The following is a 288,358-nucleotide window of genomic DNA, read 5'->3' on the forward strand; positions in this document are numbered from 1 at the left end:
GAAAATTTACAAACAAGAAGGTCTAGCGATGGGAGACCCGTTATTTGGAATACTAGCCGATATATACTTAGATAATCTCGAACATAGTAAGATTATTAATAACATCAACGGACTCTGTCTTTGGCATCGCTATGTTGATGATACCATAGCTATCATTGATAAACAAATCAACAACAGCAATAACAAAATATAATTTCTCAACAACTTAGATAATAATATTAAATTCACTAAAGAAGATGAGTTCAATAACTCTTTGAACTTCTTAGACATCAAAATCACAAGAGCATTGAACAAATTCGATTTCCAAATATACAGAAAACCCACCTTTTCTCCAACAACCATAAAAAATGATTCTTTACATCCCAACTCACATAAAAAAGCCACTTATCACAGTTTAATATATAGAGCATTAAAGATCCCTATGTCCTCTATTAATTTAAAGAAAGAATTACTATTCATTAAGGAAATAAATAGCTAAATTCAATGGATTTAACACGAGTATGATTGATAAAATCATTAATAAAACCAAACTGAAACTAGCTACAAATTTAACTCCATTGAAACCCGTCAAACCAAAATATGCTAAATTCACGTTCACTAACCATAGCATTTATCCGATAACCAATTCATTAATGAAGCACGAAATAAAAATAGCCTACACAACAAGAAACACTAATCGTAATTTATTCTTCAATCACAACTCTATTAACATCACAGACAATAGTTACTCTGGATCAGGAATATACAGATTGAAATGCTCTACATGTAATTTTTCTTCTGTTGGCCAAACTGGCCGCAGCTTCTCCACCAGATACGCCGAGCATTACATTGCTTAAAGACACAACAAATTCTCCGCAATGGCCAACCACATCAGGGACACAGGGCATAAATTCACCACAATAGAACAAGACCTCCATATCCTAAAAAGAGTCGATAAAAGTAAACTCATGACAGAATATGAAAACTTATTTATGTTCCTCGACCAACATTTTAATAAAGATAAGAACCTAAATGACACTATTGATAAAAAAGCCCCTTGTATGAACAGATTCTTATTTTATTACGAGAATCAACTCCCCTCACCAACATATTCTTAAAAATCTTCAACCTTACATCAATTAGCGTTCCCACCTCCCCTACAGCTAATATACCCCCTCCCTTCCCCCCGCCGCTAGTACCTCTAATTCAAATACAACCAAAAAACCCATAGCCACACCCACCGTAACATCGCTCCCTCCAATAGCCTTACACCGATACAACACGCGCAGTAATACACTCTCTTCCTTCCCTCCCACCAATAGCAGCCCCCTCCAATAGTTACGTCAACGCAAACAGATCCCCCTCCAGGACAAACCTTCAGCTATAACACACGTAGCAAGAAGTCTACTGTTGCAAATACGTCTAACTCATAACGTTACAAGCTATCTTTGTCACCGTCAAATGGTAAGTACACACGATTCTACTTCAATATTTTCAAATATCTTTTCACACATTCAACTCTACGTTTCTTGCTTCCTTTTACAGATTCCACTATTATATGCTTTTTCAACTAGAATATCTACAAACTCACAATTTACAACATTTGAGCATTACTTCAAATTTTGAGATGGTCCATAGAGATCCTATTTGAAACTGTTCTTCAACTTCTATTCTACAACTTCATATCCTCAACGTGTTCTACAACTTCACGATATGCCTCTGACTTTCATCTTTTATCTTCAAGATCATGATTAACTTCGGATCTCTCGACTAACTTTGACTTTTATTCTCTCTTCTTTACTTCGATTATATACGATTTTTCGCCATCGTCTAATTATAACCGCCAGACTATCAACTTTATTTTTATGCAATCTTACTACTTGTTGTATAACAATCTGTTGTTTTATCCATTGCACTTATTTTAGCAGCCTTCTAATGTTAATTTTGTTAATACCTCCACTATTATATCTCATCACATTGCATTTTTAAGCCATCATTGTTATTTTTAATGTTATTTTACTTCAAATCTCTTCAAGATTTTGAAAATTCATTTCATTATTACATGTTATTTAGACGCTTATTTTTAATTTAAGGTTAGGACTATGGCTGATGATGCCTTCAGGGGAGGCGAAACATGTACCACTATTAGTTAACAAATTTATGTAAATCATCCAAGACGATTTTGTATTGATTAGGTGGTCTAATAAATAACTTAATGTTATTATTTCAATCAGTATCCAGTATTCGAGAGATAGTAGTTTCGAACCCCACTGTCGGCAGTCCTGAAAATGGTTTTCCGTGGTTTCCCATTTTCACACAAGGCAAATGCTGGGGCTGTACCTTAATTAAGGCCACGGCCGCTTCCTTCCCACTACTAGCCCTTCCCTGTCCTATCGTCGCTATAAGACCTATCTGTGCCGGTGCGACGTAAAGCAACTAGCAAAAAAGAAAAAAATAGAAAAAGCAGAAATATTGGAAGGTGTTGGAAGATCTACTAGGGCATTATTAGCAATTTTAAATAAAGGGTGTGATACTCGTATAGGTTTGGCCATTAAACTTTTTGTCGTAAAGGGCCTTGGAAGATATTTGTGATTTACTTCTGAACTTCAAACAGACTAATGCTGCATATACATTGGGACATACATTACATCTTGAGAATGAAATGACAACATTGTTTACTACGGACATCCACGTTTATATGAGGCATTTTCTGATTACACGAAATTGTTATTTGACCTACCTTCTTTTATTTGGATAATTTAAGCACCGTTTTCGACAAATTCTTTGATTTTTTTAGCGCTTCTCATCATACTACGATTTTTTCCAACATTCCAAAATGTCTTAATCTATACCGCCTCCAATTCGACCACGAATTTTCATCCTAATTTTAAATATTAGACTTCAACCTCATCAAATACTATATCTTTTAACTGTATTGTTCTTATCCTGTGAAGCCTTGGTTTTGATAATCTGCTCTCCAGGCGTGATATATATTGTTCAAGCTTTTTATCGAAAAGATCCATTTCAGTGTCAGACATGGATTAGTTTTAAAAAACAATGTGTGACAATTACTTTTGGACAAAAGTTTTAATTTTTCAAAGTGATTTTAGTATATGTATTGAACCCGAGTGACTTAGGCCCAAAGTCAATCATGATTTGATTTATGAAGGGAAATAGTACATTTATTGAAATACAGAAGTGTAGTTGAAAATATTTCATCTGTGTAGTGTTGAAATATGAGCTAAGGAACACGACAGACTGGAGCCTGACGGATTAGCTCGACACAACAACATTTAGCTGCTTTACAGCAGGGGAGCCCATTACTTGGCGACCAGAAAAATACAAGTCCACAAATAAGTCTTGGTCAGAAAGAGAAGGGGGTAGTTTGACACAAAGGAAGCTTGCAACATGAGTAGTGCGCTGCGATATTTTTGGCGGACGGAAACTTCCGCGACGTCATGAATTCCAGGAAAGGTTGAATGGAAAAGTACAGTGGTTGCGAGGACATTCGCTAGCCTAGGTTATCGCAGGTGGAAATTTAAATCACGTGACCACTTGCAGGCCAATCACGAAACTTTAGATGGAGACTCAGGGATACCATCTTAAGGAATGATGGATGAGATATTCTCGTAACTTCAAAGGTAATCAGTAATAAATTATTGTGAGTACACGGATCGATGTAATGAACTTATTAGATGTCACGTATAGAAAAATAATCGCTAATTATTGGCGAATTAAATAAATTGAAGGCTGGATTTCTTGGAAACCAGACAGCTTGAATGTCATTGGCTGGACGAAAACCACGTTGTAAGGGACGCTTCCCAAAGGCGCGAAATGTGAGGAGCTAAATCCACCCGTATCTCCTAAATCTATGATCGTCAGGAGTTCATATTTAATCCAGCAAATAAGCTAGAGGAGTGGATTAATTTGATATAAATTTTAACGTCCAATTCGGAGTGCAAGTGCCGATATTAAAAATCCACCCCCTCCCTCATGGGTATGAGGTCAATAAATCCGCGAGGGAAAGCTTTATCCATATATACGGGGGCAAGGGATACTCGCAAACACACTTGAAATGAATCTCTGGAGCTGAACCGTCGTTCGCAGCTTACTTCAAATCCGTCGGGCGTACAGTAATTCAACATTTAATGGCGCGAGCATCCGCCAGTACTTATAAAATGTGATCGCGCTCAAGCAACATGAACTGAAAGTAGTTAACTTAGGACAGTGTTTGCCAGTTATAAATATCATAGTCAAGTCAATTAATTGCATTGTAAGAGTGAGTAATATAAATTGCACCGCAATACGTACATAAATAACATACTGTGTGACGAACAGTACTTTGAGGGAATAATAGCCTGTACTTTGGAATATCGCACCGCTATCGTGAACACTTCAAGAGGGCCGTATGAAACAGGCGTATCGCGTCGGACGACATAAATCGCGACGGGCGTAAAATTTGACACCTCGTCGTGCGTGTCCATGTCCATTGTGCGGTAATTGGACGAAGCTTAAAACAGTGTAAAATATTACATTTTTGGGTCTAGAGTATTAATTTCTTTTATAAAAGTAAAGTTTTCAGTGTTAACATTGTCAATGGTGAAGTATTGTGATAGGTAAGGTATTAGTGTAAAAATGGTAATGTGCCAGGAAATCATTTGTGGAACTAAGCCATCAAGAATGGAGGAGTAATACGGCGGATAGGGGCCGAAAGGTGCCTCTCATCTGCCAAGCTGCAATAGTTACTAATAACTAAGATGAGTACTAAAATGTAGATAATACTTGGGAAATATTAGCGTGATTGGAAAAATGGGAATAATTTGATTAGACTTGGTTACCTTCTGGAACAAGATGAGTCGCTTAACGACCCCATCCTAAATTTGTAGCACGGACAGTATTAAATAATAACAATGTAAATAATCGGGTCTTTTTATGTATTCAGTTTGTTGTAGGTGTAAATTTTGTAGATATAGGGTAGTACGTTAAGTCATGCATGCATTCATATTTCTTTGTAGTCAAGAATAATTTTCTTTACATTTGATTTTGTTATCATAGTCTAATAGACCCGATATGTGCTTTTCTGTTTGTCATTTTAACGAGTTGTGTAATGACATTGAAGGAAAGTCCAGCCTTGTCATACCAGTTGTGTTTTGTTGTTGATTAGTGTGTTCATATTTTCATAGTGAAATTGTTAAATTTGTGAGAAGCGATATTAATAATAATAATAATTCATGAGATATTGGAAATTTTAGTGAGCAGTGCGTAATAATAAAATTTAAGTGATCAGGTGTTGAGTTTATCGGGAATCATTTAATGACGGGATGTCGTTTTTAATTCGGAATTAAAGTGTGTGGTAATTTAACTTGATAAATTAATAATATTGAAATGTAGATTGGTGCTAATAGTCCGTACATGTTAATGAACGTGTGGTTTAAATTACGGTCCAATATTTTTTTAACGAATAAATGTCGTGTCTTAAAGATGCAATTCATTAGCCGGAACACGTAGGACTAATATTACGAAACCATGATTGTCAAATTTTGGTAAATATAATTTCAAGATGTTACGATTATTTGTGGAGAACGAACTAAGGCGTAGATCAAAATGAGATAGAAAAATGTTAAAGAATCTGCAGTCAGATAATAAAAGGTCGTACGATGTCAGAAGTGGAATAAATAAGTCAGTTGATAATTCTGTGAGAAATAAATGAATCAAGGAATATTGAGATAGAAAGGGATATAAATTCTGTACGAGAGACACTTCGGATATTGAAATGAGTGTAAAATGTACGGGCAGTGTCACAGAGAAATACCGAGTTACGTAGCGGGTAGAATTCGAACCCGTGACAGCATGTACGAAATAAATAGACTGCGTAGCTATTCGTTGAGATACAACGGATCTAAGGATAATGAGAATTCAGAGTCCACATAAATGATCGTTTATTGTAATCATTGTAATGACGAGTGATGACAATCATGATGCCGTGATAATAATATTAATAAATATTGCAGATAAAGGATTGGACCGCCTTAATTAAATGAGCGTTGATAAAGATGTTAATCGGGAATCTAAATGAGAATATGCAACCGATAATAATAGTAACAATGTTAGGACGATGTCAAATCGTCGCGGTCAGTTTAATAATAATTGTCATAATAATAACAGTAATGATGTCGTTGGTTGATCAGCGAAATAATTGTAATTGCGACCGATATCTTAATGCATTTGTGGCGGAAGTGACCCGTTCAGTAATAATAATAAAATCTTGAGTGACCGGTTCAATAATAATAATAATATCTTGAGTCACCTATTCATTAATAATAATAACCACAAGAGGGATATAATAATAATAATAATAATAATAATAATAATAATAATAATAATAATAACGGTAATAACCATTTGTGTTTGGGTCCCGCATAATAATGACGATATTAATCAAACGTGACAGTGCCAGGAACCGTTGAGTAATAATAATAATAATAATAATAATAATAATAATAATAATAATAATAATAATTTCAAGGATGATAATTTCGTGGATAAATAAATATTCTGACGATAGTGGATTAAATAATTGGTGACAACATCCCTCTACTCGTATGTTTGAATAATAAGAATAATAAATATTATAGTCATTTGTTACCTCGTTATCATACGGTTTCCGCACGGGACGAGTTACAGTAATACTTAGTGTGTTTGTTTACTTCGCTTGCGATGCGAGGGGAGGTCTTCGGCACGGTATTTCCCACCGCTTCTCGTTATCTCATCTGTGGCAGTAGTCTACTGAGGCTACTTTGTAACATTTCAGATCATGTGTAAATAAAATATAAATGCTAATTCAGTGGTATGGGATCAGCTGGACATCGTAAGATAGGAACTGTCCGTGTAATCCATTTTTCGTAATTCACGAGAAACTTTACCCAGTCCGAGTACCGGTCTCGGAAAAATGTATATAGCCGGGGTACGTCATCTTATTTAAATCGAGAAGCCGACCGTAACATGAGTTATGCTCGGGCTCCCGATAGAAGGAAGCTATATCCTTGAACAACGGTTCGATTCAAATGGAATCGACCCATAAGTTATACTCCAATTGTAATTTCTTCCAGAAGCAACCCAGCAACATATTGATACCACTTGCGGTATAGCAAGTGATTTATTTATGTAACATGTGTGGAAATTTAAATATCATTGCCAAATGTATCAAAGTTTCGTACGTCGGATGGCGTAATAAACTGCTCCTTCTGGCAATTATTTCAAAGGAAACCATTCTCATAATCTTTTTATTGTAGTTAGATGATACCCTTTTTAAAGTTAACTGCAACTTCCTAGTCCTATCATGGAGTCCTTAAATTCAAGTTTACAATCGAGCTTTCCCCATTTTAATTTTTAATTGCTCCGTTCATTCCCGTGTTCTATTATGCCTCTATATTTATATATTCGTGGACTTAAAATAATGAACCGACACCCCTGAGATAAATGCTAGTCTGGGACTCGGGAGGTGAACGGGTGCAGTATCTATTTTATTCAATAATTTTGTGCTGTAATCATTATGCAACCACAGTATCAACACCTGTAAGTGTTCATCAATGCATTTTATGTAAACTGTTAAGATTCCTCAGACCAGTGTGTGTTTTAAGATTGAACGAGGCTGATGATGCCCAATAAATAGTAGGCGAAACATGTACCTATAAAATTCTGGTAATTTCGATGTGTATTTGACCACACAATAGTGGAATAAATTGTATTGAATAGGTGGTGTGTAAACTTTGTGATTAGCTATTTTTCAATACGAAATAATGACGAGAATAATGGTTTGTAATTATCCTTGTAACCAACAATCTTTACATACTGCTGACTGAATACTTCTGCCTTTTGAAAATCCTTACATACACACTCCCCTTGTTCATTAATTATTCCTGGAATGTCCTTCTTGGAACCTGTTTCTGCCTTAAAATACCTATACATACCCTTCCATTTATCACTGAAATTTGTATTACTGCCAATTATGCTTTATATCATGTTATCCTTAGCTGCCTTCTTTGCTAGATTCAATTTCCTAGTAAGTTCCTTCAATTTCTCCTTACGTCCACAGCCATTTCTAACTCTATTTCTTTTCAGTCTGCACCTCCTTCTTAGTCTCTTTATTTCTCTATTATAATAAGGTGGGTCTTTACCATTCCTTACCACCTTTAAAAGGTACAAACCTGTTTTCACATTCCTAAACAATTGCTTTAAACCCATCCCGGAGTCTGTTTACATTTTTATTTACTGTTTTCCACCGATCATATTTACTTTTTAAAAACTGCCTCATGCCTGCTTTATCAGCCATATGGTACTGTCTAATAGTCCTACTTTTAAGACCTTCCTTTCTAACACATTTATTTTTAACTACGACAAAAACAGCTTCATGATCACTAATGCCATCTATTACTTCGGTTTCTCTATAGAGCTCATCTGGTTTTACTAGCACCACATCCAGGATATTTTTCCCTCTAGTTGGCTCCATCACTTTCTGAATCAGCTGTCCTTCCCATATTAGCTTACTTGCCATTTGTTGGTCATGCTTCCTGTCGTTCGCATTTCCTTCCCAATTGACATTCGGTAAATTCAGATCTCCCACTACAATCACATTCTTTTCCATGTCGTTTCCCATATAGCTGATTATCTTATCAAATAATTCTGAATCCTTACTTGAGGCCAGGGCCGCTTCCTTCCCACTCCTAGGCCTTTCCTATCCCATCATCAGCATAAGACCTATCTGTGTCAGGGCGACATAAAACCACTAGCAAAAAAAAGGGAAAGGCAGAATGTAGGGTAGGACTGTTCATCAGGAATACTATTGCATGCAACATAGTTTCTGTTAGGCATGTAAATGAGTGAACGATGTGGGTAGATTTAGCAGTTGGATGAATTCTCTATGTGAGGGTGCATATAAGGATTAAGTTGATAAGTTTTATGAGGTGCTGAATGACATTGTAGTCAGGGTCAACTGCAAGGATAGGATACTGCTAATGGTAAATTTCAATGTTAGAGCTGGAATTGAACTGTAAGGGATGAGAAGGTGATGGGTAAATGTGGGGAAGATATGGAAGCTAAAAGGAATGGGAAGTGTTTACTCGATTTCTGTGCTAGTATGGGATTAGAAGTTATGAATACTTTCTTCAAGCATAGGTTAGTCACTGCTACATGTGGTAGGGTAGGGACACCAGCATAATAGATTATATCATAACTGACTTTAAATTCAGGAAATATGCTAGGAATATGCAAGTATTCTGGGCATGTTTTGATGATAATGAACACTATCTGATCTGTAGGATAGAGAAAGTGAAATCTATCTGCAGACAAATAAGGTTAGAAAATCTCCAGGATGGGGAAATTAGACAGAAGTACATTGACATGATTAGGGAAAAGTTCCAAGTAATAGACTGTAAACAGGTTCAGGATATAGAAAAAGAATGGGTGGTACGCAGGGATTCTACAGTAGGAACAGGAAGGGAATGCCTTGGAATAACTGGAAGAAAGTGAACAACTTTGTGGAAAGATGAAGTGGGAGCATCTTGTAAATATAAAAAAGAAGCTGCATTGGAATGGCTCCAAACAAGGACTAATGCAGAAAGGGAAACGGAGCGAAACAAATAATGGTTAAATCCAAGAAGAAGTTGTGGGAAGATTTTCGTAATAACCTGAAAGGGCTGGATCAAGCAGCAGGGAATCCTTTCTGGACAGTAATAAAGCATCTTAGAAAGGGAGGGAGAAAGGAAATGAATACTGTTTTGGGTGAATCAGTTGAAATTATAATAGATCCCAGGGAATCACTTGACAGGTGGAAGGAATAGTTTGAAAATTTTCTCACTGTGAAAGGAAATTTTTCTGGTGACGTCACAAACAACCAAACCCATGGGGAGGACAATTATGTTGGAGAAATTACGCCTGAAGAAGTGGAAAGGTGGGTAAATAAATTCCACTGTCACAAAGCAGCAAGAATAGGTGAAATTACAGTATACCCAAAATGGGGAAATAAAGTGGGAAGACAGAGATGAAATGGCTTCACAAACTAACAAGATTAGCATGGAATGTTGGTAAGGTATCTCCTTTTTATACAATTTGTTTTAACATCGCAGTGACACAGATAGGTCTTATGGCAATGATGGAATATGAAAGGTCAAGGAGTGGGAAGGAAGCAGCCATGGCCTTAATTAAGGTACAGCCCCAGCATTTGCCTACTGTGAAAATGGCAAACCACAGAAAACCATCTTTAATGCCGCCGACAGTGGGGTTCGAATCCACTATCTCTCGGATTCAAGCTCACAGCTGCGTGCCCCTAACTACATGGCCAACTCGTCCGGTAAAGGTACCTTCTGATTGAATGAAAGCGGTAAACAACTATCATTTATCAGTATACTAGGAAAAGTGTACACTGGCATTTTGGAAGGGGATGATCATGGGTTGAAAATCAGCTGGATGGAAACTAGTGTGGTTTCAGAACACAGAAGGGGTGTCAGGATCAGATTTTCAGTATGCACCAGGTAACTGAAAAATGCTAAAAGAAGAATAGTGAGATCAAGGAGGAGCCAGTCTGGCTTGAGGGAACATCAAGTACATCATTCAACAATTATGAACTTGTATCAGAGACGACACATTTGAAAGAAGAAACCAAATCAGAATCGGCGGAGCTGCCGCAGATGTAAAGGATGAAATATTCATAAATGAATGTACAGCCAGTCAATTGGTCACATGTTTCAAAGAAGAAAATAATACTACGAAAATCATCGCTGAGCTATCACACAAAGCCAGCACCCAAGCAAACCTCATGTGTAGGTGTGGAGAATATTGGAGTATTGACAGAGGTCCAGTGCATTCAGGTGATAGCTGCTTGAAGAAGAAATCTGAAGCACCATTTTCTAACTCATAGCAGAGAAGGGCAATACTGTTGTAATAAATGCAACAGCACGTATTTTCAGAAATTTCATCTTAAGAGGCACATATATTCTCCTTCCGGTGGAAGGCGTTTACATTGTGATTAATGTCATAGCATGTTTTCTCACAATGGTAATATTAGGAATCACATGGTCACAGGTCAGGTCAGGAGCACCCTGCTACCATATGTGACAGTAGACTGTACTAGCTGCAACTGTCTGGCTGAGGGTCGGGCGACCAGCACTAAACCTGACAAACTAAGGGAGGACCAATGGTTCAGGGAGGAGAAGTTCTCCCTTACGAGGCTCGGTGAAGCCTTTGTGTAGGAAATGACGGACTGCCAAAGGCCAAGGGAGTTTACCCCAACAGAAATTTCTCCTCAGTGTTAGGACCAGCAAGCCGGCTGAACAGAGCTGATGAGCTTGTTCTTTTCAAAACCAAAACAAGCATCCCATCACATCTGGAAATCTGGAGCTGGAAATGATGATAATGACGATGATGATGATGATGATGGTGATGTGAGGAAACCCACTTATATACATGTTCCTCTTTCATTTTACATTGCACGCCCTACTTTTCCTGTCCATAATTTGCTTTGCAGTACACAACAATAGTCCTCTCCAATTTTTCTAGTATAAATCTATGGTGTTTGTCTGTTAAAACTAGCTTCAATGCAGAGAATGATCTATCTACATCTACGGGTGTGACAGGACAGTATGGAATTCAGTAAAGTGGCCAAGTGTATGGAGTTATTCTAGAGAAGCAGCATTATTCGAGTGTATGGAGTTATTCTAAAGAGATAGCATTATTCAACACCTGGTAATAGGTATAAAATCCACCTACTGCCTTGTAAATAAAGTAGGGACTGTTAAAGAATAAAGGATTTCACCTTGATAGAAAAACTCTCGAGTATGATATGACTGATATAGATGTTGATTCCCATAGTGAACTTAAAATATTTGTCCTGAATGAGTAAATTTATAATACCAATAATGGTCCGTTATTGGATTTTATAAATTTCCCAGCTATCTCATTCTTGGTTGCCTGCGTTTCGCCCTCGTGTGCTAAGTTGGGCTCGTCAGTTGGGACTTAGCACACCTCCCAAGACGCAAGGCTAATGCATACCGTGGAAGCCACTGCATAGGCTATTTGAAGCCACCAGCAGTGCCAATGCACTATGAGAGCTATGTCTCATTTTCAAAAATTGATGCCTGCCTGGCCATCAGATGATATAGATATTGATTCCCATAGGGAACTTAAAATATCTATATCATCTGATGGCCAGGTAGGCATCAGTTTTTGGAATTGATTCATAGCTCTCATAGTGCATTGGCACTGCTGGTGGCTTCAAATAGCCTATGCAGTGGCTTCCATGGTATAGACTAGCCTTGCATCTTGGGAGGTGTGCTAAGTCCCAACTGACGAGCCCAACTTAGCACACGAGGGTGAAACGCAGGCAACCAAGAATGAGTTAGCTGGAAAATTTATAAAATCCAATAACGGACCATTATATTGGTATTATACATTTACTCATTCAGGACAAATATTTTAAGTTCCCTATGGGAATCAACATCTATATCATCTAATGGCCAGGCATGCATCAATTTTTGGAAATGAGACATAGCTCTCATAGTGCATTGGCACTGCTGGTGGCTTCAAATAGCCTATGCAGTCGCTTCCACGGTCCAACATACATGGTTCATCTATTCCTCCCAACTGCCACCGACGTCCAGCAACTCATTGCCACCGGAGCCATCCTTCATCAGCATCGCTACAGAGTAGAAACTTCTCGTTCACCACCTCCACCGGCACGCTCACCATCCCGCACCACCTCTCGTCGCCCCCGGCCGACCCCTCCTCCTGTTCCACACCCACAACCCGTGTGTCCGCTTCCACCTCCAAATAGCTTCTTCCTTCAACCCTTCCCTACACTTGAACTTTTCCGACTTCTCACCACCTCCCTCTGGAATATTCCCACTACCCTTCATCTCCTCACCCTTCATCTACAACCTGGAACTCTTCACCCTTTATTCACGTCCCAAAAATAATACCCTCGCGTAGCTCTCCCTTTCTACTTCTACACTTCGCTTTCCCATCTTCCTCCTCCTTCGCTTCTCCCGCTTTTCCCACTTCACCCGGCTTGAGTGAGGGCATAACACTCAAGAAGGCCTGACCCGCCTTTCAGGCGGGGAATGAAAACATCGGGGAAAAAAAAAGCTTCCACGGTATGCACTAGCCTTTCGTCTTGGGAGGTGTGCTAAGTCCCAACTTAGCACACGAGGGTGAAACGCAGGCAAACAAGAATAAGTTAGCTGGAAAATTTATAAAATCCAATAACGGACCATTATATTGGTATTATGATATGCATAGCGAGTCAGCAGAAAAGGTAAAACAAGAAGGGTTGCTTTCAAAAGCAAACAGAGCCTCACTTGGTATATTTTTGAATTTATACGTATTTAGAAGTTTATCTTCTTGGCATCCAAAGTTTATTTTGCATTTTGTATGGTCACACTGCAGCGCACCGGGATTCACACAACAATCAGATGACTTGGATCCCAACTCTATACACAGTGTGATAGGTCTTTTCCTATCATCTTTCTTTCCGCTAGCACATACATCTATGCTACTTGCCTTGAATGTAACAACAAAGCACCCCCTGATTCGTCCGGATGACCGTGACATCACAGCGTGTTATTGCTCTCAGGGTACTTTTATCAAGAAACTCACGAGATGTGTCTCACCAAAAAAGATCTCGAGAAGTGCACTTTCCTTTTCCTTCCCTACTGTTACCCTAATATAAAAAGTCTTCTACAAATAATTGCAATTTTAACATTAACTATATGTTCAGCAGAACCTCTTTTTCTTCTCTTAGAGGAATGAAGACTTACCGCCATATGATTGTGATTGGAGAGAGATTAAATGTTGTGGCACTTTTGTACATATACCAGGACAATGACGTTACTCCAGAAGAAATAACGGATGTCTTTACAAAGACACACCTGCAATGGTTGCCAGTCCTAATATGTAAATACTAGCAAGGTACACACACTTTGCTATGGTTTTAAACTGAAAGTTATTATTCAAAGTTTTACATTTTTGGGAGTCCACTGTCAGCTGAGCCTCTAAACTACGCCCTCAGTTCGTACGTCAAATGGTTTTGGGTGAATGATTATTTATTTTCTGATCTAACACTCATTTGTACCCCATACGGAAGGATTTGAATGTTTAAAACCCTATCTTATATAACAAAAAAAGGTAACAGCGACCAACCTGTGAAATTTTGATTTTGTCCGTCGAACAGTATTGGAGGAATGAATACATTTTTGAGGGGTGAATGGTTTTAAATATTTATTAACATCTAGGATATGGTAGACCACCCTTCATAAAAAAAAAGTAAGTTCATGCTGAAGCGGCCTCGGAAGAATGGATATTGTGTTTTTGAGAGTACACCACCATGCAAACCCCTTAGGGGAGAAATATTTTGAAGTATGTGATATTTTACACCTAGGACATAAAAGAAGACCCTTCTCGTAACATTACAACTTTGTATGTCAAACGGTTTTTGAGGGATGAATAATTTGGTTTATAGAGCAAACCTCACTTAACACTTTAGGAGGGGAACATTAAAAAATATTTCCTATTTCACAATACGATTTAAAATATATACCACTATTCTGAATTGTATTTTCTTACGTTAAACCATTACGGAGGAAGAAATTAATATAGTTGTTTTAGGATCTTAACCCCCATTTAACACTCTGAGCGGTTAAATTTGATTCAAACCTTCCGTTATTTAACACCTATGATATCACTTGAAATTTTATCATCATAATTCAAACGGTTTCATATAAATGCATATTTTTGAGATCATTCCTCACCCCCCCCCCACACACACACCTGTCAAAACCGTCTTAGGGGTGTATTGTTTAAAGTTCACTTCTTATTTGTACACTCATAAAAAGAATTCACCGGGCGAGTTGGCCATGCGCGTAGAGGCGCGCGGCTGTGAGCTTGCATCCGGGAGATAGTAGGTTCGAATCCTACTATCGGCAGCCCTGAAAATGGTTTTCCGTCGTTTCCCATTTTCACACCAGGCAAATGCTGGAGACGTACCTTAATTAAGGCCACGGCCGCTTCCTTCCAACTCCTAGGCCTTTCCTATCCCATCGTCGCCATAAGACCTATCTGGGTCAGTGCGACGTAAAGCCCCCAGCAAAAAAAAAAAAAAAAAAAATTCAACTCCTTCTACACCTCCCTTAAAAGGAGATTCCCAATACCAATTTTTCTCGACTGTAAAATCCCTTGTTTTCGAGATGTAAGTATCCTCAAACAAAGAATTCAACTCCTTTATAAATTCATTTAATTGCCACCCCCTTAGTTAGACTCTCCAAAAACAAAAAATACGTGTTTCCTTATTTTTAAAGGACATTCCAAATACAAATTTTCATATCTGTAACATCTTCAGTTTTTGAGATACAAGTATCCTTATAAAAAGAATTCAACCCCATTCGTAGTCTTTTTTACAACTCCCACTAATTAGGCCTAAGTATTTTTTCTGAAACAAAAAAATATGTTACTTTATTTTTAAAATAGGTTAAAAATAAAAATTTCACGCCTGTAATGTGTTAAATTTTTGAGATATACTGTAGATATACTCATTTTAAAAATTCACACCCTTTAACATTTTCCCTTAAGTGGATTTTCAGAAAAAAACAAACAATGCGTATTCCTTAACTTTTACAGATTCCAAATACCAATTTTCACACCTGTAACATCTTCAGTATTTGATATATAAATACATACATACATTATCATTATAGACTGTTATGCCTTTCAGCGTTCAGTCTGCAAGCCTCTGAGAATTTACTAAACATCGCCTCAATCCTTGATTTGCAACTAGTGTTGTGGCCTCATTTAGTTCTATACCTCTTATCTTTAAATCGTTAGAAAATGAGTCTAACAATCATCGTCTTGGACTACCTCTACTTCTCTTACCCTCCATAACAGAGTCCATTATTCCCCCTAGGTAACCTATCCTCATCCATTCGCCGCACATGACCCCACCACCGAAGCTGGTTTATGCGTACAGCTTCATCCATTGAGTTCAAAAATTAGCCTTTATCTCCTCATTCCGAGTACCCTCCTGCCATTGTTCCCATCTGTTTGTACCAGCAATCATTCTTGCTATTTTCACGTCTGTTACTTCTAACTTATGAATAAGATATCCTGAGTCCACCCAGCTTTCGCTCCCATAAAGCAAAGTTGGTGTAAAAACAGACCGATGTATAGTTTCGTCTGGGAGCTGACTTCCTTCTTACAGAATACTGTTGATCGCAACTGCGAGCTCACTGCAATAGCTTTATGACACCTTGATTCAATCCCACTTACTATATTACCATCCTGGGAGAACACACAACCTAAATACTTGAAATTATCGAACTGTTCTAGCTTTGTATCACCAATCTGACATTCAATTCTGTTGAATTTCTTACCTACTGACATCAATTTAGTCAATTTAATAAATAACTTACTGTTATTATTCCAATCAATTTAGTCTTCGAGAGGCTAATTTTCATACCATACTCATTGCACCTATTTTCAAGTTCCAAGATATTAGACTGCAGGCTTTTGGCACAGTCTGCCATTAAGACCAAGTCGTCAGCATAGGCCAAACTGCTTACTACATTTCCACCTAACTTGAATCGCTCCCTGCCATTTTATACCATTCAGCAGATGATCCATGTAAACTACGAACAGCAAAGGTGAAAGATTACAGCCTTGTCTAACCCCTGTAAGTACCCTGAACGAAGAACTCATTTTACCATCAATTCTCACTGAAGCCCAATTGTCAACATAAATCCCTTTGATTGATTTTAATAATCTACCTTTAATTCCATAGTCCCCCAGTATAGTGAACATCTCTTCCCTCGGTACCCTGTCATATGCTTTCTCTAGATCTATGAAACATAAACACAACTGTCTATTCCTCTCGTAACATTTTTCAATTACCTGGCGCATACTGAAAATCCTATCCTGACAGCCTCTCTGTGGTCTGAAACCACACTGGTTTTCATCCAACTTCCTCTCAACCACTGATCGCACCCTCCTTTCCATGATGCCAGTCAATACTTTGCCTGGTATGCTAATCAATGAGATACTTCAATAGTTGTTGCAATCCTTCCTGTTCCCTTGCTTATAGATGGGTGCATTTACTACTTTTGTCCAGTCTGAAGGTACCTTACCAACACTCCACGCTAATTTTACTACTCAATGAAGCCATTTCATCCCTGCCTTCCCACTATACTTCACCATTTCAGGTCTAATTTCATCTATTCCTGCTGCCTTATGACAATGGAGTTTTTTTTACCATCCTTTCCACTTCCTCAAGCATAATTTCACCAACATCATTTTCCTCCTCCCCATGAGCTTGGCTGTTCACAACACCACCAGGATGATTTCCTTTTACATTGAGAAGATGTTCAAAATATTCCCTCCACCTTTCCAGTGATTTCCTGGGATCTATTATGAGTTCACCTGAGTTACTCAAAACACTGTTCATTTCCTTTTTCCCCTCCCTTCCTAAGATTATTTATTACTGTCCAGAAAGGTTTCCCTGCTGCTTGACCTAGTCTTTCCAGGATGTTACCAAAATCTTCCCATGACTTCTTTTTGGATTCAACAATTATTTGTTTCGCTCTGTTTCTTTTATCTACGTCCAAATCCCTGTGTGCCTCGGCCCTTGTTTGGAGCCATTTCTGATAAGCCTTCTTTTTACGTTTACAGGCTGCTCTCACTTCATCATTCCACCAAGATGTTCGCCTTTTCCCATCTTTACACACAGTTGTTCCTAGGCATTCCCTTGCTGTTCCTACTGCAGCAGCATCCCTGTATGCCACCCGTTCACTTTCTATATCCTGAACCTACTTACTGTCTACTGTTCGAAACTTCCCACTAATCATATCCATCTACTTCTGTCTAATTTCTTTGTCCTGGAGATTTTCTACCCTTATTCCCTTGCAGACAGATTTCACTTTCTCTACCCTAGGCCTAGAGATACTTAGTTCACTACAGATCAGATAGTGGTCTGTTTCATTGAAAAATCCCCGGAAAACTCGTACATTCCTAACAGATTTCCTGAATTCAAAGTCTGTTAAGATATAGTCTATTATGGATCTGGTACCCCTAGCCTCCCATGTGTAGCGGTGAATAGCCTTATGCTTGAAGAATGTATTCGTAACAGCTAAACCCATACTAGCACAGAAGTCCAGCAAATGCTTCCCATTCCCATTACCTTCCATATCTTCCCCACATTTACCAATCACCTTTTCGTATCTTTCAGTTCTGTTCCCAACTCTCGCATTGAAATCGCCCATTAGCACTATTCTATCCTTGCTGTTGACCCTGACCACGATCTCACTCAATGCTTCATAAAACTTGTCAACTTCATCCTCATCTGCACCCTCACATGGTGAATACACGGAGACAATTCTAGTCCTAATTCCTCCAACTGACAAATCTACCCACATCATTCGCTCATTTACGTGCCTAACAGAAACTATGTTGCGTGCAATGGTATTCCTGATAAAGAGCCCTACCCCAGATTCTGCCCTTCCCTTTCTAACACCCGTCAAGTACACTTTATAATCTCCTATCTCTTGCTCATTGTCTCCCCCTACCCGAATATCACTTACTCCTAGCACATCCATATGCATCCTCTTTGCTGATTCAGCCAGTTCTACCTTCTTTCTCCCATAAGCCCCATTAATATTGATAGCTCCCCATCGAATTCCATTTCGTTTGCCAAGTTGTTTCCAATCAGTACCTCACCTGTCAAATGGGAGCAGGACGCCATTACTCCCGTACGTCCGAGGCTTGCTTAAAATGTTCCGAGCTCGGTAAATTCATGAAGCAGGATGGTACCCTACTTGCACATAGTCCAAGTGAGGATCTCTCCTCTAACGGGTTATGGACCACCGGTGAATTGTATAGTCCTAGCCGCCTGAGCAGAAGGAGGGCCACGACTCAGAATACGGCCAAGATGCCCACTCCCATTCCCTAGCAACTGGTATCCCGACTCTCAGGACCACTTATTAGACCACTCAGCCGTTGCCCATGGTTCACGAACTAGGATACGACTACAGTTACCCACAAACATGAACCATATACGAATATTTGCCCCAATTTTCCCTCTGAATTCCAACTTCTATCTTCATATTGTGATCATTCCTAGTTTTAAAAACACCACTCAAACTTATTCATTTACTAATGTCATTCCAACCCACCTCTCCACTGACAGCTCGGAACATATCACTTATGATATAGATGTTTATACCCATAGGGAACCTGAAATATTTGGCCCGATTGAATAAATTTATAAAACCAATATAAATGGTCCGTTATTGGACATCATAAATTTTCCAGCTATCTCGTTCCTGGTTGCCAGCGTTTCACCCCCGTGTGCTAAGTTGGGCTCATCAGTTGGTACATAGCACACCCACCAAGACGCATGGCTAGTGCATACCATGGAGGCCACTGCGTAGGCTACGGGTGTTAGAAAGGGAAGGGCAGAGTCTGGGGTAGGGCTCTTTATCAGGAATATCATTGCACGCAACATAGTTTCTGTTAGGCATGTAAATGAGCAAATGATGTGGGTAGATTTGTCAGTTGGAGGAATTAGGACTAGAATTGTCTCCGTGTATTCACCATGTGAGGTTGCAGATGAGGATGAAGTTGACAAGTTTTATGAAGCATTGAGTGACATCGTGGTCAGGGTCAACAGCAAGGATAGAATAGTGCTAATGGGCGATTTCAATGCGAGAGTTGGGAACAGAACTGAAGGATACGAAAGGGTGATTGGTAAACGTGGGGAAGATATGGAAGCTAATGGGAATGGGAAGAGTTTGCTGGACTTCTGTGCTAGTATGGGTTTAGCTGTTACGAATACATTCTTCAAGCATAAGGCTATTCACTGCTACACATGGGAGGCTAGGGTTACGAGATCCATAATAGACTATATCTTAACAGACTTTGAATTCAGGAAATCAGTTAGGAATGTACGAGTTTTCCGGGTATTTTTCGATGATACAGACCACTATCTGATCTGTAGTGAACTAAGTATCTCTAGGCCTAGGCTAGAGAAAGTGAAATCTGTCTGCAAACGAATAAGGGTAGAAAATCTCCAGGATGAGGAAATTAGACAGAAGTACATGGATATGATTACTGAGAAGTTTCGAACAGTAGACAGTAAGCAGGTTCAGGATATAGAAAGTGAACGGGTGGCATACAGGGATGCTGCTGCAGTAGGAACAGCAAGGGAATGCCTAGGAACAACTGTGTGTAAAGATGGGAAAAGGCGAACATCTTGGTGGAATGATGAAGTGAGAGCAGCCTGTAAACGTAAAAAGAAGGCTTATCAGAAATGGCTCCAAACAAGGGCCGAGGCACACAGGGATTTGGACGTAGATAAAAGAAACAGAGCGAAACAAATAATTGTTGAATCCAAAAAGAAGTCATGGGAAGATTTTGGTAACATCCTGGAAAGACTAGATCAAGCAGCAGGGAAACCTTTCTGGACAGTAATAAATAATCTTAGGAAGGGAGGGGAAAAAGAAAATGAACAGTGTTTTGAGTAACTCAGGTGAACTCATAATAGATCCCAGGGAATCACTGGAAAGGTGGAGGGAATATTTTGAACATCTTCTCAATGTAAAAGGAAATCATCCTGGTGGTGTTGTGAACAGCCAAGCTCATGGGGAGGAGGAAAATGATGTTGGTGAAATTATGCTTGAGGAAGTGGAAAGGATGGTAAATAAACTCCATTGTCATAAGGTAGCAGGTATAGATGAAATTAGACCTGAAATGGTGAAGTATAGTGGGAAGGCAGGGATGAAGTGGCTTCACAGAGTGGTAAAATAAGCATGGAGTGTTGGTAAGGTACCTTCAGATTGGGCAAAAGCAGTAATTGCACCTCTCTATAAGCAAGGGAACAGGAAGGATTGCAACAACTATTGAGGTAGGCCCCTATCTCATTGATTAGCATACCAGGCAAAGTATTGACTGGCATCTTGGAAGGGAGGGTGCGATCAGTGGTTGAGAGGAAGTTGGATGAAAATCAGTGTGGTTTCAGACCACAGAGTGGCTGTCAGGATCAGATTTTCAGTATGCGCCAGGTATTTGAAAAATGCTACAAGAGGAATAGGCAGTTTGTGTTTATGTTTTGTAGATCTAGAGAAAGCATATGGCAGGGTACCATGGGAAAAGTTGTTCGGCATACTGAGGGACTATGGAATTAAAGGTAGATTATTAAAATCAATCAAAAGCTTTTATGTTGACAATTGGGCTTCAGTGAGAATTGATGGTAGAATGAGTTCTTGGTTCAGGGTACTTACAGGTGTTAGACAAGGCTGTAATATTTCACCTTTGCTGTTTGTAGTTTACATGAATCATCTGCTGAAAGGTATGAAATAGCAGGGAGGGATTCAGCTAGGTAGAAATGCAGTAAGCAGTCTGGCCTCTGCTGACGACTTGATCTTAATGGCAGATTGTGCCGAAAGCCTGCAGTCTAATATCTTGGAACTTGAAAATAGGTACAATGAGTATGGTATGAAAATTAGCCTCTCAAAGACTAAATTGATGTCAGTAGCTAAGAAATTCAACTGAATTGAATGTCAGATTGGTGATACACAGCTAGAACAGGTCGATAATTTCAAGTATTTAGGTTGTGTGTTCTCCCAGGATGGTAATATAGTAAGTGAGATTGAATCAACGTGCAGTAAAGCTAATGCAGTGAGCTCGCAGTTGCGATCAACAGTATTCTGTAAGAAGGAAGTCAGCTCCCAGACGAAACTATACATCGGTCTGTTTTCACACCAACTTTGCTTTATGGGAGCGAAAGCTGGGTGGACTCAGGATATCTTATTCATAAGTTAGAAGTAACAGACGTGAAAATAGCAAGAATGATTGCTGGTACAAACAGATGGGAACAATGGCAGGAGGGTACTCGGAATGAGGAGATAAAGGCTAATTTAGGAATGAACTCAATGGATGAAGCTGTACGCATAAACCGGCTTCGGTGTTGGGGTCATGTGAGGCGAATGGAGGAGGATAGGTTACCTAGGAGAATAATGGACTCTGCTATGGAGGTTAAGAGAAGAGGTATAGGACTAAATGAGGCCACAACACTAGTTGCAAATCGAGGATTTTGGCGATGTTTAGTAAATTCACAGAGGCTTACAGACTGAACGCTGAAAGGCATAATAGTCTATAATGATAATGTATGTATGTATATTCGTGTATAGAAAGAGGAGCTAGAGAATGGAATAATTTACTACGGGAGATGTTCAATGAATTTCCAAATTGTTTGCAATTTATTACTGAAAACGGCTAGGTAAACAAACAGATAGGGAATCTGCCACCTGGGTGACTGCCGCAAATGCACATAAGTGGTGACTGACGATCGACTAAATCGACTCACTATTGTACATATTACAGATCTTTGTAATTCAGTACTATGCTGTTGCTGATAAGAAAGAAAAAAAGAAGCCTTCTAGAGAGAATATATGCAGAATGAGGACTATTTTGCCAATTAATGCTTCTAATTTTACCATCAGAAATAAGAATACATTTTACCATCTCTCGTTTGATTTTGCTAGGTACTTGTTTTTTTTTTTTTTTGTTTTTTTTTTTAAATCTCTGACATTTTATAATTTGTTTAAATTTCAACTGTTAAAATTCTACCCCTAATAGTTACCAAAAATATATGCTTAAACATTAGTGAGAGGAACTTTTCAAACTCACTTAAAGGAGGACTATTACGCTGCCACCAGATAAATACCGGTACCGGTACCTTGACATTATAAACTGGGTATTTTCATTTTGTGGTAAAAAAGAGTATAGATCATTGTTTTGATTGGGAAACTCATTATTGCAACAACTACAACCTTGCTTCCGATAATGTTAAACTCGTACTCCTTTAGTACCGGTACCTCATTCCAAGCATCCAGTTTATCCTACACCCTCCTCTAAGTTGTACCGCAAGGTTTTACGGGAATAACTTGGGTGAAAAACATCAATTTTTAGATTTCTGTGTCATCTGTTAGCCCAAATCTTGAACTACACAATGGTAGCATAAACAGTGCTGTCACTCTGCTAGAAAGTCTCGAAAATGCCCCTCAAAGCATGTTGTGCACACTAATGAAACCATATCTTAAGACACATGGGACATTTTAGTTAACCCACGAGGGGTCGCGTCACTGTCTTTTAGACCGGGTGCATATAAATTTTATTCTTTCGGAATAGTTTCACGGCATAAAGCTTCCCTCTTTCCTATCCCTTTCAATGGACTTGTCCACTACACGTGTTTACGTCCGCTGTTTCCCCTTCCATCACCAGTCAGTCAGTTGAAATCTTTGTCTATAAGCCTGGTTGTTTCCACTGTGTTTACACTGAGCGGTATCCTGACGTTCACCGTCTGCGGTCTTTGTTGTCAGTATAGAACTGTTTTGTGAGTTTCATGGATATATTTCTCTTCAATAATACAATATGTTTTTCTACAAAAACTTATTTTGTTTCATGGATATGCTTTTCCTTGATAATACAATGTGTTTTGCTACAAAACTATTATTTTGTTTCACGGATATATTTTTCTTTATTAATACAATGAGTTTTTCTAGAAAAACTCTTGTTCCATGGATGTTTTTCTTTAACAATAAAATGCATTTTGCAATAAAAACAGGTATTTTGTTTCATGATATGCTTTTCTTTGATAATACCGGTACGTGTTTTGCTGTGTATTTTGCTTCATGGATATATTCTCATTAATAATAAATTATGTTTAGCTATAAAAAATGGTGTTTTGTTTCATGGATATACTTTTCTTAGACAATACAATGTGGGTGGCGTGCACCAACCAAGAGTAAGTTCTAGGTACTTCCGTAGTAAAGTACTCTTGAAGTCAGCATTCGGCGACTTCCATACGAGAGTAAATTACTTCCGAAGTATTTTAGTCCTTTCAGATACTCCTGGACTAAATTACTACAAGAGTAAAATGTTGAAGAGCACCATCTTGTAGTATATTACTAAAGAAGTAAATAACGTACGAATATAGGTTAGAATTTACTCTCACGTCGTGCATGGAGTAAGCTAAGTTTAGACTTGTTGACTAATGGCAATATCGTGCCGTATATGAGAGGAAAGACGTTTCAAACGTGTTTATGGATTACTTGGATTATATTGACGATATCGACGCAGTAAACGATGGGAAATATAATAGTGTGTAGGCCCACAGTGTGTGAAAGGCGAGAGCCGTGTAATGTGAACACGGCGAGTTACAGGAACGTTTTTGGTCCTAGGAAGGAATACTTTACTTTCCTTCTAAATCTACTTGGAGATCACTTACAGCTGAATTCTTGTCTTAATTTTGTTGTATCTCTCAAATTACAGTTGCTGTGTGCCCTACGAGTGTTTCGTACCGGAACATTTCAGTACAGTTGCTGGTGATCTAATTAACGTTTACCGCACAACTGCTAGCCGTATCTTTCATCGCGTGGTTAAAGCACTAGTTGAGGCTAAGAGGGAGGTACGCCTGCAAATGATGATCGTTCGGAAAATGAAAGGATATTTCTCACGTTGGCAGGTTTCCACACATCGTGGGAGACTGCGCACATATTCCCATTTATTGCCCTCTCGGTGACAACGGTGAACTTTTCAGAAATAGGAAGAGGTATTTATTTTTATTTTCAATTTGTTTAACGTCGCACCGGCACAGATAGGTCTTATGACAACGATAGGGCAGGAAAGGCCTAGGGATTAGGAAGCGGCCGTGGCCCTAAGGCAGGGCCTACAGACCCAGCATTTGCCTGATGTGAAAATGGGAAAATTTCGCTGTGGATGTAGGCCATCTGTATGAAGAAACCGCCATCAGTTTTAATTTTTCCCGCGTGTCCATGACTTTCTGCTTTGCTTCCGTCTTCGCTTTTATGTCCTACAGAATCTTAATTTGCTTTTCACTGCGTTTTCCGTCACTCGAAGCATTGAATTCTTTCGTCACGACTTTCCATGAATTTCTTTTCTTATCCAGCATCTTTATGTTGTGTTTCTTACACCTTATATCCTTTGCATAGATCGTCATTATTTCTATTAACAAGCATTTATCTTTTTCGCTTACGTTTTTTCCCTGTTTCGTATCGCACATTACTTTATTAACGGTAATACCATTTTACATAACAGTAGAGAAGAATAAACAAAACAAAACACACTAAAAAGAAAGTTCAATGGTGTATAAGTAGAAAAATATGTACAGATATATACACAGGTTATATTACAAGTAATCACAGGAAAGTAATAGTCAAATTTGGAGATTACGTAAGTGATTTCTCAATTTTGACAATGAGCAGTTAAATATATCAATATCCAGTTTGTTTAGAGATCTTGACATTCGTTCAATTGGCCCATTGAATGCGTAGGTAGTTAGTTCTATGCCAATTTGTAGACAATGTATTCTTGAACCTTGTGCGTCTGTCTGGTACATGTACGTTAATTTTTGCAAGAAGTTACGGACAGTTCACCAAGGAATGAAGCAATTTAAAAATGAAGCGTGTATCCAATAATTCACGGCGTTGTGACAGGCTATGCATATTTAAGGACTGTTGTAAGGATGTATAATCAACATTATCATATGAGAATCCTGCTCTAAATGAATATAAACGAATGAATTTATGTTGTACTGAATCTAATCTATGGATAGAGATCTGATGAGAAGGGTTCCAAACAGGTGTACAGTATTCTAGTATAGGGCGTACCATAGACACATACAGCAATCGATAGGTAGCTAAGTTTGAAAATTCTCTAGAACATCTAGTCATGCAACCCAATCTTTGAAATGCTTTCTTACAAATATTTTAAATATGTTCATTAAACGATAGGTTATAACTGAATAAAACACCAAGGTCATTAACTTGTGAAACAGAAGTTAGAATGTTATTACTAAATTTGTACTGAAATGATATTCTCTTCTTGTTTTTAAAAAACGATATTTTACATTTCTCATGATTAAGTTTCAACCCATTTTGAAGGCAATACTTTTCCAGATGATGTAAATCTTCTTGAAGTTTTAAACAATCAAGTGAACAATTAATTTGCATAAAAATGTTTGCATCGTCAGCAAACAAAAGCAATTCAGAATTCTTAAGTATACTTTTAATGTCTTTTATGTAGAGCGTAAAAAGTAAGGGCGCAAGGTGAGACCCTTGAGGAACTCCACTGGTAACAATAATAGGTGCAGAAAAATGATTCGTTATTTTAACAATCTGCAGGCGATTTTTAAGGTACGATTCAAACCATGAGAGGAGAGGCCCATTAATTCCGTAGCCTGTTAGTTTTTGCAGCAAGATATCATGGTCGACAGTGTCAAAAGCTTTTGAGAAGTCTGTATAAATGCAGTCCACTTGGGAATGGTTCTCTATTGCATCCAAGAGGAACTTATAGAATAAAAGAAGATTGCTACAGGTTGACCGTCCTGAAAAGAATCCATGTTGCTCATCAATGATGATGTTTCTAAAGAGAGGTGTGATTTTGTCAAGAATTATTGAGTCAAAAATTTTGGAAATATGAGAAGAAATTATAACTGGTCTATATTGTTTTATGTCAGTTTTATCACCATTTTTGAAAATCGGACTAACAAATCCTTTCTTCCATTTCTTCTATTTAGATTCTTTAAAGAAGATACACGAACACAGCACTACTCCGCGATTAACAAACGCTACTTCTGTAGTAGTAACTAAAAGAGTAAATAACTCCCGTAGTAATTTACTTCTGTAGTATGGACTTCTTTAGTAAACCCTACTTCAATAGTAATTTACTCCAAGATGGTGCACGCCACCCTGTGTTTTGCAAGACGACCTGGTATTTCGTTTCACAGACATGTTTTTCCTTAAAAATACAATGAGTTTTGCTACAAAACTGGTATTTTATAATCCCCAGTCAAATAGACCATGCGTGACCCATCATGAAACTCTTTTGACTCGATCCCTCATGGGTTAATATATGATTCCTTTTATGAAGTTTCTGCAAAGCCTTCTTGAACCACAACATTGAACATTCATTATAAGCAGAGCATTATTTAAATGAAAGACTTTTTTTTATCTAAGGTGCATATTTTATTGTTTAACTGAAGCTCGCTTGCTGTCTGTGTGGGTGGCCTATCACATCAGCACGAAACATCCCGTCTGGTTCATGCCTAACTAAAGATAAAACCTATAGTTGGCAGAAATACAGAGCAACTGAAAGATGTATTTAGATATTTGTAACTCTCTCCCCTGTGGTGACAATATTCAGGAAATGCAACCATAATATTGGATATGCTAACAAAGACTATGACAATGTATTCAGTTCTATTTTCAACTCTCACATTGACATCGTTCATTAGCACTATCCATTCGTCTTGCTGACACCAACTTCATCTGCACTCTCACATGAATAGATAGAAACAATTCTTTCACCAATTCCTCCAACTGCTAAATCTACCTACCTCGTTCCTCATTTACGTGCCTAAAAGAAATCATGTTATGTGCAGTAGTGCTCCTGATGAACAGTTCTACCCCATACTCTGTTGTTCCCTTTTAAAAATCTGTTAAGAAAACTTTATTCCTAAGCATCATTAACTCCTAACAAATCCAGACAAAATTTATTTCCTGACTCAGCCAATTATATTGTCTTTCATCCATAGGCCACATTAATATTCATAGCTCCACTTTGAATCCCATTTTATTTGCCAAGTTTTTTTCAAGGAGTGGCCTTGTCAGCTTACTCAGTTCCAACAAGAATCTCTCCTCAAATTGGACAAAGGTGGATTAGATAGTCCTAGCCACCTCACCACAAGGAGGGCCACGACTTGGAATATGTCCAAGAAGCCCACTCCTATTCCATAGCACCTGGTACCTGACTCTCAGGACCACTTACTAGGTCGCTCAGCTGTTGCCTATGGTTCATAAATTAGGACACTACTAGAGTAACCCACAACATGAACCATTTTTCTTTCTATTCTTGCTTCATTTTTATATGCATTTTTAGTTTTCTGCACATATAACTGAATATTTGTGAAAATTAATTTAAAACCTTTCACAGTTTTATTGGATAAGGGAATATCTGTTTAAGTCCCTTAAATATTAAAATTTTGTTGCATCAGAATAGCAAAGTTAGAATTCAATTTTCTCAAAATTCAATAAATTCCATTTAAAAACTTTCAATGACAAATGCTCAATTTAAGCTAAAGACTTCCAGTTTAAAGGAAGTGATAAGCATATTATGTACTGCTGAAATAAAAATTAAAATATGACATTGACGACTGTACCTTACAGAGAGATAGGAACATGGAAAAGAAGAAAGCTGGATAACTTGTCCTCCACTTCCTGCATCAAGATGGCCCCCCTCAGCGAGCATTAATGACTGCCATCCTGATGAAGCTGGGAAGCAGAAACTAGCTCATACGGGTCTTAGAACTAAAATTAATGAAGGGAGTGCCCATTTATTTGAAATTGTCAAGTATGAAGACGTGGAGATTGACCTTTTGTGTTATATTTATCCTTGTCTCCTCTTTCCTATGCTCCCTCTCTTCTCACACTGGCATCCTGTGTTTATTCTACTGTGAGTTCCTTTTCATGTCCCCATTCCATTCTGTTTTGATCTACCTGCTCTTTCTGTTACTAATTTGTTTGACATATACAACAATAAGTTACAACTGAATAAGGTGCATTGCAGAAGATGTTAACAATTCAAATAGTCAATACTACACATAAGCAATGACTTATCACAATGACATTTCTTTTATTGTGTCCATACTGAACATACTGAAATTAAGCAGTACATGTGCAACCAGGTGCATTATACTTAATAAACTCGAATAGTACTTTTAAAACAGGGGTAACACTTAACGGATACTTCCTAGTCAGGACCATTAAGTACTGTACCAGGAAAGCCTATGTCCTGGCCCATATCAATCGAAAGAAACGTTATTCCAGCATAAAATATCCGTCCGACGTACGAACATTTAAATAAAGGAATGTTCCAGCAGGTGTCAGACTTTACGAGTGCACTAGGCGAAGTCAAGTGACGTCACCTGTCGCTCGAAGCTCACCTCCCCTAGAGATATTTCTCGAAAATAATTTTCTTTTCGCAAGCTTGTCAACGCCTTAACCAATTTCAACGGGACAAACGCTGAATTGTAGCGGATGTCATAAAAGTTAATCCCTGTGAATTTCGAATTAATCTATCCCATGGTTGTTGAGTTATAATAATCTAAAGTCTAAGAAAAATTATACACTCACGGTCACATGGCCAAGAGAAACCACCCCTCCCAGCGCCGGCATATATATGTCAAGGCTAACAAGCAGAGCAGGGCAGTACAAGGACGAGTACACAGATGTAAGTGAGACAGAGGAGAGACCGACCCTCTTACAGTATATCCGCGCAGTCACGGTGAAAGTACTTGCCATCGCGTTTCCGGAACACGAAGTTATATCGCCGACAAAATTATAAAAGACGTCGCACTGTATTTAGTACATCGCGTCGCGACTACAGTCTAATTCTAAAGACTTTTGAGAATATAATACGAGTGAACTTATTGAAGTGCAAATACCAAATATTTAACGTTCACAGAATATATCATCACGTGTAGACTTAGTTTACTTCACATGATATTGAACTTCTACAGAAACTAATGTGTAGAATTACCAGAACTCATTTCTTTTCGAGTATTGAACTGTATTTCTTTATTCACGCCATATTAGTATACGACTTACAGTGGTAATCTGGGTGAATACTAAGAACTTTTTCTGAGGTAATATGACGTTATAATAACAAGATAATCAGAAAATAATCCTTAATGACCGTGTTCAAAGACTGTGATTATAGACTATGATTTGCCTTTTTCAAGTGTGAACTGTGTAATTATGGACGTTTCAGTAACGACTTTAAATAGTATTTCATACAGGAAGGACTGTGATTATTCATTTAACGTCTTAGAGTTCAATTACGCCATAAACTGTGTTCAACAGTAAATGACAGTGTCAGTGATAACTACTCGCACTAAGTGAATTTTTCGTGTGCGAAAAATCACCTTAACGAGCTGCAATTCTACACGATCCAGTTCCAGCCGTCATCGCCTCATCGGGGGACGTCAACATGGTGTGTTAAGGGAACATCGCTGATCCTGATTCTCCACGGAACATTCCAGATGTCCATCCTTCAACATTTGTAGCAACATTTCTCTCATTAAGTGAGTAGTAACAAACTGACTAAAATTTTCTCATTAATTTTGAACAGTGGAAACTTCAGTGCCGCGCGTGAACAAATATTTCAGAGTTCTCATAGTTTTTCGGAAGTGATTAATTTAATTTTCAAATTTAATTTTCATATCTCATAGAAAGACTTTCGGCTTTTCAAGTGTGCTATGCATCAAGGTTTACAAACTGAAAAACTGAAAACTTTTAATAGAAGTTTAATTTCTCATGTCAATTTGCAATTACAAATGTGTGCTCATATTTAGAAAGACTTTAGGTGGAAATCTAATACCTCGTCTTTTCACATATGAAAGACTTTGGAATCAGTGATATTCATTTAATTTTCATGAACAGAATTCAGGAAGATTACGTTCAAACTTTTAATTTCAATGCCAGATTTGAGTCCAATAATCATATTGCAGGGTGAAGAATTAATAAATTGTTAAAAAAAATTTAACCATCTATTATTCGCTCTGCGAGTCTATCCTACTCTGTATCGGCTCCAAAACCAAGTTCCACTCCCTGAGGTCCTACTCATGCCCTTTCCCCAAAAACTTTTCCTGGTACAGAGAGGATAGAATATATAATAGAATAATCTCCGTTTCTTCTGATAAGGGGACAAGTCATTTACAACAAGATGATTTTCGTAGCCAGCTATCCCTCCAGGCTTGTCATCGAACACACATGCAAATTTTTGTAGAACATCATTTTTAGCCTCCTCCAATTTTAATTTAATTTCCGGGTCTTCAAGCACACTGGCTATTGACATTATATAATCCGGACCTATGATGGAGTTCTCACTGAATAGGGACTCTGCATCTTCCTCACTTTGGTCACCCTTTCTACATTCTGCTACGGCTGGCGCAACCTCGCTTACAGCGGGCTTAATAATGTCACCACCGGCTTCTTCGAAACGGGCTCCATTCTCTTGAACTTCCAGGTCGCTTCGCCCTACCAGCTGTAGTCCTACGGAATTATTCTTTAATCTTACGAGGTTGGCGTCATAGTCAATGGTTCCTTTGTATTTGATCATAAAATCTGATCCAAGTATTAAGTTGAAGTTAAGACGTGATACTACCAAAAATATGTGTTCGAATGTCTGACTGTTAATTTCAAACTCTAAAAATGCCTGGGATTTACACTTAACAACTTTATCAGGAACTATCCCTCTTACTTTAATCTGAGCTGCAGGCAATAACATTGTTCTGATTTTTAAGCAAGTCTACAAGCCTATCAGAAATTAAAGAAGCTTGCGCTCCAGAATCGATGAGCGTAATCACCTGTAGGTTGCCTGTGCGTACTGTTATGACAGGTAATGAACGGGTAATGATTGGCCTTGGTGTTTGTGCGTCTTCGAATAGTAATTCGGAATCGTCAATGTGCCAGTAATCGATAACAGCAGTACAATAGTTTGAAATCTCGTCCTCGTCGTGTTCTGTAGTCAATCTCCCTATTGTGAGATCGGCGTTTTTTTAATAGCGCCTGTTGATTCAGGATCAGGTGATCTTTGTTCTCTTGGTCCGAATTGACGTTGGTATTCCAGGGACGTGGCTCCAAGCTCATCAGGATTACGATTTCTCTCCCTGACGTATTCCCGTGTATCCTTCCATCTACTTTCGAGTTCTCGTCGTCTGGACTCACGATTTCCTTCAGGAGTGCTTTCACGCTGTCTCCATAAATTCCTAGGTTGGTAAAGGTGTCTATCCTGATTCCTCTGACATCTAAAATTCCGGAATCTGGTTGGGTTGGTAGGGCTTAATCTGCCTTCTTCACGTGTCCTGGGTTCCTCTCTCTCCGGCGGTTTTATTTCCGCAGAGTTCGCATTTGTTTCTCGACTCCTGTTAGTTTTCGGACTAGATTGGATATTAGCCGTATCTAACCTGCGCAAAGTAGCGTCGAAATGTTCCAATGTTTTAATGTTGGCAGCGACTAGTATCTCTCGAACATGAGGCGGATATTGAAGTGTCAGGATCTGAATGAGTTCGCTATCTGGCAAAGGTGGATCTAAAAACTGTAATTTTTTAAATTGTATTAAACAATAATCTGAATATCGGGAAGTGTTGACTGAAGTATTGTATTTACTAGAGTAGAGTTGCATCTTGACGAGGTGTTGTCTTTTAGAATCCCAAAAGCGTTTGAGAAGTGCCTTTTTAAAGTCGTCATAGTTTTTAAAGTTGCTCTTAAAGCTATGAACCATGACAAGGTTCGTCCTTCTAGAAGCTTGGATACTACTCTAAGTTTTCTATCGTCATCTACCCTATTCTCTTCCAGGTAATCGTCGACACTTAACAAAAATAATCGAGCAGTATACTCGTCACGTCCTGAAAATTTGACTGGTTTTTCATCTGGTACTTTAATGAGGGTTGTTGTGCTGTGTACTTCCCTTGATGAGCCAGGAATTGTGACGTCAGTTGTATGTTCTTTGAGTTTAATTTGATTCACTTCTTCAGACAAATACTCAATTTTGGAATTAATTGAGGCGTCTAAATCTTTTATTTCATTTCTCAAGTCAGTTTTAATGACTTGTACGTCTTTACAGAAAGCAGCTATCTGGGTATGAGTGCTGTCTGGCTGTCTTGTAATACGCTTGTCGAGTTCTCCTTGCGTGCTCTTAATCTCGCATCATAATTTACCCACGTCGTTCTTTAATGCATTTCGCAGGTTTTCCTGCACCTGAGCTAGCTTTACTTGAGCTTGTGAGATGTTACCATGGGATTCTTGAAATTCAGTCCGTAAATCTTTGAGTTCGGTGGAAAATGCTTGAACGGAAGGAAGAACATTTCTAAGATCTTTGTCTAAAGACTTGACGACCTCTGTCTTTATTTCTTCCTTGATAGACTAAGTTTTCAACAAACTGATCCCGCATGTTTTTCAATGTCGCTTCGACTTGTGCACTAGAATCAGTAAGTTTCTTTTCAAGGCAAGTTCCAGCTTCACGGAATCGTTGTTCGATAAGGGCACTGGATTCATTGAGCCTTTTATTAATGACTTTATCGGCCTCTGTAAACTTAGTGTCCAAGGTCCTGTCAATTTTAGAAGTTAAGTCTTCGACCTTGCTGCTAGACTCATTTAACTGCGCTTGCAGTTGAGTATTTTGTGCCTGTAATTGGGAATTAGACTCTACTATCTGCGCCTGTAGTTGTGACTGCAGTTGAGAATTAGAGTCAACTATCTGTGACTGTAGTGCGGTTATTTGTGTGTTTATTTGAGCCTGCAATTGGGAATTAGACCTATCAATCTTAGCATTCTGATCGTTAATGCTAAGCCTGAGAGCCTCGATTGCTGCAAGTAAGTTATCCATGTTTCCGGAATATTCGAATAAGTCAAATACAACAAGTTCTTCGTGTTCGTAATAGTTGCAGTCGAATCCTGTACTCAAGTTGAAATTTATTATAACGCAAATCGAACCCTGAGTGTTGCGGTTATATCTATTATTACTGGCGCATCATCTATGATTATGGCACGGCTCCAAATCGAGCCCCCGAAGTTGCGGCGCCATCTATTATATATTCTATCCTCTCTGTACCAGGAAAAGTTTTTGGGGAAAGGGCATGAGTAGGACCTCAGGGAGTGGAACTTGGTTTTGGAGCCGATACAGAGTAGGATAGACTCGCAGAGCGAATAATAGATGGTAAATTTTTTTTAACAATTTATTAATTCTTCACCCTGCAATATGATTATTGGACTCAAATCTGGCATTGAAATTAAAAGTTTGAACGTAATCTTCCTGAATTCTGTTCATGAAAATTAAATGAATATCACTGATTCCAAAGTCTTTCATATGTGAAAAGACGAGGTATTAGATTTCCACCTAAAGTCTTTCTAAATATGAGCACACACTTGTAATTGCAAATTGACATGAGAAATTAAACTTCTATTACAAGTTTTCAGTTTTTCAGTTTGTAAACCTTGATGCATAGCACACTTGAAAAGCCTAAAATCTTTCTATGAGATATGAAAATTAAATTTGAAAATTAAATTAATCACTTCCGAAAAACTATGAGAACTCTGAAATATTTGTTCACGCGCGGCACTGAAGTTTCCACTGTTCAAAATTAATGAGAAAATTTTAGTCAGTTTGTTACTACTCACTTAATGAGAGAAATGTTGCTACAAATGTTGAAGGATGGACATCCGGAATATTCCGTGGAGAATCAGGATCGGCGATGTTCCCTTAACACACCATGTTGACGTCCCCCGATGAGGCGATGACGGCTGGAACTGGATCGTGTAGAATTGCAGCTCGTTAAGGTGATTTTTCGCACACGAAAAATTCACTTAGTGCGAGTAGTTATCACTGACACTGTCATTTATTGTTGAACACAGTTTATGGCGTAATTGAACTTTAAGACGTTAAATGAATAATCACAGTCTTTCCTGTATGAAATACTATTTAAAGTCGTTACTGAAACGTCCATAATTACACAGTTCACACTTGAAAAAGGCAAATCATAGTCTATAATCACAGTCTTTGAACACGGTCATTAAGGATTATTTTCTGATTATCTTGTTATTATAACGTCATATTACCTCAGAAAAAGTTCTTAGTATTCACCCAGATTACCACTGTAAGTCGTATACTAATATGGCGTGAATAAAGAAATACAGTTCAATACTCGAAAAGAAATGAGTTCTGGTAATTCTACACATTAGTTTCTGTAGAAGTTCAATATCATGTGAAGTAAACTAAGTCTACACGTGATGATATATTCTGTGAACGTTAAATATTTGGTATTTGCACTTCAATAAGTTCACTCGTATTATATTCTCAAAAGTCTTTAGAATTAGACTGTAGTCGCGACGCGATGTACTAAATACAGTGCGACGTCTTTTATAATTTTGTCGGCGATATAACTTCGTGTTCCGGAAACGCGATGGCAAGTACTTTCACCGTGACTGCGCGGATATACTGTAAGAGGGTCGGTCTCTCCTCTGTCTCACTCACATCTGTGTACTCGTCCTTGTACTGCCCTGCTCTGCTTGTTAGCCTTGACATATATATGCCGGCGCTGGGAGGGGTGGTTTCTCTTGGCCATGTGACCGTGAGTGTATAATTTTTCTTAGACTTTAGATTATTATAACTCAACAACCATGGGATAGATTAATTCGAAATTCACAGGGATTAACTTTTATGACGTCCGCTTCAATTCAGCGTTTGTCCCGTTGAAATTGGTTAAGGCGTTGACAAGCTTGCGAAAAGAAAATTATTTTCGAGAAATATCTCTAGGGGAGGTGAGCTTCGAGCGACAGGTGACGTCACTTGACTTCGCCTAGTGCACTCGTGAAGTCTGACACCTGCTGGAACATTCCTTTATTTAAATGTTCGTACGTCGGACGGATATTTTATGCTGGAATAACGTTTCTTTCGATTGATATGGGCCAGGACGTAGGCTTTCCTGGTACAGTACCATCGTAAGAAAGATCGGTCATTGAATTTCCTACTCTTTACTTAATTTTTTATCATTTATGCATAGTTTAAATTTGGTACCGGTATCATTATTTCCTGGACTGATTACTGTACGTCTTAACTAGCATAATACTCATTGAAAAAGCAATGATTTATTTATGCCTATCACAAACCAAATTAATTGTCTCTGTGGATCAGTGGTAAGAGTGTCGGCCTCCGGATCCCAAGATAGCAGGGTCAAATCTGGCAGAGGTAGCAGGATTTTAGAAGGGAGGAAGAAAGTCCATGCGACTCACCACGTCAAAGGATGTCTGCATGTAAAATATCTTTGGCGATACATTTGGTGTTTAGCCAACAAATTCATTAAAACTCAGCCATAGACGCCCAAGAGAGATTCGGTTTACTCTACCATCTAGTAGGCTAGAGTAAAACGGAATGTCAAAATCGATGAGCAGACAGGCAGATGGCATTGGGTAGTTTTGACCCGCAGTCAGTATATATTTTTGCTATGGTGAAGGCTGTCCATAAGGCACATGCACATGCCTCTGTTACAACTGAGACGTGGTGAGGAATAACACGAATAAACAATTTTCATGATGAAGAGGGATTTGAAGTTAAGGTGTATGAAATTTTTTTAAAAGAATATTTTGCAAATATAAGATGGCAGTATTACACGAGTTCTTTCGCAAAATGTTATGCAACAGACCCCACCCGTGGATGAAAGATGCACACGTCCTGCTAAAAACATGAAAACAGTTGAAACAGAGAACTTCATAACATGTTTTCCAGCATATCAGAGCTATTATGCACAAATTAATAAAAGTGCGGGTCGCAAGTATTTGGCACCGGACGTTAGTCTGGGAAGTTATAATTTATATAGAGCCGAGCATAGTGTTCAGTGCTCGTATGTTTGTGTGTTTTATGCATTATTTAGAACTGTACATTCTAGTTTGACAATGTGACAGTTTGTTGTAATTCTCTTAGTTTGCCACTATGTGGCAGGAAGTGCACGGGAATGAGTGCACAGCCGATACTAGCTGATTTGTCTTGGAAACTCCTGTGTCAATTGTGGTCATGAATATTCACTGTGATCAAGTGATGCTCATTCATTATTCACAGTTCGGCATGCCGTCAGCGTGGCACATTACAGGAAGAAGTGTATATTTAGTATATTTTAGTGTTTATAAATATTTAATCGCAATATGTTTCATTGAACATGTTTGACTGCTTCATGCTACATCCGTGTGATTTGAATTCAGGCCTACGAAGTCCATTAACCAGAGACATTCAAGCAATGAAATTTAGAACACCTAGTTTCAAATGCTATTCAATCACAAAACACAATGCCCCGGTCTTTTACTACATTTTAGGCCATATTTTTAATACGGGATTTAATCTGTTATTTCTTACCACTGTAAGCGATTCCCGTCGAAAATGTGACTTCTATAAAATCAAACTTGATGCAGCCAACACTGTGGAGGAGAAGGCTAAATGGAGATGTGAAGGACAGTTACATCAACGAAAGGCCAAGAGTGCAGGATTCAGAAGAAGGGATGCATCTAGACAGCGATATGACTTACTGTGCTTGATTTGATGAAGACTTAACAGACACAGTACTTACATTACAGGTATCTGTTACCAGAAGAGGCCACTGAATTGGAAAACACAACTTATGCACCATGTATGTGTGGAGTGAATGCGAAGCATCCAGAAGATTGAAGGGGACTGGGATTATGCCTCCTACATTACATTAAACATGTCAAAACAAAGAGACATGTACTCAGATCAATGTGGCAGCAAAAATCGTGACCATAATTATCGTAACTTGAAGGCACCTGCACTGCAGTTTGCAGACACCATTCACGTAAATGATGCTGCTGATTATGAAGATTAACACCATATGTATGTGTTGTCCAATGTTTGCATAAAATTTGTATTGAAATAACGGCCTTTTTCAAGTTTTTTGCATTACGGCCAAACGTGCCAAAACGGTACTAGTCCTACCTACACAAAAGCAGCCGCTATTAATATTAACTACATGTACAGTGGGACACTAAAATCTACATTTACTCCCATTTTGTAGCATGTGTACAACCCTGGATGCACAGAGGTGGACGTGCTACCCTATGTCTGCGTCCACGTCCACAACAACGTAAACCAAGGTCGTCAGACCAGTATCGTGCACAGCAGGCATGATAGATGCAACAGTGTGTGTTTACTGCGGTACAGAAGTCAACATACACTTCGAGTCTGTCGTCAGTTGTAGGAGAGATGTTGCAGAGAACACAGTGAAAGTGGTGCGGTTTGTTGATGCAATAGATGTGTATTGCAATACATAATTCGATCGTGTAACATGGATCCAAAAAGAACTGAAATACCAGGTGAGGAAAAATATAATTGAGCTCAGTAAAAAGGGCTTTTCACTGCGTAAAATTGGGGAAATTTTTTAGGAGCCATGCAAGTGTCCAAATCGTAATAAGAAACTGCAATGATCGAGAAAGTGTGGAAAAACAAAGCTAGAAGTGGACGACCACCAAAATGATCTAACAGGGAGTGCTGAGACATCATTAGAAAAGTGAATGCCGATCCCAGAATTACAGCTATGGAGTTGGCGGTAGATGTCTCAAATACTAGTGGCAATATTGTTCATCCCATCACAGTATGCAGACTTCTGAACAATCATGAGTTTGACAGTGGAACAGCAAGGAAGAAACAGTTCATAAGCAAAGTAAATGAACAGAAGCACAGAATTTGCAGTTCTGCATCGAAGTAAAGATTCCAGATTTTGGAATACAGTGCTTTTCACGGATGAGAGTAAGTTCGACATCTTCCAGTGTGCTGGAAAGCAAAAGGTGCGGCAAAAAAGGAATGAAAGTTTGAAGAAGAAAGATCTTTTGCCATCTGTGAAGCATGATGGAGGAAATATTCTTGTGTGGAGTTGCATGTCTGGAGATGGGGTTGGGAATTTAGTATTTAATGAGGACATTATGGATAAATGGAAGTATCTCACCATCTTAAAGGAGTATTTGAAGCAATCTGCAGAGAAACTGGGACTAGGAACAGGCTGAGTGTTTCAGCAAGACAAAGACCCCAAGCATACGGCCATTGTTGTAAAAGAATGGCTACTTTACAATGTACCAAACCAGTTGCATTTGCCTCCCCAGTCACCAGACCTCAACCCAACTGAACATTTTGGGGAGAACTAAAGCATAGGATAAAAAGATAAAACAGCAAAAGCAAAGATGATTTGAAAGTGGCCTTAGTGAAAGAGTGGAGTAACTTTACATCTGTGGACACAAAAAGTTGGCGAAATCTATGCCTCGACGTTTGGAAGCTGTGATCGAAGCAAAAGGCGGCAATACAACATATTAAATCGTGCATGAAAGTGTATGTTGACTTTTGTACCTGACCGGTATTTCATTTGTATGCTCAAGATGCCAGTATAATGAACTATTATTAATTATGCAGTATAAATGTTGTTTTTCCCATTTATAACATATCTGTTTATGACACAGAAAGTGAATATATAATATTTGCTTGATTGATTTTTGACTTGGAGTGTTATTTTTAGGGTATATGTAGACTCAGTGTCTGAATAAATGTCAACCACCGTACACCATACCACGTTGTTTATACAACAAACATGTCTATGTGCTGCAAAGACTACCTTACATGCCAGATTTACAATTGTCCATATCTTCCAGTTGTCATTCCCACAAACCAGAGTACTGAGAGTTAGGCCACTATTGTGCTGACAGCCTCATATATATTATGACTTCTTCGAAGTGGTGAAGTTAGGGTGCCTGGCCCTCTAACACATACACTTAAGCACATGCTTGTTTGGGTCTGGAACCATGATAAGAAGGGAAATATTTCTACACTCTTTCAAAAGATTTTTTATGCATTTTTACAGAATCCATAACATGGTGTCATGGAAACACCGTTGAGAATCGCTGCTCTCAATCTGTGGAATGTAAGATATTATGTTCAAACTAGCATTTTCTAAAAATCAAGTATAATGGTAAATATTTTCCATGAAGGATTGATATGATTGGGTTTCTTGTCTGGAAAACCTGTTCAGCTATGTTTACTTTGTCTAACGATTTAAAAATTTAAATCAACACAATACATTAGGAGCAAGAAGTATAAAGATGCACTGAATATCATTAACTAAGATGATTTTCATACAAATACACTACCACTCAACATTTTTCGAACACCTCTCAATCTACGGAATTACATTAACAAAGTTTAGTATTATTTAATACAAGTAAATACTACTTTCCAGATTTTGCCTTCTTCAATGTAACCTCTCCTCATTTTGACCACTGCTTTTGCATACTCCACGCATCCTTCTATCAAGTACATCAAAGTTTCTTTGGAAATGTCTCTCTATTCCTGCTGCAAATTGCTAATGTTAGTCGAAGGTCTTTCTGTTCCTCTATCCAAATAATTCCAAAAGAGCTCAACAGGGTCGCAGTTGGGGTCTTGACAGGTCCATATGATGTTTTTCAGATTTTTCCTCACTTCTGATCATTTAAAATACTTCCTACATAGTGAAGATGAATATTTAGGTTATCTTGAATGAGTATGAAACTCTCCACAACTGAATGCATCCCAGACAGTTTTGCATGCTGTTGGAGAATGCTATGATACCATTCCTTATTCATAACTCCAATTTTGACAGAATCACCTGTCTTATTGCCATTAAAGCAATCTCATAGAATCACTTCTTTACTTCACTTTAGTGAATATATACAGCGATATAACGCTCTCTAATTTCACAAGTGAAACGAACTTCCTCCATATTGTGCCAAACAGCTCAAATTTGGATTCATCTGTAAATAACACATTTTCCCACTGATTTGCAACCCAGTTTTTGCATTGGTTAGCCCAATATAATCTCTTCTTCATACTGACCACCCTCAGTAGGGGAATATATGTTTTAACATTGGCATCCTGAAGTCATTACTTTACTGTCACTTGCAGAGTCCACCCTCAATTTTTATTTACTACTAGCTAATAATGTTATTTGCTTTACGTCCCACTAACTACTTTTTAAGGTCTTCGGAGACGCCGAGGCGCCGGAATTTAGTCCCGCAGGAGTTCTTTTACTTGCCAGTAAATCTACCGACACAGGGCTGTCGTATTTGAGCACCTTCAAATACCACCGGACTGAGCCAGGATCGAACCTGCCAAGTTGGGGTTAGAAGGCCAGCGCCTTAACCGTCTGAGCCACTCAGCCTGGCCATTTACTACTAGCTGATGTACCCATGCTTTGCTACGGGATTCTCAGAAAGACCGACTTGGTGATTTTCCTAACTGAATTCAACATAGGTCATTACAAAAACATCAGTAGGAATGTAGCGATTGAAAGCAATGTTATCATATAAAATACTCGATGATATGAAAAACCGCACACTTTCAGCGAACAGTACTACGGTGCCGATCTAACAGTCCAAAGTTCCAGAGCTGGAATAACCAGGTCTCAGACTGCTGTGAACACTCCTCTGTCATTATTCCGTTAAATATGCACACTACTCATTCCAATCAGTGCCCCAGAGTAGGGATTGAACAGCTCGAATGCTATGATGAACCAGTGTGTTATGTACCAGTAATATCAGAAAATGTATGAACCAGAGGAATGGCATGCTCAAGAAGAAAGTTATCTAACTCCCCAGCTACTTCCCGCCAAAATAAAGGCAGGCTGTTACACTTGGTACGACCGGGCGAGTTGGCCGTGTGGTTAGAGGCGCGCAGCTGTGAGCTTGCATCCAGGAGATAGTGGATTTGAACCCCACTGCCGGCATCCCTGAATATGGTATTCCGTGGTTTCCCATTTTCACACCAGTCACACCAGACTGTACCTTAATTAAAGCCTAGGCTGCTTCCTTCACACCCGTTCCTTTCCTATCCTATCCCATCGTCGCCAGAAGACCTACCTGTGTCGGTGCGACGTAAAGCAAATTTAAAAAACCTCGGTACACTGCAGTAATCCTATCTATTGGAGATGAGTGGAAACAGAAGACAAAAAACACAAAGTTTATGAGCTTTCTATATTGCAGGCCTTCACATTAATTTTCTTTTGACTCTGTGACATTAGGGCGTCTTACAAAATTGTTTATATCATAGACTGTAGTTCCTTATTCTCAGACTTTACATACCTATTTTCACTAAATTCTGTTTACCCACTTTCTCGTGACTCGGCGCTGATATGAACGTAGTAACAAAAATCCAAATTCATGAATATATCTGTGATTACATGCGGTACGGTAACAATGTATAAGACATAAGTGATCGGAAATTTAATAACTTCTTACATAACTACTACTAACTTACGACATAACTAAAGATATGTTATTTATGTAGTATTTATCAATACGACCACAAATAACATAACTTATTTCAGAATTACATTTCAGGCTTTCCTCTAAACTACCATTTCACTCAGCGTGAATAAAATAATTTATAGCCTGGATTGTAGTGGTTCATCACCCGACTTTACATACCAATTTTCATTAAATTCTCTTCAGCCGTTTTCTCGCGATGCATGTACAGACAGACAGACAGACATTACGGAAAAGTAAAAAATGCATTTCCTTGTTACTGTGGATATGACCGATACAGAAATACCATTCTTTTCAAATTCTGAGCAATGTACAGACAAAACTCTCTATATAGATTTGCTCTACGTCACACTGACACAGGTAGGTCTTATGGCGACGATGGGATAGAAAGACCTAGGAGTGGGAAGGAAGCGGCCGTGGACTTAATGTACAGCCTCAGCATTTACCTGGTGGGAAACCACAAAAAACCATCTTCAGGGCTGCTGACAGTGGGGTTCGAACCCACTATCTCCCGGATGAAAGCTCACAGCTGCGCGGCCCTAACCACATGGCCAACTCGCCCGGTCCACCCTCAACTGATGGGCACTGTGTTGAGTACATTTACTAGTCGCTATCAAGTATTTTTCTTCAATTTTTGAAGTCACATTAGGCCTTCTCTTGGAAAAATTATCCTAATTATGCATACATCTTGTCAGTATAATCAGCACTTCCTAAGCATATGTTCCTGCTTTGCTATTTCACGCATGATATGACCTGCTGTGTGTAAAGCTAACTACTGTAGCACATTTTTCTGTTGAAAGTTCCCATTTTAATATTTACACTTTGTTTGTCCAACCCTTGTCCTGTTCTTTTCTCTCCTCTTTTTTTAAAATTTCTTTTTTTACAACTTTCTTTATATCACAGCAACACAGATGGCTGAAGACGGCTACATTTATACTATAGCAATTCAGATAAATGACTTAAAAATTGTCAATCTTTACAAGCCTCTATGTGCGAATTGGGCTCCTACAATACTGCCAGCTTTTGATCACCCTTGTGTATACACTAGAGACTTCAACAGCCATCACACAAACTGGCAGTATGACACCGTGGATGTGAATGGGGGAGTCTCTAGTTCTATGGGCAGAAACTAACAATATGCATTTGGTTTTTGATGTAAAAGACAAGGGAACCTTCCACTCCGCACGCTGGAACAAGGATTACAACCCAGACTTGGCATTCGTGTCTAAAGATCAACTAGACCAACCACTCAACACCACTCGCACGGTTCTGTCCGACTTCCCAAACAGTCAACACCGACCTGTTATGGTGGAAATTGGTTTGAAAATTTCCCTTGTAAACTCAATGCCCTCACCCAGATGGAACTTTCGAGCCAACTGGGATGGATTCACAAAAGACCTTGACTCCAGCCTAGCTGCGGAGAATCTTCAGCCGACAGCAAATAACTATGACGAATTTGTTAAACTAGTTATCAAAGCTGCCAAGTCCAACATTCCTAGGGGTTACAGAAAGGAATATGTACCTGGATGGAATGAAGATAGTGAGGCTTTATACCAAGAATACCAAACATCTGGAAATCGAACAGTGGGCTCACAGCTACTCCACTCTTTAAATAAGAGCACAAGAGAGAAATGGGAAGCTACACTCAAAGAAATGAACTTCGCAAAGTCAAGCAGGAAAGCTTGGAGAATCTTGAATGGGCTAACTGGCAACCAACACCCCAAAAAGCCGCATCCTAAACCGAGTCCTGACATTATTGCCAACAAGATCGTAGACCTCACAAGGAAAAAGAGGGACAAGAATCATACCAGAATAGTAAAATGTAACCTTTCTAAACTCAAGCACAGTGCCCCCAGAAACAAGCCGCTTTCCAGACCCTTTTCCACAGTGGAAGTAGAAAATGCAATTAAACAACTGGAAAACAACTTGAAGCACTGCTGGTGGCTTCAAGTACCCTATGCAGTGGCCTCCACGGTATGCACTAGCCTTGCGTCTTGGTAGGTGTGCTGAGGACCAACTGATGAGCCCAACTTAGCACATGAGGGCGAAACGCAGGCAACCAAGAATGAGTTAGCTGGAAAATTTATAATGTCCAATAACGGACCATTATATTGGTATTATAAGGTTGCTGGTCCCGACAACCTCTATAATGAATTTATTAAGAACATGGGCCCCGCATTGTTATATATACTGGCTCACTTCTCTCTTCACTTACATACTCCAAAAGAACAGATTGCCCAGACAATTTAAACTGTCAAAAGTCATAGCCATTCTCAAACCTGGCAAACCTGAGGACAGCCCCGAAAGTCACCGACCATTTATTATTATTATTATTATTATTATTATTATTATTATTATTATTATTATTACAACTTCCCCCATGTGGAGGCTGGCACAAGGACAAAGTATGTCGACTACACAGTATTTTGTCTTCTAACTTACTGTTGACTTTGTTAGTGGGCCAGGTAGAAAAATCACCACAAGGCTCAGGAATAAATTTGCAATATGGTTCTTCAGATGTTATATAGATGATTACGGAGTATGGTCAATGAACCTCGTACTGCGGCGATAGCGACGTCGTGAAGTCGTGTCCGGCTGAGACCGAGAGAATCCCATAATTGTACAATAAATTTAGGGATTATGCCTCGAGCTCTGATCATGAGTCCATGGACGGAAATATTGTCTATTTATAGAACTGCTCAGTTGCATATTCAAGCTTCTTGAACGAATCCTCCTAACCAGAATAGCTCCGTTCATTGAAGTTGTTACTCCTCCTGAACAAGCTGGATTCAGACTTGGATGCAGCTGCACCGATCAAGTTCTTGCCCTAACTACACATATTGAAGATGGTTTTCAAGGACAACTAAAATCAACAGCTGTTTTCATCGACTTGATAGGTGCATATGACACTGTTTGGCGACAGGGACTGATCCACAAACTATTGCAAGTTGTACCAAGTCGAGAAAGACAATTCGAAGTGTTTCTAGGCAACACTAAAAGCCACAAACGAAAACTAAATAACGGTCTACCACAGGGATCTGTTTTAGCACCATTGCTATTCAATTTATACATTCATGACATACCAAACACTTCAACCAAGTTCATATATGCTGATGACATCGCATTGGTAGCACAGAGTAATAACTTTGAAGACTGAACAAATTCTGATGGAGGACCTTAAGAAGATGTCAACTTTAAGACCTGGAGATTGATCCCCAGCACAACAAAAACTGAAGTCTCTTGTTTCCATCTAGCGAATCGTGCTGCAAATTCCAAACCAAGAGTTCTGCTCAACGGACGAAAGCTGAGGTACAACCCTTTCCTAAAATATCTTGGGAGTCACTTTAGATAGAACCCTGAGCTACAAAGAGCACATCACTAAGCTTTCTCATAAAGTAGCCGCAAGAAACAACATACTGCATAAGCTCCGTGGTACCTCCTGGGGAGCCTCTGATGATTGTCTATGTTTAACTAGCATTAGCCTTGTCTACTCTGCTATTGAGTACTGTGCTCCTGTCTGGTTGGAAGGTATACATGTGAAGAAGGTAGACACAAACTTGAATGATACAATGCGTTGGATTGCTGGTACCATCAAATAAACTCCATGTTACTGGTTACCTGTGCTGAGTCACATCCCTCCACCTCACTTAAGACAGAAGCAAGCTTAACTAAGGGAAGCTCAGAAAATCTTTGCATCACCCTCTTCGCCACTGCACCAGGAATTCTGCCATCCGTCACAGCAGTGACTTCAATCAAGAAGACCAGCAAGTGTCACTGCAGGGCAACTCATTGCTGATGGGTTTGACCTAACTGAAAGCATGAGTGGTCAACAAAAACACTGGGAACAAGTGCCCACCATCTTGATCCCACAAAGAAGCCAAACGGTTTTTACCTACCGAGGAACCTCTGGTACTGTATTATCAGGTTAAGGACTGGACATGGTTGTTGCAATTATTTCAGGTACAAGTGGGGTTGGATCAGTTCACCAATGTGTGATTGTAACCTGGAAGAACAGATGATTGAGCACCTGGTCCAACGATGTCCTCTTCATTCGTACCCTGGCACTCCTGATAATTTGTTCACTCTCACACCTGGTTTATCTGAATGGCTGAGAAGGATGGACTTTAAAGTTTGACTCTGCCTTGTGTATATATATTTTATAAAATCACCATATGATTAAATAAACAAAGCGACACAGATAGGTCTTATGGTGATGTTGGGATTAGAAAGGGCTATGAATGGGAAGGAAGTAGCCATGGCCTTAATTGAGGTACAGCCCTAGCATTTGACTGGTGTGAAAGTGGGAAATCACAGAAAACCATCTTCAGGGCTGCTGACAGTGCGGTTCGAACCCACTATATCCCAGATGCAAGCTTAGAGCAGCGTGCCCCTAACCATACGGCCAACTCGTCTGGTGTCCCGTTTCTCTACGAGGTCAGATATGAGGAGATGAATCTGTTGTAGCGGGTTTTTAAGACCGGAAGCCCTTTCCGATGTCAACCTCATCAGAGGAGTTAATGAGATATGTGATATGATAGTAGGAAGGGAGAGGGCACATAGTCTACTCCTGTCGAATAGCACAAAGGGGTCTGCTCAAGGCTTTAACGTCCCCATCTGATGGGCGAATCTCCAATAGTCATTCCCTCACTCCATATGAGCATGGCAGAGAAGTTTGGAATTTAATCCAGGCTTCTGGCACGCAATCTAGTGATTGTATACCACCACCTCCCCCTACTCTGCTGATGAACATTTTGATGGTGACATTTTTTCGACCAACGGGACTCAAGTAATGAAAATCATTCTTGATCCGTATTGAAAGTATCATATAATGTATATAAGAAAATGTTTATTATTTTACCACCTATTCAATACAATGCAGAATGTTAACATGTTGAGTTAAAACATTGTTGAAATATAACGAGACATGTTTCGCCTCTTCAGTAAATATGAAAACCTTATTTTTCTACCAGGTACTTGGTTAAAGATTTTTCTAAAATGTCTTGTAAAATGATGTATGTAGGATAAAATTTACAGTTCATCATCAAAATGTTTCTGAAATAATTAAAACTCTAATACAATGATAAATTCGTGCGTAGTTTCACTTAAAGAAGGAGGCGTCACTTGATCAGAAGTAACATGATTGATGGCTTGAAGCCGTAGTCAATGTTTGATGTAGAAGGAAATCGACAAGTTAATACATAGTGGAAAAGATATAAAATAGGTTCCATATTGAGTATAAAATGAGAAGGAAAAGCATTCCAATTACTGAGCCAATGTCGTTATTTGACGTTGGCGTGTATTACTCGAAACATTTATAAGAGATTAGTCAACAGTTCATAAAGTTTGTTTATAATTTAGCCCGGAGAGATTGTGCTGACTTACAGTTCAGCAGATACTTGTAGTTGGACTACATCCAGGATTACATCCAAAAAGCAGAGTTCTTTTCTAATAAAACTTACAAAATAGTCTCCAAGGATCCCACTACAAAAACTCAACGCAACTTAAAAACACTTCAAAAACTCTTCATTTTTATTCAATGAATACGAATACCAAACACTCACCCCATCTCTGGAATACTTACCGAAATTTATATGGACAACCTTGAAAACAGCAAAATAAAATTAAAAAATCAATGGATTAAGTCTATGGCTATGCTATGTTGATGACACGCTAGTAATAATTGACAAAAGGCTGAACAATAGTGAAAACATACTAACTTATTTTAAACAACCTAGACAATAGTATTCAATTCACTAAAGAGGATGAGGACCACAACTCAATTTACTTTCTCAGCATCATAATAACAAGAACTACTAGCAAGTTTGATTTCCAAATTTATAGAAAACTATCATTCACCCCCTCAACCATGCAACAAAATTCCCTACATCAACAATCACACAAACAAGCTTCTTTTTACAGTTTGGTATACAGAGCTCTAAATATTTCCCTTTCAACTGCCAATTTAAAAAAAGAAATACAATAAAAGAAATAGCCATCTTCAATGGATATAATCCCTCAATCATAAACTAGTTAATAAAGTAAAATTAAAATTAACCACAAATCTCTCCCCAATAAAAAGTAACAAATCAAGGCACGCAATCTTTACCTACACCAATCCGATCATACACATAATAACAAAGACCTTAAAAAAAACAAGAAATTAAAATAGCTTTTAAAACTCAAAATTCAAACCAAAAAATGTTCTTCAACCACAATACAATAAATCCAGACAAAAATAAATACTTAGGTTCTGGTATTTATAGACTAAGATGCGCTGAGTGCCTCAGCTCATATATAGTTAAACAGGAAGAGGCTTCATAACCAGCTATGCAGAACATTTCAATGCCCAGAAACACAACAAACACTCAGCAATGAGCAATCATATGAAAGATACAGGGCACAGCTTTACCACAATCGAACAGGATCTCCAAATTTTAAAAAGAGTAAAAAAAAGGTAGACTCATGACTGAATTGGAGAATTTAAACATTTTTGGACCAAAAATACAATGCAAATAAAAATTTAAATGATCCAATAGAAAACAGAAGCCCTTTATATGACCAAATAGTAATATTATTCAATAAGATAAAGCTTCAAGACAAAAAATTCAATATTTTTGAAACAATTTCAAAAAGTACTCCTTCCAAGTCAACGAATACATTACATCCCCCTCCCCATCCCAACACACGTGACTCCTCTCCATGCGCCAACCATAAGCCGATAAATGCATCACACCCCTCCACCTTCTCCATCATACACAACTCCCTCCCTTGCGTCAATCACAAACCCACAACCTCGCCCTCTCCAGCCTATCCCCCTCCACCTAGACAACATACGTACAACACGAGGAGTAAAAACGTTAGCGACCACTAGTCCCAATAACTTTTCACACAATAAGTCAACAGTCCAACAACACCAAAAATAAGCACCAACATCTTTTAACTACCACCACTTAGGCAAAACCTTCTTTAATTTTTCACTCTCATTAAAATAAATTACAGTTTTTTCCTCTGTTTCAGAATCAACCACTAACAAGAATCCCAGCATAATTCAACAGCCCCAACTCAACCATCAAATTAACTACAACATTCTTGAACATAAGTTTCACAATTAACGTTAACATTTGTCATTTGGATGAAGAAAATAACTATTCAACAATCTTTTTAAGATACCAACTCAATTACAAAACGTCCAATTTGAAGCAACGAATATCATAGCCCTCTTTGCGTCAAAATCACACCAACGTAGCGAGTGATGGCCCATTATTATTTCAGCAAACTCACATGGTTGACTCACAACAAATTAGTCCAGCTACAAGTATCTGTTGAACTCTAAGTCAACACCATCTCCCCTGACTAAATTATAAACAAACTTTATGAACTGTTGACTAATCTCTTATAAATGTTTCGAGCAATACACGCCAACGTCAAATAACGACATTGGCTCAGTAATTGGAATGCTTTTCTTCCCATTTTATACTCAACATTGAACCTATTTTATACGTTTTCCACGATGTATTAACTAGTCAATTTCCTTCCACATCAAACATTGACTACGGCTTCAAGCCATCATGTTCCTTCTAATCAAATGAGGCCTCCTCCTTTAAGTGAAACTATGCATGAATTTATCATTGTATTAGAGATTTAATTATTTCAGAAACATTTTGATGATGAACTGTAAATTTTATCCCACATACATCATTTTACAAGACATTTTGAAATGATCTTTAACCAAGTACCCAGTTGAAAAATAAGGTTTTGATATTTACTGAAGATGCCTCTCAAGAAGAGGTGAAACATGTCTCATATTTCAACAATGTTTTAACTCACATGTTAACATTCTGCATTGTATTGAAAAGGTGGTAAAATAATAAATAGTTTCTTATATACATTATACAACGGGACTCAAACCTGCTAACCACGGTGTAAGATCGTTTAGACTTCAACGCTTCAACGATCATGACCACCAGGCGGGCTTTTAATATTTACACTTTACACAAAATAATGTCTACCTTGTCCGGCCCCGCGGTGTAGGGGGCAAAGTGTCCACCTGTCACCCAGCGGCACCGGGTTCAATTCCCAGCTGAGTCAGGGGTTTTTAATCGTAAATGATTAATATCCCTCGCCTGGGGACTGCGTGTTTGTGTCGTCCTTCATGTCTCTTTCCTCACATTCCAACACTTTACACTTCCGCAATTTCCAAATACACGCAGGTTCCTAACATATGGTGCAAGTAGGAGCAAAAGATCTTTCTAGGTCGATGCCCCGAACAAACAGCATTAAAATAAAAAAAATCTACCTTCAGCTTGCTTGCAAAGCATTGAACTGCTTATAACTGGCAGTGACAATACCAATAAATGACACAGATATTGATTCCCATAGGGAATCAAATATTTGTACCGAATGAGCAAATTTATAATACCAATATAAATGGTCCGTTATTGGACATAAATTTTCCAGCTAACTCATTCCTGGTTGCCTGCGTTTCGCCCCCGTGTGCTAGGTTGGGCTCATCAGTTGGTACCTAGCACACCTACCAAGACACATGGCTAGTGCATACCGTGGAGGCTACTGCATAGGCTACTTGAAGCCACTGGCAGTGCCAATGCACTATGAGAGACTATGTCTCACTACCAAAAATTGATGCCTGCTTGGCCATCAGATGACACAGATGTTGATTCCCATAGAGAATCTGAAATATTTGTCCCGAATGAGCAAATTTATAATACCAATATAAATGGTCCGTTATTGGACATTATATAAATTTTCCAGCTAACTCATAGTGCACCGGCACTGCTGGTGGCTTGAAGTAGCCTACGCAGTGGCCTCCATGGTATGCACTAGCCATGTGTCTTGGTAGGTGTGCTAGGTACAACTGACGAGCCCAACCTAGCACACGGGGGTGAAATGCTGGCAACGAGGAATGAGTTAGCTGGAAAATTTATAATGTCCAATAACGGACCATTTATATTGGTATTATAAATTTGCTCATTCAGTACAAATATTTCAGATTCCCTATGGGAATCAACATCTGTGTCATCTGATAGTCAAGCAGGCATCAATTTTTTGTAGTGAGACAAAGTCTCTCATAGTGCATTGGCCTGCCGGTGGCTTCAAGCAGCCCACGCAGTGGGCTCCATGGTATGCACTAGCCATGCGTCTTGGTAGGTGTGCTAGGTACCAACTGACGAGCCCAACCAAGCACACGGGGGCGAAACGCACGCAACCAGGAATGAGTTAGCTGGAAAATTTATAATGTCCAAGAACGGACCATTTATATTGGTATTAATACCAATAAAGTCAGGTTATGCGAGTGACATGCCTTTGATGGCGGGACCTAGTGTTTACAGTGCACTATGTCTTCTGGTATGGGCTAGAGCAATCTTTTTACTTTCATTGATCTGTCTCAGCTTTATCCTTGGCTTTGACAATAAGAAAGTGACTGAGGTATGAGTGATGCTAGTAATGCCATTCCTTCTGCAGCCAGTCCCTGCTATGAATGGTGTGAAAATATTGCTCATAGGGTCAGTTGGTGCATGCATTTCAGTGGGCTTGGCAGACTGATATGTAATAGCAACTTCTGGCTCGGTGAGGAAAGCAATGGGAAAATACTTCACTCCACATTTCCCTAGTATGCCTCTTCAGTGATGCCTATGCCATCTATGACAGCTGATGGCGAAGCTGTTGAGGATTCAAAGAGCCTTCGGGCTGAGGACTAAACAACATGCGAGTGACATGTGAATTAGACATATTCTGTGTTCCAAGGCAACTTTGCCTTAAGTGTTTTTGCAAGGGCTAGCAGTACCTACTTCATTTTAAAAGTACAAATCCTGAATCAAACAGAGCAGAATAATAAAATGTATCATTGTTTATAAGGATTTCCACCTTGTTTGATTAATATTACCTGTAATCTAAGAAACCCGAAGATGCTCAAAAACCTGTGAGCAGTAACTTAATTCTGGTCTTGGCAAGCTTTTCCAGCAGACTTGGAAAATGTACGGATTTATTTATCTGTACCTACAACCATATTCTTCCTTTCAAAGACATGTAGCCACTACTTCATTCACTAGGCAGATATATGATTAAAACAGGAATATTAGTGCTTAATGATTTATTGATACACTATATTAAGTTCTTTATTAGCAGAAATTTGAAGAAAAGACAACTTTTCAAACTTCCTTTATGATAATTTAAAGCAAAATTTAAAATAAAGACAATACTATTTTCTTTGTTTTAACAAGTCACACAATAAGTGGAACAGTAATAAAATGAGCAAATACATACGAAATTAAAGCATTTTTAACCGTTCACGACATATTAATGTGCAACATTATTAACCAAGCTGTCACACAAAGATTTGCACCGACCATGGATCACACTATTGTTCATTGCACATTACAGTAGCATAAACCTCTTTTATCCGACATATGGGAACGTAACAAAAATTTCACCATATATTTTTCTGATGAGAATATACCAAATTCCTGAGTCACATCTTTCATATAAACTATTCCTATGTACAAAGTGAAGTAGGCAAATCAACAGATATTCTCCTGCAATAGAGCCACAGAAGAAATTTTCTAATGTAATAGCTTGAAAATATTTAAGCACATGAATGGAGTAATTTCACATGAAGCAGAATATGAGTTACTGTAATTTACACCACTTCTTCTTTGAAGACATATACTTTTGTTTCAGCTGCCCTTATCACAAACTGAATCAATTATGAAAGATCACTATGCCATTAGGAAACTGATTATACAAAAAAGGACTAGACTACTGAGTACTGCAACACACTGATATCTGAACAAAATTACTCTTTTCCCTTTGTACTGCCATGTCTTCATTAAAGTCTATTTTACTTGCCTACAATGTCACGATATTACTACAGTCTATCAAAAATATACAATGAAAGGGGAAGCAGTAAGTCAGGGCATGATACAAATTACGTAAATCACAACCTCATGGTATTCTTCAGGGAAAGATATACAAATGACATTTGATGAATTAACAAGGTGAAATGATGGAATGGATGCACTGATTGTTAGAAGGCAGAAATTTGAAGAAAAACAAGTTTCAAATTTCCTTTAATAATTTAAAGTATAATTGAAATAAATATTCAATAGTATTTTTCTCTCAACAATTCAAACATTGCAAAAAAGAATAAAGATATAAGTAAAAACATGACATTACCGTAAGTCACAGTTGAAGTAGCAAGTACAAGATGTAAGATTTAAAAGTGGTTAAACTGGATCAATGTGTTGCATGCTGTTGCAGTCTTTTACATGTACAATGTAAAAAAGCTGAAGCAGAAGACAGAGTAGTAACAGAAATAGAATTAGCATTATGTTCCCAGTAAAATGCTCATTCTTGCCACCATTTCCTTAGACACAGAAGCATTATACAATTGGATAGTAACAGTTTCTAATACTTTTTCCACAGAAAAAGAGCTAATGTGTAAAGAGAGGCTTAATACTTCAAGTTGTGTAAAAACTGGTTTACAAGCCCAGCATCCTATTGGGCAACTCTCCTCCTTAATTACAAAAAAATATTCGCCCCAGGTGAACAAAAGAGACATGTCACATTCAACCACATGTTAGCCAATGTCAAGTAATTTAACAAGATTCACATGATTGTAATTACTATCATCAGAGACAGATACAGGCATAATAAATGTCAGTGAATTGAGTCCCGTTATACTACTTTTAAAATTATGATGGAAGGCCACGAACAACTAATCTACGATAAATTATGCCTAAAAATATCACACATTCGTTGGAGAATCATACAGTAAAATCAAAGTTGAAGAGGATGTTAAAAAATTTACTTGAACTTCTCATTGATGAACTATGAAAAGGAGAAATAATTAATTTAACATTTGTCTAAACTATGAGCAAAAGGAAATTGATACAAAAATAATGACAATTCATTCACTAGCACATTTCATTAACTTTTTCTCTAAAATTTTGAAGGAAACCTGCATTACCAATAGGGTGTGTTTCAAATTGAAATAAACAAGAAAGATCTATACAGCAGAGGAAGGGAAACAGTGTCTTGGATACCACGGAAAGGAAGGGATTTGACAAGGTGCAACACAGGAGTGGCAGAAGAACGTTCTCCATCAATCTGTGGCAGCTAAGCCAATACAAAATATATATTTGTAGCTTTTCTCCAAACACACAAGAATAATATACACATTATAACAGCAGATTAACACACTCATGCTAGGCTTAGACATTGGAAGGTTAATTCTACAGAGGAGATAATGGAAAAGTTCACATAGAGATCCCTGATGGGTATAATTTTCCATATATAGATCTATGGCTATTTGAAGAGGCTGCTGTCATCTCTTCACACCCGCGCATACCTTGTCAGCTTATCTTTCCCTTTCCTTGTGATGCATGGTACAAAAGAATCTCTCTTTTCCCGAATTATTAACAGGAAGTATCTCAAAATTAGTTTGAACGACTCCCTTTATATTTATGTATATAGTATTGCAACTCTATTTTGGCCATAATATTACTACAATCTTCCTAAAAATGACTGCAGTTATATTTACTAACCCTTAAGTTCAACTGCCTTACTCACTTACCTATGGATAGATATTACTATATTTAAGTCAAAGACTGGAGGAAGGTACAGCTGATCTTAACAGTCACATTTCTGAAATTCTGAACATAATTCAGAAAATGATTCTCTCAGTTACTACACACAGAGATTGAAAAGCTGTACTAGTGCAGGTGGTGAGTGACTTTCACCCAAATTAATGGAAAACTAGCATTTTAACTCACCTGTCATCGATATCTGTAATGGAAAACTAGCATTTTAACTCATAGATTTCTGTTGAGGTACTATTCAAATATAATCTCTTGTAACTACAACGTAGCATTTGTCTCAGGGAAATTAATTCCCCTGTAAATGGTGGTGTAATTAATATTCTTTGGAGATATATTACATCTTCATTACAAGATTAGCTAAAATTAACCCAGTCATCACAAACATTTTCCAAGGTCGTTCCTTTCTAAATAAATAATGTTACTACACACGACGGTTAAAAGAGGTACTACTGAAGTACAGGAGAAATGTTCAGTGTAACTGATACCATCATGAAACGACAAACACGGTTAATTTAGGAACACTCGAAAATAGCCAACTTTTATGGCATGATTGTTCAAGGTATTTCTACAATAGCATATGAAATAGTAAAATAGTTAATATTTGTAACAAACAATATTATATGTGCTATTGTGTTCACTGAACAAATAATATTTTCTAGCATGCAGCCCCCAGGTAAGTGGTACTTAAAGCTCAACGTGGGAACAAATATGTCTCTTTCATGATTGTTTCTTCCAAGTGTTCACTTCCACCACATAATTTAACAAAAGTTAGATCTGGTTAATCTTCAATCTTGTTAATTTAATATTCTTCTTCCAATGGAGGCTGCTGGTCAGCATGTTCACCATCTAATTCATCAGGAGGAGCAAAACCATCCTAGGGAATAAAAAAAAAATATTGGCATATTTACAGAAAATTATCAAACAAGGAAAGTATTTCCTATAGTAAAAATGGCTTTCACAAAACAAGACACACATACAACTTGTATTTGTCCAACAGAATAACTAGATTCCTTGGCAAACGCCTGAAACCATTCACCTGAAGACACATTTTAATTTACCTGAATCCAGTTTTCTGAACTACCGTTCATTGGAAACCTTTCCTCCTGGGTAACAAATTCCATAAAACTACTAATCCTGAATGGAATATGAAGCAAATTAAGTAATTAAAGTTTTATTATACACCAATAGAGTCATACAAATGTGTGGTAAACAATCATGCAGGATTCTGGCTCCACATTTTCACTGTAGTTATCATATAACAATTTTCCCCCTGGCGCCTCCGAAAACCGTAGTTAGTGGGATGTAAAGCCAAAAACATTATTACACCCCCCCCCCCAAGAGAAGTCATTGTGTAATGTTCTGAGACATTCCAGATCGATTAATGATTGTGGATTGAAATCGCCTCTCCCTCCCCCCACCATGTCTCTAGATTTTATTTGAAATATCATGTTCAGTAAAAGTGCGAGTGCATGTGATGGACCCCTAGGAAGTTCATTCTTTCGAAAATTTGCCGGTGTGGGTTTGGGGTGATCACCTGTGATAAGCTTCAGCCTGGTTTTCACTAATTCAGCGTCTGTGGATTCAATCTAGGATGTGGGTATAAGTGACTGCTCAATCCTGGAAGGTCTTCTCCATGTCCAATTGTAATAGCACTACACAACATTCTTTGTCCCATAACGTTTGGCAATCCCAATACTTTAAAAATATATACTATAGGCCTACATACCCACAAAGTTTTACTCCTCTGTCATCTGAACAAATAATCTGAGCATCCATGTTCCCAATGTGAGGTATGTAGCATTGGAATTAACTGATAGTTTGGGTCTTTATATTATTTGGGATTTTTAATTCTTCAGGACTTTCTACATTTAGGGATTTCTGATTCTTCAGGGAAAATTCTTTGGGCACTTTGATTCGGAGGATTCTCTGTTCTGGCATGCCTACATTTGGGTTATTTTTATTCGTATTCAAGAGAATGGGTGGGAATGGGATTGCCTCAAGAAACCAGACTATATTCTTTGACAAACTAACAGCCAAAACATCGGTCACTATTTGTGGAGAAAATCCAGAAATGATAATTCTGAATGATACTAGTTTCTTCTGAATGTGGTATGTAATCATCAGAACCTCTAGAAATGTATTAATCCTACTTGAAAACTTAATGAATTTATGAAACTTTTCAGTAATATCTTCCCTCTTCTCTGTATCCAGCATCTTAGTGATGTTAATACGTACAAGAGGGTCTTCAAAATTCTTCCACATTGCATGCTTGAGCTATAAAATACAATTTAGAGTGGAAATGATATACTTATTGCTTCTGCATTTGCTAACTTAAAGTGATATATCACATTTTATGGCTGGTAGTTCAATTGTGTTATAAGGGATTGCAGCACTAATCATACACTTAAAGGAAAAGAAAGTACGTACTTCCTAATCATGTCACCAGGTTCCTTCTATGTTTGGTTTGTTTGTTTTCATACTATGGGCTGCAAATTCTGTGCTGTTTTTGTCCTTGCAGCCATGTATTTCTCACATGTTTGTAAGAATAATGGTGCCTAACTCTGATGCGGTGTTTGTTATCAATGACTAAGTAAGTTTTAACCATGCTGTTCATGATATTGTGGAACGTGGACCAGACAGGGATGAAAGTAAACAAAATATGCAAACTTCCCTTCCAGCTGTAAGTGCAATAATGTTTAAATCATAGGTATGACATAAGACAAAATTTCTGTGGTGATCAACAACAAACTGTGATGTCAAGAAATATAGATCTAAGACAAGTGCTTTCAATATTACCTACAAATTTTGAGCAACAAAGTCCATCTTTTGTCTATATCTTTTCAGTGCATGGCAGAATTACTTCATTAAAATGTACAACGGGTGGTGATGGTCTTTCTTTACTTGGGTGAGGCGATACTTCCCGGAAAATGTTTATAAATCGACAAAGATGAGTGTGTTTTTCTCCATATCTGCATGTAGGCTGTGTTTTCAACCAGCATTCTAAGCGCAAGTAGAGGGTCACAGGCTGGCATTAAGAAGGTTAAGGGCTGTATTCATAGGCATCCCCAAATGCTCACCTTACAGTCACAAGATAAGGTTGAACCCTAATGCTCCCCTAGCTGCAACTACAACATCGCTATTGATGGTCCTCACCTTACATTCTTCATGTCAAAGTAGTGCTAAGGTACAGCTCTTGGAAGTAAAAGAATGTTGGTAGCGCTCCAATTCCACACACCTGCGCAGTATAAATCTGAGTAAAACAAATGAAAGTCAGAAGAAGCTGTTAACTATTCATTGCTGGGATGTCTATGTTGGATGGTGTTTATCTTCTTAGGGTGTTTTGGGAATTTGATGTACAGTAGTTTAAAAGTCAGTATTTGTCTGATCCAGTGAGAAAGTTTTCTCCTAGAGCAAAATATACATTTTGAAGACCAATTCTTATTTTCCAAACAGCCTCATCCACGAACAGTATTGAAGAGTCATATCCCATTTAATTTTGATTATCTGCCATTCACTTTTCAAGAATAAGTATGACCTTGCTGCAATGTGAAGTTTCCATAATTTGAAATTTCTAAATATTGATATTCTAAATAATTCTTGTTTCTTAAAATGTTTTGGGTGTTGGATTCTCAGTAACTACTCTGTGTACCTTCTGGTTTTTCGAATATCAGGGGAAGTTCCCAGTCAAAACCAAAAATATGGGCCAAGTACCCATTTAAAAATGCACTCTTACCAGATAAGTAGTCTTGATAACCTTATCTCTCTTTTTCAATATGACAGTATAGGTAAATAAGGAGGGCAAAAGTCGAAGTTCATAAAGTACACTAATTCATCTTTATCAGTTTGCTCCTAATTACCTGGCATTCGAACAATGGTGCCTTATGCTGTCATACGTATTCCTTCTAAGCTCCTTCAAACTGGTATACTTAACTCAGTTCTGCGTAATTCTGTTTTATATGTACATTTCTGTAGGTCCCAGCAAAACATAAATTTAAAAACCATTTTCGTCAAATGCTGGACGTTACAAAGTTAAAATAATGTCGCAGACATATGAATTTCCTTTGATCAAAGTACCGGAGAGTTAGAAATGTGATACATTACAGTCAGTTTTGTTGGCAGTGGGACTTCAGCAGCAGATACTAGAGGAGTGCGGTGTGGTGATATAGCGAAGATCATGGGAAGTGACTACACGGTATAAACGCAAGCTAGAAAGATTACAGGACACGTGTTTGGGAAATAGAGCATGCTTCAGCTTTAACTGTAAGCAGGTTATTTACAAAAGACACATTAAAATGATGCAGACAATTGACATCTGCCGCATTGAGTTATACGTTGCTGTCTGTCGGTCCTGGGGAATAGAAAGAGGAAAAGTTACATGCTGGATGAGAAAGTAAAATTTATATAAAAAGTGGACAATAATCCACATAAAATAAAAATAGCTGGAGATTTAGGAATTGCTTATACCACACTTCGCACAGTCATTAGTAAAAGAAACACTACTTTAAACAGAGTTTAGTTTCACCAGGTGAGTTGTCCGTGTGGTTAGGGCCGCACAACTGTGAGCATGCATCTGGGAGATGGTGGGTTCGAACCCCACTGTCGGCAGCCCTGAAGATGGTTTCCCGTTTTCACACTAGGTAAATGCTGGGGCAGTACCCTAATCAAGGCCATGGCCACTTACTTCCCACTCCTATCCCGTCTATCTGTTGTTACAATTATAAAAACCATTACCAGATATTAAAATTAGGACATGTCTCGCTCATGCTTTGTGAGCATCATCAGCCAGAATAACCTAATTCAAGGTAGGTCAGGGCCCTGATCCCAGTAAATATAGTGTAAAAACGTCTAATAATACACCTATGAGATCTTTTAGTCCCCTGTTCGAAGATCATCGACAGTATATACTGAATAACACTACAATGAAATATAACACGAGGGAATCTGTTAAAGCCGTCTCACGCTAACCTGGCGACGTTTTATCCGTCTATACAATTCGTTTTTCAACCAACACATGTTGATCTTAAGATATCTATAACAAGATAGCAGTCCACAATAGTTCATTTTATTGTGTAACGGTGTTCCCAACTATAAACAGTTTAATGCCATCGTACGAGGATTATGCTCATCGTTCCGTACGAATATCATCCACAGAAACATATCATTAACATTTCATACCATTCACCTACACTTCATGCTATTTTAATAGTCACTAAATGTTTTAATAGACACATTATATTCTTACTGATCATTTTTAAATAGTTGTAATTAGTTTTATCGTATTATTTTGGTAAAGAGACAAAGTCTCTCAGTGCATTGGCACTGCCGGTGGCTCCAAGCAGCCTACACAGTGGCCTCCACAGTATGCACTAGCCAGCGTCTTGGTAGGTTTGCTAGGTACCAACTGATGAGCCCAACCTAGCACACGAGGGCGAAATGCTGGCAACCAGGAATGAGTTAGCTGGAAAATTTATAATGTCCAATAAAGGACCATTTATATTGGTATTATAAATTTACTCATTCAGGACAAATATTTTATATCCCCTATGGGAATCAACATCTACATCAACTTTTAAATGTCCGGTCAAGAGGATTTCAAATTTAATGCCTACAGTTTCCTTCAGTTGTAATGCGAGTTTTATATTATCTTTTGAATTATTGCAGTAAATCTCACTCGTTAAAATCAGCATTTAAAGAATATATTTTGTTTAGTATCAAATAAATTGATTGTTTTATTTCAATAAGTAGATCAGATAACCTCACATTTTAATGGGAAAACCGAAAGCCACTCTCCTTTTCCAAGAACCTATATGTTATGCTGTCAATGTAAACATATTACTTCACACCCTAGAGATATTCAAGACTCTCATTCTGTTATCGCTACATCTATTTGTAGCTGGCGCCCATCAACTATTGTATGTGTAAGTAATCAGGTAAGTACTAAGTGTGAGTAATAGTCCGACGATTGAGCATTTTATTTCATGAATATTTTAATATTGTTTTACTTTAATTCAATTATATTTAAAATCAGTGAGTTACAGTCGCAAATGAGACTTGTCTATGATGAGCACTATGTAACTGATTCTTAGTATCTTTGAACATAAATTTAACTCTGTCATATCCACAAGGAGAAACGTGAATGTGCGAGTCTTAGTAATGATTTACAGAACCACGACATGCAACCATATGTCCTCTTTTGTAGAATGGATGTTTATGAATCTTCTACCTTATGATATTCGATAAGCGTAATTGTAGCAGAATTACATAGTACATTCATGTACATTCTGCCTAATACCGTATTTCACCGTATTACTGCCACAGCGTAACCATCACATCCCTTATTTTCAATTTTAAAATTCCATTGCATAATTGTCGCACGTCCAAATTCTGTTCATCAATCTGTTTAAAAGGTAAATGGAACTGCAATACAAGTTGCATATGAATGCGCAATTTAAAGACGTATATGGCTTATCGGCAATTTGGCAACAAGTTACGTTTGCAAGATGACGTACAACCGATAAATAAATAAAATCGGTATACGTACGACGCATAGATTACACTAGCCAACATGATTTTGCGGTGAAACAGAAAATATGTAATTCTTATGGAAATCGCTGACCTGATTCCGAAAATGATGCTATTTTTTTCCCAATCACGTCTAGTTTTGACGCAATTCGGTGTTTTAGTATGTCCATGAATTCGTAAGATGTAATGTTGAGAGATGTTTTCGCGCAACATTTTTTTAGAATACAATAATGTGATTTGCTTTGTTACTGTTTGCATTTTATTATAGGTTTATTGCTGTCTAAATTTTTATTTTGTAGTTGGGGGTTTCCTGGTAAATTCATAAACTCCCCCAGATACGCAATAGACCGTGAGGTATGTAGGATTGAAGATAAGACAGTTGAGCGGTTGTCTTTCATCTTAATACCACTTGAACAAACAGACGTATTAAAATCCCCAGCCCTTATGCAATGTTTATGATGGACTGATAAACCAGTTTCCTTTCAAAGATAACAGTCCAAAAGTATTATACTCACGAAGATGAACTTGTATTTTGTACGGATGTTTCAAATCTTTTACGTCAATTGGGAGAGAAAGAGTATGATCCTAGTAACTCGTGTGTTTTTATTGACCCTTTGCTTCATAATACAAATGTTCTGGCATCCGTACCACTTGCACACTCCACACAAAATGTCTGAAACATACGAGACCATAAAGTTGGTGCTTGAAAAAATTAAATATCACGAGCATGGGCGGCAATTTTGCGGTGATTCGAAGACCATTGGATTGTTGCTGGGACAACAAAACGGCTATACAAAATTTCCCTGTTTCCTATGCGAATGGGATAGCAGGGCACGGGATAAAGACTGGGATACAGTGAATTGGCCAGAAAGGAAACTACTACAACCAGGATCCAAAAATGTCTTGAATGCAAGTCTTATTGACCACGAAAAAATTCTACTTCCACCCTTGCACATCAAATTAGGATTGATTAAACAGTATGTCAAGGCATTAGATAAAAGTAGCCTATGCTTTCAATATTTATCCACTAAATTTCCCTCATTATCAGATGCAAAAATCAAAGAAGGCGTATTTGATGGACCACAGATTCGTAAACTGATGGATAAAAATTTCACAGGCACGATGACCAAAATTGGGAAAGAGGCATGAAACACATTAAAAGATGTAGTGACTAAATTACTTGGCAACATTAAGGACCCTCAATACAAAGAAATTTTAAGGAAAATGTTGGTAACGTTTAAGGAACTCTGTTGTAATATGAGCCTTAAGCTTAACTTCTTAGCTTCGCATCTGAATTATTTCCCTCCAAATTTAGGAGCTGTCAGTGAAGAACAAGGTAAAAGGTTTCACCAGGATCCCAAAGATGCAGAACGACACTATCAGGGACGTTGGGAAGTGAATATGATGGCCGATTACTGTTGGTCGATTGCACGAGACGACCCCTCTAGAGATCATTCAAGAACTTCAAAACCCCGGAAATTCCACGGAAAACGGGAAAAGACAGAGGAGTGAATCTAATCTGCATATAATGTAAGTAACAAAACCATGTATGTTTAACCATGTAATTTTTATTCAAGGTATGGTTATATTAATTTAAAAGAAACTGTACAGCTGAAACTAAATAGGCACTTTATGCTTCAGTTTCACGAATTTCACTATACATTAAAAATATAATACAAACCATCTACTTGCTTACAAAGCAGCATTTATGTGCATTTAATGCATGCAAAATATGATTACGTTTTGCAAGCTGAAATTTACATTAACACTAGAACCGCCGGAGCGGTCAAAATGACCGCTACACGTTTTCAAAGCCTTATTTTGAACACATTTTCTGTCGTATTGCAAAGAGCTTCAGTGGCTTTTCCTGATTACCGTTCAGAATCATCCGTATTAAATTTAATTAATTTTGCATCATTGGTTAGGACGTAGGTAATGAGTATACCTAGAACCGCCGGAGCGGTCATTTTGACCGCTGTATTATCATAATAAAATGTGTTAGAACATGTGCTTATTTCTCTGGTTGAGGTAACATTTGTTTATAATTATTCTCCCTGCAATAATGTAAGCACAAAAATGAAACTCTGATAGTCTATGTACGGCCATTCTTTATTCTCTTCTTTATTCATGTATCGAAAGGCGGCTACGAGAGCTAAAGAGCCACTCTCCTCTGAGAGTAGCGAACATTCTTCCGCTGCCATGTTTCCCTAATGATATACGTTATCTTGATATCAACATTTCAACTTTGGTTCTGAAATTTAGCATTTAGACTGCAATTATGCCTGGTATAGGCCGAGAACTTAAAGTTTTTAACTATTCTATTATAGTAGTAAAATGAATGTAATATGAAAAGCTGGAAATAAGAGGGGACGCATCAACACAAGCCTCTCGGGACAAAGTATTACGTTACTAGGTACAGATGGCATCGCGGAGTGGACTGTAAGAGAGTTTGGGAATACTACACCTGGCAGGATGGTGTGTCAACATTTTGAAAACAAATCCAGAACCCACTCCATATTCAAAGCGGTATGTTCCTGACGATAGTGTAGCGAGTGCATGGTGTCTTTTTATTGATGAATCTGTATTGAACACATCAAACACTGTACGGAAATGGAAAGAAAACGTGTTCTAGGAGATAAATTTTGGAGTGTAAGTTTGGAAAAACCGGAGGCATTCATTGTCTTAGTGTATGCTCGTGGTGTTCTTGGAACCAGTAGCACTAAACCTGATGAACTCTGGTCTAAAAAGTGGGGTCACCTTTCTTCAGTGAAAAAATGGGGCGGAACTGTTTTCGAGAAATCCAAAGATTTTTGTGTTTCGACATCAGAACTACAAGATTAGAACGTTTGAAGACTGATAAATTTGCGTTAGTACGAGTATCAAAAGTATGGAACAAATTCACTGGAAATTGTCAATGGACTTTTATTCCAGGTGAAAACTGCCTGCTGATGAGCAGCTTTTTCCAAGCAAAACAACGTGTCCATTCTTACAGTACATGCCCAACAAACCAGATAAGTTTGGAATTAAGTTTCGACTTCTTGTGGACGTTTACTCAAATTTTCCGTGCAATGGGTATCCTTACCTAGGAAAAGACAACCTCAGACCACGTGACGAGACTTCCCGAAAGTGTAGTAATGAAGTTGATGGAGCCGTTTCAAAAGAAGGGACGAAAAGTGACTACAGACAACATTTTACAACAGAGAAACTTGGTAAGAAGTTGAAAAGTAATTGTACAAATATTGTTGGAACCATTAGACGATCAAGGAGAGAAATTCCTAAAACTGTGAACGCTATGAAAGCTAGTCTTTACGACTAAACTCTCCTGAAACATTCCAATGACACACAGTTTATCAAGGTAAACGAAACAAGAACGTCCTTCTATACTGTACAGTACTTTGCAATCAGAAGTCGAACTTCAAGCTAATCCCAAAAGGATTCCCGAAAGAGAAGACTTCTTCAACAATATGAAATATGGTGTGGACGTGGTGGACCAAATGGGAAGAAAATATACTGTTCGATCCACTACACAAAGATGTATTTCATAACATTCTTGACTCGGCAGTTATCAACTACTGGATCATTTTCAAAAAGTGACAGGGAAGAAGATCAGTTGCCAAAATGACATCCTGAAGCTTGCAGAGGAATTTCGTATGGGGTACATGGGATCTAAACTTAAGTCTGTGGATACAGAACCCGAATTTCGAGAGCATGTGCAAGGAAAGGTACAGAAGAGGCAATCCCAAATGAAAAATGCAGGAATGAGATAAGTTCCATCTGAAGAAAGTGCAAAAAGCGAGTGTGTGTTTCTTGCTCAAAGAACACAGCTAAAGTCGTGGTATGCAGTTCTTGCTTCTAAAAACGCAGAATTGCATCAGCGTGTACAAATACACTGAAGGAAAAGAAAGACACAAATATGTTGTGGTACGTGGATTTGGCAAACATGTTTTTGGTCATAAATTACATCAAATGAAATGTTAAATTTTCTTTTCTGATAATGAGTAAAAACTATTTTACCGTTTAGACTAAAAGAATTTGAAGTAAAACAATGTTTGTTTATTAGATACGTATGTTTCATAGTGAAGTTTTTGTGTTTGTAATAAATGAGGAAATACAATACAATTGCAATACAATTAAATAATTTGTTTCTTTCCCGTGTTAGATGCCATAATTAATGTTCTATAAACTTATTAATACATATTTAAAACGATAATAATGCGTTACTATATGTATTGAGAATAAAAATAATAATTCCAATACAGCGGTCAAAATGACCGCATCGGCGGTTCTAGCTATACAGTATGTTCTGGCGGTCCTAGTGTTAATATACCAAATTTAATCAACACTAAGTATCAACAATTTTACGTAAGAACACAATAACATTTTGTAAAATTGCCATTAAACCAGACGTGATACCCCAAAACTAATTTTTTTCTCGAATTGTACGTTAAGAAATTCACAAAACCCACCTATTTTTGTTTTTACCGCACAAAAAAGTTTTTTTTTTAAGGCTAGTGTTATCGGTAGTTTGACAACGTGGTCGCGAGACAGTGTACAATTTATACGCCAGTGACATACGTTCTCATTTGAAATATGTAAGGGTGTAAGTTACCACTTGTCGCCAGGAATACGGGCACCGTACACACTTTTCCTAGTACGGCTTTCAAAGCCTTGCAACCGGTGCACTGGTACTGGAACACGCAGGCAAATGGTGACAAAATGAGTCCTTGAGAATCTAATTTACGAAAAAGAAAGTTTATATTTACTCTTATTAATGGTAAACATCGGAAACATCTTTTTTCCTAACACTGTCATGTTCTAGTGGTCTACTATCTATATATATAAAATAAGAGTTTTGTCTGTACATTGCTCAGAATTTGAAAAGAATGGTATTTCTGTATCGGTTATGTCCATAGTAACAAGAAAATGTACTTTTTACTTTTCCGTAATTTCTGTCTATCTGTCTGTATGTATGTACACGCATCACGAGAAAACGACTGAAGAGAATTTAATAAAAATCGGTATGTAAAGTTGGGGGATGAGCCGCTACAATCTAGGCTATAAATTATTTTATTCACGCTGTGTGAAATGGTAGTTTAGGGGAAGGCTCCTAAAATTTAATTTTAAATACCGGTACCTATGTTGTTGGTGTTATCGAAAAGTACAACATTACAAAAGTTATGGACAGTACAATTCCCGATCATTTAAGTTTCATTCAGTTTTACTGTACCGACTATGATAAGAGTGGTATTTCAGAAGGCCTACAATATCCAAAGCGCTTAACACTGATCAACAATTACTTTACATTGACCATGGTTTGTTGTGATGTTGTTCGTTTCTTATGGTGCCGCTCAACTCCGATAGATGGGATTACTACTGCGTACGGAGTATAACAGCCTGACTGAACATTGGTGGGAAATAGCTGGGGAGTTGGGAAACTTTCTTCTTTAGCACGCCATTCCTCTGGTTCATACATTTTCTGATACTGCAGGTACGTAACACACTGGTTCATCATAGCATTCACCAGTATCCAGTAATCGGGAGATAGTGGGTTCGAGCCCCACTGTCGGCAGCCCTGAAAATGGTTTTCCGTGGTTTCCCATTTTCACACCAGGGAAATGCCGGGACTGTACCTTAATTAAGGCCACGGCCACTTCCTTCCACTTCCTAGGCCTTTCCTAACCCATCGTTGCCATACGGCATATCTGTGTCGGTGCGACGTAAAGCAAGTAGCAAAAAAAGCATCATAAAATTAGAGCTATTCAATCCCTACTCTGAGGCACTGATTGGAATGAGTAATGTGCATATTTAACGGAATAAAGACAGAGGAGTGTTCATGGCAGTCTGCGACCTGGTTGTTCCAGCTCTGGAACTTTGGACTGTTAGATCGGCACCGTAGTACTGTTCGTTGAAAGTGAGAAAGTGTGCGGTTTTTCATTTGATCGAGTATTTTATATGATAACATTGTTTTCAATCGGTACATTCCTACTGACGTTTTTGTAATGACCTATGTTGAATTCAGTTACGAAAACCACCAAGTCAGTCTTTCTGAGAATCCCGTAGCGAAGCACGGGTACATCAGCTAGTAATACATAATCGAAAGTTCCGGTACTGGGAAATTTACGAGTAGAAACACCCCTGCTTTCAACCCTTGTACTTCACCTCTAGTGGACCTCTCCATGTTGTGGGGTTATGTAGGATTTTCTAGTTTCGTATTTATTAGGTACTCTCGTGGAAGTATCGACTGCTCTGCAATGTACAGATGCAGGTATGTGTTTTGAGTGGGAACTTGCGTGCGTGGCTTGCAGACTTAAAAAGACATGCTAAAAACAAAAAATATGCTAGACACACGTTTGGATATCCAGAAACAGCTACGTGACTGAAAAGTGACGAAGAAGTGCTAGTGTACGTCAATGAAACGCGGAACAATGGCTGCAGTGTACTATATGAAATGTTACAAATGGAGGCACAGGAGGTAGGAGCGAACACAAAGTTATCATAACTCAGTTTAAGGTGTGTCGAGGGTGGCTTATGAAGTTCATGCGACAACACAATCTGTCGATGTTAAGGAGAACAACACTGTGTCAAAGATGGCCTGCTGATTACACAGACAAGATTGCAAATTCTCACTGATGTCTTATGTTTGCACCAGAAGAATTCAAACTTATTTTCTCAAATTGGTGATGCTGATCATGTTCCAGATTTTTTGGATAGCGTATGCCTCACAACGGCACTATTGCACTATAAGGAGCATGGAGTGTATTTATGAAAACCAGGAGAAGTAAGGAATGCTTGCCATTACAGCTGACAGAAGAAAGTTACTGCCTTACATCATTTTCAACAAGAAGACGATCACTAAGCATATACAGTTTCCTCGTGAATGTGTACAAGTGCAACAAAAGGGTTGAATGGTCATAGAACTCTTGCTGGACTGGGTTAAAACTGTGCGAGATAGAAGACCTGGTACACTACTGCTTATAAATGTTACACTGCCGGGCTCGTGGTGAATTTCGTTCACCATTCATTTTCCTTAGTCTTAGCAACTGGTTAACAAGTACTAACACTTACACAACTGATATTTTTATTCCTTATGTGCTTTATAATCCTTAGACATAATAATTACAACACAAATTACAAGTGACAGTACATACATGTAATAATAATAAAAGGTAAAAATATTCATGGGAAGAAGACTGAAAATAAAATTGAAACAGATGAATACTTAACTCATGAGAACTTAAAATGAAACACTTCTAAAAATCTTCATTAATCATTATCATTATTCTCACAGTTTACAAATCTAATGCATCTTTTAGAGTATGCTTCACACACAATTTTATGACACTGATTACACTTCGTTGTGGTGACTTGATTTTGTTTCCACTTACAGTGCATCGTCCTCTCTTCGATGGCAATTTGTTCCTTCTAATGTTTCTTCCTGACGGTATGGGGTTAACACTGCTCAGAGATCCAGAGGCAGTGTTCCTACCTTAGCTCGTTCAACCAACCATTTATTCATGATTTGAAATGAAAGATTTTTCAATTCTAGAGGTAGCCCTTGAAAAGCTAGTGGTGCACCACATTGTTTCGTCTTTCCCAAAGAAAACCTTCCTAGTTCGTCATGTTCATCGCTACCAACTATGCCTACATCAGTGTCTTGTTCACTCTCACTGTCATGATCAATGTCTGAATAATTTACCACTTTATCTTTACCATCAGAAAAATCACAAACTTTAGCTCCCTCAGATCCTTCCTCATCAGATAATTCCTGTAACAGCGTTTGTACGTCTTCAACCTTCACAAACCTCGCCCTACAATAAAAATAGGTACGGTAGTTACTTTTGTTTCCTCTATAGTCTACATCTTAAAATAATGAAACTCCAAGAACATTTAAGGTACAATTTTACTTACATTTCCAGGTGCGTGGTGAAGAAAGTTCACCAAATGACGGCACGTGAGAGTCAACGTCGAATAGCGCGACACGTACAATTTCCTGGACAGATACCGCTACACTGAGAGTATCGATAAGACTTCACCGGAAGGTACTAGCATCACGACGGCTGTAGCTCTTAGGAACTAAAAATTACAGATGAAATATACAGGTTGGTGAACGAAATTCACCAGCGCACCCGGTTTAGGGTTAATTGGATCGAGTTCGATACGAATGAGTGTTTTATTAGTCACATTTTTCTTAGACCACATAATTTAAGATTCGCCGTATTTGCCCGAGCTTATGGATTACTTATCACTAGAAGACTAGACACGTGTGTACATTTTGTATATCTTTAAATATCTCAAGTGGTAATTAGTAGTAGTTTATTTTCCCATTTTGTAGTTTGCAATAAGTGTAGATTTGAGATGATTGCAGATTGTGATTTATTTCAGCAGATTTTGCAACTCGTGTTTATTTTATGTTTGATTAATTACTGCGTGTCACCTTTGTTGTTTTTAAAGTTTTAGGCGGCGTCATTTTCATCTTACATGATAAAGAATTAAGATAATTTTCAGTTTATTTTATAATTCATGCGAGTTTATCCTTAACCCTTTTGATGCCAGGCTGGAACGTAGTGGTTATGCTAAGTATGCCAAGACAATTTTAATGAAAATGTACACACTATGGAAAAAATTGTCCTACTTATAATTTTGGAGGTAAATCCATGTTCTTTTTTCTCATAGCACACAGATGAACAGAGAAAATGTGAATGTGAATATAACCGCATTAGAGTTTCATTTTCTTAATTTATAAGAGTACAAAGCCTCCGTGGCTCAGGCGCAGCCTCTCACTGCTGGGTTCCATGGTTCAAATTCTGGCGACTCCATGTGAGATTTTTGCTGGACAAAGCGGAGGTGGGACAGGTTTTTCTCTGGGTACTCTGGTTTTTCCTGTCATCTTTCATTCCAGCAACACTCTCCAATATAATTTTACTTCATCTGTTAGTCAATCATTGCCCCAGGAGTGTGACAGGTTTTGGCAGCCGGCACAATTCCTATCCTTGCCGCAAAATTCATTCGTTCCATCCCTGACCTGGTCATCGATTGGAAAACAGGTTGTATGCTTTAGAAGTAGACGAATTTTTACTACTTTTTGAAAAACTGAAATTTCAAATTTTGACCTAATTTTTACACTTATATTTTTATCATGTGTGTGATACCTTTGTGAGGTTATTCAGCTAATTTTGAATAAAAATCTAAAGTTTTATACAATTCCTGATTAGTAACTTTTGAGAATATTTACAAAATTTTGCACATGCAGGTTAAATACATAATAACCTCTTTACTTCGAACACTTGTCGGCTGATCAATTATTCTCTACTGAATGACTTAATCTTAAAACATAGCATATTTTAATAATTTATGATGTACTTATCCATTTTTACACTACTGGAAGTAAAGAAACAAATATATAAATACGCGAGGTAACAAGCGACATGAAGCGGCGGAGTGCAGGGCTACCACACACAAAACTTACAATGCGTCGAACGAAAGCTTTCATAAAACTTCACTGATATCGATATTGCATATTATCAATATTTCTGGAGAGTAAAAGCTTCAATCTTTCCAGCGGTATTACAGTAGAACCTCAATAATTCAAAATCGGTTAATTAAAAATTCTGTCTAATTCGAAGAAGCTCTCGTTAACGGAAACATGAGATACGGTTTTGCATGTTATTTAAATAGTTTAATTCAAAATACGGATAATTCGTAATTTGAAATACAATGTCAGTTCAATACCGAAATTCAGACTTTTAATTCGAAACTGGCTTTGCATGTTACAGAGTCATTTAAATTCAAAATTTATCTGCGTCACGATAAAAATGTGTTTTCTGGAACGTGCAGGGGTAGCTTTCTACACATTCGCACACTTCGATGTGTATGCAGTGCGCTTCATAATTGCCAAGTTCGAGTGAAATCTGAATTCTTTTGTATTCAACATTTTTAAGGAACGCCGTAATATCATGCAGCAGGCAGTGTGTGGAGAAACAGAATCTGCGAACACTGGCGATGCCGACAGTTGACGAAAAAATGTGGCTCATATAATCAATTCGTAGGCACTGAACAATACTGTCATTGCCGATGAAACTGCATTGCTTTCTTTTAATGCTGAGCCCAAACGGTCTTATGGGTTTAAAGGATAAAGTGCCAGCCGGGAAATCGAACAAGGGTGAGGGGTCATTGCACTGTGTTGCAATGCACACGGAAGCGAGAGAATTCCTCCCCTCATCATAGTAAAGTTCAATAAGCCACAATGTTTTAAGGGCGTCGGGCACTTTCTGAGCAAGTACAAGGCATCTAAAAATGCAAACGGTAGAGTAATACAAAAAATAATGCATTTGCACAGGGGAACCAACATAAAAAAATGCAAACGGTAGAGTAATACAAAAAATAATGCATTTGCACAGGGGAACCAGCATAATTTATCCTCGTCTTAGAATCGTGCGACTTTTTCTTTCGCTGCATGAGGTTATGTTTGTCAGTGATTTATCCAAGTGCATTATTTTAACATTGTAAATGAACCTTGTTGTATACATTTCAGAAATAGTTTTCTCCATGGCATTTGAAAGGTTAAACTGTGAATCAAGATGATTGCATTAATTATTGGGTCTTAGAATACTTTGTGACGCGGCAAGTGTTCACATTTCTGAAATGCGAGAGAAGTGCCATAGCGGGAAATTGTACAAGGATAGAGTAACCTGAGTGACAGTATCATGTTGTCATGCAGAAGGAAGTGAGAAACTTTCTCTCCTCGTCATACGAATTTTCGATTAGCCATGATGTTTTAAGGGCATCGGGTACTTTCTGTGCAAGTTCAGGGCATCTAAAATGCATACAATACAATAATCCAATGAATAAAGCACTTCACATGGGAGTCAGCATAGAGATCTCCATATCTTAGAATTGTGCTTTCCCCCCCCTTTCTTTCGTTGCGCGAGGTAATGTTTTAGTCAGTGAGTTATCCAGGGTGCATTATTTGAATACTCTAAATGCACCTTCTTGGATGCATTTTGGAAATAGACTTTTTCGTGACATTTGAAAGGTTTAAACTGTGAATCAAGGTTAGCTGCATGCAGTAACGGGTAATAGTATATTCGTAACGCGGCAAGTGTTGGCACTTCTGAATTACGTATTCGAAGTCCAATTTTTGAGTCCCAACGACTTCAAATTAATGAGGTTTTACTGTACCTTTGCTGCCATTGTGCAGCAGGAATAGAAGACATAGACGAAAGAAAAACATGCCCAACAGATTGGCCCCCAGCATTTTTAGAAGCAACTCGGATGGCCGATAGATCAGCCGCCTGGCACTCATGAGTTAAAATAAAAATTCACATTAAGCAGATATTTACTTTATCATTGAATTAACTAGGATTTTCTATGTACATACAAAATCATTATAGACTGTTATGCCTTTCAGTGTTCAGCCTGCAAGCCCCTGTAAATAGAGTAAATGTCACCACAATCCTTTATTTGCAACTAGTGCAGCGGCCTCATTTTGTTTTACACCTCCTATCTTCAAATCTTTAGAAACTGAGTCCAACCATCGTCGTCTTTGTCACCTCTACTTCTCTTAAACTCCAACAGAGTCCATTATTCTCCTAGGTAACCTATTCTCCTCCATTTGCCTCACATGACCCCACTACCAAAGCTGATTTATGAGTACAGCTTCGTTCAACAAGTTCATTCCTAACTTAGCCTTCATCTCCACAGTCTGAGTACCCTCCTGCCATTGTTCCCACCCGTTTGTACCAGCAATCATTTTCGCTACTTTCATGTCTGTTACTTCTAACTTATGAATAAGATATCCTGAGTCCACCCAGCTTTCGCTCCCGTAAAGCAAAGCTGGTCTGAAAACAGACCAATGTAAAGATAGTTTCGTCTGGGAGCCGACTTCCTTCTTACAGAATACTGTTGATCGCAACTGCAAGCTCACTGCAGCTTGATACAATCTCTCTTACTATACCACCATCCTAGGAGAACACACATCCCAAATACTTGAAATTATCTACCTGTTCCAGCTTTGTATTACCAATCTGACATTTAATAATCTTGGATTTCTTATCTACTGACATCAACTTAGTCTTTGAAGGCTAATTTTCATACCATATTCATTGCCCCTATTTTCAAGTTCTAAGATATTAGATTGCAGGCTTTTGGCACAATCTGCCATTAAGACGAATTCGTCAGAATAGGCCAGGCTGCTTACAACATTTCCACTTAAATGAATCCCTCCCTGCCACTTTATATCTTTCAGCAGATGATTCATGTAAACTATGAACAACAAAGGTGAAAAATTACAGCCTAGTCTTATCCCTGTAAGTACCCTGAACCAAGAACTCATTCTACCATCAATTCTCACTGCAGCTCAAATGTCAACATAAATGCCTTTGATTGATTTTAATAACCTACCCTTAATCCCATAGGCCCTCAGGATGGCGAACATCTTTTCCCTCTGTACCCTGTCATATGCTTTCTCTAGATCTACGAAACAAACATATCTATATCTCTCGTAGCATTTTTCAATTACCCGGCGTATACTGAAAATCTGATCCTGACAGCCCCATCCTGGTCTGAAACCACAAGGGTTTTCATTCAACTTACTCTCAACCAATAATCGCACACTCCCTTCCATGATGCCAGCAAATACTTTGCCTGGTTTACTAATCAATGATATACCTCGATAGTTGTTGCAAACCTTCCTGTTCCTTTACATATAGACAGGTGCAATGACTGCTTTTGTCCAACCCGAAGGTACCTTACCAACACTCCATGCTAATCTTAATACTCTATGAAGCCTTTTCGTACCTGCCTTCCCACTATACTTCACAATTTCAGGTCTAATTTCATCTATTCCTGCTGCTTTATGAGAATGGAGTTTATTTACTATCCTTTCCACTTCTTCAAGCATAATTTCCACCAATATCATATTCCTCCTCCCCATGAGCTCGGTTGTTGGCGACGTCACCAAGATGATTTCCTTTTACAGTGAGAAGATTTTCAAAATATTCCTCCAACCTGTCCACTGATTCCCTGGGATCTATGAGTTCACTGCAATTACACAACATACTATTCATTTCCTTCTTCCCTCCCTTCCTAAGTATCCTTATTACTACCCAGAAAGGTTTCCGTGCTGCTTGACCTAGACTTTCCAGGTTACTACAAAAATCTTTGATTTAACAACTATTTGTTTTGCTCTGTTCCTTTCATCTGCATACAAATCCCTGTTTGCCTCGGTCCTTGTTTGGAGCCATTTCTGATAAGCCTATTTTTACATTTGCAAGCTGCTCTCACTTCATCATTCCACCACGATGTTCGTTTTTTCCCATCTTTACACACAGTTTTTCCTAGGCATTCCCTTGCTATTTCTGCTACACCATCCCTGCATGCCACTCCATTCTCTTTCTATATCCTGAACCTGCTTAATGTACACTGTTCGGAAGCTCACAGCAATCATATCCATGTACTTCTGATTTCCTCGTCCAGGAGATGTTCTACCCTTATTCGTTTGCAGACAGATTGCACTTTCTCTATCCTAGGCCTAGAGATACCTTTAACTGCTAAACCCATACTAGCACAGAAGTCCAGCAAATGTTTCCCATTCTGATTAGCTTCCATAGCTTCTCCATATTTACCAATTACCCTTTCATATCCTCCAGTTCTATTTCCAATTCTCGCGTTGAACCGCCCATTAGCCTTATCCTATCCTTGCTGTTGACTGATTATGATGTCACTAAATGCTTCATAAAACTAAGTCAACTTAATCCTCATCTGCACCCTCTCTTGGTGAATACACTGAGACAATTCTCATCCTAATTTCTCCAACTGCCAAATCTACCCACATCATTCGCTCATTTACAAGCCTAACAGAAACTATGTTGCATGTAATAGCATTCCTGAAGAACAGCCCAAACCCACACTTTGCCCTTCCCTTTTGAACACCCATCAAATACACTTTATAATCTCCTACCTCTTCCTCGTTATCCCCCCTTACCCGAATACCATTTACTCCTAGCACATTCAGATGCATTCTCTTTGCTGACTCAGCGAGTTCTACTTTCTTTCGTAAACTCCATTAATATTGATAGGTCCCAACTGAATTCAATTTTGTTCGCCAAGTTGTTTCTGAGGAGTCCCTCGCCTGTCAAATGGGAGTGGGACTCCGTTACTTCCATAGGTCTGAGGCTTGCTTAAAATGTCCCGAGGACGAGAAAATCATAATTAAGCTAAATTCATTTTAAGCTTATTTTGAGAGCGCAAAATTTTGTTTCAAGTTTCAATTACCTTCCAGATTTATACCGGAATATATCAGTTTACAAAGATAGCATTTCTGATGATTAACCTAAATTAAAATATTTCAGATAACCTATATAGTAATTGACAAATTTTGTCAGAATGATTAGGGAATAATTTATGCTGTACCATTTCATTTGCTTATTTTCTTTTTGGATGTACCCCAAGAGCACAAAATTTATTTTAAAGTTAACTACGATGGCTTTATTTCTTTCAAAGAATACATACATTATCATTATAGACTGTTATGCCTTCCAGCGTTCAGTCTGCAAGCCTCTGAATTTACTAAACGTCGCCACAATCCTCTATTTGCAACTAGCGCTCTGGCCTCATTTAGTTCTATACCTCTTAATTTTTAAATCGTTAGAAACTGAGTCTAACCATCGTTGTCTTGGTCTCCCTCTACTTCTCTTACCCTCCATAACAGAGTCCATTATTTTCCTATGTAACCTAGCCTCCTCCATTCGCCTCACATGAGCCCACCACCGAAGCCGATTTATGCGTACAGCTTCATCCATCGAGTTCATTCGTAAATTAGCCTTCATATCCTCATTCCGAGTTCCCTCCTGCCAATGTTCCCACCTGTTTGTACCAGCAATCATTCTCGCTATTTTCATGTCTGTTACTTCTAACTTATGAATAAGATATCCTGCCAGCTATCGCTTATGTAAAGCAAAGTTGGTATGAAAACAGCCCGATGTACAGATAGTTTCGTCTGGGAGCCGACTTCCTTCTTACAGAATACTGTTGATTGCAACTGCGAGCTCACTGCATTAGCTTTACTACACCTTGATTCAATCTCACTATATTACCATCCTGGGAGAACACACAACCTAAATACTCGAAATTATCGACCTGTTCTAGCTTTGTATCACCAATCTGACATTCAATTCTGTTGAATTTCTTACCTACTGACATCAATTTAGTCTTCAAAAGGCTAATTTTCATACCATACTCATTGCACCTATTTTCAAGTTCCAAGATATTAGACTGCAGGCTCAGCACAATCTGCCATTAAGACCAAGTCATCAGCATAGGCAAGACTGCTTACTAAATTTCCACCTAACTGAATCCCTCCCTGCCATTTTATACCTTTCAGCAGATGATTCATGTAAACTAAGAACAGCAAAGGTGAAAGAGCCTTGTCTAACCCCTGTAAGTACCCTGAACCAAGAACTCATTCTACCATCAATTCTCACTGAAGCCCAAATGTCAACATTAATGCCTTTGACAGATTTTAATAATCTACCTTTGATTCCATAGTCCCCCAGTATGGCGAACATCTTTTCCCTCGGTACCCAGTCATATGCTTTCTCTAGATCTACGAAACAAACGTAACTGCCTATTCCTCTCGTAGCATTTTTCAATTACCTGGCACATACTGAAAATCTGATCCTGACAGCCCCTCTGTGGTCTGAAACCACAATGGGTTTCTTCCAACTTCCCCTCAATGAATGATCGCACCCTCCCTTTTAAGATGCCAGTAAATACTTTGCCGGGTATACTAATCAATGAGATACCCCAATAGTTGTTGCAATCCTTCCTGTTCCCTTGCTTATGGATAGGTGCAATTACTGCTTTTGTCCAATCTGAAGGTACCTTACCAACACTCCATGCTAATCTTACTACTCTATGAAGACATTTCATTCCAGCTTTCCCACTATACTTCACCATTTCAGGTCTAATTTCATCTAATCCTGCTGCTTTATGACAACGGAGTTTATTTACCATCCTTTCCACTTCCTCAAGTGTAATTTCACCAACATCATTTTCCTCCTCCCCATGAGCTTGGCTGTTAGCAACACACCAGGAAGATTTCCTTTTACGTTGAGAAGATGTTCAAAATATTCCCTCCAGTGATTCCCTGGGATCTATTATGAGTTCACCTGAATTACTCAAAACACTGTTCATTTCCTTTTTCCCTCCCTTCCTAAGATTCTTTATTACTGTCCAGAAAAAAAAAATCGTGCAATATTTCTTCTATCTACAAGGGTTATTTACTGAATTCTGCCCACATCCTTGGATCCACATATTTAATTTTAACATGCCAGTTTCTTACTGAGCAGCCCTGGAGGTGTTTCATGATACTCCAATGACTAGCTGTGGTTTATCAAGATTATTCACTCTTGTAAATGGGCAGAGTACCGACTCCATCGGTGTAAATGATCATATAAAGGTAGGAAGGGGTCTTCAGCTTGAGAATTGAGTGGTTACCAACAGCTACGGAGATTTCACGACATTCATGGAGTTTCAAACATTGTAGCTATATGTAATAGGGTGTTACATGTTCATCGCGCCTGGCATTTGTCACGTAACAAATGCATGCATTTTGTACCCTCTGTAGTTTTATGTTCAAAGTTTCAGACAAGGAGTTGTATAAGACTGAACCATAGTCAATGATTGGGAATATGACTTTGAATAAGTAGTTTTTGCATGAAAGGTGGTGTACACGAGATGTTCCGTTTCAAAATATGCATTTGTTACCTCGGCCAACTGGAAAAATGTGCAGTGCTAGAGGCTGGCAATATGAGGCAAATTTTTTTTTTGCTTTACGTTGCATCGACACAGATAGATCTTATGGCAACGACGGGACAGGAAAGACCTGGGAATGGGGAGAAAGCGGCCATGGCCTTTATTAAGGTACAGTCCAGTATTTGCTTGGTGTGAAAATGGAAAACCATCTTCAGAGCTGCCGACAGTGGGGTTCGAACCAACTATCTGCCGGATGTAGCTCACAGATGCGCGCTCCTAACCGCACGGCCAACTCGCTATGAGGCAAATAATGGTAATTGATCAATTAATATATAACCGTATAACCTTATTTTATAAAGGGTATCAGTAACTAAATATTTCCATGCTGCTCATTACAACAAACAGATGCCTTTTTTATAATCCATAAGAATGTTTCCACACAAAATCTGTTATGCAATTGCTTACCTCTGTTGCATACAGTATCTCCAAAATTTTCTGAACAATGGGATTCTGCTCATTATCATCTTCCTGGCACATCACTTCTATGTCACGGAGCTTTCCAAAATAGAAGTCTCGTTCCTTTTCCAAGCCATCAACAGTAAGTTTCAAATCCAAGACCTGAAACAAAACTGAAGTTTTAGAATTGATTTTCGGTAAGAAATATGTCAAATACAAAAGAACGCAAAAGCAAAATTTAGGTTGGTTAATTTTACTTCAATTCAAAATAATTTCTGCAAGGCCAGTCCCAAGCTGAGTTAAGAGAATAAAAAGCCAGCTGAAAACCTTGGTTGTAGAGCCAATGCAAGTGTATTCACAGTTCCCGTCCACGGAGTCTGCGATGTAGTTTCACGCATGTAAAACATACGGAGGAAGTAAGAGTGTGTATGCGAAGGGTGGAGCCATGCAGCTGAGCAAGTGAGGGAGACCTACTCTCGCTAAAGTTACCAGGACACGCAGTTAATTTGTGTTACATGAAAATAAAGAGAAAGTGTTCAATGTTGCTAAAATTATGCAATATACCATACTTTCTCGCATTACAACACAATTTGACGAAAAATACACGTGAAAACTTCGGATGCGTAAATTATTCAAGGAATTCAAATATTTAACAATTATTCACAATTCATTTACATTTAAAAGGTATATCAAATATAAACACAACTGGTTCAACTCATTTGCGGTTATAGTCATTTGGCGTAAAATTCCGGTGTGAATTTTCCCCTGAAAATTCAAAGAGGGTACTTCAGGTAAGTTGGACATGTTGGTTTGAAGTGCCAACACTGGAAAATATTCTTTCCATTACGAGCTGCCAATATGACCTGAAGTGAAATAAACAACTAGTAAAAGTACAATTCATGCAATGTCATAATAATGACATACCAGCAAAAAAAACTGTCCAACACGAGAAGGGTTGGGCATCGAAGGAGGGACCCTGCTAGATTTTTCAAACCGTTCATATCTAATCTTGTACGAGTGACGTGACCATCCACCCTCTTTCTTGGATACGAATGTGGATCCCTCATGGAAATTTTACTTCAGGCATTGTTTCTAGTTTTATAACAACGTAAGTTGCAAGCTTTCTGCCATCAGCTTTTATAGCAAGCATTGCAGTACATAGTTGTTTTTTTTGCTTCCGGTAGCACGTATGAGAACACTATGTCCCTTTCTTATGGACTGTTCGACTTTGGGGCATAGGGAAACTGATTGGAGTCTGACCTGCGGTTCCTATTTGGGAGATCAAATATTCCATCACTTTACGCTTCTCAATCACAAAGCGATGAAAATCAATTGTTTTTTGGTTGAAATCATTAGGCATTTTTTTGGTATAATGCTGTTTGTCGAACAGCAAGTCCATTTCTCTTCATAAAATTATTCATCCAGCTGTGGCTAAACTTAAAATCCAAGACACTGATTCCATGTGCAGCAGCTATTTCTCGTTTTTTAAATACAGCATTTTGTGAGAAACAGCATATCCAACGTTGTGTAATGAAATCATATATTTACGCAGATCCTCCTATTCTTGCGGAACTTGCCGCTTTTTGATCCTCGAAATGCTTTGCTAGACTTGTTGGTAGTATCAAGTGTACTGCTCTGTTACTGCGGTAACTCACATTTCAACCGGACACTGAATACTCGCGGCCCACTGCCGTATTCCCGCATGTTTCGGCGTAACTGATCACCGCAAGTTTATATGCTGCAGTATTACTCGAATACCTGCTCACTGTAGAGTAACAAACAATTTTGAGATCACAGAAAATGCACGTCACATACTCGAAACACTCGTAAAATATGTTTGTACCAGGCTGGAATAAGCATCACCAGTCACTTCTGGACTGATTCTCACTGAACAAGTGCAGTGGTATTTCCTACCAGCTGATAACAGCATTGGCCGGTATTAAGAATGTCTGGTTTTGCAATAGGAAAGCCGCTACTTCAGTAACTGACATCTTTATTTCAAAATGCATCTGAAGCAGTGTGATGGATGTTTGAAGAAGTGGGTGCGTGAAATACGCGAACACTTCCTTCTCTCCACTTTGGATCCGAAAATATTGGGATGAGTAAATTATGCAAGGGCGTTAATTATGCGAAAAAGTATGGTAGATGTTTCTTTTTCTTGCTCTTAACAGCGAAACCTCATTCAGTTACTCAGTAAGAAAAAATATTTTCAAATGACTAAATAGGAAATGGGCTTGTTTCACACAAATCTGCCTATTCTACTTCAAACTCTGATTTATATTCATTTCTGCACCAGTGCACCACACTTATTTTTCCTGTCTTAACTGTCAATAATGCTAACCTTTGTTGGTCATCAACCTAACTACAGAAACAAAACATTCAAATTCAAAATAACAGACACATTAAGAAATCACTTAACATTACGTACCAAGAGAGAACATGTAAGATTTCACTCATGCGCATGTGTGTTATCGGGCTTGTATTGGCTCAGTAGTTAGTTAAAAATGATATAAAACACTAAGTTCGGTACCTCTATTGGGCGTCCAACTCTTGTACTGTTTCTCTACAGAGTCAGGTATGAAGCATGATGAATCTTCACAGCAAGTTTTTACGGCCGGTTGCACTTCCTGATGTCAACCTTACCAGAGGAGTGATGATGGTGGTGGTGTTTTAAGAGAAAGTATAATTGGGCAACCCATCATCTATTAACATTAATCAGGGGGAAAACTGAGGGAGTCCAACACTTCGATGGATACGACTAGTGTATATGTGAGGATTTGCAGAAGGTAGAAGTATTCAGTCAGCAGTATGTTATGATATTTGGGGTAAGGATAATGTCCAAGTTGAGGTGGTGAATAATACTGGCAAAGTACAAAATTTACCTAAGCCGAGCCAGTTGGCCATGTGGTTAGGGTCACATAGCTGTGAGCTTGCATTTGGGAGATGGTGGGTTCGAATCCCACCGTCAGCAGCCCTGAAGAAGGGTTTCACACCGGGCAAATGCTGGGACTATACCATAATTAAGGCCACAGCCACTACCTTTCCAATCCTAGACCTTTCTCATCCTTGTGTCGCCGCAAATCCTTGATACGTTAGCGTGACAAACCACTAGCAAAAAATAAGTAACAATAAGTGAAAATAAAAGGTATTTATAAAAAGATACAAAACCTCAAAGGCAGTTTGGATTTATAAAATTTCTGGGGATATACAAAAGCCAAAGGGTTGCGATATAGTGCTATATCTATTATATTTGATTACTGTGTGCATGAAGAAACTATACCAAATGAATGGAGAGTTGCAATTGTAGACCAGTGTACAAAGGAAAGGGTGATAAACAGGGCCTGAATATTTGACCTAAAAATGCTAAGAAATGACCTATCCAAGGCTTTTGATCTAGCATAAATTCATCAAAATCTGCAAATGGCAGGGCCCAGTTTGAATGTTTCATATTACCCAGTATATCCAAATGAGGTTGTCCGTCCCTCTCTTGCGTCATATTCATTTCCTTCCGTATCTCATATATAGATGTTTTCCAAACTCCTGTAAAAGCAGACGTCTGCACTATGATACAGTTTTGTCACCACCAATGAAAAGGTTCTCGAATACTATCGGAACAATACACCGCTCTCAGGATCCAGCCTTCTGGTTTGCTATGTTCACTGCAGTTCAATATTGCTCCGCTCAGTATGAACACTGCTCATCAAATGTGGGAAGCTAAGCCAAGGCAAGGTTCGGCTCCCCTCCCATGCTACTTCTTCCCAAGTCTCGTGCATCGTTGGACCAGGTAACCACACCCTTCTATATGCGAACAACGCATTTTCAGACTGGAACTTCACAGACTGTGGACGGGCAATAAAATAAAATCTTTTGCTGGTAGACCATTTGCCAACAGCACCCATAAATTATACCCCTCAATGGTACGATAAGGCAGACAATTTAGCGCTTAAATATGAGGTTTCCTCACGTAACGAATGATAACTTTGCAAGCATTCCTCCCAGAAAGAGGGCTCTCTGACCTTCCAGGCTGAGGGTTACACAATATTGTCGGCATTCAGGCAGAAGTGACCAAGTCCATTTTTTATTAATTTGAGTTAAATGCACTACTGGGGTAAGAAAAAATGTTCTACATGATGGCATGGTCGTTATTTTAAGAGAATGAACCATTTTGGGGGTACGGGTACCCTACCCTCTACTGTCAAGTCCATTTCTGACGATTGGCGTCCAGGCAAAAGTGACTAAAGTGGACTTAATCACTTAATATGTAACATAGAAGGCATTGAAAAAAAAAGAACTAGCCCAAAAGGTGCGATAGCCTTGCTGTAATATAGAATTATGTATCACTGATTTCTTAAAACCCATTTATCTCAAAACTATGTTTTTGGCCTTAGTAACTTCTGCCAGAACGTCGACGATTTATGTTGATGCTCTATTCCTGTAAAAGTAACAACTAGCAAAATCCGAAAACAACAATGCTACATAGGGATATAGAATTTTTTTTTTTAATACATCGAGTTGAGCCTCTATGGACTGCGAGGTAACAACCAAACATCGAGTTGAGCCTCTATGGACTGCGAGGTAACAACCAAATTCATTTCAGTGTTTAGGTCTTGTTCTTGTTCCGGCTTCGACTTCCTGCCAGTATCTTCTGAGCCCTGCGACGAGTGCCTGTTTATGCTCATCAGACAAAGGTCCTTTCCGTCTTCTGGAAGTTGATACCATTTGGAAACCTTGATAGTTGTTCACCAATCTTCTGAATGTGTTCCTGTCATGAATTTCTTGGTCTGAAATACCAATCTGCCTCAGATCTTTTTCGCATTCCTGGAACCATCTCGGCCTTGTTGCCTTAGATTGAATAAAATTCCATATTCTTTTTGTTAGCCGATCATCAGTCATCCTCAAGAGATGACCGTAAAATAATAGCCGTCTCTTCTTAATTGACGCTATGAGAGGTTCTGTCTTGCTGTACAAATCCTCATTTGGTCTCATTCGCCACTGTCCATCAACCCACCTATTACCTAGGATTTTTCTTAGTATCCTGCGCTCTTTTTTCCAGCCGGTCAGCTTGACCTTTACAACTTAAGGTCAACGTTTCAGACGCATATAATCCCTCAGGTTTTACAACTGTGTTATAGTGTCGGAACTTGGCCCCTACACTCAGACTTTTTATTATAGATATTCTTTGTCATTTGGTATGCCTGGTCTAACTTCCTCATCCTGACATTGATTGCTTACTCTTCTAATCCATTCTGCTGGATGACTTCACCAAGATATCTGAAATTCTTAATTTGACCGATTTTTCCAAGATTAGAGATCATCCATTCAGGTCCAACACAGAAGTTGTCATATATTTTGTCTTTGGAATAGAAATCTGGAGTCCTACCTTTTCAGCAACTTCTGACAGCCTATTGATCTTGTTGACTGCTGAATCTATGTTGTTAGCAAAAATGGCCAGATCATCCGCAAAGGCCAGGCAGTCAACGTACACCCCTTTGTGCTTAGGACCAAGCCTGAACTGATCTTCCTTTGTTTCTTCTTGGTCTAACAACTTCCTCCACTCTCGAATGACTTTTTCCAAAACACAGTTGAAGAGGAGTGGGGATAGTCCATCTCCCTGTCTGATACCCGTTCTGATTGTAAACGGTTCTGAGATGTCGCCCATAAATTTTACTTTCAGCACTGCGTTGGTTAGAGTTTGTTTGATCAAATTTCTTGACGTATCGTCCACTCCAAACTCTTCCAAAATATTCATTAATGACTCGCGGTCAATGGAGTCGTATGCTTGCTGAAAGTCAACAAATAAAACCACGTAACTGTGTCCTGTCTTCTTGTACCTGATGATGCTCTTCAGGTTAAATATTATTGGCAGGCTGTGAAATAACTCACAATCCATTGATAGGGCCCATGAGCAGCCAATACTACAGAAAAACCAGGGTTATCCTGAAAGATATCAACCAAATAAAGGACTATCATGCAAATCGAACTTAATTTCAGTGATGATCTGAAGAAGCCTTTGGTGGAGATCATACAGTGGTGATAGGAAAATTGAAAGTGGGAAAGACTGAAAAACTCCCATTAAGAAGAGAGAACAGAAAGTATGGAAGCTGAAGGACAAAAGCATACAAGAAGAATTTCAAACGGAAATAATACCCTTGGTACCCAGGATGGAGATCGGGAATGTTGAAGATGAATGGAAAAGATTCAGGGAAGCACTGGTTGGATGTGCAGAAAAGGTATGTGGTAGAACATCAGGAAATGTGAAAGATAAGGAGACACACTGGTGGAATGATAGGGTAAAGATTAAAGTGAAGGCAAAGAAAATGGCATGGAAAGCATGGAAAACAACTAAGACTGAAAAAAGTAGAAGAAAATACGTGGAGGCAAAGAATTTGGCCAAGAAAGTAGTGGAGGAAGAAAAGAGGAAAAGCTGGGCCTTATTCACACAGAAATAAGATGATATGCAGGGCAGCAAGAAATTATTGTATGGTATCTTAAGAAACAAAAAGAGAGATCAAGTAAACACCAGATTTGTTAAGGATGAAGGTGGCATAATATTAACCCATTCCAGTCTGGGCCTTAATATCCCTAGCAAACGTTCTGGACTGGGCATTTTTAAAGATATTTAAAACATATCTCTGTACCTGCAGGAGATATTTGCATGATTCTTTTTCTTTGTGCTTGCTTGAGCATCTAGTTTTGAAAAGAGCTGTTTGTATTATGTCAACTATCACCTGAGATTTTAAAATTGTTTATATACTATACCATGTTTTGCGAATGGATAAAAGGTCTGACGGATAACTAAGCAAGTACAGTTTTCTGAAATACTGTTATATTTACCCTATTTTGCTAATATAAAAGGTATATTGCAATTACAAAACAACAACAACAATGAGTACGATATAAAAATAATATTTTTTCAATAATAGTAATTACAACAATGAAAATTGGAGCTCTCATGAAATTTTATTTTAATTGATAAATTTTGTCAAAAGTTTCCCAAATGTAAAAACATTGTTGCATTTACCACAAAATACTTCTGAGAAAGAGAAAATACAGTCTTCAAAACAGACAACCATACTAATATGTAGACAATCTTACGTATTCACGCAAATTTGAAATACGTGGGAACATGCGCTAGGCCGTAAAACGAACTCCAATCATAACGAAATGTAAGAAGTTGTTTCAAATTCATATGTCAATAATATGCTAATTAGCGCATAAACTTATAACATATCATAAAGTATCGAAAATATAACTTTCGTCAAGCACATGTTTGCGGCGAGAAGCCATGTCTTAGAGCTCCCTGGATGACATCATCTACTGATGCATGTTGATCGAAAATATCGTAAATTCTCTGACTTAGACCTATAATACTGCCATCTGGTTAAATACTCTCGTAACTAATACATGAAGAAACATGATGTAACCACCAGAATGTGTGCATAGGTGGTTCTCGATTTTTAGTGAATTGTCAAAGCTTACTACAAGCTATGCCCGCAGCGCGGCCCGAGCGTAATTTTGGCCGCTGCGAGCTATGCTTGCAGTTAGACCGGAAAGAGTTAACAAAGTCAGAATAAATAAGAAATAGATGGAGAGAGTATTTTTAGAAGTTGCTGAACAGGAGAACTAATGACAATCATTCAATGGACCTAAGGGAAAGGCAATCAGTTGAAGAAGAAACAGGTAAAGAAATTACAAGGAATTAAATTGAAATGGCAGTGAGAAAGATGAAGAATGGAAAAAACTGCTGGAATAGATGAAATTTCAGTGGAGATGGATGTGGTGCTGGTGAAACCAGATGAGCTCTATAGAGAAACTGAAGTAAAAGATGGTATTAGTGATCATGAATCTGTTTTTGTCATAGTTACAAATAAATGTGATAGAAAGGAAGGTCTTAAAAGTAGGACTATTAGGCAGTACCATACGGCTCATAAAGCAGGCATGAGGCAGTTTCTCAAAAGTAAATACGAACAGTGGAAAACTGTAATAAAAATGTGAACAGACTCTGGGACGGGTTTAAAGCAATTGTTGAGGAACGTGAAAACAGGTTTGTACCTTTAAAGGTGGTAAGGAATAGAGGTGCAGATTGGAAAGAAATACAGTTAGAAATGGCTGTGGAAGTATGGAGAAATTAAAGGAACTTTCCAGGAAATTGAATATAGCAAAGAAGGCAGCTAGGGATAACATGATGGCAAGTATAATTGGCAGCCATACAAATTTTAGTGAAAACTGGAAGGGTATGTATAGATATTTTAAGGCAGAAACAGGTTCCAAGAAGGACATTCCAGGAATAATTAATGAACAAGGGGAGTGTGTATGTGAGGATCTTCACAAGGCAGAAGTATTCAGTCAGCAGTATGTAAAGATTGTTGGTTACAAGGATAATGTCCAGATAGAGCAGGAGACTAATGCTAAAGAAATATGAAAAATTTACATACGATAATGATATTTACAATAAGATACAAAAGTTGAAAACTAGAAAAGCGGCTGGAATTGATAAGATTTCTAGGGACATACTGAAGACAATGGGTTGGGATTTAGTACCATATATGAAGTACTTATTTGATTATTGTTTGGTTGAAGGAGCTATACCTAATGAATGGAGAGTTGCTATAGTAGGCCCTGTGTATACATGAAAGGGTGATAGACAAAGCTGAAAATTACAGGCCAGTCCGTTTGACATGCATTGCATGTAAGCTTTGGGTAGGCATTCTTTCTGATTATATTAGACATGTTTGCAAAATTAATAACTGGTTCGATAGAAGGTAGTTCGGTTTTAGGAAAGGTTATTCCACCGAAGCTCAACCTGTAGGATTCCAGCAAGATATAGCAGATGTCTTGGATTCAGGAGGTCAAATGGACTGTATTGTGATTGACCTGTCGATAAAGTATTTGATAGGGTAAATCATGGGAGACTACTGGCAAAAATGAGTGCAACTGGACTAGACAGAAGAGTGATTGAATGGGTTGCTATATTTCTAGAAAATAGATCTCAGAGAATTAGAGCAGGCAAAGCTTTATCTGACCCTGTAATAATTAAGAGGGGAATTCCTCAAGGCAGTATTATTGGACCTTTATGTTTTCATATATATAAATGATATGAGTAAGGGAGTGGAATGAGAGGTAAGGCTTATTGCGGATGATGTTATTCTGTATAGAGTGAGAAGTAAGTTACAACTGCAACGTGACCTCGATAATGTGGTGAGATGGACAGCAGGCAATGGTATGTTGATAAATGGGGTTAAAAGTCAGGTTGTGAGTTTCACAAATGGATAAATCCTCTCAGTTTTAATTACTGGGTTGATGGGGTGAAAAGTTCCTTTTGGGGATCATTGTAAGTATCTAGGTGTTAATATAAGAAAAGATCTTCATTGGGGTAATTACATAAATGAGATTGTAAATAAAGAGTACAGATCTTTGCACATGGTTATGGGGGTTTTTAGGGGTTGTAGTAAGGATGTAAAGGAGAGGACATATAAATCTCTGGTAAGACCCCAACTAGAGTATGGTTGCAGTGTATGGGACCCTCACCAGGATTACCTGATTCAAGAACAGGAAAAATCCAAAGAAAAGCAGCTCGATTTGTTCTGGGTGGTTTCCGAAAAAAGAGTAGTGTTACAAAAATGTTGGAAAGTTTGGGATGGGAAGAACTGGGAGAAAGAAGACGGGCTGCTCGACTACTGTCGGATTTTTTATTATGGACACTCGAGTTTAGGCTTTAATTGCAAACGAACTAATATGCCTATTGCAATGCGAGTTATACCAATATTTTTCTTGTTTAATTCTACACTAGCGTGTATAAGACACATTGTTTTCAACGTTCATTAAACATTTTTTTATTTGTGGTTGTCATAAATATTGCGCAGGTTTTTGGCTTCTTCTCTAGGAAGCGCTCATTTAGGAGTGTATACAAGGAAAACTACCTGTCTGATGGTAATGAAATTTGAATGTGTTATAACCACATGTATTTATAGTGTAACACTCAAGATACAATGTTTTTCAACCATTCCGAAAAGTGTTCCTATCATTTTTCTAAAGCAACTCTTTCTCAGCCCAGGATAAACGTACAGCAGCAAACTTGGGCTTGTTTTAAAGCACTCAGTCATAGTTATCAGAAACTACAACAACTGTAACCGTACAGTGTGGTACCGAATTTATGAATAATATTGAAAGGAGGTTTTGTGTGCGCCAGACCGTGCGATTAAAGCAGGCCGGGTGGTGAAAACGGGCGCAGTGTTGCCGTGTTCAGTAGTAATCACGCGCGCAACGAACACAGCTTTTCGTTTACTTTCAACTTTTAATTTTATTTCCTCTTATAAATTCCACAGTTGCTGCATCCCGACATACCTACCTTAGACGAATTAGAGACTTAAGAGCACAGGGCTACAAGATGATCTTTACAGACGAAATGAAATGAAATGGCGTATGGCTTTTAGTGATGTAGATGTTGATTCCCATAGGGAACCTTGATGCACTAGCCTTGCGTCTTGGGTGGTGTGCTAAGTCCCAACTGACGAGCCTAACTTAGCACACGAGGGCGAAACGCAGGCAACCAAGAATGAGTTAGCTGGAAAATTTATAATGTCCAATAACGGACCATTATATTGGCTTTTAGTGCCGGGAGTGTTCGAAGACATGTTCGGCTCGCCAGGTGCAGGTCTTTCGATTTGACTTCCTTAGGCGACCTGCGCGTCACGATGAGGGTGAAATGATGACGACACATACACCCAGCCACCGTGCCAGAGAAATTAACCAATGATAGTTAACATTCCCGACCCTGCCTGGAATCGAACCCGGGACCCCTGTGACCAAAGGCCAGCACGCTAACCATTTAGCCATGGAGTCGGACTTTATAGACATTCTAAATACCCGAACATGTCATGGCTGAAACCTGAAATTATATCTTGGATAAAATAAAAGAATATTTCACTACCACCTGGAGTTGACGATTATAACAAATTAACTAATCCAGAGCTGTTTGTCCTTGCCAGGCCTTATTTTCACACACCGGTAAAGAAGCTGGAACAACTGACTAAACGACTTCGACCAGATGCACAGATTGTTTGGTTACCTGTGGCCCAATGCGAGCTTAATCCAACTGAGCTCATTTGGGCTTATGCAAAAGGGAAAATAGCAAAAACAAATATGGGTAACACATTAGAAAATGGTAGAGGTATGGAAGCAATTAACGCTTTATGTCGAGAAGCCTTACGTACCGTGACCCCTGAACTCTGGAAACAATTTGTTAAACGCGCTAAGAAAATTGAAGACCACTAACTGGGGAAAAGATGGACTGCTTGAAAATGTCCCTTATTTCGAGCCAGTCATAATCAACATGAATGACAGCAGGACCGATTCATCGGAAAACAGTGATTTGTCAGACGAAGAAAATTGATATAATTAAATATTGTAAATATATGTAAATAATAATGCAAATAACTTGTGTAAAAATTGTAGAGTGTGATATTTATAAATTAGGAAGTCAACCATTTTTAAACCTGCCACTGAAGGTCCAAAGCCCTTATGAGAAAAGGTGATGGGAAGTGGAATTTATAAGAGGAAATAAAATTAAAGGTTGAAAGTAAACGAAAAGCTGTATTCGTTACGCGCGTGATTACTACTGAACGCGGCAACACTGCGCCTGTTTTTGCCACCCGGCCTGCTGTTAATCGCACGGTCTGGCGTACACAAAACCTCCTTTCAATATTACTCTTCGTAAATTCGATACCACACTGTACGGTTACAGTTGTTGTAGTTTCTGATAACCATGACCGAGTGCTTCAAAACAAGCCCAAGTTTGCTGCTGTACGTTTATCACCGAGCTCGATAGCTGCAGTCGCTTAATTGCGGCCAGTATCCAGTATTCGGGAGATAGTAGGTTCGAACCCCACTGTCGGCAGCCCTGAAAATGGTTTTCCGTGGTTTCCCATTTTCACACCAGGCAAATGCTGGGGCTGTACCTTAATTAAGGCCACGGCCGCTTCCTTCCCACTCCTAGGCTTTTCCTGTCCCATCGTCGCCATAAGACCTATCTGTGTCGGTGCGACGTAAAACAACTAGCAAAAAAAAAAAAAAAAAAAAAAAAAGTACGTTTATCCTGAGCTGAGAAAGAGTTGCTTTAGAAAAATGTTTTTCGGGGTGGTTGAAAAAAATTTAAACTTGAGTATTACACTACAAATACATGTGGTTATAACACATAAAAATTTAATTACCATTAGACAAGTAGTTTTCCTTGTATATACTCCTAAGTGAGCGCTTCCTAGAGAAGAAGCCAAAAACACATGCAATATTTATGACAACCACAAATAAAAAATATTTAATGCACGTCGAAAACAATGTGTCTTATATACGCTAACGTAGAATTAAAAAAGGAAAATATTGGTATAACTCGCATTGCAATAGGCCTATTAGTTCGTTTGTAATTAAAGCCTAAACTCGAGTGTCCATAATAAAAAATCCGACAGTAAGTGGTGTGTTCCGAGCTGTCAATGGAGAGATGGCGTGGACTGACATTAGTAGACGAATAAGTTCGGGTGGAGTCTTTAAAAGTAGGAAAGATCACAATATGAAGATAAAGTTGGAATTCAAGAGGACAAATTGGGGCAAATATTCATTTATGGAAAGGGGAGGTAGGGATTGGAATAACTTACCAAGGGATATGTTCAATAAATTTCTAATTTCTTTGAAATCATTTAAGAAAAGGCTAGGAAAACAACAGATAAGGAATCTGCCACCTGGGCGACTGCCCTAAATGCAGATCGGCATTGATTGATTGATTGACTGAAGGCAGCTGGAGCTGTAGGCCTGCAGTGGACATGTCGAGTTCTCAGGATTGTCTGGCAGAATATGGAGGTCCCTGAGGATTGGCAAAAAGAAATAATCATCCCAGTTTTCAAGAAAGGCGATAAGAAAGTACTGAAGAACTACAGGGGAATTACTCTGATATCCTATGTGGCTAAGATAATGGGAACAATACTGCAAAGTAGGGTAAGGTTGAGGTTTGAAAATCAGATACAGGAAAATCAGTTTGGTTTCAGAAGTGGAAGGTCAACAATAGAGCCCATTTTCATTATGAGACAACTAATGGAAAAGCAATGGGAGTATGGGAATGATAAGGTGATATTCATTGACACTGAAAAGACATATGACAGTGTCCCCAGGACTGAAGTTTGGGACAATTTGGTGCAAAAAGGAGTTGGACACAGATTAATAAAAATGATCATGGCAATGTACAAGGAATGTTGTAGTTGCATGCAAACACAAGTTGGCAGGACAAGTTTGTTCAAAATCATTAGTGGGCTGAGACAGGGAAGTGTTCTATTGCCAATCCTGTTTACAATAGTAATGGATGACATCATGAGAACAGCAAAAGCAGCATATTGAGGAAGAGAAATGAACATCATGTTATTTGTAGATGATATTGTGATTTGGAGAAAAGAGGACATGAACGTTCAAGAACAGTTGGATGTGGTGAATGGGAATATCGAAGAATGTGGATTGAAAATAAGTGTAGAAAAGAGTAAAACTCTTGTTAAGACTAGAGGGGAGAAAGGAGGGAAAATGTCAGATTAGACTTGCAGACAAGCCCCTGGAAGTACTGGAGAAGTTCAAATACTTGGGGAGTGAATTAATGGAGAATGCTTGACTGGATGCTGAAATTAGGAAGAGGATTCAAGCTGGAAGCGGTTTCTATCATAGTGTAAGAAACATGTTATGGGACAAAGATATAATAATAATATAATAATAATAATAATAATAATAATAATAATATAATAATAATAGTAATAATAATAATAATAATAATAATATTCATTTTATGCCAATTCAAGATACATTTGTGTTTAAAGAGGTTGGTATAAATGACGTAAAACGAGTTATGTATTCTCTCAGATCAGATGCTGCTGGACACGATGGCATACCTCTGTCTTTCTACAAATGTATCATTGGTGCCATCCTGCCGATCGTAACACACATTATTAACTACTGTTTAACCCAAGGAGTTTTCCCTACGGCGTGGAAGGATGCCCTCGTCATCCCAATCCCAAAAAAGGATGGACCCAGTATTCCTTCAGATTACCGACCAGTTTCTATCCTACCACCCCTGTCCAAAGTGCTGGAACGCCTGGTACATGAGCAAATCCTTACGTACTTACATAAATATGCTTTACTCGACTCTTACCAATCAGGCTTTAAGAAAAAACATAGTACCATGACAGCTCTGCTGAAAGTGACAGATGACATTAGATATGCAATGGACAACAAACAAGTGACAATACTTACTCTTTTAGATTTCAGTAGGGGATTTGATACTGTCGAACCTAGGTTGCTTCTTTCCAAATTACAGTCCTTAAACTTTAGCCAGAAAGTGCTGGAATTTTTCTATTCTTACCTCACAAACCGCCGGCAGTGTGTGGTTGCAAATAATAATAAATCAACGTGGCGAACAAAAAATATTGGTGTTCCACAAGGGTCAGTCCTAGGCCCTCTCCTATTCACTTTATATATAAATGATATCACCAGATCAATTAAGCACTGCAAGTACCATCTTTATGCTGATGATCTGCAAATTTATTACCACACTAGAACTAATAATATACAACAAGCAATATGTAATGTAAACGCTGACCTTGAGCAAATAGATAGCTATGCAATTAAAAACAACCTTAAATTAAATCCCCATAAAACGCAAGCCATTATCATCGGTACATCAAAGAATCTTCACATTTTAAAACAAAATTGCATTCCTCCCGTAACTTTAAATAGTACTGTTATACCTTATTGTGAATCAGTTTCTAACCTTGGTGTTATTATAATGGAAACTCTAAACTGGTCAGCGCAAGTTAAGAATATCTGCAAAAAGGTTTATTGTGGCTTGCACCCCTTAAAACGTTTCAGAAATGTATTCCCTCGATCACTAAAAATTCAACTTGTTCGGTCATTATTATTTCCCATTTTTGACTACTGTGATGTAATTCTTACGGATATAACAAAAGAATTAAGCTTGAAACTACAACGCACTCAAAATGCTTGTCTTAGATATGCTATGGATTTACGGTACGACGCTCGAGTTTCTCCCTACTATAAACAATTATCTTGGTTACGACTATACGACAGGCGTAAACTACATGCAAATACTCTTATGTACCAGGTACTTTCGGAAGACATCCCTGCTTATCTCTCCAGCAATTTTACATCTCCATGATACTCGCTCAGTGTCCCTCCTAGAAATACCTGTCCACCGAACAACCACATACCATCGATCATTTACTATCACCGCTTCGGGATGGTGGAATGCTGTTCCCAAAGACATCAAGGATGCTGCATCAAAAAGTATATTTAAAACCTCCTACCAGCAGTTCCTCGTAAAGTGCTTCCAGCAAGGTACAGTACCTGTATGAGTGGAACGAGTGATTGTGTGTGAAAATGATATGAGATTATTGCACAATAAAATAAATATTGGTTTAATATAATAGTTTAAATTAAATTAAAAACATCCACATTGTATTTACGAAGTAGAAGTAGTCTAAAAATAGCTAGTAGTAAGTACAGTATTTAACTTAGATCTAGTCTTGCAAGGATACAATTAGTTAAATTTTCATTTAGTATTTTTATTAAGCTTATTAGTATTTTTACATTCTTATTTCTTTTGTTGTGTATTGATTTTTTTTTCTTTTTCCTCAAACCTGTATTATTGTAGGCAGTTACTTTTTCTACCATTCTTCTTTGCATGTATATATTCATATTTTTGTCTTAAAAATTAGTGTTATTTGTAGTTCTTAGTGTTTTAAGTTAATGTCATTGTATGGAATAATAATAATAATATGTGTGTGGTTAAGTGTAAGAAAGGGCCAAGAGCCCTAACTTTGCCACAGAAAATAAAGGCTTTATCTATCTATCTATGCCAATGGAAGCAAAGAAACTATGTATAAGATGTATTACGTACCCATAACAACTTACGGAGCAGAAACTTGGACAATGACAAAGAAGAGTGAGAGTCGAATACAGGCAGCCGAAAATAAGTTCTTGAGGACTATGATACAGAAGAGTAGAAGAGACAAAATAAGGAATGAGAAAATCCGGGAAATAATTGGAGTGGAAAAAATGAATGATGGAATAGAGACGAGCCGATTAAGATGGTTTAGGCACATAAAGCGAACGAGTGATGAAACAATGCCAAAAAAAGGTGATGTAAACACAAATACAAGGAAGGAGAGGCTGCGGACGACCACGATCGAGATGGAAGGACACAATCCAATGCAGTATTAGAGAAAGAAACCTGGACTGGGACACAGTATTGAAGGAGGAGTGGTGGAAAGACCAAAGAAAGTGGAGAGGAACCATACTTGCCCCTATCTGGCTACAGCTGGATAATGGGAAATGATGATGATGATGATGATGATGATGATGATGATGATGATTGGTGATCTGGAGTAAGGAACAATAGAAGATTGATACTGATTGGAATCCAACTTTTTGTAGGACAATCAGAACTGCTGAATAAATGTGAGGCATGTCAATTAACAAGGAATGGAATAAAAGCAATACTATATTTACTCGCATATTAGACCCCTTATTTTCCCACTTTACAGCCAAAAATAATAAAGGGAGGTCCAATATGCGATAACCTCAAAATTTTGTGCAGTGAACACATGACTTCTAGGTTATAAAAATTGTACGTGTAAACATTCTATACTATTATTTAACAAACTTAGAATGTATTTAAGTTATACTGGCTATTTTCGTTGGAAGGCAGCATTTCTAAACGTAAAAAGACAAATGGTGAACACGACTTTTAGGCCTACGGTACATATAAAAGTCTGCTTTAGTTCCTCATATCACGTAATTCGTTACATCTCAATTCCTCTGGTGAGGTTGACGTCAGGAAGGGCATACGACCATAAAAATTCGCTACGAAGATTCGTCTCACTTCATACTCGATCCCGTAGAAGAAAGGGATAAGGGTATCGTGTTATCAGATAATTAAATATTGATACAAAAGAACTTAATGGCCAGTCATTTGTCTCTGTCGGTTCAGCAGTAGGCCTACCACAAAATAAACCTGATCACCGCTTTCATTTGAATTATTATTGCCTTGCGCGCCAACTTCCCTGCCTTGCTACAATACCGGCGTGTCAGTATTCTAAGTGACGTCATCTTCACTGCTATCTCTCGTCAGTCGCGTCAGCCATGCTTCATTCTCTGAGCCATGCACTGCAATCAAGAGCATACGAGGTACCATCTTTTTGAACCTTTTAAAAATAATTTCATTCCCGACTATAGAGTCTAAACAGTGTAAATCTATTCCCAGATGGTCTCTGATATTCCCAGTTGGTGTATATGTAGCAGAAGCCACTCCTTCCGAATAAATCTGTGCTGTAGAAGGCATGCCAAACCATCAGCTGATAACTATATATATATAAAAAATAGTGTATGTTACGAGTTGTACTTCCGAATGTAATACATAATAACTGAAAACATTATTTTGATAACTGCGGCTGTTGAAACACAGACCCTTATTTTTAAGCATATTTCATGCTTGTTCTCTGCATTTATCACATCAGGATTTGCGTAAACAGCTGTCCATGAGATAAGACAGATCACATTGTTTAGGTTAGGTATATTAACGCCCTGATAGCGACAAAAGTTCGACGGAAAAAAAGAACGAAAAAAAAAAAAAAACCGAAAAATACACCGCATTTATGGATATCTACAGGTGTGGCGTTAATGCGTTTTATTATCATAATGTTTAATTTTGTAAGTTCGTTGTCCCCTTTTTAAAAATTAACGCATACCCCAGAACGTTTTGTTTGGGATCTCCGAATATCATTTACAGTTCGTGGGGACATAAAATTATTATTATTATTATTATTATTATTATTATTATTATTATTATTTGTTAGGTACGTTGGCGACTAAAACAATCGTTTTAATTGGATAGCTGTTATCACGTTTTAAACTTACTTCTCTCCAAATATATACCTATACTGGCCCGAGTTACGAGATATTAAACGACCACTTTGTTAATTATCTCGCCTGCTGTATAAATAGCAACAATCGCGAATATCTCTCAACTAAAGTAAACTCGTTTTCTCATCCCGAGGTGGTACAGCTCTTTTTAGACACACCCCCAGTGGAGGGGAGTTTCATGTACCACCTTTACCGCATATCAACAACCTTCCTGCCATTCGTAAATCTCAGGCAGAACGGTACCGGTAATCGAAGTCAGACCCCCGAAAACAGCAACTAATTGTGCTAACCATTATGCTGGCGGACATTATTAACTACAAAACACAGACATATAGCATGACTGATGCATGCTTGCAATGCGCGGGTTGGACACGAAGCTGGGCCTATTCATCTATTTGTGCGATGTCATCAGAGCTGCAGTCGACTTACGCTAGTGAGGGGGACATTTCTTAACTAAGAAACACAGATGTACCGCATGGATTCGACTAATTTTAACTGCGTAGGTCGTACGGACGACACTATTCACAAATTTGTACGATGTCATCAGAGCTGCAATAAGACTTGTACCCGCTTCGAAATGGAATTGTCGTCGTTCTCTGATGAATTACGTTGGGGGGGGGGGTCTTATAGGTGAGATTTATTTTTTCATTTTCTTCATCTCAAAAAGCCGGGGGGGGGGGGGGGGGTTTCCAATACGCGAGGGGGTCTAATACACGAGTAAATACGGTGTGTATTCAAGTAAGGATAGAAGCCAATACTGGCAGAGCGAATGTGATAGTATTCTGCTCGAAAGTACCGAATAAATCTGGTTAATCAATAGGATACATACCCAAAACATTTCTGAGAAAAAAAAAACATCCCTTCATGAAAGGAACCATTAGAATGAAGTGATCTTTTTGGCAGAATAGTACACTGTGCTACAGTTCATGGATTTAAATGTTTGAGAAAATAACGAGAGGTCCAGATACTATCCCAGACATACAAAGCACCTTGGGAGGTCTTGGCAGGTGAAAGATGCTTTGGAGCCATACAAAAGAACGAGATTATCAGACAGATGGTTGTAATGCTTTTGCTCATCAATTTGCCAGTGAGAGCACTTTTATTAGCATCTTTGCCACTGCAAAAAGAAGTTGGTAGGAGACAGGGGCAGGAGAGGGAAATAGTCAGGAGAAGATAATTGAACAAAAAGAAAATGTGTTAACAGCCAATTTAAACATAAATAAATAAAAAAATTAAGTCTAGAAAATATTATTTACTCACCACTATTACACACCAATACAATTTTTATCAACTCCTGTTGCAATTACATGTATTTAATTTATCTTTAACTAAACATCAGATATAAGTTTTCTATTAATTTGTCAAGATGTGTGTGTGTGTTGGCTCATTCGACCAATGTTTTCAGCCATTCGAACATTAACTATTCATTCAGGTAGGCATGATTTAGTGTTAAGATGTGAAGTCTGCTAGAATTTTAACAATATGACAATATTACCACCTATTTAACATAAACAGTGACATCTGTTACCTGCGCACTTAAGTCGTCTAATTTATTTTGGTTTATGGGAGTGCTTGTCGCAATTCTACCGGCAGTTGGAGAGGGAGCATTTGTCAAAGCACTAGCCCCTACAGCTGGCACACCTTGTGAAGTCCTTGGAACTGGCTGCGATCTGGGAACTGTCAAAAAGGCAAAGAAACACACATTGGTGATAATTTGCAATCACTAATCAGTAATTGAAATCAACACAATAAAAGGTATATAAAGGCCATTTTGATCTAGTGACAAACTTTTGTCCCTGAGATTAAGCAGATATTTGATGCAAAAGTAGCACTAAGTTTAAAAAATCTATTGAACTCTATGACAAGCAGAAGATATGAATACAGTGCAACCTTGGATTGAGAGTATAATTCGTTCCAGCAACATGCTTGTAATCCAAAGCATTCGTATATCAAAGCAGGTTTTCCCATAAGAAACAATTGAAATGCAGATGATTCGTCCACAACACAAAAATATTTATTCGCATACCATTTCTAAAACAAAATATAACCTAAAACATATTAAAGTGCACTTTTTCTTACAATAGAATCATTGTTGGTGCGAGGGAGACGAGAGATGATATGAGACTGTGTAGCACAAATTTCACTGACGGAATCACTGCTATCTGTTGGCTCACTGAAATTGTTTTCTTTTCGTGCAACGTTAACGAGGAACCTGTCCAATGACTGTTGCTTTTGCCCCTATTTGAGGATTTCACGAAAATATGACATTGCATTGTCGTTGAACTGATTCATCACTCGCACTGCTACAGACTTATTTGGGTGGTGTTTTTCTATAAAATTTTGCACCGTTTCCCACATTTTGCACTTCTCCCGAATCTCAGTTGAAGTGAGAGATTCCATTGACTTTTCCTCCTCCTCTTCCCCGGACGAGATCTCCATAACCTCCTGTTGTTCGCGATGCAGGTCCATCAGTTTGTTGGTGGTCAGTTACTGGCTATGTTCTTCCACCAGCACTTGAATGTCCATGTCATTCACCTCCAGCCCCATAGTCTTCCCTAAGGACACAATTTCATCGACAATCGGCGGCTCATTGTCACCAACAATCTCCTCAAAATCGTGTCCAAGAACACAGTCAGGCCATAGCTTTCCCTAAGTGGAAGTGAGAGTTCTCTTGGTGACTCCATCCCAGGCTTTATCGATGATCTTCAGGCAGTTCACGACTGGTAAATGATTTCTCCCAAACTCTAGGAGGGTTAGGTTGGTTTCTTCGGTTACTTCGAAGCATTGCTGAAATAGTGCTTTGGTGTATAGCTTCTTGGAGTTCGAAATGACTTGCTGATCCATAGGCTGGAGTAGTGTTGGGAGGAAGCAACTTAACCTTAACGAACTTGAATTCGTCCAGCAAGTCGTCCTCAAGACCTCAAGGCCTGGAGCACGAGAAGGAGCATTGTCCATAACCAGCAAGTCTTTGAGCGGCAGATTATTTTTTGAAAGGTATTTCTTCACTACAGAACCAAAGACCTCGTTCATCCATTCAACGAAAGAACAGGGGAGGGGAAAACATAGGCAAATGTGACACTCGTATTGCGGAACCTCACTCGCTTATCAAGTTATACTTTATTTAAAATGTTTGCTCATCTTGCAAAACACTCGTAGACCAAGTTACTCGCATTCCGAGATTTCAACCACAAAAAAATCTTGACTATGCAGCCCCCACTTCCCTTTAATTCACATGTTCTCATTGTCAATAGCTAACAAGCTAGATCCACCAATCACATAAACATTGGCTTGTCCTTAATTTGATTCCCTAAGATAGCATGGTTAAAGTGTGCTAAATGGGTTGGCCATATATTCTTATAATAAATAATATAAGCTATTAATACTAAGGTTTTCTTTCATGCAACTGTACAATACTGCGCACAACCATACTAGACAAAGTATATTGTCAAGAGTAGATAACGAGATCTTGCTCTTCCATAACCTGATTCTGGTGCAGCCAACAGAGAAGATAAGAGAGATCAGGAGGGGAGGGTTTGAGGCTCTAGTCAAGGAGACTCCATTGTTAGGCACATAGGTGAATAGTGTAGAGTAAAGGGAACCATGGTAGGGTGTTATCCAGGAATTAGGTTCACCAGTCATATAAACTAAGGGCACGTTATTTCATAGCTGCTGACGGGGCTCTGCGAATCTACGGGAACGTTTTCACTGTAGCTAAAAATAGCAGCTGCCGTTTCAGCAAGCTGTGACTTCACCAAAATACTGTTGTATGCTTCCGCAAGCATAAAATATACTAGTTATGAGCGTAAGTTGAGAGCTCTTCTTTCAAGGCATTGATAACATAGCCACATTCCTATGTAATCTGAGGCATGTAATGAGGTTCAATGTAAAACATCCATATTGACATTTACTCAAATGAAACTGAGAAGTTTGGCAGGTTCGATCCTGGCTCAGTCCGGTGGTATTTGAAGGTGCTCAAATACGTCAGCCTCGTGTCGGTAGATTTACTGGCACGTAAAAGAACTCCTGCGGGACTAAATTCCGGCACCTCGGCGTCTCCGAAAACCTTAAAAGAGTAGTTAGTGAGACGTAAAACAAATAACATTAATTAATTATTGAAACTGAGAAGAGTCCACATTTCAATACTAATACATTGTGCTATCTCTCGGAGGAAATAGACTTCTATTCTAATATAAGAACATGTCTACCTCCGTACCGTAACGGTTAGCACAATTAGCCGCCATCTTTGGAGGCCCGAGTTCGATTCCTGATACTGCCAGAGATTTAAGAATGGCAGGAAGGCTGATATGTGGATAAAATGGAATGTTCAGCTCACCTCCATTGGGGGTGTGCCTGAAAAGAGCTGCACCACTTCTGGGCGAGGACACGAGTTTACTGTTATAAGAATATGTTTTGTCCTCTTATATGGGACATTTTCAGCTTAGGAAAGGTATAAAAATATACAAAAAAATACAAAATTGAAAACAGAAAATCTAAAAGTACATATTTAATTTTTTTTAACATTGTATATGGGTAACACTTTGGCCTTCTTTCTTGATTGTCTGTCTGTTAGGTCATCAGCCCAGAGGCTGGTTGGATCCTCAAATAACACCACCAAAGGCTATGCAGTTATAGGGAAACCGCAAAAACCAACGGCAGAGCCCAAATGAGGCGTACTAGGCAAGATGAGGAGTGAGGTAGTTTGCCATTGCTTTCCTCACTGGGCCAGAATGTGCCACTGCAGCACGACTGACCCTATGAGCAACACCTTTCATAACACTCAGATACTATATGTGCTCCGAGTGTCATTACTCAGCACCACCCATACCCCAGCAGCTACCATATTGTCACAGGCATGGATGAGACTAGGACTTCAGTGGAAGCTACACTTTGCTCTGGCCTGTGCCAAGAGATGGATACAAAAGTACTGCATCCATCAAGGAATGGCAATAGGCAGTCTTTCTTGATTATACAGTTATTTTCTTGCTGTGTCCTTAAAACGGTAATGTTCAGTCATGTAGAATATGTTTACATTGATAACTGGGTAATTAAACTTGAGTTAAAATCTTTCCTAAAAGCTGTCAACTTGTGCTCGATGATGTGATGTTAAAAGGTCTGACCTACCCAGGGAAACTCCTCTCAATATTAATGTGCTGTAATACGGATGCGAGATAATCGCCGGTGTAGCCTGAAAAATTTGTAAATTTTTTTTTAGCACAAGACCATTGTATTTAGTTTTAAGTTTTAATGTTTAATAGGTTTAAACTCTTGACCTTAAGAATATTAGTAGGCTGAAGATGCCCAAAACTAGGGCAAAACATGTTCCTAATTAGTGTTTGTAATTCGTGTAGGATTTAATCACTACAGAATATAATTTTATTGAATAGGTGGACACAGTAAATTTTATTCTTGAAAGAATTTTACTTATTGTAGCCTCAAGGTTCCAAGAAATTTGTTGTTGAGGAATCTAGAAAAGAAAATAAGAAAAAATTTTAGCATTTTTAAGAAAGATATGATTATTACTGCTGCCTTACAGGATTTAAAGAAGACTGAATACTCACTTCCCTGCTGGTTCTTTTAGAACGTTTGTCGTCCTCACCTTGCATTGCTGGTGACAGTGTGTTGGGCAGTTGCTCAGAAGGTGGTATGGTGGGAGCAATGCTGTGGTAGGGGAAACACATAGGGAGTTTGTGTAGTCATAAGTGAATTTGTTATATTTATTATTCTGGGAAGCTATTTTTGCAATTTTTTCTAATAAAATGTTTATATTTTTGGTGATTATATTTAAATTATGATTAAAGTTTGATTTCTGGTCTATTTCTATATCAATAGTTTTGAAAATGTTCACTAAGATTACCTTTATTTAACGTGCATAAAATAATCCAATCTTCATCTATTTTTCTTGTTTTCTTCTCCAGACCTCTCAACAATGAATTTCCTGGAACCATCAAGCTACACCAGCGAATATCTAATATCTGCATTACAGCACATTAATACTGAGAGGCTTTCTTCTGGCTAGGTCAAACCTTTTCACATTACAACATCAAGCACGCAGTTCTTGATGATGCTTGCTGTTTAAAAGGGCCTAACATCCAAGGTCATCAGCCCTCAAGCACAAGTTGAGAGCTTATAGGGGAGATTTTAACTCAAGTTTAATTAACCAATTATCAATGTAAACCTATCATTCCACATGACTGAACATTACCATTGTAAGGACACAGCATAAAAACTGTATAATCAAGACGGGAGACCAAAGTTTCACCTATACAAAATGTTTTAAAAGGCCTTTTTTTTTTTAGTGTGCCTATTGTCAGTTTTGTATGTGTATTTTGATATCGCCTTTGAGCTGAAGATTTCTCATGTAAAGGGATGAAATATGTTCTTATAATTAGAATAGTGTATTTCCTCCAAAAGATAGCACAATATAATAGTATTGGAAGGGCGATACTTCTCGAATTGATAACCTGAGGCTGTGTCATTGTTCACTCTCAGCAGTGAAATGAGCAGGGAAGTATGTGCGTGTGAACAGGAAGAGTATGTGTACGAAAGGCTTGCTTGAATAATTCTTGTGAATATTTAGCAAGTCTAATTCAAGTGTATGAAATTTTGACGATGAATCCATACTGGATGTTCTTATGGAAGACTGGTTCTGAAACTGAGGATGAGGATAACAATTACACATCAAGTGAACATGATTATTCTGACGCTTCAGGGTAACTTAGACAATTAACTGAATTCAAACTGGTGTAACTTGGGTTCAGTAATATAGTTTTATACTGCTCCCTCAAAATTAGAGTTTTTCCCCCATGTACAAATGAGAAACTGCAGCTACTTGATGCCAGCCCGTCGTCAAGCAATGAACGGCGGGAAAGCACATTACTGTTTGTAAACAAAGATACCTGTGTCAATTGACCAATTAGATTAGATACTGTATTAGTAAGTTTTATAAGACTTGTCCTCAATATTTGTCAAATTTCAAAACATTAACCTAACTGGCATCCATAACCGCATTAGAATCTTGTTTGTTTGTAGAACTTATCTTCATAAATTTATAGTTAAAAATTGCAACAGTATTATGACAATTAAAACTCATTTTGTGTAGAGGGAAGTGTTATCTTCCTAAATATTCCAAAAGTTCTTACAATCATTGCTTACCCTCACACTGAAAAAATTTTTAAAAACCCTTTTAAAATCCTGCAATTTCCGGATGATAGCACATTTAAACATGGCCAACACAAGTGTGTTAAGGCAGATGTTGGGAAAGCTATGAAGGGAAGGAGGGAAAGGAGATGGTGGTTTTTCACGCTAGTACCAACAACTTAAGGCAAACAGGAATAGTACCAACATAGTTAGGGATGTGCAGGATCTAGTAAAAACAGCACAGAGGGAGTTTAAGGGAGCAGTGATAATTATTAGTTGGAAATTGTTTGGAGGGTGATCAGGATTTAAATGAGACTATTAGGTGGGTATGCAGGAACCTGGGAATGAGGTTTGTATACCATAATGGGTGGACAGAAGATAGGGATCTGTGCTCAGATGACCTTCACTTGATTCACAGGTTTCTTAAGACGTGTTGTAGGGAGGTACATTCACGGAAACTAGGAGAGCTAGGAAGTGGTGATGAGAGTACAGGGAGTTGAAAGTCTAGTAAGGATGTCAAGATTGTTAAAACTGTAGACGTACTGTAAGGAAAAAAAAGAAATAACTAATTTAATAGATTTACCTGATATTGTAATAAAAGTTAAGTCATTGCTAAGAAGTGATATGGTTCTGGAATTACATTCCAGAAACAGAATGTTTACTGTAGAGAGGATAGATCCAACAGAAGGGAGAGTACTCAGACTGGTGAAAGAAGAATTTGTAAGCTATGAAAAGGTTATGGATGAGAAACATGAAATTCTAAATGCTAGGCTCATCTCTGAAGATAATAGGCAACATGATGTTTTTGAAGTAAGCCTATAGAGACTGGAATAGGCCGACTGACACAGAATTATTAGATAAGATAATCAGCTATATGGGAAATCAACTTTGAAAACAGCTCGTATGTAGTATTATCACTGTTAAATCTATATATATATTTATTTATTTATATATATGAGTTTTGTCTGTACATTGCTCAGAATTTAATAAGAATGGTATTTCTGTATCGGCCATGTCCACAGTAGCAAAGAAATGCACTTTTTACCTTTCCGTAATTTCTGTCTGTATGCACATGCATTATGAGAAATCGGCTTAAGAGAATTGAATGAAAATCGATATGTAAAGTCAGGGAATGAGCCACTATAGTCTAGGCTATAAATCATTTTATTCACGCTGAACAAAATGGTCGTTTAGGGGAAGGCCTAAAATTTAGTTCTCAAATATTTACATTATTAGTGGCCCTATCGATAAATACTGCATAGCTAAAGTTATATAGAATTAAATTTCTGATCATTTATGCCTTATCCATTTTTACTGTATCGGCCATGACAGAGATATTTATGAATTTGTATTTTTGTTCCTAAGTCCATATCAACGACGAGCCACGATAAAATGGGTAAACAAAATTTAATGAAAATCGGTATATAGAGTCTGGGAATAAGAAACTACAGTCTAAGCTATAAACAATTTTATTCACCCTGGAAGAAATGGTAGTTTAGGGGAAGGCGCTTAAAATTTAATTCGTAAATACCTATGTTACTGGTCATATCGAAAAGTACTACATGAGAGAATTTATAGAGAATACAATTTTCGATCATTTATGTTTTATGCAGTTTTACCGTACTGGCTATGATAAGAGTGGTATTTGAGAGTCTGAAGAAAACAGTGTGAAGGCCTACAATATCAAAAGCTCACAAAATTGATCAACAATAACATTACGTTGACCATTGTTTGTTGTGATGTTCTCTGTACCTTATGCTGCCACTCATCTCCGATAGATGGGATTACTGCTGCATACCGAGTATAACAGCCTGCCTGAATGTGTTGTTGTATGTTAGGTATTCAGCCCGAAGGGTGGTTTGATCCTCCACAGCTGCACCAACAGCTGCCATAGATAGCCTAGGTGTGACTGAAGAGACATACTAGGGAAATGAGGAGTAAGGTCATTTCCTGTTGCTTTCCTCAGAGCCAGAAGTTGCCATTACATATTAATCTGCCAAGCCCACTGAAATGTATGCACCAACTGACACTATGCATGATATTTTCACACCATTCATAACAGGGAATGGCCGCATAAGGATTGGTATTACTAGCATCGCTCGTATCTCAGTCACTTTCATATTGTCAAAGCCAAGGGGGAGACTGGGACAGGTCAATGAAAGTAACAAATTTATTCTAGCCCATGCCAGAAGAGACAGTGCACTGTAAACACTACATCTATTGGCAGGAAATATTAGGAGAGATAACTCTTCTCTAGCATATCATTCCTCTGGTTCATACATTTTCTGATAATGCTGGTATACAACACGCTGGTTCATCATAGTATTCCAGCTATTTGATCCCTACTCTGATGCGCTGATTGGATTGACCATTGTGCACAATTAACAGAATTACAATTTTGGCTTATTCCAAATTATACCACCACAATTCACTAAATAACTCAAAATTCATCCCTGAAACGAGCCGTTTCTTAAGAACAGCTTCTTTCTCTTCACTTTTATGAAATTAAATTAATTTGCCTCCAAGTCAGATAGGATTTCCCCCGCCAGTGTAGTGAATTGGGATTTCCCAACTCATTGGGTACACCTAGGAAACAAAGTAAAAGGGCATCGTTTTTGCCCTGGGACTCTCCAGTCTTCGCTCCCCTTTCCCCCCAAAATAAAGAGTGTTCACGGCTTACGGCTGTCTGTGGCCTGGTCATTCAAGCTCTGGAACTTTGGATTGTTAAATCGGCAGCGTACTACTGTTCGTTAAAAATGAGAAAATGTGTGGTTTCTCATTTGATAGAGTATTTCATATGGTACATTGCTTTTAATCGCGACATTCCTACTGGCGTTGTCGTAATGACCTATGTTCATTTCAGCTGGGAAAACCATTAATGCAGTCTTTCTGAGGATGTAAAAAGGCAGGTTGAGAGCGAGAGTCTGCCATTATAATGAAAATTCCCAACTTGATTGTGACTGTAGGCAAGAGGGCATACCATTACAATGAGAATTCTCTAACCCAGTCTTCACATGAGAAAAGACGTTTGGCGACTTCCCTGTCATGTTTCTAGGGTAACGTTAAGACCTATGCAATTTATTACAAACTTACTCTCAACGTGTACACTAGCTAACCTAGAATTCTGTATACAATGTAGAATTCTGTAGCGAAGCACGAGTACATCAGATAGTTATGTAATAAATAGAAGTGCTCACAATTTGAGTAATACAGTGTATATTTTATATGTTCTAGGGCCCATAAAATGTGCGAAAAGGAAGAAGGCTGAAGATCTCATTCCCAAGAAAAGGGCAAGAACTGACAAGTGTGCTGTTATTACCATCAAAGAAGTAGGAAAATCTGATCCAGATAATTTGCCTTAGACTCAAATGATTAGAGAGGAGCCAAAAACTTGTCTGAATCAGCAGCCAAAATTTTATGTGAAGACTTGTGCAGCACTAGTCAGCATGGGTGTAAGAACAATTTTTAATAAACTCATGAACGAGCTGCTACAACTTCAAAAAACATCCATAGTGTTCAGTTCTGGAGAGTGTCTAATATTATGATAACTGAACAAATACTTGATATTGCCTTTAGAACTCAGTTTCGCAGTGAATGTGATGGATGGCTCAAGGTGTGGTCACTTTGCATTTCAGACTCCATTGGGCCTGTAGAACGCTTAACCCTCATAAATAGCAAAAACATTCCTTGAGGAATCCGTAGATCATACAAATCTCACTTATGATAACCCTGAAACTAATCCTCTTTAACAAGATAGGAATGTCTAACCTCGGGGGTAGTAATACACCATAAACAACCCTAGCTTTGTGTTACACCCGACAGGTTGATCCTAGGAACAGATGGACATATTTCCAAATTCTACAAATCATGTGTCTGATTTCGTGCAATGACAGACCAATAATTAAACCTCATGACACCATAAATGTTACATATTTGCTGAGAGACTCGGGTGGTAATTTGACTCTAAAATATAGCCATATCTATTACAGTCAGTCTTACTGTTGTACTGTACAGGATTTCAGGAGCTATATTTTTGTGTATATTCTAAATCTGGTTTCTGTTACTGTTCCAGTGAAGTATGATTATTCCTTTCTTGAAACATTCATTCTACTGTTGGAAAGGTTCTATTCTGGCCACATCACTTCTTTTTCTTCTTCATGACCGCATAGGATCACTTTAGTCAGTCCATCGTTCAGGTCTCTTTGAAGGGATTGTTCGGGCTTTGCGGTCCTCCCAGTACTTCTTCAGACGCTCCCATCTTCGTGCGCTTTACTCGGTTGAAAATATGCGTGTTGTTGGTTTGTTTCATGTAAGGGTAAAGCAGATGTTTGTATTCTCGAGTTTTGTACTCAATTTTATCTTATTTGTGGTGTCTTCTGTTGTAAGGCCTATTTCCTTCAGATCCTCTCATACTTCTCTGATCCATTTACATCCTGTTGTGGTATTTTTTTGAGAGAAAGATTGTGTTGTACTAGTTTCACAAGTCTCGAATCCTGCATCCTCATGATATGTCCAAAGAATCCCAGTCTCCTATTACACATAGTATCTGTAATGGGTTCTAGCTCTTTGTACAAGACTTTGTTAGGTATTATCCACCACTGTCCATATTTCTGGTATTTTTTGTTGATGCAGGTTCTTTCAATCCTTCTTTCAATTTTCTGAAGTCTGTCAGTCTTTCACGTGAAAAAGTGTTTCTGCTGCATATGTAGCTTCCGGTTTTATAACTGTGTTGTAGTGTTTTCCCCGTCCAGCCCACGACTGCACCAGTGAACCTCCCCTGGCTCCTTTTACAGCCGAGCCCAGATTGCGTGTAGAGAGAAGTAGCACTGGCGCAGCCGCGAGCTGGCAAGGATGCAGTGGTGACATCCGGAAACTGTGATGCCACTGTACTTTAATATTTTTAAAAAATATATATAATACAAAGTTAATGATGAAACCACTTAGCAAAACAATACAAGCATATAGAAAATAAACAAAGATAGAAAACAGAAAATGTTACAATCTTATTAGAATATGTACAGGTCGGAGCCAAGGACGGCACTTCCGCTGCTGTGCCTTCTTGGTGTTGCAGCCGGAGGATAGTGGTGAAGGTGGAGACAGTCCCGTCAGCCATTTTGTCACCGGTGCAGGTGTTGGAGCCAGAGTGGACGGGTTGGTCCTGGCCTGGTGCGCGGCTTTCATCTTCCGGTGCTGGTGCTTCATTTTCCCGCGCCCCCTTGTGCTCTGCGGCCCCGTCCACAGGCCCTTCCGAGGGTGACCGGAGTTGGGCGCGGCTGTGGCTGAAAAGAAAATCCCTCCGGGGTCTGTGCGAGGGTCTCCAAACTGGCAGCATCGAGCTATCGCTGCCTGCCATCCCTTGTTGATCGCGACATACAGGAGGTTGGCTCGTGTCGCGAAGTAGCTCTGCTGCGCAGCGTCGAGATGTTCCCAGGCGCTGAGACCCCAGAGGACGGTCTTGATGTCGTGCCGATCCCTGCTGGCTGACGTCACTACCAGTTGTTTAAATCTAAGAATTTCATTTTTGTCCGTATTGAACTGAGAATGGAAGATAGGAAACTTAAAAGGGTCCACCTTTTCAATACAAATAAATGTTATAGTTTATTTACAACATATATTTACACTTGGAACTAGTTTCGACGCTGTTTGGCGTCATCTTCAGCCAAAATGTGGGAAATAGGCTAGCATGTAGACATTTATATTACAAGGTGTTACATTAGTGTGATTAAATGAGAGAACATGAAGACGCGAAGTACAATGTCAATTTCAAAGTGGTCATGAAGGGTGAGTCAAAATTGTATAAACATGAGATAACATAATCACTTGAACAATAAAACATATAAACATATAAACTGTAACAAAACCATGCGGAAGTACGAGATGATTGGCATTGGAGATTCAAATTATTTCAGACACTCTTCCATTGAATGTTGCCTGTCGCGAGTGTAGTACAAAACATAGGTTATATTTCAATAAACACAATCTTCTCAAAAATGCACATAACATTATAAAATATTTAGGTTGAGGTTAAATTTGGCAGTTAGGGATTGAAATCACTTATTCAATAAGCGTCAATTCAAAACAACAGCTGTAAAGGGTGAGACAAGAATTGCACAAGCGTGAGTTTGGACTCGATAAATGCAAAAAACACATGAAACACACTCGAAAATGTAGGTTCGTGATGGATTTGGCACAAAGGGTCTGCATTCAATCATTCATTGAATGGCACCGGTGCGAGTGTAGTTCAAATGTGAGTTAGGATTTAACAGCCTCATAGAATTGCACGTGACATCTGAACTTATGTTGCGAGATGAACTTGGCAGTGAAGGCTCGAATTGCAGAAATTCAGTAATGTCAATTCAAAACAGTCCATGAAAGGTGAATGCAAAAGCTATAATTCATACGAGTTAGGACTCATAAATAATATTTTCAAATACAAATAACATATTCAACTTTCCGTGGTACACGGTGAAATTGGCAGTTAAATAATTAAAATTTGTAGGATTTCTTCGTCAGGTGTCATAAGTCAAGCGCAGCGTAAGTATGAGACAGGCCTCAACATATCCAAACTGGTACAACTGGTTCAAATATGCATTTTTACCAGTTTGGATATGTTGAGCCCTGTCTCATACTTACGCTGCGCTTGACTTATATGACACCTGACGAAGAAATCCTACAAATTTTAATTATTTAACTGCCAATTTCACCGTGTACCACGGAAAGTTGAATATGTTATTTGTATTTGAAAATATTATTTATGAGTCCTAACTCGTATGAATTATAGCTTTTGCATTCACCTTTCATGGACTGTTTTGAATTGACATTACTGAATTTCTGCAATTCGAACCTTCACTGCCAAGTTCATCTCGCAACATAAGTTCAGATGTCACGTGCAATTCTATGAGGCTGTTAAATCCTAACTCACATTCGAACTACACTCGCACCGGTGCCATTCAATGAATGATTGAATGCAGACCCTTTGTGCCAAATCCATCACGAACCTACATTTTCGAGTGTTTCATGTGTTTTTTGCATTTATCGAGTCCAAACTCACGCTTGTGCAATTCTTGTCTCACCCTTTACAGCTGTTGTTTTGAATTGACGCTTATTGAATAAGTGATTTCAATCCCTAACTGCCAAATTTCACCTCAACCCAAATATTTTATAATGTTATGTGCATTTTTGAGAAGATTGTGTTTATTGAAATATAACCTATGTTTTGTACTACACTCGCGGCAGGCAACATTCAATGGAAGAGTGTCTGAAATAATTTGAATCTCCAATGCCAATCATCTCGTACTTCCGCATGGTTTTGTTACAGTTTATATGTTTATATGTTTTATTGTTCAAGTGATTATGTTATCTCATGTTTATACAATTTTGACTCGCCCTTCATGACCACTTTGAAATTGACATTGTACTTCGCGTCTTCATGTTCTCTCATTTAATCACACTAATGTAACACCTTGTAATATAAATGTCTACATGTTAGCCTATTTCCCACATTTTGGTTGAAGATGACGCCAAACAGCGTCGAAACTAGTTCCAAGTGTAAATATATGTTGTAAATAAACTACAACATTTATTTGTATTGAAAAGGTGGACACTTTTAAGTTTCCTATCTTCAACTACCAGTTGTTGTTGAAGTGTTAGGGCCAATTGGAGGACCCGTTGAGGATCTGGGTTGACCCATCCCGATTTGTATTCCAGTGGTCGTAGAGGACGCCATTGTAACTCTTGGACGTGTGGGGTTAGAGGCCGTTGAATTGGAGGTTGGTTCTCCTGGACAGTGTCGTTCATCTGCGAGTAGTCGTCAGTTTCCAATGTAGTTACTCGCTGTGCCAAGGTGCTGTGGTTCAGGGCGAGAGCGTCGAGTTTTTGCTGGATGGTCTGCAAATACTGGAGAATGGCTAAGTCTGGTGGCCCTGCGCCATATGAAGCGGATTCTGCGGTGATGTATCCGTTTCGCGGTAGGTCGAATTGTTGCGAGGAGGATTGCGATGTGCTCTTATCGCGTCTGGAGGAGCGCGATATTGTCTCGGGATATGCTTCTGCTACTGACTTCTGGTGCTGCGGCATACCCTCCGACGCGAGACAGTCCCCCCGGGAGACGTGGTCCGGGTAGGTGGAGAGAGAGAGAGAGAGAGAGAGAGAGAGAGAGTTGTTCACTCATCCCCGCCCAGCACACACGCGATCTGGGCTCGGCTATAAAAGGAGCCAGGGGAGGTTAACTGGTGCAGTCGAGTGCTGGACGGGGATCAGAGAACAACTCTCTCTCTCTCTATCCTCGCCACCTACTCCGACCACGTCTCCCGGGGGGACTGTCTTGCATCGGAGGGTAAGCCCCAGCACCAGAAGTCAGTAGCAGAAGCATATCCTGAGACAAAATCAAGCTCCTCCAGACGCGATAAGAGCACGTCGCAATCCTCCTTGCGACAATTCGACTGACCGCGAGACGGATACATCACCGCAGAATCCCCTTCATATGGCGCAGGGCCAACCAGACTTAGCCATTCTCCAGCATTTGCAGACCATCCAGCAAAAACTTGACGCTCTCGCCCTGAACCACAGCACCTTGGCACAGCGAGTAACTACATTGGAAACCGACGACTACTCACAGATGAATGACACTGTCCAGGGGAACCAACCTCCATTTCAATGGCCTCTAACCCCACACGTCCAAGGGTTACAATGGCGTCCTCTACGACCACTGGAATACACATCAGGATGGGTCAACCCGGATCCTCAAAGGATCCACCAATTGGCCCTAACACTTCAACAACAACTGGTAATGACGTCAGCCAGCAGGGATCGGCATGACATCGAGACCGTCCTCTGGGGTCTCGGCGCCTGGGAACATCTCGACGCTGCGCAACACAGCTACTTCGCGACACGAACCAACCTCCTGTATGTCGCGATCAACAAGGGATGGCAGGCAGCGATACAGCTCGACACTGCCACGTCGGAGACCCTCGCATGGACCCGGAGGGATTTTCTTTTCAGCCACAGCCGCGCCCAACCCGGTCACCCACGGAAGGGCCCGTGGACAGGACCGCGGAGCATGAGAGGGCACGGGAAAATGAAGCACCAGCACCGGAAGATGGAAGCAGCGCTCCAGGCCAGGACCAACCCGTCCACCCAGGCTCCAACGCCTGCACCGGTGACAAAATGGCTGACGGGACTGTCTCCACCTTCACCACCATCCTCCGGCCGCAACACCAAGAAGCCACAGCATCAGAAGCGACATCCCCGGCGCCGACCTGTACATATTCTAACAAGATTGTAACATTTTCTGTTTTCTATCTTTGTTTATTTTCTATATCCTTGTATTGTTTTGCTAAGTGGTTTCATCATTAAGTTTGTATTATATATATTTAAAAAAATTAAAGCACAGTAGCATCACAGTTTCTGGATGTCACCATTGCATCCTCGCCAGCTCGCGGCTGCGCCAGTGCTACCTCTCTCTACGCGCGATCTGGGCTTGGCTATAAAAGGAGCCAGGGGAGGTTCACTGGTGCAGTCGTGTGCTGGACGGGGATCTCTGACGTGGCAGAGTCAAGCTGTATCGCTGCCTGCCAACCCTTGTTGATCGCGACATACAGGAGGTCGGCTCGTGTCGTGAAGTAGCTCTGTTGCGCAGCATCGAGATGTTCCCAGGCGCTGAGACCCCAGAGGACGGTCTTGATGTCGTGCCAATGGGTTGACCCATCCCGATGTGTATTCCAGTGGTCGTAGAGGACGCCATTGTAACGCTTGGACGTGTTGGGTTAGAGGCCGTTGAAGTGGAGATTGGTTCTCCTGGACAGTGTTGTTCATCTGCGAGTAGTCGTCAGTTTCCAATGTAGTTACTTGCTGTGCCAAGGTGCTGTGGTTCAGGACGAGAGCGTCGAGTTTTTGCTGGATGGTCTGCAAATGCTGGAGAATGGCTAAACCTGGTTGCCCTGCGCAACGTGAAGCGGACTCTGCGGTGATGTATCCGTCTGGCGGTCAGTCGAATTGTCGCGAGAGGAGGATTGCGACCAGCTCTTATCGTGTCTGGAGGAGCGCGATTTTGTCTCGGGATTTGCTTCTGCTACCGACTTCTGGTGCTGCAGCATACCCTGCCTGGACCACGTCTCCCGGCAGGGTATGCCGCAGCACCAGAAGCATATCCCGAGACAAAATCGCGCTCCTCCCGACGTGTAAGAGCATGTCGCAATCCTCCTCTTGCGACAAATCGACTGACCGCCAGACGGATACATCACCGCAGAATCCGCTTCATATGGCGCAGGGCCAACCAGACTTAGCCATTCTCCAGCATTTGCAGACCATCCAGCAAAAACTCGACGCTCTCGCCCTGAACCACAGCAGCTTGGCACAGCGAGTAACTACATTGGAAAGTGACGACTACTCGCAAATGAACGACACTGTCCAGGAGAACCAACCTCCACTTCAATGGCCTCTAACCCCACACATCCAATGGTTACAATGGCGTCCTCTACGACCACTGGAATACACATCGGGATGGGTCAACCTGGATCCTCAACGGGTGCACCAATTGGCCCTAACACTTCAACAACAACAACAACAACAACAACAACTGGTAGGGACGTCAGCTGGCAGGGATCGGCACGACATCGAGACCGTCCTCTGGGGACTCAGCGCCTGGGAACATCTCGACGCTGCACAACAGAGCTACTTCGCGACACGAGCCAACCTCCTGTTTTTGCATTTATTGATAAACATTTCTTTTTTTGTAGATATCCCATGTTAATTTTTGTGCTTTAGCTAATCTATTTGTTCTTATTTGGACTGAGATTTTTTCATTTATGTTATGTGTTATTACTTCTCCAAGATATTTAGATTGAGTTACTATTTTGATTTTATTACCATTTATGGTAACTTCTTTTAGGTGTGTTGGCTTTTGGGGCATAATTTCTGTTTTCTCATACGATATTTCGAGGCCAATTTTATTTGCAATGACTTGAAGTTCTGATATCTGGGTTTTTGCTTCATTTTATGTCCATTGATATTAATGCTAAATCGTCAGCAAAACCCAGGCAATCTGTTTTGATTTTTATGCCAATCTTTATTTTTGGGGGACATTTCTTAAACCATTCCCTCATTACCATTTCTAGAGCACAATTAAATAATAGTGGTGAGAGCCCATCCCCCTGCCGTAGTCCAGTGTTAATTTCAAATGACTCTGATGTTTCACCCCTAAACTTCACTTTTGATTTGGTGTTAGTGACAATTTTATCATGCTTATTAATTTGGGGTGTAGGCCTAGTCCAAGGTGTCTTAACATTTCAAACAGAGATTTATTTGGAATCTCTTTATTGCAACAAAAATAAATTAATGTTGAATTAATGTTATTTGCTTTACGGTTGAATTAAGAGTACAATAAATGTGAAGAATGCATCTCAAACAACATTATATGCTCTTTTTATTAAATAGTAAATTATGAGTGCAATGTAAGTGCAGTAATCTCCTGTAAATCATGTCTTAGCTGTCAGCATGTTCCTGCTGTAGACCTACTATCATGGGTTAGAAATTTCATTTTCGGTTCCGTATTGAATTGAGATCATAAATATAGTAGTTAGTTATAAAATATTTTATTCCACCTATTCAATACTATACATTACTGTATTTGCAGTGCCTAAGCTTATATCATAATGCATTGCTAGGTACTAGTTTCAACCTCAATTTAGGTCATCAGCCTAAAATAATTACACTTTTCAATCAGATGTCCTGGAACATTACCCTCTTATGAAGTAATAAAAACGAATAGAGTAAACTATACGTACATTGTGATAACATTCGTTATAAAATGTGGTAGAATACATAAATGAAATTAAAACAGATCGTGATGTCGATGATTGGATGAAAACAGTCAATGAAAATGTCTAAAGTACAAAATATTGTCTATGAAACTGTAAATTCAAATGTACATTTTGTCAATTTGTACGATGATATTAGGATACTACATAAACATTAAGTATTGTGCAAAGATAAAAGCATAGAAATTTCATGGCATTCTGATTACAATGTCCAGGTTGTTCTGGTGAGTTCTATAGCTATTACACTTTCTTATAAAATTGTGAATCAATTGTACATTACATCAATTTTATGATGTTAGAATTTTACGTAGACATTGAGTAATGCCCAAATACAGAGGTGCCAACCTTTGAAGTGGATTATCAGTAATCGCCCTCCGCCCCCGAGAAAGCATGCACCTAACTTCTCGATAATGACACCCCTTTTGTCCTTCCCTCTAGCAATCTATTCAAATGTATATCACATTACAAAATAACATTTGCACACAACCTGTTAGTTCTGCAATACAACAATCCTAGCTTTTTTCTCACGCAGCAACTGCTTTTCAATGTAGTTTTTCTTCAAGCATCCTTCCCACTGTGATGCCATAAGCGATTCCAGGCCAGATGTGCTTAATGTAGGCCTCACTTCTTTCTCACTCTCTGTCAACTGTTAGGTACAATTAACACAGCAAATACAACATTACTGGAGGATTTAGTGCAGAACAGCAGCGCCTGAGCCCCTTCATTCAAAGTTAATTTTACAACGCTTATGAGTAGCAAAAGGAAGTCACGATCGAGTAAGTATCGTTGCCAACTCACAAGCACTGAAACAAGGATAATTTAGGGGAAATGTTCAATCCTTTCGAGCCTTTTTCCTTTTCTTGTTTCCGTAGAAAATTATTTTTTCCTGATGTCAGCTTTTCCGTAATAATTTCCCTTTTGACCATAATTCCGTAATCGTGAGGTGAAATCCGTAATAGTTGGCACCTTTGCAAATATAAAAGCACAAGAAATTTTCATAGCATTCTGATTATGATGTCCACACTGTTTCTAGTGAGTTCTATGACTTAATTGCACATTCTTATCAATGATTAAAAGTTTTAATTTTGTACATCACTGGTACAGAGGGTATGCTTAACTTGCTTAGAATCCAATATTACTCAGTTTAAGAGTTCAGGTAAAATATATGTAGACCGTATATGAACTACTACTTGAATAATGCTGCTTATGGTGAGAGGTGGAATTCTCAGTCCAAGATGGAATCGAATGGAACCTGATGCTGAAAGAAGAACTATGTTAATGCAACTTCTCGAGAGAAAAAGAAAATAGAGTGAGAATAATACTGAAGTAGAGCACTCGCCTTGCATGGCGATGTGATGGATTTGAAGTAGAATAATAAAAACATTGATTTCCACCTATTCAATACTTTGAAAGCAATTATAAAATTAGGATCACACCCTTATTTTATTGCAAAATTATTAAAAACACATGACATGTTTCGTTCAATTATTGAACATCTTCAGCTATACACATTTTTAACAAGGTTAAAATCGGTAACATTATTCTAATAATTTGCAACTTATTGTTTAACTGCTAACAGACTTAATCATAATAACTATTAAAATTATTTTGAATATAAAACATTATCTATTACGTCGTCTTATTAAAACAATATCACTGTTTGTAGTGTTCGAAACTTTAAAAACTTTGTTCTAAATTTGAAATACAATGTCACAAGTTAGTCAGATATAAATACATTTATAATCTGTTGAAGTTGCTGAATATCCTAAAATTATTTGTTGGATACACATTAAAATCTTTTTGCTACCATTGGCGTGAACTTTACCACACTTTGTACCTTATGAATATAAAATCTTAGTGCACTCTCAAAACAGTTGAGTTTGGGTGTGATTTTAACATTGTTAAAAATGTGTATAGCTGAAGATGTTCAATAATTGAACGAAACATGTCCTATGTTTTTAATAATTTAGCAATAGAATAAGCATAAGATCCTAATTTTATAATTGCTTTTAAAGTATTGAATAGGTGGAAATCAAAGTTTTTATTATTCTACTTTTAAATGACTTTCAATATGGAAAAATGAGGATAGTGTCCTGCAAAGTGATGGACTTGGCCGGTAATTGCAACTAGTGTGAGTGAGAGTTGGAAATGACAAGGAAGAAAGCATGGTAAGTGGACGGGGTGTGATGGGAGGAGCTACCTGGTGAAGCGGGCCGTGTGGGATAAAGGAGAGAGGAGAGGAAGGAAAGGAATGACAACTGACTTAAGGCGGAACTGAAGGATGTGGGAGTGGTAGTAATTGTTTTGGCGCAGTACACTTAATTTTAAGAACGATTTTTGGTCAGCTAAATTATTATTTCTGAGAAAAGAACTGAATAGATCAAATAAAATGTTGGATTTCTCTGTGATTTCATTAAGGTTGTAACTGGCATTAAAATACTGATAAGTGTATGTAGTAATTTTCCATTATATTGAATAAAGGACCCTTGTTTACTATTGCATGAATGTGCATGTCCTGTTCAATGTTCGTGAAATTGTAATTATAATCAACCATATGCTGGCCGATAGCTGAAAATTTGTTGTATCTTGTTGCATTGGTATGCTCTTGACATCTTATATTGAAATTTGTCTGCCCTACATACGAAATATTCTTACAGGTGTTACATTTGAGCCTGTAAATGCCCGATTTTGAAAAACTACTGACCTTGTTGATATGTGACGTATCGTATAAGATGTGCTAGTTGTTATAATTAGTGGTTTTAAAGGCTAAATTAACTCCTTGCTTCTTAAAAATATCTGTAATTTTGTAAAGGTAGAAACAAATGCATATTTTGGTACTTCTTTTATAAGTGTTGCTTTACAGTGATGTTTATGTTTATTAATTATACTTTTTATGAAAAGGCTGTCAAAGCCGTTGAATTTTGCTATACTGCGGATTATGTTCAGTTTGATAGATTCTTCTTGGACATGGGTACACTGAAAGCACGGTAGACTAGGCTGTTACAAGTCTCTCATTTATGGGATTGGGGGTACATTGAGTCTTGACGTATAGTAGAGGCAGATTGGGTGGGTTTCCTATATATTTTAGGAGTTAAAAAAATCTGCGTGTCTTGTGATAGTTAAATCGAAGAAATTTATTTTTTGGCCTATTTCTGATTCTAATGTAAATTTAGTACGAGAATCGATACTACTGAGCCCAAGGAGGGTAGTCAATTGATTTTTCATCAATGATTGTGAAGACAAACATATCTGGCCTAGAAGTGAATGTTGTCAAATTTACTGTCAATTTTGTTGTGTTCAAGAAAATCGAGATAGATCGAAATACATAAGGCCAGCGTTCGCATTCACCCAATCATTAGTTATAGACCAAGTCCATTGTATAAAACATCACAATTCAACCAAAAATTAAAACACTATTAAGTTTTACCTAATAATTCCATCAAAATTACATATGAGCTAATAGATAAATTAAGTAAGTTTAATCTACAACCCGATCATTCTTTTCATTCTTTCGATATCGTAAATGTGTACCCCAGCATGCAAGTATCAAAGCTAATTCCTATAATTGAAAGCCATTTAACCCTCAACCCGAAAGATCGGTGTGTCAGGAGGCTAGATAATTTTATTTCTATGATATTGGCAACAATGGTAAATGTTTTACATTGTCCTTCGAGCTATGTGTTCTTTGACCTTTCATCTAATAAGCTACAGCGTGTTTGTTGTCTCAAAACTGTTTAGTGCATTGTTATCGGGGTTATTTGTCAAGTGTGTCATTGTTCCGTGCTAAACTTGTCAGTCTTACAGACCGGTATGTCGTATAACGTAGTATTTATCAAATACAACATAGATGTAAGTTCTATTTGAGGGAGATTTCTCTTAGGTAATTGTACTTATTATATTCCACAGACATGGAAAATGTCTTCGTCGTATTGCAATGGCAACGAGGCCAATTGATGTTGATTTTCGCGCAAAATTGGGAGAATGGTTGGAAGACGATAACGATGAGGTGGAAGATTCGGAAATTGATGATTCTGACCAAGATCCAGATTTCATCATCAGCAATACAGGTGAGAGTGTAACATCTGATTCAGACACCGAGGTTATATGATAAATGAAATTGTTCTATAGACAAACCAAAAACTATGAAACGCACGGGGTAAAATTCGAAATCCATCAAATCTTTCTAATTACAGGGACACCAATTCTGTTGAAATTAAAGCTCTTCTTGGATTACTGGCATTATCTTCAATTTTCAAGTCAGGCTGTGAGAATATGCACTCTGTTTTCTACTGGACCATCAGGACGTCCAATTTTTCGGTGTTCGTCAGTGAAGAGATTCGAGATCCTTCTACTCACTCTGCGTTTCGACGACTCTAGAGACAGAAAGCAGGAGGAAGACAGATCGCGCGGCTCCAATCTCCACATTCTTCGAGAAACTTTTGGGCAACGGTCAAAAGTTGTTCATCCTGGGAGAAAACGTTTGTGTCGATGAGATGCTTATACCATTTGAAGTATACATGCCAAAGAAACCAGGAAAATATGGAATAAATCTAGTGTGCTTAACAGATGCTAAGTGTTCGTACCTGTATAATGCCTATATTTATACAGGTAAAGATTCTGATGGGATAGGTCTTACATGTGAAGAACGTAAATTAGGAAAGCCAACGCAGTCCGCCTTGAGAGTTACAAAGGTTGTGCAGAAAAGCAATCGCAATATAACAGGAGACAATTGGTTTTCATGTGTGGAAATGGCAAACGTTTTAAAAAATCAGGGACTATCATAGGTGGGAACTGTGAGGAAAAACAAGAGAGATTCGTAAGGAATTCCAGCCATCACCTTTAAGAAAGGTTAATTCTGCTATGTATGGATTTACTAAGGACTTGACACTGTTGTCTATTGTTCCAAAGAAGAACTGAGCTGTAATCTTTATTTCATCAATGCATCACAGCAGATGTAAAGATGAAAATGGAATGCCAGAAATCAACAGTTACTACAATGCAACTAAATCTGGTGTGGATACACTTGACATGAAGTGCGCAAATTATTCATCTAAAAGAAGAACCCGGCGATGGACCATGGCAGTATTCTTTTCTTTGTTCAATATAGCTATGGTCAATGGCTATATTCTATACTTGTGCTAATTCAGGGAACAAAAGTGTGAAAAGGTTTGACTTTGTTCATGAACTTGGGATGGAAATGGTGAAACCTCATCTTGCCGAACGAGTTTCCATACCAAACTTCCCACTTAAATTGAGGAACAGTATTCGAGAAGTCTTTCACCTCGAAGATGATCTGCCCATTCCAGAAGGCACTATTACTGACAGACTTGAGAAGAGAAAGACTTGCAGCACGCGTCCATACCAGAAGAAGAGGAAAACGGCATACAAATGCATTAGATGTGCAAAAGCAATGTGTTTGGAATGTTCTTTCAAAATCTGCCAATCTTGTTCATAAGATCTAGGTAACTTGTCAGTTACAGTGCTAATTGTGTTGGAGTGAAAGGATATCATCACCTTTAAAATAATTTGTAAAATAACACTGCACTTTTCCAGTAATCTTGAGCTTGAAGTTTGTAATTGTGACCATTTTCTCTGCCTGTTAATATCCTTAGAGTGTACCAATTGATTGTAAAATGAGCTTTTTATGGTTTATAATATATATTCATCAACTAAACATACCTGGATTTTACGTGGTGTCAGTAGTTAAATAAGGCTGGTCTCCGAGACCGGTCTTACTCTAAGTGTTATTTAGAGAGGTCTTTCGAGTACAGGGTTAAACAAAAATAGGCACTTAAGTAAATTAGAGATTCAATATTTCATTAATTTACTGAAATTAGTTGTACATAATTTTTTCATGTTCAATGACATTATTTATAAACAGGATGGTTTGGCAATGGGATCGCTGGCCTCAGGTATTTTAGCAGAAATATATATCTATTTTTTTTTTAACACAACAAAATTGACAAATTTGACTACATTCACTTCTGAGCCAGATCTGTTGACTATGTCTTCGCAATCATCGATGAAAAATCAATTGATGCCCCCACCACCCTTTTTCGGCTCAATAGTACCGATTCTCATTTTAAATTCACGTTAGAATCAGAAATAGATCAAAAAATAAATTTCTTAGATTTAACTATCACAAGACACTCAGATTCTTTAATGTATAAAATATTCAGGAAACCCACCCAATCTGCCTCTACTATACGTGAAGACTCAATGAACCCCCAGTCCCATAAAAGAGCGACTTGTAACAGCCTAGTCCACCGTACTTTCAATGTACCCATTCCAAGAAGGATCTATCAAACGAAATGAACATAATCTGCAGTATAGCAAAATTCAACGGCTTTGACAGCCTTTTCATAGAAAGCACAATTAATAAACATAAACGTTGCCCTAAAACAACCCTTAAAAAAGAAGTACCAAAGTATGCATCTTCCTCTACCTCCACTCACAATGAAATTCACAAAATTACAAATATTTTTAAGAAGCAAGGAGTTAAATTAGCCTTTAAAACCAGCAATAATAACAAGCACATCTTATACGTCACATACCAGTAAGGTCAGTAGTTTTTATAAACTAGGTGTTTACAGGCTCAAATTTAACACCTGTAAGAATATTTCCTATGTAGGGCGGACCAGGAGAAATCTTAATATATCACGAGCATACCAAGATACAACAAATTTTCAGCTATCGGCCAGCATATGCTTGATTATAATTACAATTTCACAAATATTGAACAGGACATGGACATTCATGCAATAGTAAACAAGGGTCCTTTACTCAATATAATGGAAAATTACTAAATACACCTAGATCAGTATTTTAATGCCAATTACAACCTTAACGAAATCACGGAAAAATCCAACATTTCATTTGATCTATTCATTTCTTTTCTCAGAAATGATAATTTAGCTGACCAAAAATCGTTCTTAAATTTAATTAAGGGTACTGCGCCAAAACAATTACTACCACTCCCACACCCTTCAGCCCCACCTTAAGTCAGTCGCCATTCTTTCCCTTCCTCTCTCCATCTCACATGGCCCGCTTCACCCACCACAACCCCTCCACTTACCTTGCTTCCTTCCTTGTCATTTCCAACTCTCACTCACATTAGTCGCACATTACCGGCCAAGTCCATCACATCGCCATGCAAGGTGAGTGCTCTACTTCACTATTATTCTCACTCTTCTTTTTCTCTCGAGAACTTTGCGTTAACATAGTTCTTTTTTCATCAATAGGTTCCATTCGATTCTATCTTGGACTGGGAATTCCACCTCTTTTTTTTTTTTACGGTCTTTACGTCGCACTGACACAGATAGGTCTTATGGCGACGATGGGATAGGAAAGGCCTAGGAGTTGGAAGCGGCCGTGGCCTTAATTAAGGTACAGCCCCAGCATTTGCCTGGTGTGAAAATGGGAAACCACGGAAAACCATCTTCAGGGCTGCCGACAGTGGGATCTGAACCCACGATCTCCCGGATAATTCCACCTCTCACCATAAGCAGCATTATTCAAGAAGTAGTTCATATACGGTCTACATATATTTTTCCTGAGCTCTTAAGCTGAGAAATATTGGATTCAAAGCAAGTTATACATACCCTCTGTGCCAGTCATGTACAAAATTAAAACTTTCAATCATGGATAGGAATGTGCAATTAAGTCATAGAACTCACTAAAAACAGTTTGGCCATCGTAATCAAAATGCTATGAAAATTTCTTGTGCTTTTATACTTGGGCAGTACTCAATGTCTACGTAATATCCTAACATCATAAAATTGATGTAATGTACAATTGATCCACAATTTTATAAGAAAGTGTAATAGCCATCGAACTCACCAGAACAACCTGGACATTGTAATCAGAATGCAAAGAAATTTCTACGCTTTTATCTTTGCAATATTTAATGTTTATGTAATACCCTAATATTATCATAAAATTGACAAAATGTACATTTGAATTTACAGATTCATAGACAATATTTTGTTCTTTAAACTTAGACATTTTCATTGACTGTTTTCATCTAATCATCGGCATCATGATCTATTGCAAGTAATGAAAATCATTTTATTTTCCGTATTGAAAGAATCTCAATAATAGTATTATAAAAGAATTTATTGGACTCCAACCTATTCAATACATTACTGGATGTTAACATTTTTAGTTAAACATCGTTAAAATGGAGACATGTTTCGCCCTCCATGTGGGGCATCATCAGTCATATCAAAGCACCTCAAAATTAAACCAGACGTCTGGTTGGAAATTATGAGCAATATTTTTAAGAAACAATACATTAAAAACACGTACAAAGTCCTATCCAAAACGAAATAACAACAGACTAGTTACACATAGTAAAATACGCTAGTGGTTTCTTAATATTAAAATGAGGTTATCATATGCACAGTATAAAAATGGAAGTAATCAAAGTCCGTATGATATTGAGTTCGATGGTAGTTCTGCGTAGTATATACAAATGTTGGCAAAATAAAACACAATTTATAATTACTGTACACTTATTTCTAATTGTTAAAAATGATGAGGTAAAACATTCCAATTTGACTATTTGTAATTTGGCTCCAACCAAAATAATTCGCTCTAGGATTCATGAGGTAGTCAAACTCCGTTGGTCACTCTCTATTTGAATGGAGTGCACAGTGCAAGTTAACAGCTTTTGTTGATTATAAACTGAGGCTGTGCTAAGACAGAGTTAAAACAACACCAGCTTCAAATGAAGATAGTTAAAAACATCATTAGGTTCTTCCTAGTTGACTAAAAATTTGCGTATATTTTGTTGTTGAAGTGTGGGAAAGTCAGTTGTTGGTTGAATGGGCAACGGTCGAAAATGTTGTGCAGTGCAATCGGTGTTTGAGCTGTCCTACATGTGAGGGAAATCTGAAAATGGAGGATTTGTCTTAATTAGTTAAGTGAAATGACGGAAAAAGAAAAGAAACGGGAAATCATTGAGAAATGAAAAATGTGAAAGTTAAAAATTTACCTTGAAAGCTGTTGAGCTGTTGCCTAATTGTTAGGAGGTTTGTGGAGCACTGGCTGTCGCTAATGTCCTGCTCCTCGTGTTGTACGTGTGACGTCTTAGAGGAGGGGAGTGGATTTGAGAAGGCGGCGCTGTGGGTATGTGATTGGCGCTTGGGGAGGAGTTGTGTGTATTGGAGGGAGAATAGGGGCGTGATGAGTTGAGCGGCTTAGTGGGGGTGCTTGGAGAGCTTGTTTTGAGGATGTTAACAAGTCTTTTGTCTTTCAGATTTAAACTATTGAGCGAAAATATTAATTGTTCGTAAAGAGGGCTTCGGTTGTCTATTGGATCATTTAAATTCTTATTCTTATTATATTTTTGGTCCAAAAAAATGTATAAATTTTCGAACTCGGTCATGAGCCTGCCTTTATCTAGTCTTTTTAAAATTTGGAGATCCTGTTCGATTGTGGTAAAGCTATGTCCGGTGTCTTTCATATGGATGCTCATGGCTGAGTGTTTATTGTGCTTTTGGGCATTGAAATGTTCTGCATATCTAATTGCAAAGCTCCTACCAGTTTGACCGATATATGAACGGTTACATTCAGCACATTTCAGTCTATAAATGCCAGAGCCCGAAAATTTATTGTTGTCCGAGTTTATCTTATTGTGGTTGAAAAATAGCTTTTGATTAGAATTATGGGTCTTATAGGCTACCCTAATATCATGTTTTTTTAAAGGGGTAGCGATTTGATGTATAATGGGGTTAATGTAGGTGAATGATGCATATTTAGGCTTATTAATTTTTATTGGGGAGAGGTTTGTGGCCAATTTCAATTTCACTTTATTGATTATTTTCTGTATGATTGAGGGATTGTATCCATTGAAAACGGCTATTTCTTTTATGGTACTTATTTCTTTTTTTAAATTGACGGTTGACATGGGAATTTTTAACGCTCTGTACACTAAACTGTAAAATGAGGCTTGTTTGTGCGATTGTGGGTGAAGAGAATTTTGTTTTATGGTTGTGGGAGTGAATGAAGGTTTTCTGTGAATCTGGAAATCGAAATTGTTTAAGGTCCTGGTGATTGTAATGTCTAAAAAATTGATGATATTGTCCTCATCTTCTTTAGTAAACTTGATGCAATTGTCAAGGCTGTTTAAGTAAGTTAGTATGTCTTCACTATTATTGCAGCTTTTGTCTATTATTGCTAGTGTGTCATCGACATAGCGTAGCCAAAGACACAAACCGTTAATGCTGTTTGTTATTTTACTATTTTCGAGGTTGTCCATATAAATTTTGGCGGGTATTCCCGAAATGGGATCACCCATGGCTAGACCTTCTTGTTTGTATATCTTATTATTGGACGTAAAATAATTGTTATGAAGGACGAAAGTTAGTAATTGTAAGCATTCTTCTATTTCTAACTGACTTAAGGTGCTGTGTTTAGAAAGATTAGTTCGTATGATTTCGATAGTTTTTTTAGCGGGAATGTTCGAGAACATATTGGTAATGTCAAATGAGCACATTATGTGGTTAGGCTGCAAATTAAATTTATTTAAAGTTTCGCATAATTCTATTGAGTTTTTAATAGGGTGTTTATTGTGAAATGTGAAGTGTTTCTTAAGGAATTTTTGGAGGAACTGAGAAGTTTTGTACGTTGGGCTATTTCGGCTATTTATGATGGGTCGAATGGGAACATCATTTTTATGTATTTTTGGCAGTGATCTGACGGTGGGTAATTTGGGATTCATATTGATGAGTTTTTGATGTTCGTGTTCATTAAATAAGAAAGGTGAATTTTTTAGGATTGTTTTTAAATTACGCTGAGTTTTTAAGATAGGATCTTTTGAAATTATTGAGTAAGAATTATCGGAAAAGAAATCCTCCGGTTTTTTGACGTAGTCGTGTTTATTCATTAGGACTACGGCATTGCCATTGTCGGCTTTCGTTACTATAACATTATTGGTGTCTACCTTTTTGCTTAATTCGTGGGTTTGTTTGAGAACGGTGAAATTATTGATGTCGGAAACTTCTTTTATAAGGGTGGGTAATTTCTTTTTTATCTCATATCTCACGTCATTTTGTCTGTCGAAGGGAATTTGTTTATTTATATTGGATTCAACTTCGGCTATTGTGGTAATTATATCCTCGGCTTTATTTGGACTAGGCCAATTATATTTTAGGCCTTGGTCAAAGAAATTGATTTCATTATCCGAAAATGTGGTGTTAGATAAATTGATGGTGGTTGGAGTGTTTTTCCATGAGGGGGTGAAAGTTTCTCTATTTTTGTTTTGGTTTATGGATTTAGGTTTCTTTTCTAATAGACATGTCAACTTGTGGTCTAAGGTTTTTTGTTTTTTGTCTAATATGTTCTGCAATTTACGTGCAATGTGTCTTTGGTATGAGCTCCATTCGAGAGGTGATAATGATTGAGCAGTGATCAAATGTTCCCGGTAAAGCTGCAGGTTTAATAGAGATTTTTTTCTATACATTAGTTTAATTTCATTTCTAAGCCAGATGGTGTTGACTTTATTTTGGACGTCTTTAGATTTGAGTGTTGGAATGTTTTTCCTTTGAGTTTCCTTTGAGTTGATTTTGACCAAGGCCTAAAATATAATTGGCCTAGTCCAAATAAAGCCGAGGATATAATTACCACAATAGCCGAAGTTGAATCCAATATAAATAAACAAATTCCCTTCGACAGACAAAATGACGTGAGATATGAGATAAAAAAGAAATTACCCACCCTTATAAAAGAAGTTTCCGACATCAATAATTTCACCGTTCTCAAACAAACCCACGAATTAAGAAAAAAGGTAGACACCAATAATGTTATAGTAACGAAAGCCGACAAAGGCAATGCCGTAGTCCTAATGAATAAACACGACTACGTCAAAAAAACGGAGGATTTCTTTTCCGATAATTCTTACTCAATAATTTCAAAAGATCCTATCTTAAAAACTCAGCGTAATTTAAAAACAATCCTAAAAAATTCACCTTTCTTATTTAATGAACACGAACATCAAAAACTCATCAATATGAATCCCAAATTACCCACCGTCAGATCACTGCCAAAAATACATAAAAATGATGTTCCCATTCGACCCATCATAAATAGCCGAAATAGCCCAACGTACAAAACTTCTCAGTTCCTCCAAAAATTCCTTAAGAAACACTTCACATTTCACAATAAACACCCTATTAAAAACTCAATAGAATTATGCGAAACTTTAAATAAATTTAATTTGCAGCCTAACCACATAATGTGCTCATTTGACATTACCAATATGTTCTCGAACATTCCCGCTAAAAAAACTATCGAAATCATACGAACTAATCTTTCTAAACACAGCACCTTAAGTCAGTTAGAAATAGAAGAATGCTTACAATTACTAACTTTCGTCCTTCATAACAATTATTTTACGTCCAATAATAAGATATACAAACAAGAAGGTCTAGCCATGGGTGATCCCATTTCGGGAATACCCGCCAAAATTTATATGGACAACCTCGAAAATAGTAAAATAACAAACAGCATTAACGGTTTGTGTCTTTGGCTACGCTATGTCGATGACACACTAGCAATAATAGACAAAAGCTGCAATAATAGTGAAGACATACTAACTTACTTAAACAGCCTTGACAATTGCATCAAGTTTACTAAAGAAGATGAGGACAATATCATCAATTTTTTAGACATTACAATCACCAGGACCTTAAACAATTTCGATTTCCAGATTCACAGAAAACCTTCATTCACTCCCACAACCATAAAACAAAATTCTCTTCACCCACAATCGCACAAACAAGCCTCATTTTACAGTTTAGTGTACAGAGCGTTAAAAATTCCCATGTCAACCGTCAATTTAAAAAAAGAAATAAGTACCATAAAAGAAATAGCCGTTTTCAATGGATACAATCCCTCAATCATACAGAAAATAATCAATAAAGTGAAATTGAAATTGGCCACAAACCTCTCCCCAATAAAAATTAATAAGCCTAAATATGCATCATTCACCTACATTAACCCCATTATACATCAAATCGCTACCCCTTTAAAAAAACATGATATTAGGGTAGCCTATAAGACCCATAATTCTAATCAAAAGCTATTTTTCAACCACAATAAGATAAACTCGGACAACAATAAATTTTCGGGCTCTGGCATTTATAGACTGAAATGTGCTGAATGTAACCGTTCATATATCGGTCAAACTGGTAGGAGCTTTGCAATTAGATATGCAGAACATTTCAATGCCCAAAAGCACAATAAACACTCAGCCATGAGCATCCATATGAAAGACACCGGACATAGCTTTACCACAATCGAACAGGATCTCCAAATTTTAAAAAGACTAGATAAAGGCAGGCTCATGACCGAGTTCGAAAATTTATACATTTTTTTTGGACCAAAAATATAATAAGAATAAGAATTTAAATGATCCAATAGACAACCGAAGCCCTCTTTACGAACAATTAATATTTTCGCTCAATAGTTTAAATCTGAAAGACAAAAGACTTGTTAACATCCTCAAAACAAGCTCTCCAAGCACCCCCACTAAGCCGCTCAACTCATCACGCCCCTATTCTCCCTCCAATACACACAACTCCTCCCCAAGCGCCAATCACATACCCACAGCGCCGCCTTCTCAAATCCACTCCCCTCCTCTAAGACGTCACACGTACAACACGAGGAGCAGGACATTAGCGACAGCCAGTGCTCCACAAACCTCCTAACAATTAGGCAACAGCTCAACAGCTTTCAAGGTAAATTTTTAACTTTCACATTTTTCATTTCTCAATGATTTCCCGTTTCTTTTCTTTTTCCATCATTTCACTTAACTAATTAAGACAAATCCTCCATTTTCAGATTTCCCTCACATGTAGGACAGCTCAAACACCGATTGCACTGCACAACATTTTCGACCGTTGCCCATTCAACCAACAACTGACTTTCCCACACTTCAACAACAAAATATACGCAAATTTTTAGTCAACTAGGAAGAACCTAATGATGTTTTTAACTATCTTCATTTGAAGCTGGTGTTGTTTTAACTCTGTCTTAGCACAGCCTCAGTTTATAATCAACAAAAGCTGTTCACTTGCACTGTGCACTCCATTCAAATAGAGAGTGACCAACGGAGTTTGACTACCTCATGAATCCTAGAGCGAATTATTTTGGTTGGAGCCAAATTACAAATAGTCAAATTGGAATGTTTTACCTCATCATTTTTAACAATTAGAAATAAGTGTACAGTAATTATAAATTGTGTTTTATTTTGCCAACATTTGTATATACTACGCAGAACTACCATCGAACTCAATATCATACGGACTTTGATTACTTCCATTTTTATACTGTGCATATGATAACCTCATTTTAATATTAAGAAACCACTAGCGTATTTTACTATGTGTAACTAGTCTGTTGTTTCGTTTTGGATAGGACTTTGTACGTGTTTTTAATGTATTGTTTCTTACAAATATTGCTCATAATTTCCAACCAGACGTCTGGTTTAATTTTGAGGTGCTTTGATGTGACTGATGATGCCCCACATGGAGGGCGAAACATGTCTCCATTTTAACGATGTTTAACTAAAAATGTTAATATCCAGTAATGTATTGAATAGGTTGGAGTCCAATAAATTCTTTTATATTACTATTATCATGATCTATTTTAATCTCATTTATGTATTCAACCACAATTTATACTGAATGTTATTACAATGTACATATAGTTTACTCTATTAGTTTTTATTACTTCATAAGAGGGTAATGTTCGGGGACATCCGATAGAAAAGGGTAATTATTTTAGGCTAATGACCTAAATTGAGGTCGAAACTAGTACCTAGCAACGCATTACGATATAAGCATAGGCACTGCAAATAATGTATAGTATCAATAATTTCGTGTGGCTATTTCTAGCCGAGTGCAGCCCTTGTAAGGCAGACCCTCCGATGAGGGTGGGCGGCATCTGCCATGAGTAGATAACTGCGTGTTATTGTGGTGGAGGATAGTGTTGTGTGTGGTGTGTGAGTTGCAGGGATGTTGGGGACAGCACAAACACCCAGCCCCCGGGCCACTGGAATTAACCAATGAAGGTTAAAATCCCCGACCCAGCCGGGAATCAAACCCGGGACCCTCTGAACCGAAGGCCAGTACGCTGACCATTCAGCCAACGAGTCAGACATGTATAGTATGGAATAGGTGGAATAAAATATTTTATTGTAGACCTACTACGATGTTAAAAATACTGTGTATGCTTTTTAAACATAACTTACATTCCAAAAAACTACTGAATACATTTTTATATAGGTATCTGATACTGTTTTCACTGGGCAAAATTAATCACATTTATTGTAACTACCTCAAATCTATTAAAATGTAGCAAAGCTTGTGAAAACATCAATTTTGCGGGAGAGATTTCCGATGGAATTGACTGTGTTTTAGACAAGCTATTGACAGTCAATATCCAGTGAGCGAATAAAAAGGAATTCTGTCAGTTGGAATAAGTAGATGACTTATCATATTTTATTGCTAAGTGAAGCTAAGCTAAGCTGGCCTTATTTGAGTGTATTATGTACACGGATTACAGTTCTACATTCTTTATTATTGGTGGCAAGAAATGTGTTGGTACACAAGCTAAGTAAACAATTCTGCTGACACATGAGAACAGATCATTAGAAATATGTATCAAGATTTTGAAAATTTTCAACCCCTGTATGAATCAACATAAATTTGCACACTTGCTACACTTTATGAGTTTGTAATACTTCATCTTCCGTAAACTGCGGCATAACAAGTAATGACTGAGGTGACTGCAAATCCCTTTTCTGCTAATATAATGTCCACCTCAAAGCACTTAAGAAGCCTCAATAGTTAAAATTCTCTTTTACTCTTATAGCTCTCATGAAACCTGGATGGTATATATATGATGCATGATTTACAACATTGCTTTCCAACAACGAAATGTTCAATGCAAATGATGGGAGTAGTCGCTGGGTTCCCACAGGGTTCCATCTGCACTGACACATAGGAAAAACGTAACTATTATTATACTACTGTAAATCTTCGGCAAAGTCAAGACAAGTGCACATGGAAGTGAATGTAAACAAATATACGACCCTGATGCAATGCATACTTGAAATGAGATGTACTATTTCAAAATATACTTGAATTAAATGAACGTGTTCCTGACCTGGTTTACCTCTGGTGTTTGAAATGTGTAATTTCTGAGGTTGGCAACAATACATCATTTATGTCAAAAAATTAAGTAAGACACTATATTTAGTCTACTTTTTCCACAGCTAAAACCCACTTCCTGCATCTTCCCAGTGACGACCAACAAATTTATGAATTTACATGCACGTTTCTTTGTGTGTGTGTTGAGGCAATTCACTGCACAACGGTATTTAGGCATTTTTATGCACTACTACTATTACTACTACCACCACCGTAATTTTACTCCCACAGTTACAAGGCCTGGACTGACCGTTCAAGTCTAAGCACCAAGATCTTGCGAATTTCTTCGCTGGAGGCACTAGGCCATGCGTGCTCCCTATACAGGGTGAAGCGCACTCGGGCGTCGCAGCGCGGCTCCTCAAATGCCAGCAATAGAAAATGTCTCTCATAAACTTTCGTCCTGCGAGTATATCCGGCAGAAAAAGGACGTTGAAGAGTGGCAATCTGGCAACACTGTAACCACATGTATGGTAACTACCTCTGTCAGCACATATTAGTCGTGCGTGCTGTACAGTTGGTGCAATGGATAGGTTTTGGGTTAGCACGAAGGAGGTCGAGGGGTCGATCCTGGGTTGAGGCGTATGTTTATTTCATAAATGTAGTCCAAGTATGGTATGGTATCTGGCATCTTAATTGTCAATAGCGATTGCGGCAGGTCCTCTAGAAACCATTTGCACTTACTACGATCCTAGAAATGGACGATCAATCGTTTTCACCGGTCAGCTTTGAAATACGCCCTTTCCACGTCGTGGGCGCGAATTTATTCGCACCACTTCATCTACTAGATGCGAAACCTGTTTTCTTTGTACCCTCCTCCAATGCTCCCATAGATTAGTACCAACTATTATTCTTGCCTCGTTCAAGTCCATTTCATTACCAGTAGGCCTAGCAACGTGCTTTGCGAATAATGTCCAAACTCTGTTACAATTTGTATGTGCTATCACCAGGGTCCCACTAATTATGTCTTTCAACATTGCGTCTGGTAACCGGATGCTGTTTAGTACGTATCTCAATGCATTAGTATTATTATTCTTTCGATGGAATTGTGGAAACAACATGTCTATTACTGTTAGGGTAACAGTGTACTTCAAAACCGACCATTTCACAAGGAGCGGTGTCGGGATGAATCATTTTGTGATACAAATTATCAACTGTAGAAAATTGTTAATATAGTTAACAAAGTTCCAACGACAATCATACAAGCCAAGCAACATTGAATCAATACAATTAGCAAGATTTCAAAAGTTTTTTTAAAAAAATTTTAAAGGATGTTCACCAGATGAGTTTCGTCAATAAAATGTTAGGCTTAGATAGAATTTAGACAAATATGTTTTAACTTAAAGACATAATTTTATTGTTATATGACTTGTAAAATATTATGAGATTTGTCGATCAGGTTTACAAGAATAATTTAATCCAATAGAATAGTTTCATGATCTTATATAGCCTTAAGTAAATGATAATTGGCTGATGATGCTCACAAAAAAGAAGCAAAACATGTACCATATCAACAACTTAATAAATATGTAAGTTTTATTAAGTTTTTATTGTATTGAATAGGTGGTATTTAACAAAATTATAAGAATTTGTATCACAAGTAGATCTTCAATACGCACAAAAAATGAAATTTATAACCTGCAAGGGATGAACCATGCCGAACAATATCTGTCAGAGGGGTAATGCACGTTAGGTGGAACAGCACGCAGGACTGAGGGCGTGTTTATTACGTAGTGTATGCGCTGTCCACCAGACAGGCACTAGTGGCGAGCAGAGTAACGCGCCCATGACCAACTCCAATGTACATGCGTACATGCATCGAATGTCCTCCTTGTAAACTTCTAAACCAGTGTGGCAGACGTATGGCATACACAAACGAATATGTGGATATGCTTCTGGTCCTTGGTGCATCTGATAACAGGGCTGGTGTTGCCGCTCGTGAATATGCTGCTAGATATCCTCGTTGACGCCATCGGGAGTCAGGTTCTCTCCTTCCACCATCGCATGACAGATGTCGTCCACGGATTCGCCGTACTCCAGCTACTGAGGAAGCTATTCTGGAGGTCATACACCAAGAACCTCATTAAGTACACGTAGCGTAGCAAGGCAGCTGTATGTCTCGCAACGCACGGTCGTTAACGTGCTGCACCCCTATCATTATTCTTTCATGTAACACCTGCACCCTGCAGATTGCCATTAGCGGATGCAATCTTGTGAATGGTTCCAACAACAACAGGAAGCCAACGATGACTTTGTGAATACCGTACTATGGTCAGATGAAGCAGCATTCACTCATGAGGGTCTCTTCAATATGCACAATGCCCACCAATGGTGTGAGGTTACCCCGCACGTCACCTGCGACCATAGATATCAAGTTCGCTTTGGAATCAACGTCTGGGCCGGAATATTGGGCGACAGGTGTTTGGGTCCCTACATGTTGCCTCACCGGTTGACTGCACAAAGGTATCATGCATTCCTCTCAAACTATCTGCCTGATGCGCTATCTGGCATGTTCGGCAGAAGATATGGTTCCAATATGATGGTGCACCTCCACACTCTGAAATTAATGTGCGACAGTATTTGAACAGAACATTTCCAGGGAAATGGCTCGGACGTGGAGGTCCAGTTGTATAGCCACCGTGTTCACTTGACCTAAATCTCCTGGATTTCTTCCTGTGGGGACACCTGAAGGAGCACGTGTACTACTCTGCTGACAAATGTGGAAGAATTGGTAGCGCGTGTTCACGCTGCTCGTTACTGTGGACGCAGCTATGCTGCGAAGGGTCCAGAGCTGTATGATTCGGCGGGTTGCGCAATGTTTGGACACACAGGGAGGTCGCTTTGAGCATCTGTTGTTTTGAGGACAATGTATTCTGTTGTGAAGGTCATGCGGTCATTAATATTGTACTGGTAACGGCGGTACCAAACTAAGTCCCCGTCATAGAACTTTTAAAACTTACGTGTTACGCTCCGGGCCGCCTACGAAAGACTGACTGGACGGCGAGCAACAGCTGTGTGCGTGTGACGTAGAGAGTGGGTGACGTCACAGCATGCCTCGCCGAGATACAGAGCCTAGACTGATGTGGAATGTTCTTCGAGTTTCTATGGGTAATAACTTTCCCCACAATAATAATTAAACAAATTTAACAACATCACCATGTAACTCGATCCCTTATCTATGTTCCTGCCGAGTTTCGCGTAAATCTGACATGAGGCGATAAAGTTATGGAACGAGAGGTGAAGGCCCGTATCAGATATAAATACGTACTGCTTCGCTCAGCAGACCAGTGTGTTGCCAGTGTGTGGCCTGAGTATGTATGTGCACGCTAGGCAGTGGAGTTCACACAGTCGGTTCGCGAGCACCGTGATCGAGCGTGAAGCAGCTATTAATCTTTGAGTCCGTGGACTTTAACCTATTCGCGTCGAATATAGACTTGTACGGATTTCTTTATACTGTGAGTGACAACTTTTTACTCCGACGGGACGTGATATGAATTGTGCATCGTCTGAACATTATCAAGTGACTTATTTTATACGAGTGTCTAAGACTTGCGAATGTTTTCGAGTGCTCGTAATTTGAAGTTTCATGTTATGGACAGGACTTAGAACAGTTTGCTCCTTACAGAGTACTAAATACTTCGAGTTTATGAGACTGTGTTTGAATCCAAATTTACTTTACCATTTCATGAACTGTGTAAATATTTTTAGGTAATGAACTGTGAACTGTGCATTTCAATTCTACTAAACAGCACATTTTAATTCTACGAACATTCAGTTTACGAACAGTCGAACCGAGGACTGTCAATACTCTATTTATTTCGTCTTTTGATTTCATGTTGTTATCAATACGTGAATGAGTTCTGATTCACGAGTGGAACATCTTTATTTTCGAATCCAATTAAATTATGTTGAACAGTGCTTCAAAGAACTAAGTCGTGCGGCATTACTTTACACTGTACCAAGTGCCACAAACTAAGTGACTCTGTTAAAATTCAACGATAAGTTTCGAGTGGACTTTTATTTTTATGAGTATTAAACTTACATGCTCATTCGAGTCTAGTGGCCTTCTTTCACTTAACACGGGACAAAATTTAGTGACATTTCACCGTGTGATAAACTCTCAAGGATACATTTTTGTGTTTGAACCTTGTTAAAACATTAATAAACTTTCCTCTCATCTGTGCAGAAGCCGTCTTTGCATTAACTCGCCCCAAGGCTTAACGATGTTCATTCACGTGGACTACCTCAACGCCCTTCATCAGCATCGTATGGATCTTCAAGACGTCGAATGGATTTTCTAGAACTTCCATCAGGGGATGAATGGTGGTTCACTGGTATGGGAGAAGGAGCTGCCGGAATCCAAGGACATCGCCAGCCCTAGGACGAGGAACGTTTTCTACTGTATCTGCTGTACAGAGGTGACATGACTTTGAATTTATTAATAAACTCAGAGGAAAAAATTTTAAGATTTATTTCTAAACAAACCCTCTCCCTCTGTACGCACTTCAACGAATGGTACACGCCCTGCATCTCATGTCTACCGAAGTACCACATTTTACAATATGGACAGTATTATTGCTAATGTGCTACATCTGAGCACTCAAAAATTACATGTAGTATGTAAATGATAAGTATATGTTGTGTTATTGTACAGTGCTAGCATCTTTAGCATCTCGAAAGTGATATTGTTTGTGTAGTTATTCTGTCCTATGACAGGTCATTTGTTTCAACTATATCTTATTTGTCTAACCACGAATTTGTTGTGTTCAACGTTACAAAATGTTGTAAATGTAGGATACATGTGACCTAAGATACGGTGTCTTACTGTATTACAATATGTAATGTCCGATGGAAATTAGCAAGTAAACAAAAGGCGCCTCAATCCACGATCGAACCCTCGACCTCCTGCATGCTAACCCAAAACTCTATCCACTGCTCCAACTGTACAGCACGACCAATATGTGCTGACAGAGGTAGTTACCACACAAGTGGTTACAGTGTTGGTGGATTGCCACTCTTAAGCATCCTTTTTTCTGCTGGATATAATCGCAGGACGAACTTTTGTGAGATACATTTTTTATTGCTGGCATGTGAGGAGTCCCACTGCGACGCCCGAGTGCGCAAATTTCGCTTCACCCTATATGCTTGCAGCTCTTGACGGAATTTACTGGAGAAGTAGGACTAAAACACAGCTCCTGTTATCCAAGCTTTCTTGTTTGAGGGCCAAACAACTGGCAATTCTTGCTTAGAGTAACCCTTGAGTACTTGTAGGTTCTTGGAGTGATAAACCAATGGGGTTTGATTTTAAGGTCTCCAGATGCATTTTCCCCTAACAACAAAGTGAGACGATCTTTGGAAGCTTTAAAGATTTTCTCGTATTGACAGAAATGTTCCGCTTGGCAAAATTTTCCAGAACAAGGATGTTTCATCCAGATTGAACACTTGTCGGGGCAAATATCCATGCTTCTCATCACTGCTTGTAATTGCGTAGGAATATTTCGAGCAGCAACAGTTTTCACTCCTGGAGCCTCCCCTGTTAGCTTAACCCTTTGGATGCTGACCCATACTAGGTCTTCAAACGCATAGGATGCCAGGCATGTTTCAATGGATTGTGCATTACTGTATTAAAAAAGTAATAAACACCTCAGTTTAAAAGATACGGAGGTAAAATTTGGCATGTGAGCTTGATATACTCCAAGGGCTATAAACATGTGACTTGCATTTGACAAAAGAAAAAATTAAAAAATAATGGAATACTGTGCACAAAAATAATTACTTTTTATTAAAAAAGGAAAAACAATTTGAAATGAATTAACACATTGTACACTAAATCCAAAGTGACTAAGTGAAAATCATTAACGTTAACTCTTACCTAGAATCATATATACCAATTCATATTGTAAAAGTAGGCCTACTTTCCAATTTATAAATTAATTTCCAAAAACATGGAATATGTGAAGTGAAAGACACGAACAGTGTAACCTTTCAACGGTGGGATATTTTATGAATTTAGGAGAGTAATAGTGATCATTTGAGAGAACTGTGCCTAGTAGCACAGTATTTGTTACTACAGAACAGTTCGAGAGATAGAACATACAAAATAAATTAATATCCGTAATAAAATGTATAAAACAGCCTAACTGATTAGAGAATCCTCCATCAGAACTTCATGATAAATTTCATGTGATCATATTGCACTTATGTTTTGGACCACAATCCAGATGCAGGCCTTTGCTACATTTGCAACACACTCTTTCTTCCTTTTTTTATGTTTTTTCCCAGCAAGTTTTCACAGTTTAGTAGAAGTACTTTCATTTATATGACTCTCACTGCCAGATGAAACCACATCAGACTGCTTATGTTCAAGCCACTCACTTCCTAAGTCTCAATGTTTGACACTGCATATGCCAGTCTTGACATGGGGTGTCGAGCTCCTTCAAACTTTTCCTTTTAAAGGAATTGCAATTATACTGAAAGTTATCTTCTTCCAATATTTCACAGTTTTTCTCTGAAGTTCTGTGTACATCATATCACTACTATCAGTCCCTCCCTTGTACTTAATATAATTACACACCACTTCTGATCTCGTAATTTCTTTTTGCTGACCATGGCGTTTAGTTGTAAAAGTTTTAACAGCAGCCCTACCTTTAACTAGTCAGTAGGACAGGATTCATCTGAACCTCCTTTTCCCTATACCCCATAACTAACACAGGCCCTGACCTGATGTATTTTCTATCTCCTTTTCTGTTTCATCACACAGTTTCTGTTATGTATGTCACCATTTTACACAAATTTTTCACTAATGGCACTGACAAAGAAATTGTCAACAATTCTGAAAATAATTATCAATTACAATCAATCACTACCGATCTGCATTTAGGGCAGTTGCCCAGATGACAGATTCCCAATCTGTTCTCCTAGCCTTTTCTTAAATGACTGCAAAGAACTTGATAGGTTATTGAACATCTCCCTTGGCAAGTTATTCACATCCCTAACACCCCTTCATATACATGAATATTTTCCCCCAATTTGTTTTCTTGAGTTCCAATTTTATCTTCATATTGTGATCTTTCCTAATTTTAAAGCACCACTCAAACTTATTCGTCTAATAATGTCATTCCACGCCATCTCTCCACTGACAGCTCGGAACATACCACTTATTGCAAGTGATTAATATCATTGTAGATTTGTATTGAAAGTTATCATACTTGCTAAAATAATTAATTGTTTATTGTTCATCCACCCATTCAATACATTAAAGTCATAAGAAATTTTAGGATTTTATCCTTATATTAGATGAAATGGGAGATGCTTCGCCTCACTTTGGAGGCGTTATCAGCCGTTGTATCTCCTCAAGATTAAATCAGGCACCTGATTTAAAGTTAACTTGTAAGTTACTAAGATTATATACCTATAAACTTAAAATTCGATAAGCAGTCATTACAGAAGAATTGAAATGTAGAATTATTCTAATGTATTGAATTAAAATTATAACAATAGCTATGATTAAAAATTGATTGCATTAAATGTACTTAATATAATGACATATGGTGGCAATATTATGTAATGTTAAAAGCTGTTACACTTTTTCAGTATAATTATAAGAAAACACATTCCAACTAAGATATCAGTTGGCAATATTAAAATCTTAAAATAATAATGTTAAAATTATAAAATCATCTGGTTCGAGTCCTAGGTTCAAGAGATGAATGATTTGTTTGACAAGCTTGTATATGTATACAGCTGAAGTATTAGCATTTGACATAGTCCTTGCAGAAGAGTACAAGAATTAGATATTTTAAACTACAAAAAACGTAATTAAAGTTGTCATGAACTCAAATGGCTTAGTCCTGAAACTCTCAACACGAACAGACAACATCTCAGCGGTCTAAGGGATTTTCAACATACACTCAGCATTCAGCCCAACAACAACATCTAGCGAAAGTTTGATTGTTCCCTTTCGACCGGCTCACTTGTATCAGAATGTTCCAACATCAACAAGCTACGCTAATTGCACCTCTATTTCCCTATCAACACTCTACAATGACGGAAGATGGCCCGACTGAGTTCATTACAACTTTAATTACATTCTTTGTAGTATAAAATATTCAATTCTTGTACTCTTCTCCAAGGACTACGTCAAATGCTAATTCTTTAACTATATACATATACAAGCATGTCAAACAAATTGTTCGTCTCTCGAACCTAGGACTCAAACGAGATGATTTTATGATTTTAACTTTATTATTTATTGAAGTTTGTTTTTGTTTGCTATTTGCTTTACGTCGCACCAACACAGATAGGTCTTATGGCGACTATGGGTTAGGAAAGGCCTAGGAGTGGAAAGGAAGCGGCCGTGGCCTTAATTAAGGTACAGCCCCAGCATTTGCCTGGTGTGAAAATGGGAAACCATGGAAAACCATCTTCAGGGCTGCCGACAGTGGGGTTCGAACCCACTATCTCCCGGATGCAAGCTCACAGCCGCGCGGCCTAACCGCACGGCCAACTCGCCCGGTATTTAAGATTTTAATAATATTGCCAACCGATATCTTACTTGGAATGATTTTTCTTATAATCATACCAAAGAGTGGAATAGCTTTTAACATTACATAATATTGCCACCACATGTCATTATATTAAGTACATTTGATACAATCAATTTTTAATCATAGCTATTGCTATAATTTTGGTAATTCATTACATTACCATAATTTTAAATTTCAATTACAGTATTCTATAATGACTGCTTATCCAATTTTAAGTGTATAGATGTATAATCTTAGTAACTTACAAGTTAACTTTAAATCAGGTGCCTGATTTAATCTCGAGGAGATACAATGGCTGATGCCTCCAAAGTTAGGCGAAACGTGTTCCATTTCATCTAATATAATACGGATAAAATCCTAAAATTTCTTATGACTTTAATGTATTGAATAGGTGGATGAACAATAAACAATTATTTTAGCAAGTATACATATCACTTAGTCAAGCAGCTCGTCTCCTTTCTCCCAAGTCTTCCCAGCCCAAACTTTGCAATATTTTTGTAACGCTGCTCTTTTATCGGAAATCACCCAGAATAAATCGAGCTGCTTTTATTTGAATTTTTTCTGTCCTTGATTTTTTTATTTTATTACAATTTGCTTTACGCCGCACCAGCACAGATAGGTCTTAAGGCCCAGGAGTAGGAAGGGAGCGGCCATGGCCTTAATTAAGGCACAGCCCCAGCATTTGCCTGGTGTGAAAATGGGAAGCCACGGAAAACCATCTTCAGGTCTGCCGACAGTGGGGTTCGAAACCACTATCTCCCGGATGTACAATAAGCTCACAGCCGCACAGCCACCTCGTCCAGTAGTTCTTGAATCAAGTAACCCTGGTGAACGTTCCATACACTGGAACCATACTCTAGTTGGGGTATTACCAGAGACTTATATGCCCTCTCCTTTATAACCTTACTACCAACCCTAAACACCCTCATAACAATGTGCAGAGATCTGTACCCTTTATTTACAATCCCATTTATGTGATTACCCCAATGAAGATCTTTCCTTATATTAACACCTAGGTACTTACAATGATCCCCAAAAGGAACTTTCACCCCCCATCAATGCAGTAATTAAAACAGGACTTTTCCTATTTGCAAAACTCACAACCTGACAGAGGTTAGACAAGGCTGTAATCACTCACCTTTGTTGTTCATAGTTTACTTCCTAGTTTACATGGATCATCTACTGAAAGGTATAAAGTGGCAGGGAGGGATTCAGTTAGGTGGAAATGTAGTAAGCAGTTTGGCCTGTGCCGACAACTTGGTCTTAATGGCAGATTGTGCTGAAAGCCCGCAGTCTAATATCTTCAAATTTTAAAATAGGTGCAAATTCTATTCCCTGCTTGAATGCAAACACATACGAAAAAAAAAGTCAAGCCTTACTAACACAGTTAGTAATGTAAATGAAGATCATTTAGTATATTTATGTTCTATGGTGACGCGTTTTATGTTTGTCAGAAAATGAATTAAAACCCAGCCATAGGCTACTCAACAGAGTACTGGTTTCCTTGCCAGCTCGCAGAGAAAAGTAGAATGTAGAAATCAAAACGTAAGCAGCCTAAATGGTGTCAGATGAAATTTCTGCAACATGGTAGACGAGGCCATATGATTACAATTATTTCCCAAGTTTATAATGACAAACAAGTCACTTATTACACCCATTTTTGTTTTCAGTTCCCACTCCTATAAACTTATGATGGAAATTTTACACAATAGTGCTGTATAATCACGGAAAGTACAGAACTCCCTTTCTTACGACTGATGAATTTGAGACTGTTTTGAACCATTCTTCACCCTTAAATGCATTACTTTCTATTCTGACATTTTAAAAGTATTTTTGTATTCCCTACAAGGGTTTATAGCAAAGGGAAAAAGATTTAAAATTCAATGCTGGTAGTTTAAAGAGCAACAACAGTTTTTTTTGCATGTTGCATATATGCTACATCATAAAAAAAGCATTTGCTTCAGAATCAACACATTACCATGTACAATATACATAGGCATGTGATGTTCTCTCTTTCCAATTTGCTACAAATTATTTGCATATATGGTGTATGTTCATTCACTGACAAAACTGTAGATGAACCCATGAAAATTCAGCCTACTTTCTCAATTTAAGCTTATCTCACTTCAGGAGAATACCTGTGTAATCCCTCCACACTACTGGTGGAAACCTGTGAAGTAGTTCTTGTCTATGTTGAAACAAAGAAAAACTTCACATTTCATACAAGAAGCAAATGTAAACCCACTCCTTCCTAGAAATTTGCATCAGTTTAGTTTTGAGTCTTCAAACAATGAGTTTTTGAGATCTGTGGAGAATATCTTTCAAAGAAATGTTTACTGTATGATGTAAAATATTGTAGAGTATTTCATTTGTATTCCCTTTATCTACCTAAGTAACTACTAGTTTGTAAATTATTATTGTTCAGTTATATTTCGTAATGTTCCAGAAATGTTGTGTCGCAGAATTTTGGAAGAGAGTGTTTTGGCCCCGTCGATTCTAGAAGCATGTCTTTACTAATTCTGGAAGATGGAAGGTTCGCGATTAGGGTTTGCCATGTTCTGGAATATTGTGAAAACATTGCGACTTGATAAAGAGTTTTGATTGGTGGATCTGCGTGGCAATGGGAAACCCAGTGTGCTCTGATTGGTCACTCGGTAATCACACCGGGGCCAGTCTTGCCTTTTTAAGAGAGTGAGGCGAGATTTCGTGGTCTTTTGTTCTCTCGTCAGTCCAGCGATCAGACATATGTTGGTGAATCCTCGCTCCCGGGATGGGCTACTTTGGGGTAAGCACTGTTGGTTTCAGTTCCACCTTAATTTTACATTTAATGCTCACTTGTATTTTCACATAGGAGTTTCCCTTACTCGCCAAACTCGCCACTCAATTTCTCAGATGCCTTAGAAAGCAAGTTCACTTTCATTTAATATTGTATTTGTATCCTTTGTTTCCTCTTACCCTCAAAATAGTATTGTAGAAGTTGCATTATGTTAAGATATATCTAGTTAACGGCAACCTACACCTAATTGTATTCGGGAAACAGCGTAACTGGATTGTTTGGATAGATGAATGTCCCGAATTTTCTTGTAATGTTTATTTTGGAAATATCTTGAATCAAGGGATCACCATTGATTTTTCTGTAAATCCGCAACCTTCGTATCCCAATGGCCCTGGTACGTTTCCCAGACCCATTCCACATTCCTTTATTATAGTAGTCACGTTGCCCAACCTGATGTTTATTTGTTGGTATTGGCGCAGTTCATCTGATGTTTTATGGTGTGTTAAAGTTTTAAAGTGCCGTGTAATTTAATTTTTTTCCCTTTTCTTAACTGTGTATCATGTAACTACTGGAAACTGGTTACAGTTTTATTGAACCACTAGCTGATGTACCCGTGCTTCGCTACGGGATTCTCAGAAAGACTGACTTTGTGGTTTTCCTAACTCAAAACAATATAGGTCATTACAAAAACTTAAGTATGAATGTAGCGATTAAAAGCAATGCTATCATATAAAATACTCGATCAAATGGAAAGCCACACTTTTTTTTGTTTTGTTTTTTGCTAGTTGCTTTGCGTCGCACCGACACAGATAGGTCTTATGGCGACTATGGGACAGGAAAGGGCTAGGAGTGGTAATGAAGCGGCCGTGGCCTTAATTGAGGTACAGGCCCAGCATTTGCCTGGTATAAAAATGGGAAACCACGGAAAACCATCTTCAGGGCTGCCGATAGTGGGGTTCGAACCTACTATCTCCCGAATACTGGACACTGACCGCACTTAAGTGACTGCAGCTATCGAGCTCGGTGCTGCACGTTTTATCACTTTTAACGAACAGTGCTGCGGTTAGATTGCGGTGCCAATCTAATAGTCCAAAGTTCCAGAGCTGGGATGACCAGGCCGCAGATTTCCATGAACACTCATCTGTCATTATTCCGCTAAATATGCACACTATTCATTCCAATCAGTACCTCAGAGTAGGGAATGAATAGCCCGAATGCTATGATGATCCAGTGTGTTACGTACCAGTAGTATCAGAAAATTTATAAACCAGGGGAATGGCAGGCTAAAGAAGAAAGTTATATAACTCACCAGCTACTTCCCATCAATATTCAGGCAGGCTGTTACACTCTGTCCGACTGGGCGAGTTGACCGTGTGGTTAGCGGTGCGCAGCTGTGAGCTTGTATCCGAGAGATAGTGGATTCGAACCCCATTGTTGGCAGCGCTGAAGATGGTATTCCGTGGTTTCCCACTTTTGAGTAAAATGCTGGGCGTGTACCTTAATTAAGGCCTAAGTCACTCCTAGCACTTTCCTATCCCATCGTCGCCATAAAACCTATCTATGTCGGTGCGACGGAAATCAAATAAAAAATACTCTGTACGCAGCAGTAATCCTATCTACCGGAGATGAGGGGCAACAGAAGACACAAAGCACATCACGACAAACAATGGTCAATGTAATGTCATTGTTGATCAGTGTTATGAGCCTACACATTTAGTTTTCTTTCGACTCTGATTTGTAAAATATTGTATACAGTAAACTGTAGTTTCTTATTCTCCGACTTTACATACGGATTTTCATTAAATACTGTTTACCCATTTTCTCGTTACTCGGCGCTGATATGGACTTAGTAACAAAAATTCAAATTCATGAATATCTCGGTGATCATAGCCAGTACGGTAACAATGTATAAGACATGAATAATAGGAAATTTAATACTATATAACCTTAGCATTCATCGACTACACTTCTAATAAGAAATATTTGAGAATTACATTTTAGGCCTTCGCCTAAACTACCATTTCACTCAGCGTGAATAAAATAATTTCCAGCCTAGACTATAGCGACTTATTTCCTGATTTTGCATACCGATTTTCATCAAGATAGGACTACTAATAACAACAATATTTGAGAATTAAATTTTAGGCCTTACCCTAAACTACCATTTTTCTCAGCGTGAATACAATTATTGACAGCCTAGATTGTAGCAATTTATTCCTCAACTTTGCATACCCATTTTCTTTAAAATACGACCACTAATAACATAAATAGTTGAGAATTCAATTTGAGGCCTTCCCCTAAACTACCTTTTTACTCAGCGTGAGTAAAATGATTTATAGCCTAGATTGTAGAGGCTCATCCCCCGACTTCACATACCGATTTTCATTAGACCACTAATAACATAAATAGTTGAGAATTCAATTTTAGGCCTTCCCCTAATCTACCATTTCACTCAGCGTGAGTAAAATGATTTATAGCCTAGATTGTAGAGGCTCATCCCCCGACTTCACATACCGATTTTCATTAAATTCTCTTCAGCCGTTTTCTCATGATGCGTGTACATACATACATACATACATACAGACAGACAGACAGAAATTACGGAAAAGTAAAAAGTGCATTTTCTTGTTACTATGGACATGACCGATACAGAAATACCATTATTTTCAAATTCTGAGCAATGTACAGACAAAACTCTTATTTTATATATATAGATTACATTTCAGGCCTTCCCCTAAACTACCATTTCACTCAATGTGAATAACATTATTGATAGCCTAGATTATAGCGACCTATTCCCCGACTTCGCACACCAATTTTCGTGAAGATACGACCACTAATACAATAAATATTTGACAATTAAATTTTAGGCCTACCCCTAAACTACCATGTTTCTCAGCGTGTATAGCCTATATTGTAGCGACTTATTTCACATGTTTGTCTACCGATTTTCATTAAGACACGACCACTAATAACATAAATATTTGAGAATTAAATTTCAGGCTTCCCCTAAACTACCATTTCACTCAGCGTGATTAAAATAATTTATAGCCTAGATTGTAGCGGTTCATCACCCGACTTTACATTCCGATTTTCATTAAATTCTCTTCAACCGTTTTCTCGTGATGCGTGTACATACATACAGACAGACAGACAGGCAGACAGACAGACAGACAGAAATTACGGAAATGTAAAAAATGCATTTTCTTGTTATTGTGAACATGACCGATACAAAAATAGCATTCTTTTCAAATTCTGAGCAATGTACAGACAAAACTCTTATTTTATATATATATATATATAGATTGTCCAGCTCCATGGCTAAATGATCAGTGCACTGGCCTTTGGCCCTGGATTTGATTCCCGGCCGGGTGTGCGTGCAGTCTTTAGCATCAGAAATCATCTAAGGTATGGCCCCATCCTCACAGGTATGCGTGTCACCTATAGGTCCGCCTACTAGAAAAAGATTTCCACCAGGCCTCTCTCGAGGCCATACCGAGCCAAAATGAATCCCAAACCGTAACTCAATGCAGCATGATTAACATTCTTCCATTCATTGGAAGATATCACTGTAAATCCAGTGTCATCAAACACTGAACAACCAATTTCAAAGATATTCTATAAACATCATGACAAACTAGGTCATAAAATGCCCTCCAGAGGGGCCAGAATCATGTTTTAAAACAATGTTGCAGATATGCTACACCATGAAAAGGGTTAGAACATGTCTAAAACCAAATAAGGAATACTAGAAAACATTTCTAATGTTAAGCCTAACTTAACCCAGATATGTCTACTGTCCTTTTAAGAGGACGGCTGACACTCTCCAGTCATTGTTGCTTGACTATAATGAGTTTGGTTTAACAATGTTGCAATATTGGTGGAAAAGGTATGAATTTGCGCACTACCCATTTTAGCTTAGTTGAATGAGTATGTGTGTGGTATGCATCTCAAAACAAAACCCATATTACAATAATGGAAGACAACGTGCGCCGACAAATTCAACGGTAATAAGGTAGTTGCAAGTACCTCACTGATTCTTTTGTCATACCTTATATTCTCTTGGCATGTAAGTTTTATGTTTCGATATCAGCTAATGATTTTCGTTTATGGTTGTCACGCCAAAGACAGGAGAATATAGGCGTGGTATAAAAAGGACAGTAGGCAAATGTGGGTCTACGATAACCTTAGTTTTATTTTTCAGGTTTGAGACTCTTGATGAAATAGTGAGTGCACTGGAGAAGATAATGACAATTTTAGTAAAACTGAGATGTCTACTCACCCTGCAACCACCTGAAAATGTGTGTTAAGGCATCACTGATGAAGGTTCTGGAGAAGAAGATACAATAAATGTGAACTATCTGCCCGGATTTCAGCTTCGTTTAGAATTTTAAATAATTTCAAGTACTGAAGTTGAACAGGAAAGTGAATGTACAGGAAATGGATAAGAAGAAAATACATTCAATCGTAATATTTCTTTGAGGAAACAATACACTTGGATGGATGGCGACCTCTCTGCAACAAATGTTCAGTGGACATACATGGCTTCCTTCTAGTCTTGAGAACGCCGATTCCAGGTACGATCAAACAAACCATATAATCATACCATAAGGCAAGCAGATGCGGTGCATAATTTGTCACAAGAAGGCATCCATGAAATGTGAGAAGTGTGATGTTGCATTACATATCAAATGCTTTGTGCAATACCACACAGAAAAGGACTAAGACGTGTGATGTCGTTCATCATTTAAGTGTGAGAAGTATTTAGTATACTAGAAATGAAATGTGTTGCGCAGTACCACAATGAACCATAACATTCAAGTGAATCATTTTGAAAATTACTTCAAATACACAGAGGTGTTCTTTCCTTTTATGGGCATATATGTATGTGTGGGAAGACTATAGTATTAGTGAATATTTCTTTTACTATTGTACACAATACCGTAAAAGAAACAAATGACTATTACATAAATGCTACCTTATTTGCTATAATGTACATGTGACTAATATACTCTTTATATGCCTACTGTCCTTTTAAAAGAACACCTCTTTCTGTCTGAATTAATATTTTTTTCTTCCAATTTGAGGTTTACCTGTACTGACACATGCATTATTTTAATTATATAACAAAATCATGAACCCACTCAAAGAAATTGGGGCATTAGTTAATGTATTCTGCAAATCAAATAGCCTTTTTAATTGAAAAAGTTTCATAATGAAATTAAAATGGTAACAACAGACTAACCATAGACAATTATATCAACTGTATAACAAAGGTACTGTTGCACATGCACTAAAATACACATTTGACTACAAGCACTGATCTAAGCAATGTCACAAAATACACCTACTCTTAGGGAAGTACAAGAAAAACATGCTTTTCAGGCTTGCCATAGTTTCAATCTGGTAAAAGTGGAGTGAATGTCGAAGATCTACGAAGAAATATAATGTAAGAAATAAAGATGGGAATATCTCTCACACACCTACACACACGAAAGTACAGTGCTTTGAAGTACAGTGCTTAAGTTGACATTTTTGCAAAATTACTAAGTTGAGAAAATTTGATTTCAGAAGGAAGAACAGAAGATGTGCATATTTTATAAACAATAATTGAAGATTAGAAAAGAAAGATCACTGTGGGATGCAACTCAAGTGATGAGTTTATATTACAATGAACAACAATTTATCTAGCCTTTTAATGTAAAGACTATTTATTCTTCATTCTCTTATTACTGTTTCATATCACCAAGAATAAGTAGAGATTGTGTTACATAAATATTACTTGTTAATATTTGGAGTTAGGAGCTAATTTGTGAAGCAAGAGAAATTTCCATCGCATTATGCCTATAAAATGATGTAACGTATGAAGTACTAATGAACTAATAAACGATTAATATTTCTAGGTATATACGGTATATAAAAAATTACTAAGCAGGACCAAGGAGCCAAAATGTTCTTGTGTATTACGACTCCTAAATGAGACTATATCTAGAATATGTATTTACCCGATCTTGCAGGTGGTCGTTGTGCAGCAATAGGGGCATCTGTTCGAGTAGGAACTGCGCGTTTGGCTACCCCTGACCCACGGGGATGTGAATTACCACCTGTTCCCAGCTGCTCCCCCCCGCGCATGGTTAATGCATCATATTCCTGGCCATTATAGTTGGCGTCGAAAAACTTTTTGAACCACTGTAGGAATTCAAAATTATCTTGGAATCTCCCCTTAGTAAGCTTATCTATGGGGACAATCTGTAAAAAATAAATGTCAAAATCAAAATCAAGCAAAACAAAAGAAATAAGAAAAGAAAAACAAAAGATTTCCCACATGGGAAGTTATTGGCAAAAATCATTTACTGTACAAACAAGATATCTAAGAGAGTCAAAATACAACAATAAAACAGAATATGTAACTCAATGGAGTAAACCAACAAATTAAGCACACAAATGAAAGAATGAATTAGTTCTGGAGTATGACGAAGTGTGGAAGTCCCTTACTGGAATGCAAAGTTAAGAGGGAAGAAAGCTAGTATTCTAGAATATCTGATGTCAATAGCTGAAAATTACACAAAATAGGATGGAACCTGGAAATAACACCATGTTGAACAAATCCACAAAAAAAGTAGCTGCTGCAATATATTCCTCGCACAGGATGACACAATTAGTGACAGTAGGATTACACGCAGTAGCAATGGTTATCTTTGCACGATATCTAATTTGGTACTTGTTGGTTCCATTAACATTGACTTCATTCATTTGTACGTTGGACACATTCTCTCTGTAAGTAGAGTAGGTTCTTAAATCTATAAAAAATAGTGTACTAATAAATCACATTTGAAGTGCACAAAAATATTTTTTTAAAAGAACATTGTCTCCCAGCCACATACTTATTCCTTTCCTCACGATTTCACATTTTCTTGCACATTTGAGAAAAACTGCTTGTATAATGCTATTATTAATTCGCAGCATCTATCTCCGTAACAAAATAGCCATAGATCAAAGATTAGTAAGCAATGCCAAAGAATGCTGTACATGCCAACTTGATGTTTATGAAACAAGGGTGGATAGGCACACACCTGACAAGGAACCCCTGCCCAAATTGTACACTTCGATTCTGATTAAAGTAGCGTCACTGCAAATACTTTCAAAATGATAAAGATCCTCATTTTGTCAGCAATTATTAAAACTAAATAGTAACAATACAATGTACAATACAATGTAGAACTATGTTGCTAACTAGTAAATTCCAAGGAACATAAGAAAGTAGATAATGAACTGGTAAAGCTTCATAATAATATGGAAGTGAGAGAAAAAAACTTTTTTGGCACTATCCAGACATTAACTGAAAAATCTTCAGACTCATGGTATTTGCTTTTTCTATTGGAGAAACAGTATCAAATTGGATTTTCAAAACATGAAGGCCTTGCTTGAAAGTAGTAGTCGTCGTCTAGCTCTCCATGACTCCATAGACCAATGTATTCCATTTCCTTCTGTCGTGCACCATTTCTCAAATCATTTCCAAACAGAGATCCATGACTTCCTCGATACCAACAAGGCACCTCATCCGTTATTGCCCTCTTCTCTTTTACCACTGGTCTTCAACAAACATTAACCCCTCAGCGCCGACCTCTATATGTGGTATAGACCCCCTTTTCTTCCGTAGCCGCCGACCTCTATACATGGTATAGACCCATACATGGTTTCGCATTTACGGCTATAGCGCGAAGAGTTTTGGTGTTATGGATATGCAAATTGTTTTGTTTCCAAGAAGACATTTTCGGGTTTATCAGTGTTCTAAATAAGTATTGAAAATCGTTAAAGTGTAGCTGCTTTTGCAAGGATAAATATATGTCAATTATGTCTGAGCACCAATCCCTGCTTTTTTAATAGTCCGTTTGCTTCATTCTTTCCCACAGAATAAAATAAAGAAATGATGATCTGAGAAGTTTGTCTTTTCGTGTGCTGTTCTTTGCTCTAATTTTGTATTAAGAGTGCGGTTTATTTATTATATTTGTCTTTATTTCTCAGCTTGTAGTCTTTTCGTAACTCTCTACGAGTACTCTGTATAGGCATCAGTTAGTGCTGCTTTCTGTCATACGACACGAGAAGCAGTTGTGCATGGTATATATCTCGTTTGAAAGACGATGTATCGACCTTTTAATCTGAAATATGTATAGAGTTGTTTTGATTCGTCATAAATATTATTCCCCTCATTCAGTTTCGTCCTGCCGCTTTCGGTCCCGCTGCAGCTTCATCAGCTTGTGTGACGCACCGCGCTCAATGGCTAGCTCCTGCTGAGTGTAGCGTGCTTGAAATATTGTATAATTCAATTGAAAGTAGTAGTGGCAGTATTAGCAGGAGTGATAATGAAATAGGTGATGTAGCAGTGGTAAATGATGAGAGTGACGATGAGGAGGAACCAGCACTTGGAAATTTCGTGTAGGAGGCTATAGATACGCATACAGGTCAAAGGGAAATTTTCAACAGTGAATTATGATTCCTAGATTCTCCAATAATATTTAGACAAGTCACAGGGACAAACATTGAGCAGTTATCTTATCAATTTCAGCTGATGGAAGGTTTGTTTAAGTAGTACAAAATACGCTTCTCGGACGGGAAACGAAATATTCAAGGCCGGCGCGCATCAGATAATACAGTTCCAAGGTTGCAGGAAATACGTTTTATCAGGAAATTAGCACCCAAGAGTGAGAAATCCAAACCTCAGAGACGTTGTATCGCGTGTTCAAAACACGGTGAAAAGAAGACATCGGTGTACTGCTGCCAGGAGTGTGCCTTGGGTCTCTGTCTCGAAGAGTGCTTCGAACTCTATCACACGGAACTAAATTACTAAGGAAATGTGAAACAATTATGTAATTATCTTCATGTACATAGTTCTACCATAAGGAATTCCAAATTTCGTGAATATCGGGCCACTATTATACTAGTAGTAACGCTTTAAGTGAATCAATGTATTTCAGTCGCGCGTAGTTGAAATCTCATCCGGCCGCGGGATAGGAAGCTCTTTAAACGGCTGCGACGCTGAGGGGTTAAGGTTAATATAACCAAGGTACTTCAATTTTTGTTTCAGTATTTATCCTTCCAACAAGCAGCCTAGGTTGATTTCCTGTAATATGGACATTAGATCTCCTTGCAGTCCATAGGAACTCCAAGGAGTTTTCTCCAACACCACAGTTCTTCGACGTTCAGCCTTCCTTATTGTCCAGATCTCTCTTCAATACATCACACCTTCATTATATAGATATTTGTTCTTGAAGTTATCTCTCTACTCTTGAAAACAGTGTTGAGATTTGCCATTGCATTTCTCCCAAGGAGCAAGAGTTTTAATTTCATGGTTGCAGTCACCATTAGCAGTGATCTTTGAGCCTAAATAGATGAAGAGAAGAAAAAAAAAAAAACTACCTCCAATGTTTCTTCCTCTATATGCCAAGAGGTGATAGCTTCAGCTGCCAAGATTTTAGTCTTCTTGACATTCAACATCAGCCCAGCCTTTGCACTTTCTTCTTTCACCTTCAGCCCTTCGCTTTCTGCCATCAGAGTGGTGTCATGTGCATATCTAAGGTTATTTCTCCCACCAACCTTAATTCCAGTTTCTGATTCAACTAACTTGGAATTCCTCAAAATATACTCTGCATATAAGTCAAATAGACTGGCAATATGAGCTTTGTCGTATGCCATCAACCCATTTAGTTGTTCCATATAGGGGTTACCCCGGTCTAGGAAGCCAAGAATAACGGCCGAGAGGATTCGTCGTTCTGACCACACGACACCTCGTAATCTGCAGACTTTCGGGCTGAGCAGCGGTCGCTTGGCAGGCCAAGGCCCTCCAAGGGCTGTAGTGCCATGGGGTTTGGTTTATAGGGGTTATCACTGCAGCTTCTTGGTCAGCAGAGATTCCACAAAAGGCAAACAAAATAAGTGTTCTCCCTAGGACCTTTTTATCGGGCGCACTGCCCTGCCAGTTTTACATAACCTAGATATGGCAAATTACATCATATTAATAAATATTCGAGTCGCTGGGGACTCAAAACTAAAACTAATTACTTAAATGATAAATCTTCACCATAATTGTGTCTGTTACATCGAATTTTATATGTTTAGCTGGACTATCACGTGTTGTACGCGAGTGGCGCCTGTATTAACGTGGAATGATATGCAAGCATTACTTTCCGAATGACGTTGCAAATCCTTATGGCACTGCACAGTAAACGAATAGTTCCTGGTGTTAATTGATTATGAATGAGCAGTAGAACACTAAACGTTCAAATTACTCTGTTATGTCTTGTTCCTGATAACACTAAAATAGTTCAATTTTGCAGTTAGTTTGCCTGTCTGATATTGTTAATGCCCTGAGAGGAACACAGTGACATTTTGCCATATTCATTTTTTATATAGTATTCCCCGCCTGGCTACTCATTCCTACCGCCCAACTGACAAAATTTTCTGGGGAGAACACAGAAGATTATCTGATATTCCCGTACTTGGTCCATCTTATTGTGGCCAACACAGACGTTTTAGCATAATCAATAAAGCAAAGACACAGTTCTTTCTGGAATTATCTTGCTTTCTCCATAATCCAGCAAATGTTAGCAATTTGACTTCTGGTTTCCCCTGCCATTATGGAACCCGGCTAGCTCTTCAGGTGATTCTCGGTCTATATACTTCCGAAGCCTATTTTGCAAGATTGAGTATATGCTAGCGTGCGAGGTAAGTCCGACTGTTCGGTAGTTGTGATGAACACCAAGCTTTTCCACACTGCTAGGATTTCCATATCTGCTGACATATTAAATGTAGCGCCTTCACAGCATCCTCTCCTGGGATTCCATAATATCCGCTTGCCTTGTATGCATACTTTCTAGGGCTGACTTGACTTCACAGGATCTGAGATCTTATTAACTTCATAATCAGGAGTATTTAGTTCTTTTCTACACAAACCTTCCACATATTCCATGCACCTTAATCTCCACTGCCTCCTCTGCGAACCATGTGACCTTGCCGCGGTGGGGAGGCTTGCGTGTCCCAATGATGCAGATAGCCGAGCCGCAGGTGCAACCATATCGGATGGGTATCTGTTGAGAGACCAGACTAACGAATGGTTCATCGAAAGGGGGGTAGCAGCCTTTCGGTTGTTGCAAGGGCGGCAGTCTAGATGATTGACTGATACGGCCTTGTAATAATACTCAACATGGCTTAGCTGTGTTGATACTGCTACACGGCTGAAAGCAACGGGAAACTACAGCCGTAACCACCTCCCGAGGACATGCAGCTCTCTCTGTATGAAAGATGTACTGATGATGGCTTCCTCCCGGGTAAAATATTCCGGAGGTAAACTAGTCCCCCATTCGGATCTCCGGGTGGGGACTACACGAGAGGGGGCGATCATCAGGAAGATGGATACTGACATTCTGCGAGTCGGAGCGTGGAATGTTAGGAGTTTGAATCGTTGTGGTAGGTTAGAGAATCTGAAAAGGGAGATGGATAGGCTAAAGTTAGATGTAGTTGGTATAAGTGAAGTACGTTGGCAGGAAGAACAGGATTTTTGGTCAGGCGACTACCGAATTATCAACACGAAATCAAACAGGGGTAATGCAGGAGTTGGTTTAATAATGAATAAGAAAATAGGGCAGCAGATAAGCTACTACGACCAGCATAGTGAAAGAATTATTGTCGCCAAGATAGACACCAAACCAATGCCCACCACAATAGTGCAGGTCTATATGCCTACTAGTTCAGCGGATGATGAAGAAATTGAAAGAATATATGAGGAGATAGAAGATTTAATACAATATGTCAAAGGTGACGAGAATCTAATTGTGATGGGAGACTGGAACGCAGTGGTAGGCCAAGGAAGAGAAGGTAGCACAGTAGGAGAATTTGGATTGGGACAAAGGAACGAAAGAGGAAGTCGGCTGGTTGAATTCTGCACTGACCATAATTTAGTCCTCGCCAATACTTGGTTCAAACACCACAAACGACGGCTGTATACGTGGACGAGACCTGGAGACACTGGAAGGTATCAAATAGACTTCATTATGATTAGGCAGAGATTCAGAAACCAGGTGTTGGATTGCAAAACTTTCCCAGGAGCAGACGTGGACTCTGACCACAATTTGTTGGTCATGAAATGCCATCTGAAGTTGAAGAAATTGAAGAAAGGAAAGAATGCAAAAAGATGGGATCTAGACAAGTTGAAAGAAAAGAGTGTGATGGATCGTTTCAAGGAACATGTTGCACAAGGACTAAATGAAAAGGCCGAAAGAAACACAGTAGAGGAAGAGTGGAGAGTCATGAAAAATGAAGTCAGTAGGGCTGCTGAAGAAATGTTAGGAAGGAAGAAAAGATCAACTAAGAATCAGTGGATAACTCAGGAGATACTAGACCTGATTGATGAACGACGAAAATACAAGAATGCTAGAAATGAAGAGGGCAGAAAAGAATACAGGCGATTAAAGAATCAAGTGGATAGAAAGTGCAAGGTAGCTAAGGAAGAATGGCTGAAGGAGAAGTGCAAGGATGTCGAAGGCTGTATGGTCCTGGGAAAGGTAGATGCTGCATACAGGAAAATCAAGGAAACCTTTGGGGAAAGGAAATCTAGGTGCATGAATATTAAGAGCTCAGATGGAAAGCCACTTCTAGGGAAAGAAGACAAAGCAGAAAGATGGCAGGAGCATATCCAACAGTTGTATCAAGGTAACGATGTAGATAATTTCGTTCTGGAACATGAAGAGGCTGTTAATGCTGATGAAATGGGAGACCCAATTTTGAGGTCAGAGTTTAACAGAGCTGTGAGTGACCTAAATAGGAACAAGGCACCTGGAATTGATGATATTCCCTCTGAATTACTGACTGCCTTAGGAGAAACCAGCATGGTAAGGTTATTTCATTTAGTGTGCAAGATGTATGAGACAGGAGAAGTCCCATCCGATTTTCGGCAGAATGTTGTTATACCTATTCCCAAGAAAGCCGGTGCTGACAGGTGTGAAAACTACCGCACTATTAGTTTAGTATCTCATGCCTGCAAAATTTTAACACGTATTATTTACAGAAGAATGGAAAAACAAGTTGAAGCTGAGTTGGGGGAAGATCAATTTGGCTTCAGAAGAAATGTAGGAACACGTGAAGCAATCCTGACTTTACGTCTGATCTTAGAGGATCGAATCAAGAAGGACAAGCCCACGTACATGGCATTTGTAGATCTAGAAAAGGCATTCGATAATGTTGATTGGACCAGGCTATTTATGATTCTGAAGATGATAGGGATCAGATACCGAGAACGAAGAATTATCTACAACCTGTATAAAAATCAGTCTGCAGTGATAAGAATCGAGGGCTTTGAAAAAGAAGCAGCAATCCAGAAAGGAGTGAGGCAAGGCTGCAGTTTGTCCCCTCTCCTTTTCAATGTTTACATAGAACAGGCAGTAAAGGAAATCAAAGAGAAATTTGGAAAGGGAATCACAGTCCAAGGAGAGGAAATCAAAACCTTGAGATTTGCCGATGATATTGTTATTTTATCTGAGACTGCAGAAGATCTCGAGAAGTTGCTGAATGGTATGGATGAAGTCTTAGGTAAGGAGTACAAGATGAAAATAAGTAAGTCCAAAACAAAAGTAATGGAGTGCAGTCGAACGAAGGCAGGTGATATAGGAAATATTAGATTAGGAAACGAAGTCTTAAAGGAAGTAGATGAATATTGTTACTTGGGTAGTAAAATAACCAACGATGGCAGAAGTAAGGAGGACATAAAATGCAGACTAGCACAAGCAAGGAAGAGCTTTCTTAAGAAAAGAAATTTGCTCACTTCAAACATTGATATCGGAATTAGAAAGATGTTTTTGAAGACTTTTGTGTGGAGCGTGGCATTGTATGGAAGTGAAACATGGACGATAACTAGCTCAGAAAGAAAGAGAATAGAAGCTTTTGAAATGTGGTGTTATAGAAGAATGCTGAAGGTGAGATGGATAGATCGAATCACGAATGAAGAGATACTGAATCGAATTGGTGAGAGGAGATCGATTTGGCTAAATTTGACGAGAAGAAGAGATAGAATGATAGGACACATCTTAAGACACCCAGGACTTGTTCAGTTGGTTTTTGAAGGAAGTGTAGGTGGCAAGAACGGTAGGGGTAGACCAAGGTATGAATATGACAAACAGATTAGAGCAGATGTAGGATGCAATAGTTACGTAGAAATGAAAAGGTTAGCACAGGATAGGGTGGCATGGAGAGCTGCATCAAACCAGTCTATGGACTGATGACTCAAACAACAACAACAATCTCCACTGCTTCTGTCAAGATCTTTACCATTTTCATCTTTTATTATCTTAATTTTTGCCTGGAATCTTCCTCCGATATCTCCAGTTTTCATGTAAAGATCCTTCGTCTTACCCAGTGTGTTATTTTCCTCCACTTCCTTGCACTGCTCATTCATGAAGGCATTCTCGTCTCTTCTAGCTAATTTCTAGAACTCTGCATTTATTTTCGACACCTTGATCTATCCCCTTTTATTTTTGTTTAGTGTTTTTTCTCGCTACATGCAGTGCTTCATCTGATAACCATGTGGCCCCATGGCAAAATGGTTAGCACTCGGTCCTTTGGTCCAGATGGTCCTGGATTTGATTCCCAGCTGGGTCAGAGGTTTTAACCTTAATCGGTTAATTAGCCTGATGCAGGGACTGGACTGCGTATGCATGCTCTTCTGGGACTGTCTCTTACATCTAGTCCAGTAAATCTGTTTCTAACCTCTACTGTATATTCAAGCAGTATGCTATTAGAGATCATATCTGCATGATGGTTTGGCTTTGACATTCTTTTCAATTTAAGCTGGAATATGAAAATTAAGAGCTTGTGATCTGACCCATAATTAGCTGCAGGTCTTGTTTTGGCAAATTGTACAACTCTCTTCCACTTCTGACTACAAAGAATGTAGTCAATATGATTCCAGTATTGACCACCTGGTAAGGTCCAGGTGTACAGGTGTTTGGGCAGCTGAACAGTGTGTTGGTAATAACCAGTGAGTTATCATAACAATTCTAAGAGTCTCTGCCCTTTTGTTGTACACAGGCCAAATTTCCCTTTTATTCCATCTACAATTTGATTTCCTATTTTGGCATTCCAGTTGCCAACAATGAAGACTATATCCTTTTTTGGTGTCAACTGCAGTAATTTGTATGACTGATGTTAAAAGGCTGGCGTATAGACATCCTATCAGTTTTGAAGTTCCACCCCACCATAATGTTACACATTCTGTTAAAATGAGGGCAACTCCATTTTTCCTTTGGTTTTCAAGTCCAAAATAGTACAGCATGTAATCATCTGTAGCAAATTCACTCATACCAATCCATCTCACTTCACTTATTCCCAATATATCAATGCCCATTCTCTTCATTTCTTTAAATTAGCCACCTTTAAAAAAGGCATACTTAAACAAGTCTATAAATCTAGGTGAGGAAAGCTGGACATGTATGAGGGACTGCAGTTTGTTGTTGCAATGATTAAGGATTGCATCCACATTGTCCATTAGGACACCTCAGAAAATTTTAGTTTTGGATTTATTTGAACAATATGCACAAAAACAATCTTCGTCTGTTAGAGGATGGACACATTATTAATCTTTGGAGTATGGGTCACAATACAAGCGTTAGTTATACCTGTAAATAAAAAATTAGAAACGGCAGGCTTTCTTAAAAAGAGAGAGTCAAGATGTATAGTAAACTGTATGATACTAATCAATTAAAGTACAGTATGTTCAGTGATGAGCAACACTAGGAAACAAAACATTTTTACTCAACTAAGCATTTATGATTATGAGCCAATTTAGGTGTGATTGTTCACCCAAGCATTTTTTTTGCTACATGTTTAACGTCGCACTAACACATCCAAGGTTTTTTTGGCGGCAGAAGGATGGAAGGTCTAGGATTGGGAAGATAGCAGCCATGGCCTTAAGGTAAGGCACCAGCACTTGCCCAGTGTGAAAATGGGAAACCAAGAAAATCCATCTTCAGGGCTGCCGACGGTGAGATTCAAACCCATATCTTCTGAATACAAGCCCACAGCTACACGACCTAACAGCACACTGAGCATTGAGGACTGCCGGCAATAAACGTGTCATAGTTATCATTCTGGAGGTACTTTCAGTGACACAATTTTTATCAAAATTTGAGTGTAAACTTTGGGATGTGTTTTTTGAGAGTCCCTTGCTTAGGTGACATGTGAAACTATGATTGTGTCAAATTCTGTACATGAATCAGCACAAAGGCAGTACATATGGGACAAGATGATATGTAAAACAGACAAAATTCTGTGCTTTTCATAAATTGATGATTTAGAAGAGAATTTTGGGAAATTTATGCAAAGAATTCTTTGTTCTGTGCTTGGTCGGATTAAGTAATGCATTTTTTGGGAGAAACTACATCAAATCCTTCAATAAAGAAGATACAAAACTAATGAAAAGATGCTCCATCAAAATAACACAAGACCTTGCACAACTTCAGTCACCCACAAAGTCGCACGACGTGTGGGAAGTTCGAAATGAAAAATCACGGTCCTGTGGTTCAGATTCCATGATAAAATGGAGACTTCTTGGCTATAATTACAACATTAAGTTGTGTAAAACTACAAGCTTGGTTGGTTTTGCAGTCGCATAAGTTGGGCTGGGGCTTCATCATATCTACCAAAGGTCCTTACACTTCATCTGATTTCCATTTGTTTCAGTCCATACAAAAATTTTAGATGGGGAAATACTTTGGCATTTTCCAATGGCTTCCAAAAGTATTTCTTTGATGACTGTATTCAATGGAGACTGTTTTAATTGCCAGCATGACCGATGCTGCAGGAGAAATTTAAAAAGAGGATGATGTTTTGATACTAAATTATCCACCGAAGAAAACACTCTGAACTTTTTGAACATTTATCTTTATCGTAGATGGGTGGTTTAATACACAAGAATAAGATTAAATGGGGCCAAAATGTGTGTAATTTACACTAATAAACTGCTGCTATATCTCCACAAAACAATGGAATAGGTTACCAGTTACATATTTTAGAACATACTCAAAACTTACAAAAGTACACCCTACAATGTTAACTTTCTTTTTTATTAAAATCTGCTTTCCATCGCACCGACACATGTAGGTCTTGTGGCGATGATGGCATAGGAAATGACTGTGGCCTTAAGGTTCATCCCCAGCATTTGCTTGGTTTGAAAATGGGAAAGCACAGAAAACCATCTTCAGGGTTGACAACAGTGGGGTTCAAACCCACTATCTTCTGAATGCAAGCTAATAGCTACATGACCTACACTGCACAGGCACTTGCTTAGTGTTAACCTTCCTTCAACTATATGAAGATGAATAACAAAACCAAAAGGGTTATCCTTATCAACACTTCAAATTATAGAATAGCTCAATATCCATATTAAAAAAAAAAAAAAAAAAAAAAAGATTTTAATGAGGTGTGTTCTCCAAGTAACAGGAGAGGCAGTTTGGTGAAGCTTCCCCTTTCTGAACGGTGGTTGCTTTATCACAAGAGCAAGGGGTTTCTTTGGCCATCAGTTGGATGCATTAGTTGAATGGTTACTATTTGCACCTACAATTGGAATAGTTGACCTGCAAATTGAAATAAAGCACTGTTCCAGCATTTACATGCTTGCAGTGAATGGAAAATAGGAAACACACCAGATGGCTGCTGTACATGCCTAGAAGACAATTTAGTATCACTGAAGATGTATTTTCCCAATCTTATCAAAGGGCACAACAGTCTTAGCCAAGATGGAGGTCAAATAAAAATCCATCTTTAATTCCTATTTACTACAAATGTCATTCTTTTCATCAAAATTCAGCTACTACTTTCTTACCATTAGAAAAAAATTAAAACTACGGTACTAAAGCAACAATATCCAAAAACAATCAGAAACTAAGGAATAACTACTCATTACTGTGCCCATATCAATTGATCTACAGATGTCAAACATGCTTCCATACTTCATAATAAACAGGCTACCAGAATAGAAACGAAACAGTTCTTGGTGCTGGTAATAAAAATTCAATTCTTTTTATAACACAAGGAAGTTAATTTCAATTATGACAGCTAAAGAATAAAACTACCAGTACTGGGTCTTCACAAATCAATATAAACTGAAATGTAGCTCAACCATGAAAACGAGGCCTTAAAAAGTCCCTAATTTAAAAATTACAGGCTGGGAAAGAACTTCCCAAGAGAGAGAAACCAAACCAAATCCCATGGCGCAACAGCCCCGAAGGGCCATGGCCTACCAAGCGACCGCTGCTCAGCCCGAAGGTGTGCAGATTACGAGGTGTCATGCGGTCAGCACGACGGATCCTCTCGGCCGTTATTTTTGGCTTTCAAGACTGGGGCCGCCATCCCGCCAGATAGCTCCTCAATTGTAATCATGCAGGCTGAGTGAACCTCGAACCAACCCTCAGCTGCAGGTAAAAGTCCTTGACCTGGCCGGGAATTGAACGCAGGGCCTCCGGGTGAGAGGAAGGCACGCTACTCCTCCACCGCAAGGCCAACATCAAGAGAGACAAACTGAACCAAAATATGTGTTAATTTAGGATTTATGTTTAATTCTAGCTTAGTGCCAATATTTGTTTGGATTACTAGTTCCCCACTGTCAAACTAAAAGTACTCGTAATGAAATTTAAGTACCGTAATTAAAAACTATTTTTTTCCATTAATGGAGAAATGACTTCACTGTCACTAAACATCAGCATCTCTTCCTGAAGATACAGGAAAACATTCAACATACATCCTGGTCAAATTCAATCATTACTCCAGGAAACACACATTTTCAGTGACATGATACCAGTCAGTGCTAACGGAACATGCAACAAGGACCTCAGTAGACATGCTTTCATGCAACAAACAGTATTATAAAATGTGCTGAACGGAATTTTGAAATAATTCACGAGCGTATATCTAATATACAAACTATACGTATAGTGCTAAAAAGAAAATTTCCACTTGTCATGAATGCCTAACATCTCCAATAGCAATTGGAAAAACAATATTCCAAGAAAACAGGATTGAAAAGTACAATATGAAACAAAGCAGAACTATTCCATTGTTTCATAAGCCATAAATGATGAGGAGCTACATATGATACATAACCAGAGAGCAGGCATTCTTGTCAAGTGCTTTGTAAAGGATTTATAAATCCTATGTATCTTTTGTTTGTGAAACTACACAATTAAGTTCAAATTACACACTCCCAAGAAAAAAGAAACAAGCCCACTCTGTAAAGTTTTACCAGGCTGTCTCATGACAGCTGGGCGTGTCTGGGAGTGAGGTTTAGCAGCTGGCCGAGTAGGGGCAGAGACTATTGGAAGTTGATGTAGGCTTCCATTTTGGCTGCCACTACCCAGAGGCTGACATCCACGTGCCTCATAACCATCATATTCTCTACCATCATAGTTGGCATCAAAAAATTTCTTGAACCACTGAAGGAATTCAAAATTGTCCTGAAACCGGCCTTTAATCAACTTATCAACGGGAATAACCTGAAATAGAAAGTTATCGTCATAGGCAGCATCCTTGGTATGAATTTATCTTCCAAATATAATTCCCTTCGAACAGATTCACAACCTGAAAAAGTACAGAAATTCAAGCTTGAAGGAAACCAAATCACTCAAAATTGTGTTTAATCATATATACAGGCGGCCTGCAAAATGATAAAAATACTAATCACACAAATTTGCGTAAATATATGAGTGTGTTCACTTAACAGCTGAACATTTTGAGCAAGGAATAAACTAGCACATAGTCCATGAAATGGCATTATGTCGTAACCCTCAATTTAAAATAAATAGTATTTCGCCACTTTCGGGCTTATGAGTTATGTTAACACGTTCAGTAAGAATGCCATATACCATCAAGAAATACTTCTATTTTATTTTCATTGCAAACAAAATAATGTATCCCTAGTGATTTTTTATCCAGTGACAACATGTTATAACCCAACCACGAGTTTGACATATTGCCGTTTCATGGATGATATGGTGCATTTTCTAGATCATGCCATCATGGAACCATATTCTGTAACACACTGAATGACATTTTCCATAATACACTGAAAGACAGAACTCTATAAAAATATATTCAGATCTCGACTCCGGTGGAGGGGTTCTGGCTTTCATGTCATGGGCCAAGCTGCGTAGTAAGTTGTTCCGCAAGTTGGAATACTAATTACTATGAAACTGGAAAAAGAATTTTTTTTTTTTTGCTAGTGGCTTTACGTCGCACCGACACAGATAGGTCTTATGGCGACAATGGGATAAGGTCTAGGAGTTGGAAGGAAGCGGCCGTGGCCTTTATTAAGGTACATTAAGGTAAGGTACATTTGCCTGGTGTGAAAATGGGAAACCACGGAAAACCATCTTCAGTGCCGCCGACAGTGGGGTTCGAACCCACTATCTCCCGGATGCAAGCTCACAGCAGCGCGCCCCTAACTGCACGGCCAACTCACCTGGTAGAAAGAATCTTAAAACACATTCTGAGATTGACCACTCTTGGTGTTCAGGCGGCTAAAACTAGCCAATTCCTTCACAGATATTTCAATCAGTAATCAATCAGTCACTACTGATCTGCATTTAGGGCAGTCGCCCAGGTGGCAGATTCCGTGTCTTGTTTTCCTAGTTTTCTTAAATGATTGCAAAGAAATTGGAAATTTATTGAACATCTCCCTTGGTAAGCCATTCTAATCCATAACTCCCCTTACTGAAAATGAATATTTGCCCCAATTTGTCCTCTTGAATTCCAACTTTGCTTTCATACTGTGGTCTTTCCTCCTTTTAAAGGCACCACTCAAACTTACACGTCTACTGATGTCCTCCCATGCCATTTCTCCATTGACAGCTCGGAACATACCACTCATTACAAGTGATGAAAATAATTTTTTGCCCGTATTGAAAGCTTTGTAAAGTATATAGGAAAATATTTAAAATTTTATTTCCACCTATTCAATACAAGATGTTGGCATCTTCAGTCACTAATCAAAACCTTATTACTTTTGTCAGACAAGGTTTCAAACATTCTACAGCTATTATAAAAATGTTCATGAAACAACTAAAAATCTAATATAATGATTAACTCATGTGTAGTTCACTTGATGAATAGGACGTCATTAGATGGTACAGTAGTACAGATGATGGCTTGAAGCCTTAGTCAATATTAGATTTTAAATATATAGTGGAAAGCATATAAAATCATTTCATTGAAAATATACAATACATTTAAATGATATTAAAATAGTATGTTCTTAGGTGGTACACTTAAGAATGGAGGTATCATATGATTATAAGTGACAGTTGATGGCTTAAAGCCGTAGTCAGAGTTTGAAGCATAAGTAAAGTAACATGTTAATATATAGTAAATGAATATGAAAAAGATTACATTAAAGAATATAAACTGTAAAGGAAAAACATTCCAAATGCTGGGCAATTGTTATTGACGCCAGCGTTTATTTGCCCGTAATGTTTAAGGGTCAACAGTTCATAGGTTATTTATAGATTGGTTCAGCGAGATTGTGTTGACAACGAAGTTTAAAGTTGGCTAATTCATCATCATCATCATCATTTCCCTTTATCCAGCTGTAGCCAGGTAGGGGCAAATATGGTTCCTCTCCACTTTCTTCGGTCTTTCCACCACTCCTCCTCCAACACTGTGTCCCAGTCCAGATTTCTTTCTATAATGCTGTGTTGGATGGTATCCTTCCATCTCAATCGTGGTCGTCCACGGCCTCTCCTTCCTTGGATTTGCATTTCCATCACCTTTTTTGGCATTCTTTCGTCGCTCATTCGCTTTATGTGCCCAAACCATCGTAGTCGGCTCTTCTCTATTCTATCATTCATTTTTTCCACTCCAATTTCTTCCCGGATTTTCTCATTCCTTATTTTGTCTCGTCTACTCTTGCCTGTAATACCAATATAATGGTCCGTTATTGGACATTATAAATTTTCCAGCTAACTCATTCTTGGTTGCCTGCGTTTCGCCCTCGTGTGCTAAGTTAGGCTCGTCAGTTGGGACTTAGCACACCACCCAAGACGCAAGGCTAGTGCATACCGTGGAGGCCACTGCATAGGCTACTTGAAGCCACCAGCAGTGCCAACGCACTATGAGAGCTATGTCTCATTTTCAAAAATTGATGCCTGCCTGGCCATCAAATGATGTAGATATTGATTCCCATAGGGAACCTAAAATATTTGTCCCGAATGAGTAAATTTATAATACCAATATAATGGTCCGTTATTGGACATTATAAATTTTCCAGCCAACTCATTCTTGGTTGCCTGCGTTTCGCCCTCGTGTGCTAAGTTAGGCTCGTCAGTTGGGACTTAGCACACCACCCAAGACGCAAGGCTAGTGCATACCGTGGAGGCCACTGCCTGTATTCAACTCTCATCCTTCTTTGGCATTGTCCAAGTTTCTGCTCCGTAAGTTATGGGTACGTAATACATCTCGTACATAGTATCCTTTGCTTCCGTTGGCACTAAAAAAAGTTGGCTAATCAATAAGGTTAAATTGAAACTATCCACAAACCTCTCCCCAATAAAAAATGAAAAATCAAAGTACGCAACCTTTACATACACCAACCCAATCATACATCAAATAACCAATACCTTAAAAAAAAAAAAAAAAATCAAGAGATCAAAATAGCTTTCAAAACTCAAAATTCAAACCAAAAAATGTTCTTCAACCACAATACAATAAATTCTGAAAATAATAAATACTCAGGCTTCGGTATCTATAGATTAAAATGTAATGAGTGCCTCAGCTCATACATCGGACAAACAGGAAGAAGCTTCATAACTAGGTACTCCAAGCATTTCAATGCTCAGAAACATAATAAACACTCAGCTATGAGCAATCACATGAAAGAAACTGGGCACAATTTTACCACAATTGAACAGGACCTTTAAATTTTAAAAAGATTAAAAAAAAGGTAGACTCATGACCGAATTCGAGAATTTATATATATTTTTGGACCAATAATTCAATGCTAATAAGAATTTAAATGATCCAATAGACAATAGAAGCCCTTTATATGACCAAATGGTGGCATTGTTTAATAAAGTAAACCTTCAGGACAAAAATTTCTTCAATATTTTCAATCCAGTATCAACAAACACTCCTTCCACGTCAACAAACACATCACACCCCCCTTCCCCTCCCAACTTACGTAACTCACCTCCACGGGCCAATCTTAAGCCAATAAATGCTTCACGCCCCTCCGCTTCCCCCACTAAACACAACTCCCTCCCATGCGCCAATCACAAGCCTACAGCCCCGCTCCCTTCAACCCATCTCCCTCCGCACAGACGACAAACGTACAACACAAGGAGTAAAAACGTTAGCGACCACTAGTATCCTGACAATGATTCACACAACAAGTCAAACAGGCCAGCAACGCCATCGGTAAGCACCAACATCCTCTCTCCATCAACACTTTGACATAACCTTCCCAAGTTTCTTTCATTCTCATCAAAATTAATAGTTTTTTCCCTTCATTTCAGAACCAACCAATCAACAACATTATTTCAACAGCCCCATCAAACTCCCACAACATTCATCAATAATATAAAATTTCCAATATCAACGTTTTAAAAATATACTGTCAATCAGTTATGAAAACAACAGCCATTCAACCTTCGTGTCAAAATCTTATCAACGTAGAGAATAACAGCTCATCAAATCTACAAACTTACTCAGATGACTCAAAATAAATTTAAGCCAACTTTAAACTTTGTCGTCAACACAATCTCGCTGAACCAATCTATAAATAACCTATGAACTGTTGACCATTAAACATTATGGGCAAATATACGCTGGCGTCAATAACAATTGCCCAGCATTTGGAATGTTTTTCCTTTACAGTTTATATTCTTTAATGTAATCTTTTTCATATTCATTTACTATATATTAACATGTTATTTTACTTATGCTTCAAACTCTGACTACGGCTTTAAGCCATCAACTGTCACTTATCATATGATACCTCCATTCTTAAGTGTACCACCTAAGAACATACTATTTTAATATCATTTAAATGTATTGTATATTTTCAATGAAATGATTTTATATGCTTTCCACTATATATTTAAAATCTAATATTGACTAAGGCTTCAAGCCATCATCTGTACTACTGTACCATCTAATGACGTCCTATTCATCAAGTGAACTACACATGAGTTAATCATTATATTAGATTTTTAGTTGTTTCATGAACATTTTTATAATAGCTGTAGAATGTTTGAAACCTTGTCTGACAAAAGTAATAAGGTTTTGATTAGTGACTGAAGATGCCTTACAGTAAGAGGTGAAACATGTCTCACATTTGAAAAATGTTTTAACATAAATGCCAACATCTTGTATTGTATTGAATAGGTGGAAATAAAATTTTAAATATTTTCCTATATACTTTACATACCACTTAGTCGAGCAACTCGTCTCCTTTCTCCCAAGACTTCCCAGCCCTAACTTTGCAAGATTTTTGTAACGCTAATCTTTTGTCGGAAATCGCCCAGAAAAATAGAGCTACATTTGTTCGGATTTCTTCCAGTTCTTGAATCAAGTAATCCTGGTGAGGGTCCCATACACTGGAACCATACTATAGTTGGAGTCTTACCAGAGACTTATATGTCCTCTCCTTTACACCCCTACTACAACCCCCAAATACACCCACAACCATGTGCAGAGATCTGCACCCTTTATTTACAATCACACCCATGTGATTACCCCACCGAAGATCCCTCCACATAGTAAGACCTAGGTGTTTAAAATGATCCCCAATGGGAACCCTCACCCCATCAACGCAACAACTAAAACTCAGAAGACTTTTCCTGTTTGTGAAACCCACAACCCGACCCTCAACCCCGTTCATCATCATACCACCGTCCACTGTCCATCTCACATTTGAGGTCACTCCTCAGTTGCTCACAATCTTATAACCTTCTTATCACTCTGTACAGAACATCATCTACAAAAAGCCCCATATCTGATTCCACCTCCTCACACACATCAATGACATATATAAGAAAACAAAAGGGACCAAAATTACTGCCTTGAGAAACTCCCCTCCTAATCACTACAGGGACAGATAAAGCTTTGCCTACTCCAACTCTCTCAGTTCTATCTTCTAGAAACATAGCCACCCATTCAGTCACTCCTCTTTCAAGTCCACCTGCACTCATCCTTGCCAGTAGTCTCCTACGATCCACCCTATCAAATGCCTCAGATAGGCCAATTGCAACACAGTCCAATTGACCTCCTGACTGGAATCCCACAAGTTGAACTTCAGTGGAACAACCCTTCCTAAACCCAAATTGCCTTCTACCTAACCAGTTATTCATTTCGCGAACATGTCTTATATTATCAGAAAGAATGCTTTCCCAAAGCTTACATACAATGCATGTCAAACTGACTTTATGTGTATCACCATTTCCCTTATACACAGGAGTCCTGCAGCAACTCTCCATTCACCTGGTATAGCACCTTCATGTAAACAACAATCAAATAAGCACTTCAGATATGGTACTATATCCCAACCTATTCAGAAGTATGTTAGCAAATTTTTTAGTAATCCTTGGACTTAAGGGAGTGAAAGCATCTAACGTTCATTTGACAGTCCTCTCGTAAACAATGCAAATTCAGAGGGTATTATCAATAAGGAAATTCCTACTTACTTTCTACAGTAAGGCTAGACACCACGAGGACACAAAATTAATAACAGGTTGAGAACTCCAAATAAACATAAGCAGGATGCATGGAATGGAAAATATGGAGGTAGATAAACAAGGATGAAATTTCTTGAGAATCGTCCAGACTAACAGTACTTTGAGGCCACAGAAATTTCAGGTGTTTTATTAAATTTTATTAAATTCAGAAACACATAAGAATTTCTGTAAATAGCTGTACCCGTACAGCTGATGACCGAGTCATACCTCTCAAAATAATCAATTACCAAATTAACTGGCTGCCAAGAACTCAAGACCCCTTGTATTATAAACTTACACCCTGGCAAGAATGAAGCTTCCTTCCTTCTTCCAATTATCTCAATATAGAAAAATACTTTAAATCATAAGCAACTGGCAGACATCACTCAACTTCAGTTTTATAATGTTGTAGCGAAGAGCGTTTCAATTTATTTAAATATGCTCGTTATCGCACTAATTCATACAGACATTTGGCGATGTTATAGGAAAGGGCTAAGACCAGGAAGGCAGTAGAAGCTGCGCAAAACGTTAAGGTACAGCTGTGGCATTCACCTGCTGTGAGAATGGGAAAGAACGGAAAAATATATTTAGGGTTGTTGATGGTGGGGTTTGAAGCCATCATATCCCGAATGATTTAGCCAACTTACTTGGCCTTTTGTCCTGTTGCCGTGCTGTTACTTCATGTGTGAAATGTTGTAACCAACAGCTCAGTTTATTTAGTACCTGTAAGTACTGAAAAGTTGGAAACTCTCTCCCAACCAAAGTTCAGTGTAAAAATGGGAAACCACAAACAATTTAATCTTTAGGGCTGCTAAAGGTGAGATTCAAACCCATCACTTCCCAAATGCAAGCTCACAGCTACAAGACCCTAACCATGCAGCCAAGTGTCTCTATGGTTCTTTCTTTCAAGGGGCTGGTTCTACCATCTACAGGTAAAGTAGCGTGTAACTTGCCTTCCATGTAAAAGGATATTTCCGTTCAACCACTCCTGCATAGTGCTATCGGCAGCATAATTTATCAACAACTGAGTGTCCAATAAGACTATCTGCTGGGCACGCTTTGAGAGCTAAACATTATTAGCTGTATTTTTGGTGATATACGGGTTAAATTAGCTTTGAACTTATGATACTGTAATAGTGATTGGTACGTATTGCAGGATTTTGAACATGAATGATTCCCTTGGGTTGCAACAGTCACACCAGCCTCTCGTATCTATATATGGAAGCACGTAAAAGAATTTAAGGACAACAAAGATTTAAGGGAGCGAAAATAAATTTTAATTTAAATTGAAAGGAGAATACGAGAATACTTGCCAAATGCTGCCTTACATGACAGTTAACTTGCATTAGCTGGATTGAGTGGCTCAGGCATCTGACGCGCAGGCCTTCTAACCCCAACTCGGCAGGATCAATCGTGGCTCAGTCCAGTGGTATTTGAAGGTGCTCAAATACATCAGCCTCGTGTCAGTAGATTTACTGGCATGTAAAAATTCCTGCGTGACTAAATTCTGGCACATCGGTGTCTCCAAAAACCATAAAGGTAGTTAGTGGGACATCAAGCCAACATTATTATAATAACTGGTGTAAGAAAATGTAAACATTAAAATCTTGAGGTTTTAAGCCCAATTAGGTATTTATTTTGAACCTCATGATTAACTTAATGAACGCTTGACATAAATAGCTGTAAAAAACCCACAGACTCCACTTGTTAGGCTTATTGGAGATAATCAGAAGATGCAAGCACAGGAAAATAAGAAAATCGAAATGAGCTTTATACATCTAACGATAGGCAGAACCACAGTCGAAAGTGAGAAGTCGCTGAAAATCAGTCTAGCCAACCATAGCTGCGGGTAGCTACCTAGAGCTTACGCGGAGGTGGTAGCATGCAAGCCAAAGTACCAGCTGATTTAAAAGCCCAAGTAATTTTCCTCCAGCGGAGCTGCCATCTAGTTTATCAGCAGATGGTTGAACTGTCCCAAAGTAAAATAGATGAACTGAACAATCTATTATCTAAAGTGAAAGTAAGCTTCCTAAATACAAAGAAACCTAAGACAGTGTATTTATAGTTTCTTGGAAGTATGGAGTAAATTTAAGGGAAATTCAGATAAAGTGAACCTATTCCTAATCCCAACTGTAACAAGATTGAGTACAGGGTTTAACCTCTTCAGTGGCACGCCCGAGAAATTCTCAGGTGGCGCATGCCTGCCCATAACGTCACCACCCGAGAAATTCCCGTTTAGCTGCAGTGTTCATTTCGCGATCGCCCAATAATTTCTCGGGTACTCTAATCGTTTGGGAAAATGTTTTCAAGTATTCTCAACAGATGCCGGGAGGATTTCCAGCTGTATTCACGTAGCGTCTGGCTTAAAATATGCCTTATCTTCTCTACTTTACATATACAACCTCTGGCCAGCTGACGAGGTAAACAGAAATGGCGAGCGCGAAACGGAAGAGAAGTTTGTCTGAAGACAAAATAAGGAACTACATCAAAGATGAATCACTAAGTGACATTAGTATTTCAGATAGTAGCTATAATGATTCTATTGATTCTTCAGATGATGACCTTAGTAATTCTAGTGAAAGTGAAGAAGATATTACGTCAGACGCTAAGGTGATGGTAGAATATACATTCGTTTTGAGAAAGTGTAAGCCTGGGGATAGTGTGCAACCTAATATTATTCCATTTACGGGAAATTCTGGTGTGAGGCTTAGCTTATTACCAGAGGTGAGTGCGATTGACTGTTTTGAACTGATTCTAACAGATGAAGTTGTAAATTTGACAGTGACCGAAAAAAATTCATTGGCCCTATGCTAAAAGTGCATTGAAAACCTTGTAAATAAGTCTCCGCATGGAAGGGTACAGTTTTGGAAAAAGGAAGCTCTTACAAAATTTGGCAATTTATTGCGTTAGTATTGCTGATGGGAATAATACAAAAGCCTGAAATAAAAATGCATTGCTCACAGGACAGTATAGGCCCTACTCAAAACACCAATATTTTATGAAACTATATCACAGGCCTACTCTAAAAAGTGTAAATAGAGTGTAAAGTAAGTTTTTATTAACCTTGAATAATATATGAATGTGTTCGCTTAATAATTGTTACTCATTCCTTGCTTCCTAAAAATAAATAAATTCCTCTGAAAAAACCTCACTTTTCTGGCACAGGAGGTCTGCCAAAACCCGCCACCGAAGGGGTTAAATCTGTTTTGTATGTCAAACTTACTGGCATGTAATTTTCAGCTTTATGTCTATCACTCTTTCCTTTACACACAGGGCCTACTATAGCAACTCTCCAGTCATTTGGTCTAGCTCCTTCAATCAAACAATATTCAAACAAGTACTTCTACTATATCCCAACCCATTGTCTTTAGTATATCCCAGAAATCTTATCAATTCCAGCTGCTTTTCTATTTTTCAACTTTTATATCTTATTGTAAATGTCATTTTTATCACATGTAAATTTTAATACTTCTTTAAGCATTAGTCACCTCCTCTATCTGGACATTATCCTTGTAACCAACAATCTTTACATACTGATGATTGAATACTTCTGCCTTTTGAAGATCCTCACATACACACTCTCCTCGTTCATTAATTATTCCTGGAATGTCCTCCTTGAAACCCGTTTCTGCCTTAAAGTAGGGCCTACCTATACATACACTTCCATTTTTCACTAAATTTTGTATGACTGTCAAATATGCTTGCCATTACGTTATCCTTATCTGCCTTCTTTTCTAGATTCAATTTCCTAGTAAGTAGTATTGAGTTACAGACTGAGTCTACTGAAAATTCAGAGTTCTTATTTTCAAAACGTGTCCTGGTTTAGATTTTTTAAAAAGAGTATAGGAAGTTAGGTCAGCATAAAAAAATTATTTTCTGACTATTTCAGAGAAAGATGCAAAAACACAAGATTTGATCTGAATTTGTTTTGATATACTACCAAGATTTTCCAACTTCAAAACTAACAAATTAAAATGGCATTTCAAAGCAATTCTGGTCAATTATATTGAGACAATTTACGATACTCTCATCTGTTGAACATATATATTTGTGTGTGGGGACTTTTTAACTGCAATTCTCGGCCATTGTTGCACTGCCGTTAATTTATGTGCTGGTATTGTGGCTATTTAAAATGCATTTAAAATTCATTATTATGTCAATAATTTTGATTTTCCTTATTGGCCCAATAAGCTGATCCTTGACTTGAGCATGCGTAGTGTCTCTCTTGAACGGAGCGCTCTGCAGTTGTTTTTCTGTCTCGTCAACTAGCGAGCGAGGAGTCTTGTTCTGATGCGAGCTGTGAGATGGACGCCATTAGCCTTGTTCCTTAAAAGACTTTGAAAAGTAACGAAATGGAGCTGGATACTCCCGGTTAGGCGGGAGATACAGTAGGCAATATGCCTAAATACGTTTTCAGTCTTATGTTCCTCTAGTGATAGTGATTTGGTATTTTGCCGATTCTTTTAATTCTACTATATGAGTGTTGCGTGTGGGCCTGCGCGCCAAGGCAGGCAGATTACCTCTGAAAACATGTTTCTGGTGTAAGTTTGTGATAAAGGATTACACTAATTTGGATACAAAACCACCAGCATGTAAGTAATATTTATTCAAAAATTATTTTGGAGCAACGCCAACTTCAGTGGATTATTTGGAGGAGACATTGTTTACAAACGTCGTCTTGGAATTTTCAAAAACATTATCTTGTCCGTTTACGAACCAGCATGTCACTGTTATTTAATTTTAGGCCTACCTCGAGTTATCGCCAATGTAGTGTGAATTGAATCTGAACTCTATACCTGGTATTTGGAAATTTAATAGCCGACTGAAAAATTTAAATCACTATTGATAAAATTCTCATGTAAAAGTGATATGTAAATTTAATTACGAGGCGAATTGGAAACTCGCGGCGAGCATATGTGCATTATGTCATTCATTCCTACCTTGCTGTTATTGAGATTGTTGTAAGTTTTTGGTTTTCTGCTCCATATACGGTGTGCGTATTGTATTGGTTGTTCGTACTGTTATATTATTATTTTTGCACGGTGTGCTTCTCTAACTGCCTGTTTTCTCCGATTTTGAAATGCGTACTCTGATTGTATCTGATTTCGTGTGATTTTCCAAATTGTGTCTTGTGGCTATGTAATCCCTTTTTTGCCGATGTCTCCCGTGTTCGGTCTTATCTCATGTGCTCATTGTCGTGGTTCCAAGGCCACCTCGTGGTTAATTTAATAACAACCATCTTGGTCTTTTGTAAAATTATTCCTTATAGGAAATGCCACTTTCTATGAATTTAATCTCATGATACATGTAATTATAATTTTATTATTATTATTATTGTTGTTAGTCATGTCAGTACTCCTCGGTTGTAGAAATCTGAAATTTCTTTGCCCGGTTCATGTGCTTCGAGGTGATTAATGCTCACATTCCTTCTTAAGTAGTTTCGTTTTCTTCTTGCTTTGTAACGTCACTAGCCTAAATATTTATTATCTGGTGAACGCTAAAGATTTTGGCAGGCTTTGCCTATTATTAAAAAAATTTAATAGCTTGGGTCGTGAGTTGCTAGTGGACCTTTAGCGTGTGTTGTTCTGTTTACATTGTGGAACATAATTTTTTTTTCCTCCCCTTGTAATATTGTATGAATTTGGGGAATATTTTTCTGGTTCCTAGTTATTAACTTTTGGTTCGTTTCCTTGATTTATTTTGTAATTTTGGTACTGCTTGCCACATATTTCGGGTTTGTGTGTATGGTGTGTATTGCCTAGTGATTGACAAAAGGAAGATTGAATCCTTTTTGCAACAAGTTAATTATCTATGGCCGGTAATTAATTTACAAAGGTATACCTTAAAGTTTAAAGTCTAATATTAAAATTAAAAATAATATTTTTACAAAAGGCATTTGTTAATAAGATTGTAATCCTTTTCTGTATTATAATTCTGCTACTGGTCCAAGTTAGTACAATTTAGTAATATAATATTCATTTATTTACCTTATTGCTTCTTTAATTATTAAAGTTTTGAAAGTAGGTATCTCTTACTGTAAGTTTTAATGAATTCTGTTCATTTATTTAAATGTTAAGTGTTTTGAAAGAAAGTTATTTACCCTTAATTTTTTTTTTAAAGAAAGAAAGTATTTAACTATAAATGCTATGAATTGTTTTTTCTTCTCTTTAAGTAAACATCTTATTTACAATTTTATTTCGTCTGTCATTTAATAGTTAACAATGTTGACCTGCCAACCTGTCAAATGTTAACGTAAGATCCTGCCCTTTTCACTCCCTATTTTGCCCTCCACGCTTCGTATTTGGTGCTACTGCCCTTATGGTAAGTATTGTGTTTTGTTTTCGTCGTTGTTTGGTGCATTTCTGGTAAGGTTGCATAAATTAACATGCATTCTAAAGAGCAAATTGTTTGCATGTAGTGAAGCAAGAATTTCGATTTAATACTTATAGAATAAGGAAACACCTCTTTTCTTGTTTAACGAAAAACAATATATACTGTATAATGATGCGACACTCCTTATTCTTTATACTCTGATTTAGGTACTGTCCCATAGTTTCCAATTCTCATCATGTACATCACATTTTCAAGATGGTTAATATGTTAATATGAATGAGCCTGCTTTTACAAAGAAAGCATTAAGTCTGAAGATTCTAATTGAAGGGTACAGGTGGGAAAATGAGGTGAGTATGCTATCTATGAATAAAGGAGCAAAATTTTGTGTTGGTATGGTAAACAGAGCCAAACCCACGATGGTCATTGCAAAAATGATGAGGAAACAATCAGTGTGCAGGGGATGAACGTCACTGCACAGGTATGGAATAACATGTTGCAGTGACATTTTCTTTCTTCATTGTATAATAATGTAATAGTTGGCAGCATTTTCTGTATTCGTTGGTTATTTTTCAATAATTGGCTCTTCAGTGTTTTAAACTGTTGTTCATTTTAATGTTGCAAACTGTGTTTGAGCTTGAACTTTAACACATCATGGTTTCAAACTTCAAAGTTCAATTAAGACAAGAGTAGAAAAAGTGACATTCTATTGCTTTTCCCCTGTAACCTTCAATTATTGAGCTGCATTTTTTCTTCTAATCTCCATCAAGAGAGTGCAGAAATCCATTTCATATCCCCATAATCACTCTTATCAATAACCAAGAGGCTACTAGCAATAGTTCGAAACGAGACTGGGAAATGAAGGTGATTAAAAAATTGGTCTCTGATGTTAATAAACAGTTCATTTACAGTTAGAAGGGGAGGATCTTCCATTTCCTTACAATGCACTGTCTATAAATGTTTCGGAGTATGATATATTCCAATATCATCTTCTGACAAGATATTTTTCAAGAATAAAATTATACAATCTAAAAAAGGGCATTACCAAACTGTAGAAAACTAACAAAATTCATGTCATATTCCATTTACTTGATGGTAAAGTGTTGAGAGAAAAATTAAGGTTTTAATTTGTCTGTAACTTGTTTTCTGAGAAGGAAGTGTGTTCGTATCATTGCAAAAACAATTTATGTACTGGCATAATTTGCTTGTCTTCATTACCATAGGAAATTTTTCCTAGTATATTTGCCCACTTTTTAAAGGAGCAGTCCAATGCAAGTTAATTAAGAAACACCGAGCGAGTTGGCCATGCGGTTAGGATTGTGCAGCTGTGAGCTTGCATTCGGGAGAGAGTGGGTATGAGCCCGAATGTTGGCATCCCTGAAGATAATTTTCCACAGTTTCCCGTTTTCACGTCAGGCAGTACCTTAAGCCCACGGCTGCTTCCTTACCACTCTAGCACTTTACACTCCCACCATCGCCATAAATCCTTTCTGTGTCAGTTCGACATAAAGCAAACGGTAAGTCTTAGACAATGTCTACCTAAACAACGTCTAAATCAAGCACGATCGTCCATTGCATAAACAATGTTCAACCGGTGTTAACTAGACATTGTTTAAAGTTTCAATATCGGTTTGAAAATGGAGATAGAACTATCTTTCATGCAACCCTTTGCTTGTTGCAACCAATGAAATTCATCGGTGTGCGCACCAAACAGCAGTCAGCTGTTTGTCTTCCTACACTTTGAGCATATGCTCGAAGTTCCTACACATTACTCAAATATGGCTAAGCATGAGCATGACTTGCCCATAGATAAGAATATTGCTTTCGGTGGAAAGTAAATCTCATAATATTTTCGACACTAAAGCCTCTGTACGGGGAAGTGTACCTTTGATTATAGCGTTATGGCGAGTGTAATCTACTCATAAATAGCTTCAACAACGGGCCATATAGATGTAGCTTGCATTCTGAAGATCGTAGGTTCGAAACGCATCATTGGCAGCTCTGAAAATTGTTTTTTGCAGTTTCCCTATTTTTACACCAGGCTGTTATCTTCCCCAGTCCTCTTTAAATAATAATCACCACCACCACTTGCCGTTTCCTATCACATAGTTGCTGAAAACTTATCTGAATTAGTATGATGATCATATATATAAAAACCACATACAACCTACTTTTTAGTTTTCACTTATGTGCGCTTAATTGGCAGTAAATATAAGTGAACCCCTCCCAGTTGATGTATGTGCCAGACCACTGACGATTGGGACAAGTAATTCTGACATTTATGTAGTTAAAGTGACCTATAATCCCATGGAAATTACCCCATGTATAATAAAATTGTATTCAAGTTGACAGTTACTGGACTGTCCCTTTGTCAGGCTCAAGAAACAAGTCCCTTGTAAAGCAAAATCTTATTTTAAGCTCTACCTCCCCATACATTTCAAATAAATTGCCGTGATTTGGCAGTGGGCGACCCACAGTGAGGCCGTCGGACAAACCTTTCTTCCCAGAATGATCTCAACATGATAATACAAATTACATGTTTCATGGTACATAACCTCCGATTGTGATTCACTCCTCTCATTTGAGGTTAAACAGTGTTCTCGGCAGTGTTTAAGCATGGCCGGTTGAACATCGGTTTTAGACAGTGTCTAAGTGATAAATACCGTCCCTGCAATGCAGCAGCCATACTCGGGCATTGTTTAATCGTAGACATAGTCTAAACACCGTTTCTGCAATCGGCCCAAGAAATCCAAATATTTAAGGACACACATAAAAATAAGCATGCACAATAGTATGTCCATTATTGGATCCAATTATTTTGGAGAGCTTGGTCCAAAAGGAGTAGACACTAATTGCTAAACAACCAATGAAGAGTACAATTGGATTATCAAAAGTCAGCAAAATGACATTAATACAAATGTCCCTTAAATAAGTAAATATAGTTGAGGTAACACATAAGTAAAGTAATTCCCTGAGCATTAAGGTGTTGCATCATTTTTAAAGCATGTCTAATGCTAGATTCACTTATTTCAAGGACATTTGTTTTAATGACATTTTGTTCACTTTTAAAATGAGTTTTCTATTCTACTCTTCATTGGCTGTTTAACAGTTAGTGCATACTCCTCTTGGACCATGCAGCCCAATACAATTTGATCCATGAATAGACTAATGGTGTTCTTCCCTGCTTTTAGCCAATTCTTAATGTGTGTCAAAGTATTTGGATTTCTTGTAACTAATCTTCACACAGCTGACAATGTCCCTCACAAAGGGATGAAACATGTTCTGTAAAGGATTTTGTAACTATATTCTTTCCAGAATATTAACTTGTATTGAAAAGGTGTACTCCTCTTTCACTTAACATCAATATTAGTGTCACCACAAACTAAAAATGAAATTTTTTTCTTGCAAGGAGCAGTCCATTTCAAGAACTCTGGTCAGTATGACTGCCTAAAAGAATTCATATATACTTTAATCTTCCTTTTAGACAGTTATACTTTTCAGTATTCAGTCTGCAAGCCACTGTGAAATTACTAAACACCTCCACAATACTCTTCTTGTGGACTACATCTGTGAAATTGTTCAGTTCAATACCTCTTATCTTGAAATCATCAGAAACAGAGTCTAACCGTTGTAGACTTTGTCTCCCTCTACTTCTCTCACTTACAATTATCAAATCCATTATTCTCCTAGACAACCTATCCTCCTTTTGCCTCATACAAACCCACCTAAGTTGGTTTCTGCGCACAGCATCAAGTTCACTCCAAATCTAGTCACCATTTCCTCATTCTGAATAGCAGTCTTTTATAGAAGTGGAGGCACATGCTTTCCCTAGTGCACCGTCACTTCCTTGTCCTGCATAAGAGGCTTGCAATGGTGTCTCAATGGCACAATATCCACCAGCACCTTGGAAAGGTGCAGCAGTCCAACTGATGAGCCCACTGCTACACTGGGGCGAAACGCTGATATTTCCATGATTGAAAAAGCCTACAGAGCTTAAATTTTTTCAACATTTGCAATTGATGAAATTACTATTGTTATCAATTGTTACACAACCAATGAAGAGTAGAATAGAAAACTTCAATTTCATCAATTGCAAATTCCTTTTAGGACATTTTTTTGATATACCGGTATTAGACATGTTGGAATATTAATAACTGGTTCGATAGAAGGCAGTTTGGATTTAGGAAAAATTCTACTGATGCTCAACTTGTAGGATTCCAGCAAGATATAGCAGATATTTTAGATTCCGGAGGGCAAATGGAATGTATCGTGATTGACCTATCTCTTGATAGGGTAGATCATGGGAGACTGCTGTTGAAACTGAGTGCAAGTGGACTAGACAAAACAGTGACTGAATGGATGGCTATATTTCTTGAAATGAAGCAATATTTGATCCTGTAATCATTAAGAGGGGAATTCTTCAATGCAGCATTACTGGACCTTTTTGTTTTCTTATATAATATATAAATGATATGAGTAAAGAACTACAGTAGAATCAGAGGTAAGGCTTTTTGTGGATGACTTCATGCTGTGTAGAGTAATTTAAGTTACAAGATTGTGAATGACTGCAAAAAGACATCGACAATGATAAATAGGGTGTATAGTCAGGTTGTGAGTTTCATAAATTGGAAAAGCCCTCTCAGTTTCAGTTACTGCATTAATGGGGCAAAAGTTCCTTATGGGGATCACTGCAAGTACCTAGAAAGATCTTTATCGGGGTAATCACATAAACGGGATTGTAAATAAAGGTTACAGATCTTTTCACATGGTTAGAAGGGAACTTAGGGGTTGAAGTAAGGATATAAAGATGGTGGCAAATACGTCTCTGGTAAGTCCCCAATTAGTGTGTTGTTCCAGTGTATGGAATCTCTAAACAGGATAAAATGATTTGGAGAAAAAAAAAGAAGAGCAGCTCCATTTGTTCTGGGTGATTTCTGACAAAAGAGTAGCGTTACGAAAGTGCTGCAAAGTTTGGGCTGAGAAGACTTGGGAGAAAGGAGACGAGCTGCGACTAAGCAGTGTTACATGTTATGAATCTCATTATGATAACCGTATTGGAGTACAGAATGTAAAAAGTTTCAAATAAATTTATTAAATTATTTATCAACATCCCTAACTCCTCTTCTTATAAACGCATATTTTTCCCAATTAATCCTCTTGAATTCCTACTTTATTTTCACATTGTGATCTTTCTTAGTTTTAAAAACACCACTCAAACCTATTCGCCCAATAATGTAATTCCACACAATCTCGCCACTGACAGCTCGGAACATACCGCTTATGTAAAGAGTTTCAAACGAATGTATTAAAAACCACCATTCCAATACTTTACTATCTTTAAGTTTAAGATACAAACGTTATATAGATGTAAAAATGTGACATGTTTCACTTAAGCTTTGTAAACATCATCACCCACACTTAATCTAAAGCTAAGTCAGGGCCCTGAACTGGGTTCCTCACTAAAGTACAATACATGCATTAATACAAGATAAAACAGTCATAAAAATCTAGTCTGTGGAGAAAGCGATGCTTAAATGTAACTAGAATTCAGTAATAAACTTGTCATAGTATTATATGTACATGGAATGAATACTAGTGTTTGTCTAAAAATAGTACAAGTTGATTATTTGTAGAATGAGACATAGCCATAATGATCCAACATACAATTGGACTGTACAAATTTGTTGATATTAATGAAGCGTGGATTGATTAAAATATCGAAAAATAAATCTTCTAACATTGTTGAATGAGAATCAGGTACGTAGAATTATAGTAGAGTCGTTGACTAATTAGTTGCGTAATAAGTTCAGGATAGGATTGTCTCAAACAACCAACAAGGCTAGTCACCTCTCTGTGAACATTAGGGCCTTCGACACGTGTCACATTGCAAATTCTCCCACATCTAAGGCTTTACTGAACACCCTATTTGCTGAATCTATGCAAGACAGCAATAATAATAATAATAATAATAATAATAATAATAATAATAATAATAATAATAATAATAATTGTACCGGGCGGTACACCTCCACGCAGGTAATTCAAACTTTGCGCCAGTTGAAACTCCTATGCTGGAGGAAGTCTGAACTTTATCTACTGTGTTAATTTTCAAGTTTCTCAGAAGATGTCACTACTTGGAAATTTTGAAGTTTCTGAACTGGGTCGTTTTCGACGTAGTTTTGTTCTGCCTGTAGTAAGAAGTGTGAACATTCTCTTCTAGAGGACACTACTGAAGAACTACAATTGTGCACCCTGGTGCAAAGTGAAAGAACTATGTTTTCGGAGAAAATTTGAATTCATAAGTTTGTTCTTTGTTAAATTTCTTGCAGTCATGGTTTAAGTTGGCAATATTAACCCTTCCTTTCCCCTTGTTTTGAATTTAGCCAATCCCGAATTTCTCGAATTAATTTTCCACCAATAATGTGTTTCTTCTTCATCTTGTGTAGGGGTTTTCTTGGTTAACCAATAAAATTCTTGTGGGAGGGTGTTCTCATTCCTGAAACGCCTCGAACTTTCCGCGAGAGTATATAAACTGCTGATTTTAGGGTCTCGGCGCCACTTCAGTAACATCTTTCAGTGTGTAAAGTACGTAGCAGGGGGCGGGAAGCGCCTCTTTCTTCGGGCAGCAGTTCATCCACAAGGTAATGGCCTTTTAATAACTTCTTTTCTTGCTAGCTCAGCAGTTTAACTCTCGGGGCAGGTCCGAAGCCTTTTCCATGTAACTTTCCTTTAAAAATGTAAAGACACTCGGTGTCAATTCTTTCTGTTTTAACTACATATTGGGATAGAGAGTGCTTAACCCTCTCGAGCTCCCACTCGTATTGCATTGAGGTGAACTTATTTTCTCAACCGTTTCTTCCTTAACGCAATGTAAATCGTTTCCTTCTAAAAGTCACCTCTTTAGTATGGGATTAGCCCTTGCATTAACGGCCTAGTGCCAAGTAGGTTTTAAACAAATGTATTAGGAGTGCAGATCGCCTCCTCTCAAATTGGTATTTTAGAGGCCATGTAATTAACCTTTCCTCACTTAATAGGCCTCAGTAGGTTGGGTATTTTTACCTCTGTGTCTATGTCCTTAGAGGACAACTTGAAGGTTGAGTTTGGTGTGGCCTTTTATATTATTATTTATAAGTGGCCTTTTATAGGCTTGAACGTTGAGAGCGGTTTGCTCTTTTTGAAATTTGGTTCTGCGTGCCTCGAGGAGGCTTTACTGTGTAATTTGGAGCAAGTGCTCCTGGGCATGAATGGGGTTTTCTGCCCCTCTGTTGAAACTTGTTTTGGGGTAAAACTGGGCTAATTGCTCAAGAATTGTGAGTTCGGGGCTCGAAGCCTAAATCCTGTAAATACTGTAATTGTACTTTTGTTGCCTTGCTACTCTGTACCTGCCATGCTTGTTATTTCTTGATTTTGAAAAGAAAATATAACCTTGTTAAATTTTATCTTAACTTTAATTTCGTATTTTGAGGCCCGTTCACCCCCGCACCTTCTTTCACCTCTGCTGTTCCACAGATACCTCGGAATAATAATAATAATAATAATAATAATAATAATAACCGAGCTTGATATTTCCATTATTTATACATGGGTTGGAGAATTGTTTCCAAGTAATACTAGCCAATTACACTTGCATCACGTTGAATACCAGTCGCCTCGCCATGTGTGAATTTTGCAATCTCATGTGTTCTTTTTTTTTTTTTTTTGCTAGGGGCTTTACGTCGCACTGACACAGATAGGTCTTATGGCGACGAAATCTCATGTTTCACAGCATCGTTAATGTCCTTGAGTCCAAAACCATCTCCCACACTATGGTTCTTTCACTCTCGGGATGAGATCAAAATTGCACGGTGATAAGTCCTGTAAGCAAGACAGGGGTTCCAGTACTTCCCACACTGTTCTTGTCTCGTTACATCCATTCTACATGGAGCCTGACTCACTACTGCTGTCCCATTGCCCTGTGCGTGGTACCTGCCCAATACACCGCCATCTATGAGGGTCATTCTTTCCAGGACATATGCCCATTGTATAGTAGAAACGCAAAAATGTGAGGAAAAAATTGCTATGACTTATGCCCCAACCCTCATATTATGCTGTTTCCTAATGTTAAAAGCTCCACTCAGGCATCATTCCACGCAATCTCTCCAGTGACAGCTCGAAACAGACCACATTGTAGCATCTCGTCTCCTTACTACCACGTCTTCCCAGCCCAAATTTGCAACATTTTTATAATACTACTCCTTTGTTGGAAATCACGCAGAAAAAATAGTAGGCCTACTGCTTTCCTTTGAAACTTTTCCAGATCTTGTATCACGTAGTCCTGGTGTGCGCCCCATTCACTGAAACCATACTCTAATTGGAATCTTACCAGAGACTTACATGTCCTCTCCTTTACATCCTTACAACAACCCATAAATACTCTCATAACCATGTGAAGAGATATACAACCTTTCTTAACCACATCAGTATGATTACTCCAATGAAGATCATTCCTTATGTTAACACCTAGGTACTTACGGTGTTCCTCATGAGGTACTACAAACCCAATCAACCAGTGGCGAATTTCCCATACATGCGATTGATGCATTACATCCCTTGTATCTTCAATAAAAAAATATTAATTTTTCATATTTTAATATAAGTTATTTATATAAAATTCAAACGCACAGTTATAGATACCCAGAGATGGATGAAACGAGCGTTCGCCGGCTAGCGACTGCTACAAATTGCCGAACTACTCCAGAGATGGCACCATCAGCATTGGATCCCTGTTGTTTGTTGATCTCTTGTGGGGTTGGAATGCGGAACGAACAGCCACATCCGTCAAGAGGGCGGTTGAAGGTGGAACCCTGTACTATAAGTTATCGCGTGTGGCCGGGATTAATTTGCTATTTCGTGAAATACTGGAGTTCTTGCTTGTGACTGGTTCTTTTCTTGTGCCATAAATGATGATACATGACAAATGTATGTTGTTGAATATAAATGATTCAGTTTCGTGCGCTTGTAGTGTAAATATCAACGAAAATGCGGGAATAATGCGATTTTGAAATGACATCACACTGATCATATTTTGCTATTTGCTTTACGTCGCACCGTCACAGATAGGTCTTATGGTGAAGATCGGATAAACGCCAAGGACTGGAAAGGAAGCGGTCGTGGCCTTAAGGTACAGCCCCAGCAATTGCCTGGTGTGAAAATTGGAAACCATGGACAACCATCTCCAGGGCTGCCGACTGTGGGATTAGAACCCACTATCTCCCGGGTGCGAGCTCACAGTTGCACGTCCCTAACCACATGACCAACTCACCCGTTTTTTAATTTAATACTAACTCATCTTTTCTACTGCCAACGGACATTACTTCTTTCAATTCAATGGTGCATATTTATGGGCATATCTTCAGGTTCTTAAGAGCGTATGTGCATGCATTTTTCCGATATTTTAAGATATGAATTTCCAAGGCGCAGTTTCAGGACACTATTTCTTCCAACATGCATGACAGTCTTCAACAAGGCCCTGTAATAAAGGAAACTACAAAAAAAAAAAAAAAAAAATTGTTTAGCTGCCACATTCCGAAAACGGCTTCATTTAACACATAGATAACTGCATTATGTACGATACGGTCCAGCCGGGATGATTGGACATACAGTAATTGGACATAATGAGATTGATTAAGAGGACAAATTGGGGCAAAGCAAGAGTTAGGGAATCTGCCACCTGGACGACTGCCTTAAATGCAGATCTGTAATAGGTGAAGTGAAGTGGAATTGGAATGAAGTACTACATTCATTTCCTCAAAAATGTTAACTGTTGATAATGCCCATCTAGTTGTGACCCTAATCTTTTTCTCTTTCCCCCAACGTCATACGTTATACTCGTAAACGCCAAATATTTTTGGAGCCTGTATGCTATTAGGTTGTTTCACCTTACATAAAACTTGCAATCTGAAGTTAATATCGAACCTCTCTCATTTATTCAACTAAAACGACACATGCACTCTGCTTTCCACACAGTCTGCCATGACTGGAATAGTGACCACAGCTGAATGCATTAGCACAATGAAACCAACCCAGGCAACAATCTAACACAACCCACAAATTTCAGTTTGTGACCTTGAGATAAACTGCAATATGCATACAAGACAACTACAGTTTTTATTAGTACATTTTAATACAAAAACAAATGTCTTATATTCGAGCCAATATGGTATGTTAAACACTATGAGAAAATTACACGCTAAAAGAGTGAAATGTCATTACCTTATCAACGCCCATCTTCTTGAATGCGGCCTGCAAGAGCTTAAAATTTTGGATGTATTCATGCTCCAGGTTTGTTTTAAACTTCACCCTTTTAAGGGTAATGCTTCCTAAAAAGTAAATTCAAAGAACAGGTAAGTACAAATACATAATAAAAAACATGGATACTTATTACCTATAGAAAACAAATGGTTCATAATAAAAGTACTTTATTTTTCAAATTCTACCATACTAACATACACATTACTTCAGAATAAGACTCTACAATAAATAAAAGGCTGCTCAGTATTAATTTGAGGGCTCAGCTCCTTTTTGCTACATACAAACTTACATGGTGGACAGCCAGAGATATCAGAATTCCTTGTCCAAAAATACTCGGAAGCAAACAGCAGATACATAATCAGGGGTTTGAGATTAAAAACTAGATAAAAAGGAACACATACATGAAAATCTTTCAATGTTGACTTAAATATTTTCAACTCACGGATTGTTTAACTATTATTAAAAGTAAGGAGGATATCAGATTAAAACTAAGGTTTCTAAATGGACACATCTTTGCCCACGTATGTGGGGGTAATGAGCACTGCATGTGAACTTTAATAACTGCAGTACTTTCTGCATGTACTTGTTGGAGGTTTGTCATTTTGTGTGTAGAAGGGGGAGTGGGCAATGTCTAGAAGTATCTTTTGAGGAAGAAGAATGAAAGGCGATAGTTTTTCTGAAATATACAAGCCATAAAAGGACGACATCCATTTCATCATGGTATGCACTTGTCCATGACCACAATGCACCTTCTACAAAACCATTTGTAGAACTGCCATGAAAAAAAAAATTGATCCCCTTTGCCTGCCAGTGTCCAGAAAGTTGCGTGTGTACAAGTCTGAATAAATCAGTTTATAATAAGCACTACACCAGACTGGACTTTCTACTAAGACTAAGTTTGTCCCAAAGTTTCTGTGGCAATGATTAAACCAGTTTTCATTGCATTGTAAGCCACCTTGTTCGAATACAAGAACGTCCATATAATTCTGTCTAAAATATGACAGGCCTCTTCTCCAATAAAGAATGAAAATTCACAGCTTGTTTCAAGTCATTTGACCAGATCAGGAATGGAATGAATAGAGCCTTTATCTCGCGGCGAGGACATGAATTGCGCCGGCTGCCGAAACCTGTCGCACTACCCTGGAGCAGTGATTAATGACTAACAGATGAAATAATTTCAGTGTTGCTGGAATGAAAGATGACAGGGAAAACTGGAGTATCCAGAGAAAAAACTGTCCCACCTCCGCTCTGTCCAGCCCAAATCTCACATGGAGTGACCGGGATTTGAATCACGGAACCCAGCGGTGAGAGACAGGTGCACTGCCGCCTGAGTCACGGAGAATAAATTCTCCAAGAGTATAAGGGAAAAATAATATGAAGTCAATGAACGTAAAATACATATTTTTGAGTCTTATGCAAATGCTTGAAAACCATCTGAGTTAAACTGTTGCAACAGTGAATTTTTAAAGAGATTGCTGCATTTTCATAGTGCTCGCACATGAATCACCTCCATCCACAAGGTAATGTGGCACTCAAATGTTTCGCGTCATTGAGGAGTTAATGACGCCCCATTGTTAAACATTGTATTTTCAAAATCCACTGCCACAATTTGCTGCAGGATCCCGCAACGTCCTAAGATTTTTTTGCTAGTTTTTTTTTACGTCGCACTGACACAGATAGGTCTTATGGCGACGATGGGACAGGGAAGGGCTAGGAGTGGGAAGGAAGCGGCCGTGGCCTTAATTAAGGTACAGCCCCAGCATTTGCATGCTGTGAAAATGGGAAACCACGGAAAACCATTTCCAGGGCTGCCGACAGTGGGGTTCGAACCTACTATCTCCCGAATACTAGATACTGGCCGCACTTAAGCGACTGCAGCTATCGAGCTCGGTCGACCTAAGACTAAGGCATGCTCTCAGTTAATACATTCAGTCTACTAAACTTCCTACATTTTAAATCCAAATGAATAATATCTTACAATGAAATAATAATAATAATAATAATAATAATAATAATAATAATAATACTTTAGTGTAGCTATTTCTAACCGAGTGCAGCCCTTGTAAGGCAGACCCTCCAATGAGGGTGGATGGCATCTGCCATGTGTAGGGATGTGTGTGTTACTGTGATGGGGGATAGTGTTGTGTGTGGTGTGCAAGTTGCAGGGATGTCGGGGACAGCACAAACACCCAGCCCCCGAGCCAATGGAATTAACCAATGAACGTTAAAATCCCAGACCCGGCTGGGAATCGAACCCAGGACCTTCTGAACAGAAGGCCAGTGCGCTGATCATTCAGCCAACGAGTCGGTGAAGTACCAAGCTATCAATCCATATTTAGTACCCAATACCACCAGACGAAGTCTTGGGTAAGGAGTACAAGATGAAAATAAATAAGTCCAAAACAAAAGTAATGGAGTGCAGTTGAACGAAGGCAGGTGATGCAGGAAATATTAAATTAGGAAATGAAGTCTTAAAGAAAGTAGATGAATATTGTTACTTGGGTGGTAAAATAACTAACAATGGCAGAAGTAAGGCAGACATAAAATGCAGATTAGCTCAAGCAAGGAAGAGCTTTCTTAAGAAAAGAAATTTGCCCACCTCAAACATTGATACTAGAAAGATGTTTTTGAAGACTTTTGTGTGGAGCGTGGCATTGTATGGAAGTGAAACATGGACGATAACTAGCTCAGAAAGAAAGAGAATACAAGCTTTTGAAATGCGGTGTTACAGAAGAATGCTGAAGGTGAGATGGATAGATCGAATCACAAATGAAGAGATACTGAATCGAATTGGTGAGATGAGATCGATTTGGCTAAATTTGACGAGAAGAAGAGATAGAATGATAGGACACATCTTAAGACACCCAGGACTTGTTCAGTTGGTTTTTGAAGGAAGTGTGGTAGTAAGAATGGTAGGGGTAGACCAAGGTATGAATATGATAAGCAGATTAGAGGAGATGTAGGATGCAGTAGTTACGTAGAAATTAAAAGGTTAGCACAGGATAGGGTGGCATGGAGTGCTGCATCGAACCAGTCTATGGACTAATGACTCAAACAACAACCACCAGAGGTACCAAAACTGGCCGAATGCCACACGGAAGGTCAGGATTTCAATTGATAGCTTGTGTCGTGAGTGGCAGTTGTCTTGAGCTGACCCGTAGCGAAGTACCCCCGTGCCTAGTTTAGCAGCTGGATATACGGCTAGATCCATTCTGTGGACCCAAGCTAAATACACTACAACAGTGAGATACCAGGCTATCAATGCATCTTTGGTAGCCGATACCACAAGAGGTACCAAACCGGCAGAATGCTTTGTTCACGAATATCCGGTCGCGCGACACTTCTTTATGTGACGGTTCTAAGATCTAGGAATATGGAGGAACTCTTTCATCTCCAATGATGTTAGCATGAATGTGTGTAACGCGTGTACTGCAGAGCTTTTCGCCACCTGGGCGACAAACGTAACCACTTTCTTGTATGTACCGACTCAAGTTCTCTGCAGTAGACTGACATTGTTTCCCACAACACCCACTGGTGCAGCAGATACACGCCCTTCTAGCAAGGTTGTGTGATGCTCGCACCAAAATCACTTTCGTGTGGCTCCCAAGCCAAGTTCAGATTGCAGGAAAAGAACACAATTTTACCACCTACACCTATGAACATACCTGCCATGGATATCAGTTCTCATGTATGCCGAACAGCCTGCTGTGTAGCAGTCCTCCTTCCAGAATTCACAGACAGGGGCTGCATTTTATGTAGGCTGAGGACAGGTCATGGAAGATGTATGTAATCTTACCTCCTAAAGAGGGAAGACTCCTCATCGTGTTCTTGTGGTGTGCCGAACTCACCGTGGCCCACATCCTCAGAGTAGGCGATCTCCCTGGCCTAAGTAGGAACCTCGGTCTGCAGGAGACATTCCAACTCATACAGGCCTATGACAGGAACACTGCTGATTTCGTCATTCACTACATTTGTAAGAGTGGTTTAATCAAGGGCTCCTAAACTTAAAGTTTTCAGTGTACTTTCAGCTCAATTTTTCTCTCTATTAATTTTAAAATTCTCCCGTTTAGTAAATAGTTTTTAAATTTTATTTTAATTTTTTCAGTTCCATTTAATTTTTTTCAGAGAGGATGGTTACCTAGTTGTACTTCCTCTGAAAACAATCACCACCACCATCACCTCATCCGTCAGGTAAAAAGACCAGAGGTGCCAACCTTTGAAGGGGGCTATCAGTAATCCCATTTAAACTCGCGCACCCCCCCTTCCCCCCGTTGTAAACGTTTACGAGTCAAATCCAAAGCACCCCGTTTCCCTTTCCTACAGCAATCTATTCTAAAGTATATCATATTACACCATAAAATTTGCTCATTACATGTTAGTTCTGCAAGAAATTCTTTGCAGCTTGTTTTGCACCCAGCAGCTGCTTTTTAGTGTAGGTTTTCTTGAAACATACTTCCCCGTGAGATGACATTTTCCATCTTCAGAACCATAAGTTGCTGTGTGTGTTGTGTAGGAGAGCTCCGTGTTACCAGCCCGAATTAGCAAGATAATTAGCAGACAGGTCCGGTGAGTGTGTGTCAATTACACCAGGCAACTGACATCTAGTTCTAGTAAAAACATGTCCGTAAAAAGTGTAAATAAGCATGTGTCTGACTTTGAAACAAAGTTTATTAAACGGATGGACGAGTTCCAAGCTCGCTTGGAACAGTTGACATCAGCCAGTGCCAGCAGGGCTTCCAACACTAACGACCGTGCCGATGAAAATCTGTCTTCCCTCTGTTCTGAGTTCAAAGACTTCCGCCAGTACATCTCAGCGGAAATTTCTTGTGTAAAAGAGGAGTTATTAGTTGTGCAACAGCGTCTTGACCAGCACGAAGCCAGGGCTGACGAAGCCGAACAATACAGAAGACAAAACTGTCTACTCATACACGGGGTGAAAGAAGAACCGGCTGAGAATGTCTATGCCAAAGTAATAGAGACAGTAAAATCTAACCTACAAGTGGACTTAGAGATGGATGACATTGATCGCTGTCATAGATTGGGACCTCTACGCAGATCAGCTGCGGAAGTCGTGACCTCGGGAAAGAGGCCGATTATAGTTAAATTCGTCCGCTTTCACGTTTGCGATCGTGTCTGGCGCGCTAAGAAACTCTTCAAAGGCACCAAACTATTGGTTATGGAGTCACTGACTGCTACAAGAAAAGATCTGTTAAATAGAGCCCGAGACCAGCTCGGAGTGCGTAACGTTTGGACCCAGGAAGGAAGAATCATAGTTCTAGGCAAAAACAAAAACAAATTTACAGTGACCACTAAAGCGGAACATAATTTTATTTGCATAGCCACTTACAGAGTTTTATAATTGACAAGTTGTTTTGAACAACAGTTTTTACATATGATTTTAATTGGACTTCATGCTTCATATCATGTTCACACCGCCCCATTTTAACATGGATTTACGTTTTAATTATAAGTGGTTTTATTATAAGTTTAGTGTGAGTGATTCAAGTGGCTTACGTAGGCAAAAGGAAACCATGGTAAGTTGCCTTCTGTTTATTTTTTATTATGGCTAACACAGGTAATAATGTAGCTTTCTCCCTGGGCAGGGTAAACAACCTTCACCTTGATACTGAACCCTCCCACCCTTCTCTTTCCCTGACTCCTCACCCCGCCCGCAGTCACCTGGAGAGAGAATTCTCGTCCTTTCCCCGCTCATTACTGTGTGTCCATGTCAATGCTCAGTCTATAATTGCCCATCACACTGAGCTGAAAGCTATTTTTGAAGGAAGCATGGTAAATGTTGTAACAATTAGTGAGAGTTGGATGAAGGACTCGGTCCCTCTAAACATGGTAAATATAGAAGGATTTAATGCACATTTTCACAATAGACCGAAGCGCCGTGGAGGAGTAGCTCTATACTACAAAAATAATTTAACGGAGAAGATTATACAAACTTCGACATTATCTACTGACACCTTAACTGAATATATGTTTGTAGAACTATCTGTTGATAAGACTAAAGTACTGATTGGAGTTGTTTACAAACCACCAAAATCAGGAAAACTTCACCAACTTCACCTACCTACGAATATGTACTCATATTTGATGACTTTAACACAAACCTGCTAATAGACTCCATGGAAGCAAATCGTTTACAGAACACAAGAAGTACCTGGAGACAACTCAGATCCATAGGTATTGGGAGGCAAACTCCAATACGCATGACATAAATCCAGATGAATTAAATGCCCACTTTACTAGAGAAATAGTTAATACCGACCCTCATATTATACAAACAACAATAAATTCTCTTCATTCTACTCCGTTACCACAACGGCCTTTATTCAAATTTGGTAAAGTAAATGAAAATGAAACAAGAAGATGATGATGATGCTTGTTGTTTAAAGGGGCCTAACATCGAGGTCATCGGCCCCTAATGGTACGAAATGAAATAACAAAAAGGTCAAATACATCCACTGGCGAAAATAAAATAAAAATTGTCATGAACAATGATTTGATGGACATGAACCCAACAAAAAGCAACCAACCAACCAACCAACCAAACAAACAAACAAACAAACAAACAAAAAAAAACAGTGGATCAGACTTAAAAAAAAGATCGAAAATAATAGTATTACTGACCAAGGGACCACTTATAAAGCACAAGGATGCTTGATGTCCAAAGGGGTGCAAAATCCATGACTAAGGCCCCACAGAATGGTACATGTCGCGAGTAAAGTAGAACCATGGTATTAGTCATGTCGGGGTACTAATCAAAAGCAGCGAAGACTCACGGTGTTCCACACAAGAAGGTACTACTCACAAGGTTTGCACTTCGTACAGGGAATGCAGACCTATGGTGTTTCTCACACAATGGCACCACTCATAGCCAACGCAGACTGATAAGGTTTCTCACCTCGGTGTACTAACCACACATCCCGTGGTGTTCCTCACAGAGTGGGTACCAATCACAGCCAACGCAGACCCACGGTGTCGCTCATACAGTGGTACAACTCACAGGCAACGCCCAGACCCGCGGTGTTGCTCACATGGGTACGACGCACGGGTACTGGAAACCCACAGGAGAACCCCCTCCAGCTGCTACTAATCACAAACTTATTTCATACCTAATACAGTGGTACTACTCGCAAGTACAGGCAACCCATGGTGTTCCTCGCGTGATGGTACGATTCAAAATTAGTTTCATTCATGGTTCTAATTCAGTCAGCCCTTGGTCGCCCCTTTTAGTCGCCTCTTACGACAGGCAGGGGATACCGCGGGTGTATTCTACATGTGCGTCCCCCACCCGCAGGGGGTAGTGTGTTTGGTCCGCGAGAGGTATTTTATTTCCCTCAAGTCCGCCGGCAAGCCGGTTAGGACCCCCCTATCCGCCACCTGGGACGCGCCACGTGGGAGTATCACCTCTCCCCCTGCTACGCCTGCGTAGCAGGTTCGTGGGAAGCAAGAAGAAAACTAACATCAAATCACAAGCAATCGGAGTGGACGACATCCCGATACCTTTCGTCATTACCTTGATGGATGTAATATTGCCAATTTTAACCCACATATGTAACTCATGTCTTTCGGAAGGCTACTTCCCAACTGTTTGGAAGGATGCCTTAATTTTCCCAGTACCAAAAAAATCTCTAGCAAATTCTCCATCTGACTATCGACCTGTCTGTGTACTTTCTTTACTTTCGAAAGTCTTAGAAAAACTCATGCATGAACAACTGCTCCAATATTTGATGCACCATTCGTTACTTGATCACTTGCAATCTGGATTTAAAAAAGGACATAGTACATCTACTGCTCTTCTAAAAATTACGGATGACGTAAGAAAAGCAATGGACGAATATAAAGTGACCGTGCTCATTCTCCTAGACTTCAGCAGTGCTTTTGACACTATCAGTACAGACATATTAATAGCGAAATTGCATTCCTTCCATCTTAGCCACGCTGCTCTCAAATTGTTCGCTTCCTACCTCCATAACCGACGACAGTGTTTTCATGAATGATAAGAGAACGGAGTGGAAGTACAAAATTAATGGTGTGCCACAAGGTTCTATACTCGGCCCTCTGTTATTTATTTTATATTTGAATGACATCTCTTCTAAGTTGAAACACTGCAACTACCATCTCTATGCCAACGACCTTCAAATTTACTGCCACACAAAAGTGAATGACATAAATGCACCTATTGAAAATATGAACCGAAACTTAGAGCAGATCAGCTGTTATGCAGCTGAGAATTCTCTCTCCATCAACCCAACGAAAACACAAGCTATCATACTAGGGCAGAGAAAACTGCTTGCCCATTTACACAGTCTACAAATTCCAGTCATTCAACTAAATGGCATTGGCTATCCCATTCTGTAAATCAGTAAAAAGCCTTGGAGCCACTATAAATGAAACTTTAAACTGGGATGAGCATGTCACTAACGTATGCAGGAAAGTTCATTCATCACTTCATCCCCTTAAGATTCACCAGACCGAATTACCTCTCAACTTAAAAATAAAACTGGTTCAAAGATTGGTACTTCCAATTTTTAAGTATTGTGATGTTGTGTAGCGGGATGCTACCAGTGAACAAAATAGGAAATTGCAGAGAGCTTTAAACTCCTGCATTAGATTTATTTTTTCATTGAATTTTGCCTCGCATGTATCCCCTTTTTATGCACAACTTTCTTGGTTAAAAGTAGAGCAGCAGAGAAATCACCATGTATCAACCCTTATCTATCGACTCTTGACTGAAAATATACCTGAATATCTCTCCAGTAATTTCTGTTTTCTATCTTCCTTTCATGACCGTGACACACGATGTGGGTCAACAATTGCAATACCTCCACATCATACATCTGCCTTCAATAATTCTTTCCTTGTGTCGGGCGCTAGAATGTGGAATGCTTTACCCCCTGAAATTAGAAATTGTTCCTCATTAATTACCTTCAAAAGACAGTATAAAGATTTCCTCTTGGATACGTAGGCTATATCATGTAGTTATGTGTGAATGTGTGAGTGAATGTCTGGAGCAAATAGTTCCCAAAAGTTTACATAAATTACTGTTATATCATAGGAATTCAACGTAGAGTAGTTATTGAATTTATTTTTCTAATTTTAGATTTAGGATGTAATCTTTTAGTTTTAGTCTATATTAAGTTATATATTATATTATATACAGTATCAACTTGTGAAAGTTTAGATTTTAGGACATCTTCAGTCACAAATACAATACATAACATTAAAAATAAGGCAAGGACACATTAAAATAAGTAAATGCAAAGTCTTTGTATACTGTGACGCGGCGTGATAGCGTCTTGTCAATCTTCAATGATTTCTTGATTAGGAGGTGGAGTTGGGTACAATATACACATAATTTTATTTGCATAGCCACTTACAGAGTTTTATAATTGACAAGTTGTTTTGAACAACAGTTTTTACATATGATTTTAATTGGACTTCATGCTTCATATCATGTTCACACCGCACCATTTTAACATTGAAAATTGACAAGACGCTATCACGCCGTGTCACAGTATACAAAGACTTTGCATTTACTTATTTTAATGTGTCCTTGCGTTATTTTTAATGTTATGTATTGTATTTGTGACTGAAGATGTCCTATAAGAGGACGAAACATGTTTCACGAGTGTAATTTAATGTAGTCTTTGTAATAAAGACAATTACAGTATTGTAAAGGTGGAATTATAAAATCTAAACTCTCACAAGTTGATACTTTGACAATACGGGCTCTAATATGAAATTTATAACTTGCAATTATATACAGTGTGTTAAGTTTGAATATTAAGTTTGCATTCAGTATCAAGCTGTAACGGTTCAAATCCCGCTACAAGATGATATCTGTATTTTTATTATTTTATCTGTATTATTATTATTATTATGATTATGTCCGTAGTATTATTTTATCTGTGAGATTACTATTATTTTGTTATAATTATTATTCAATTCCAGTACGCAAAGCTTGTTGCATGCGTATTTGTAATTGAGTATATGCATATATACGTATATGTAGATTAACATTAAATACCTGTACAGTGAGAGTTGATATATATCAGATGTTGAGTGTGACATCCTTACATTGTGCAATCTTGCTGGCATTTCTGCCAAGTCACTGCCAAGTCATGGCTATGTCATCGTGAGCTTTTAGAATATTCGCTCAGAGACTCAGCCGCCCCGGGGGATTTTACCATTGCATGCAACGGTTTGTGGCGTTGTGGGAGTATGTCGTTATTTCTGGAGATTACGCAGCTGTGTCAACCAACGTCTATAAAAGGCGGGTGCATATTGTAGCGTCAGTCATTATTTAAACGGAAGCAGTACAGTGAACAAGTCTACGGGAAGGAGAGGCCTCAGTCGGTCATAAGTCATTATTTAAACGGAAGCAGTACAGTGAACAAGTCTACAGGAAGGAGAGGCCTCAGTCGGTCATAAGTCATTATTTAAACGGAAGCAGTACAGTGAAGTAGTCTACTAGATGAAGAGGCCTCAGTCGGTCAGTCAACGAGTGTGAATGAGAGATGGAGAAGACTCAGTGAGCCATTAATCATTGGTCATTGAGAGAGTGAGGCCAAAAGTTAGTTGGTCACTTAGTTGAAGACACGGACGCAAGGCTTACCATGGAGTCAGAGAGGGCAACCCTGGACCTGCCAAGAGGTAATACCATATTGACTTACAAAGAAGTAAGATGATATGGAGAAGAAGCAGTCACAAGGATGTATCACAAAGTTAGGCGTGACACATCTACAGTAAACACCAGATCAAAGGAATACGTCATAAGTACACAAAGTGTTGAAGGTACAGTCAAGTGAATCAGTGAGGGAAATATTTCGTATAAATTGTTAAATGTCCGGTCAAGAAGAATTCAAATTCATGCCTAGTTTCTTTTAGTTGCAATGTCAATTTCATATTCTCATCTGTTTTATCGCAATAAGACTCACTATTTTTATATATTATTTAAAGAATATATTTTGTTCTATCAAACGAATTCATAGTTTTATTTCAATGACAGTAAAATATCTTAACCTCAAAATTAATGGGGAAACCGAACGCCAATCTCCTTTTCCCAGAACTTATATGGTATGTTGTCAAAAGTAAGCTTATTACCCCACACCTTAGAGATAGTCAAGAGTCTCATTCTATTATTGCTGCACTGAGTGGTAGCTGGCGCCCTTCAAATAACGTATGTGTAAGTAAGCAGGTAACAAGTAAGTGTGGATACGAGGTCAGATGAGTGTGTATTTTATTTAATGAATATTAATTTTCAGATTTTCCATTTTAAATGTAGATATTCAAATTTTTCAAGTTAAATGCAGTTGTATAATATTTGTAAAATTAGTCAGCGACTTAGGACGGTTTCAAAGCCGCATAATGTGGTTAAGTGTAAGAGAGGGCCAAGAGCCCTAACTTCGCCACAAATAAAGACAAAAATAAATAAATAAATAAATAAATAAATAAATAAATAAATAAGTGATTCCAGTGTGGATGTACTTAATGTACGCGTGAATTCCGTCTGATTTTTCCTAACACTGAAAACTCTTTCTGTGGGAGAGTTACCATGAGGTACACATAGTACTGCAAATACAACACTACTTAAGGTTTTTACTTAATTTGTCCACTTTCATTTTTAAGCTCTGCAATGTTGCCCCAATTCACATCAATGTTAGGTCCATATACAATATATTCCAGGAAAGTATCACACTGGTAAACTGCAAATTCCTCTTCAAGTTTGTCATGTTCACTTTCTTTGACCAAAGTTAGTAATCCTCGAACAAAGTATTCAAGAGATGAATAGGAAACCTTCATTCTGCGAGAGATGTCTACAACTTCAGCATGATGAAATTCATCATCAAGGGGAAATTTCCTGATAATGTAACTGCAAGCTGCGATATAAAACTCTCTTACAGAATTATAAAACATCTCTTCATCACAGTCATTATCTTTCAAGTATACCCTAGCTTTTGCTCCAATTACCAAGACCTCATTGGCTTTCTGGTATTTCCTCCTCTTGAATTCAACACTCAAAAGGGAGGTAGATTCTGACTGAATAGAACATGACTGAACAAATCTGACCAATAGGTCAGTTACAAGACCAGTAAGTTTCCTCCTAAGAAGATGTATGGCTGGAACATCTTGTTGCAGAAATATATTCACTGAGTTAAAAACAGGAGGTGTACTCTGAAGAAAGTACAAAACAGTTTTGTGTGTGGGTCTTGTATGAAAGATTTCACAGTTTCAAACTGCTTGGTGGTCTCATTTTTATGGTGGGTCTCACCACAAGACATGAGTGTCAAAGCTTCCCACTGCTCAAGAACTCTATCAACAGACTGAAGAAGTGAGAGCCAACGGGTACTAACATATTTCAAACTTTTGTGACCCTCAGTGCCACAAACAGCCTGATAAACTTTCAACGTGTTTTGCCTTTTAAAACCCTTATCAAGATAGTACTATAACTTAACCAAAAAGTTCTCTTCATTGACTGGTAATTGGGCTGCTGCTTTTTGTGCACAGATGTGTATGAGATGACATGAACAACCTGGGACATAAACAGAAGAATGCCTGTCCTTCACAAATTTGGCAACACCTTTATTTGCCCCTATCATTGTGTATGCATTGTCAGATGAAAAAGAAATGTAATTTTCCCATGGAATGGCTAAAGAAGACAATTCGCTATTATTAACATAGAAAATTCCCTCAACTGTATTGTCAGTACTCTCTAAAAATGACAATAGAAGAGTTGATATTTGGCCTCTCTGAGTATTAAAGAAAGAACTATAGGATAAAGTTTAACTGCATTTGAATCCGTACTACCATCAATAGCCAAAGAAAAAGGTGTTATTTGCAAAAGTTCATTATTTCCTTTTTTGCCTCAGATGCCGTGTATTGAACTAAAGCCGAGGTTTTAGTTCTTGCACAACCATATTTCTGAGATATTTTAGAGTCGAAGAACATTGATCTAAACAAATTTCCAGTGTGATCTGAAACTGATAACGGAATATTATGCTCCAGAAGAAATGATGCGAACAACAATTCGGCATTCATCACCGCAGTTTCATTACCTTTTACGAAGAACGATGAAACAGTCTGGTTTTGTAATCTTGATTCACTGTATGTGTAATGTTTCCTGGATTCTATGTGTCGCCTGCAATCATCACGTCCACTGTAAGCCACAGAGAAATCACATGAACACAAACTGCAGACAAGTGGTTTTCACTAACACGAGAAGCAAGTAGGCATGGCCATTCCTTTGTGTAACCGTCTCTATATTTCTGTAACACTGCTGTCTTCTTAGAAGATGCAATTTGACAATTGCCCCGCTTCATTTTATAACACCAATCACTTCTTTTCGAATCAATGACTAGGATAATTAGAACTGAAATGCGCTAAATATACCACTCGTTCTACGCACCAAATGCGCGCACTGGTAAACTGCAGCAGAGCAAGCAGTAACGAGTAGCAAGGAGTAGGGCCTACCCCACGGCCGACTTGATGCGTCATTCTAGCTGAGAGAGCAGCGTATAGCTATGCAGCTGGCCGTGATTTCACAACGCTCGCGGGAAACAAAAGGAAGTTACGACCAAATAACTGCCAAATATGTTTAGTTGCCAATTTACAAACATTGAAATGAGGAGGGTTGACCAGCAATGCTCTAAGGGATTAAACATTTTTTACTTCTTTCCTTTTTTCGTAGAAATTAATTTTTATCGTGACAATGTTGCTTTTCCACAATAATTTTTCCTTCGACCGTAATAACAAAGTGAAATCCGTAATCATAACGGACAATCCGTAATAGTTGGCACCTCTGAAAGACCCTACCGTTTAACTAAAACTGTTGGTATCTCATGTGTAGGAATTTCACGTCATAGACATGATGACATGCTAAATTACCTTATAGTTAAAATTTGAAGGCTACTGACGTTTTTTGTTCTCCTCTTGATAGTTACTAGAGGATTTTTAATAATTTCATTTTCTTCTGACTAGGCATACCTATCTATCAAACAGTGCATGCAAATGTTTTTTCCTGACAGACTACTCTCATGGTCGAGAGAGTGCTGTTACTTTCACTTTCCTTCTGGAAATATCGCCTGGCATTGAGGAGAATAATTTCTTTACCTCGACAGACAAACTCGTGCCTCCTTTGTGGCATTTCATATGATGGTGTGGTAACTCTCAAACGAAAATTTACACAAAACATCCAACGAAAGTTTGGTTAACTTATGACAACATTCATACATGACAGGAATACACAATACTTATTATTTTCTATACTTTAGATCATTTCGTATTTCCCATAGGACCAGTTCTCCAATTCTATCAGACATAATAGAATCCTCTCTGCACTGGCAAAAATGGCACTCTTCAAAAGAATCCATTCCCGTGAACACTTCTTTGTACTTTGCATTTATTGTTTCCATGTTCGGCCCCACGGTGTAGGGGGCAACGCGTCTGCCTGTCACCCGGCGGCCCTGGGTTCAATTCCCGACCGGGTAAGGGTTTTTTAATTGTGATTAATATCCCTGGCCTGGGGACTTGGTGTTTGTGTCGCCCTTAATGTTCCTTGCCTCACATTCAACGTTCTACACTTCCGCAATTCCACTTACACGCAGGTTCCTTTCAAATGGTGAAAGTAGTGACAAAAGATCTTTAAAAGTTGCTTTACGTCGCATAGACACACACAGGTCTTACGGAGATGATGGGATAGGAAAGGGCTACGAGTGGGAAGGAAGCGGCCGTGGCCTTAAGGTACAGTCCCAGCATTTGCCTAGTGTGAAAATGGGGAACCATGCAAAACCATCTTTAGGACTGCCGACAGTGTTCGAACCTACTATCTCCCGAATACTGGATACTGACCGCACTCATTCGGAACAAACATTTCTGATTCCCTATGGGAATCAACATCTGTATCATCTGATGACCAAGCAGGCATCAATTTTTGGTAATGAGACAAAGTCTCATAGTACATTGGCACGGCCGGTGGCTACAATTAGCCTATGCAGCGGCCTCCATGGTATGCATTAGCCATGCGTCTTGGTGGGTGTGCTGGGTGCCAACTGATGAGCCCAGCCTAGCACACGGGGGCGAAACGCTGGCAACCGGGAATGAGTTAGCTGGAAAATTGGTAATGTCCAGTAACGGACCATTTATATTGGTATTATAAATTTACTAATTTGGAACACACATTTCAGATTCCCTATGGGTATCAACATCTGTATCATCCCAGATATGTTCGATAGGGTTCATATTGGGGCTCCTAGGTGGCCATGTCAGTCGTTGGACCTCCGCTGCATGTTCCTCGAACAATTCCCGGGTGACATAGGAGCGATGTGGCGGCGCATTATCTTGAACCACCGCAGAACAGCCTGAGCGTTGAAAGGCCAAAAATGGGTGGAGAGGGTCTCCGAGCAGCTCAACATACCACGTACCATTCAAAGTCTCTTCCAGAACAACTAGGGGGACCCATTCCATACCAGGAAAATGCACCCCAGACCTCACCTTCGAGGCAGGCGGGATCCATCGCTTCATGTGGTCTGCGCCATACAGGGTGCCTCCCATCAGCATGGTGTAGTTGAAATCGTGATTCGTCCGACCATATCACGTTACGCCATTGTTCCATTGTCCATCCCTGGTGACTGGCGACAAATGAGCGCCGTTGTGCTCGATGACGTTGGGTTAACAGTGGCACCCATGTGCGGCGCCGGATCCCATACCCCATAGGACCCATGTTCCTACGGATTGTCCACTGGGCGACGTGTCTAGCACGGCCTGTGTTGAAAGGAGTCGTGACTTGTTCCACGGTTGCCCGTCTGTCACTACTGACAATCCGTCTCAGATGTCGCCGTTCACGGTCATCGAGGGTGGCTGGATGGCCGGTCGTTCGTCTGTTGTGGATGGTGACACCCGCATTCAACCATTCACGATACACCCTGGACACTGTTGATCGTGTGAAGCCGAATTCCCGCACCACCTCCGAATTCGCACCTCCCATCCGTCGGGCACCGACCACCATACCCCGTTCGAACGGTGTCAGCTCGTGACGACTTTCCATGTTAGACCTGTCACATGCACAGCCATTGCTCGCAAGGTCTCCTATACAATTGCCGCAGCCACAGGGGGCGTGTGCTGCACAAACAACACACATGCGCATCAGTGCTCCGCTATCCCATGACATTTGCTCAGTCAGTGTATCTACTGTTCATGCAACCATGTCATGACATGTTGATATAAGTTCAATATAAAGATTAACAAAGAATGTCACTCACTTACAGGACACTACCTATTCTCATTAGCAAGCAAAGTATGATCCAGACAGAAGCGCAGAAAGCTCAACAGAATGGCACTAATCAGCAAAACTGGCTTTAGGACAAACTCTCCAGTCTGTCAAACATGCAAGATTTCAATATAAATTATAACACTATAAACATACCTTTAAAAAAAACACACTATTTCGTTCTAGAAGAACATCCTCAGATTCTATGAAATCACTTAAATCACGTGTAAATATGTACAGCATTGTTTACATGGCATAAACTTGTCAATGATAGGTGATAATATGAACAAGTATTAACAACTGATGATTTTAAAAGTACTCAACCATCACCGTATTAACATAATTAAAAACAAAATTCTGTACTTAGCTGGATTGCCGAAGGTTAGTCCATTGTCACCAAACACTATTTCAATATGCCAATTGTGGAGAGTACAATTTCTCTGCTCAGAGTGACACGTTGTATTGCAGAATGAAACCATGTATAGATTCAGCCAGTTTGTATGTATACTGCAGCATACTTTTGAGGAAAAAAAAAAAAAAAAAAGCAAATTTCACGAAAGAGTGTTTGGTGACAATGGACTCTTTGGCAATCCAGATAATTACAGAAATTTGTTTTTCAGTATGTTAATACGGCAATGGTCGAATACCTTTAAAATCATCATTGGTTAATACTTGTTCGCGTTATCACGTAACACTCTATCATGGACAAGTTTATGCAACGTAAACAATACTGTATATATTTATGCATAATTTAAGTGTTTTGATAGAATCCGAGGATGTTCTTGCAGATTGAAACATGTCATTCTTTGTGTAATAGTGTGTATTTTTTAAGGGTATATTTATAGTGTTACAATTTATATTAAAAACTAGCAAGATACCCGTGCTTCGCTACGGTATTATACTGAAATTTAGAAATGAATGCTTATTGTTTTATATATAATCCGCCAAAATTCGCGATCTGACTCGTTTTCTGAGAGAATCCGCCAAAATTCGTGATCTGACTCGTTTTCTAATAGATTATGGCAAGTTTCCTCCCATTTTTCAATCTTTCTTTCAAGCAATCGATTTCGTACTTCCCGTGCTAAGTCCAGGTATTCCACCCGGTCAGTTGGGTCCATAATCTTTGCCATCTTTTCCTATAAGCATTTTTAATATGGGTCAAATCCTTCAGGAGATCCAGCGTGGTGTCTTCTTGGGTGCCTTGGCGATACTGAACCCACGGCTGGACTGCATTCTTAGTCATTACCCGTCCAGGAACCGTTTTCAGCGCGGTCCGCACATTTGACGACGGTCCAGAACATTATAATTATTATTATTATTATTATAATAATAGATGTTCTGGACCCCACAGCAAGATGCAAGACCGCTAATTGGCGGTAAATTACATCTGCCGCCATTGTCATTGTTGAAAATGTGACCAACACCATTGTCGCACGTAGGCAAGTGTGCTGGATTTCTGGCCATACGAATGACTTCCGTGCATTATTGACCTTATTATGGAGGTGAAAAATTGGACGGTCAATCTCATTCCTATCATTTATTTCAAATATGTTTAAATTTTTATTTATATGCCAGGAGAATCTACTGTAATCTAAGAACGTTCTCCGAAGGAAAAGATGGCTCTTGAAAACGAACCCAGGAAAGATTAAAAATGATCGGTTTATGATCAGAATAAGTACATCGAAAGTCTACAGCCTGCTTCCAGTCATTCGACAGGGTCAGGAATGGAATGAATAAAGCCCCCATATAGCGGCGAAAATAGGAACTGTGCCGCCAGCCGAAAACTGTCGCACTCCTCTGGGGCAATGAATAATGGATGACAAATGAAATGAAATTATATTGGACGGTGTTGTTGGAGTGAATGATGACAGGGGAAAGCGGAGTATCTGGAGAAAAACCTGTCCCGTCTTTGTTTTGTCCAGCACGAATGTCACATGGAGAGACCGGGATTTGAGCCACGGAACCCAGCTGTGAGAGGCCGGCGCGCTGCCGCCTGAGCAACGGAGGCTCCTTATAAATACATTATGAACAGTAAAATCAATTGGTCTCACCTCCTTTTACACACTACCGCCGTTAAGTTTATTTAGCCACCCCCCCCCCCCCAAAACTAAAAGATGGCGTGTTTATGTTAAAGGAGATTCCAAACACTAATGTTCACGTCTATTACCTTCAGTTTTGAGATTAAAATAATTCACTTTTTTTCACTTTCACACTACTCCTCCCCCCCCCCCCCCCAAGTAAATGTCCGGGAAAAAGTACTTGTTTCTTTAATAGTAAAGGATATTCTAAATACCAATTATCATGACTGTCACTCTGTAACTTCTTCAGTTTTTTATTTATGTGTCCTCATGAAAGGAATTAATCTCCTTTACACTCCTGCCCCCAAGATGATTTGCCCCCCAAAACGCGTTTTTCTTTGTTTTTAAAGGAGATCCAAATACCAATTTTCACGTCTGTATACCCTAACAAATTTAGTTTTTAATAGATGTAAGTATTCTCATACAATTAAATCAATTAATTTTTCAATTCTTTCACCTCCCCCCCCTTCATTGGATTTTCCGAGAATGCGTGTTTCTTTACTTTTAAAGCAGATTCCAAATATCAAATTTCACGTCTGTAACATCTTCATTTTTGAGATAACAGCCTAATTAAAAGAATTCAACACCCTTTTCAGTCGCTTTACTCCCCCCCCCCTCCACCCAAGGGGTATTTCTGAAGAAATAAAATACACGTTCCTTTATTTTAATAGAAATAAAAAATACCATTTTTCACTTATGTAACATGTTCAGGTTTTTTAGAGATATACTGTATAAATTCTCATTTTAAAATTTCACCGCCTTTTTAGTTCCCCTTAAGAGGAGTTTCCAAAAACAAATCACGTATGTTTCTTTACATTTACAGGAGATTCCAAATACCACTTTTTACGTCTATCATTCTATGTTTCTCAGATATTCTGTAGATATAGTCTTTCATAAAATTCACCCTAATATGTCACTCCAGTTTAACTGCCATTAATTGGAATTCCCAAAAAAAAGTGTTTATTTTCAAAGGAGATACCATACACAAATTTTCAGTTCTATAATATCTTCAGTTTCTGAGATATATGTATCCTCATTAAAGGCATTCTACCCATTATTCACCTTTTTACACCCCTCCTATTCGGATTTACAGAAAACAAAAAATACGTGTGTTCCTTTATTTTTAGAGGAGATTCTAAATATCAATTTTTACATGTGCAAACTTTTAAAGTTTTGAAATATACACTCATTTTAAAAATTCACCACCCTTTTCCCCCTCCCATTAATTGGATTTTCCAAAAACAAAAAATACGTGTTTCTTTATTTTTAAGAGAGATCAAAAGTACCAATGTTCATGTCTGTAATATCTACAGTTTGAGATATAAGTACCGGTATCCTGATTAAAGGCTCTCAACCCATTATTCACCCTTTTACACCCCACCTATTCGGATTTACAGAAAGCAAAATATACGTGTGTTCCTTTATTTTTAAAGAGATCTAAAACACCAATTTTCAGGTTTATAATATCTTCAGTTTCTGAGATATAAGTATCATCATTAAATGCATTCAACCCCTTTTTCACCCCTTTCCAGCCCTCCTATTGGGATTTTCCGAAAACAAAAAATACATGTTTGTTTATTCTTAATGAAGATTCTAAATACCAATTTTTACATCTGTAAACTTTCAAAGTTTTGAGATATAGAAACACGCATTTTAAAAATTCACCCCCCTTTTCCCCCTCCCATTAATTTGATTTTCCAAAAACATAAAATACGTGTTTCTTTACTTTTAAAAGAGATTAAAAGTACCAATTTTCAGGTCTGTAATATCTACAGTTTCTGAGATAAGTACCGGTATCCTGATTAAAGGCATTCAGCCCCTTTTTCACTCGTCCTACTGGGATTTTCTGAAAACCAAAAAATACGTGTCTCCTTATTTTCAAAGAAGACTCTAAATACCAAATTTTACATTTGTAAACTTTTAAAGTTTTGAGATATAGATACACTCATTTTAAAATTTCACCCCCTTAGCAACGGACTATCCAAATATCCTCTCTTAGCGAGCACCTACATCTTAATATGAATGGGTTTTTTTTTTTTGCTAGGGGCTTTACGTCGCACCGACACAGATAGGTCTTATGGCGACGATGGGATAGGAAAGGCCTAGGAGTTGGAAGGAAGCGGCCGTGGCCTTAAGGTACAGCCCCAGCATTTGCCTGGTGTGAAAATGGGAAACCACGGAAAACCATTTTCAGGGCTGCCGATAGTGGGATTCGAACCTACTATCTCCCGGATGCAAGCTCACAGTCGCGCGCCTCTACGCGCACGGCCAACTCGCCCGGTTAATATGAATGTATCCCCAAAATTTCATTTCATTATGTCCAGTAGTTTTGGCTCGGCGATAATGAATCAGTCAGTCAGTCAGTCAGGACAAGCTATTTTATATATGTATTTGTGTGTGTGACTGATTGGAAAGTTTCTTATGTCCAATTTGACTAAGTCAACACTGCAAGGTATAGCTTCCTTCTTAATAAAACTGGCTGTGTTGTACAGTATTGTCAACTCTAAGCTGTGAGTGTGGTTATAAACAGTTATCAGATGGCTGCAGGAGTTCATATCTATAAACTCAGAAAACTTATTCAAGGCAACACTACTTCTAACACATGCATTGGGGTATGTGCATAAAAGAAGGAATATAGGATTCTTAAGGAAGTAATATCAGATTTATTGTTTTCTTTTACATGTTGATTCCCATAAGGAACCTTATTTATAATTTTCCAATAACAGACTATTTATACTGGTATTATTAATTTGCTTTATGTCGCACCAACACAGATAGGACCTATTGCGACAATGGGATAGGAAAGGCCTAGGGGTGGGAAGGAAGCGGCCATGGCCTTAAGTTACAGTCCCAGCATTTGCCAGGTATGAAAATGGGAAACCAAGGAAAACCATCTTCAGGGCTGCCGACAGCGGGGTTCAAACACACTATCTCCCAGATGCAAGCTCACAGCAGCGTGGCCCTAACCATATGGCCAATTCGCCCGGTACATCAAATTTTAAAAAATGTGATGTGATGCAGGAAAAATAATGCCGGCTCCTGTTTCAAGATGCAAAAGCCATCCTAAAAAAAACTATACAGGATGGCAGCAAGGAAACCATCACGGCAGTGTCATCCATAAGGACAATGAACAGTATATATGAGAGAATATAAACCAATACATTTACTGTAACTACTCTGAACAGAGAATTCTTTTTACCATCGATTCACATTGTGCCCTATGAATGAAAATCCCTCTGTTTGCCTGTAATAACATACTATTGATCCCATTCTCTGTCAAAATAGGCAACATCTTTACCCCAGGTATTGTATCGTATGTCCTTTCTACATCTAGGAAAATTACCATGACGCTGATAGGAAAAAGTAAAGTTTAAAATAAAACTCAACAATTTGTTTTTATGATAGATAAAACATGACATTTTCTTCTTCTTTCTTCGTTTCGGCCTGCTGTGGACCACGTTATTTCAACCGTTTGCATCTTGAGCTTTAATTCTTCCCCAGTACTCACGCATTCTCGTTCTGTGAGCCTCCTTCCTTTCATCAGTCCACTTCTTGCCTGTTTTCAACTTTGGCCTTTCTTGGAACCTCTTGTATCCCTGGAGCTTTTTCTGGAGAGGAGCACGTTTCTGGATGTCTTCGAGTGTGATTCCTATTTCTTGAAGGTCTTTTTCAACTTCGATAAACCAGGGTCCCTTGGTTTTCTTGTTAAGAAAGTAGGAAAAGATCCTATTGGTTTGTCTCTGTGTGCTCATGCGTGCTATATGGCCATAAAAATTAATCCTCCTTTTCCGAATCGTGTCCGTTATCCTCTCCATTTGCTGGTACAGATCGCTGTTGTGTCGTCTCCTGTACTCACCATTTTCTTTGATTGGTCCAAGTATCTTTCTCAGGGTTTTTCTTTCTTTAGCTTCTAGCTTCTCCATCAGACCTTTTCTGTTCATTGCAAGGCATTCTGCTGCATACACTTTCCACGAACATAACTAGACTACGTTCCAAGTCCAGTTCATTGTAGCCGTGTCACCCCAGTACAGTGTATCAGCACTACTTCCTTCCCGTACAGTCTGTCCGCACTACTTCCTTCTCGTACAGCGTCAGCACTCCTTGTCCATACCGAGTGTCTGTTGTAGTTCTAGTCGTTGTAGTAGTTCTCCGCTGTGATGTCAAACTATATGAAGACCTCTTCTCTCACACGATTTACCGAGATTGATCCTTGCCAGCCAATCATGAGTGATCCTCTTGTCATGACCGTGCCCTGAACTTCTTCTTGCTCCCAAGACATAAACAAACTCTCGGGTGTTCCACACCAGTCATAGAACTTTCCTAGTACAACAAGCTCAACTCATCAGACTGGGATGCCTGCATGAGTCATACAAATTACCGCAGTCCAATATAGCAATGTTTTCCCAGTACAAAACAAATTACTCATACCTACATATGTGGATATCTGCCAGCTTACAAATATAAATGACAAAATATACAAATGAAATACCGATAATAATAATGATAATAATAAATCAAATACTGACAATAATATCTCTCACTTCTACATATAGTGCGAGGGTGTGACATGTACTATCACAAGACAAAGAAAAACCTCAGACGCCATCGACCGTGTGACTGCTGCAGATTGGTAAAAGTGCTTCAATCGTGCGGAAAATCTTCAAACAGACGATTGGGCCAAGGAAATAGTAAGGGAGGAAAGAATGGAGCCATTCATCATCAGTGTAAATGACGACTCGACAGATAGCGAGATGAGGGATGACAGTGACTAAGAAATATTAGACTGCCTTGAAGGTAGAAACCGATTCTTAATTCATTGTAAATTATTGTAAACCTATTCATTAAAGTAGTTTTTTTTCTATATTACTCAGTACAATATACAGTATTGAAATATTTAAAGTTATAATGTAATAAAACTGATACAGATTAATATGTAATCCGAAAGTATTTACAGCGTCCTGCAGCCTGAGCTGGCACGCGGGCGCCGAACTGTCTCAGCTAGCGACATTTACATGATCGCTTTCCAGACCGTTTTCCAGGAAAACTACAAGACTCACGGAAATACGTTTCAGATAAGAAATATAAGTCAGGCGATTTTTTACATTTTTCCTGCAGACACAATTTTATTGGCTGAAGAAATAAAAACTTGGCTGCTTACTGAAATTTTCAATACATGATTCTACGGATTTAAATTTACTCGTTCAAGAATTTATTTTTAATAATAATTTAAAGTGGTTTAAGTGGAAAATAGTTATACCACTGAAATCAGCAGTCTTTTCTGAAGCTTGTAGTATAATTTGTTTTGAAACTTTGAAGTAACATCAGGAGCTTGAGAGAGAGAACAACTTGCCTCGCGCACTGAAATAATGTGTTCAGTTAGACATTTCTTCGCCAGTTGCTACATAACCTTGGCAACAACGTTAATTTCTCTGACCCGCCTAATTTGCTGGCAGCGACTATAAATGCATAATAGTCCGTGAGTAAACTAAATAAATACAACACAGTAAAAGGAAAGTATACTGACCAGGGAAGAGCATGTCCATGAACTGGCAATATGCAGCGCCGGTACATAGTTCCTCAATTTTGGTGAAACTCGAACTCAAACAATCATTTACCCAAGCCAGCATATCATGTCGGCTTAGGTTTTCCGTTGTCACATTTGTTGAATACACATTTACAGCCATAATGAAGGTACAGAACCTAAAAACAAAAAGTAACGTATGAGCAATTACAAACAAAAATCGATTATGTACCAAAATAGAAACAAGTTTGTATTTTACATGTAACCCAAACCACAGGAATGTAACAAAATTTAATCAGCTTTTGTAACATCTAATGGCAGAAGGAAATAGGAGTTATGTGCAGTGTTATATTCCTGTCATATCCCAGGACCTCCCTACCCCAGCCCCAACTTCTGCCCTATCCACACCTAGTTCTGAAAATATCATACATTTTCTAACTATGGTGGTTCAGAATGTCCTACCTTTCAATGGCCCCCATATCCTAACCCGGGTCCAGTTAGCAGCCTGGTTGGTATTCAATACCCACATGGACATTGCATACTTGGGGAATAAAATGCATTTTTTCCCCTTTCATGCAGTTCTATTGATAAATTAGAATAGGTATCAAATTATACTATTTAATTTCGTGTGGCTATTTCTAGCAGAGTGCAGCCCTTGTAAGGCAGTCCCTCCGATGAGGGTGGGCGGCATCTGCCATGTGTACGTAACTGCGTGTTATTGTGGTGGAGGACAGTGTTATGTGTGGTGTGTGAGTTGCAGGAATGTTGGGGACAGCACAAACACCCAGCCCTGGGCCATTGGAATTAACCAATGAAAGTTAAAATCCCCGACCCGGCTGGGAATCGAACCCGGGACCCTTTGAACCGAAGGCCAGTACGCTGGCCATTCAGCCAACGAGTCGCACAAATTATACTATGCTACTATTAGATTATTAAATGCCAACCATGCTCTAAGGGGCACTTCCCTCAATTTGTATGAGCCAGATATTTTCATTTTAAACAAAACTTTTGTCACCCCTAAACAAAAGCCAAGCTTTTCAAAATTTCAGCTCTACTGAGCAGACAGACTGGAAGAGGCTCAAGGAAATGTAACTGTTGGAATTAGAAAGGAAATAACGTGCAAATTACATACATTTAATTTTAATAACAATTTTATTGAATTTTTAACAATAGCGTGAGTCAGGTTTGGTTTATTATGTTCGTTTTGGTTTTAGGTTATGTTTATTTTGAACTATTTATTGTGATGTGACAACCTGATAGAGATTACAAGTAATTATGACAAAATTCATTCAAATTTAGAAGTAGAGGAACCTGATGATTCTGGTCATGCTGAATACAGGAAACAATTCGAAGCATGTTATTGAAGGTTAAAGGACACAATGAAATTACCAGCAGAACACAATGAAGGATATCAGTCAGGTGGTTCACAAATTGGTAGTGCACATAGTCCGTGTAACCCAGCAAGGCCTAGGCAAATAAAACCCACCCTGCCTAGTTTTAATGGTGAATTAGAGAAATGGTTATCTTTTTCAGACTCTTTCAGAGTGATGGTACATGAAAATCAAGATGTACCAACCATACAGAAATTTCAGTACTTAGTATCTTCTTGTAAATCAGCAACCAGTATTCCAAGTATTCCAATCACGGAAAGCAATTATCTTGTAGCATGAAAACTGTTAGTAGACAGATATGAGAATAAGTGCCTTACTGCATCTACCCATATTCAGGAATTAATGTCATTAAAGCCTGTAAAAAGGAAATGTGCAGATGGAACTTGTGAGACATTCTAATTCATTATCAGCAATTTGAAGGCATTAAAGGCATTAAGCATTTGAACCTCATTGCATGAGGTATTATTGATTCATGTGTATCTACAAGGTTTTTACACAAACACTAGAAAGGAATGAGAGTTAAAAATTCAGTAGAAAGGAGCCTTCTAACATTAGGTGAATTACTACAATTTGTAGAAATCAGACATCAGGCATTGGAAAATATAAAACCTGTCAGTCAAATAGGTAGTAAGCAGTCATATCCTACAGAGAGCAGGGATAGTACACGTAAGGCCACTAGGACTAAAAATCCTCAAATGTCGTAACCCACAAGATCACCTATGCATGCTGTAAGGAAAACCATTCATTATTTAAATGTCCACAGTTCGCAAGGCTAAGTATAGAAGAGCGGAAACAGTTGGTAACAACAAACAAGCATTGTTACAACTGTTTACAGAGTTCACACCTAGCTATTAATTGTACATCAAGTTTTTGTAACAAATGTAAAGGGAAATATCATTCACTGCTACACAGGAAGCTTACAACAATACCAATGTACAGCAAAAAAACAACACGGGGCAGACCTGATGACGAAACTGTCACAGTCATACCACACCATTAAGGCAAGGATAAGGTTATAAGTATCCATGTCTACAGCTATGGTTCGAGTTAAGGATGACTACGGCAGACTCCATGCCGGTCACCCTTTACTGGATAGTGGAAGTGAAGCTAACTTTGTTACCGACTCTCAAACTTAAAAGACACAGACAAGTGGTACCAATCCAAGTGATCAATAATGCAGCTGCTAAAGCAAGCCACACTCTCACTGTACATACACAAGCGGTCACCGGTAAGTTTCAAGATATAATTCAATGTTTAGTTCTCCCACACACAGATATCATGCCTCATTATTACTTTGAGCATAACATTGGAACTTGCCCCAGGATATCGATTTAGCAGATCCTACATTTCTTATCAGCCTGGAAACAGACATGCTATTGGGAGCAGGGATTTTCTTAAACCTCTTGCAGAACAGGAGACTGATTCATCCAGGATATTACCCAATATTACAAGAAACAGAACTACGGTGGATCTTGTCAGGACAGGTCCAACAAGCCACAGAGGGTGACACTCTAGAAATAAATGCCTGCTTCATGGAATACGGGGAATCTGAAGAACACTTCAAAGAACATACTAGCAGGGATGAGAAAGTAAGATATGTTGTTCGTCTGCCAATAAACAAGGATTGTGAGTAATGAGGGGGCTCATACATTCATGCTACCACACTGTTGCTACAATTGGAACGCCGTCTACACCGACAGCCACAGCTTCGATCGGAGTACAAGTTCATGGAAGAATAGGAAGGCTTAAGGCATATGAAACTTGTCCATGATGAAGAGGGTGATCATGAAGGCACGTATTATCTCCCTCATCACCCAGTTATAAAGGAACTGAGTACATCCACAAGAATGCAAGTAGTTTTTGATGCTTCACTAAAAACCACTAGCGGTATCTCGCTCCAAGATAAGTTGATGGTAGGCCATACAGTGCAACAGGATCTATATTCAATTGCTTTGAGATTCAGAACACACCCTATCGCATTAACTACTGATATATATTGAAAATGTGTAGGCAAATTAGAGTTTAACCACGTAACATGGGACTTCAGCATATACTCTGGCGTACGTCACCCAATGAGACAGTGAAGATTTATGAGCTTCAGGCGGTCACTTATGGTATAGCATTTGTACCCTTTCTAGCAACTAAATGTCTGCAACAGCTCACCAAAGACGAAGGATGTAGATATCCACATGCAGCAATGGTCCTCCGAAGGGACTTTTGATTGATTGATACTTGTTTAAAGGGGCCTAACATCTAGGTCATCGGCCCCTAATGGTACGAAATGAGATGAAATGACAAATAAAAACCCCAAATCCTCCACTGACCATAATTCAAAACTGAGGACGAAGAATGAATGGATATGAATGTAAAACGATCAGTGGAACCGACCCACAGTGCCTCACATGCACAGAAACTGGCATAAAACAATAATATTACTGACCGAGGGACTGCTTCTATAGCACGATGCTGAATCTATGATGCTTGTAGTCGAAAGGAGTCCAAAATCCAGAAGCCTAGCTGCCCTTAAAAGGTTTGCAGCAAGAAGAGGGAAGAGTGCGCATATGTAAAGTGACAATGGAACAAATTTCATTGGAGCAAATCAGGAACTACAGGATCTGAGAAAAATGTTCCTGTCAGAATCATTCAATCTATGACTTCATGAGCATGCAGCAGCAGAAGAGCTAATCTGGCATTTCATACCTCCAAGTTCACCTCACTTCACCGGTCTGTGGAAAGCAATTGTGAAATCCATGAAATACCATTTTAAACATTTATTAGGAAATAATATGCTGACATTTGAGGATTAAGATAGAAGCTTGCCTTAACTCCCGTCCTTTAAGAGTTCTGTAAGATGAACCTATGGACCCAAATTATTTATCTCCTTGTCATTTTTTTTTTAGTACACCTCTCGCCTGCCTAACCGAGCCTGATTTAACTGACCTGCTCTTGAGTAAATTGTCCAGATGGCAGTGACTGCAGGCTATGCAACAGCAGTTGTGGAGAAGGTGGTCATCAGATTACCTCAATTCATTGCAGCAGAGAAAGAGGGCAACTTCCAAAGACAATCTGCTGCCTGGAGCAGTGGTGCTTATTCATGAGGACAACCTACCTCCTTCACAGTTGTGTATGGGAGTCGTCATCAAAATTCACCCATGCAAGGATGGGGTGAGAGTGTGATGATGTTGCAAACCCAGGCAGGCACACTTAAGTGTCCTGTTCAAAAGTTGGTCTTACTGCTTACTCAGTAGGAAGTCTAAGACAATGGAACAGTGTATATAATATTAAAATTTACTGACAATGAAACACTGTACATAATATTGTAATTTACTTGTATTATTGTTGAATCTGGTAGATTCACGAGGGGGGAGGAAGTATGCTTGAGTCATGTTTGGTTTATTGTATGTTTAAGATATGTTTGTTTTAGTTTATGTTTATTTGAACTATTGTACTGTGGGTATTGGTGTATTGGAACAGTGTGTTGGTGAGTTAGCACAACATGGTAACAGAATACAATCCATTTTTTAATTACAGTAGTTTCAATCATGCCAAAGGAACAGTTAACAAGTCATGCAGTGTGAAATAATGTAAACATATGTAAATATAGCATTGTGTTATAAGTGTGTGAGTTATTAAGCCCAATACACCATTTGCCATGAAACTTTTGCAGTCCTATGAGCATGACTAGCAACATTAAGGGAAAGTTGTGGCAAATGCTATCATTTAACAATTGCTAAATGGATAGAACTGCACTCTCATTGGCAAAGCGCAGATAAATTCCCATATATTGTCTGCCAAGAAATCACTATGATGGTGCACACCTTTCATTAAACATACTTGTACTCTAGGACTTGAAACTTTCAACCGATCACATTTTATGTCAGGAAGTGTACAACTGAATTAACTGAATATTATTTTAATGATGATGCTTGTTTAAAGGGGCCTAACACCTAGGTCATCGGCCCCTAATGGTACGAAATGATGATGCTAGTGCCTTTACGTCGCACCGACACAAATAGGTCTTATGGCAACTATGGAATAGGAAAGTGCTGAGTTGGAAGGAAGCGGCCGTGGCGTACAGCCCCAGCATTTGTCTGGTGTGAAAATGGGAAACCACAGAAAACCATCTTCAGGGCTGCCGACAGTGGGATTCGAACCCACTATCTCCTGGATGCAAGGTCACAGCTGCGCGCTCCTAACCGCACGGTCAACTCGCCCAGTAGGTACGAAATGAGACGAAATGGAATGACAAATTAAAAGTCCAAAATCCTCCACTGACCAGAATTTAAAATGTGAGGATGACGAATGAATGGATATGAATTTAAAACGATCAGTGGAACCAACCCACAGTGCCTCACATGCACAGAAGCTAGCGTAAAACAATAGTATTACTGACCAAGGGACTGCTTTTATAGCACGATACTGAATCGATGATGCTTGTAGTCGAAAGGAGTCCAAAATCCAAGTCATCGGCCCCTCATAATGGTACTTATCGCTACAAAAGTAGAACCATGGTATTTGTCACATTGCAGTACTAATCAAGAGTAGCATAGACTTGCGGTATTGCACTGTCGTGTACCGACCTCCTCGGGGGTTCGAACCGGCGGACTGTCAGATGAACGGCAGCCGGGATTCGCAGCCGAGATTCGATCTCAAGGTGTCAAGGGAAACAAACTAGTATTAGAATAATAATCAGTGATATGAGACACCTTGTAGTATCAGAGTAACTGTATAATAATTATAGTCAGATTTAATAGTTGGAAGAAAAAGGGAATATTTCAAGATGGTACATGTAGCACAGAGCAGAGAGTTTGTGAAATGTGCCTACGAAAACATGTTGACAACAGCGGAAGCTTGTTTGTTTGATGTGGACAAATAGAGTTGGTATGCGAACCGGGCAGCGAGCCGGCAAAGAAACAAACCCAGTACAGTTGCACTTTAGAGAGACAAGTAAAGAGAAGTGCAAAGTGAGAAAGAGACAGTAGTGCTCAGAGGGCAGCACATACCGCGATAATTATTTGAGAATAATTAGTTGAGGGCGCCACCGACTAGGTGAGCAGCGAAGTAACGCCCATAAGACCCAACCCCTAAGGTAGTGGGAAGGGATCAACCTTTGATTCTAGGAGAGCAGATATAACCCTACGCCAAGAAGGCGCGGGGCTCTCTCCCGATCAGTGATTCGTACTTTCAGGACCAGGCTCTTTGGAACAGTTGATTGCATCAGTAGGATATAAGTGCCACAGGGCAGATTCAGATGTTTGCGTGTCGGTAGAGTAGGCGCGTGGAACAAGCTCTCCCTTCAGATTAACACATTCAACTTGTAAATATATTGTATATAGTAGACTTAGTCGACCTAGGTAATAAAAGACAGTGGAGAATATTCATTCTTTCATTTCGTGAGTTGCAGGACAGAGTCGCACCTACAATTACCTCCCTACTTTCCGCTCGGCAGGACAGGTAATACGTCAACTCAACATCCAACTGCCTGGTGACCAACCTACGAGAACGTCTCGCAGGACAGGTAGGTCACGACAGCACACATTATAGTACTACTCACAGGTAATGAAATTCGCACATGTATTACACGAAGATAGGAAAACTTAAAAGGGTCCACCTTTTCAATACAAAAATGTTATAGTTTATTTATAACATATATTTGCACTTGGAACTAGTTTCGACGCTGTTTGGCGTCATCATCAGCCAAAATGTGGGAAATAGGCTAGCATGTAGGCATTTATATTACACAAGGCGTTACATTAAACAATACACATCTTACAAGGAGATAAAAACAGGGACGAATATAGAAACAAATGAATCGTTGAGAAAGCAAAAGTTATACATATTAAAAATAACCTTAACCACACATCTTGCAGTGCAAAAATATTCGTCTTGAATGATTCCTGAATACAAAACACACGTGCGCACATTTCTGAAGAGCCAGTATGCAGGAAAAAGTAAAGTGAAACCTAAAGAGTTCTTCTGAGAAGAGTTCATCATTTTTTCTATGTTCCGACTAACTAATGAAGTCTCCCTTGAGTTCCTGATAAATGCATCATTGAGAAAGCAAAAGTTATACATATTAAAAATAAGCTTAACCACACATCATGCAGTGCAAAAATATTTGCCTTGAATGATTCCTGTGTTTCGCACATTGCGGCGCCACTGACAGGAAACGCAAACCTATGGTGTTAATCACCTAAGTGCACTAACTACAGGGACTCGTACTAACAAAAGAACCTGCACAAAGCTCACTTCTCCGCGCATTCTCTTCGAGTGGATGTCTGACATCATAGGGAGTAGTGGAGGGGGTCACATGCTGTCTTGCCACCGTACTGTGCACACTGTGAAGCGCGGTTACACAAGAGTTCCGCTGTCACTTCTGTATCCGTTTTAGCACTCTTGTTGTTTTGTCAGTTTTATTCACATTTCTTTCTTTAGTTGTATTAATTATAGTCCTATAACGCCTTCGCGTGCAGCGTGTACTGTATTGGTAAATGTTTTTATGTATATAGTGTTGAGCAGCGTTACCTAGCGACCTTCAAGGGTCATTACTCATTACGGAGCACATTAACCAGGTGAATAAACTAAATTCTTGACTGTGTAAAAAACAGAATTAGAAGTATCGGCAGTTGCGCAACTGCTATGCCAACACACACATCTAAAGCTGCTCAGCAGCGAAATAATTGACGGCAGCCCAGTCTTTCAGCTATATAGTGGTGTGTACCGTGTTATTTTAGTGAGAGTGTCATTTGAATGTACAATAGTTATGGCGGCTACTTCAAAGTCTGGTGGCAAATCTGGACGGCATGTAAGGGGACAAGCCAGAGAAATAGTATATAACGTAGTTGCTCACTTACGAGAACAGAAAACAGTTCATAAACTGAATTATAATGTAGTGGCTTCAACAAGTGAAGCAACAGGGGTTTCAAAGTCACTGGTGAAACGTATTTTAGTGGAAGGGAAGAAGTCTATGGCCAAAGGTCGTTTGCATTTTTCTACACCTGATGGCAAGAAAACAGTCCACAAGAAAAGGATCGAAACAGACGACTTCACAAAAGATGTGATACGTCGAGAGAAAAAAAAGAAAAAAAAGAAAAAAGAAAAAAAAAAGAATTTTACATGATGAAAAAACTGTACCTACACTGGACAAATCGAAGAGTGTTAAAATCGGAAAAGATACTTGACTGTAGCAGAGAGTATCTTCGACGGTTATTTTGTGTTGTTCATATTATGTCCTCTGTGTGTACGCTTGTTGGAACAGTATACTTTTATTTATTTTTATTTTTAAAAATATGGTTTACAGCTTGGGTATTGTAAGTAGTTCCATTTAACTCAATGCTTAATACTTTTGGCCACTTAACATTTACTTTCGTTCTTTTAATTGCATTGCGTTTCCGGCTTTAATGAAAGAATAACCTCAATCGAAGAGCCTGACTGCAGTACTTGCAGTATGTGTTAACGCCAGCTTGACAGCCGGCATGTCTGTCAGCCAGCTGCGCGTGTGCTTGTCCTTGATTCGTAGGGTAATATCGGGATGAACCGAAACAAGCTGTGCAAACTGAAGGTGCCGAGGGTTCTTTTGTTTGTTGTCGGTTAATATCCCGTGGTGTTCCTCATATAGTGGGTACTAATCATAGGCAAGCCAGAATCAAGGGTTCCGTCATCCCATAGTATAACTCAGATAGTGCTACTTATCACATGTACTGTAAAAGCCGTTGCGCTCTCCTTTGCTACTAATCACAAACCTATTTGGCAGATAACATAGTGGTACTACGCGCAAGGAAAAGCAACCCCGTGGTGTTCCCCACATGATGGTACTAATCACATGGAGTTTCATGATTCTAATATAATAATCCCCTAGTTGCCCCTTTTAGTCGCTCTTACGACAGGCAGGGGATACCGTGAATGTATTCTTCGTCTGCATCCAACACCCACAGGTGGTGAATATTACTTTTAAAACCTTGTAAGTCACACATTTTCATGTTATATAAGAAAATGGAAACTGCACAGTAGAAACACTGCAAGTCTGATGAATAGATTGGATGTGACGACACTACAATCTTTTCCTTTCATTTTGAAACACTGAGTCGTTGACTTGTAGGGTTTCTAAATGTAACATGATTCACTGCTAGAGTGTGTTCTGTCTAGTCTGCCTGCCTAGTCAGCTGTTTTATACAAGCAGCTTGTTTGACTCTGCATAAGAGGTTATGGTATTTCTGTTGGATGTCCAGTAACATCTGGAGAAATACAAGTTTCTGTGATCGGACCACTTCACTGTATGGTCTTGAGCTCCAGGCTGAGTCTCATCATCAATGGCCCAATATGCTGACGATACTGTGCTGTACAGGTGTGTTAAAGAAATAAGGAAGACACTTGCTCTACAATCTGACATGGAGAATTTGTCAATGAGTAGGTCCAGAAATCCTGTCACCAATAGTTATAAACTAAGGAAAAACAATTTCGTAGTGCATTAGTTTCAACATTACTTGGCATAACTACCTGAGACAATCTAGTGGAATATACAGTGTGAAGAGGCAAGGTGCAAGGCAACAAAAACCCTGGGGTTCCTGTATAGGAAATTTAATAGGCTTCAGTCCATGAGCAATAAAGTCTGCTTATCTTCGCTTGGTTCGGCCTGTATTTGCCTAAGGTTTACCTTCTTGGCATCCCACAACAGCGGAGAACATGAGCAGGCTGCAGAGAGAACTGTGCCGCGTCGAGAGGCTAATTAACAGTCACCCGTCTCCCATCCAATAAGGTTACCTTCCACTGAGACAACAGCCAAACAAACTGACCTGATCTTTCTCCGGAAATCCTTTTCTGCCTCCATAGAAATTAAACCCTTCTAATCCCTATCGTTTGTTTATCGCTCAGCTCAGTGAGGCGAAGGAGTTACCTTCACCTGCCTTTTAGCAGGGTTTTATTGGCGTTCTGCAAAGCTATGGAACTCGTCGTCTGGGGATGCCAAGAACTTACCTCTTCCAAAATTTCAGATGTATGTAAAGAAAAATGTAATTTAATCGAATGTCTGCAAGTGTGTGGGTAAATGAGTGAATAACAGATTAGTAGAGTGAAAGGAAGTAGGCCTATGTGAACAAAGGAAGTATAAATTAAGTATACATGTATATATTACACAGTATTATTTAGGTACTTCGTAAATATTGTAAATAAGATCTAACCATAAGATAGGTCTAGGGAACATTTCATATGTATCAATCAATCAATACTGATCTGCATTTAGGGCAGTCGCCCAGGTGGCAGATTCCCTATCTGTTGTTTTTGTAGCCTTTTCCTAAATGATTTCAAAGAAATTGGAAATTTATTGAACGTCTCCCTTGGTAAGTTATTCCAATCCCTACCTCCCCTTTATATAAATTAATATTTGCCCCAATTTGTCCTCTTGAATTCCAACTTTATCTTCATATTGTGATCTTTCCTACTTTTATAAACGCCACTCAGACTTATTCGTCTACTAACGTCATTCCACGCCATCTCTCCGCTGACAGCTCAGAACATACCACTTATTACATGTGATAAATATCATTCTTGATCCGTACTGATGATATTTGATTGGAATAATCAATACAATAAGTCTTGTATTAGTTGAATTTACTTTGGCATGTTAACTAAATTCAAGGCGAAACATGTACCATTTTAGTTAACATGCCAAAGTAAATTCAACTAAGACAAGACTTATTGTATTGATTAGGTGGTGAAATCAATAAATTAACTTACTGCTATTATTCCAATCACATACCACTTATTGCAAGTGACTAATCTCATGTTTTAATCCGTATTGAAATCTGTTGATATACAATAACAAAGTTTTATTATGAATCCACCTGTTCCAATACATTGTAATGTTGTCACATTTAAAATATCTTCATTAGTTAAAAAGTTATATATGGGACATGTTTCGCTCCCTTACAGAGCATCATCAGCCAAATCTGAATCTCAATTGTTATGTATGTAAATAATGACTTAAGAACTACTAGACCATTTTTCACAAACTTAAAACTTACTCTATTAGAATATCATAAAATACAACATCTTTGTATACATGCCTTAATTACATGTGCTTAATAGGAAGATACATTAAAATTGTGAAAGAAAGAGTACTAAAATATTAAATAAAATAAATATATATCATGTCTGGATCTTAGAAAGACGTGAAAAATCAATCTTAGGAGCTAAATTTGAAAATTTTCTTGGCAATGAGATTTGGTAAAAAAGTTATTTATCCCTTGTGGATAAGAGTCTATAAAGATTCAAATTTATCGTCAATTTGATGATTGAACTTGTGACAGGATAAATGTTGGTAAGTTATTCCGATCCCTAACTCCCCTTCCTATAAATGAATATTTGCCCCAATTTGTCCTCTTGAACTTACCAACATTTATCCTGTCACAAGTTCAATCATCAAATTGACGATAAATTTGAATCTTTATAGACTCTTATCCACAAGGGATAAATAACTTTTTTACCAAATCTCATTGCCAAGAAAATCTTCAAATTTAGCTCCTAAGATTGATTTTCACGTCTTTCTAAGATTCAGACATGATATATATATTTTTTAAATTTTCTTTAATATTTTAGTACTCTTTCTTCCACAATTTTAATGTATCTTCCTATTAAGCACATGTAATTAAGGCATGTATACAAAGATTTCGTATTTTATGATATTCTACCTCCTCTGCGAACCATGTGACCTTGCCGCGGTGGGGAAGTTTGCGTGTCCCAATGATGCAGATAGCCGAGCCGCAGGTGCAACCATATCGGATGGGTATCTGTTGAGAGACCAGACTAACGAATGGTTCATCGAAAGGGGGGTAGCAGCCTTTCGGTAGTTGCAAGGGCGGCAGTCTACATGATTGACTGATACGGCCTTGTAATAATACTCAACATGGCTTAGCTGTGTTGATACTGCTACTCGGCTGAAAGCAATGGGAAACTACAGCCGTAACTACCTCCCGAGGACATGCAGCTCTCTCTGAATGAATGATGTACTGATGATGGCTTCCTCCCGGGTAAAATATTCTGGAGGTAAACTAGTCCCCCATTCGGATCTCCGGGTGGGGACTACACGAGAGGGGGCGATCATCAGGAAGAAGGATACTGACATTCTGCGAGTCGGAGCGTGGAATGTTAGAAGTTTGAATCGTTGTGGTAGGTTAGAGAATCTGAAAAGGGAGATGGATAGGCTAAAGTTAGATGTAGTTGGTATAAGTGAAGTACGTTGGCAGGAAGAACAAGATTTTTGGTCAGGCGACTACCGAATTATCAACACAAAATCAAACAGGGGAAATGCAGGAGTTGGTTTAATAATGAATAAGAAAATAGGGCAGCGGATAAGCTACTACGACCAGCATAGCGAAAGAATTATTGTTGTCAAGATAGACACCAAACCAATGCCCACCACAATAGTGCACATCTATATGCCTACTAGTTCAGCGGATGATGAAGAAATCGAAAGAATATATGAGGAAATAGACGATTTAATTCAATATGTAAAAGGTGACGAGAATCTAATTGTGATGGGAGACTGGAATGCAGTGGTAGGCCAAGGAAGAGAAGGTAGTACAGTAGCAGAATTCGGATTGGGACAAAGGAATGAAAGAGGAAGTCGGCTGGTTGAATTCTGCACTGATCATAATTTAGTCCTTGCCAATACTTGGTTCAAACGCCACAAACGACGGCCGTATACGTGGACGAGACCTGGAGACACTGGAAGGTATCAAATAGACTTCATTATGATTAGGCAGAGATTCAGAAACCAGGGGTTGGATTGCAAAACTTTCCCAGGAGCAGACGTGGACTCTGACCACAACTTGTTGGTCATGAAATGCCATCTGAAGTTGAAGAAATTGAAGAAAGGAAAGAATGCAAAAAGATGGGATCTAGACAAGTTGAAAGAAAAGAGTGTGAGAGATTGTTTCAAGGAACATGTTGCACAAGGACTAAATGAAAAGGCTGAAGGAAACACAATAGAGGAAGAGTGGAGAGTCATGAAAAATGAAGTCAGTAGGGCGGCTGAAGAAATGTTAGGAAGGAAGAAAAGATCAACTAAGAATCAGTGTATAACTCAGGAGATACTAGACCTGATCGATGAACGACGAAAATACAAGAATGCTAGAAATGAAGAGGGCAGAAAAGAATACAGGCGATTAAAGAATCAAGTGGATAGAAAGTGCAAGGTAGCTAAGGAAGAATGGCTGAAGGAGAAGTGCAAGGATGTCGAAGACTGTATGGTCTTGGGAAAGGTAGATGCTGCATACAGGAAAATCAAGGAAACATTTGGAGAAAGGAAATCTAGGTGCATGAATATTAAGAGCTCAGATGGAAAGCCACTTCTAGGGAAAGAAGACAAAGCAGAAAGATGGCAGGAGCATATCCAACAGGTGTATCAAGGTAACGATGTAGATAATTTGGTTCTGGAACATGAAGAGGCTGTTGATGCTGATGAAATGGGAGACCCAATTTTGAGGTCAGAGTTTGACAGAGCTGTGAGTGACCTAAATAGGAACAAGGCACCTGGAATTGATGATATTCCCTCTGAATTACTGACTGCCTTAGGAGAAACCAGCATTGGTTTAGTGTGCAGGATGTATGAGACAGGAGAAGTCCCATCCGATTTTCGGCAGAATGTTGTTATACCTATTCCCAAGAAAGCCGGTGCTGACAGGTGTGAAAACTACCGCACCATTAGTTTAGTATCTCATGCCTGCAAAATTTTAACACGTATTATTTACAGAAGAATGGAAAAACAAGTTGAAGCTGAGTTGGGAGAAGATCAATTTGGCTTCAGGAGAAATGTAGGAACACGTGAAGCAATCCTGACTTTACGTCTGATCTTAGAGGATCGAATCAAGAAGGACAAGCCCACGTACATGACATTCGTAGATCTAGAAAAGGCATTCGATAATGTTGATTGGAAAAAGCTATTTATGATTCTGAGGATGATAGGGATCAGATACCGAGAACGAAGAATTATCTACAACCTGTATAAAAATCAGTGTGCAGTGATAAGAATCGAGGGCTTTGAAAAAGAAGCATCAATCCAGAAAGGAGTGAGGCAAGGCTGCAGCTTGTCCCCTCTCCTTTTCAATGTTTACATAGAACAGGCAGTAAGGGAAATCAAAGAGAAATTTGGAAAGGGAATCACAGTCCAAGGAGAGGAAATCAAAACCTTGAGATTTGCGGATGATATTGTTATTTTATCTGAGACTGCTGAAGATTTCGAGAAGTTGCTGAATGGTATGGATGAAGTCTTAGGTAAGGAGTACAAGATGAAAATAAATAAGTCCAAAACAAAAGTAATGGAGTGCAGTCGAATGAAGGCAGGTGATGTAGGAAATATTAGATTAGGAAACGAAGTCTTAAAGGAAGTAGATGAATATTGTTACTTGGGTAGTAAAGTAACTAACGATGGCGGAAGTAAGGAGGACATAAAATGCAGACTAGCACAAGCAAGGAAGAGCTTTCTTAAGAAAAGAAATTTGCTCATTTCAAACATTGATATCGGAATTAGAAAGATGTTTTTGAAGACTTTCGTGTGGAGCGTGGCATTGTATGGAAGTGAAACATGGACGATAACTAGCTCAGAAAGAAAGAGAATACAGGCTTTTGAAATGTGGTGTTACAGAAGAATGCTGAAGGTGAGATGGATAGATCGAATCACGAATGAAGAGATACTGAATCGAATTGGTGAGAGATCGATTTGGCTAAATTTGACGAGAAGAAGAGATAGAATGATAGGACACATCTTAAGACACCCAGGACTTGTTCAGTTGTTTTTTGAAGGAAGTGTAGGTGGTAAGAACGGTAGGGGTAGACCACGGTATGAATATGACAAACAGATTAGAGCAGATGTAGGATGCAATAGTTACGTAGAAATGAAAAGGTTGGCACAGGATAGGGTGGCATGGAGGGTGCATCAAACCAGTCTATGGACTGATGACTCAAACAACATGATATTCTAATAGAGTAAGTTTTAAGTTTGTGAAAAATGGTCTAATAATTCTTAAGTCATTATTTACGTACATAACAATTATTTGAGATTCAGATTTGGCTGATGCTCTGTAAGGGAGCGAAACATGTCCCATATATAACTTTTTAACTAATGAAGATATTTTAAATGTGATAACATTATAATGTATTGAACAGGTGGATTCATAATAAAACTTTTGTTATTGTATATCAACATACCACTTAGTCGAGCAGCTCCTCTTCTTTCTCTCAAGTCCTCCCAACCCAAACTCTGCAACACTTTTGTAACGCTACTCTTTTGTCGGAAATCACCCAGAACAAATCGAGCTGCTTTTCTTTGGATTTTTTCCAGTTCTTGAACCAGGTAATCCTGGTGAGGGTCCCATACACTGGAACCATACTCTAGTTGGGGTCTCTGTACATGAGGGCTCATTCGTTTTCTCTAGACCTTAAATATTTATGAACAGAAATTGTGGCAAATAAATAATATTATAATACTATACTACATCTTCAACAGAAGACAGTGATATTACCTATTAAAAAAGAAGGGAATTACACAGTGATTTATATAAGTGTAACATGACTGAGAAAGTAAAAGAGAAACAAACATCGTATATGAGCTACAAGGGAAAAGAAGTACATCCAAGTGATCGATATATTCCTTGCAAGTAAGTGGTGTTAACTAAAAAATGTTTTCAAACCTTACCAAGTTGAAAAAAATAAGTTTTCTTTATGTTCTTTGTAAGAGGTGAGGAAAGGACTGTACTGAAAAATTTCCGGACTATAATAAATCCATACTAAATTTATTCAATTTTCCACAAAGAATGAACAGAACGCTCATTTATAGACTCTGTGACTTCTGTCGGCATACAAACAAGAAGGTCTTGTCAAGAACAGTGGAAAAACAAAGAATGAAAGACATACCGTTTGTAAAAAATGAATTTTGCATCTTACATGGGGTTAGTTCTTTTCTTTGCTAGTTGCTTTACGTCATATCGACACAGAGAAGTCTTATGGCAACAACGGGATAGGAAAGGCTCAGGAGCTGCTATTGGCTTTACGTCACAATGACACAGATATGTCTTATGGCAACAATGGTGCAGGAAAGGGCTAGGACAGGGAAGGAAGCAGTCACGGCCTTAAGGTACAGCCCTGGCATTTGCCTGGTGTAAAAATGGGAAATCACAGAAAACCATCTTCAGGGCTACCAACAGTGGGATTCGAACCCACTATCTCTCGGATGCAAGCTCACAGCCGAGCAGCCCTGACCGCACGGCCAACTCGCCCGGTACATGCGGTCAGTGATGACCGGGTTCGCCGGCTATCTAATTTATTGCATGAAGGATTTTTTTTTACAAGTTGCTTTACGCCACACTGACACAGACAGGCCTTATGGCGACAGCGCAATAGGAAAGGACTAAAAGTGGGAAGAAAGCGGCCGTGGCCTCAATTAAGGTACAGCCCCAGCATTTGCATGGTGTGAAAATGGGAAACCACGGATCATCTTCAGGGCTGCCGACAGTGGAGTGCGAACCCACTATCTCCCAAAAGCAAGCTCACTGCTGTGCACCCCTAACCACACGGCCACCTCGCTCGGTGTGTCAAGGAAAAGCTCCTAATGATACACAAGGATTAGGCAGGCTATTACATGCAAATCCTGGGAATGTAGCAGAGTCTATAAAAACTTGCATTGCATTGTATCCTGTAAAAGAATCACACTATGCTTGAAAGGAATACAAATACTTCAATGAAACATCCAGTAGTGTTTCAATACATACAGTAATCTTTTACTAGTTCCTCACAAGTTAAGTCCCTACCTAGGCCCATTTTGTTGCTTAGAAAAGTAAGACTGTCTACTCGATCACGAATGAACCTTTAGGCAATATGGAGTAAACGTTCCAGTATCTACAAGGACAGCACTTCAAGTTTATAGAACATAATAAAAAATAATTTGGAATAACCCATAAGAATTGTTTTCAAAAGAACTGGCAAACATCAGATTTATCTGCTACTCGAGTCACAAAATAATACATCAGATACCCTAGGACGTGGATAATTTATACAGAAGTAGTTCTTAGAACAGTCCAGAAATTTACAAAATCCTACTAGGCTCAATATCACTTATGCCCCAAAATGCAATAAAAAAACTAAAGATTCCTAATAGCAATTACATTCTGTCCAACAACACTCAATCACTACTGATCTGCATTTAGGGCAGTTGCCCATGTGGCAGATTCCCTATTTGTTGTTATCCTAGCATTTACTTAAAAGATTCCAAAGAAATAGGAAAAATTATTCAACATCTCCCTTGGCAAGTTATTCCAATCCCTAACTCCCCTTCCTATAAACGAATATTTTCCCTCGAATTCCCGCTTTATCTTCGTAATGTGATCTTCCCAACTTTTAAAGACACCACTCAAATTTATTGGTCTACTGATGTCATTCCAAGCCACCTCTCCACTGACAGCTCGGAACATACCACTTACATTGCAAGTATTACCCGCACACTTTTTAGTGATAGATGGATAAAAACTTGCATTGCATTGTATCCTGTAAAAGAATCACATTATGCTTGAAAGGAATACAAAAACTTCAGTGAAACATCCAGTAGCGTTTCAAAGTGCTGAATCAGTCGACCTTGGTTATCTTCGAGATTCGTATTGGCAACTTTTGAAACACAAACTATGAATCGCTTATGCATCGCTGTGCGACATGTGGCGTACACTTTACGTACTAGTACTGTTGTTTACACAGCAAAACCAAACTATACAATTCATTCCAGGAACAAGATTTGCATCAAGAAATGTTATATGTGTATGTGACACAGTTTGTTGGCTTAAGATACGGGTTTCGAAAATTCATATCGATTCAATTCAAATTTAATTTCCATTCAGTTGGCAGTATTAGTGGAACCAGGAGAGCTCCCTCCTTACTCCTCACCCCGGTACAAAAATCTATCACTAAAAAGTGTGCGAGTAATACATACCACTTAAGTCGAGCAGCTTGTCCCCTTTCTCCCAAGTCTTCCCGCCCAAACTTTGCACATTTTTGTAATGCTACTCCTCTGTCGGAAATAAACCAGAACAAATCAAGCTGTTTTTCTTTGAATTTTTTCCAGTTCTTGAATCAAGTAATCCTGGTGAGGGTCCCATACTCTAGTCGGGGTGTTACCAGAGACTTTTTTGCCCTTTCCTTTACATTCTTACTACAACCCCTACATAACCTACTAAACCATGAGCAGAGATCTATACCCTTTATTTACAATCATATGCAATTACCCCAATGAAGATCTTTCCGTATATTAACACCGGGGTTCTTACAATGAGCCCCGAAAGGAACTTTCACCCCATCAACACAGTAATTAAAACAGAGAGGGCTTTTCCTATTTGTAAAACTCACAACCCGACTTTAAACTCCGTATATCGTCATACCATTGCCTTCTGTCCATCGCACAACATTAGCAAGGTCATGTTGCGGTTGCTCACAATCTTACAACTTATTTATTACTCTGTACAGACTAACATCATCTGCAAAAAGCCTTATCTCTGATTCCACTTCTTTACTCGTATCATGGATATACCGTATATAAGAAAACAAGGATCCAATAATACTGTCTTGAGGAATTCCCCTTTTAATTATTAGGCCTACAGGCTCAGATAAAGATTCGCCTACTCTAATTCTGAGTTCTATTTTCAAGAAATATAGCCACCCATTCGTCACTCATTTTTCTAGTCCGACTGCACTCATTTTTGCCAGTAGTCTCCCATGATTTACCCTATCAAAAGCCTGGAATCCCTATGTATAAAATCAAACAATACTGATACTGTAGGTACCCCGAAGTGGCGGAATGACACGAGATTTTAAGGTTAAGCAAGAACAACGCAATAACAAGCATCATTTATCACTCGTTTCATACAATCTGAGACCAATTTCACACTTCAACAAACGGTAACTGTCGTTATTCCACATTCCAATGTATGATCCTATAATAATCAGACGCACACACCCGGTAATATTGCAACCGTAAGTTTCTAAGTTCTTTAGGAGTAAATGGCAACAGTTTATTAACAAATCACTCCCAGTTTCTACAAAAACAAACATCTCTCACGTAGAACCATTCCTCAGGCAAATACAATATTACGATCAACAATATGAAATAAGTTCAATCACCTGGTTAGTACACCCTCATTTTTCCGGCTTCAATTTCTTAAATCAATCATACCCACGCTATATTTACACTGCGATAAAATAAACTGGGAATGAGAAATTAAATATATATTCGATTATCCCCGTTGAAAACTAATCCACTTACCTATAAGAAAGAAATACTTGACAATTTTGTGTCCTAACACAGGGCGGACCCGTTCCAAAAACGATACCCAAAGACGATCCCTACAACACGTCGAACTATGACATGGTATTCAAATGTCAGGTGCAGCCATGGAATAAATAGTCGCGGCAAGATGCCCTACTACCGGTGATTCTCACCAGGATAGACACTAATGTCAATGTAAAGATTTCCAGTCTGTCAAAACACTGCTTATAAGACATATAATACACAAGTGTCCAAAAGTTAAGCATCATCATTAAAAGTGGCCATTGTTGTTGTTTGAGTCATCAGTCCATAGACTGGTTTGATGCAGCTCTCCATGCCACCCTATCCTGTGCTAACCTTTTCATTTCTACGTAACTATTGCATCCTACATCTGCTCTAATCTGTTTGTCATATTCATACCTTGGTCTACCCCTACCGTTCTTGCCACCTACACTTCCTTCAAAAACCAACTGAACAAGTCCTGGGTGTCTTAAGATGTGTCCTATCATTCTATCTCTTCTTCTCGTCAAATTTAGCCAAATCGATCTCCTCTCACCAATTCGATTCAGTATCTCTTCATTCGTGATTCGATCTATCCATCTCACCTTCAGCATTCTTCTGTAACACCACATTTCAAAAGCTTCTATTCTCTTTCTTTCTGAGCTAGTTATCGTCCATGTTTCACTTCCATACAATGCCACGCTCCACACAAAAGTCTTCAAAAACATCTTTCTAATTCCGATATCAATGTTTGAAATGAGCAAATTTCTTTTCTTAAGAAAGCTCTTCCTTGCTTGTGCTAGTCTGAATTTTATGTCCTCCTTACTTCTGCCATCGTTGGTTATTTTACTACCCAAGTAACAATATTCATCTACTTCCTTTAAGACTTCGTTTGCTAATCTAATATTTCCTACATCACCTGCCTTCGTTCGACTGTACTCCATTACTTTTGTTTTGGACTTATTTATTTTCATCTTGTACTCCTTACCTAAGACTTCATCCATACCATTCAGCAACTTCTCGAAATCTTCAGCAGTCTCAGATAAAATAACAATATCATCCGCAAATCTCAAGGTTTTGATTTCCTCTCCTTGGACTGTGATTCCCTTTCCAAATTTCTCTTCGATTTCCCTTACTGCCTGTTCTATGTAAACATTGAAAAGGAGAGGGGACAAACTGCAGCCTTGCCTCACTCCTTTCTGGATTGCTGCTTCTTTTTCAAAGCCCTCGATTCTTATCACTGCACACTGATTTTTATACAGGTTGTAGATAATTCTTCGTTACCTTGATACACCTGTTGGATATGCTCCTGCCATCTTTCTGCTTTGTCTTCTTTCCCTAGAAGTGGCTTTCCATCTGAGCTCTTAATATTCATGCACCTAGATTTCCTTTCTCCAAAGGTTTCCTTGATTTTCCTGTATGCAGCATCTACCTTTCCCAGGACCATACAGCCTTCGACATCCTTGCACTTCTCCTTCAGCCATTCTTCCTTAGCTACCTTGCACTTTCTATCCACTTGATTCTTTAATCGCCTGTATTCTTTTCTGCCCTCTTCATTTCTAGCATTCTTGTATTTTCGTCGTTCATCAATCAGGTCTAGTATCTCCCGAGTTATCCACTGATTCTTAGTTGATCTTTTCTTCCTTCCTAACATTTCTTCAGCAGCCCTACTGACTTCATTTTTCATGACTCTCCACTCTTCCTCTACTGTGTTTCCTTCGGCCTTTTCATTTAGTCCTTGTGCAACATGTTCCTTGAAACAATCCATCACACTCTTTTCTTTCAACTTGTCTAGATCCCATCTTTTTGCATTCTTTCCTTTCTTCAATTTCTTCAACTTCAGATGGCATTTCATGACCAACAAGTTGTGGTCAGAGTCCACGTCTGCTCCTGGGAAAGTTTTGCAATCCAACACCTGGTTTCTGAATCTCTGCCTAATCATAGTGAAGTCTATTTGATACCTTCCAGTGTCTCCAGGTCTCGTCCACGTATACAGCCGTCGTTTGTGGTGTTTGAACCAAGTATTGGCGAGGACTAAATTATGGTCAGTGCAGAATTCAACCAGCCGACTTCCTCTTTCGTTCCTTTGTCCCAATCCAAATTCTCCTACTGTGCTACCTTCTCTTCCTTGGCCTACCACTGCGTTCCAGTCTCCCATTACAATTAGATTCTCGTCACCTTTGACATATTGTATTAAATCTTCTATCTCCTCATATATTCCTTCAATTTCTTCATCATCCGCTGAACTAGTAGGCATATAGACCTGCACTATTGTGGTGGGCATTGGTTTGGTGTCTATCTTGGCGACAATAATTCTTTCACTATGCTGGTCGTAGTAGCTTATCCGCTACCCTATTTTCTTATTCATTATTAAACCAACTCCTGCATTACCCCTGTTTGATTTCGTGTTGATAATTCGGTAGTCGCCTGACCAAAAATCCTGTTCTTCCTGCCAACGTACTTCACTTATACCAACTACATCTAACTTTAGCCTATCCATCTCCCTTTTCAGATTCTCTAACCTACCACAACGATTCAAACTTCTAACGTTCCACGCTCCGACTCGCAGAATGTCAGTATCCATCTTCCTGATGATCGCCCCCTCTCGTGTAGTCCCCACCCGGAGATCCGAATGGGGGACTAGTTTACCTCCGGAATATTTTACCCGGGAGGAAGCCATCATCAGTACATCATTCATACAGAGAGAGCTGCATGTCTTCGGGAGGTGGTTACGGCTGTAGTTTCCCGTTGCTTTCAGCCGTGTAGCAGTATCAACACAGCTAAGCCATGTTGAGTATTATTATAAGGCCGTATCAGTCAATCATCTAGACTGCCGCCCTTGCAACTACCGAAAGGCTGCTATCCCCCTTTCGATGAACCATTCGTTAGTCTGGCCATACCGCCTGATATGAGTGTCAGACGGATAGCTGAAGAAAGGGAAGGCGACTCACACAGCATATGTCACACAACTTGTCCAAAAGCAATGTCAGAAAAGTTTCTCATAGCAAACGTACATCTTTGACAAACACTAAAAAAATTGGCAATGTCTTCCACGATAACATATGCTGTTAATAGGGTATATGGTTACCCCTAACGGCCACACATGCTTCGCAGCGACTTTGCATGCTCTCTATCAGATGGTCCGACGAGAGCTCTTGTGGCAGTCGATCCCATTCCTCCGAAAGGGCAATGCGATGGTCTTGGAGGGTCCTTGGTGGAGGCTGACGGGATGCAATTTTACTTCCGAATGCATCCCAGGCATGTTCTATAGGATTCAGATCCGCAGACTTCGCTGGCCAGTCCATGCGATGAATGTCTTCCTCAGCTAGAAATTCATCCACCAGAGCAGTGCGGTACGGTCGGGCATTATCGTCCATTAAGAGGAAGTTTGAACCAACCGCACCTCTGAAGAGTCGAACATGTGTTCTCTGTACCTCATCCCTGTATCTCCGAGGGTTATCAGTGTTCCGCGGACCACAAATGAAGATGTGCAGATCCGTACGGCCATTCAACATGATGCCGCCCCAACGCCATTACGCCATCACCACCATACTGCTCCCGTTCCACGATGTTCCTGTGGTTGTATCGGCTACCCGGTTCTCTCCAGACGGGAATCGTTCTGCAAACTGAAGCGGGATTCATCTGCGAAGAGCACATGCCTCCATTCATTCATGGTCCAGTTTGGATGTTGACTGCTCCACAGTAAAAGGGGCCCGTCTCTGTGCTGGAGTGAGCGGGACGCACACAACTGGACGTCGGGCAAACAGCCCTGCTGTACTGAGCCTCCGGTACACAGTTTGCCGGGAAACGGCAACCCCCGAGACGGCTGCAAGCTCCGCCGACAATTGTCTTGCAGGTGCACTCAGATTTCGTCGGGTGGTTAACGCCAGATATCGGTCTTGCTGTGGGGTGGTTACCCTTGGTCGACCTGGTACTGGTCTACGACTAACATCTTCCGTGTCTCGAAATCGTCCCCAAAGACTGGAAATGACACTTAGTGGCACATTGAAGGTTACGGTGACTTCGGTCTGTGCCTGGCCTGCTTCCAGGCGATCGAGTATTCTACCCTGAAAAATGGGGTTCTAATCGCGTCGTTGTGCCATTATACTGTCACGTTCACCAGAAATGTAATTGTAAATAATCTGAAATCTATTCTTGTACTTCAACTCATGTTATGTAAATGAAAATACTCCGTAATCCATTCTTGTACCTTTGCAACTTTCATGTTATGTAAATGTAAATACAGTCAGAAATAATTCTCTGTAATCCTCATATTGATAATGTACATATTTTATATATTGTATGTGTTTATACGTTCAACCGTTTACTAATTATCTTATATACACAAACTATATTTTGATGTGTAAGTGCCCGCCAGTATGTAATATCCTGTACAATTCCTATGTATGAGCCTGCAGGCTCGTTGGAATTAATTGAAATAAATGAATGAATGAATGAATGAATGAATATAGGGCGAGGCACTGGCTGTGTTTACTTTGCGGTTACGGAGCTAGTCAAAACAGGGAACACTCCTTTCCTATACAGAGCGAACATGTAACTTTGGTAGGTGCATATATCGTGCGATTTGCGGTCTATTTCCTGTTGCCCTGCTTACTCGTAACTTACGGTTAACTTTTGGACACTAATGTAGTAACACACCTGTAAATTTAGACATTATTCATAGTGAATGAAATTAGCAGAGCATAGTAGTAAATAAGAGAATGGCATATTTTGTTCTACAAGAACGCCCTCAGAATATATCAAGTCTCTTTAAAACATGCCTATAAATAAATTGCATATCTTGTTTAAACTTATCAATCAGGGGCATAACCATAGGTGGGGGTTACTGGTAGTTAAACCACTCTCCCCATTCATTGAAAAAATGAAAATAAACATAAACTGACAATAAACAGAGACATAATTTTGTAAAGTCTACAGATCTGTTGAATCTATTTTCTACGAAGCCTCGAAAGTTGCATTTTAGATCTTAAACTAACCATACAATTCGCTGTAAACCTGTTGACATTGATCGTGTTCTCATTCTGTATTTTCATGTAAGATTTTGTAGTGTACAACAATCTGAATATTAACATAATTCACTTGTATCAGTGTCCTTATAACGACAAAACATGCATACGCGCACCGAACACGCACCTCAATTATGTTTCATCAGTATTTTTTAACTAAAAACCCCTCATCAATCAATCACTACTGATCGGCATTTACGGCAGTAGCACAGGTGGCAAATTCCCTTTCGTTTCTTTTTATAGACTTTACTTAAATGATTGAAAAGAAATTGGAAATTTATCGAACATCGCCCTTGGTAAGTTATTCCAATCCCTAACTCTCATTCCTATAATCGAATATTTGCCCCAATTGTTCCTCTTGAATTCAAACTTTATCATCATATTGTGATCGTTCCTACTTTTAAAGATACCAATCAACTTATTCGTCTACCAATGTCATTCCACGCCATTTCTCCACTGGCAGCCAGTGTTGCCAACTTACATTTTCAAGATCCGCTAAATACTACTAAAATCCGCAAAAATTCCGCCAAGTAATCCGATCTCATATAATGATGATGATAATAATAATAATAATAATAATAATAATAATAATAATAATAATAATAATAATAATAATAATAATAATAATAGTAAATGTTTGCACTAAATTATCTAGGAGGTGTTGGATTAACCCCCAGCCTGCGAGCCGGCGAGGTAAAACTTGTAGGCGTTTTACTGCCGGGTGCAAAGCAGGTGAATCCCCTACCGCAAGGGCCACACACAGAAGAGGCCAGTTATTAAACGGTCTTCTTTCATAGCATAAGTAAATGCTACTCTCTCACAGTTTCATTATCTGTCTTCATTCGCCAACTAAGAGATAAGAACCCTTTCCCCACGCGTTACAAATTTATGATACCATGATCTAATGACATCAAATCCAAATAACATGTTTTCGTCATGTGACTGCCAGCTCATGACAAGAAATAGAGAATAGCTCGGAGACAGACTGGATTTCAAATGTTTAAAAAACCTGAAATGGATAAAACACTAAATTCCGCTATAATAAATCTAGAATTCCGCCAAAAATTCCGCTGTCCGCTAAATGATATATTTCTCCGCCGTCAGTCTTCGAATCCCGCCAAATTTAGCGGAAAATCCGCTAAGTTGGCAACACTGCTGGCAGCTCAGAACATACCACTTAGTCCAGCAGCTCGTCTCCTTTCTCTCAAGTCTTCCCAGCCCAGATTTTGCAACATTTTTGTAACACTACCCTTTTGTCGGAAATATCCCAGAACAAATCGAGCTGCTTAACTTCGGAAATTTTTTCCAGTTCTCGAATCAAGTAATTCTGGCGAGGGTCCCATACACTGGAACCATACCCTAATTCGGGTCTCACCATAGACTTATATGCCCTCCCGTTTACATTCTTACTACAACCCCTAAATACCCTCATAACCATGTGTAGAGATCTGTAACCTTTATTTAGAATCCCATTTATTTGGTTACCCCAATGAAGATCTTTCCATATATTAACACCTATGTACTTGCAATGAACCCCATAAGAAGCTTTTACCCCATTAATGCAGTAATTAAACATGAGAGGACTTTCCTATTTGTGAAAGTCACAACCTGATATTTTAACCACGTTAATCAAAATACCGTTGCCCGCTGTCCACCTCACAACATTACTGAGGTATTTTTGCAGTTACTCACAATCTTATTTATTACGGTACTCTATACAGAATAACATCATCCGCAAAATATTTTACATCTGATTCCACTCCTTTATTCATGTCACTTATATTTGTAAGAAAATATTTGTAATTATAACAGGATCAGATAAAGCATCGCATACTCTTATTATCTGAGATCTATTTTCTAGAAATACAGCAACCCATTCAGTCACTATTTTGTCTAGTCCAATTGCATTTATTTTTGCCAGTAGTCTCCCATGATCTGCCCTATTAAATACCTTAGATAGGTCATCGCGATACAGTCCATTTCATCTCCTGAATCCAAGACATCTGCTACATCTTACCAGAATCCTACAAATTGTGCTTCGGTCGATCCTGGCTACGCTACATTTGTCGATGATTGTGAATTGGTGACATTATCAACAAGTGAGAATAAATTATGATTGTAGTAGTTCTCCACTGTAACCTTGGTGTCTTTGACGCAGTTTTCTGACTTACTTCCACTGTTTGATTCGTTAGCGAGTGGTCAGCTGTTCCAATAGTTCTATATTATCTTAGTGACTGAGTAGTTAATACTTAAAGAAATTCTGCTAATGTTGTGTGTCTGTGTGATACCGGTACGTATTGTTCTACAAATATTGGTGTTTAACGTTTATTTGTAGTAGTTGAGTTTTGGTGATTTTTATTTAAATTATTCCCCGAGTATTTCCGTAGGCGTTCGCTAGATTACGTGTTGTAGGTTAGGTTTTAATCTGTTGCGTCGTTAGATTGCAAAAGAAGAAATACCTATATTCCTTTTAGTATTATTTAAATATGTGTTGGTTGGTTGATAGAATGCTTGCAAAAACAAGATATTAAAATGAACTGCACCATCCACAGCGGTTACATCAATACAGGCAATAGACACAGTATTTCAAATAGACGTTTAACGGTTCCACCTATCAGGAAGGTAATAATCCCTTTAAATACCGTAACGCGATGACCTTGTAATTTTTGTTTAAATAAAGGTTTTCGAGAGAATACTCATCATTTCACTGACGAAATAATTAACAGTCGTTGTATTGTCATCGACTATTGCCTCTCTTCGTATTCAAATATTGCACTGGCTACGGTGTGTCCATTTTGCATATGGCTATTGTGGTGAACAAAGGGTATAGTGTAGTCAAGAAAATATAAAAAAAAATTTAGTTGATTCCTGTATTCCAATAACTTATTTGTAGTTCTCAGTAGGAAGTTAATATCTCCGTAATTTATTCTTTACACCCTCGATTTTTCACTGTTTAAGAGCATTTTTAATTTCTGTTAATTTATAGAAATAAAGCAAAAGCTTTCTAATATGGATTTACTTTTAACTATATTTTGCTGTCACAATTCTCCAATTTGTAATTAGAGAAAGTCTAAACGCAGTTTAGAATTAGTATGTAGTACCAATTACTTAACTTTAATCCCAGTTCTATTGTTTCAGTTAAAGTGTTACAATTTGCATACGTGCTTATCGTACTTACTGTATCATTGCCTAATATTTGTCTAGTAGGGTAAAAGAATCTCTATTCTCTTAGCGCGTAGGTGCTAAATAAATATAAATAGATAGATAGGTTTATCATCAAAACATTATTTACCCAATTATAGATGATTCAATAAAACAACATACACAACAAACAAACCTTAAATATATAAAACTATCTCCTAGAATAATTACCAAGTTTAAACTAAACCTAGAGACGTTTATATATATTTAAACAACTTAAATTAATAAAAACGAATCTCCTTAAAAACTTGTCCTGATTAAACAAAATATAGAAACATTTACATTCACATATTCATATATTTTTTGCAGAGAGCAGTTCAACTGTTCCACCTATCACGAAGGTAATATCTTCTTTAAATAACGCGATACTGTTGTAAATTTTGTTTCAAGAAAGGATTTCAACAGAATATACAGTACCGGTACTTCACTGGCGAAATTGTTAAAAATTGTATTGTTATCCATTATTGTCGCTCTTCAAATTCAAATACTGCATTGTTGGCTACAGTCGTGAACAAATGGTAATGAGTAGTCGTAAAATATAAATAAAAATCACCTTATCCTTGTATTCCGATCATTTGTAGTTCCGAGTAGGTAGATAAAGTATCCGTAATTTATATTTCGTACCCCCGATCTTTCAATATTTATTAGCGGTTAACTAATGATAATCAAGTTCCTCTATCCTTATAATTCCAATTCAAGTCCTTGGCGTAATTTTGATAGAAGTATTTATGAGAAATTGTTGTAGACAACCTCGTATTTTTCAGCATTTAAGGACACTTTTATTCTCCGTTCCGTGGATTACGGAAAATAATCACAAACCATCAGCTGTAATAATCACATAACTACATTTCAGTTGAGAATTGTAGTGTAGATACGGTATATTAGATAGTATATTGCCTGTTACATTCGTGTGTACCTTTGTGTACGGGAACCCTCTCGATACTTTAGCATTTAACCAAACGGCAGGTTTCATTTCTATTAGAGCACAATAGGATAAAGTTGTACTAATGATAATCTGTCTACGCGATTAACTTTGTTGGTAATCCTTGAGTACGGTCGTTCTTGCGAATTTGAAACTTTAGGCCTAATTGCAGTTTTCATTTCTATTTATGCTTAGTAATAACCTATTGTAATTAGAGTACGTCTGAAAGTAATTTAAAAATTACTTTAGTGATTTGTAGTAACTTATTAGAAATTGGAGTGCTTATTCTATTACCTTGAGTAGTCTTGTGAATTTCAAACTTCAATTGTAATTTCCATTTCTGTTTCTGCTTAGTAATGTACCCGTAAAAAGTGTTCATATCTTTAAGGCGCTTGATATTAAATTAACGAGCATGGATCTTATCCTAGGGAGTGGCTTTATCATTGGAGTTTGTACAGAGAGGGGTATAGTTATCAATTTTAGAGATTCTTTTGATAAACTGAGTTTATTGATCATCAAAAGCAAGTTCATATCACCTTCGTACAGCAGCATGGAAGTGTCGTGGCTGGTTGGTACCTCCGAGTCCTGGGATGGCGCTGGACATCGCCTGGGCAGGGACCACACCTGCTCGGATGAGGAGTTCTGGAATGTCTCGAGGTTCTGGAATGTCTCGAGGTTCTGGAATGTCTCGAAGATTGGCACACGTTCCTGGGTTCGATTTGAGACGTAATTCACATTTGAGTTTTATGCACGGCACTCCACACATTCATGGCACTGTCTGAACAGGTATGACCTTTTAATTATGGTTACTGCACTCTAGATTTTAAATCAAAACGTTCTGGAATAATCACTCGAAGAACAAGATGATTTTGACTTTGTACCGGTAGAAATGCAAGTTCATAATGCAAGCTTACTGTAAATTGGAATGTTCTAGAGGATTATAGTCACCACAGTTCTTAATGCATAGTTTCTGAAGATTTAAAACACATTGGCAATGAACTGAATAAATAGCACTCGGAAACTGTCTTGTTCCGTCAATAGGCGAAGTGAATAGCCATTAAAGAAAATTATATTTGAAAGAAAAAGTCTGACTTCATAAATTATGGATTCACTCAAACTACTGGAAATTTCTAGGCTTTTTGGGAACGCGACAAGCGTATTCTGAATTGTCACAGCCTTATTGAGGATAAGAATCAAAACACAAGTCCCCGTGCAGCACTTGGGAAATATTGCATATTTCACAATTAAACGTAATATTGAACGTCCCCTAAGTTCCACAGTCTTTACAAGACGTAAATTCAATGAGGCACTTGGGAAAACAAGTCATATCGTTCACCCGAATGTTTGTGTTGGTAGGGCACAAGTTCATCCTACACGCTCGGAAAATTTCAATGTTCCAGAAATTGATTCACAAAATACAAGTTCGAATAAGTTCGAAACGTAAGTTCCATGTGGTACACAACACTCGTGAAAATTCAAAGTCCTTTCAATCGTCGTCGAATAACTAAGACCCTATGCGGCACTTCAAAAAAATAACAAAGTTCCAACAAAGTTCCGATGTGTCAAAATATTAAAGTCCCAACACGACACTCGAAAAAAATAAAGTTCCGATGACAATGTTCCAGTATGCCACCTTAAGAAAATAATAAAGTCTTACCGCGACACTTGGCGAAAATAACTAAGTTCCAGTGAGACGCTTCAGAAAAATAACGAAGTTCCTATATGGCACATTAACCCGTTCGCACTCAGCGCGCTGATCTATCGGCGCAAGAGTTTATGGCGAAAACGCTCACGGCGCCGACACATCGACTCTGACCTATTTAGCGATTTTGGTGATTTGCGTGGCTGTTAAATCGTAACAGTTGATCGTGACGGTATCTTAAAGCGTTGAATTTGCGTTTTACTCTATAGGTATATCCACCAGCCCTGCCGAAAAAAAATATTTTCGACAAATGAAATCTGTTGACCGTGAATGTTTATGTTGTGGTTATTTGAACTTGTTATTGCGTGGATCTGTTTTAGTTAGCTTATGAATACAACAATTTCATCCTGCTATGAGTTTAGTTTAGAGTTTACTTCGTTTCTTTGGTATATCGTGTGTTCGCTGTACTTCGCAAACTATAATTTTACTCCTTTTCATAACTCCGTTGTTGCACGTGCTTGCGTCATCTTTTTGTCGTAACGGCTAGGCCATATTCAAGGCCGAATGAAGCCGATATCCTTGAATTTTCAGATGATTTAGACAGTAATAATGACCATCTTTTGCCGAAAGGGATTCCCATTATGTGGGAAATTACACAGTCACACCAGTTCACCGTGCATCGGACCGCGAGGACCTGAGATCGATGACCGTTACATGTACAGTGAATAACTTTGTGCCATGCTTCATGAGTTAATTGCAGCACACACATCAAATTGATATCAAATTATTCAGAATTAAATGTTCTTTCTTTCACGACTAAGAGTAAAGAAGGAAGACGCAATAATGTCTTATTTTTCTGTCATTGAAAACCATAATTTAATTTTTAAAATTTATTTTCAAAACTTAATAATTTTTTGGTTTTACCAATAACAATACTTCCTAGCTATATTAATTTCTGAAATGCCCATAGTTTCCTGTATTAGTACGATTTATTTTATTTTAATGTGTGTTAAACTGTTTACACGTTGATTTTTTGTAATTTGGTTTGGAAAATCACAGAAATTAGTTTTTGTGTCTTCGAGCAAACCCCTGAATATAGGTTGAGTGCCAAAGGGATAAGAAATTATCAAAGTCCAATCCCGACACACGAAAAATAACAAAGTTCCAATGTGTCGATATGACAAAGTTCCAACACGATGCTCGCAGAAAATAACAAAGTCCCAATCAGGCACTTCAAGAATATGATAAAGTCCCGACACAAGGCTTAGAGAAAATACCGAAGTTCCAATACTTGGATTTCGAAGACTGTCAACTAGAAGTTCGACACACGCAATACTCCTGTCACCCGTGTCACAGAAACGGCGGAGTGACAGATACTGAATTCGTAGGTCGAGTGATCCTCCTTTTATACACGTTCGCATGGAAGTGTATAGAACTCGGATAATATCTGCCCTTATAACTCCTATGTTACTCGGTGGATTTTCTTGAAGTCTTGACAGATGACGTCCATTGTAAAGGTTTTTAAGACGGCAGTGTCAAAATAGCGATAAAGTAGCGCAAAATGTACTTTTGAGGGTAAGCTGGAACATTACCATATATGGCACGTATAGCTGGCTTACGACGGTCACGTCACTCGCTGGGTACGTCACTACGTTCGGCGGGCTGCCTAACTTCCACCTCGCGGGAAGTTCAACAAACATACTTCGGACTTCTCTCGTAGCGGCGTTCCCGGTACAGTAATAACCTGTTGTTATTAGGGTTCGTCTGAACGTAGTTTAAAATTATTGTAGTGTATTGTAGTATCTTTTAATTCCCGAGGGCATGCAGCTCTCTCTGTATGAATGATGTACTGATGATGGCTTTCTCCCAGGTAAAATATTCCGGAGTAAACTATTCCCCCATTCGGATCTCCGGGTGGGAACTACACGAGAGGAGGCGACCATCAAAAACATGGATACTGATATTCTAAGAGTCGGAGCGTGGAATGTTACAAGTTTGAACCGTTGTGGTAGGTTAGAGAATCTGAAAAGGGAGATGGATAGATTAAAGTTAGATGTCGTTGGTGTAACTGAAGTACGTTGGCAGGAAGAACAGGATTTTTGGTCAGGCGACTCCAGAATTATCAACACAAAATCAAACAGGGGAAATGCAGGAGTTGGTTTAATGATGAATAAGAAAATAGGGCAGCGGGTTAAGATACTATGACCAACATGGTGAAAGAATTATTGTCGTCAAGATAGACACAAAATCAATGCCCACCACAATACTTCAGGTCTATATGCCTACTAGTTCAGCTGATGATGAGGAAATCGAAAGAATCTATGAAGAGATAGAAGATTTAATACAATATGTAAAAGGTGACGAGAATCTAATTGTGATGGGAGACAGGAATGCAGTGGTAGGCAAAAGGAAGAGAAGGTAATACAGTAGGGGAATTTGGATTGGGACAAAGGAATGGAAGAGGAAGTCGGCTGGTTGAATTCTGCACTGATCATAATGTAGTCCTTGCCAATTCTTGGTTCAAACACCACAATCACGAGACCTGGAGACACTGGAAGGTATTATTATTATTATTATTATTACTGGAAGGTATCAAGTAGACTTCACTATGATTACGCAGACATTCAGAAACCAGGTGTTGGATTGCAAAACTTTCCCAGGAGCAGACGTGGACTATGACCACAAATTGTTGGTCATGAAATGTCATCTGAAGTTGAAGAAATTGAAGAAATGAAGGAATACAAGGCGATGGGATCTAGACAGGTTGAAAGAAAAGAGTGTGAGGGATTGCTTCAAGGAACATGTGGCACAAGGACTAAATGAAAAGGCTGAAGGAAGCACAATAGAGGAAGAGTGGATAGTAATTAAAATGAAGTCAATAGGGCTGTTGAAGAAATGTTAGGAAGGAAGAAATATCAACTAAGAATCAGTGGATAACTCAGGAGATACTAGACCTGACTAATGAACGACGAAAATACAAGAATGCTAGAAATGAAGAGTGCAGAAAAGAATACAGGCGATTAAAGAATGAAGTGGATAGAAAGTGCAAGGTAGCTAAGGAAGAATGGCTGAAGGAGAAGTGCAAGGATATCGAAGGTTTTATGGTCCTAGGAAAGGTAGATGCTATATAGAGGAAAATCAAAGAAGCCTTTGGAGAAAGGAAATCTAGGTGTGTGAATATTAAGACCTCAGATGGAAAGCCACTTCTAGGGAAAGAAGACAAAGCCAAAAGATGACAGGAACATATCCAGCAGTTGTATCGAGGTAAAGATGTAGATGAAGATGATTTAGTAGTTCTGGAACAAGAAGAGTGTGTTGGTGCTGATGAAATGGGACCAGTTTTGAGGTCAAAGTTTGCCAGAGCTATGAGAGACCTAAATAGGAACAAGGTACCTGGAATTGATGGCATTCCCTCTGAATTACTGACTGCCTTAGGAGAAACCAGCATGGCAAGGTTATTCCACTTAAGGCGCAATATGTATGATACAGGAGAAGTGCCATTCGATTTTCGGCAGAATGTTGTTATACCTATTCCCAAGAAAGCCGGTGCTGACAAGTGTGAAAACTACCGCACCTTTAGTTTAGTATTATTGGAATTAATATTTTTTTCCTCTGTATTTAGTGTCATTAAAAATTTGACATGATGAGAAAAATAGTTCATAGTGTGTGTAGTATTTTTCATATCTATGGTAGTGTTTTTTGATTATTCAATTGTTTGATCCAGAGATTGTGTCTCCAACCTTCTCATAGCGAAACCGCGCGAAATTATATTCATTCTATGACTAAAAGTGTGATTTGCTTTTCTTGTACTGAGTAATGGCGCAATGTGTTGTTGAATGTAGAGTTGAGTTGAGACAGAAAGTTTTAATAATTTTTTCTAATCAGTTATATTATTGAGAGTTGTGCCCGAATTTATTTCTGATAGGTTATGGGCTAAGTGCGTCAGTAAGTCGTGAGTAAATATGGCATCAGTTGCGGATACGCCGATGATTGAGAGACTTGGGCCGAAAAACTGTGTGGTGTGGTGCAAGCGAGTGAAGGCTTTCCTAATAAGAAAGGAATGCTGGGCTGCCATCGATTCCGGTTACGATGACGGTAAAAATTTAACTACAGACGAAGAGGACCTAAACGCCACTGCACTTAGTTACTTGACGGAGTTGGTAGAGGACTGTTTCTTGAATGATGTAACCAGATATGAACGAGCGAAGCATGCCTGGAACAGACTTAAGGCAATCCATTTCAAGATTTCTCCTTTTCAGTTTGTGAGTACCATGGACGAATTGGCAAGCTGCATCAAGAAACATGATGAACCTGTTTTGGAATATCTGAATCGAGTTGAGCAATTAGTGGAAAAACTGAGAAGTCATGGATCCAACATCAATGATCAAGACCTGGCGGCCTACATGCTGAGAGGATTGAAGCAAGGAAATTACAAACACATTGCCCATGTGATGGAGTTAGGTGAGGGTAAGGGTTATTCTGCCCGAAGGCAGGTCCGAACCTCCTCAGAGGTGTTCCTGAGCCGGAGATTACGTGCGGTAGGGTGGCCAGTTCCTTTCCGCTCCTCCATTCCCTTACCCCCCACCAACAGCGCCTGGCAACCCATCCAACTCTTGACCACGCCCATTGTTGCTTAACTTCGGAGATCTCACGGGATCCGGTGTTTGATAGAGTTAAATGAAGATAAACTATCGTCGGAAAATGTGAAGAGTAAATTGCTGCTTGAAGAAGATAGACTAGAGAGAGAGAGAGAGAGAGAGAGAGAGAGAGAGAGAGAGAGAAGGATGATCGTGAGAAGAAAAATCAAGAATTGAGAAGCTATGTTATGAAGAACAAAGGAAAATTCAATAGTTTCGGGAAGAAACACAATTTTTCTGGTGAAGAATTCAGCTCTTCTGATAGATCCTGTCAGTTGTGGTCAACTTGGGCATTTTGCAAGAGATTGTCCAAAAGTAAGAGAAGCCAAGTCAAGAGGAAATGTCATTTGTTACTCTTGTAGCAAGGAGGGTCATTCTTCGTTTAAGTGTAGAAACTCTGAAGCTAGTACAAGTGACAATATGGGCTCATACGGGAATGCTCATGACGACAATAAGTCACAGAGAGAATTCAAGAATAAAGTTGCCACTTATCAAGAGAAGAAAGAACCGGAGACAGAAGAAATGAAGATTGGAAATAGCACCGTGAAAGTGAAATATGCTGTGCATTTGATGAGAGGACCTGAGCACAAAGAATGTAAACTGGACGAAAAGTCAAATGATGCAAACACTTGGATTGTGGACAATGGTTGTAACCATCACATTACACCTCACCGTGAGTTGTAGAACAACTTTACAAGAAATGTGTCAGGTTCAGTGCTGGTGGGAAAGGAAAGTGTCGTATGTGATATGAAAGGCAGTGGGTCCATAGTGCTGAAAATAAGTGATCAGTGTGGTGGATGGTTTTGAAACTAACCAAAGTGCTGTGGGTTCCAGATGCATCTGATAATATTTTTGTCGGTGAGGCAACTTGAGAAAACTAATGTGCGTTTTAAGATTGACAATGGAATGCTGAATGCTTATGACAAAGGGAATGGAGATGAAGAATTGTTCAGTGCCTATGCAAGAGAAGAAGTGACATGTATATCATCAAATGTGATTGGTATGAACTAGAGAAATCTGACTGTCAAGATAGTGATGATGAACAGGAATCTGAGTGTGCAGTTGCTTGCAAGATGGTAACAAGAGTAATATGGCATGGCCGTTTTGGGCACGCTGAAAATTTGCCTGACAGTGATTTGTTAGCAAGTAAAATGGCAGTGAGAAGTATGAAGTGTGCATGAAAGGCAAAGCTAAAAGGGCTCCTTTCCTAGATAGACTAGTGAAATCACCAGCTCCCGTAGAACTTGTTTACTCTGAAGTTTGTAATGTAAGGCCTGAAACCTTGGGAGGGGGAAATATTTCCTAACCTTGACAGATGACTATTCCAGATACAGTGAAATGAGTGTGTTAAAGCACAAAAGGAGGCTTGTGAATAAATAATTACATTCAAGAAAAGAGCTGAGAATATTCACGATAAAAACTGAAAAGTGTTCAAACAGATGGGGGAGGAGAATATTGTAATAATGACTTCAAACAGTTCTTTGTTGACAATGGTATTGTTCACAGGCTGTCTTTACCAGGGGAAGACCAGCAAATGGGAGTGGCAGAGAGACTGAATCAACAGCTTCGGTTCACATTACTGAATGCAGGTATACCTTTGAATTTTTGGGGTGAGGCGATCTATATTGCCTGTTAAATTAAGAATAGGTGTAAAGCATCCGGTATTGAAAACAGTGTAGCCTGTGAGTTGTGGTTTAGCAAAAAATTGTCTGATGGGAAAATTTGTAGAATGAGAGTATTTGGATGTCGTGCCTGGGTCAATGAGGAACATAACAGAGCTGAGAAATTAGAGTCTAGAGCAAAGGAATGTGTCTTTTTGGGCTATCCTGACAATAGAAGAGGTTATAGACTGTGGGACTTGGAAAACAAGTGTGTTGTTTTGTCCAGAAATGTAGTATTTGAGGAAAGAGTGTTTCCCATGAAAACTAAGGAAGGACCATGCTAATGTGTTACCTGTTAAGTCATGTGAGAAACCATTGGTCGTAGATTTAAGTTTGTTTGACTCTGATAATGAATCTGACTTGGTGCGCAGAACTGATGAGCCAGAGATAGGTCCTGTAATCAGTGTTAATAACATCAATGCTGAAGTAGGAAGATCCGATAATTCCTGAACTATGTAGGTCACAGAGAATCAGAAACAGAGGAGAGTGTGTGGGTTGCAACTGAAGTAATTTACATCTTGTGTCTGCTGTAACTGACAGTTTACCAAAAAGTGCCAAGGAAGCTTTGACTGGTCCTGAATGTGAAAAATGGAAGTCAGCAATGGGGAAGGAGCTAAGTAATTTTGAAGAAAATGAGTGTTGGGAATCGGTAGAGAGACCAAAGGGAAAGATTATTATTGAGACAAAATGGGTGTTCAGAATCAAAGAAGGACTTTATTGTAATGAGAATATTTACAGGGCTAGGCTTGTAGCTTTAGGTTATAAGCAGGTAGAAGGTGTTGATTATAATGATACTTATAATCCTGTTTTGAGGCGTCAGACTGTCAGAATCCTGATTGCTCTTGCGGTTGTCAAAGGCTGTAATATTCAACATTATGATGTATATGCGGCATTTCTAAAGATTAACATTAAGGAGGAAGTGTTTGTGGAGTGGTTTTGAAAGAAAACCCAACTGTGTCTACAAGTAAAATAAAAGCATATATGGTTTACACCAAAGTTCAAAGGATTGGAACATTTGTTTTGATAGTGTCTTGAAGTCAGTCGGTCTTAAAAGATCTGTGTGTGAACCATGTGTTTGCTTCGGTAAAAATGTGCTAGTTGGAGTGTATGTTGGTGATATGATAGCTATTTGTATTGTTGAAGTTTTGGAGTGGTTTAAGTCAGAGTTGTGTCGCTATCTAGACTTCCAGGATCTTGGTCAAATTAAGAGTTGCTTTTATCGTTGTCTATGACTGTAACCAAAGATGCGGTGTATGTTGATCAGTGCAAATATATTGATATACTTGAGTATAACTTAGAAAATGCCAAGGGATGTGTTGCTCCGTTGGATGTAGGAGACAAGAGGATTTCAGGGGAGGCCGATAGTTGTAATCAGACTTTGTATCAAAAGGCTGTAGGCAATCTACTTTATATAGCCAACAATACAAGACCGGACATATCCTTTGCGGTCAGCAAGCTGAGCCAGTACTTTCAGAACCCTAGCGTAAAAGATTGGCAAAGAATAAAGAAGCTGTTTAGATATATGAAGAAAACAAGAGGTGTGAAGTTATGCTACAAAGCTAGTGATGATTCAATGAGTGTTTATTGCGATTCTGATTATGCTAACTCTGAGGACAGGAAATATATTGCTGGGTATGTGTGCAAATTTGCTGGTTGTCCGGTTATATGGTCCAGTGAGAAACAACAGGTTGTCGCTACTTCAATTGTGGAGGCTGAGTTTGTATCAATGGTGGTTTGCACAAAGGAAATGTTGTGGTTGTGTAATTTTTTCAATGAATTTGATGATTGTAATTACGTTAAAGTGCCAATTCAAATTCCTTGTGATAATCAAGGTGCTATACATGTGAGCTGAACTCATGTTGTGTCTGAGAAAACTAAATATATGGATGTTCGCTATTTGTTTGTAAAGGACATTGTGGCCAAAGGAATGGTAAAGTTTGTGTATGTACCATCAGATGAAAATGTGGCAGATGTTTTCACAAAGGCCTTGTCAGGGGAAGGAACTTCTAAATTTATGAACTTGTTAGGACTTGTTGATTAGCGTCCACATGTTTATCTACGTGTGTTAATCATTTTTTAATTTGTGTTTGTGGTCAAACTTTTATGACAAAGGGAGGTATTGGAATTAATAATTTTTCTTCTGTATTTAGTGTCATTAAAAATTAAAAATTTGACATGATGAGAAAAATAGTTCGTAGTGTGTGTAGTATTTTTCATATCTATGATAGAGTTTTTTGATTATTCAATTGTTTTATCCAGAAATTGTGTCGCCAACCTTCCCAAACCGAAACCGCGCTAAATTTATGTTTACTCTATGACTGTGATTCTTTTGTTTTTCTTGTGCTGAGTAATGGGGCAATGTCTTGTTGAATGTAGAGTTGAGTTGAGACAGAAAGTTTTAATAAATTTTTCAAATCAATTACATTATTGAGAGTTGTGTACGAATTTATTCCTGATAAGTATCTCATGCCTGCAAAATTTTAACACGTATTATTTGCAGAAGAATGGAAAGACAAGTTGAAGCTGAGTTGGGAGAAGATCAATTTGGGTTCAGAAGAAATGTAGGAACACGTGAGGCAATACTGACTTTTCGTCTGATCTTAGAGGATCGAATGAAGAAGGACAAGCCCACGTACGTGGCGTTCGTAGATCTAGAAAATGCATTCGATAATGTTGATTGGACAAAGCTATTTAAGATTCTGAAGGTGAATGGGATCAGATACCGAGAACGAAGAATTATCTACAATCTATATGAAAGTCAGTCTGCAGTGATCAGAATCGTGGGCTTCGAAAACGAAGCTGTAATACAGAAAGGAGTGAGGCAAGGCTGCAGTTCCCCTCCTTTTCAGTGTTTACATAGAACATGCAGTAAAGGAAATCGAAGACGAATTGGGAAAGGGGATCACAATCCAAGGAGAGGAAGCTACTGAATGGTATGGACGAAGTCTTGGGTAAGGAGTACAAGAGAAAATAAATAAGTAAAAAAAAAGTAATGGATTGCAGTCGAACGAAGGCAGGTGATGAAGGAAATATTAGATTAAGAAATGAAGTCTTAAAGGAAGTAGATGAATATTGTTACTTGGGTAGTAAAATAAATAACGATGGCAGAAGTAAGGAGGAAATAAAATGCAGATTAGCACAAGCAAGGGAGAGCTTTCTTGAGAAAAGAAATTTGCTCACTTCAAACATTGATATAGGAATTACAAAGATGTTTCTAAAGACTTTCATCTGGAGGGTGGCATTGTATGGAAGTGAAACATGGACGATAACTAGCTCAGAAAGAAAAAGAATAGAAGCTTTTGAAATGTGGTGTTACAGAAGAATGCTGAAGGTGAGATGGATAGATCGAATCACGAATGAAGAGATACTGAATCGAATTGGTGAGATGAGATCGATTTGGCTAAATTTGATGAGAGGAAGAGATAGAATGATAGGACACACTTTAAGACACCCAGGACTTGCACAGTTGGTTTTTTAAGGGAGTCTAGGCGGTAAGAATAGTAGGGTTAGACCATGGCATGAATATGACAAACAGATTAGAGCATATGTGGGATGCAGCCGTTACGTAAAAATGAAAATGTTAGCACAGGAAAGGGTGGCGTGGGAGGCTGCATCAAACCAGTCTATGGACTGATGACTCAAAACAACACTATTGTAGTAGCTGAACGAAGTCTGAACTAGTTTGAAATAATTGTAGTATATTATCTTGTTAGGAATTAGTGTGTTTATTCCATTACTGTGAAATATTTGTGTAGTACCGGTATAATATCTATAGTATCTGTGGTATGTGTAGTGAATCTTTTACTAGAATTCTGTTGTAGTAATTAGGGTAGACTTACCTGCAGTTTAGAATCGTGTAATTCTTGTGTATTACTTTCGGTTTTCAGTAATTAACAGCAATTTTAATTCTGTTAGGATGTTGCAGGAAAAATACGTACAACTATGTAGTATTTTATTGTAGTCGTAGGATACATTAATGACCTTATTGTCATATGATCTTTGTGAACTATCATAGACAATATTTCTTTCCTTTCATTTTTATTTTGCACAGAAAAATTTACTTCATTTTTATTTTATTTTATTTATTCTTTATTCCTTAACGAATGGCTAAGGTGTGCAAGTGTAGGGATTGTGGGTGTGGCCAGGCATTAAGGTGTTTGAGGGAGGAGTTGAAGAGTTTGAGAGAGATAATTAGTATTCTCTCAAAAGACGGGAAATACAGTAGGCCTCCCTCAAACAATGTATAGGATACAGTAGGTGTAAAAGAGTGATGGGAAGGAAAGGGTGGTAATTGTAGAAGACAGGATGTCTAATGTTTTAAGGGGAAGGAGATTGCAGGCTAAGGGCTCTGTTCAGGATCAAAATTCAGGGCAGGTGTCTGTGAGAAATCGGCCCGAGTCACTGCAGGTAGAACAACCGAGGGGAGATGAGAAACGGGGAACTGTTGCTGAATAGTGTGGAAGTAGGAGGAAGGGAAAATGTAGCAAAGGGTAGTGTGGAGTAGTGGATAGGAAAAGAAAGGTTGAAACAGGGTTATGAGAGGAAGAAAAGGGAGGAGAAAGTAGCTTCTGCAGCTGGCAGAATGATAGGGCTTAGCAGGAGGCGAGGAGATCAAATGAGGTGGGTAGGGTTGAGGCTCTGTTCATAGGGGATTCCATGGTTTGACATGTGGGGAAAGTGTGTGGTGGAAAGGGAACCAGGGTACAGTGTTATCCAGGAATTAGGATAAGGCAGATGTTGAAGAAAGTAGAAGAGAAGAGGAGGAGAGAGAGGAGAAGGTGGTAGTGTTTCACGTTGGTACAAACAACGTAAGACAAGTAGGTATACGTACCAACATAGTTGGGGATGTGTGGGATCTGCTAAATGCAGCACGGGTAGGATACAGTAGGTGTAAAAGAGTTTAAGGAAGCGGAGACTGTTATCAATGGAATATTGTGTAGGAGGGATACTAACTGGAAAGTGATTCGTGATTTAAATGAGGCTATGGCGTGGGTATGTGGGAAATTAGAGAGATACTTCTAGATCCTAGTGGATGGGTAGGAGATAGGAATCTGCGCTCAGATGGCTCACTTAAACTGCAGTGGTACATATAAGTTAGGAAATTTGTTTAGAAGAGTTATATGGAGGTACATTCAGGGAAAAGGGGTGTCCTGGGGAACGGTGATCAGGGTACAGGGAAATGGGAGTCAAGTAGGGATGACATAAAAAATGCTAATGCTCAACTGTAGAAGTATTGTAAAGAAAGGAATAGAATTCAGTAATTTAATATGTATTTACCAGATTTTGTAACTGGAGTTGAATCATGGCTGAGAAATGATATAATCGATGCAGAAATATTCTTACGGAACTGAAGCGTGTATCGTACAGATAGGATGGGAATGGTAGAGGGAAAGTGTTCATTCTGGTGAAAGAAGAATTTGTAAGCTACGAGAAAATTAAAGATAACAAACATGAAATGCTAGGTGTAAGGCTCATCTCTAAAGATAATAGACAACTTGTTGTCTTTGGAGTGTATAGACCGCTGACACTAATTCAGAATTATTTGAAAAGTAATACGCAATTTGGGAAACGATATGGAATGTAACGTGATTAGTAGTAGATGATCTCAATTTACCAAATGTCAATTGGGAAGGTAATGCGAACGACAGGAAGCATGACCAACAAATGGCAAATAAGTTAATATGGGAAGGGCAGCTGATTCGGAAAGTGATGGAACCAACTAGAGGGAAGAATATTTTGGATGAGGTGCTGGTAAAACCAGATGAGCTCTATAGAGAAACCGAAGAAATTAGATGTAATTTGTGATCGCGAAGCTCTTTTTGTCGTAGTTAAAAATAAATGTGACAGAAAGTAATGTATTAAAATTAGGACTAATTTGTAGTACCATATGGCTCATAAATCAGGCATGAGCGAGTTTTTAACAAGTAACTATGATCGCTGAAAAACGGTAAATTTATGGTGTCCATTATTCCCCTAGGTAATCTATCCTCCTTCATTCGCCTCACATGACCCTACCACCGAAGCCTGTTTATGCGTACAGCTTCATCCATCAATTTTATTACTAACTTTACCCTTATCTCCTCATTCCGAGCTCCCTCTTTCCATTGTTTCCACCTGTTTGCACCAGCAATCAATCTTGCTACTTTTCTGTCAGTTATTTCTAACTTATGAATAAGATATCCTGAGTCCACCCAGCTTTTGCTCCCGTAAAGCAAAGTTGGTCTGAAAACAGACCGATGTAAAAATAGTTTCGTCTGGGAGCTGACTTCCTTCTTACTAAATACTGCTGATTGCAACTGCGAGCTCACTGTATTAGCTTTACTACACATTGATTCTATCTCACTTACTATATTACCATCCTGGGAGAACACACACATTTAATACTTGAATTATCTACCTGATCCGGCTTTGTATCGCCAATCTGACACTCAGTTCTGTTGAATTTCTTGCATACTGACATCAATTTGGCCTTTGAAAGGATCATTTCCATACCATACTTATTGCACGTATTTTCAAGTTCCAAGATATTAGATGCAGGTTTTCGGCACAATCTGCCATTAAGACCAAGTTGTCAGCATAGTCCAGACTGCTTACTACATCTCCACCTAACTGAATTTCTCTCTGCCTCTTTATACCTTTCAGCATATGATCCATGTAAACTACGAACAGCAAAGGTGAAGAATTACAGCCTCGTATAGCCCCTCTATGTACCCTGAACCAAGATCTCATTCTGCTATCAATTCTTCACTGAAGCCCAATTGAGGAGTGAAATGGAAAACGGCGTAAGTGCCGCCAATGTCATGTTGAGGTTTTTGTTACGACATAAGTCTGTGTATTGTGGTGATCCCTCTGGACAGGATTCATGTACCAGAAACATTTATATTCGTTCCAAGCACGGTACATAGATAGCGTTAGCATTTCGAGCAGGCGCTAATGCCAGTGACCATGACCTGGAGAGTGATGCATGTGCCTAGGGAGGTCCGGTCATCAATGAGTGTGGTGCCGTACTGCATTACATCGTACTAGCCAGTGCTGTTATAGTGGTTATTGCGCTGTGTGTGTGTAATGCAGATGAACTGACATGGGGCCTCATACGTCTTGGAAGGTCTACAAATCAACGATAAACAGAGAGCGTAAGGCGAACTTACATGTGAGTGTAAATATGCATGTAAGACGTTACTACGCGAGTACAGGGAGAGTCTGTTCACCCAGTTCTACACTTTGGGCAAAAATGAGCAAGGTTCATACCTTTTTAATAGACTGAAACTTGTGAACGAAAACAGAAGACGACAAAGAACATACAACCATCCGTCAGAAAGTAAGAGACAATTATCAGTGTGCTACAGTGTCCCTAACGGAAGAGGTGTTCAAGGACACTTTTGCTGTGACAAATCGGCGGCGTCGGACACTTCAAGAAAAGAAAAAGGAAGGTTTTATGGTTTATGAAGACGGAAGGGGGAAAAGTGAAGGCTCAAATAGGCATAAGGTTAAGTTCACCAAAAATAACAGGGATCTGGTGAAAAACCATATAAATCCCTTTCCTCGGGAATGCAGTCATTACGGTAGGAACAAAATCGCAGCAAGAATATCTCAGTCCGGACTTAACTTACCACCGGATGTTTACTGCTTTCAAAGAAAAGTATCCAGACAATAAGGTCACATACAAATACTATTGCGGCGTCTTCAAGACCGATTTTAAGACATTCTCCATTGCTAAACCACGATTAGACACTTGCCAGCGTTGTGAAAAGCTGCAGACCGCCGTGAAAGCCACGTCTTCAGAGTCAGAATGACGTAAGGCTAACAGTGAACTACAGCTTCATGTAGAACAAGCGGAAAAACACAAACACTTATGAAAAGTGATATCTGTGATTCGCAGCTACCCACCAGTAGTACCTGCACAGTGAGTATGGATATGCAACAGGTTCTGTTTGTTCCGACCCTCACGCATTCCAGTATGTTTTACTCACGACAACTAGCTTGCCATAATCACATAATCAATGTATGCATGATTCAGGCACCAATGGTAGTTTCATGTGCTTGTGGGATGAAGGGGGCGAAGGTCGAGGGGGTAATGAAATATCATCTTGTTTATTCAAAGTGATGCCGTCCGGATATACAAGCAAACGAAACGTTATTATGTGGTGCGACAACTGCGCATCACAAAACAAAAACAGGATGATGTTGATAATGACACTTATTTATTTAGTTGCTAAAGACCATTTTCATACTATTGATTTAAAATTCTTAGTATCCGGGCATAGTTTCATGACATGTGACAGGGACACCGCTCTCATTGAGAAAAGGAAACGAGTAATGAAACCCAAGATCGCAGATGAGCTAGAGGCCGTTATTATATCGGCAAGACCACAAAGCCATTCACGATAGTGAAACTGGGCAAAGATGATTGGTTTGACTTCGGAGCTCTCGCCAACGAGTTCATCACTACTACCAAGCTGCAGCTGAGTAAAGCCTCACACATTAGAACGTAACCGACACCCTAAAGTGTATGTCAGAACGTCATTCGATAGTGTTTTGGTATCCTACCAGATATTTACGAAAACAAACAAAATATGGGGGCTTTCTCCAGCATCACAGCTTTCCCGTGTGTAGAAGCATCATCATATCAGAGCAGAAGAGAAGAAGGATCTGCTGGCGCTCTGTGACTACTTGGATGAAAAGTATAGAGATTACTATCGTCAGCTCTGCCGAGAAGAAACAGTGTGTTCAAAACCATGTACCGTGTAACATTCATATGCGGATATTATTCATTTCATGGTGATTACAGTGTTCTTTAACATGTTCTATGCTGTATAGGAAAGATACTTGGTGTGTCGTTCAGTTACAAAACGTGCACAATCGTAAAAGTTAACAAGAAATGTGCCATTTGTTTACCCTTTGCACGTTAGATGGTATGTAGGCTTACATCACAATGTATGAAAGATAAAATGTGATGAATACATACATATACCACACAATAAAATGTTCTTAAATGCACTGATTATGTTCCAAAACAGAATGATACGTCATTCATTATTGTGTTGCTTAACGGCCTCGAAAAAATCACATTTGCCAGCAGAGGGAAATGGAGAAGAACGTAGGTGCCATATTCTTGACAGCAATCGTTTTGTCCGTTTTTCTCCACTAGGTACCTTCTGGTACTTACGTCGTTTTCCATTTCCACTCCTCAATTCCCAACACAAATGCCTTTGATTGATTTTAATAATCTACCTTTAATTCCACACGCCTCCAATAAGGCGAACATTTTTTCCCTCGGTACCCTGACATATGCTTTCTCCAGATCTACGAAACCAACACAACTGCCTATTCCTCTCGTAGCATTTTTCAATTACCTGGCGCATACTGAAAGTCTGATCCTGACAGCCCTTCTGTGATCTGAAACCATACTGGTTTTAATCCAACTTCTTCTCAACCACTGATCGCATCCTCCCTTCCAAGATGCCCGTGAATACTTTGCCTGGAATACTAATCAATGGGTTACCTCAGTAGTTGTTGCAATCCTTCCCTCACCAACAATCCATGCTAATCTTACTACTCTATGAAGCTATTTCATCCTCGCCTGGCCACTATACTTGACCATTTCAGGTCTAATTTCATCCTTTCCCTCTGCTTTATGACAACGGAATTTATTTACCATCCTGTTCACTTCCTCAGGCGTAATTTTGCCATCATTTTCCTCTTCCCCATGACCTTGGCGGTTCGCCACATCAGCAGGAAGATTTCCTTTTACGTTTAGAAGATGTTCAAAATATCCCTCCACCTCTCCAGTGGTTCCCAGGGATCTATTTTAAGTTCACCTGAATTACCCAAATCACTGTCTACTGCCCTTGTTGGAGCCATTTCTGATAATCGTTCTTTTTACGTTTACTCACTTCATCATTCCACCAAGATGCTCGCTTTTTCCCATCTCCATTGATTGATTGATTGATTGATTGATTCATTCAAACATTCATTTATTTCAATTAATTCCAACGAGCCTGTAGGCTCATACATAGGAATTGTACCGGACATTACATGCTGGCGGGCAATTACATATCAAAATACAGTTTGCGTATATAAGATTATTAGTAAACGGTTGAGCATATAAACACATACAATATATAAAATATATACATCATCAATATGAAGATTACAGAGAATTATTTCTGACTGTATTTACATTTACATAACATGAAAGTTGCAAAGGTACAAGAATAGATTAGAGAGTATTTTCATTTACACAACATAAGAGTTGCAAAAGTACAGGAATAGATTTCAGGTTATTTACAATTACATAACATAAAAGTTGCAGGCGTACAAGAATTGATTACGGAGTATTTACAGTACATATACGTAACACAGAGTTGCAGAGGTACAAGAACAGATTACAGAGTATTTACATTTACATAACGTAAAAGTTGCAGAGGTACAAGAACAGTTCCTGACAAACTGCAAGATTGTTTGAGAGAATGACTTAAATGACAACTGATATTTTGATTTTAACAGCACTGTACCTTTCCCAAAAGTAATGCTTGACTCTTAGTTTGAATTTTGTCAAAGTTGGTGCTGTTTTTACCTCCACAGGGATGTTTATTAAATAATTGGATCGCAGAGAACGAACATTGTATAAGGCAAAGTCATTTGCGTGCCTAGTAGTACCAGTATATGGATGGTTGTCAGAATTCACGGTATGTGTAGTGTTGTGGTGTATAAATTTATGTTTTAGTTTATACATGAGTACAGCTGTATTGAATTCTGTACTCATGCTTAGGGGTGGTATTTTAGCACTTAGGTATAGATATTTTATTGGCGTTAAGTAGGGAAGATTAAGTATATTTCTAATAGCTCTATTTTGTACTACCATTAGCTCATTCAAGTCAAACATCTTACAGCGCACCAGATTACATTCTAATATTGTAGGTGACTAGGAACTAAAGAGTAGTAGATCTGTTTTAGAAGATGTTGTGGGATAAGATAACTAAGTTTCTTTAAATTCCTGTAACAGATGTGATCTTTTTAGTAATGTATTCAATATGGTCTGTCCAGTTCAAGTTCTTATCAATTACCAACGGAAGATATTTGACAGTACTAACTAGTTTTATTTCAGTATTCTGCATATAGATTTTACTGTGTGCGATTTCATTCTGACCTTGTTTTGTCATTATCATATAATTAGTATTTGGCACATTAATTGTTAATTTATTTGCTTGGAAACAAAAGCAGAGAGTGTTGAGGTCTTCCTGCATATCATTAACAATGGAGTCTATATCGTAACCAGTATAGAACATGTTTGTGTCGTCGGCATATAGTGTGATACGTCCTTTCAAACGGCAAGCTCCAATGTCGTTGATGTAGACTAGAAAGAGTATCGGCCCTAATACCGACCCCTGTGGAAAGCCATGGGTTACCCTAATTGCTGAGCTCCTACAGTTATTCAGCACTACATACTGTTATCTATCAGACAGATAATTATCAAACCACTTCAAAGGAACACCACGAACTCCTGCTCTCTCTTAGCTAACACTCTTTCATGGTCCACTGTATCAAAGGCCTTCTTTAGATCTATAAACAACCCACCAGCAAAATTATTAAAATCTATTGACACTTGCAGCAGATTTATGAGATCTACGGTTGCTATTTCAGTGTTAGAATTCTCACGAAAGCCATATTGTGCATTGTAAAATAAATTATTTTTGTTTAAATAAGTGACAAGTCTCTTTTTAACAATAGTTACTAATACTTTGGAGATTATGGAGAGAATACAGATAGGCCTATAGTTATTAGGACTCCTCCCATCCCCACCCTTGAAGACAGGAACTACTCTAGCTACTTTTAGCTCACTAGGTAATGTACCAGATGCCACGGATTCGTTAATGATCTCCGTTAGCATCCCGCTTAAAGAATTCTGGAATTCCTTTAGAAAGTTGGCAATTATACCATCTTGCCCACAGCTACACTTGTTTTTTAGATTTGATATTATTGATCTTACTTCTGTTTCATCAGTTGGATATAGGTAAAATGAATTCAAGTAACTAGGAACCCTAAGTGTTTCAGTGCTCTGGGGAGGGATGGCTGAAGCCAGGGTTTTAGCAAAATAAATTTAATGATTCACATATTTCCTGACTGTCTGTAATTATCTTGTTATTTATTTCTAGAGATGTACAATTATCGCCTTTCGTTGTTTTTCTGTTATGTACGATTTCATTGATTATTTTCCACGTTTCCTTTGGGTTCTTGTTATGAATTCTAAATTTTTCAGAGTAATATTTGTTTTTCAAGCTCCTTTTTAAATTTCTTACATTGTTTCTACACTTGCGATATTCTTGATTGAGATTGATATTATTCTTTAGAGTGGGATTTTTAAGTTTCGCATGTAAAATGTCACGTCGCTTAATAAGGCTGAAAAGTTCAGAAGATATCCATGGCGAGCTACCGGTTCTTTGTGTTTGATGACTTTGTGCTTTCTGTTTTTGTGTACTAAGCGGTAGTTCGTCAATAAAGGAATTATATATTATGTCAATCCTACTAGTAGTGTTGTTTATGACTTTTGTGTTATGTTCAGTGATATTACTACTTTCAGGTCTACCATATTTTCGGTCTACATTAGTTGCTTTCAGCCTTTTCAGATCAAATGATTGTGAAGGAGATTTAGAATTTGGCAAAAGAACATCAAACATTAATATAATATGGTCACTTATATAGCTACAACACTTCATAAATAATAATATATTTCAGAATGATTTAAAGACACATGATCTATTAAAGTGCTTGTGGTATCACATATTCGTGTTGGATATACATTATTGCATTGCTTGAAATCATAGCAAGAAAGCAGGTTCATGTATTGTCTTTTTAGTTGGTCACTAGTTAAGATATCAATATCCGTGTCACCCAAAAATAGGCATAAATTGTTAGTTGTTTTACTTAGAAAATTTTCGAGGGATGCTAGAAATGGTGTGGCATTATTCCTATTTTGAATTCGATTACTATATAATCTATTATGGATTTGGTACCCCTAGCCTCCCACGTGTAGCGGTGGTTAGCCATATGCTTGAAGAATGTATTCGTAACTGCTCAACCCATTCTAGCACAGAAGACCAGCAGACGATTCCCATTCCCATTAGCTTCCATATCTTCCCCACGTTTACCAATCACTCTTTCGTATCCTTCAGTTCTATTTCCAACTCTCGTATTGAAATCGGCCATTAGCACTACCCTATTCTTGCTGTTGACCCTGACTTCGATGTCACTCAATGCTTCATAAAACTTGTCAACTTCATCCTCATCTGCCAAATCTACCCACGTCATTCGCTCATTTACGTACCTAACAGAAACTATGTTGCGTGCAGTGTTATTCCCGATAAACAGCCCCACCCCATTCTAACACCATTAAGTACACTTCGAAATCTCCCATCCCTTCCTCGTTGCACATTGTCCGGATCCCACCTCTAACGGGTCTAGCCGTCTGAGCACAAAGAGGGCCATTTTTTAAAAATTAATTTATTGGCTTTAGGTGCCAGACCAAACAGCCAGCTAGAAACACACTAGATAACAAAGCATATACATTAAAATATACACTGAGAGTACATATACACCTATGAATCTTCCATAGTATTATAATGGTATTACGTTCCTAGCCCGTACAGAATGCGCGCACACACATACGAAGAGAAAAAAGAACAAAATAACAAATTGGACACTGCAACTGTAGTATGATTACGTAGTTTTTATGAAGTAGTATCACGTCAAACTTTATAATCTTAAATCGGCGTCTTTTAAGAATATGGCGATTGCATTATACGCTTCTGGTTGTTGGGATGATAAAATGCACTGGATGTTGAGTGGTACTTGGAAGTTCAATGAAAGTAAATTTGTTATAAATTTTTCCTGCCGTACATTATAAAGATGGCACGAGAAGAATATGTGGTTGAGGTCAGCGATTGCTTGGCGGTCACATTACAGTAGGGCGAGTTTAGGACTCCTATCCGATAGAGATGATTTGCAAAACTGCCGTGATTGAACCTCATGCGAATAAGAGAAGTGATGTATCGGCGACAAGCATTCCATTTGGAGAACCAAGGTGAGTGAGGAGGGTATGGTTGGACTGCAGCGTATTGTTTTCCCGTTGCCCTTTTGTAATATACCATTCTTCTTCAATTTGCGTCCAGGAACGCTGCTTGATACGTGGCACGTAGTCTCGAATAGACACTGGTGAATCTAGCCGTTCGCCCAAATGCGTTGCTGCTCTAGCGAGCCGGTCAACATACTCGTTGTGTTTGATACCTTTATGACTAGGTATCCAAAGAAAGTGCACAGCAATATTGAGACGAGTAAGTTGTCGAATTCTCTGAATGATCTGAATTTAATGAACCGTTAGTTTGTATGTAGCAGGTGACTGTAAAGTCTTCAAGACACTGAGAGAGTCAGTAATTATAAGAACTGCAGAATGTTTAACTCTTAAACTGTATGCTAGAGCTTCGGAAATAGCGACAGCTTCTGCTGTAAAAATAGACCAGTCATTTGGTAAAGTGAATAAACGAGATTCTTCAGTTTCGGGACAGTAAAAAGCGCATCCCACTGCAGGTGGTGAGGGTATTTTTGAGCCATCAGTGAAGATTTGAAGAGCATTTTGCCACTGTCTTTGAGTATATTCCACAAAGTAAGAATGAACTCTGGTTAGAGGACGTAAGTCTGTTTTAAAAAGATGTATTGGAACATAAAACAATGAGTAGGAGTACGGAATCTCAAAAGCAGGGCAAGACTTGTGGGGTGTTGACGATGGAAGTATGGGGCGTAGAAACTGGAGACTGTTCAGAAGGCATATATTTTTCATCCATTTTCGGTGTCCGTGCTCTCTCATAGCTGTTTCTAAATCATCCAGACTGCTGCAGATTGGTGGTTCATTGTTGTACATCCTGGATAATACAAATTTGTCTGCTAAATATTGTCGACGAACAGCAACAGTAACAACGCATTTGTTGGGGTCGAAGCCATTGCTCCAATGCAGGTTCTGACACAGCTATATTGTATTCTGTCCAGCTTGCGCAAAGCGATTTTGCTTCCGTTATGATAAAACATACTCCCATAATCCATTTTGGATCGGATCGAACTGCGATATGGGAGAAGGAGAACACAAGGATCAGCCCCCACCATGTTCGGGTGAGAGCACGAAAAATATTCATAGATCTTTCCAGTTTTGGTGTAAGCTCAGATATATGTGGCGACCATGTCAGTCGAGTGTCATATGTGAGACCTAAAAACCTTGCCTGAGGGTTGACTCTGATGTTGTATGGTCCCAAGTTCAAGGTTAAGGGTAGGACTCTCAGGTATTTTCGCGTAAATATCACTACTTGAGATTTGGAAGGCGATAGGGATAAATTATTTTCAAGGAGCCAATGTTCTAATTGATATACAGCTAAAGCCATATGAGCTTCTACAGTCTAGAGAGAGCTTGCACTAGTATATACACACACATCGTCAGCATATTGTAATATTTTAATCCTGGGTGAAAATATGGTCTCTAGATCACTGGTGTAAATGGTGTAGAGCAGGGGACTAAGCACAGCACCTTGAGGCAGACCTTGTGAGACTTTCCGTGGGCCAAGTAGTTTGTCATGATAACGCACATATATCCATCTGGTGTGTAGAAGATTGTAAATGCCCTTGATGAGCGGATGAGGAAGGCCGAGGTCTTGAGATATCAACATTGTCGTATGCAACAGAAATATCCAGAAAAAGGGCAAGCATATAACTGTTCGAAGCAAATGTCTGATATATGTCCGTAGTGAGCAGTGCATGACTATCATAGGTACTTCTTCCTTTCGAAAACCATTCTTAGTTCGTGGTAGAAGATTGTGAAATTCTAGCCACCATTCGAGTCGAAGTTTAATCATACGCTCGAGGGTTTTCAGTATACATGAAGACAAGGCGATAGGACGGTAAGCGTTCGGATCCTCTGGTTCCTTTCCGAATTTGAAGATGGGTATCACAATCTGTGTTAGCCAGGATAATGGAAATTCTCCTTGAGACCATATTTCGTTTATGATCCGAAGCAGCCACTGTAGAGGATGGATTGATAAATGGGCCAGCATCGGGTAACAAATATTATCAAAACCTGGTGCAGTACTGGAGGACTGTTTTATTGCATTTTGCAGCTCAGCCAATGTGAAGGGAGAGCATAAGAAATGCGTACTCGGGTTCCTGTTGAACTGAAAGTGTTGAGAATCAACAAACGGTGGAGCTATTTTGTCAAAGAATCCCTCTATACAGGCTGGTGAGATCGTATGGGATCGTGGACTATGATCTTTGTGGCGGAAGGCTTTGATTTTGTTCCAGACGTCGGAGAGTTGGCATTCCTATCTAATGATGCACAGAATTCCTTCCAGCGGTGTCTTTTTCTTTCTTTCAAAAATCTCCTTACTTGAGCTGTAGTGTGCAGACATTGCCGGTACCTCTCAAAAGTGGGTTGTTCCCGATATTGGCGAAGCGCTGTCCGTCGTCGTGCAACAGCTCGAGAGCAATCTGGGCTCCACCAGACAGCTGGTTTTCCCGTGTGTATAGATCCAACTTTCTTCAGGGGAATTGAATCGGATGCAGCTTTCTCCATAGCGGAGATATAGAGGTTATAGCTGACACCACTAGGATTTTGCTGTGGAAGGCGTTATATCTCTTCATCCATATTGGCTGTAAATACTGGCCAATTTGCTTTTGAGCAGTTCCATTTTCTTGTTGACACTTTCTGCTGATGAGGTGGAGGAGAAGTCTCTATTGTGATCAAAATGGAAAAGTGGTTGGAACCCCCAGAATCAGTAAGGACGGACCAGTTGGTGGACAAGGATAAAGAGGGGTTGGCAATAGTGAGGTCAACTGCCGATTTCTGCCGATTCGGTGAAGGAACCAATGTAGGAGAATGATCATTCAGGATGACTAAGTTATAATGTTCGACCTTATTGACTATATCATTGCCGTAGCGATCGGTGGTTGGACAACCCCATGCTGTGGAGTGAGCGTTGAAGTCTCTACAGATGATCTGTGGGGGAGGAAGTTGCGACATGATTTCTTGCCAAATATCCAAGGAGGCTTCTGTTCTCGGTGGGCAATATCCAGATGCTATCGTGAGAGTTCTAGAAGGTGGTTGTATACTAGCTGCAATCAGTTGAAATGGCGATGGTACACTACGTTGGATAGTTAGCTGTCTGTAAGATAATGTCGTGTGTACCAGAATAGCAACGCCACCATATCCATCATCACGGTCTTCCCTTAAAATGGTATAGTTGCGAAAATGTATATATCTGTGAGGTTTGAACCATGTTTCTGACAGGACAACAACGTGAGGGTTTATATTGTGAAGTGTATTATCTAGACACTCTTTGTTTGAAATAGCCGATCGTGCATTCCATTGGAGAATTTTAAATGCCATTATGAGCTTGGAGAATCTGTCGCAGAATATACTTGATCGCCATGGGTTGTAGAGAGTCAGATGGTGGAGACGAAAATAGTTGGATCAGTAAAGTAAGTAGCCATGTCCCAGATAGTGCGATTATGGATGCATTTTGGCTTTGAATCTCACGCTGTGGAACACCTCTGTTCGAGATCACCGACCGGCCGTTCCATTGTAATATTTTAAAGGCCATTTTCAGAGGCGAAAGTATTGGTAATCATGTCGCGGATTGCTGTTGGATGAATGTTGCTGGATGCTGAAGATTGGAGCTGACCTACGATGAGCTTAATAATATTGAATATATGCTCAATGAGTTGTTCGTCGTTTTGAGCAGGATTTGATGTTAAGCGATGGGGTTGGGGAGGGTAGGGATTGTAAGTAATCGGAGTAACAGGTAAATGTGGAGGAATATAGGCCAGTTGAGAAATTGGGGGGGGGGGAAATGGGGTTTAAAATGTTGTACCGGTCGTCTTGACGAGTTTACTGGAACTGAAATTTTACGCTGAGAGGCGAGTGGATGGTCGAGTTGTTGGTTAAATGTTGAATGGGGAGAGATCTGTTGTGTGATATTCCATGGGGCATCTTCCTTCATTGGTGGCTCTGCTGTAACACTTGGTGTCAAGGGCTCATGTTGTCTTGGAAAGTTTCTTGCTGTTGACATGTTAGAGGTTGCAGAAATATTAGGTAGCGGGGGAAATTCCACCTGATTTTGATAATTAACTGTTGGACGTGACGCTGAGTCCGCGTACGCTCTGTTGTTATAAATATCAAGCTCAGCCACTTGAGAGATATTGTTAAATGCCGTAAGTTCCCGAACAGAAATCCACTTTTTATATTCTGTGCAGTTTTTATCAGTGGAGAGATGCGCTCCTTTGCAGTGAACAAAACAGGGAGTAATTAAATCTGAACACTGACTAATATCGTGAGGCCCTGAGCAACGGCTACAACGTTGAGCACTTCGGCATTGCATGCTAGTGTGACTGAATCTGAGGCATCGTTCACATAATCGCACAGACATCACAAATGGTTGCACTGGGCACCTAGTTCCGAGTAAGTGGATATATTGAACCCATGAACTTACCATTCCATCGTTGGTCGGCCACGGCTGCTACAGTAGAACAATTTAGAACTCTTAAATCCTGGGTCGTTGCGGGAATAAATTCGGTCACGATCTTAACCAAACGATGGGGTTCAGAAGAGAGCCTAACTACTTGAAATGAGGAGCAAAAATGTGCTTACTAACTTTTATTAAATTGAAAGAGCACGATAACATCATTAATTTAATATGCATTCTTGCAAAATAAAAAAAATATAAATTATTGGTTTTTGAATGTTCCAAACACAGTCACATTACATACCGTCACTTTGTTTCTTACAATGTCGAAGAGTTGCTTCGGAGAAGCTAATATGTTAGTGGACAGCGAAACTGAAAAACTGAAAAAGGGAAGACCTGAAAACCGGGCACCTATTATTCCAAACGAGAACTGAGAGTTAATCCACACGATCCGTGGAAAATCTGACTTTCAACAAGTAGAACGCCTGATTTTCTCTCAATTAAGGTTATCCACCAGTCGAATACCCTTAACGGATACGGAACACCCGCCGAATGGACCCTTAATCGAACCAAACTGACTATAAGTTGCTTTGGATAGGTTGCGAAATATTATGGGAAAGCATGGTGTTCACTACAAGTTAACAGCATCATTCACAATTGAAATAAAATCCCACCATATATTTGTCATTCATGACACCCTTAAGTGATAAGGTAATCCCGATGCTAAATGTGCATCACCCCAAACAGCTGTTTGGAAGGAACCAACAACAACAGGATCCGAGAGGATCTTACGTTATGTCGTTCTAAAGGAACAAAACTGCGAAATGCAGGAAACAATTACTAATCATGCATTTTGAAGAAATGCCAAACACTGAAGATAATTAAAAAGTGGAAAGTCACTTGAAAAATATTATTATCGAACCGATTTTCAGGTTAGAAATGGGTTTGTTATGCTTAATAAAATTACCAGTCCACGCTAAAATTTACTACAACTTTAAGGAATTCTTTCCCTTGAAAAACAATGCTACCAGTACAGATTTCTCTATTTACTGTCTGTCCCAACACACTACTTGTAAAGTGATTACTTACTTACTTTAACTATGAATAAAATGAAAGTACGACAAGATTGAAAATAAAATAAAATACTGGCTGACGAATCGAAACCGCATTCGCAACTCAAGTCTCACACTAATACACTGAGTGTCAATATGCACACTATCAAACGAAAAACGGACGTTAAAACGAGAAAACAATAAAGTCCGTAAATTAAATTAACATCTCGAAGTCATTAAAGCTTAATACGCACGAAGAATTACAGTAAAACATTTAATCTATATCGAGCCGATATCCAACACTTGGACAACCCTCACTTGTCAACAGCTGTCCCGTTATCGCAAGGAGAGCTTCGCATTGACCCTCTTCATAAATCATATCGTACTGTAACTGCTACCTTCATCCAGGCCACTTCAACAAAAAAAAACAAAAGAAACATCTAAACTGAGACTTGAGTGTGTACAGCTACCATCCCAGACCTATCGTCGGGCTCACGTGAAATCTGTACACCCTAACACTAATCATTATGTACATGATGCCTTCCAAATTCTATCGTCGGGCGTGACCTAGGACGTCTCATCATCAGTGACTCCAAGAATAACATGTGGCGTCCTAAATCTATCGTCGGGCGTCAAAGTGGGTCGTACTACGCCTCCCTTAACATATCAGGCGAACTAACAATTTCAAACACCTCCTACATTTAGTACCAAATCTGGTCAGACAAATACCACACGACGGAACCACGTCTCTTACTATCAAATGAATGCAAGTCGAAAAATACAGTAAGTCTCTACCATTACAATACATGAACTCAAAAGTAAATATACGTGACGAACGATTCTCCACTTCGAACACAATCTCAGCCTGTGCACTGAAGTGTTAGGGAAGCAAATGAAAATTCCCTACACACATTTACCATTTAGTAGATGCCTTCGAAATAATAATCATCACTACCGCATTCGAAATTCTCAAATCGTCTATCATCAATTCCAACCATATTATCAATGACCTCTCCAGTGAACAAATTCAATACAACCCAACCATGGGTCCAAAGTGCTCTTTGATCCTTGAGGTCGCTCATTATCTTATTATCCATACGGGCTTTCCGTAACCAAAAATCACTGGATGTGTACTACCCAGACTTTAACATTTTACTAGAGTCGTTTTCACTTGGAATCTTTCTATAAATTTACGACGCTTCACACCATAGTCGTCTCAAATTCGGATTGATTGCGGAAAACAGTACAGCCTGCTCCAACACAGCCTGTTCCTAAGTACTTCCTCTTTAAAAATATAGCTTGTCTCAAACTCCTTCTCCTCGCTTTATTCCAGCGGTATCACTTCTCTCTCATCTCCACGTACATATAAATTCGTCGCTCTCAAATTCCTTTTCCTTCAAGACCCTTTTTCATACTTCGATCCCCTGGTGGAAACGGCAACCATTATTAAACACATCTCTTACTTTACTATTATTACGACTTTCGAACCTCGAGAGTCCAAGAGCACCCAGCGACTTTTCGTATCATTGATATACACGATGTCCCAAAATTTCCTTCCCATTAATGACTGTGACTCTAACAAATATCACCGAAATCATCTAAAGAAGCCTGCGATCCTTGTAAAAATATACTGGTTAAATGCACTTTAACATTATTATTATTATTAATATTATTATTATTATTATTATCGACCAACATTTCTGAATTCAACTGACATCTGAGATTAAGATATTCGCCACGACAAATTTACACTTATAACGTTCCAAAAAATCCACGCTTTGGACGATATCTCATCGAACATTCAACACAAAATTTTAAGCGTCGCATTTTACCGTTCTTGACATGAACTTTACACACTGAAATTTTCACACGCTGACCAAAAATTACAACACCTTTCGCCTGATAATTACGAATATCAACCCGACAATCATCTTGAAAAGTTGGTTGGGACAGACAATAACTAACTAACTACAACATAATATAAAATAGACAGACCAGCACAATGGTGACATTCCCAGCATTCTGATTACATCGTCACCAGCTGACCTCGGGCTTAGCCGCTCATTTTCACAGATAACATTTTCATTTCCAAAATCTCACTCATACAAACACTCCCCTTCACACACACGAGATTAAAATTACCATATAAATCAGGCACTTTCTCTGTAACTTGCACCACGAACTTCCCTCGTCCTGCAGTCGACTACAACTGTCCGATGCGTTCCCAGAGTGGTTTCTCTCTCCGTTACCTCAATAAAACAGGTGTTCGGCCGATAAGGGAGCAGAACTACTTTGAATAGCTTCCCCCAAGACTCTGCTTCACTTTCAAGTGTACACGAGATGATATAAATAAAACCTGCTGCGTATATTTCAACCAGCCTACACCTTCCTAATTCGTCGTCAAACGTTCAGAACTTTCCCAATCACTTTTTCTTCTTAACCAAGTATATGGACCTTAGCCACGGACATGTATTTAATTATTTGTCGGTCAATCTGGCGCGAATTTCCAATGGCGACGGGCGCAAGCTCCCGCGGCTTCAAGTTCCAGATCGACACTAAAAAATCTACGGTGGGGGGTTTCTTTTATAATCTCAGGAGGGACGCTATCCCCTCTATGAGGCTTGGTTGTGTAATCTGCCAATTTTGCGTCTAATAGACCAATTTTGATGAGACTTGGCCCAGAACTCCGGACAGACTTGCACTTATGTTAGATGTTAATTTTATAATTTTTTCTACACTCACAACAGGGGAAATAAATTGTTTCTGCCCGTGCGTTTCGCGCGTTTTCTTCCTCCCCTGACCTTGGCACGTGTAGCTGGTTCGCTGATCTCACGCTAACATGTACTTAGGCTTAACTGCATTTAAGTTTTTCCCTGGTGTCTCTGTCTTCACGGAGGGTGTACGAATAATTTTGCTTATTTATTTCTTCATTTACTATATTGTCAAAATCCCTCGTTGTGCAGAATTCCATGAATTTAAAGAATTGTCGGGCACTCGAGTCCCACCGAGGTGTCCCGGCAATTCACGAGCTTGCCGTGAGTGAGAACCTTCCCACGTGACATCGGGGCTCGTAGGAGCGCAACATGGCTGCCTTCAAACATAAAAGTACTTTCTTAATGCCAAATAAATATTGGAGAAAAAAAATATTTTTCTCACCGTAGAATTATGGGTTCATAATCCACCTACAACGACGAAATGTTTACCCAGAAAGGGGAAATATTTAAACAGATATATTCCTTCAAAATTCTGAATTGTACATGGGAATTTTGATACAAATGAACCATGATTCTACGTAAAATTTCCCAGCCGATCTCACTCTTGACGTAGGGCTCTGTTACTTTCATGTATTTCCCTGTTTTCTTCTTCCAACAATAGAATTGCGTTACAGATGTCATCAATAAAGTCTTCTCTTAAGAATGAACATTGTAAACATTCAGCGTCTTCCTCTTCTTTACTCCCGCTGCTTGCCTGTCCTTGGATTGGTGCCTCGACCTGTCTTCCTCTCGACGTGACGATCATATTTACGGGTTGCACTTCTTCTTCTTCTTCTTCTTCTTCTTCGGTGACCACTTCCCCACCTGGTAAGGCTGCGTCATCCTGTACTGGGATTCTTTCTTCTGCTCTATGATAAGCCTTTAAGTTGGCTGCATTGAATATAGCTTCGCTGCTGCTATCCAGACTCTGAATTCTTTAGGAATTATTCCTGAAACTTTTGACCACCTTGAAAGGCCCAACATACAAGGGAGCAAATTTAGCATAGATGTTTTCCTGCGGTTTTGACATCATGGGTCTCCTAACAAGCACCAATTCGCCTTCCTCTAAGGGACGGTGGAATCTCCGGTTCCTCACCCTGCGCAACCGGCGGTCTGCCTGCCGACGTAGATGTTCTGCCGTACTTTGAATGCATAATTCCTGTGACGGGCGGGGATCGATGGGACACTGGATGACACCATGCCAGGATCTCACAGGATACCTATTGAAGTGCACGATAGAGGGAATCCTCCCAATAGATTCGTGTATGGTGTTATTTACACAAGTTACTATTAGGGGTAGCACATCAACCCACTTGAAATGCTCTTGGGAGCAATAAATTCTGCAGTATTTTGCAATTACTTGCATTACCCTTTCGCTAGGATTTCCCTCAGGATGTCTCACGCTGCTCAGGATGTGATGAATTTCCATATTCTGAAGGGCAGTTTTGAACGGTGCAGAGGTGAACTGGGGACCATGATCTGTTAGAAGGAATTTCGGTGTGCCCATTTCCGGAATGATATTTCGGGAAATACACCTCAAGACTAGCTTGGTGTTAGCTTTTTGCATGGGAAACAGAGTCGTATACTTGGAGGAAACATCGATGGTTACCAGCACGAACTTGTTCCCACGCTTTCCTTTCACGAGCGGCCCATAGATATCCATCGCGAACAGCTCTTTAGGTTGCGAAGGTAAGAGAGGAATAGGCGCCTGCCTGATCAGATAAGGGTTTGCCTTAACCCGTTTACATGTATCGCAGGTGATGATGATGTCTCTGACATTTTCCCACAGATTCACCCAGGTGAATGTTTCTTGGATGGTTGACACAACCTTATCAATCCCTCCATGACCAATAACCCTGTGTACGTGCCAGATTAATCCCTTTCGAAGCTGCGGTTGTACCAAAATTCGGGATTTTACGTGATCGCTGTCCACGAATTTTACCAACATGTTATTCACGTACAAGTATTTATTTGACAATTTCTGGATGGCAAAGTACCGAGGATCGTCAGCCGGAAGTGTCCCTCGGAGGAAAGAAATCATTTTTCCGCAGAAAGGATCTCTCAATTGCAAGTCTCCCAGTTGTCTGAACTCTGATAGGAAATCGTGGTCTTCCTGAACTAAGTTCAAATGATTCTCGGCGTGTTCTTCCTCATTAGGGTTTCGGCTTAACAGGTCTGCCAAGATGTTCGATTTTCCGGAACAGTGCTCAATTTCGAAGTCAAATTGTTGTATGAACAGGGCCCACCTAGCTACTCGTTCACTAGCGACAGCTGTTTTCATTATAAAGGTCAGTGCCTTATGGTCGGTTTTAATGATTATGTGAAAACCATAAATCATTTTCCTCCAATGTTGCAATGCCTGAACAATAGCCAACATTTCCAATTCGGTCACGCTGTATTTGACTTCGTGTGATCTCGACTTTCGGCTGTAGAAAGATAAATAATTCCTATTATGAGGCTGGTCCAAACATTCCTGATAAAGGAGTGCCCCGATTCCTACGGTCGATGCATCAGTCTGTACGATAAAGGGTTTCTCGAAATCCGGTTACCCTAGCTTAACGCTGTTTAGCAAGAGCTCCTTGGTCTTTCTGAATGCCTCCTCGTGCTCGGGACTCCATTTCCACCTGTTGTTCTTGTGAAGCAAGCTCTGAAGTGGGGCTACAACCTCCGTGTAATTCATGCAATGGTCCGAAAAAAAATTGCACATTCCAAGGAATTGCCTGACGTTCTTAATTTTGAGCGGTCTTGGGAACTTGTCTATGGCTTGGAGCTTCACCGGGTTTGGGCGAACTCCTTCACCATCAATGACATGGCCGAGAAATAGGACTTCCTTCTGACAAAAATGCGATTTCTTCAAGTTGATTTTAAAACCTGATGCCCTTAAATTCTCCAGCAGTTTCCTCAAATCCCTGATAATTTCCTCAAAACTTGATGAAGCTAGCAAGATGTCATCGACGTACCGAGTTGTAGCGGCTTTAACTTCATCAGTTAGACATCGATCTAGGGCGCGTATGAGAGCTGCACCGGCGTTTTTCAACCCGAATGGGAGACGTTGAAGACATACGTCTGTTGGTCAAAAATGAAGCCAGTAAATAATTTAGACTTGAGTTCCAAACCGATGTGATGATACGAGGATGTCAAATCTACGCTAATAAAACGTGATTTTCCTCTGAAACGTTTGATAACCTCTTTAATAGGAGGGGCATGGTCATGCTCGGGGACTAAGCGCTCGTTGAGAGCACGTGCGTCCAAACACACGCGCAGAGACCCGTCCGGTTTTTGAACCCCGACCAACGGATTCAAATATGGAGTGGGCTGCTTGGAAATTAGCCCGTTCTCCTCCATTTCCTTAATAATTTTAGCAGCTTGAGCATAATACTTGTCCGGTATAGGGTATGGTCTCCTCTTAAACGGTGTCCAATCCGTAACAGCTAGCGCATATATGAAATTAGGGATTAGACCCGGTTTGGAGTCGAACACATATATAATTTCCATTAAGAGGGCTCTAAGTTTTTCCTTCTCTTCTACAGTACCAGGGCATTCCGCGACCTTTAACCCAATTAATGCCTCGTAATCGGCGTCAACCTCAGCTTCCAAGACGTCATGTAACTCCTCATGATGAATCCCTTCGTCATCTACACTGTCAATTTCACCAGCGACTCCCTCTAATGAATTTACGAAGTCTACACATTGGGCCTCCTCTTCGCCATATTCTAATGTTCTATCTTCTCCCAATTCCTCGTTTAGTGTAACGACTTCTGCTCCCTCTTCTTTCCTGAACTTTATCTGGTTCCTGCTCAAATCAATGACTGCGTTGGTCTCACGGATAAAATCAGCCCCTAAAATTACATTGTAGTGCATTTTGGACATGACTACGAATGCATGAGCGAAAGTGGAATTTCCAATTTGTACGTCCAAATAAGTTTGTACCTTACAAACAGCAATTTTGTCAGGAATGACCCCTCGAATTTTTACATTTGACACCGGAATAATTGGCAATTTATTTCGTTGTCTCAAATCGTCAAAAAGAGCTTGGGAGATGATGCTGATACTGGCCCCGGTATCTACCAAACTTTTGACATGAAAATTACAGATGCGGACATTTATTAAAGGCAGTTTCTTTACTTGATTGCTCTCCTGTTTTAAGTGGTCTTCCACCAAGTCATCAGAGGTAATGATCCACGAATCTATCTGTGCGACCACCCACTCATCTGACGTCTCTCCTTCAGAATCTGGGATGAAAGACTCTGAAAAACTTCCTACTGGGATTTTGAAGTTTTTTTTAATCAAGAGTCGACATTGACTCTTGCTCAAAATTCGGCGCAAACGGGTTCAGACCGGAGTTTCGCTGGTCTTGCCTATGTGCCTTCTGGAATTCCAGACTTTCAGCCCCGAAACAGTCGGTGTTGACTTCCTGGCGCTGTATAGCCCCCTTCCATTTTTCCCTTTCGTGGTCCTTCCTTAACCCGTCGGTGTACTGAACACGTTCGCGGTACCTTTTATCATCATCACGGCGGAAGTTCTGGGTTCGATTATTTCCCCAGTCCCTGCGGTTATTATGTCCATTTCTGAAATTCCTCTGGTTTTCTCTGTCCCCATCGTATCGCCTCCAGTAAGGGTTCCTCCTTTGTGGATAATTCCAGTTACCCCTACGCCTTTTCCAATCCTCATTTCGTGGATGCGAGGGTTCCCAGTTATTACGAAACTCACGCCTCCGCTCGGTCGACTGTGGTTTCCCCTGCTCAGGTGCCTCTTGACTTCCCTCTGGAACCTGGCTAACAGTGTTTACATGTTGCTCGTGCGATCGTCCCCCTCTGGGTGCTACTTGATTATGGGTATGATCCAGTTGCCTAAGGATCATTTCTGCTTGCATGGGGGTCTCTACCTTTGATGCAATGAGCATCCTTTGTACTTCGGGAGGTAGCTGCTTTTGGATGGCCTGGACCAATTCCTGTTCCGAGGGCGGCGCCTCAAGTTCTCTGAACTTTACCATTTGTGCAATAAAGTACTCACTGAATTTTGTAGGGCCTATTGCAGTATAACGACGTGAGTATAGTTCTAATCTGAGACTCTGCTGAATTTCCGTACTCCAAAATTTATTTAGAAACGCCCTCTGGAATTCATCAAAGATATCAAAGTGGTATCGGAAGCCTTTGAACCATAAAAGTGGTGCCCCCTCTAAATATCTTTCAGCTACCCTTAACTGACGTTCCTCAGGAATCTTGGCGTCCCGGATGTACTCCCTGAGATCCTTAAGAAATCCCTTCGGGGTGGTATGTGGACCTCCATTAAATTTCTTAGGTTGGTCCTCATGTAACTTAATCATGTTAATAACGTTTGTGACCCCTGAGCCTTGAGATCGACTGGTATCTACATTCGAGCTCTGACCGTTATTATTCACATGACCGATATTTGGCAATTGACCACTGAGGTCAGAGTTAACAGCTGTCGAGGTTTGACTCAATACTTTGTCCACCTTGGACTGCATATCCACCACGCTGCTAATCCAACTGCTCACTTCGCTCTTAATGAACCCAACTTTCTTGTCCGTTTCTTCCTGAGCTGACGTGATTTCCCTTAAGTCCTGTTCTATACTATTTTGCCTGTCGTTGAATTCCCGGGTATGTTCATTTTTCATTTCTACTAACTCCTCTTGAATTTCTTTAATTAAAATTTCGGAGTCCTCATTAGCCACTTGGAGTTTACTAATTGCTTCCTCATTAATTTGCAACAGTTTCTTCTCCATGGTTTCGGTTTTTGACAATACTTGACTATCCAATTCCACACTAATTTTATCTACCTTGTTGTTCAGTGACTTAATATCCGCAGATAATAATTGACGTTGTTCTTCTATTATGGTTAGCGTTTTCCCCTTTTCCTTCTCAATGGAATTCCGCATCTCTACGACCTGTTGTGTAATGTCGTCCTTAAATTCGACCTGACTGTCGATCAGCTGTTTATGCGCTGCCTGGCTTTCCAGTAAATGCTTGTCCAGTTCCTTCCTCATCTCCTCCTGACTATCGCATAACCTACTGTACATGTCGTGGCTTTCGTCAAAACGTTTGTCCATATCGGTTTTTAAACTATCATGGATTTTGGAAAACTGTTTATCAAAATCGTTCTTTAAATTGACCTGCACTTCCGCAAATTGTTTATCAATTTCATTCCTAATTTCCACTTGGCTATCATCAAAACGCTGGTTGAGTTTACCTATCTCACCCCTAACTTCCTCTTTAAGTTCGGTGCACATAGTGTCTGTCTCATGAACTACGTTCTTCAATCCAGCCTTCAACTCATCACTAGAATCTTTACACCTAGCCTGGGTATCCTCAATACTACTCTTTAACTCGTCACTAGTGTCTTTCAAACTAGACTGTAACTCCTCAATCTTACCATCCAAACTTTCATTATGAGCCTTCATGTCCTCTCTCAAATTCTCACTCTGGACTTTCGTGTCCTCCCTCAAACTGTTCAAACTATCACTCTGACCTCTCACATCCTCCCTCAAATTCTCATTCTGGTTTTTCGCGTCTTCCATTTTACTATCAAACTGTCTATCTTACTATCCAACCTCTCATCACGAACTTTCATGTCCTCCCTTAAATTCTCATTCTGGACTTTCATGTCCTCTATCATCTGCATTAACTTCTCCAAGGTCGCCTGACCTTCCATCTCACAATACCACAAAGAATACAATAATGAGTACGCTGGCTGTTGATGCAACCAGAATACTCCAAACTACTAAGGAAAGAATTCACTATCTACTGCGTTTTCACATACAAACGCTATTATAATTTAATACCGAAACTGCCAACATTCCAACAGTTGTCTTATAAAATTTCGTCTAGGTGGCTGGTATCACAAAATTGTTTAATAAAAGAAAATTCTGAAGTTAATAAGTTACTCTGGATAAATATCCCAAATAGTTTCGCTTCCGTAAATTAATTAAACAAAGAACATGTTAACGCATAAACTTTGAATGTAATTCAGCCTTACCACTTCCAAAATTTATATTGGCAACATGACATAAGCTTCAATAAAGCTTTAAGTACTGGTTTCCTAAAATGCATTGTGACTGTTATTATTATTATTATTATCTACCAAGTAGTTACGCTCCTCGTTAAACGTGATAATATCTAGCACTCTCATTGGGCATAATTCGTCTAACTGTGGCTCAGCCATAGTTCTCACCTGCTTGTATTATTTATAATGTGGCTTAGGCCTCAACATTATTTTATATTTCCTAACATTTATTTTCAATATATAATTTCTTTATCGTTATCGTGGCATCGTATCGTTATCTTGACTTTGGGCTCCTCATCGTTATCGTGACATAAGCCCTAACGTTGATGGCGCCACTTCTTACTGAACCCTTGAACTTACCATTCCATCGTTGGTCGGCCACGGCTGCTACAGTAGAACAATTTAGAACACTTTAATCCTGGGTCGTTGCGGGAATAAATTCGGTCACGATCTTAACCAAACGATGGGGTTCCGAAGAGAGCCTAACTACTTGAAATGAGGAGCAAAAATGTGCTTACTAACTTTTATTAAATTAAAAGAGCACGATAACATCATTAATTTAATATGCATTCTTGCAAAATAAAAAAAATATAAATTATTGGTTTTTGAATGTTCCAAACACAGTCACATTACATACCGTCACTTTGTTTCTTACAATGTCGAAGAGTTGCTTCGGAGAAGCTAATATGTTAGTGGACAGCGAAACTGAAAAACTGAAAAAGGGAAGACCTGAAAACCGGGCACCTATTCTTCCAAACGAGAACTGAGAGTTAATCCACACGATCCGTGGAAAATCTGACTTTCAACAAATAGAACGCCTGATTTTCTCTCAATTAAGGTTATCCACCAGTCGAATACCCTTAACGGATACGGAACACCCGCCGAATGGACCCTTAATCGAACCAAACTGACTATCAGTTGCTTTGGATAGGTTGCGAAATATTATGGGAAAGCATGGTGTTCACTACAAGTTAATAGCATCATTCACAATTGAAATAAAATCCCACCATGTATTTGTCATTCATGACACCCTTAAGTGATAAGGTAATCCCGATGCTAAATGTGCATCACCCGAAACAGCTGTTCGGAAGGAACCAACAACAACAGGATCCGAGAGGATCTTACGTTATGTCGTTCTAAAGGAACAAAACTGCGAAATGCAGGAAACAATTACTAATCATGCATTTAGAAGAAATGCCAAACACTGAAGATAATTAAAAAGTGGAAAGTCACTTGAAAAATATTATTATCGAACCGATTTTCAGGTTAGAAATGGGTTTGTTATGCTTAATAAAATTACCAGTCCTCGCTAAAATTTACTACAACTTTAAGGAATTCTTTCCCTTGAAAAACAATGCTACCAGTACAGATCTCTCTATTTACTGTCTGTCCCAACACACTACTTGTAAAGTGATTACTTACTTACTTTAACTATGAATAAAATGAAAGTACGACAAGATTGAAAATAAAATAAAATACTGGCTGACGAATCGAAACCGCATTCGCAACTCAAGTCTCACACTAATACACTGAGTGTCAATATGCACACTATCAAACGAAAAACGGACGTTAAAACGAGAAAACAATAAAGTCCGTAAATTAAATTAACATCTCGAAGTCATTAAAGCTTAATACGCACGAAGAATTACAGTAAAACATTTAATCTATATCGAGCCGATATCCAACACTTGGACAACCCTCACTTGTCAACAGCTGTCCCGTTATCGCAAGGAGAGCTTCGCATTGACCCTCTTCATAAATCATATCGTACTGTAACTGCTACCTTCATCCAGGCCACTTCAACAAAAAAAAACAAAAGAAACATCTAAACTGAGACTTGAGTGTGTACAGCTACCATCCCAGACCTATCGTCGGGCTCACTTGAAATCTGTACACCCTAACACTAATCATTATGTACATGATGCCTTCCAAATTCTATCGTCGGGCGTGACCTAGGACGTCTCATCATCAGTGACTCCAAGAATAACATGTGACGTCCTAAATCTATTGTCGGGCGTCAAAGTGGGTCGTACTACGCCTCCCTTAACATATCAGGCGAACTAGCAATTTCAAACACCTCCTACATTTAGTACCAAATCTGGTCAGACAAATACCACACGACGGAACCACGTCTCTTACTATCAAATGAATGCAAGTCGAAAAATACAGTAAGTCTCTACCATTACAATACATGAACTCAAAAGTAAATATACGTGACGAACGATTCTCCACTTCGAACACAATCTCAGCCTGTGCACTGAAGTGTTAGGGAAGCAAATGAAAATTCCCTACACACATTTACCATTTAGTAGATGCCTTCAAAATAATAATCATCACTACCGCATTCGAAATTCTCAAATCGTCTATCATCAATTCCAACCATATTATCAATGACCTCTCCAGTGAACAAATTCAATACAATCCAACCATGGGTCCAAAGTGCTCTTTGATCCTTGAGGTCGCTCATTATCTTATTATCCATACGGGCTTTCCGTAACCAAAAATCACTGGATGTGTACTACCCAGACTTTAACATTTTACTAGAGTCGTTTTCACTTGGAATCTTTCTATAAATTTACGACGCTTCACACCATAGTCGTCTCAAATTCGGATTGATTGCGGAAAACAGTACAGCCTGCCTCAACACAGCCTGTTCCTAAATACTTCCTCTTTAAAAATATAGCTTGTCTCAAACTCCTTCTCCTCGCTTTATTCCAGCGGTATCACTTCTCTCTCATCTCCACGTACATATAAATTCGTCGCTCTCAAATTCCTTTTCCTTCAAGACCCTTTTCCATACTTCGATCCCGTGGTGGAAACGACAACCATTATTAAACACATCTCTTACTTTACTATTATTACGACTTTCGAACCTCGAGAGTCCAAGAGCACCCAGCGACTTTTCGTATCATTGATATACACGATGTCCCAAAATTTCCTTCCCATTAATGACTGTGACTCTAACAAATATCACCGAAATCATCTAAAGAAGCCTGCGATCCTTGTAAAAATATACTGGTTAAATGCACTTTAACATTATTATTATTATTAATATTATTATTATTATTATTATCGACCAACATTTCTGAATTCAACTGACATCTGAGATTAAGATATTCGCCACGACAAATTTACACTTATAACGTTCCAAAAAATCCACGCTTTGGACGATATCTCATCGAACATTCAACACAAAATTTTAAGCGTCGCATTTTACCGTTCTTGACATGAACTTTACACACTGAAATTTTCACACGCTGACCAAAATTACAACACCTTTCGCCTGATAATTACGAATATCAACCCGACAATCATCTTGAAAAGTTGGTTGGGACAGACAATAACTAACTAACTACAACATAATATAAAATAGACAGACCAGCACAATGGTGACATTCCCAGCATTCTGATTACATCGTCACCAGCTGACCTCGGGCTTAGCCGCTCATTTTCACAGATAACATTTTCATTTCCAAAATCTCACTCATACAAACACTCCCCTTCACACACACGAGATTAAAATTACCATATAAATCAGGCACTTTCTCTGTAACTTGCACCACGAACTTCCCTCGTCCTGCAGTCGACTACAACTGTCCGATGCGTTCCCAGAGTGGTTTCTCTCTCCGTTACCTCAATAAAACAGGTGTTCGGCCGATAAGGGAGCAGAACTACTTTGAATAGCTTCCCCCAAGACTCTGCTTCACTTTCAAGTGTACACGAGATGATATAAATAAAACCTGCTGCGTATATTTCAACCAGCCTACACCTTCCTAATTCGTCGTCAAACGTTCAGAACTTTCCCAATCACTTTTTCTTCTTAACCAAGTATATGGACCTTAGCCACGGACATGTATTTAATTATTTGTCGGTCAATCTGGCGCGAATTTCCAATGGCGAAGGGCGCAAGCTCCCGCGGCTTCAAGTTCCAGATCGACACTAAAAAAATCTACGGTGGGGGGTTTCTTTTATAATCTCAGGAGGGACGCTATCCCCTCTATTAGGCTTGGTTGTGTAATCTGCCAATTTTGCGTCTAATAGACCAATTTTGATGAGACTTATCCCAGAACTCCGGACAGACTTGCACTTATGTTAGATGTTAATTTTATAATTTTTTCTACACTCACAACAGGGGAAATAAATTGTTTCTGCCCGTGCGTTTCGCGCGTTTTCTTCCTCCCCTGACCTTGGCACGTGTAGCTGGTTCGCTGATCTCACGCTAACATGTACTTAGGCTTAACTGCATTTAAGTTTTTCCCTGGTGTCTCTGTCTTCACGGAGGGTGTACGAATAATTTTGCTTATTTATTTCTTCATTTACTATATTGTCAAAATCCCTCGTTGTGCAGAATTCCATGAATTTAAAGAATTGTCGGGCACTCGAGTCCCACCGAGGTGTCCCGGCAATTCACGAGCTTGCCGTGAGTGAGAACTTTCCCACGCGACATCGGGGCTCGTAGGAGCGCAACATGGCTGCCTTCAAACATAAAAGTACTTTCTTAATGCCAAATAAATATTGGAGAAAAAAATATTTTTCTCACCGTAGAATTATGGGTTCAATATGTTGGCAGTTGTTGTGCACGAAAAGTTAACAGACAAACTGGGATAGGGCTTCCCTCCCCGCGAAGAACCTTAGTGAAGCGCTTTACACGAACAACTGGTAACGGGGTTTGTATCTCCCGTAATATTTCATCTTCACTAAGTGAGGGGTCGATATTTTTAATTAAACCTTGTCTTTGAATAACACTAGAGGGAATGTAAGCTTCTAGATTTTGTTTACGAAAAAATTCTGTTTCCACTAGTTGATTCGCCACTGCTCCTGAAGTTTTTTCAACTCGAAGTCTGTTTCGCCCTATGTGTTTTATGTCCAGGATGTTTTGACGGCAAACGACCTGCTCGTTAAATAAAAGCCTACCAAGCGCCATTGGATGGAGACTACGCACGTCTTTGTTTACACTTTCGACGATAACAACTAAAGGACCATGATCATTGGGAATGTATCTATTTTCGCTGCTATTGCGATATATAACTCTTTGATTAGTGTTGGGTTGATTTACAGATGAGGATAAAGTATTTATTTCTCCCACATCTGCACCATTCGAACTATTTGTGGTATGAGTTGAACCGGAACTGTTTGTGACATGAAGGATCATGTCAGACTCCTCAGTAGGACGGGGTTCACTTCCACTAGGACGCATTTTTTGCACTGGGGATTGAATTCACTTAAAAATTCAGAGTCAGAATTACCTGACTTGATGGCTGGTTGTGCTGATGCAATGGATACTGGTACCTGACCTGTTTGAAGTAAAGCGGCAGATGCTCCTTGCATCTCTGTTGAGTAGGTGTTGACAGGTTGTTGAGTCGACAGAAGTTGATGTGGATTCGGAGGAATTTTAGCATTTAAAGTAAAGTCTGGAATCATCGATGGAGAGTTGCTGTAGCATGCTTGTAAGGCAGCGTTAATTACCTGACCCGTGTCAGGGGGATCGTTCATGATGTACTCACATAAACACACACAAAAGGAATTTTCAAACTGCTGTTATTCTATTTACTGCAGTTGAGATGATAGTAATTCCTCAAATTCGCGTAACTTCTACTTTCCCGTGAAAACGGATTAATATTCTTCAAGCTTTCTATTATTTCGTTTGCAGAAAATGAAACTTCTCTCTTCTACAACTCCAAGGAATAATCAACGTGGACTCAGAATATGTCCGAGATGCCCACTTCCATTCCATAGCAACTGGTATCCCGACTCTTGGGACTACTTACTAAACCACTAAGCCGTTGCCCATGGTTCACGAACTAGGACGTGACTACAGTAACCCACACCATGCACGATGGAGAAATTGAAGGAACTTATTAGGAAATTTAATCTAGCAAAGAAGTCAGCTAAGAATAAGTTGATGGCATGCAAAATGGGCGGTCATACAAATGTTAGTGAAAATGGAGGAGTATGCATAGGTACTTGAAGGCCGAATGAAGTTCCAGGAAGGTAATTGCAGGAATCATTAATGAACAAGGGGAGTGTGTATAAGATGATTTTCAAATGGCAGAAGGATTCAGTAGGCAGTATGTAAAAATTGTTGGTTACAAGGATAATGTCCATATAGAGGAAGCGACTAATTCTAAAGAAGTATTACAATTTACCTATGACAACAATGCCATTTACACTAAGATACAAACGTTGATAACTCGAAAAGCGGCTGGGATTGATAAGATTTCTGGGGATATACTCACGACAATGGTTTGGGATACAGTACGATATCGAAAGTACTGGTAATAACTGGTATGATAGAAAGTAGTTTGGATTTAGGAAAGGAATGTTCCTTCTGGGGATCATTGTAAGTACCTAGGTGTTATTATAAGGAAAGATCTTCATTGGGGTAGTCACATAAATATGATTGTAAATAAACGGTACAGATCTTTGCACATGGTTATGCGGGTATTTAGGGGTTGTAGTAAGGATGTAAAGGAGATGGCATATACGTCTTTGGTAAGACCCCAAATAGAGTAGACCCTCACCAGGATTACTTGATTCAATGACTGGAAAAAATCCAAAGAAAAACAGTTCGATTAGTTCTAGGTGATTCCTGACAAAAGGATAGCGTGACAAAAATGTTGCAATGTTTGGGCTGGGAAAACTTGGGAGAAAGGAGGTGAGCTTCTTAAGTAAGCCGTATGTTCCGAGCTGACAGTGGAGAGATGGCGTGGAATGACATCAGTATACAATAATTTTGAGTGGTATCTGCAAAATTAGGAAGTAGCACAATATGAAGGTAAAGCTGGAATTTAAGAAGACAAATTGGGACAAATATTCGTTTATAGGAAGGGGTGTTAGGGATTGGAATAACTTACCAAGGGAGATGTTCAATAAATTTCCAATTTCTTTGGAATAATTTAAGAATATTGTAGGAAATGAACAGATAGGGTATCTGCCCCGTGGGCAATTGCCCTAAATGCAGATCAGTAGTGATTGAGCACCTTAAATTTTAGGTCATTAGGGCACGTCTAATTTTAGACAGGGTGAGTGAATAAGGTCTACGGGTTCACCCACGTCATTCATTGGTGCTAGTGCCCTCAGCAGCCATGAGTTTGCCCGAGGCACAGCTCTCGCTTTAGGCAGATGGAAAACATATCTTTGCCTAGTATTGCTGTGAGGAGCATGCAATGGAATCAACTCCAATAATGATGAGTAATCCATTATATTCGTCAAAGACTTATAAAGAAAGAGGGCATTGTCATATATGCGACGTGAGTGCAATGTCCTCATACTCATAGTCTCAAAAACCTCGTAATAATGCAAAGAGGGAGAATTACCCAAACCTTTGTAGCTGATCCATTTCATGAACAATACTTGGACTCTTTCCAGGCTTTGTATTAATTACTGCTGAGAATGTAGCCACACGTCGCAACAGTATTCTAACGATGACCTGATTTGAGTGCAAAACAAAGTTATCAGAGCTCTAGGAGAAGCAAATTTAGCACAGTATATTTCTAGAAACCGAATTACTTTAAAACCCTTCCTAGAAATCTTGTCTAAATGTTTCTTGAAGGAAATACCGTAACGGTTTTAATGTGTTATGCCAAGGTAATTTATTTCATTCACAAGAGCTATTTGTAAACTGCACGAATGGTAAGGGTAATTTACTGGTTCCAACTTACGTAAAAGTGTAATTGCTTGCATTCGGAAGTATTGAAATCTAGTGGACATTTTTGACACTAGTTATTTAGGAGATTTAAGTCAGACTGTAGCAACTTACAGTGCAACTCGCGGTTAATCACCTTAAAAATCTTCAGGTAGTCAACGTAGAGGAGACAATTACTATGTTGTATAATTTTTATATCATTTATGAATATGATGAAGAAAAGAGGACCCAGTTAAGAGCCTTGGAGTTCACCAGAAATAGGGTAGTACAGTTTGACATCATTCCATCAGATTTTACTACGCAACCCTTTTAGTGAGGTAGGTTTCGAACCACTCCAAATCACTTCCTCCTATCCTGTATGCAGACAATTTGATGAGCAGAGCATCATGTTGAACTGAATCAAAGTCTCTCTAGATGTTCGCGTGAACAACATCCACTTGTTGTCTCCTATCAGAGATTCTGAAATGAAATTGATATACACTGCGGTATTGAACACGGTAGAGTGTTTCTGTACAAAACGTAAAATATGCTTTGAAACTATACTTTACAATCTCTCATACACGATCTTCTCTACCAATTTTAAAATCAGGGTCAATAACACAATAGGCCTATGTTTAAAAAACATTTTGTCTCCTTTCTTGAACACTAGTACGACGTAAACTTTCTTCCACTTACGCGTAAAATACCTTGGCGAGAATGACATATTCATTATGATGGTACGTGGCCTACTTAGCTCAGACGCAGAAAACGGGACTAGGTATCAAGCAGTTTTTATTTCCAGCTGTCTTGTTTCACTTAAACTGTTATAGTTAGGACAAGCCAAAGCACAGATGAGATTGTAGTGTACCTGTAGTTATTTTATTAGACAGCATCTTGGCTGCTATATCCGTGTGTATTCCTCGCGTTACCCTTTCGACACATCAACATTTAACTAACGGCAGTTTTTAGATAATAATTACACAAAATAGTAGTAATAATAATTATAATACTGTGTCAATGTGTTTAGCTTTGTTGTGTAATCCTTGAACAGTCTTCCGAATTTCAACAATTAAAGGAAATGTTCATTCCTATTTACACGTAGCAAGCCTAATAACATTTTGTAATTTGAATACGTCTGAACGCAGGTTAGAATTATTTTAGTGTAGGCATTTTATTCTAAATTAACGTGCTTATTTCATTATAGCGAATTATTTGTGTAGTACGGGAAAATTGTATGGTAGGAGAAATATACCGGGTGGTACAGTTGCCCCTATTTTTTCCCGAATATACGCAACCAGCTAGGACGTAAATGCCTCTTAGTCCCATCTTGCGCAACACCTTACAGCAATGTTATGTGCAGTTAACCCGATGTAGACTTCTACGCACAATGGAAAAATGTTACAAGGGGCAGTAAGTGAGGTCCATCTCAAAAACACTGTACCATTTTATGTAGAGCGGTGTCCAATACTCTACTAATTTTCACGAAATGTTACTATACTGTACAAACCATAAACACGCCTATAGCTGCCGGTAGAGAATTGCGCACCTGATTGGTCCAAGAGGCCATTTTCTTTTGATAGAAAAGGCGGTCGTGGTAACATAGAAAACGTGATAGGGTAAGAGCAATTACAGACATGTCAATGCACCACCATTTTGTACAGTCTCATCACATCGAAATTGATAGAAACGTGTTTTGCACTGTAGTTTATAATCTGTGGCACGCAAATGCTGTACAGCAGATGTGATAGCTCACGCCATGTAATTACTACCGTTAGAGCGATCAAAAAAGGCATAAAATGGGACCATAAGGCTGTAACTCATCAGTAACTTGTCGAAGCGGGAACTTCCGCTCTCCTCGTGAATACAGAGTTACAAGGATGGCGCTTGTACGTTGCAAATAGCTGCGCGGAATTACGTATGGAAGACGTACCTCGATAGGCTACTTGAAGCAGGAAGGGTTCCAACCATTCTTGAGTCATGCATTTTTTAATGTCATTTCGTATTCGCCTAGGCATCGTTTACGAAGACCTTTCTATTTTTTTTGCTACGGGCTTTACGTCACGCCGACACAGATAGATCTTATGGCGACGATGGGAAAGGAAAGGCCTAGGAGTTGGAAGGAAGCGGCCGTGGCCTTAATTAAGGTACAGCCCCAGCATTTGCCTGGTGTGAAAATGGGAAACCACGGAAAACCATTTTCAGGGCTGCCGATAGTGGGATTCGAACCTACTTTCCTCCCGGATGCAAGCTCACAGCCGCGCGCCTCTACGCGCACGGCCAACTCACCCGGTAAGACCTTTCTGAAGTCTCCGATATTCTTCTACGGAAGTTATAATAAACAGGTATCATAAATATCGCCACATACGCACCGATTGTGAATACCACCTGAAACATAACGCTGGACTCATTCAACCAAGTAACGCGTAGAAAATGGTTGCAACTATCTGGGCGTAAGAGAGACGCGATTCTTTAGTTCACTGTGGTGTTTGCACATTCGAGTTCAGAACTTTTAACATCAACGATCAGTATCGAAGCGATAGCCTAGGTAATTCCATTAGTACAGAGCTACGAGACCAATTCCTTGTCGCCTGCAGTGGCTACATGACACCAATCCCAGCGAGCATACGATATGTTAGCAGGCATTTAGAGTTCGAGTCTAGTTACGAGCCTTTCAATTTTATTCTTATATTATACTTGTAAGGCCATTCGTAATAAATATTTAACGCTCTTAAGTCTCAAAAGTGCCGCCTCTGTGGTGTAGTGGTTAGCGTGATTAGCTGCCACCCCCGGAGGTCCGGGTTCGATTCCCGGCTCTGCCACGAAATTTGAAAAGTGGTATGAGGGCTGGAACGGGGTCCACTCAGCCATCCTCGAAGTGGTTTTCCGTGGTTTCCCACTTCACCTCCAGGCGAATGCCGGGATGGTACCTAACTTAAGGCCACGGCCGCTTCCTTCTCTCATCCTTGCCTATCCCTTCCAATCTTCCCATCCCCCTACAAGGCCCCTGTTCACCATAGCAGGTGAGGCCGCCTGGGCGAGGTACTGGTCACACTCCCCAGTTGTATCCCCCGACCAAGAGTCTGAAGCTCCAGGACACTGCCCTTGAGGCGGTAGAGGTGGGATCCCTCGTTGAGTCCGAGGGAAACGCCGAACCTGGAGGGTAAACTGATGATGATGAAGTCTCAAAAGTAATTTGCCACCTTTACAAAGAAAGCATACATACGAAAGGAATAATAACATGCGACTTCCATATGGCAAACGACTACAGGGAATGAAGCGCAGTGCACGTGTTGTCAACATTCTGCCTCACCCATTCAACCAAGCAACTGCGCACATTCGACTCGAAGACCAACTAACAGCGGTCTACACTTCATACGTAGGGCACATGAAACAGCATATCGTAATCCTAGCAGCAACGTGTGAGCACGTACTGTACGGTTAGCACGAAAGCAAACATTATGTATTCACGGGATGATTATGTGAATATGGTACTATTTTATGGAGAATCAAGGCAAAATGCACGGGAAGCCAGACGCTTGTATCAAGAACGATTTCCTGGACGAAGGCTGCCAACTGCAGATACATTTCGACGTGTTGAAAGACGGTTGCGTGCAACGGGGTCATTTCATACATTACCCCCCGTTCGGGATGCTCCAGTGACGTCTGAAAATAACGACGAAGCTGTTCAAAATGCAATTGCATACAACCCGCAACACAAGCTCACGGGCCATAGGAAATGAACTGAACATCAGTTATGTATCTGTACTGCGAATATTGCACCGCCATAAATTCCACCCTTCCCATCAGCAGCTGCACCAGGAACTTCACGGAGATGACTTTCCAAAACGGATAGAATTTTCGCAATGGATATTACAAAGAGTTGAAGCTGATGTGAATTTCTTAATGGACATTCTCTTTAGTGATGAATCCAGATTTCACAACAACGGAACTGTTAATCGTCACAACTTCCATTACTGGAGCGTTGAAAATCCTCACTGGATCAGGGGAGCTCGATTTCAGGTACAATGGGGCGTCAACGTGTGGTGCGGGATACTAGGTGACAAGATAATTGGACCATATTTCTTCGAAGAAAACCTCTCGGGACGACGCTATCTAGAGTTTCTTCGTGAGTACCTCCCACTCTTATTGGAGGATGTGCCCCTTATGACACGGTTACGGATGTGGTTCCAGCAGGATGGAGCTCCCCCACACTGGTCGTTGGCAGTACGGAACCACTTGCATAGGACATATCCTGGACGATGGATTGGACGAGGGGGTCCGGTACATGGCCGGCTAGATCACCTGACCTTACTCCACTCGACTTTTTCCTCTAGGGTTATTTAAAGGAAAGAGTCTATGAGCAGGAGCCTGAGAGCCCGAATCATTTACGGCGGCTCATCACGGAAGCCTGCAGGCAGATTCCACCACATATGTTGCAGCAAGCAAGAATGTCTCTCCTCCACCGTGCTCAGATGTGCATTAACGAAGCAGGTGGTCATTTTGAACATTTGCTTCATTAATCGAATGACCATGCATAAGCCCATCGCACCGCTGTCGGTACAATCTCACTTTATTGCAAATAGCTCTTTTAAGAGCTCCTTAAAAAACAAACATAGCTGAGTACCTGCAATATGAGAACTGATCATGATTTAAATTTGTCGTCAACAACACGACTCTCACGAACATCAACAACGCAATAAAAATATTCGTCGTAAACAGAACTCGAACCGCCTACTAACGAACACCGGTACTCTCCTCTAACTTTCAGCAAGCTCGGCTATCACGCTTGCTGTTTAGCGCTGTTGTGTTGCTGCTACTTCTAGTCATTCACCAATAATATTCTCTGTACAGGACGTTCCTGCGACACATAATTTTCACGATTCTTTACCATCAATCGGTATTTTATCATTAATGCTGATTTGCTTGACACGAATATTCGAATTATGGAAAGCGTTGTAAGAGCAGACATTGTAGTGAGTAGTCAAGGTCAATATTTTTAGGTTCGACTATAATCTGCGGGTTGCATAAAACTGCGTGAATAGGGGCAGCTGTACCACCCGGTATATATAAGTATGGCTCTTACTATAATTCTATTGTTGTAAATAGGATAGGCTTCACTGCAGTTTAGCACGGTAGAGTAACTATCATTATTATGCAGTATCTTGCTTGACCTTTCTATTTAAATAATAATAATAATAATAATAATAATAATAATAATAATAATAATAATAATAATAATAATAATAAAGTCCGCCTCTGTGGTGTAGTGGTTAGTGTGATTAGCTGCCACCCCCGGAGGCCCGGGTTCGATTCCCGGCTTTGCCACGAAATTTGAAAAGTGGTACGAGGGCTGGAACGGGGTCCACTCAGCCTCGGGAGGTCAACTGAGTAGAGGTGGGTTCGATTCCCACCTCAGCCATCCTTGAAGTGGTTTTCCGTGGTTTCCCACTTCTCCTCCAGGCAAATGCCGGGATGGTACCTAACTTAAGGCCACGGCCGCTTCCTTCCCTCTTCCTTGCCTATCCCTTCCAATCTTCCCATCCCTCCACAAGGCCCCTGTTCAGCATAGCAGGTGAGGCCGCCTGGGCGATGTACTGGTCATACTCCCCAGTTGTATCCCCCGACCAAGAGTCTGAAGCTCCAGGACACTGCCCTTGAGGCGGTAGAGGTGG

At 38.9% G+C, this 288,358-nt stretch overlaps 1 protein-coding gene across 3 annotated transcripts; it reads right to left on the reverse strand.

Moving 5' to 3' along the window:
- Positions 1 to 53,005: 53,005 nt before the first annotated feature.
- On the reverse strand, positions 53,006 to 228,771 carry Eb1 (microtubule-associated protein RP/EB family member 1). Of its 3 annotated transcripts, none has more exons than XM_067140329.2 (7): positions 228,648 to 228,771; positions 208,965 to 209,140; positions 185,045 to 185,151; positions 148,727 to 148,970; positions 97,764 to 97,912; positions 78,281 to 78,433; positions 53,006 to 55,415 (listed from the first exon to the last, which is right to left on the reverse strand). In XM_067140329.2, the coding sequence occupies exons 2-7, from the start codon at positions 209,122 to 209,124 to the stop codon at positions 55,341 to 55,343; spliced, it is 888 nt and encodes a 295-aa protein (XP_066996430.1). In that variant the 5' UTR covers positions 209,125 to 209,140; positions 228,648 to 228,771; the 3' UTR covers positions 53,006 to 55,340. The 3 variants fall into 3 exon arrangements, with proteins under 3 accessions (XP_066996430.1, XP_066996431.1, XP_066996432.1); XM_067140330.2 differs by lacking the exon at positions 228,648 to 228,771 and adding an exon at positions 228,506 to 228,530; XM_067140331.2 differs by lacking the exon at positions 228,648 to 228,771 and adding an exon at positions 224,555 to 224,579.
- Between the last annotated feature and the right edge of the window lie 59,587 nt (positions 228,772 to 288,358).

The sequence above is a fragment of the Anabrus simplex genome, chromosome 2 (assembly GCF_040414725.1).
Source record: "Anabrus simplex isolate iqAnaSimp1 chromosome 2, ASM4041472v1, whole genome shotgun sequence".
Taxonomy (NCBI): Eukaryota; Metazoa; Arthropoda; class Insecta; order Orthoptera; family Tettigoniidae; genus Anabrus; species Anabrus simplex.

What these genes read in the sequence shown, in the direction of transcription:
- Eb1 (XM_067140329.2), bottom strand. Translation starts at nt 209,124, where the DNA reads ATGGCTGTAAATGTGTATTCAACAAATGTGACAACGGAAAACCTAAGC. An exon ending in CATGGACATGCTCTTCCCTG is followed by an intron (nt 185,152 to 208,964) that starts GTCAGTATACTT and finishes TTTACTTTTTAG; the next exon opens with GAAGCATTACCCTTAAAAGG. An exon ending in ACGACCACCTGCAAGATCGG is followed by an intron (nt 97,913 to 148,726) that starts GTAAATACATAT and finishes CCTTTTTGACAG; the next exon opens with TTCCCAGATCGCAGCCAGTT.